General features: G+C 44.7%; 1 protein-coding gene across 1 annotated transcript; it reads right to left on the bottom strand.

The window, feature by feature from the left end:
• Positions 1-49,344: 49,344 nt before the first annotated feature.
• RBBP8NL (RBBP8 N-terminal like) lies at positions 49,345-205,156 on the bottom strand. The gene is made up of 14 exons (XM_086932847.1): positions 205,045-205,156; positions 135,164-135,309; positions 121,499-121,541; positions 119,566-119,661; positions 105,460-105,572; positions 99,576-99,648; positions 96,237-96,400; positions 93,717-93,799; positions 93,198-93,346; positions 79,704-80,544; positions 77,632-77,752; positions 55,397-55,458; positions 54,281-54,410; positions 49,345-51,715 (listed from the first exon to the last, which is right to left on the bottom strand). The coding sequence occupies exons 2-14, from the start codon at positions 135,222-135,224 to the stop codon at positions 51,600-51,602; spliced, it is 2,052 nt and encodes a 683-aa protein (XP_086788973.1). The 5' UTR covers positions 135,225-135,309; positions 205,045-205,156; the 3' UTR covers positions 49,345-51,599.
• Positions 205,157-279,526: the final 74,370 nt, after the last annotated feature.

Below are 279,526 nucleotides of genomic sequence, written 5' to 3'. Positions count from 1 at the left end.
AGATGATCTGTAGCCGAGTAGTATTGATTGATGATGTTTTATTGATGGATTTCAGATTAAATCATGTAATCATTTAAGTATCATTCAAGTCTCTCCTAAGCCCCACCAGGAGCAGCTCTCTTGCTACTCAGCCCTCTCTTCCAACTGCCATCCATCCACCAGGCACACCACACATTCCACATTACCTCACACACTCAACATTCCACCATTCATCCAGATAGGCTGAGTAGCAAGACAGGTTAATGGAAAAGGCACATGGCATCCAAACCAGGATACTACACCACCTTCCCCCTTAGAAGGAACAAACAAATGAACAGTGTAAAAATGAGAATGGTCATTCTACAATTAAACTTACATTGAAAAACTTAACTATCATAAAACATAAAAGTATACAATGCGACCACCCCTTTCCCCTTTACACGTAAAACAGAAATAGATTGATAATACATATTTTCGCAAAAAATTTCAGAAGATGAAATGAATAGAATTGACCGTAACCCACACACATGCCAGTTGGCCAGACCAGCAAAGTGAAAGAAACGGAAAAGTCAACAATTAAAGTATGCGAACGAGAAAATCACCAAAAAGTACTTAATTAAATTATAATTCCTATAAAGTGACGTGTGCACAACGTACACTAAATAGGAATATGTAGATGATTAAACATTAAAGTCACATGCAATGTATGCAATTTGTATAAAATAAATAGATGACAGCCACGTGCATAGAACAGAAATAAATATAAAATTTTTATGAACAAATTTGTGACAGTAACCCACACACATGCCAGATGGCCAGACCAGCAAAGTGAAAGAAACGGAAAAGTCAACAATTAAAGTATGCGAACGAGAAAATCACCAAAAAGTACTTAATTAAATTATAATTCCTATAAAGTGACGTGTGCACAACGTACACTAAATAGGAATATGTAGATGATTAAACATTAAAGTCACATGCAATGTATGCAATTTGTATAAAATAAATAGATGACAGCCACGTGCATAGAACAGAAATAAATATAAAATTTTTATGAACAAATTTGTGACAGTCATGACCATATATGCTAACGCGTAGCATTTAACTATAAACAATACATATTTGTATAGCCTTGAACTTACTATACAAATTAGCAAATTAACTTTAGTATGCTATTAAAATTCATGTAATAATCTTCTAGGATAGCAAATTAACTTTAGTATGCTACATTAATAACCTTCAAGAATAGCAAATTAATTGTAGAATGCTATTCTTTCGTTCATGCTACATTTAAAACTTATGTAGACAACCCACTAAAAATAGCAAATTACGTTTAGTATGCTATTCTTCCGCTCCTACAAGTCACCACTGTTTTTTCACATGTTTAACACAGGCTAGCACTTTAACACACAAAATAGCAAATTACCTTTAGAATGCCAATTGGTTTGAGAGTGTCACACCTAAAATGTAAGTGTATAAATATGTAGACTCTTGCAAATGTTGAACTAAATGCAATACAGTCTAAATACAGACTTCCTTAAAACAATAAACTAAAATAAATAAAGTGGACACCGTTGTCAGGATGAAGGACTGAGGATTATAACAAAAGGCAGTCTTAATTTCTTGTAAAATAATACAGGACTTTAAATAAGGTGAAATATATCCATAAACTGTGGAATCACTTACTTGAGATTGAAGTCCACTACAAACCATAGTGAAAAACTGAGAAATGTGCCCAAGAAGTTGAAAAATAAGGTGTCCATTGATGAATTTTGAAGAGACTAACAGAAACTACTCATAGAAAGCGCTGTATTTAATGAACACATTTAGCGAGCGTGTCGCTGATGAAAAATGAGCTATATTTAATTACAACCAATTAGCGTGCACATCGCTGAAGTAAAACGCACTTTATTTAATTAATTGAAGTTAAGCGTGTGCGTCGCTGTTGTAAGGAATTAATATAGACTATGACCTCAATAAGTCATAAGCGTGCGTATCGCTGAAAAACTGTAGAACTGACACGCTGGATAGAATGCCCAGAAATTTGCTGAAATCACCCCAAACCAAGATGATTGGGATTACAGGACGTGGTTGGCAGCGTACGATCGAAAGCTGTGTGATCGTCGCCAAATGTAATAAGATGATCTGTAGCCGAGTAGTATTGATTGATGATGTTTTATTGATGGATTTCAGATTAAATCATGTAATCATTTAAGTATCATTCAAGTCTCTTCTAAGCCCCACCAGGAGCAGCTCTGTTATGGCTGTCTTTTTGCTAGCTCTCTGAAGAAGGAGAATGATGGAGAGTGACTCCAGCCTATCACCCCCATAGCATAGGGATTAGGCCGATAGACAGGGACCCTGTCATACATATATAAAGGCATTTGCGTGTTACTTCCCTTAGAGTAAGGCTTATGAATTTAAGTGAGGGGTTAGATATATAAGTATTAGTCATGATTCACTCATTTGCTAACATGCCGATCTGTTTTTCATGGAGCTATGCATATTATGGGCTCCGTAGGCCTTAAACGAGACAGACTCCATTTTGCTTTCTGCCCGGTAGCTCGAGAAGGCTTTCTAGGTCAAGAGTGATGTTTTAGTTTTAAGCTGTTGTTCGCTTGGAGAGAACCGGTTCAGGCTGACCCTTATCGAAGGAATGTATTTTTCTCCACTCCGAAGACACAACTTCAGGCCGGCCGGCTGGGAAAGTGTCCTTGGTACGGGGAGGTACAAGAATTTGGTGGGCGGCAGGTTACTGGCCGTGAATTTCCATGAAGGAACGGGCTTTGATATTAGCGAAGGTGTTAGTCTTTTTGTCAGTTAGTTCGTAGGCGGCATCTAGCCGTTAGCATCTCTGCCATTATTCATTTTCATGGTGGACAAGTCGCCATCTTTGAAGTCGGAGAAAGATTTAAGACCGAAACTCTCTGAGATAGACTGAACGAGAAGTGGCGCGGAGCGCACTAAATACAGAGAGAGAGAGACGGTAGTTAATAAACAGCAAGGTTCCGAGGTCCTGAGGGAGAGCAGACGAGGTTGAGCCTAGCGGTGCAGACGTGTACTTGTGACGGCTGAGGGTGACTGCAAGGCGAGCCAGGACCCAGAGACGAGACAGGAGCCTAGATGACTGCCGAGTCCCGATTTCCCAGTAACCAGGTGATATCCGACCAATTCCTGTAGTATGTGCACTCTAATCTTTATCTTTTATTCCCTTTGCAAATGTAATGTTGCATAGTAATGTGATTTATGTCTATTGTTAATAAATATCCTAATTCATATAGAATTACCGTGTACCTGGTGCTTATGTTCAATCTTGGTAAACGATACTCCTAGGTGAATGCTAGGCACATGAATGGATGAGCAATCCCAATCAGGTAAGTGGTGATCACATAAATAGGGAGTGAGTGAACCTTTGATGCCAAAAGCAGCGAGTACACTATACAATCTGGACCCATATTCAAAGTCATTATTGTAGTTTCATTCCGAGTAGACAGCTGAGATAATATCCCAATATATATATATATAGGTGTTCATAGGAATGTGGTCGTCGTTGATATGCGGCGTTAATGAGAGCACTGGGGGGTCGAACCAGTGTTGATACCCACAGGATTGTGGCTTGAGTAAATGAGAGCACTAGGTGGTTGAACTAGTGTGTAGGTTTCGCAGGATCGCGAACGGTTTGGAAAAGGGAGCATTGGGTTCTGCAGGCCCGTGTGTAGACGCACCAGATTGTGTGTCAGATCTGCCCTAGGGTAGAACGGTCTGGGTCGGGGTGACCGCGAGGCCAACTGATGTGAATAAGATATTGTAGAAAATCTGTATATGTATATTGTCATTCCCCATTCTTAGGTGCAACCTGTATATTTATCTGCATATCTACTTATTGTGAATACGATCTAAGAAGGGAAGGTGAGTACGTTTTGGCTGGGTTACAGGGGCCCCTGGGGGCTGATCCCATCTAAACAGAAAATCCAGCCATTACATCTGGCGTCACGAACTGTTTACGAAGCCTGTGTGCATTGTGTTGTTTTCATCTTGTTGGTTTGCGCTCGGCTTGTACGTATAAAATTTTGTTTATAATTGTGTGTATATATTTTTTGTGTATCATTATGTTTGCGAAAAAATCACAGTCGGTTTTCAAATTACCGATTCAGATTCCCGGCTGGGAATGTACCCCTTACGAGGCCTTGGCACGTGAGTGGGCTGATTCTACTGGTTTGAGTGAAAATTGGTCTTCATGCTTGGAGCAGGCGGAGCCTGCCGATGTGGTGTCGTGCTTGCAGAAAGCGCCAGTAGTGAAGGGTGATGAGCTTCCTATTTTAGGACGCAGAGGGTGGATTGTTCTTAATGCGTACAGAATGTTGCATGAGAAGTTTGTTCAGCTACAGAAGCAGTTTAAAGATATGGAAGGACAGTGTATTGAATTACAAAATGCACATACTCTGTTGCGTTGTCAAAATAAATTGCTTGCCGACAAACTTGAGACATATCAAACTATTGCTGAAAGAGCTGCAGTCCGTATTGCACGATATAAGTATAAACATCGTCGTGGTCGTGTATCTACGCGCAAAGTGCGTATGGTTGTAGCGAAAGCTGGAATGGATTGGAACCCCGATGAGTGGGACGGTAATATCTGGGATTCTCATACTTCTGACTCCTCGGCAGAGGAGGGTGACAAGCGCGAGTCTTCTCGCTCCGGACGTGATTGTAAATCTGCTTCATGCATTGATTCAATTCCCGATTGTGACCGTGCTCGTTCTTCCCGTGTGGATGACGTAGCTTGCCCTGATTGTTCTGTTAAATCTAAGATGCGGGCTTCCTCGGAAGCTCTTCCCGCAGTTTCTGCTCACCCGATCTTTCGACGGAAATTACAACAAGCCCCTGGTAATCCGGGTGGTATAGCTCTTGACTGTATTGAAGATTTTACTCAGCAGGAGATTAGTGACATCCTGCAACGATTTAAACAACGGCCTGGTGAGACCTTGCTTACCTGGATGGTGCGTCTTTATGAGCTTGGCGCTGCCGGTATTATGCTCGATGCTGTTGATTGTTTACGGTTTTGCTCTTTGAGTTCTGATTCTACTATTCAGGACCATTTTCGGAATTATAATGGTAATGCCCAGACTTCTTTGCTCCAGCTTGCGTCTGATGGCTGTAATCATAAATATCCAACTGAGTCTGATTGGCCCTCTGATGAAAAGCCGTGGTATACTCTGCGCGATGCGTCACAACGTTTAAAGGAAGAAGTTATGAAAACGTGTATTTTCCTTAGTACTGCTGACAGATTATTGGATGGTCTTTTAACATCTTCTGTGCGTAATCGCATTATACGTACTTCTCCTGTTGCTTACAAGCAGGTCATGATGACATTGTTGATTAACCAAACTGGCAATCCTTTGTCTGCTGTGCTCGAGTCTGTTCGTCAGCTTGGTGAGCTGGGTGAATGGTTTAAACCTGAAAGACAATCCCGACCTGAGGGTCGTACTGGTGGGGACTATAAGTTCTCTAGACGTGACATGTTTCTTGCTCTCATTTCTGATGGTGTCAAAAGGGAAGACATTGATGGTGAGCCTAATAATGTCCAATGGGATATGTTTCGTAAGCGTGGTTTGGATCGAAAGGAAGGTGCCCGTCGTGTGCGAAAGAATGAGTATGATCGTGGTTCGGATGACAGTGGTGATGAGAGGCGACGTGTGAATTCTGATCGCCGTGATGATCGGCGCCATGAACGTGGTGGTTCCCCCCGTCGTAATGAGGGGAGGGGGAGAGAGGATGATCGTGAGAGGGGAGGAGATGATCGTGGCTCTAGCAGACGTAGAGATGCAAGGAGTTATTCCCCTGACGTACGAAAGAGGGAGGATCGTAACAGACTCTCTGACCGTAACTCACAACTTTTTGAATCTGATACTAATCCGTTTCGTACTGGAGACGGATATGAACAAGAAATTCTGATACCCAAGAAAACTGAAAATATTTACCCTGATCTGTCTTGGTTGACGGAACGCAGGAAAAATGACTAGGAAATAGGTCAAGCTCCGGTACGCAGGTGGGCCCACAGAGATTACAGACCCTATGTAGATATTGAGATTTTTTGGAAACATCGTAATATCCAAAGGGCCCGAGCGTTAGTTGATACTGGGGCGGAGGCCACTTTAATTCATGGTAAGTCGAGAAAATTTCATGGACAGTCTTTCACAATTACCGGTCTCGGTGGTAAAGAAACACCCGCAGTTCAAACTGCACTTGAAATTAAAATTGGTAGGATTCCTCGTAGAGAATACTCTGTGTTGGTTGTGCCACTTTTGGAATACATTATTGGAATTGACATTTTGAAAGGTATGGCTTTGCATTTGGATGATGGTTACTATCAATTTGGTACTAGACAATACATTTCGACCAGACCCGTACGGGTTGGCCGTTTACGCATGCCACCTATTAAGATCCCTTTAGCGACGAAAGTGATTTCTCAGAAACAATATCGCATCCCGGGTGGTCATGAAGAAATTACAGCTACGATTCAGGATTTGGTTGACGCGGGAGTCATTACTCCGGTCACATCTGCTTGGAATAATCCTGTTTGGCCCGTGCGCAAAAGTGACAACTCTTGGCGCATGACTGTTGATTATCGAGAATTGAACAAACATACACCTAAATTGACTGTTGCAGTGCCTGACATTGTTACACTGATTGAGAGAATTCAAAAGCATCCAGGTACGTGGTATGCTTCTATTGATATTGCTAATGCATTCTTTTCAATTCCGATTGCCCCCGAATGCCAGGAGCAATTCAGTTTTACATGGAATGGACGTCAAATGACGTTCCGGAGTCTTCCTCAAGGCTATGTACATAGTCCTACGATCTGTCACCGGCTGGTGGCGGAACATTTGTCTGAAGTGCCCACGATTCCACAAGTTCAGATTTGTCATTATATTGATGACATCTTGATTCAAGGTGAAACGCAAGACCAGGTACAGTCCCATTTAGATCAAATTATTGATTGTTTGCGAGCAAAAGGTTGGGAAATTAATCCTGACAAATTACAAACTCCATCCCAAGCTGTAAGATTTCTAGGAATTAATTGGCATGAGGGTCACAGAGAGGTGATTCCACAGGTTAAACGAAAAATACTTGATTTTGCTGTTCCCAGAAATAGGAAAGAGGCGCAATCCTTTATCGGATTGTTTGGATTTTGGCGTCAGCATATTCCCCATTTGAGTCAGATCTTGGCTCCTTTGTATCGAGTCACTCGTAAAAAGAATGCGTTTGAATGGGGCGAACCTCAACAGACTGCTTTTAATTTGGCTAAAGAAGCTATTCAGTATGCTTTGGATTTGTGGCCCGTGAGTGATGGTGATGTGGATTTGAATGTGTCCGTGGAAGGTCTGTATGCCAATTGGAGTTTGTGGCAAAAGCAGGGCAGACAAAAAGTGCCATTAGGTTTTTGGACCAAAAAGTTGCCAGAGGCTGGTGAGCGTTACTCACCTTTTGAAAAACAGTTGCTTGCTTGTTACTGGGCTCTGGTGGATACCGAGCAATTGACCCTAGGCCATGCTGTGATTTTGAGGCCTGAAATTCCCATCATGCAGTGGGTTTTGAGTTCACCGAAGTCCCATCGAATTGGACATGCTCAGGAGGCTAGTGTGATTAAATGGAAATGGTATATTCAGGACAGGGCACGTGTGGGTCCGAAAGGTGTGGCGGTTTTACATGAGCGAGTGGCGCAGGCGCCCTCCAATGAGGCTGAAAGTGAGTGTTCGGTTCCCGTAGTGCAGGAGTCTCCCGTGAAGTGGGGTAAATCATTTGATGATCTGTCCGCGGAGGATAGAAAACATGTGTGGTTTACGGATGGTTCTGCGAAGTTCATTGGTGACAAAAGACATTGGAAAGCTGTTTCCTATAACCCGATTACACAGAAATTGTTAAGTACAACTGGAGACGGTAAGAGTAGTCAATATGCTGAACTTTATGCGGTTTACCAAGTTTTGAAACAGGAGTTACCAGGTACATGTCATATTTTCACTGATTCTTGGTCCACTGCAAATGGACTAGCGGTGTGGCTGCCGACATGGCACTCGCATAATTGGGAATTGCATTCTAAAGAGTTGTGGGGTAGAGAGTTGTGGCAAGATATTTGGGAACTGCTTCCGCAGAGTACTGTAACAATCTTTCACGTGGATGCTCATACTCCGATCGACTCCCTTGACAAATTTTTCCATAACATTGCAGATGAACAGTCTAAAATTTCTGAGGCAGTGGTTGACATGCAAGATTCTGATTTGGCGGGATTGGCGAAATGGGCCCATCAGAAAGCAGGACATTTTGGAGAGAAAGCCACTAACAGGTGGGCTGCTGATAGAGGAATTCATATTCCCTTTTCTTTAATTAAAGATGCCATTCTACATTGTCCCATTTGCCAGCATTCTAGAAAGAAAGAGGTGCCTCAAATTGTTCGAGGCCACTTACATCGAGGTAAATTGCCCGCCCAAATTTGGCAGATTGATTATATTGGTCCGCTCCCTATGAGCAGAAACTGTCAATATATTTGTACAGTGGTTGATACTTATAGTGGCCTTTTGGTCGCTTTCCCTTGCAAGAATGCTACCCAAGTGAATACAATTAAAACCCTGGAGCTAATTATTTTGTATTATGGTGTCCCATTCCAAATTCAATCAGACAATGCATCCCACTTTCGTGGAAGATTGGTGCAGGAATTCTGTATAGAGAATAATATAGACTGGGTGTTTCATATTCCATATTATCCACAAGCTTCAGGATTAATTGAGAGAATGAATGGCTTGTTGAAAGAACAGTTGCGCAAGTTGACTGATGACCGTTACAGCCAGTGGAGAGATGTCCTACTTCAAGCCTTACTGATTTTGAATAATCGTCCTTTGTTACATACTGAATCTCCTTTGATGCGTTTGTTTCCTCCACATGTTGATGCAAAACCTAATTCTGTTGCAACCACTGTCACATATTGGGAAATTACCCCCGGTGCTTTGGCTCCATGTAGAGCAACCCCAGGTTCCGCAGGCCTTGACCTGCATGCATTAAATGATGCACACTTCCCAGGAAAAGATCGAATCATTGTTGAAACTGGCATTGGTGTCTCTATACCTGCCGGTAGTTTTGGATTAATTGCCCCTAGATCTGGCCTGGCCCTGAAAGGTGTACAAGTACTCGGAGGAGTGATTGACAGTGATTATCAGGGAGAGATTAAGGTTCTCTTGCTTAATAGCAGTGAGACTGATTTGTTGATCAAAAAGTCTGACCGTGTTGCTCAGTTACTGATTATGCCTGTATTCAGTGGTGAGATCAAGAAAGGCTCTGCCCCAACGTTGCTAACTGTGCGAGGACAAAAAGGCTTCGGATCGTCTGATCTTCCTGGAGCTAAAATATGGGTGCAATCGCCTAAAAATCCTCCTGAACAGGCTGATATTATTGCGACCGGTCATGACAACACCGTTTTGGTGATGAAGCCAGGGAAAGATGGCTGGGAAGCTGTCCCAGCTGATAAATGTTATTTACGAGAATGATTAAGGCCTGTGTTTCTATTCTTTCAGATCATTCTTTGGACTGCTGCTGCAGGATGTGTCGGCGTTGGACTCCTTTTGGCTTGCTACGCCGGGAGAGGAGAGGATCCACCGACGCCGAGTGATGGGATAATAAGAGCCGCGCGGTCCGCGTGGCGCGCCTCTTCAAATTTTTGGATCACACTCGCGAAGCGAGTGACGAACTCTCCGCATTTTTGCCTTACCCCCATGAAGTCCGTCACTGACATTCTAGCGACCTGTTTGGTTGCTGTCCCTGCATCTACTGAAACTCTACACTATGTATTTAATGTATCCAATGCCCGACCTAATGTTACTCTGGGCGATTTCGCGGCCCATGAATTTTGTCCCTCATGTACTCTTCTTCCAGACCTGGATGTCCCTATTAATTCCAGAATTACTACTTTTAATATTACCCCTGGTGATCTTTGTTTTATTATGACCTGCAATCCTAAGGCCATTTCTGAGTGTCTGCGGTTGAAACTCCAAGCCGCTACTACTTTTTCATTTCATCAACGTTTGCTGTGTTCAAAAAGACTTCCTAATTCATGTCTTTCAGTGAATAACAATATGACCTGTAAAAGTTTAGTTGTAGCCACTAGCCATTATCGTTCAATGTTATTACCAGCTGGATGGCTCTTTTCCTGCGGGAATTCATCTTGGCCCTATATTCCTGCAAATATTTCTGGTGGCCCATGTGCTATCACTAGGTTAAGTTTGCTAATGTTTTCTTCACGTCCTTCTTCCCATTCTCGTATTGTTCGAGACTCTATGTCATTGCATGAAGATTGTGATTCCTCTGTTCATCTTTTTTCTAGATCTGAATATCTTGGTTTAGCTTTTTCTATTATTGGTGTTCCGGCATTGGCCGTTTATAATTCCAAAACAATCGGCAAAATGGCCTGCTGGATGGTGAAGTCAATCAATCAAACGTCTGCTGTTTTATCTGATTTATTATTAGATTCCCAAGGTGAACGTAGAGCTATTTTGCAAAACCGTGCTGCAATCGATTATTTGTTGTTGAAACATGGGCACGAGTGCTCTGAATTTGAGGGTCTATGCTGTTTTAATTTATCTGACCATTCTAAAGATATCCAATCCCATATTAATAAACTCCACGACTTGACTGCAGAAATTAGAGAACATATAGATCAGGGTTTCTTTGACTGGCTTTTTAACTGGCTCCCTGACATGCATTTTTTATGACAAATTTTGGGAGGGGTTATTGTTGCTGTTTGTATCCTTATAGCAATTTGTTGCTTTATTCAGTGTATTCCTTCCCTACTACAATTTTTTAGACTTACTAAGGCTCGTAGATCAGTTAGTTTTGTTTCATATTATTCGTCTACTGACGTTAGTTCCATTTAGTTTGTGGATAATAGACTGGAGTCAAGGGGTGTAATGTTATGGCTGTCTTTTTGCTAGCTCTCTGAAGAAGGAGAATGATGGAGAGTGACTCCAGCCTATCACCCCCATAGCATAGGGATTAGGCCGATAGACAGGGACCCTGTCATACATATATAAAGGCATTTGCGTGTTACTTCCCTTAGAGTAAGGCTTATGAATTTAAGTGAGGGGTTAGATATATAAGTATTAGTCATGATTCACTCATTTGCTAACATGCCGATCTGTTTTTCATGGAGCTATGCATATTATGGGCTCCGTAGGCCTTAAACGAGACAGACTCCATTTTGCTTTCTGCCCGGTAGCTCGAGAAGGCTTTCTAGGTCAAGAGTGATGTTTTAGTTTTAAGCTGTTGTTCGCTTGGAGAGAACCGGTTCAGGCTGACCCTTATCGAAGGAATGTATTTTTCTCCACTCCGAAGACACAACTTCAGGCCGGCCGGCTGGGAAAGTGTCCTTGGTACGGGGAGGTACAAGAATTTGGTGGGCGGCAGGTTACTGGCCGTGAATTTCCATGAAGGAACGGGCTTTGATATTAGCGAAGGTGTTAGTCTTTTTGTCAGTTAGTTCGTAGGCGGCATCTAGCCGTTAGCATCTCTGCCATTATTCATTTTCATGGTGGACAAGTCGCCATCTTTGAAGTCGGAGAAAGATTTAAGACCGAAACTCTCTGAGATAGACTGAACGAGAAGTGGCGCGGAGCGCACTAAATACAGAGAGAGAGAGACGGTAGTTAATAAACAGCAAGGTTCCGAGGTCCTGAGGGAGAGCAGACGAGGTTGAGCCTAGCGGTGCAGACGTGTACTTGTGACGGCTGAGGGTGACTGCAAGGCGAGCCAGGACCCAGAGACGAGACAGGAGCCTAGATGACTGCCGAGTCCCGATTTCCCAGTAACCAGGTGATATCCGACCAATTCCTGTAGTATGTGCACTCTAATCTTTATCTTTTATTCCCTTTGCAAATGTAATGTTGCATAGTCATGTGATTTATGTCTATTGTTAATAAATATCCTAATTCATATAGAATTACCGTGTACCTGGTGCTTATGTTCAATCTTGGTAAACGATACTCCTAGGTGAATGCTAGGCACATGAATGGATGAGCAATCCCAATCAGGTAAGTGGTGATCACATAAATAGGGAGTGAGTGAACCTTTGATGCCAAAAGCAGCGAGTACACTATACAATCTGGACCCATATTCAAAGTCATTATTGTAGTTTCATTCCGAGTAGACAGCTGAGATAATATCCCAATATATATATATATAGGTGTTCATAGGAATGTGGTCGTCGTTGATATGCGGCGTTAATGAGAGCACTGGGGGGTCGAACCAGTGTTGATACCCACAGGATTGTGGCTTGAGTAAATGAGAGCACTAGGTGGTTGAACTAGTGTGTAGGTTTCGCAGGATCGCGAACGGTTTGGAAAAGGGAGCATTGGGTTCTGCAGGCCCGTGTGTAGATGCACCAGATTGTGTGTCAGATCTGCCCTAGGGTAGAACGGTCTGGGTCGGGGTGACCGCGAGGCCAACTGATGTGAATAAGATATTGTAGAAAATCTGTATATGTATATTGTCATTCCCCATTCTTAGGTGCAACCTGTATATTTATCTGCATATCTACTTATTGTGAATACGATCTAAGAAGGGAAGGTGAGTACGTTTTGGCTGGGTTACAGGGGCCCCTGGGGGCTGATCCCATCTAAACAGAAAATCCAGCCATTACAAGCTCTCTTGCTACTCAGCCCTCTCTTCCAACTGTCATCCATCCACCAGGCACACCACACATTCCACATTACCTCACACACTCAACATTCCACCATTCACCCAGATAGGCTAAGTAGCAAGACAGGTTAATGGAAAAGGCACATGGCATCCAAACCAGGATACTACACTGACCCTTACCTGGCTGTCCTCCTTTCTAATACCACGCAGAACTAGCATTGTTCGTTTGGGAGACACCCCAATATGACCGTCAGACAGACACAGCATACTCTGCAATGGCCTTTAAATATCAGGCACAAAGCAACACAATTATTATGTCCACATAGCTGCCAAGGTTTTAGATTGCCATGTGTGACATTTTTATAATTTCAGTGAAATTACGAGTGACATTTCAACGACGATGAGTGACACTTTCACGTAAGCAAAAATCATGCAATGAAGACAGGGAAACTTATAAGTACCAGAAATTACAGCCATGGAAACTTATAAATATCAGAAATTACAGCCATTTGAGCAACAAGAAACTCCAAGAACTTCTTGAAACTGCTGCAGAGCACCAGAAATGGAAGGACACCAACCCTAGTACTCCCTCCTGTAACCTGACTGTACTGTAAACGATTGCATAACCATGATATTAAACAGGTTTTTCAGTACCAGTACTTTATTAAAGTTCTGTGTACATATGCTGACTCTTGCAAATTAAATGCACAAATACTTACTGGATGCAACAGACAGAGCACAGAGAGCCCTAGTGGCAAAACACGCACCACACTCTTTAGTCTGAAGGTAATTCCCTCAAGTGATTAGTACTGGTACCCAAGAAGGATGACAAGACAGAGCAGCCCTGCGGCCAGTGCTGAGATTATTATTGTGAGACTGTCAGATTTTGAAATGAAATCTCAGATCTTTCAGATTATGTAAACCTCAAGGATGATGAGAGAGACCAGACCTGCGCCTGCAGATTTCACTGTGTCCCAATTAACAGATCTCATCTCATCTGCAATGCGTAGTGCGCTTCGTGCTGTGAAGTAAGTTACAACTGTGATCATCATGAGAGAGGACAGGGGGCCTCTGAGGTAGATGTGGCGGCGCTGACAGACACAAGTACAATAAACTAACTGTGTACAGTACAGTCAGTCACTCGTGACTGGCGCACAGCGCGTTGGCCAAAGTAAGTACTGTAACAACACTTACTTAATGAACTAGATGAGTTCAGACTGCTGTCTCTGCGTGATTGTGCTGGTCCGTCCGGCGGCCGCGGCATGAGCCGCACATGGACCAGCAGCTGCACAGCAGTTGCAGCACACTGAGTGCAGACTCACTGACTTGTCCCCTGCCCGGCTGCACTAGTTTGCGCCCGCGATCATCACCGATGCCTCTGATGTGCTGCACGGGCGGCCCAGACCTCAGTGTCCACAGTCCTGTCGGTGAGTGAATTATCTGTAGATAATCGCCTTCTACTATTTCTAATGCTGCCAACATTACGTCGGAGGAACCTCGCTGTGCCTGGAAACACGCGTGATCAAAAACATTCCTGATACCACACGGGATAGCGCAACCGCTGTAACAAAGGAGAGTCAGTCTACATCATGTTGTGAGAGTTAATATGCAAAAACATAGTGACTTTACTGGCCACTGGTTACAGAAATAAAAGGGCAGCGTATGCATGGGAACTAAACCCAGTTTGATAAAACGTCCCCTTTTCACAGGCACTGCCTCGGAAAGGCTGCACTTTTCACCCGCTGGCTGAAATGATGAAAAGGAAAGTACGTGCAGGTTTTAACACAACCTTGGAAAGCGGACTTGGAATTTACTAGGGATGCATTTATATTTCCGGACAACACACAGCCATATGTTTCTAGGCAGCATATTAAAGGTGTTAGATTTCTGTCCTCAGGAATCTTTTAGAAGATATGCGAGCGGGGTGCGCCTTGTCAGTGACGGGTCAGTTACGTAAATTATTTAGTCACTCACTCTGGTCTCGATCTGGCCTCGGCTCTCCGGTCCCCGCTGCTCTTGCAATGTGAATGCCAGGGGGTTTATTGCGGCGCTGCACATCGCAGACAGTCAGCAGTCAACCGACTCAACTCGTGGACTCAGATTGAGTCTCCCGCCGCTTTCACCCACCTACCTCACTTCCTGTTTCTCCGGACGGGCACAGCTAGCAGCAACCATTGAGGGCAGGCTCGCCCGGCTGGCGTCTAATTCGTGTAAAAAAAAAAACGCGCACCGAGGCAGGAAATATACAGCCAATCACGACAGGAGGCCGCTGGAATGGGCAGAACAATTGTAACAGTGTAACAGTCACTCTCAGCCCCTCGAGCTGAGAGCAGACATTAAACATTTAACTATTAACTTTCTGAGCCCAGCAGCTGCTGACAGCATGCCTCGGAGCAGCACTGAGAGCCGGCGCACAGGTGCAGAGGTGCCAGCGGCGCGTGCTGGCGTGCCAGCCAGTTTCAGAGTGTGGTATAAATGCGTGACAATGCATTTCAGTGCGGTGATGCGGAACACCGCACTGAAATGCGTGGGCATCACACCTGATGCGTGATACTTGGCAGGCATGTGTCCAAATGTTAATATAAGTGCACACAAGGCTTGTGATAACCAAAGCAGCGAACACTTTACTAGGTGTGATGTTCTCGGCTGCACACACATAGATTGTACACTTACGGTGAAAGGGTACTGTAAGTCACAGAGTTCGTAGTACACCCACATGCATTTCTTAGTCTAGATTACAAATTGATGGCACAGCTAATCTGGAAATGTGCCTTCTACTGGCCCAGGGGACTAAGTACTGGAGCTGCGTACAATCAGTTCAAAGTCTGCCCTTCCTTCCCACTTGCCTACCTTTCAATTGTCTTAAGATACAAAGGTGTCCATTCTTAAAAAATTGGAAAATATGTGGCGAGCTAGGGGAATCAGAAAAGGGAGTTGTTGGACTTGGCCTTTCTGGCAGGTTCACCCCTGAACTTTTTACCTTTTAATGTTACATCATTATAGTGATTTCTGGTCTTTGCGCACTTTAGCATTGTAGCGCAGTGTAAAGTGCATGCGCTCTCTGAGTGCGTGTGTGAGGTTGGCCTGCCCTTCAATAGGAATGCATGGGGAATATGTGTGTCCATGGTAATTCCTGATGCATGGGGAGTGCAAGGTTGAGTTTGGTATGTACGAACTCGTGAGGTTGAATGCTGCGCGATGATGTGTGTGGTGTTAATGTGTCTAGTGTGGAAGTGCCACTTCTAGAAGTTGGCATGTCTGTGTAATAAAGGTGAAATGACTGTCTGGCTTGTGATTGGCTAGAGCTGGCTGGTGTGCCTGGCTCCAAGAGTCAGGATGGGTCTACTCCGGTGGTGAGTGGAGAGATCTGCATATTGATGGCAGGGAGGAGTGCACCTGGGACCTGAATAGGGCTGGGCTTTCCCTACACAATGCTGGCTCCACCCCCTGTGGTGAGACTGATGACCCTAGCCTGTCCTGTGAATGGGGAGATTGGCTGAGCACAACAGAGTGCGTCAAAACCAGCTGCGTCTGTTTTTCTCCCACCCTGCACCCTAGAGACAAAGGGATTTGGTGTATAAAAAGAGGCTATGACCTCATGTTAAATGTTCTTGTGTCCTGATACTTGAATCTACCAGGGGCATGCTGCTGCTGGGGCCCATGGGAAGGCTTGCCTCCCTGGGTCCTGCCTAGCCCCTGGATGCCTGGATCCTAACAGTAGGGGGCTTGCTGCTGGTGGGGCCCAGGAGGGACCGCCATGGGGGCTGTCTCCTTGCTGGAGTGCTATGTGTGCTGGCCCCTGCATTGCCCCTCCTGATGCCCAGGACCTCTGGGCCCCCTTTTTGCTTTAGGGGGATCCTTCTTTGGGGGCTTTAGTAGTTGTTGTGCCCCAGCACCTGGTAGGCGCTTTATTTTGCATTTATTGGCAGAGCCCTGTCGTGTTCCCTGGGGGAGGGGGGGAAGCGCTCCTGCCCTTTTGTGGCCCCTGCGGGTGCCCACCCCACTTAATTTATTATTTACGGGTGCCACCCCAATTCTGAGGGCCTTAGCGGGTGCCCATCCCGCTTCTACTTTTCATGTGCTTACCGAGGGTGCCCACCCCTCGGTTTCCGATGCCCCAAATCACCGCCACGGCCCGGTACAGCTGCAAACAGGAAGTCAGGCACCGTAGTGTCTGATGCGGGGCGGGACTTCCGGTTTTGAAGGGAAGTCCCGCCCGCCGCCGTGCTGGGATTGGCTGCAGTCCCTCGCCGGCACGGGAAAGAGAAGAAGTCGGCTGACTTATGACCTCCCGCGGCCCGGGGCTCCCAGGAGTTAGGGAGAGCCCCAGGGCCAGAGACCTGGGGCCGCCGGCAACACAGCACCAGTGTTGCAGAGCTCCCATGCAGAGGAGGGAGCCCCGGAGACAGAGAGCCCTGCCCGCACCGCCGACCAGAGGAGTCATACCGAGCCAATGAGTGGGGCCCCCTGTGTTTATTTTTGAAGAGGAGGGCGTCGGGGCACATTGCCAGTGTCTGCCCCTCCGCTCCTGCAGGTGCTGTCGTCGCTCCGGCCGACCATTGTTTGGGGGCATTGCAGAGGGTAGAGTGGCCCCGGTTGGCAGCGGGCAGCATTGTTTCTCGAGCCCACGAGGCTCAAAGGGGGCAGTTTGTATCTAGAGCCCACGAAGATCCAAGCACATGGGGGTCATTTTAGAGGGTAGAGTGGCCTCTGTTGGCAGCGGGCCGCTCCAACGTTCCCCGAGCCCAGATGGCTCCCCCATTGTTTTAGAGCCTAGAGGGCTCCAACGATGGGCAAGTGTTTATGTCAGAGCCAGGTGGCTCCAGAATTTGGGCACTGTCTTTGTCCCAGAGTGCCAGGGAGAGCCCATGTTGCAGTTTTATCCCAGCTGCCCAGCAATTAGTGGGCAGCTGCACTGTTTAGGTTTTCTTTCTAGGGACTTGCTCTATGTGACTCAGGAGTGAGGCGCACTCCTTCGCCCCGTACCTTGGCCTTCCACAGCTGTGCAGCACTTAGTGCCAGCTGCAGCGTTTAGGCCCCGTGCTATTGTCCCCAGCTGCCCAGCAAGTAGTGGGCAGCTGCTATGTTTGGGTTTTGAAGCAATGGCGCTACCTGGACCCTAATGTGATTTATGTGCTGTTATGATTCATGTGCTATTGCTTTTTGGGTGTTAGGAAATGTACTGTGTGTAGTATGTTCTGCGCACCCTGTGTTCTGATACCTCAAGATATATGTTTATGCTTAGGAGGTTGTTTTATCTAGTATGGGTTATACTAGTGAGTTCATGGTTCCCTGCGTGATATATGCCTACGGTGGTTAGGATTGCGTAGGAGATACTTACCTTTTACCAGTGGTTACTGGTTATGTGCTACATTTGCTATTTGGTGCTACAAGTATTATATGTTCTAAAAGTGCTAGTTCTAAAAGTGCTTATTCCTGACAGTGGTCCACGTGGCCCTGTCCTGTGTACATAATCCCCTGTAAATTCTGCCCGTGCCCGTTGGCACATTGTAAATTGTGTGTTTATTATCTAATGTGTTTGGTACAATCCAAAGGCTATTTTTATATATAACCTTGTGTGGAGTTTCTTTACACCTTGCCTCCGGGATAAGCCTGACTGCTCGTGCCAAGCTACCAAGGGGGTGAGCAGGGGTTATCTTTGGCGGGTTACTTCCTTGTCCTGACTAGAGTGGTGGTTTCTGCCTGGCTTTGGCGCAAGCCTCAGCCAACCGGAAATCCCCATTTCTAACAGGAGTTGTGCAGACAGTATGAATATGGGTGCCGCAAGCTGGCAGAAACAGTGACTAAATACCCTTTGCTTTGGAGCCAGGTTGTGCAGAGTCTGCTGCATGACGTTTATGCAAACAAATCAGTGCTGCCTGGGAATAGGCCCAGCTTGGCTGTGCTTAAGCTGTCTGAAAACATGCAAAGCCCCAATAAACGCTCCCACCAGCTTGTGTGGTAGTGGTGTGAATGATGCCCCATCACTCATTCCTGAGCTCTTTAAATGCACATACTGTCATTGTTTCTATTATTTTGGGTTTGAGCAGTTTTTTTGTTTTGTTTTTATTTTGTAAATATTCATTAAAATATGCTGTAAAATTACCATCGTTCCCCATACGATAGCCATTGCTGCAGATAGCTGAAGCTGCCCCATGTCAGGTGTGAGCAGTTCATCCAGTCATGCCTTTTATGCTGATATACTTTGGGGTGAATGCTCCTGATGATGGAATCCTAGTGCACCTGGGCATCACATGATTGAATACTGATGGAGCCAGCATAGCCTTTCATCTTCTCCAGGTCGGTAAGTGAAAACAAACCCATATTATTGTTCCTTGACTGGCAGAATGAAATAATTTAATTAAAATCTGACCTGCTCATTCTCCCATGCCCCTGCACCCTCCCAAACAGGTTAATTTAGCCGAATGTTATAGAGTTGTTGACTGAACCACCGTTCACCACATGCCCTCTTTCAGCTGCACTGGTGCACAGGCACCAGGGTCACCATGGCGGCCTGGGTGACAGCAAGCTGATACTCAAAGCTCTACACAGTGAAGCTTACCTAAGGAGTCAGAGCAGTGCAGCCCCTAGGACACACAGGCAGCAGCCCCTCTCTGCTGACACAGAGCAAAGGCTTCATGCACTAGCCATAACGGAACACCGTACAATCTGAGGCCAGTCCTGAAAAGCCAGGCCCGGCCTCTCTTCTGCAATAATCAGTAAAGCAACGCGGAAGGCCCCTAGCCCCATCTCAACCTGGCCTGAGTTTCTCTTGGCACAGGTGAGTTGGAGATTGCAGATGTAAATGGGGTTACGATGGACTGGGAAGGGGCAGGTTGGTTCTGGTGGATATGAAGGGAGTTAGTTCTAATGGCTGTGTGGTGTTTGAATACACTTGGTGGGGCAGGTTTATTCTTATTGGGAATAGCGGTTCTAGTGTACTGGGTAGAGCTAGGCTGATTTTTCTCACATTGTGGACAATATCTTCATGACAATATTTAACAATGATATAAAACAGGGATGGCTGCCTCTAAAGCAGTAGAACCTTTGGCAGGCAGCTCCTTTTTGTCTACAGTAATTAGCCGTTTTAATCATCTTGTGCTTCTGAAATTGAACAAGCTAACCATTTGCTCGATAGAAGACCCCCAGTGTCTGCCTTACGATTCTTGTTGTATTCCAAGGACCCTTTACTATCTTCCCCTGTAGAAACTTTAACGAAATTATAACTATCACCAATATATTTATTTTGGTTAAACGGTGCACAAACGGTTTGCTAATAATTTGTGTGATCTTCCCTCCCGCTTACAATAATATTGGCTATTTAACAAATATTGTTTTTCTGCTTACTGATGTCCATAAGGATAATGAAAATACTATTTTAGATAATTACTTTAATAGTCATTTTTGTTAAATTACACAACCATGTTATTTTTAAATTCGTAGGCTTTGCCAGGATACAAAAACAATTAGCTTATGTGTAATTTGTTCTTCTGACACCGATCTGCTTTTGGCATCTAGATCCCACAATTGCTCAAGCCCAATTAGTATTATGCTGAATCAAGGATATATGAAGGGGAACTCTTATGGAAAACAGAGCATTTAGGCAAATAGCTCTGGCCTCTGACGTATGTGTTATACCTCCCAGAGAATATTGCAGCTCTATTGTTGAAATACTAAGGGGGTCATTAGGATGACGGGCGGACAAAGTCCGCCCGTCATCCTAGCGGTGAAAGGGACCGCCCGCCATAAGGGTGTGGGTCCCGTGGCCAGCATTAGGATGCGCCTGCCACAGTGGTGGGCGCATCCAGCATTCCTACCATTGTGGCGGGCTGTGCACTCCACAATGGCAGGAAGGCATGCTGTGCACCTCCATACACAGCATGGCAGGCAACCCGCAGTGCCTGCCATGCTGTGCATGGAACTGCTGGGGGGTACCATAGGTACCCCCCATGTGCACCCCCACCCCCCCGGAGTCCATGGTGGCCCGCATCGGGCCCCCAAAGCAAACTCCGCATGCCTTTCCGTGGCGGCATTGCCGCCACGGAAAGGCATCTGAAGAAGCCCATACTTATATGGCTGGCGGTGTCTGATAGACATTGTCACCATATAAACCCTTTTCCGCCCCGGTCGCAAGGCGACCGGGGCGGAAAAGCGGCAGGCGGTCTTTCTGTCCGCCGCGGACCCCCCAGCCATTTTAATATGGCGGGGGGGTCTATGCAGCAAGGATGGAGGGCGGATTGCCCCCGCCAGGCCGGCGGTGGCTACCGCCAGCCTGGCGGGGGCAATCCGCCCACCATCCTAATGGGGCCGCAAGTGTCTTTGGAGAATGTTTTTGCCATGATCCTCTCTCATTGCAAGCTAAGAATTTCAAAGTAGAATCCTAATTTAATTTGTACCTACTATGGCTAAGCACCATTTCAAAGTCTTTAGTTATTAATATGTCGGTGCAGGACACTGAACAGTGACCAGGATTCATGTGCCTACTGCTGAACATAATGTTGTGCAATAGTTGGTCTTCCTCTAGATTTCACAACATATTGTAAAATATTCATTTTGCATCAGCATATATTTTCATTTCTTTTACTGTTAAAAATAAATGAAACTCTGCTCATTTTATTGTTCATCTCCCACTACACACAATACTGTAAGGCATTAGGGTTGCGTTCTAGTATTTATTTATACATTTTTGCAGTACATACCCCCGTGTAATGTAATCATTGTGAAAAGTAATGCCTTTCTTACTGCTGGCACAGTCTTACTCTGCAGACCTTCCTGTATAATAGCATCTTCGAACAACCATTGGCCATCCTACAGTACCTCTACCTAGTAATGTGTATGGTACTTCTGCTGAAGATGGCAGTATTGCTGAAAATGTTACACACACACGCGCACGCACGCACACAGACACACTCTCTCTGTCTCTCTCTCTCTCTCTCTCTCTCTCTCTCTCTCTCTGTCTCTCTCTCTCTCTCTCTCTCTCTCTCTCTCTTCAGCTATGTTTCACAACATAGATAAGTATAGCATGCTTATAAACGTTTCTGAATTAGCCTAATTCATAGAATTCAATAATCCTTAAGAATCGTCTGTCTGGCCATACCATGCTCCCATTCCTTCTTGACACATGGCTATGTTGGCCCCATAGCCTGTTGGCTAGGACATCCACCAGACACGAATTGTGAAAATATTGGTTGTATGCAAGTTTTTGGCACCGACTGTTGCACAGTAGACACACAGGTGACCTGCATACCTCTGATGACTTTCTGTTTGGATTAAAACACATTTTTGTACCTGCTTAACACACACTAAAGTCTTAGTATTATTGCACTTTTATACATCTTTTAAATGCCCTGCCATTGTATTATTCTGTGTTGTACAATGATTTGACCTAGCTGTTCTATTAAACATAACCTCGATTTGATTTTGGTACTGCAAAGCGAGAACAGCAGATTTTGTAAAGTCCTCCTTATTACTTTAGTTTACAATATCTCCTTAAATGTCTTCACTCATTTTTCCTATGAGAAGAACCCAGCATCTGCTCATAAGTGACTGTAATTTCAGTTGTACCACATGTTCTTTACTCCTTTCAATTGCATTGAGATGGTGCACAAATGTAGCATTGTAATTTATGGAAGCAAACACAAGTCAATACTACACTCTACCGATCAACCTTTACTAGTTAGGTCATGGTTCTAGTATACATTTTTAGATATCTTAGCACCTTTCAAATAGAGAAAAATCAAGTCAGAACATAAAGCTGCAAATACATGGCTCAACAAAGATCTAACGTAATAAAAATGCAATGTAGAGCCTTGGTAAGCCCCTGGAGGAAATCTGGGCTGGACAAAACAAAACATCCTTGTAAACACTTTTAACTAATAAAAGGGTTGATGCACAGGATTGTGCCGTGTGGGTCCCACAGGGCAGTTTGCCATGAAAGAAAAACTTCCCAAAGCAATATTCCAAGTCAAAACCATAAACATTTATTAAAAATTAAGTCATAGTCAAATCAGCAACAATAATGCGTGCAAATAAAGCCAATTGCAAGAGGTCATAACATAAGGTCACCCTCCAAAGCAAGTAATGAGCCAGAAACAAATATGATTCAGCAAATGACTAGCATACATTTTCTCAATTCAAGAGTCAAGGAGGGTCTATGTACACATCAGCAAGAGGCTTGAGGAAGTCTGCCTCTACAGAGGGAGCCAAAAGTCAAAGTATAAACCAGATAGACTCTAGTGCCGAGTCTTCCTGCACAGTTTGAAAAACAAGAAAAGTCCCTAAGTGTAAATCAGCAGAGAGACCATTGTGCAATCTGCCTTCAAGAAAGTAATCAAGAAATCTAAGTATAGTCAGATACAGTCTGATATAGAGACTGCTTGGTTTGAAATGCAAGCAAAGTCTGGAACATAACTCAGAAAGGGCACATTTTATAGGTTTCCGGCAGAGAAAAAACACACTTGACGTGGTTTAATGTTAGACCATAGGGCTGTACTAACAAAGATACATGACATGTACCAATCAATATTGGAGAAATTGTGTTACATAAAATAGGAAGCTTTTAGAAAATACATAAATTACGAATAATAATTGAGCACCCTTTACCCTACAAACAAGAGAAATTACACTGCATTATTGAAGCAAACAAAATAGACAGTTTAAGCAATGAATGAAGCACAGTTGTGGCCCGTAGGGTTTGAACTTGTTACGTACAAATCACATATCCTGGTACATCTTAAGGAACATCAATTAATACACTTTATTTGCAACTTCTAACGCTCCATGAAATGGAATTCTAGTTTAATTTCTGAAAATGAAAAACACCAGCTAGAGATGTGGATGTGAAAGCTCATTCAAGAAAAATTAAAGCAACATTTTTTCTTGAGCGGCTTTAACATGTATGTCAGTGCAAACAGGCTGAAGCCAAGTCTTGTCAATTGTGGCCTAGTTATGCCAAACGAAACACATCTAAATAAACATTATTCTCTAATTATTAAAAACGCTCCTACGTCTCCCCGACCGATGATTTTGAAATCATCACCAAACTACAGTGCACACTGCTTTAAGGTATCATCAATTATTCTTGTTTTCAATTGTGTCTTCTCCGAGGCTTTCAGCTCATTAAACAGCTTTGGTTTGAAGTTGATTTCATTCTCCTCTCTTTCCTTTTTTACTAGTCTCTTTATTCCTTCTGTAGGCAACCAAAAGAAGAACAAGTCACTCAATTACCCCTGGCTAGAGAAAGCCAGCAACAAATCCGTGAGTTGTTCGTTTTATTAAAATCACCATACCTAATCAAATCAAATTCCGCTTTATCGATTTCATATTTTAAAATGAAAAAGCGTACATATTAAAAACATTATTACTGAATTTCCCAACAGCATGAATAAGTCCCTGTGATCTTGCAAATTTACATCATAAAACAGTACAATATTAAAGTGCAGGTGCCATTAAATAGTCCCAGTCTTAAACAAAACTAGAATATCCATGTTTTTTCTGAGTTGTAAAACTGAGCACAAGAAGCTAAACAAATAATAACAGATCGAAAGCGAAGGCAATGTTTGGTAAAACAAGTAGACAGGGCGACATTATTTAAAATTCAGGTCATGTAAGATTGGTAATAAAAAAAACGTTTTCTTAAAACCTTAAAATATTTTTTTTAAAAGGTACGACTCGTACTTTTAATAGATAAATCATCGCATGGGCACAGGGGAATATTGCCGGACCAGTTATTCACAGTGGGCAAAGATACCAAATGATGAAATATATTAAAGCGAAAATGTGTTAAAACAAACTTATGGTAACTACTGTGAACAAACTTTAGATAGGGTTGGACATCAAAAGTGACCAAAATCAGTTGGTTCTTAATGACACTTGGCTTTGTTAACTCCATGGGCAGCCTTGCTTCCTCATACATTGTAAGGCACATCTTTTTGAACATCTTCCTAGGTTCAGACCGTAGTGTGTCAGGATGTTAAAACATTCAGGGGTCCCCAGGTCCAAACAAATCTGCTTGGCATGATATAACCATGGAATACTTAGCAGCGCAGACAAGTAAATACAATCGTTAATATTTGATGATTTCGACTCGTGTCTTCACAGGTCCAAACGTTATGCCACAACAAAATTATCTGGGTGCGAGCCATGTCAGTGATAAATGGCATCCCCAGTTCTGATCTGAATGACAGATCTGGGCTGAACAACTTTGGGCAACTGCAAATAAATATTTAAGAAATGCTTTCTCAGTGACTTGAAGGGGATTGATGTCACTATAAGCCCATAAACCTGCCCCATACAATGTTGTTTCTACACAATTATTCTTATAAAGAGTTAACATTACACTAACAGGTTTCTTACCCAGTTTGTGTGCAAAAGTTAGCAATGCTGAGGTTTCTTTTGTGAAACTTAATTCCCTGGCTTTATTGGCATCCCTCCATGACCCATTTCCCCAGAAAAGGACAAATAGGAAAACGATGTTATAAAACATATTTTAGTATTGTCAACTGATAGATCACAACATCTCACAACTCCCTTATCGCACTTCATTACAAAAGTCTTACCTAGATTGATTTTTTGGCCCAATTCCAGCATATAGTTGGAGAAACACGTAAGTGTTGTAGACCCATGGGGGTGCGAGCTATTAATACTGCATCATCTGCACAGATGAGGGTGGGGATTTTAAGCTGTCTAATTTGTTGGAGATCCCTGCAACATTGCGTCAAAGTATCCCCCAAGCTGTTATTATACAAGGTGAATAAAAAAGGTGCAAGGCCACAGCCCTGTCTTACACCCCGCTCTACTCTAAAGGACGATGTAATTCAGCCCAAAGCCCATACCACACTCTCGCCCGGCTCCCAGAATACAGTTCCCTTAGAAATGCTAATATCACTATACTATACTATATACACTAAGGTCCTCCATATAGACTGCAATTTGTCATGGATTCATGGATGATACAGTCGAACGCACTGGACAAGTCAACAAAGGCCAAGAACATGTGGCCCTTCTTGACCAGAGTATACTTTCCAATTAGCAGGTTGAGGTTTACATTTTGTTCAATAGTCCCTAGTCCTCTTTGGATACCATATTGGATATAACAAAATATTTATTTATTCTGCCCACTCTTCCATCCTGTTGAAATGATTCTCCCCAGGTCCTTTACCAGAGAATTCAGCAAGGAAATAGGCAGGTAACAAGCTGAAACGGAGCGATCATCTTTTTCATAGATAGGGACTATTAGGGATTCTGACCAAGTACTTTTACGACGGAGCAACACAGGGTGGAGGAAAGAGGCCGACTGAGGCGGATTTCATTGTGGATCCACCTACCTACCTACCCTGATGTTCTGAAATTGCTCATGAGGCTTTAATCAGCTTATACAATAAGACATGTAACTACATGTTCAAGTAAAACCGCTGTAGGCACATTGTATTTGTCTTCAGTAAATGTAATCACTTTTTTAGGAAAGTTAGAACAATAATCTTGTTCTGTAGAGAAACGTGAGTAGGGTTGGGAGTTGTGCCCCGTCCTGAAGAAGGTACGTATGTACCGAAACATGTCGACGCACACCAGAGGTTCTGTCCCTTACTAAGACACAAAACCTCGCCATCTAGCACTTTTTTAATAGTACCAGCCAGAGGTACAGAATAAAGTTTTTCCTTTTACCCACTGGCCAGGTCCTTTTTAATTTTTTTTCTCACTACACTTCCCACTCACATCCTATTCCTTTCACTTGCACTCAACACACACCACACATAGACTGAATTGTCAACGCTCCCGCGTAGTCGTAGGTCGTAGCGTGCCGCATCCCCTTAGCGGGGTGCGAAGACCCCGATGATGAAGCATGACACCAAGGGGCCTGTTGGTGTGTGAGGGGTATTTTACACAACACTGAGTGTCCCCCTTCCTTTCCTCACCTTTCTTCCCAATAAGTGGTAGGATTCTCCTTGTTTATGTAACAAGTACTTAAGAAGCCTGCACTGCAGCACACCCTTAAAACCAGTACAAGCTTAGGTCCCTACAATGTTAGGTTGGCTTTAGATAGATCAACCGGGATGCCGTCGGACCTGGAACCTTCCCACCTTTGCTTGCCATGAAAGCCCTATTTATCTCATCTAAGGTAAAATGAAGATCTGAGATCCGTTGTGACGATTCCCTAGAGACAGTTAGCCTGACATCCTCCAGGCTCCCTCGAGAAGGGCTGGGTAAGCATACATCTTTGCAAAATGGGCCACCCCTTCTTATTCGGTGATGGAAACGTCCAAACTCGTTGTCTTATCATCTGGTAAAAAGTGCCATTTATAACACTCCAAAAGGTTAGGCTGTCTATATTCAGGCTAGCTGCCATAAGAGCCTCGCAGGTTTCAGTCTTGAAATATTTTTTCCTGAGCTTTAAGGCTGTTTTATATTCTCTTTGCTGGCCTGAATCTCTATACTGCACCTTGGAGATTTATGCCAAGCCATTTTAAGTTTCTTGTGTGCCTTATAACACTCAGAATGGTTGTATGTCAAAACAACGCGGTGTTTACACCGCACTACCATTACAACACTGGTTTTACAATGCAAGTCGTTACCACGACTTGCGCTGGTGGGTGCTGGACTTAGGAATAGTAAGATTTACTATTCCAACACCAGCCTACGTACAGTAGGGAAGGTGTTGGAATAGTAAATCTACTATTCATTAGCCTAGAGCGCCCTCCAGCGCAAGTCGTGGTAACGACTTTCTTTGTAAAACCAGCGTTGTAATGGTAGTGCGGTGTAAATACCACGTCGTAATGGATGTTCCCCCTCAGAATCAAACCAACCACTCTTAAGGTTGCTTCCCTGGGAATTATGGCCCATTAGGCATAACGTAATCCCATTGTGATATTAAGGAAGGCATCCAGGATGTCCTTATAATCATTTGTATCGTCCATACAAGTAATAAAGTCCTACACTTGCTCACAGACCAGTCTTTCCATAAAATCTGTTGGATCTATCTTTGTCCATCGTAGAGAAATACCATTACGCGATACTATTTCGATATTCTCCACACGGTGCTCATTATCCAGTATCACTGGATTTATCAGAGGACTAAGATTCAAACTAAGACTCTGTGAAAAATGATCACTCAGAGAAACAGAATGCGCAGTAAAATTAGTAAGGAAAGGCTGTAATCGTGATGCAGTTAGAATTGAATCAGTGATATTGTTATTACCCCTGCCATTGAATGGTTAATTGAATAAAGCCAGTGGAATACACAATTCAATAGCAAATGCAAGGTCATATTTGAACAGAAGCTTTTTCAACTTGTCGCCATACTGTGATCCTTGTGCCTTGTGGGTATGTAACAAGCGGCACAGGGTGCATAATAATTGCATATGTGTGCTTTTTAATTTCTTTACAGGAAGTCTTTTGTATCAGTTCAACAGTGAATTCCATCTCGCTCTTCTTTACAGGGCCAGGCTTTGTAAATTCCCCGTTAGTCCCTCAGGAGAGAAGAAAAGCAAAAGCAGGTAAGTTTTCTGTATCTTTTGGGGTTAAAAGTTCACCTTCTCTGTGCTCTAATGTGCAGTATTTTTAGAGCTTGACAGGGTTAGTGCTTAGTTTGTGATTTAATCCCCAGGAGATGGATGAGACGGTTTCAAGCAACACAGCTTGTTATAGGTGCCATAATGTATAGTCACCGGATAAGAGGAGATGAATTTAAAAAACAACACAAAAACACAATTCTTGAATGTGACCGTCTTTATGAGAGACACGCGGTCTCAGTCTTTTTTATGCAGCTCCCTCGTTTTCCCTATGCCCTGACCCTGTCATGCAGCTGCATAAGGCATGCTCCTCCTGCAGCGTGGCTTGGACAGCTGGCCCACCAAGGGGGGGGGGGGGGTGGTCATGGCTGGAAGAAAGTACACAGCCCTTCTGTATACCGTTGTTGGCTCCTTTGCCTTCTTCTGGAGTCACCACTGCTCTCCAGGTCCCTCTCTGCTCTCGTAGCATTCCAAGTCTTGCGGTTTCGTCCTCTTCTTTGTCTTTTCGGGTTCCTTACTTATTTTGGACTCTCGCTTTCCGACTCTGCCTCCAATGACGAGTCCGGTGTTTTTAGGCCTCGCCTGGCGTTAGCAGCGCACATCCGCTGCTCTCGCCCTGTGAGGGCTTCTTGGAATCGGTACGATTCCAGAAGCTCGCTTTCTGCTCCGCCCGCATTGGTGCGCGTCATTTTGCGTCACTCATTATGCAAAACTGGGTGTTACGATTGTCCAGGAGGCTTTTTAGTCCCTCCTGGTTACCACCCTGTCCACTTTTGCCCCGCCCACTGGGATTGAATCTTTTACTAGCGGCTGGAGACAACGTCTCTTAATTAGCCGCTAAGCACTTTTTTCTTTTCTTTGTGAGCCTCTCTCACTGCAGGCACGACGTGTTTCTTTTTATTAACGGAGCATTGCGCTTTAATGTGCTTTAAATTTTAAATGCAGACCTGGGCTGTGCAGAGCGATCCTCATGTGTGATTAATCAATTAATCTCTCCATGGTCCCCCTGTTTACTATAAATGCGGTGCTAAGGAACATTCACATGCCGTATAAGAAGGGACCACACCGTTAAATCTGTTTCATGTTCGGGAACATTCACATGCGCTATAAGAAGGGACCACCCCATAAAATCTGTTTCGTGTTCTATCTACTCGCCGTTTTTGTTTCTAATATTCGGCCTCTTTCTGCTCTCCCATGTGCCCCCTTGAAGATCCTCCTCTCCTTCCGCATTCTGCCAGCACCCTCCCCAATAGTTGTTCACCACCACCACCACGTCCACCACAACCACCACCACCACGTCCACCACCACCACCACGTCCACCACCACCACCATATTCACCACATCCACCTCGTCAACCACCACCATCACATCCACCACCACCATGTCCACCACCTCCCCAACACCCACCACCGACACCATCACGTCCACCATAACCACCACGTCCACCACCACCACAACGTCCACCACCACCACGTCCATCACTACCACCACGTCCACCACCACCACGTCCACCACCACCACATCCACCACCACCACCACATCCACCACCACCACATCGACCACCACCACCACGTCCACCACCACCACATCCAACACCAACACCACGTCCGGATTCATGTTTAAATATCGATGCGAAAAATATAGATGAAAAAAAAATGATGTAAAAATATCAATTACAAAAATATCGACTCCCTATATTTAAACAGGTAACTACAATAATATCAACTCAAAAATATTGATGTAAAATATATAGAAGTAAAAAATATTGACTTTAAGAAATAACATACCTTAAATTAAATTAATTAGATAATAATATAATGAACAAAATAAATTAAATGTAATATATATTTTAACTAATTATAACAAATACACTTAATTTAATAAATATAAACATAAAAAAGTGTACATATACATATATTTACTTAAATACATTTTATTAACTATTATCTTTATTTAATTTATGAACCTGTTTAATTATATAAAAATCAAATAAACAAATATATAAATAACTTAAAATAGAATAAATATTATATATTTAATTAACACATTTAACTATTAAAAAAAATACATACATTTAATAACAAAATAAAAACATTAGTAGTTAAAACGTTGGATAGCGAGGGGGTACAAATTACTATTCCCACTCCAATGAGTGCAAGTGTAGGGAAAGTACTGGATAGCGGAGGGGTAAAATTTACTATTTCCACTCCAGTGAGTGCAACAGTAGGGAAAGCGCTGGATAGCATAGGGGTAAAAATTACTATTCCCACTCCAATGAGTGCAACAGTAGGGAAAGTGCTGGATAGCGGAGGGGTAAAATTTACTATTTCCACTCCAGTGAGTGCAACAGTAGGGAAAGCGCTGGATAGCATAGGGGTAAAAATTACTATTCCCACTCCAGAGAGTGCAACAGTAGGGAAAGTACTGGATAACGGAGGGGTAAAATTTACTATTCCCACTCCAATGAGTGCAACAGTAGGGAAAGTGCTGGATATGGGAGGGGTACAATTTACTATTCCCACTCCAGTGAGTGCAACAGTAGGGAAAGCGCTGGATAGCGGAGGGGTAAAAATTACTATTCCCACTCCAATGAGTGTAACAATAGGAAAAGTGTTGGATAGCATAGGGGTAAAAATTACTATTCCCACTCCACTGAGTGCAACAGTAGGGAAAGCGCTTGATGATGGAGGGGTAAATATTACTATTCCGAATCCAGTGAGTGCAACAGTAGGGAAGGCGTTGGATAGCGGAGGGGAAAAATTACTATTCCCACTCCAGTGAGTGCAACAGTAGGGAACGTGTTGGATAGTGTAGGGGTAAAAATTACTATTCCAACTCCAGTGAGTGCAACAGTATGGAAAGCATTGGATAGCGTAAGGGTAAAAATTTCTAATCCCACTCCAGTGAGTGCAACAGTATGGAAAACGCTGGATAGCGGAGGGGTAAAAATTACTATTCCCACTCCAATGAGTGCAACAGTAGGGAAAGCATTGGATAGCGCAGGGGCAAAAATTACTATTCCCACTCCAGTAAGTGCAACAGTAGGGAAAGCGTTGGATAGCAAAGGGGTAAAAATGACTATTCCCACTCCAGTGAGTGCAACAGTAGAGAAAGCGCTGGATCCCAAAACAATAAAAATCACAACCATCAACATTTTTTATTAAATGTAATTTCCAATATTAACATAATTAATATATAAATTTTAATATATTATTATTAACAAAGATAATACAAAATATTTAAATACACATTTTTTAACAATATAATATCCACAACACACACCTAAAATTAATTACACAATTAAATGTAACAATTACTAATTAATTAATGAAATTTTATTGTTATTAATTAATTAATCAATAAAAATTAATTACTTACCACCTTTCACGCCTTTTACACATATAAACACCACAACACACACCTAAAATGAATTACACAATTACAATTAATAATTACTAATTAATTAATGGTAATTAATTTAAAAATATGTAATAATTAATCAATAAAAAATGAATTACTTACCACCTTTCACACCATTTGGACATATAAACACCACAACACACACCTAAAATTAATTAAACAATTAACATAATTAATTATTAATTGACTAATTGAAATGAATTAACGACTAATTATTAAACTATTATTCATTAATCAATTACCACAATAATTATTAAATAAATGTTATATAATTTTTTTTTTTTTGTAAATTTTTATTGAGCAAACTTTAGATATACAACAGTGAATAACAGTAAACATATATAGTATCAATATTCTAGTATAATAGAGTTTTTTCACAAATTATAGAGGAACGCATAAAAGGCTGTACATAATACAATAAATACAATTAATAGTACAAATTATTTCTTGTTGTATGTGACAGATATAATGATATATTGATGATGGAGAAGGGCACAGTTTTGGAATAAATATTCAACATGAAATATACCCTCATTGTCTTACTCCATGCTTCTATGTAGAGTTGACAATTATTTCTACATAGTTCAAGTGGTTTTAGGGTCAGGCCCTTTGCTGATTATACCAACTAGCTACAGGAGCCCAGATCAATTCCCCTTTAGCTCTAGATTTTTTCCCTCTGCTTTTATATATTGCTGTTTCTAGTTTATATATTGCCAGGAGTCTATTTATCCATCCCTGAAATGTAGGGGCCTCTGTATCCTTCCAGCGGGCTGCTAACATAATTCTGTATATAGCTGTGCATAGGTAAGTTGTATATATTTCTGAATTATTGAGTTCTAAAGAACTATCAAAACCCAATACAAACAAAGTTGATGATATTTGGATCTCCCGGCCAAAAATTTCAACCCAGTATTTACCTATACTTTCTTTTAGTTGTTCGAGTTTCGGGCAATCATAGAACATATGTATTAAATTTGCGGGGCCGAGCGCGCATCTAGGACATTTGTCATGACTAGCCTTACCCCATGAGAACAATTTAAGCGGTGTATAGTATAAGTTACATACCGTTTTATAAATTTGGGCTTTTAGATTACTTGCAAGTATAACTTTAGAGGATAATTGTAGCACCATATCTATATCCACATTAGAGTTATTTAGTTTATTAGCCCAACTTTCCTCTATTTTCTCTAGGTCATCTGGATGGTTGTTTATGAGGATCCCATAAATATCACTAATTCTGACCGATATTTTTTGCATCAGGTCTAGTAATGATGACGACTGTAGGTTTAAATTTGTGGCGTATTGTCCGAGTGATGTGGAAATTTGAATAAATTTAAAGTAGTCTGTGGGGTAAATCTGATATTTGAGGCATAGCTCATCAAAAGTAATTCTACCGTCTGAGTTTAGGAAATCGCCAATAGTGACGATGCCTAACTTTTCCCAGCGTTTAGTGATATTATCATTAAGATATTGCGGGATTATAGAGCTGCGCCATAAAGGTGTATATTTGGTATACTTAGGTAATGACAGTACTCTAGCGATTCTGGTCCATATTTTGAATGCGTCTGTCACTATTTTAAATGTAATCTTTTTATAATATGATGGCTCGATTTGTCTTAGCAGTAATCCTCGCGCTGTATCTCCTAATGTGAGTTCATAAATAGAGGGGATGTCATGAGGAGATCTTGTTTGATCTGAAATTTTAGAAGTAATTAAGAAGGTCATCTGCTGCAGAATGGCGGCCCACATGTAGTAGGTTAAGTTTGGGACTGCTAATCCGCCTCGGGATGTTGGTAACACTAATTTGGTTATGGCCCGTCTTGTCTTCCCATAATTCCAAATAAATGATGTTATTACTTGGTCTATCTTCTTTATATAGGTGTTGTCAATAAGGAAAGGGATTGCTCGAAATAAGTATAGTAGTTTTGGAAATATTGTCATTTTAATATAGTTAACTCTACCAATTATGGATAATTGAAGGTTATTAACTCTGACAAGATCTTTTTTTATTTTTGTGATTACAGGGTCATAGTTAAGTGTGATCATTTCGTTAGTATTAGGTGAAATATTGACCCCTAAATATTTTGCATTTCCGACTCTGTATTGACTTATATAGGGCATGTTATCGGTACAGACAACCATCGTTTTGTCTTGATTTAATGAGTACCCTGAGTACTGCCCGAATATTCTAGTGACTACTCTTATTTCATCTATAGCCTCAGTAGGATTAGTTGTTAGAATCGCTACGTCATCGGCATAGGCAAGTATTTTAGTATTATATATTCTAGTTTTGACTGGGATTATCCTTGGTGATGTTAGTAGTTTGATGATTAAGGGATTAATATATAATGCAAATAAAAGTGGTGAGCACGGACACCCTTGTTGGGTCCCTCTCTGAATGTTTATACTTTCAGACTCGCTACCTCCCGTCAGAACTTTGGCTTTAGGTTCTACGTATAAGGCTTTCACTGATTTTATGAACCCCGGGCCGATATTGTTAAGGGCTAAAAGCTCCCATAAATACTGCCATGAGACCCGGTCAAAAGCCTTTTCAGCGTCTAATAAAATCAGAGACATTTGAGATTGTTCTATCTTCATTATATCGAAGAGTGTTATTACTCGGCGTATATGGTCGGTGGTGCTTTTGCCTGGTATAAACCCGTGTTGCCAGGGAGACACTAACTGTTCAATGTATTTGCCAAGTCTGTTAGCGAAAATTTTTGCATAGGTTTTAGAATCTGAATTAATCAGCGAGATAGGTCTGTATGATGTGGTTAATTCAGGGGGTTTGTCCTTTTTCCCGAAAACTGCTATGTTTGTTTGTCGCCATGATTCTGGAGATTTTCCATGCCACTGGATGCCTAAGAATAAATCGTGAAGAAATGGGGTTATGGTCTTTCCTAGTATTTTATATAAGTCTAGAGGTATCTTGTCAGGCCCTGCTGCCTTCCCTGCGGCTAGTTCTGCTATTGCCAACTCAACCTCTATTTTAGTAATCTCTTTATCTAGTTCTTTCCTTGCGTCATCATCAACAGTTTGTGACATATTAGTTTCGCTAAGCCAGTTGACTAAGAACTCATTAGTCTCTTGAGCCGTATGTACATCCTCATTTTGATATAGTTTTTGGTAGTATTCTTTAAAGCAATTAGCGATTTCTTTTTGAGTAGTAAATTCGTGACCGCAATATTTAATGCTTTTTATTGTGTTATGGGATTGAGTCTGTCGTGTTTTTAGGGCAAGATGTTTCCCAACATTTTCCCCCGCCTCGTAGGATTTGTTTCGATGAGCTTGGAAAATTTCAGCGGCTTTAACAGCTAGCTCATTATTTAGCTCTGCCTTGAGCACTAGAATCTTTCTTAGGGTATCCTCGGCATGTTCACCATGTTGTATTTGATTAGCATGTTTGTATTCTAGGTGTGTTAAATCATTTATTAGTTGGTTATGAATTTTCATTCGTTCTTTCCTACGGGTGGCAACGAATGTGGCAGTTTCCCCCCTTAGTGCAGCCTTATAGCTGTCCCAAACGCTGAAGCGCGAAGCACTATATTGATTTGCATCGAAAAATTCTTTTGTCCATTGGTCTATGTGAGTTATATATTCCTGGTTAACTAATAGTTTCCTATCAAATGTCCATTGTGTGTGGGCCCGATTATATCCCGGTACTTCCATTGTAATGTATATAGCATTATGATCGGAGATTGTTTTTGGGTCTTTAACGATCAGGGTATTCGGAGCAATGTCTGGAGTTGCAAAGAAGTAATCAATGCGGACATATTTCCGATGTGGGTAAGAAAAAAAGGTGTATCCGGGATCTTTACCCTTTTTAAGCAGCCATATATCCTGGAGGTTGTGGGTCTGAATTAAATTCGATACAGCTCTGAACACCCTGGGCTTCCGACCCGAATACTTGTATTGGTTCTGAGGGGACAGGTTTTGATTAAATGTCAAATTAAAATCGCCACAAAGAATCAGGGTACTAGGCCATGATGCTAATTCCATTTCCATTTCGACAAAAAGTGTGGGGTCGTCAAGATTAGGGCCATAGATTGAACAAATTGTGATACCCAATTCTAATTGGACAATGACCCATCTTCCGTGATCATCAGCTTTTTTACGTACCGGGCTGCCTAATCTGGTTCTTGCTAAAATTATGACTCCCCTAGTTCTTGTGGTTTGAGTTGTTGTGATTAATATTTGGTAGCCAGGTATTTTTAGTTGTTTAATCTCCCCGATTGGAATATGGGTTTCTCGTAAACAGATGATATCACAAGTACTATGGGCAATTATTTGACAAAATTGGGCTCTCTTGCCTTTGTCGTTTAAGCCTGCCACATTCCAACATCCTATGTTTAACCTACCCATTTGGTTGTACTATTTTTGGATCAATATTCATCAGTCTGCGTTCCCTCTTAAGTATCAATTTGCTCATTTTTTTGTTTTTTTGCTCGCCCCCCCACACCGAGTGCACCGAGTGCGCCCTGTATCCCACCCCCCACCCTCCTTTCTCCTCTCCTCCCTCCCCACCCCTTGCTCTCCCAGAGTGGGCGTTGAGGCTCCATCGGAGTCTACAGTGATGGATTTAGCCCGCTCCGAACAGGACTAGTGCAGCATGCATTTTAAAGTGTAGTAGTGACAATTACCGGAGACACAAAGAAGAAAAACAAAAAAAAGAAAGCGATAAAACATATTGTGAGACATATTTAAAGTAGAAAAGATAATAAGTATATAGAAGTGGGGAAAAAATAGAAAGATCAATAATTGACGATTAAAGATAAGATAGTATCTGTTCAGTTTCTTATTTTCCTATTTTCAAATGCCGCAGCTTATAATCAAATACATCGACATAAACTAATATATATTAGTCTATGTAAAGATCAGTGGTCTAAATGTAATTTCATCTCTAGTCTAAATCAGCTGCCTCTCCAGCCTGCTCTCATGTGAGTTTAGTTGTTCTTTCATAAGCTCTCTAGATATTCCTTGGCCTTAACTTCGGATGTAAAAAATTTTGTTTGTCCCATATATATCACTTTTAGCTTTGCAGGATTGTTCAAATATACTGTTGCCTTCTTCTCTTGAAAGGGTTTGATGAGTTGCCTGAGTCGCCACCTCCTTTCGACAGTCCAGTGGCAAAAGTCAGGGCGCACGAAGTATGATATTGAGTCCTTTTTGCGGTGTTTATCAGGAGTAACTTTCTCCGCAATGGCCTGGCGAAGTAGGAAATTTCCAAAATATACCAGAATTGCACGAGGATATTTACCTGTAGGTGCAGTGGGTTTTAAGGATATTGGGACCCTATGTGCTCTCTGCACCTCGTATCCCCACTCCCAGGTATTTAACTCAGGCAGGGTATCACGGAACAATTGTGTTATAAAGGTGCGGCAGTCCTCGCCTTCCATTTTTTCTGGAATTCCCAGTACTCGTAAGTTGTTTCTGCGGAGTCTGTTCTCATAATCTTCGAGCTTCCATCTTATGTCGTGAACCTGTGCTTCGGTGGCTTCAAGTCGCTCATTTGTAGCTGCAGCCTCTGTCTCGTTAACCACAATACGATCTTCTATATCATTTAACCTTTCAGTAAATGCACCCATGGTTTTGGACAGTTTACGAACCACCCCTTGAACCTTTTGTAATCCAGCCCGAGCTTTGCGGCTGTCTTTAGAAGTTTCTTCCCGATGTGATGCTATAGCCTGTAGCACTGTCTCCATTACTTGTGTTAAAGTAGTTCCTGAGGCCTCCAGAGTTTCTTTATTCACATTTTGATCTAAAGTTGACCTTTGGGATCTAGGATCAGGAGTGTGGCTTTGGTTCAATGCAAGAACTGTTGGGGTATAATCCCACGATAGCTCATTGGCACCGTGGTGCCCAGATTTTTTCTTTTTAAGTATTGTTCTTTTTTTGTCGCGTTGTTCTTTTGGTGGATTAGGTTCGAAATCTGAACTTAGGTTAGAGTCTGATTCGTTCTCCAGGTCATCAGCTTCATCTATTTCATCAGTATCTCCTGACCAACTAATATCCTCGGAGAAAGAGTAGAAGTCAGTTATATCTTTATCAATCTCTAGTACCTCTATAGCATCAACGGGGTGCAGGTCTATTGTAGAGCTGATTTGTGGTATTTCTAAGTCGGGTTTAGATGTCTCCGTGGATTTTAGGGTCTTCCCTTCCCTTGTCTCGAGTCCTATGCTGGCCCCACCTTGTGATATGTGGGTTGCGTCGAAGGATGATTTTAGTTGTATATCAGTTGTTTCACTCTCTGGTAAGGGATCGGTGTGTATCTCCATATTGTTTTGGAGATTCACAGAGGGGGTCTGACCAACAATCTCATTGCTCGTGCTGCTTTCAATGTAAGTTGAAGGAGTTATATTTTCCTGCTGATTGACATGTTGTTGAATGTTCTTATTTATGGATACACTTTGTACATTGCAATTATCATTACTGCCCACCTCTTGATTTACTAGACTGTTTTTATCCGCAAAGTTCTCGTTGGAGTTATCTGTATCCGCCTGACTGTTAATACCAGAACTGTGTGATGCAGATGCAGATGCAGAAATAGAAGGGATAAGGTGGCTTACCTGCCCTGCGATAAGACTGAGTCTCTCGGATACACCACTGGACACAGGGACAGCCACTCGATTTAGCTCCGGTTGCATCGCTTGTGCCTCCTGTGCTCCCATCTGACTCAGTACCTCATTATCATCTGCCAGTATTGATGCCGCGGGGTTTGTTACGATCATTATTTCTGTTGCTGCATTATCACTTCCTTTACCCCCAGTATCTACTGATACACTGCCACCTTCAATGGGGGGAGCGGCTTGCTGTTTTCCAGTATTCTCAGTGTTTTGTTGTGTGTCTTTAGCCATCGTTCTTTGATTAGCGGCCCGAAAAATTGTAGCCACTGTTGTGATATTAGCTGAGGCATTCTTAGCTGGCTGGGACATTAATGATGTTTTGCTAGAGGAGACCCCCCTCCGGGCCGGTGTTTTCTCCACTGTTTTCTCGAGCACCGTTACTGTTGTTTCTGCTTGTATTCCTTGCCCTTGCGCTCCCCCGCTGGTAACACCACGCTGTTGTTTGTTCATTTCTTGATCTCGCAGCGCCTGGCGTGCAGCTCTTGTCTTAGCTGCTGCCGAGGCTACTGCTGCTGCATTTTTCGGGGCCATCGGTGGTAGCGAGGCAATCACGCTACTGTCGGGGGATAGCTTCTGTTGATCCGTCTCAATCACGGATCCTGCGGAGTTCGCTGCGGAGTTCGCTGCCTCAGCCGGGTTCGACTGACAGAGCCAGCAGAAGGAGCGCAGTGCACGCGTAGATCGGTGATTGCCGATCAACAGCCTGAGTACGGCAAACCCGACTACGGAGGCAAGAAGTGTAAGCGTGAGCGGTGTCCCTGCGGAGGGCAGGTCCTCGACTGGTAAAGTTTTTAGCCGCTTTTGTTGCATACTGAGTTCCTACCAGGGCTTTGGCATATTTTCCATCGGAGTTTCAATCCTTTCCCCCTTCGGTTAAAACGTCAGTCTCAAGGTTATTCACGGCATGCTCCATTGTCTTATTCAGAGCTGCTACCGGCATCTAGCCTGACGCCGCCATCTTGCCCAAAATCCATAAATGTTATATAATTAAATTACTTCCCACCCTATTCCCCTATAAACCCACAACCTGCTACGGAACTAAAAAAGCACATCTCTAACTTTAAAAAACAAAATTAACTACTATAAATTAATTTTTAAATCTATATAATTAAATTACTTCCCAACTTATTCCCCTATAAACCCACAACCTGCTACGGAACTAAAAACGCAGAATTAAACTTAAAATAAAGTATTAACTATTAAAATTCTAAAACATATAATAAAATGACAAACATTTCTCATTAGTGATGGATTGCTAGTTTAGCTTTAGGTCTCGCCTAGGCAGTGCATGGGCTGTCTCCTACGGGACAAGCGGTCTCTACAACATGGGCTTCAAGCACCGCCCATCTTTTTAATTGGCTCCTTTTTCTGTCCTTCATAAATGCCTGCTTTTCTTTGGTTAATAGGCTTAGTAGTTCCTCCTTTTGTGCTTTTGTAACCGCCCATGAGGACTGCCCCTGTTACATGTGCTCTTACTCTTAATGCTATTTATTACACTTGTGAGCACTCTTTTTTAGTTTGCCTACCCCTGCTTGTGTTTTCACCGACTTGATGAAACGTTCACCATGCTTGTTTATGTTAGTCTTGGCGCATTACTTTTTCATTTGCCTCAGGCTTGTGTTTTAAGCTTGTTGTGTTTATTAACTTTCCGAATGCGCTCAGCTGACAACTGGTTCTTCTCCTATCCCCCAATCACCCTCCCCCCGCTGTTCACTGTTGATTCTCCTCAACTCAATCTCCTGTCCCATCCTCTCATCTCCCCACCCCTCCTCCATTATCACCCCCTTCTCTTTCTGCTTTCTCCTCAGCGCCGCTTGCTTATGACAGCAGCTGTTCCAATAAGGTTTATGTCTGCTGTTTCAAAACCTCACACACTGGTTTTATTGTTTATTTGAAAGACAGGATTACAATTAACCAACATTGCCTCTAAACCACCCAAAACTGGAGGATGTGATGTTTCCTTCGGGCGGTGTTGCATTCCTTTAAGTGAATGTGTATAGGGGCCTCCCAGTATTTCTATGGCACGGCCTAAAGAGTTTACGTGCGTGTGAAGACGACATTATGCACAGGACACAACTGATTGCGGCTTGTCAACCATTGATTGCCCTAATCTGCCCCTTCTTATTTAGGACTGGTGCCTCGGCTTATATTTTAGCTAACAACTGTCTCCGGACTAGTCAATCAGCGCATTACATGACATTTATAAGGTGTACAGTATTTGGTTGCTGTTACACAGAATGGAGAAACGTGAATAAATACAGCTACTTGGCACTACTTGGATTACTTTCATTTGTAAGTGCACCCAGATCTTTAACCTATGGCTGTTTTTCTTTTAAATCACAAATTAACTTTTTTAGTGTAAGCACAATAACTTCAGTGTGACAAGCAGCACGACAGGGCGTGGAACAACTGTGCAGGGGTCCTACCTCGCCCACTGCACCGTGCTTGCACACGCATTCAGCCCATGCACTTCAGTAGACTGCAGTTTCTGCAAGGTTGTTTGTGAGCCAGGGGTCTATTTACCTTTGTGCATGCCCAGCATCCGACAGTCAAGGTTCTGCAGTAGAATGTTGGGGAGCACTGGTCCGGATTTGCCATTCTAGAGCCTGAAGGGTGGGCTGCACGCACCCACCAGGCTCCTCATAAGTGTCAGATCTGTAGTTAAATACAGCTTGTAGCAACAGCGCCATTTTAAAAATCCGTCGAAAGAAACACCCGTGTTTTGCCCATAAGCTCCCACAACGAACAGAGTTCGCCCTCGTCACTTCCCCCTAAGTTCAGTTCGTTGCAGCAAGTGTGATTACTTCATTCTGGGGAAGAAAGTGGCTGGCTTCCTTTTTTCTTGCTGCTGAACAAATCCAAGAAAAGCAGCAATTTTGAGTCTTCTTGATATTAGCAAAAGAATTCAAAGCTTGACAGTTTTCTAGGGGACTGATAAAATAAATTGTCACTACTCAGAATTTGGGAAACAGATTTGTTTTCAAAGGGAAAAAGTGTTAATGTAAAAAAACTAGCAACAAGCAGCTGCCAAAAACGGGCGTGAGCTGGCAATTCAAACTATCCTTGGATTTATTTAATTGTTTATAAATAGGCGTAATTTGCAATGTTCTATCCAGCAAGGCCGACCCTTTTCCGAAAGTATGGTGAAGAACCTACCCCCAAGGAAAGTTTGGAAAGTATGCATCATGTATGAAAGCATTTCCAGATATGTGAGTTCAGAATTCCAGGTGTACAAAAATAACACTTTAAATAAGTACTTCTCAAAGTAGTGCTATAGTACGCCTATTAGTGTCAAAGCTTCCATGTTAAAGAACAGTAGATGTTTCCACACCCAGGATAATCTGCTGCATGGCTAAATACTTAAAAGGTCCCAAAGAAGAGACCTATTGGCTATATCAATGCTTGTTAAGGGTTTGCAGACAGATGCTGCCTCGGGGAGGAATTTATAATTCATGCAGCAGAGAGAAGCAGCTGCTGCCATTGGGAACTGTTGTGATTACAAGGAGGGACAGGTTTGTGCTTCTTCCTTCAGTGTTCCTTGACCTTGGGACGAGCTGTTTTAATAAACCAAGGTCAAGACTAGAGAGTGTTGCAAAGACTCGCTGCTGAACAGGCGCACCCATGAAGACCAAAGGTCTCATTTCCATGCATGCATGCAACCAATTGCTCCAAATTTACCTTCCTTGTTAGAAAGGATGCAGTGCCTTCCTAATGGGATGTAAGCCTATAAAATGACAATTCAGCACACAATCATATCCCTAGATGTGGCATTCGAGTTATTTTCATTACAAATCATTTACATGATCAATCGCAGGAGAGAAAATCACGTAGGCATCCAATGTTCTTATTGATTTTGTAATCTCTGTATTTTGTTCGGAGGAAACCAAAGAGGAAACTCACCTGACAGAGAGCTCAAGGTGTCTGGTTGAGAACGACCTATTGTGGGTTTAACAAGAACATACACAAACTTGCAGCCCGCCTATTGCTCACCTGTGGCCGGCTTTACTATGACTCTTATTTGAATGCTCTCCCTTTGAGGGCTTTCCTTGTTTTAGCCTGTCCATCTTGTGTTTGTCCCTCCCCTGGAGCATAGCCTATTTACCAGCTCAGTGGTTAGCTGTCTTCTATGGCTCCTCTGCTCGCTTTTAGGAACCTACCTCTTCCTTTTTGTCTTAGCACACCATGAGAGTGCATGTGTTTTCCAGCTGTCTCCTTCTGTGCTTTTCTCTGTCCCATGTTGCTCTCTCTCCCAGCCTTGTGCTTTGCTGCCTCATGCTCCATGTTGCGATCTGTCATCCGTGTGCTTCTCTGCTCCCCCATGCTCTGTATCGCTATCTCTCTTGTCTTTGTACTTCTCTGCTCTCCCCCCACCATGTCATGATCTCTCATCTGTGGGCTTCCCTGCCCCCCATGATCTATGGTGTGATCTCTCATCTGTGTATTTCTCTGCTTATAGCCCTTCCAAGTTGTGACTTCTGTCCATGTGCCTGTCTTCTCTAAGCACTCGTTGTTGTGATCTCTTGTTAGTGTTTTTGTCACCAACTACTCTCTTGTGCATCTCCCCCCTCACTCCTAATTGCTCCCCGACCCTCGGGCTAATGGACCTGCATCAAGCATTATTACTAGCAGGAGACTGACACCATCTAGCATGGCCCAATGCCAAGCCAGCAACAAACTGGGACAGTGGGCGAGAGTGTTGTAAATCTTTTGTGGGTTTAAACTAAAATGTGCTTTAATACTACTCACTCTGCACTGTGATTCACACCTGTATACTGACATGGAAGCAATGCAATAGAATCGAAATTATTACATGTGTTAAAGTGTTTCTGGCTTAGGCTAACTAGACCTCAGTTAGACCTAGATGCCATCTTGTTCAAAATGGAAGCCATATTATGATCATTCTGTGACTATATTTCTCGAGATACTACTTGCTGCAAGATGTGGTTTCTGTATTTCTGAATGACACTGTTCTTGAAGAGCTTACTAGAAGAAATCCTTCTGTAAAACAATTCTATGTTTTTCTACTTGCACACTGTACTACATTCATTCATAACGGTTCTTTGTTGTTTATGTAACTAGTTTGTTCTAACATCCCCGGACGACATTAGGTCGGAAGGGGCGAATCAATAGTCATGTAGTGGGTTTGTGCTAAATTTATATACTTTTAATTCAATAAAACTGTATATAAAGCCTTTAATTTGGGGGTGGGCAACAATTCCGTTGAGTCCTCTTCCGGGCCTCTAGGAATACTATCGGATTTCTTAATGATTTTGCTGCACAATTGAGACTTAGCATTTTCCTGATTCTGCCATTTACTGCTGCACCGCCATTCTATCATTTCTGTATTGTGCCTTTACATTTTGTAAATTCTAATCTTAATCTCCCTTTATGAGTCAGTCTTTTTTTTATTGACTTTATTTTTTCAAATGCTGTTTCGAAACTTGTCTCCAGGAGCACATTGCCTCATAGACTTTGAGGTTAACACCATGCCCAATCCACCCAAAGTTTGAGTGAGCTTTTGTATTGTTGATTTCCTATGGCCCTGCAAGCCTCAAGGGCCCGATCCTCAGGCAGATATTTCCGGGCTACACAAGCTGCTGGCGTAGAGGGCAAACAAGATCCCCAACATCGCATCCTCATTGGTCAGTAGCCCCTGTTGCCCGGGCACAACTTTGTATTTTCCTACTTTCCCAGTGTCTTCCACTGGGGATATTTTAAAGAGCATGTAGGTGCTATAATTTTGTCTTTGGTGTTCTGCCATGTAATGACAATTCCAAAGCGCCTTTCAGGAATGAACTTGCAGTGAAAGTATTTTCCTGAGTGTGGCGCTGTTTTCTTCCAACAAAATCCTTTTCTCTCCAACTCCCAGTGAACATGTTCGTATTAGCAAATTAAAGATGTCAACCAGTCTGTACGTCATGCCCCCGCCCTCTCCTATTTTGCATGAATGTATACATTGTGTAGAGGCGTCGGTTAAAACCGAAATGTAGTTCTCTGTTTCACAGGGGTAAAGAGTCTCTCTTTGTTTTGGAGCCCCCTGCTGTAGCCAATCAAATGGTTCTGAGGGCACGTTGTACAGGTGAAGTTTATTCATGTACAGCTCTATAGCATGGAGGTTGTGAATGGGAAATATTTAAACATTAAATCTTAGTGTAACAGTTCTGTATTTCTGTAAAAGAATACACATTTGTTGTGAAACTCACCCTGTCGCTTGCACACCATTGAGAAAAGCATTTAACAATTGTACTGGCTTGCGAATTCAGCTAATATGGTCAGCTGTAAAACACCTACTTAAGTTAATCCAACTCTAGTATAGAAAATACACATTTTTTTACCTTCTTATTGGTGAAACAATTAGAGTATTCAATTTTATTAGTTTAAATAATTTCAAGTCAAACAAGTTTTCCAAATCATATCTTTATGCATCCTCATGTCCTGCGATGTTATGCAATTTTCTTTTACTTTGTGTCTGTAAAGCGCTCTGATACCCACGGGTCTAGCTAGCGCTATATAAAACTTTATAAATAAAACAAAAAATAAATAAAATTAATTACCCTGAAAGAAAATACTCCTACTTTCAAAGCCATTAAAAAATATATTAAAAGAAAAATACGATCAGATCTGTTATCTTCAACCCCAAGTGACAAGGAATGGCCTGAATGCAATTTTTAGGTCTAGCCTACATTCAGCTCTTATCTTCCTATTGATTGGTTGGCTTTCTTGTCTGTGTCATTTGCTTGCTGCTGATTCATTGGAGGAGAGCCATTTTACAATGTTTCTTGCCGCATGACGGCAGGAAAGAGCACAAAGGACCACAGGGACATATATGATGGGATAGCACATGTTCCAAAGTATAATTAGATTGCGTGAAGATCTCCTATGCCAGAGGGATGGCATACAAAACCCAGAGTGCATCCGTAGTTGGGAAGTAAAAAATGGACAGAAAACAGGACTGGATCTGGTTTCAAATAACATTAGGGAGGTTTGTGAAAGAACATTACTATAGGGCGCACATTCCAAATGGGAGGCAACATCAAACAGAACTTCAGGTAACACCATTCAATAACAGGATAAAAGGATCCTGACAACATGTGACATGTTATGTTAACGGTTCTCCTAGAGCACACGGCTACCCAGAACGGGCTTCTCAGCGCTAACAGGAGGAAACATACGCTGCTTGGAAAATGACCTTTACACCATGGTGATTACACCATGATGCCATTACTACGCAAGCCATTACATCGACTTGCAGTAGATGACGCTCTAACATTAGAAATCGCATAGTTTACTATTCCAACATCTTCACAACTGTTGCGTAGGCTGGAGTTGGAATAGCAAATTATACATTTCTAATGTCAGCGCGCCATCTACTGCAAGTCGATGTAATGACTTGCCTAGTAATGGTATTGCGTGGTAACCACGCGGTCGTTGTAACAACCGCGTTGTAATGCCAATCGATGTAATGACTCGCGTAATAACGAGTCATATTCACGCTGCTTATGCGAACAGATGGGTCTTTAGCTGCCTTCTGAAACTTAGCAAGTTGCTGTTGGTTCTTAGTTGAGTTGCGTAGTAATGGCATTGCGTTGTAACAACGCAGTTGTTGTAACAACTGCGGTCGTTGTAACTACCGCGTTGTTACGGAACGCGATGTATTTGCATGCGTTGTAGCATGCTATATTCGTCATAAATTGTATCCTTTTTTTACTGGTAGCCATTGGGAGCTAACCAAGGACGAGGGTGCAGGCTGTGATCTTGGAATGCTCAGCAGAACTCTGGTTGCAGCATTCTAGATAATCTGCATCCTCCTGATGGCAAGCTCAGGAATGCCTAGATAAAGTGAATTGCCATAGTTTAACCACAACAAAATGAGACCTTATATCACTCGTCTACGAGTTTCCTCAGGAAGCCATCTGATCGTCTTCCTGAGGACTCTTAGAAGGCCAAAGTAGGAACCTGCTACCTTCTTGGCTTGGTAAGGTCTTTATCCAAGATAACTCCCAGGCTCTTGACTTCTGCTTTCGGGGAAGGGCGGACCCCCAAACATGAGGGCCAGCAAAGATGGCCTCTGAGGGAGGGGTTGTTCCCAACTACTATAACTTCGGTCTTGTCACAGTTTCATTTAAGACAGCTGGTTGTCATCCAGCTGTTCAGTTACTCCAAGCAGGTAGACAGATTTGCCTTAGTAACGCTGATGTTAAGTGCCAAAGATATGACGATCTTGGTGTTGTCAGCATACAACACCATTGTGAAACTGGCTGAACAGATGATATTCGCTAAGGGACGCATGTACTCGTTAGAGAGAGTAGGGCTCAAGGATGAGGCGGAGGTAGCTCCTATTATCCAGAAAGGAGGTCAGCCAGGTTAACATGTTGCCCGTGATTCAGGCGCCTCTAGCTTGTGTCAAAGGATAGTGTGGGAAACCGTATCGAAGGCTGCGTTCAAATCAAGAAGGATGAGCGGATCTGAGCCACAGTGATCTAATATTTTCCTGAGGTCTTCCGTGGCCAGTAGGAGAGCTGTTTCCTTACTGTATCCAGGGCAGAAACCGATTTGGGTTTGATGTAGAAGGTTGCGGGTTTCCAAAAAATCGAACAAATAACTGTCGACCAATTTCTCTATGATCTTACTGACCCCTGGGAGTAGAGATATGGGTCTACAGTTATCTGCCTTAGCAGGGTCTAAGGGAGGTTTTTTTCAGTAGTGGATTATTAATCGCATGCTTCCAGCGGTCAGGTTCTTGCCCCTTCTTCAACGACAGATCATACAGGGTGGTTAAGACTGATAAAATGATATCTCCTCTTTTCAACCTAATGCCAAAAGGAGCTGGATCTATGGGAGATCCAGGTTTAATTGTACCCGCTACTTCATTGTTGGTGTTGCAGCTTAGCTAGGGGAAAGTCAAAAGAGTAGGAATGGCATGCCTTTCCAGGAGACATCCTTTAGCGGCAGAGTGCTGAACTGAATCCCCTCCCAGGGAGTCTTAAATGAGAATTACCTTATTAATGAAGAACTTAGCAAGTTTGTCACATCGTTCCCTGGAGGGGAGAGGCATTCTCCTGCAACTTTAACTCTTATGTGGATTTCTTTGGAAGCTTGTGAGGACTGGGAAATTCTGTTAGAAAATTCCGCAATCCTAACTTTCCTGAGTACAACGTTCACACCACAGCCTGCTCAGAATTTTCCAATTCTGTGTTCTAGCATCTGAAACATAACCAAAAGCTACTACCAGCCTCTCATCAGCTTCTTCCTAACTGTGGCAGCATCTCTTGACTGACAGGCACAGTGGTGAATTGCACACTATAGGTCTCAAGTAGTATTGAGGTATCTTGACACATTCCTTGGAACTGTAAAAAGAACCAGTTTGGGAGAAAACTAAAGAGTTCTAACTGATCACATGAGTCCATAAAATAAGAAGAGAGAAAATACTCTTTCTTTATTATACTGTAGCAGCATGCCCAGCAATACTATGTTATTAAATAAAAACCTGTTTCCCAATCAATCGAAAAACACTAAATTGATGCGCTTTGTAACAGCAGAGTGAAAGCACAACTGACCCTAAAAACAACATAGCGCTTTCCAGAATAATAACTTCCAAAGGAATGAAAATAATTGAATCCTGAGTAACTAAACCCAAGTGGCCTTTTCTAAATAAAAAAAATAAAATTTGATTTAAATATTTATTTACATTTTCCCTATTCTTTACCATTGGGAACCTAGTCAGACAGGCCAGAGATCTCCGCATGGTAACGTTTAGGGTTGCATTATAGTATCTCAATGTATAAATTCAAAATAGGGTATGAAATAATTGATAATTAAATAATAAATATGCTCTACGTGTATTCATTCTTTAAACATTAAATTATATTTATTTAAATGTTTTTTTTAAATAATTTTAATTTTATATTATTTCTTACAGGGTTTTATTTTAATTCCCTAACCTCCATTATTTTCTATGAGAGAGTGTTGCCTTGCAGTACAAGTTGTTGGCCATGTATGTGCTGGACATACTGCTGTCTTTTATTTTAGTAGTAACTTACATTCTGAGTTTGTGATGAAGCAAAAAGTAGTAACTTACTCAAAAGTTTCAATTATTCAAAAGTCTAAGTTAACTTTGTGAATCAGACCCCTCGTCTCTCTTTTGCCCTTATACCAAGCCTTTAATAGTAGGAACCGTGTTGAGGTGATTATAAAGATACCCAATCAATTTTATCTAGATGTTAGGTTCATTTTTACACATGACTAATCAATGGTGTGATGATTTTAATGGAGGATAAACTATTGTGTATGCTAAATACCCTAATGAGAGCAGCCTTCAGACTAGGCCTTCCTGAATGCAGTGTACAGACGTTACTGGTCTTACATCCTGAGTCTTACTAAAAGGCTTACAGGGATAGCAGTCATTCTATATCAAGCGTGTCCCTCTTAATTCAATGCTATGGCAAATCTACCTGCTACCGACCACTCCTATGGAGAGCGTAATCCTCTTAAGTAGATGGAGACCTGCTCCAAATCGAGATCTCAAGATGTCCCATGTTGTGTGCAAGAGCTTTATTTTCTTTGTATTTTGCAGCCGCGGTCAGTAGTGGGAGTACCTGCCGGGCGGTGATGTGGAGAGGGGGAGGGGCAGGGTGGGGGGGGGTAGTAATCTATGGATTACTGAGCTTTACAGGTAAGTAAACATATAAATAAATGAAACTAATTTTGTTGCGTTCACTGCATCCCCAAATGCGATGCAGTGCGCGCAACGAAATTCTTTTTATTTATTTATATGTTTACTTAACTGTAAAGCTCCGTAATCCATAGATTACTACCCGCCACCCTGCCCCTCCCCCTCCCCACGTCACCGCCCTGCAGTTACACCCACTACCGACCGCGGTTGGTATTCTGGTCCTTTGCCCTGCATTCTGGCCTTTCGAATTATAATTACAGAGATACCAGAATAATAATGAGAAAAGAGGTCAACTTGAAATCTTTGACCTAATTAATCTGCCAAACAAAGTATTTTTCATGCAAGCATTCATCTAAATTTAAACCTCTAGCTGAAATGACCCTGAATGAGACTAGAGACACAGTTAAAACTTACAGGGATGACAATGATAAGAAGACAAACATTTAAACAAAGACAGGACAAATGAATCCTTCCTTCACTTTATTTATATTTATGACAAATATCTTTTTGATATTCTATTTTTTTCATATCCATGTAATATACAATTAGCAAGAGCACCATTGAAAGATTTTGGTCTACTTTTTAAGCAGATGCTAGCTATGATGGTTTGAATGTGCGATTTTTTAAATCTCCAATGAATGAGAATCCTTCCACACGCGGTAGTTTTTAATTGCTGCTTTTTTTGGTGAAAAGTAAAAGTAACTTTCTTTTCTCAAAAAACAAGAGATAATTTTCTCCGGTCAGGTTACTCTGTATGCAGAACCTTCCAATCTCATCATTGCCTCTGTACCTAAAGGAATGGAGGTGACTTTAGACCATGGCCTGCATACTATATGTGAACCCAGGTTTTTCCCTGGAATCCCAGCATGATAGTGAATTTCCTTTTTCCCTTAGTTAAGAACTTATTTGGTTTGGGTCTGTGCTGAAGCTGACATTGACAATAGAAATGGTATGGAAAGAGGCCTGGTTTAGACCTCTGGCTATCTAAGCTCTGCTTTGCCTTACCTTCACCAGTTCATTCACTTGAGCATGGAGAAGCTAAAAGAGAACAAATAGGCCACCATGCCCAATCCTCAGATGAGACAGTGTCCACTAGGAACATTGTATCCAACCGTTGGTAGAAAACCCATGCACTAAAAGGTTATGTTAGTATCTAACCTGAATTTCTTCTTCTGTTATCTCTTGCGTTAGTGTTTTTTGCATAAAATAGGGTCTCTCCTTCTTCTGCATTACTGCCTTTGAAGTTTGCATGTTCTACTTTCACTCCTGTCCTTAAAGTACAGATAAAGATGGTTAGGTCTTTATCAATAGGTTAAACTTTCTAGCCCTCTAAATTAGTGGCACATGTTTTTTTTAAATATTGGGCGGACAAAAACTGAAAATGACATTTAACATTGCAGCCCAACCATCAAGTGGTACCATTGCCTTCTGTTTCGTCTTGAAATTGCATTTTTCAATCCCAATCTAGTATGGAATTGCTTATGCTTTTTTTGTTACTAAATTTTATCTACTGCTTGGATCTGGTTTGTTTTGCTGTTTTATTTAGACTTGGATCCCTCTCATAGTTTCTACAGTACAACTATATTCTGCCCCATTTCTACTTAATTGCACTTTGTTACCCCGAAGGTGTATGAGGTTATATGCCTCTGAGAGGAACCTCAACCCATTTACACCAACCAAGCCGAGTTTCTATCTCTTTAGATATGTTTGCATTTCCCTTGCACTCGGTAGGGTATTGTTTATTAACATTTCTATTCCATTCTGTAGATCATTAATAAATATGTTAAATTATGTCAGCCCCAGTGCTGCCACCTGTGTCCCCCACCCGCGCTCTTCTCCCAGTCTATAAGTGCTCCATTTACCACTGCCTCTGACCATGGTCAGTTAACTAACTGTGAAATCATAGCCACTTCCAGGGCAGATTTTAGTACATTCCTTCCTGTGTTTCAAGACTATAAGGTCCTCCTTATTCAACATAATTTTTTATTTTCTGTAACCTTCCGAGCTTCGATAATGTGTTCGGGCCAATAGTGCATTTCACCCGTGGAGAAGGATTTTTATAACTTTACGGATCCTTTTTTTGATCACCCAGTAGGAAGCTACATTGTCAAACATGCCAAACATCAAATGAAGTCAAAGCACCCCTCCCACCTTGGTAATCGCATGAAACAGACGGCCTGAATAACAGTACAAACGTATTGTGGATGATGCGCTCTGGTTCCATCTACGTATTGTCAATAACACCACCTATTCACTGTGCAGCGTGCGCCACAGATGTGGGGTGTTATCTACACATACTGATGATGCAGAGCGTTTCAAAAGATAATATCAGGATTTAAGGCACTTGTATCAGATGGCTCAATCCACACTATATTTGTACTTTCCTGGGTGAGATACGCTTGTTATAGACGAAAAGAAAAGAAATACTGGTCTTCTTCCTTGAAGCATGTGGATCAGTACATTATGGGATAAACTTGACTCTTGGTACAGTTCGCCATCTATCTTGCACCTACCATGGGTTGACTTAGGTGTCAGACCATGGCAGTAGGAGAACCGAGTTGGTCAACCGGAGCCGTTTTGGTGTTCCGCTTCTAGCAGGTTCCAAACCATGTGTGTGACTCCCCGGTTCCAGTCCTAGGAGTTGTGCCTGTCCCTGTTTAGCCTGCTGGCATGGGTGAGTGGAGTTAGACTCCAGTTCTAAGTTCCCCCGCTGATTTGAAGTCTTATGTGCCTCCAAATACATAATTGTTAGAAGATGTGCTGTTGTCTATCTCCTCCGTTGCTGGCTGCGACTGTAGATTCTTGCTTTTCTTTCGTCCTTTGGTGAATCTCCGGTGCGCTTTTGAAAGAAAGAAAGAAAGAAGGGTACAGGTCAGTGCTTGAGCATAAAGTACTGAATATACCTTAATTTACCAGGCCCCTGCCATGGGGTAAAGCCTACTGATGATGAGTTACCAGATTTCCTGGTGGACCAGCACCTTAGCTGGTGAAAAGAGCTTTTGCATAGTAAAACAAGCCACATGGCTAAAGCTGAGAAAGATAGAGAGGGATTTCACAACAGACATTTCTGACCCTATGCACATGGACACATTCTAAATCCTGCTCTCTTACAATCATGTCTTCTTTTAGTCCCCTTTCTGTAATGATAGCTGCTGGCATCCCAGATCCAAGGCCTGCCCACTGACAATATAGGGGTTTCATCTCAAAGACTGTAGCTGGGTCATAAAAATGGTTGCACTAATAACCATAAAAGCACCATCTCCAGCACATGCCATAACTCTCTGGGTCACATGAATATGTAAAGTTTCCAATATAAGAATCAATAATCATCTTTAAATTTGAGAACTTTGAAGTAATCACATCCTCTGTGTACCAGAATGGTTATGACTACTTATTTTCATTATCTGGAGTACATTACAATGGTATAAAACAGATATCCAGAATTCTAATCTCATTATATATTTTTATTACGAATTAGTTAACAATGATTTCATAAACAAAATATTTTTTTTTGTAAATATGCTTAAACAAAATATATGAGAGTCCCTGACCACTTAAAAATAACCCTACACTGTATCCTTTATAAGTATTAAAAATATGCCTATGGTTGGAAGTTTATTTTCTGCAGAATGACCAGTTTTGTATATCTGGCAGAAGCTTTTGTTAATTAATTTCATCACATGAAGTGCCTCATGGTCGGGTTGATGTGTTTCGGCTACAGAGTTATTGAACCAGCCACTTCAGGGCAACATAGACTTGGACAAATGTAATCCTCACGCGGTCATTGCTTTCAATTTCATCATTTCTCAGATTGTGCAACTGTGTTCACTGTCATGACTGCTGCATTGCTTTATAGTACAATATATTTTTTTTAATGTTGTTTTTCTAGAAGATGTTTAGGGCGAGTAGGAGCTATACCACCCCACTTTACAGTTTGAATGGCTGATCTTTACCTTAATGTAGCGCTAACTAGCTGCCTTCCTTTGAGATGCTTGTCTTTTTTTTTATATTAGTGCATTTGTACATGTTCTTTTGGTTGGGATAACGTTCAGGGCTACCTTACCAAAAGATGATAGAATGCTGTGCCTAGTTCTTTAAGCTCCTTACATTATTTATTTTTCTTAGTAATGTTTCCCTCCCTGCTTACTTGTTTATGCCCAAAAGTGTGTTAACGAGTGGTATAACTCTATGACACATCTGTGCCTTGGATACCCGTGAATTAAAACAAGTAGTTGCAAGCTTACTGAGAGATAGAAGTTGCAATAGATTGTAAGTTTGAAGATAATTTGTTGCTGCTCATGAATCTTTCTGCATCATTTATATGGTTTGTTATTCCCCAGGGGTTACAGTGGCCCCTTACCAAGGAGAACGCTGTAGGTTACTGCATGTGAACTCAGCACGAAAGCATAAAGTTGCTGTTCAACTGCCACTCTGTGCTACTCGCAGGATACCCCCACCCCTTCAAGATGGGTGCAACCACCCTCAATGGGACCTTCAAGGCCTCCATAATGGTCAATTGCAGTGACATTGCTCCAATTGACAAACACTGTTGGCCATGTTGTAACTTTTCTAGATGTCAGTGAAGCTTGCACAGATGCTACTGATGGTATATTTGTTCTAGATGTCAGTCAAGTTTTAATTGTTGCTGCTCAATGTGTACCTATCCTCTGTGTAAGAAGATCTTGGTTTGCACTGGTATTACCTTTGCAGTCCCTGTTTTTTATGTGATCAGATACTCCATAGCTGCTGCTCTCTGAGATATTTCTAACTGCAAGGAGCCAAATAAATCTCCAATAACTCAGTCAGTAGACATGTTTCGGCACCACCTAGTTACCAGTAGTATCCTAGTCAAAGAATATGTTTAAAAAAAGAGGATGGTAATGCTGCTTTTTCTTTCACTAACTTGGCTGTAACTTTGACTGTGGCCATTGCCTTGATTTACCAGATCTCAACTGGGCAAATTTAGAGTTCTACCTCCAATCCTAGCCTCTTTGGGTGCTGCAGCCAATATGTGACAACAGTGACTTTTCCTGATGGTCTAAGCCCAATTTCCAAACTTTTTTCAAAGTAAATGCTTTCTCATGAAATGTTTTTAAGCTAAAAAAAAGATTCTAAGCAGATGTTTCCAACTTTATCCTACTACATGGAGAAGGTGTCAAAGGCGAGGTGTTTTCACTGCCGCCTATTCCATAGGAACTGACACATCCTTCCCTCGCAGGCACAGTAAAGAAATTAGCACTAGTAAATTGTAAGGGCCCTCATGGCGCTATCTTTACACTCCATGCTTCTGCCTGAGCAGCTGAGGGTGAGAGGATGCAAGCCAATGATGGCAGAATGGTGTGTGGTGAGGTGCGGACAGTCGCCCTCTTCCTACGGTGGTATATGGAAGTCCACAGCTACTTACCTCTTGTCCAGGGGTCATGCCCTCTTTTCCGTTTCTTCGCTGTCCCCTGCACCTTGTCCTTCACGCAGAAGTACTTCCCTTCTTCAGCTTGGGGTTGAGAGTTACTTTCAGTGCTGTACTGACTGTTCATCTGTAAAGAAGGCAAAGTCATGAGAAGCCATCACAGGGTTAAAGAAAATGTGCTCAACAATGAGAGTCCTTTACTTTTTTTTTTTAACAAAAACTTGATCTGATGTACAAGTTGCACACATCTCAGCTCACACATTGTGATTGCGTACAACAAAGACTTGTTCCTCTAACTCTGATGCAAACTTGGTACAGTAACTGCACACCCACAGTATTCAATACTAGGAGCACTGATAATTAGGATGTAAACAATTATTACACCATTCTAAGACTCAGACCGCGGAATGGGGAATAACATGGACACCGCGCTACTTCTCCCTTGTTTCAAGTTGCACAAACAGAAATGCTGCGCTATTCATCCACAAGAATCCTGCCACACAACTCACAATTAAGTTTGGGAACTAAATTGATTGGGGATTAGTGCCCGAGCTGGACTGAGGGATCTAAGCCAATCAATCAAGGTGAACAGGCCTATGGCACATAGGTGATGTAGCAATAGGCTCTTGCCTCTGTTAGGCACGTCGGGCTTGGAATTGTCAGTCACGGCTCATGAACTCTATTGGCTTTAACCCTGAAATTAGAGAATGCAACAACTTATGAAAACAGGGCCATCCACCCACAGATGGTGTCCCATGAAGAGAAGGAAGTCTCCATCTCCTATAACTGGAATGAGATCAAAGATGGCTGCCAACGAAGCAAGCGTTGAACCTTCTGGAGAATCGAAGCTCAAATAGGGATCTCTTAGTGGTCAATAAGAAAGGAGATGGCTGTGAAACATCTCCTGGTAACCTGAAAAATGGTGAAATCCAACTACAAGAGGTGTTCTCTGTGAGTTTAGGTCATCAGGTCTGCATCGTAGCCTCTTAAGGGAAGGCAGTATCCATGTCTGGAACAAGGTGCCTATCAGAAGCTTGGGATCAACCTTCATGGGTTTGAGGGGGCTCGGATTGGGGCTCATATTTTCAACAAAGTGAAGAAATTATACCTGACCTCATTGTCGGAAGACTCTGACTCATCGGACTCCCTTTTTGGAAAATCTCCATTTTCTTCATCTGTGAAGACAAAAGAAGAACCTGCGATTATGATATGTTAATATCACTCAACAACACGCATGTCAGTGCATGTGCAAGCAATAGAGAACGTGTTTGTGTATGAATGTGCAAGTGCATGCTAATACTGCGTGCGTACATGTCAGTGTGTGAGCGCATGCGGAGCTGTGTGGCAGAAGATGTTGAAAGGAATACATGTAGCTTTGCTGATCCTGTCGAGGATGCTGCAACTTACACCAGATTCATGGGTTTATAGCAATATAACTTAAGTAACTCTCTTCAATCACTAGAAAATTAAAGGATCAACATAAAGTCTGACAGTTTCAAAACGATCCAAAATCTTTTTAAGAATCAAATTTCAATGAATTGCTCAAATTCCCATTTGAAAACATCCATTGATATCATAATTTGCTTCTCACACATCATCAGCTTGGACCCTGGTTGACATTGCCTCATCGTGGAATGCAGCTTTGTTTTAATCACCACAAATATGAAAAACAAAACTGTTCAAAAATTGAACTGCTATTTGTCAACACAAAAGAGGAACATGAAGACCACAAATTACAGTACAATCCTTGCCAGGGGAGTGTTTTACCATAGCCCAAGTTGCATCTATTGAAAGAGGCTTGAAGCCATCACCCATGGAGTGCAGCACGCGCCATCATAGGACTCTGTACCTAGTACTTGGTTAAACACTCATGTGGATGTCCATGTGCCCCGTAGCAGTCAGTAGTTTGTCAGATAGAGACCAAAAAGAAAAGGTAGGTGTCGCATTACACTATCATGTCTCCCTCCTAGCTACATCTATGTGTACTTACCTGGGCCAAGGGTTAGTCACTTTACTACTACAGGGATAAAAATTTATGAGAATGAGTAAATGAAAATGTATCAAGTCAAGGGGGGAGACAGAGTGCACACCGTTTTTTTCACTTGTTCTGTTTATTCTCCTTTTTAGGTTTCGCCTCGCTGAAGATGCGCTCTGCGCATCTTTTCGGCGCAGGCGAAATCCTGTTGAGAACTGTAGGGTGGCTTTGTTCGGCCCTCGTCCTTGATTGGCTGGCTCCGTAAACGGAGCCTTGCCATTGGACGAGGGGCCTGTCCGTCAATGCCGGACCAGACACGGGGGCGTTCCCGACATTCTTTGGCTTTTGCCGACGTCACGGGACGCCGGGAACGCCCCCGTGTCTGGTCCGGCATTGCCGGCACTACTGCGTCTCTTCTCCTCCGTCGCCGGCCTCCAGTCTCCTCCTCCCCGATTGCATTGCCCCGTGACTGGCCGGCCGGCCAATCCTAGCGCGGCCGGCCGGAAGTGCCCGCCCCCCGCAGCCCGGGGAAGAAGGAGAGGAAGACGGTAAGCACTATGGCGGCGCCCGCGGGGAGAGCGGAGAAGTGCCTCTCCAACCTGCCGCTCTGTCTGGGCTGCCCAGCCTGTCGCTGCTTGCTCCCGTCCCCGTTCCCGCCCCTTCCCCCGCCCAGCCACGCAGAGCACCGGCCGCCCGCTCTCTGTCCCCACCGCAGGCCCGGAAGTCCACTGACTTGAAACCACGCTATAAATGGCAGTTGGTTGAATTGCAGCGTGAAATTGCAAAATCCGAGATTAATCCCGGCTTCCTTCGTTTACCAATGTTTGACCCTGAGCAAATCCTTTTTGACGAAGCCGTTGTGTGCATCACGCATGACTCCACGGCTCTCCTGGTTCATATGTCGGCTCGTCCACCTCCTTGATGCGTCACTAGTTTGTGGCAAGCACTAGCTGGACTCGTGAAATTGCAAAATCCGAGATTAATCCCGGCTTCCTTCGTTTACCAATGTTTGACCCTGAGCAAATCCTTTTTGACGAAGCCGTTGTGTGCATCACGCATGACTCCACGGCTCTCCTGGTTCATATGTCGGCTCGTCCACCTCCTTGATGCGTCACTAGTTTGTGGCAAGCACTAGCTGGACTACAAATGGGGCGAGCCAAAACCGGGCCCACCCAGGCGCTACATTTCCACTTTTCTATTTTAGGCAGCCGGAAGGGATTACAGTTTTAATATCAAAAGTACTAGACGTATAAAGTTAAGCGCATAACATCTATAAAACATTTTGTCTGCAGCAGAGCTGAGCTTCAATGCATAATTTATGGCTGTCCTACTGATTGCAATTGCCGCTGATTGGGGTGCTGATCCGCTCACCCCATACTGCTTAGGTCGGAGTTCGGCAGTCTTATTAACATACGTGTAGTTCATGCCTTAACGTCCAAGGAAGGTTTCACATGTTATGCATCGATGGGCTCTGACTGAATACAAATGCAGTACTTAAACTGAGTAAACATAATGCACAAATGAAGGACATGAAATATGAACTCCAAGCAATGTCCTTTCACAATATGGGATGGAAGAGAAATGAATCTAGTCGCTGAAAAACAGTGTAACCCGAAACGCATTTGAAATCCCCACTTTAACACTTGACCGCGTTGTGTGATCCTAGGCAAATCGCTTCACTTTAATAAACTGAGACCACCTTAAATTCAATTATATGTAAAAACATTCTTTGTTAATTTTTTTTAAAATTATGGGCAAGAATATTGGCCACTCAGGTACTTTTGTCAGGACATTTAAAGGCAGGGAATTGAAACTGTTTTAAACCATTCCTATTGGATCATGGCCACACCAGGTACCCAGGATGGCCGAAGAGCACTTGACTATCGAGCGCTAACCGACCCAGCGCTAACGGGCTCAAGATCATGCCCACCCAGCACAGCTAGCCGGCCGGCCATGCCAGGTAAGAGTGCTACCAGGGGTCTGCATCATGTTGCTGATTTGTGTGTCTAGTGTGCATCTCGTTGTGTTGTGTCTGTATATGCTACCTCTAAATCGGATGGGTTGTCTGTGTGTGTTTTGTGCTGTTTTTTGTCTATGTCCTGTTTCCTACGTGTCACCAGGTGGTGTAATATATTGATGGTCCTGTATGTGGTTCTGTGGGGTGTGCTGTTTTTTGTGGTGTCTGTCTATGTTCTGCGAGTGTTGCACTGTCTGTGTGTTTGAGAGTCGTGTGGCCCTGTAAGTGTTGTGTATGCCTGTGCCCTGCTTGTGCTGTGCGTGGGTTGTCTGAGAGACTCGTCTGTTCAAGTGCAGCATGAGCCCTGTGTGACGTTAACCCCGCAGCGAGAGACAGAATCACGTCACAGCGAACAACCACGGCCTAACCTTGACTCCGAGACACGTCACAATGATCAACGACAGCCACAGCCCGAGTCTGACACACGTCACAGTGAACCTCAAAGGCTACCACAGCGCGAGTCAGAGACGCGTCACAATGAGCAGCACTTGACACAGGTACGCGAACAGGAGGTACGTCCATTGATACATCTGTCCCTCTCTCCTCCCACCCAGCCATCCCTAGCTCCATCCACCCACTCATCTGTGTCTGTCCCTCTGTCCACCCTTCTCTCATCCACCCCTTCAATCTAAACTCTTTCCATTTGTCCCTTGTCCGTCGATCCATCCTTCTCTCCATCCACCTACCCCCCTCACCTCTTATCATCCTCTCCGTCCATGCTTCCCTCCATCCACCTACCCTTTTACCTCTTATCCTCCTCTACATCCATGCTTCCCTGCATCCACCTACCCCTCTACATCTCATCCTCCTCTCTGTTCATTCTGAGGTACTACTTATCTATGTTGGAATATAATGTGAATTACATGTGCCCCGTAGTGCTTTACAGGCCACTGCAGTGGGTTCTTGTGCTTCTAAGCGCCGAATTATAAGTGACCACAAGTGTGCCAGGCTGCTGTGCCGTGGAGCGCGCCTTTTAGTGTTTGAGCATGCGCAGCGGCAGGGTGTCTGCAGGTGCAGCGAAGGGCACCCGAAGCTATGTACGCGGCAGAGATTCACTGCACGACGTTAGGTAGAGAACGCACATTTGTGGCATGTTTGTGTAACTGTGAGTGCTGGTGTGCACAGGGGTATTTGTGTCTTTGTGTGTTTGCCGGCGTGTATGTGCCTGAGTATTGGCTGTGTCCACATGTTGGTTTTTAGTGTGTGAGTTCGCGTGTTCCGGTCTCTGTGTGCCATGCCCCTGAGTTTACGTGTATTTTTAAGTCGGTGTATGCACCTGTTTGCGTGACTGTGTGCAGAGGGGTATCTGTATCAGTCGGAGAGTGTGTGACTCTGTATTCAACTGAGTGCGAGTGAGGGCTTTTTGTGTGTGGGATTGGGTATTGCGGTGTCTGTATGCCACTTACCTTATTTTCGGTGCATTTTATGTCGGTGTGTTTGTGTGTGACAGCGTGAGTCTGTGTATTCTTCGAGGGCGAGTCGGTGTGGTTCGTCCGGGTGTCCCGTGCGCGTGTATATGTTTGGGGCAGCGTCTGTTTGTGAGTGTGTCTGGATTGCTCTTTGTGTGCAGGTGTCGGTGCACCTGTCCTGTGTGCACTTCTGTCTGCATGCCTCTTTGTATATGTGGTGTATGTTTCGTTTCAAATGTGATGCCCTTGACCGTCCAACTAGCTACAGCAACAATGTGACGCCACAGTGTGACAGCTCCCTGCTTGTAGTGATGTTGTAGTACAATAACCCAGACACACGCCTTTAAACTGCAGCACAACCCTCTTTAATTACCATCTGCTCTAGCAATCTTTCCTTTTGCAACAGGAAGTACACAACTTAATGTAAGCCCGAAACTGCTGTCATTCTTTCCTAAATCTGCTGTAATTTTTTTTCTGAGTAACATGCAATGCTGCTTTCATGGAAGAAACGCTGTTCGCTTCGGAGCGAACAGATCTGGGTGCAGCGTTTGTTTAATATTACCCCAGTCACCCAGCCATGATAGTAAGGACTGCATATTCGTCCTAATTGTAGACTTTGTTGTGCCCATGGAAGGCATGCGTATTTATTCTGGGATTTAACATTGCATTGTAAAGTTTCTTATTTGATCAGTTCTGGTGTATATTCTGGGTTAAAACTTTGGCTGGGTCATTTTGGTGTGCTCAAAATTTGATTGCTTCCCAGGAGTGATTCTCGGATTTTAGATTTGGTGCGTGGATGCTTAGAGTGGGTAGAACAAGGTGTGTGGCTGGTCTCGGTGAGGGCTGCTACGCCTACGTCTTAGGTGTGGAGAGTTGGTGTGCGAATGCGCAGCGTGGAGGCCCACTCTGCAGGGGAGCTCAGGGTGACTGGTTTTACAGGGATGAACTGGGGCAGGGGTGAGACCCTCCAGGTCTTTGTTTGAGATGCTCATTCTATTTCTCTTTCATCCAGTCCAGTCTTGTTCTTTGCATTCTCGGGCTTATAATGAGAAAATCAGTTACAAGACCCAGAATACAAATAAAATAACTTAGTTAAAATGAACCACTTACACGAGGCAGAAGGGACCTTGAGCGATCTGGTTTTGCAGATTGCTGCTCTGTTTGGTGCAAGGTAGGTAAGGGGAGCAGAATCTTGGCAGTTCGACAGGAGTGTCAGGGAGGACACTGGAAGGAGGAAGGTCTTTGGATGACTCGGCAGAAAACTTTAGCATGACCATGTGAAACCATTCCATAGGAATGTCATTCATTTAATTGAGTTTTGTGCAAAGTGCACTTGTTACACAGTGCATCAGTGTATATCGAACCATCCTTTGTAATGGTTTCTACAAGGCATGACACGCTTGTTAATTCTGCTGTGGTCTCCTCTCAGGCTGCCTCTATCCTGTGCCCACCAGGGGCACTGGACTCGGGCTATGTTTTAAGACCAGGCTAATTTTTTATGTTTTAAGACAAGGTTAATATCCCCGCCATGGTCTTTTATTTACTCTGTTCCCCAAAGAAGACTCCTCCAAGGAAGACAGCCAAAAATTCTGCCTGTTGTTTGAGCCTTCCTGTGCACAGCTGTGCAAAGCATCTTTAGGAAAGAGGTGATCCGTGGTCCTGATGGGGCTCAATTTTTGAGGTTGACGGAAGGCACCTGGGGGCTGAGTAGGAGCCAGCATGAAATATTATTTACAGCGCTTAATGTTGCACTTTTTGCCACCAATAGGCGCTGTACATAACAGGTGTTACTATCACCCGTTTGCATGATGGTTGGGGTATCGACCTCGGAAGGATGAAACGGGGAGTTCGCCTTTCCTTGATTCTAACTGCTACAGGTTAATCAGAGAGCGAGTAAAGAGATCACATATTGTACACAAGATACACACCTGAAGTAAAGAGGTTTAACGCAGCCCGTTTGTAGTATGGGAAAATCAACTGGAAACCAAAGTAGAGAGATAAAACTTTGACGGGAGTTTTAGAAACACGTTTCTGAAGCAGACGGTTCTGTGTATGTATGCAGGAGAGAGATGCGTTAATGTAATTTAGCACATTGAACCCGCACAGACATTATGGTAATGCAGGTGTTTTTTGGCAGACATTGGTGTAGGGCCACGCTGTAACAAAGGCTGGGTGGAGGGTTCCAAATGCCAACCTTCCTTGGGGGGGATGTTTTGTGTGCCTTAGGTCACCCCTTGGTGATCCGGGCTCAGAGAGTGCGGCCTGGCTTTGTGCGTGCTGGCCGGGGTGTCGCGTAAATGGCGGCAGGTGCTGGTGGGCTGCCATGGTTGGCTGACCTCCTGAGTCACTGCCAGCCCATTGGCCACACGGAGAGCCATTTATTTCCTCACAAGTGACAGATGTGCTTGTGCCTCCGTGTGCCCCTGTTGCCTGCTTGTGCCTCAGTGTGCCCCTGTTGCCTGCTTGTGCGTCCGTGTGCCCCTGTTGCCTGCTTGTGCCTCAGTGTGCCCCTGTTGCCTGCTTGTGCCATGTGGGTGTGTGTGGAGGGCTCTGTGTGGCTGTGTGTGTGGGGAGGTTTGTGTGGCTGTGTGTGTGGGGAGCTTTGTGTGGCTGTGTGTGTGGGGAGCTTTGTGTGGCTGTGTGTGTGGGGAGCTTTGTGCGGCTGTGTGTGTGGGGAGCTTTGTGCGGCTGTGTGTGTGGGGAGCTTTGTGTGGCTGTGTGTGTGGGGGGGGCTCTGTGTGTCATTTGCGAGAGATAAAGCTAGTGGCATTGTAAATGACAATGCCATTTATTTATGTTAAAAAATACATAAATAAAAATAATGTCAAGAGCAATGCCAATAGCTCTAACTTTAACAAAGGCGAAACCATTGCATTGTAAATGCTTGTTAGGTTTCGCTGGGGGGCGGAGCCATTAGGCTCCTCCTCCAGCGAAATCTGTAGTTTCTAGTATGGGTGACTTGAAGACGCCTCTCTGCTTCATTGGCTAGCTCCATAAATGGAGGCTAGCCATTGGAACAGAGAGGCGTCCGTCAAAGCCGGACCAGACACGGGGGCGTTCCCGAGATTCTTTGGCTTTTGCCGACGTCACGCGACGCCGGGAACGCCCCCGTGTCTGGTCCGGCCGGCCCGTGCTTGCTGCTGGCACAGATTCAGGGGTGAAACGAGGCCCGCGGTGTTTCCCTGCGCCCAGGATCCCCCCTGTTGATCTGCTGGTTAGAAACGGTCTAACCGCGACCTGGGGCCCCGAAAATCTATTGCCCCCAAATCACCGTCGCGGCCCGGGGCCAGAAACACCCTCCAAAGCGGCCGTTCGTGACCAGGAGCTGCAGCAGCAAAGATCGAAGCCGCCGCGCTCCTATTGGCCCAGCAAGACGAGCCCCTCCAGTAACGCCGCGCTGGGATTGGCCCAGCGCCGCCGCGTCATCGCCGAGGCCGCGCACTGATTGGCTGCCGGCTCAGCATCATCCAGGGGCTGGTCCCGGGAGCCGCGCTGTCATTGGCTGACTCCCGGGCGTGTGTGGAGGCTTGGCGTGAACGCCGCGACCGGATTGGTCCTCGGCGCCCTGCTTGGTAGGAAGCTGCGTGGGAGTGACGAAGCCGGGGAAGACCGACCCGACCTCGCCGAGGGAGCGCCGTGAGTGCCTCCAATGACCACTGTTGAGCACTGCACAGGAAGGTCACTGAGTCCATGCATAATGGAGGAGCTACCATGGAACGAGCTGGTACTTTGAAATGCTACAACTCTGCTGTGACTGGTTCAATGTTAGCAGTGTTGGTCTTGCTTAATCATAAAATACCTCTTGATTTTTAATTACACACATTTTACGAAGTAGCCTTCATCTCACTTCCACGCTACTGAACGGTAGACAAGGCGGACTTCGATACACCATGTTCGCCCGACTAGAAGCTCGTGTTGCACCTGATGATACTGACCCTCCCTGCTTCCTACATGGGTGCAAACATCTTCAGCTGATGAAGGGTGGTACCCTCGAGACTAAGTGGTGATGTGTATCTGTTACTCTGGTCGCTTCTATGGAGTTGCTGCGGAGGCTGATGCAGGGAACAGGGATGAAGGAAATAGTTTTTTTGCGAACACCTCTGAATGTAGTATGCATGATTACCAGCAGCCTGCTGCATGAAACGATGTATGCATGATCCGACATTTAATACCAACAGAAAGTCATTGATCAAGATCCAAGCAAGAGTGACAAGAAATCCAGGGGATAGAAGCAACAGGCTCACCCAGGCCCCCTGTAAATAATGGGTACGGTCCACAGCAGGTCTTGGACAGATAAACCCATCTGCAGACACGAGCTAAAAACATGCTGAAATGGGACAGAAGGGTGGGACAGATCGTATCCGTACAACGATTACGATAAACTCTGAAAAGTTGTACACAGACAGACAACTCCCCTGGGGACAGACGGAGAGAGTGCACATACAACCCGGACCCAGAGCTGCGGTGGAGCAAGTGTACACTGCGCTAACCTGCTTAGCTCTGTGTCCGCCCGGCATGCAGGAGGGACTTGTACTGCGCACTCGGCAGCGCCTCGCCGCGCCAGCAAGCGCTACAGTCACAGCGGGCAGCGTGGCCTACTTCCGAACCGGCGGGCCCCTGACCCGGCTATCACCAGGCAGAGGAAAGGCGCGCAGGGGCCGCGGGGGGCACTGAACACGAGTTTCATCAGCCGCCTCTTGGCGCTTTATTGCTGGTACAAATCTCATTCACAACCGCGTGGGCGCTGCCAGCTGAGCCCCGGCACTGCTAGACGGCGGCGGAGACGGGGGGGGGCGGGGGTGTTCGAGTTCCCGAAGAGGCCGCTGCCAGCGAGGGCAGGGCGCAGCAGCACACTGCCCCGCACGAACACACCGACGCACACAGATCATCACAAGGAGTCGGGGCAGGTATGTGCAACGCCCGAGAACACACAGAGCCTGGCTGGCTCTAACACTCGCAGGGAAAAGAGTAAACACACACAGGCCAGTGCTGTATGGCCTAAACAGAAGGGCTCACAGAAACGCACAAAAGGAATTTCTTTCCGGGAATGGCGACGAACCGAGGCAAGCAGAATGTCCTGCTTCCTCTACCCAGCAATAGGGCCCAGCATTTTAAATACGCGCTATAAACGGTGTAACAAGGAGTGGGGCATGGGCAATGACAACCAACGGCGCTCTGGAAGCAGTCAGTGGTAGGTAAGAGAGCACCGTACACATCTCAGCCCACTGCGACTCGTTCAAGGTGCTGAGCCAGGGCGGATCGCTGGGTTTACCTGCCGAGCCTCGTGTTTCTGAAGCCGCGGCTTTCACGGGGTACGCACTCACTGGTGCTGGAAGATCCCAGGAGCACGGACTCCGACTCTGCACACTTCCCATTCGTAAACCAATGCTCATGAGCTCTCAAACTCGCCATGCCAGGGTCGAGCCAGAAGCACTGCTCGAGGAGCTGCAAAGCGCACGGGGCCGGTTCCAGCAGCTGGACTGGGATGAAGAAGGCTAAGCACAGAAAAGATGCAGCGGGGACCACCGCTCCTCAGGGCACGAGTTGATGCAGTATGTCAGACACCAGTCATAGGGCCACAGGGGCCACTGGTTCTCAGCGGTGAAGGCTGGGAGAGGTTTCCCTCGGATGTCCTAGGGTCCTTTCTACTATGGATCTGCAAACTGGGCCAGTAACGACCCCTTCAGCACCTGACTCTCAGGGGTAACACAATTGTCCAACCCAGCGCTTTACTTTAGTCATGAAAAGTACTTTCATTTACAAACAAACAATATACGCCACAGAAAAGGTAACTTTTACAAAACATGTACTGGCTCCTGTGCATTGTGTCCTGCCCCATCCCACTTCCTCTCCTGGGTATTTCGGTGGTCTTGAAGAGTGGAAAAGATTTTACAGCGGTTGCAAGAACAGAGGGATATATAAGTAAGGCCGTCCTGTGGAGAATTCTTTGGTAGTCAATGGACTTATGTAAAAGTCCGCTAAAGGGACTAAAGAAAAAGGCAGCCTTAAAACATCTCCGATGAGAACAGAGAACGAAGCTGAAGAAAATAACAGTAAGTATGTCAGGGATGCTTAGGTAGTAGTTGAGGAGAAGGACCTATCTGGTGCTGTGATTACTTTGTGAAGGTAGTTGGGTTGTCAAACATTCGTGGTTAGATCAAGAGAATCGGAGCTGGCACAAGGAGCAGATGAGTACCTTTGAGGGAGGGTACCATAATGCCAAAATAATTGTGCTGAACATGGAGATCTTTCTCTGGTATGACCTCAATGATATTAACTCCCCCCAGAGTCTACAAAATATAATGTCCACGTTTTGCTACTGCTATTTGTCAAATTAGATGTAGGTCTATCTAGCAAGTGAAAGTAGATTCCCTTGCCCTCCATTTAACCTTTGCTTTCGATAAACAGACAGGAGGGTTGAGGTTTCAAAGGAGTCTAAGTAGATAATAAGGTGATTAAATGTATGGAGTAGATACATGTTTAAGGGAGTTGTACATAAAAGGGATGCCAAGGAGATATGTAATGGTGCTCCTGAAACAATTTTATTTGATTTGTGCCACATAGGTTCACCCATTTAGTGATGGTTTACTTGGAACCTTGCTTTCTGTTATCTAAATATTTTTTTTTACACTGGTGTAGTTTTTCCTTCAGGTATTTAATGATTTACTTTTTATTACGTATGATAAATTTAGGGCAGATAATGTTTGTCATGTCAAATTATTTTACACTTTGCCCTACCTATTTTCAATACCACATGCCTGCCATGGAGTCAACATTTACCATGTTTCTATCCTTAGCTTTATTGCTTCTTTAAAAAATGTTCTCCTTCAGACAGCTTCTTTGATTTGTTAGCCTTTCTTAGACTCTATATACAGGGCGTTAGTATAACCGTAGGTCACCGGGGAGTAGTCTTGCATGCCTCCTTAGGTTTACATATGAAAGTAATTTTCTATCTCGTTTAAAAAAAAAAAAAAATCTATCTATCCGTAGTTCCACTCTTAATTGTGGGGCTCTTTGCATGTGTGTGGGGCTCTTTGCGTGTGTGTGTGGCTCTTTGCGTGTGTGTGGGGCTCTTTGCGTGTGTGTGGGGCTCTTTGCGTGTGTTTGGGGCTCTTTGCGCGTGTGTGGGGCTCTTTGCGCGTGTGTGGGGCTCTTTGCGTGTGTGTGTGGGGGGGGCTCTTGCGTGTGTGTGGGGGCTCTTGCGTATGTGTGTGAGGGGCTCTTGCGTGTGTGTGTGGGGGGCTCTTGCGTGTGTGTGGGGGGCTCTTGCGTGTGTGTGGGGGGCTCTTGCGTGTGTGTGTGGGGGGCTCTTGTGTGGTGTGTGTGGGGGGCTCTTGTGTGGTGTGTGGGGGGGGCTCTTGTGTGTGTGTGTGGGGGGCTCTTGTGTGGTGTGTGTGGGGGGCTCTTGTGTGTGTGTGTGTGTGGGGGGCTCTTGTGTGGGTGTGTGTATTGGCATTGTAAATGAGAATGCCATTTATTTATCTGTTTTCAAAACCAACACATAAATAAAAAGTTTGCCATTTAGAATGCCAATGGCTCAAACTTTTCCGAAGGCGAAACCGTTGCATTGTAAATGCTTGTTTTCCATTGATTTGTGTGCAAGCCCGTGCACATGGTCTGCCCATAGCCACGTATTTTATGAGATAGTACTTTTCATACTGGAGCCTGGTAGGCCCCAGTGATGGACGCACAGCTCCCTTGTTGCATATTCAAAATGCCACAAACTTTTTCTTCTCATTTTTCATTTCATCCTTGGCTTTTCAGTTCAGCATTACGGAGGCAGTGAAAATGTCGGAAAGGGGATGACCAGGATTGATGTCGACGGTGTGATTCAGTGTAGATTATCACTTGCTATAGGTTGACAATTAGTAGGAAGACGGTTCGTTTTTTACAAATTTATAGATCGGAGGGTGTAGGTTCAAGAGGTTAAAGTAAAAAATGAATGCAGTTGAGCAAGTGGGGGAAAGGGAGAGGCTGACCTGAGTATCTACTTAGTAATGGCGTTTGGCTATGATATTCGCGGGAAGATGTCGATTATGGGGAGAAGTGTATAAACTTTTGAATATCGAGAGCTGCATTGCACATGCTTTAGAGGTTTCGTACGCACAGTCTAACATAAGGCTTTTAAATTTATAGAGAACCCCTGACGAAGGGCCAGGAAAAAGAGGCCCGAAATGCATTGAGTTAATAAAGATCAATCACTTAAGAACAACTTACATACAATCCATGCTACAAAATAAGGCCCGGATCAGTATGTTTGCAGCATGAAGGTTACAATGAAAATGTAAGCATCTTTCATGTGGCAAAAGGATAAGAATAATGAAAAGCCAAGGATGAGATGAAAAATGAGAAGAAAAAGTTTGTGGCATTTTGAATATGCAACAAGGGAGCTGTGCGTCCGTCACTGGGGCCTACCAGGATCCAGTTTGAAAAGTACTATCTCATAAAATACGTGGCTTTGGGCAGACCACATGCACGGGCTTGCACACAAATCAATGGAAAAAAAGGAGAATAAACAGAACAACAAGTGAAACAAGTATTTACAATGCAATGGTCTCGGCATTGTTAAAGTTAGAGGTATTGGCATTGCTCATGTTGTTATTTTTATTTATGTTTTTGTTTCTAAAACATAAATAAATGGCATAGTCATTTACAATGCCAATAGCCTAATCGCTCGCAAATGCCAGACCTATTGCATTTGCACCCACACAGAGCCACACACAGAGAGCCACCCAAACACACACACAAACAGAGCCACCCACACACAGAGCCACCCACACACACAGAGCCACCCACACACACACAGAGCCACCCACACACAGAGCCACCCACACACACACAGAGCCACCCACACACAGAGCCACCCACACTCAGACACAGAGCCACCCACACACACACACAGAGCCACCCACACACAGAGCCACCCACACACACACAGCCACCCCCACCCCCACACAGAGCCACACACACACACACAGAGCCACCTACACACACACAGAGCCACCCACACACACACAGAGCCACCCACACACACACACACAGAGCCACCCACACACACACAGAGCCACCCACACACACACAGAGCCACCCACATACACACAGAGCCACCCACACACACACACAGACAGAGCCACCCACACACAGACAGAGCCACCCACACACAGACAGAGCCACCCACACAGACACAGAGCCACCCACACACAGACACAGAGCCACCCACCCACACACACACACACACACACACACACACACACACACACACACACACACACACACAGAGCCACCCACACACAGACAGAGCCACCCACACACACACAGAGCCACCTACACACACACAGAGCCACCCACACACCCACACACAGAGCACCCACACACAGAGCCACCCACACACACACAGAGCCACACACACACAGAGCCACCCACACAGAGCCACCCACACACATACAGAGCCACCCACACACACACACAGAGCCACCCACACACATACAGAGCCACCCACACACACAGACAGAGCCAGCCACACCCACACACAGAGCCACCCACACACACACACAGAGCCACCCACACACACACACAGAGCCACCCACACACACACACAGAGCCACCCACACACAGAGCCACCCACACACACACAGAGCCACCCACACACACAGAGAGCCACCCTCACACAGAGCCACCCACACACACACGCAGAGCCACCCACACACACACACAGAGCCACCCACACCCACACACAGAGCCACCCACACACACACACAGAGCCACCCACACACACACAGAGCCACCCACACACAGAGCCACCCACATACACACACAGAACCACCCCCCCCACACACACACAGAGCCACCCACACACACACACACACAGCCACCCACACACACACACACAGAGCCACCCACACACACACAGAGCCACCTACAAAAAAAGCTGCACACACAGAGCCACCCACACACACACACACACAGAGCCACCCACACACACACAGAACCACCTACAAAAAAAGCTGCACACACAGAGCGGGAGGGAGGGAGCGGGTCAAAGGGAAACCCCAGTAACATGGCGGCCGGCCTGAGGAGAGGGAAGTTCAGCCTCCGACTGCAGTATTGGTGAATTAAGCATCAAACGTGGCCGCAGGAGCGCTGGGCCGGCCGCATGTCCATGGCGCATCAATTCTTGATTAAGCGTATTTCAGAAAGGTCGCATTCACCCTGGGAGGAAGGGGGGAGGGGTAGGGGCCGGTCCGCTCCTTCTCAGCAGAAGTAAATGGTAAATGCTGGCTTGTGTGCCTACATCTTCCAGACCTCTACTTCCGTTGGTCCCTGGCCTGCTAGAGCCTGCAATGGAGCTTTTTTTCACACCGGCTATAATTAAGCCTGTTATGTCGAGGCTTCAGAAGAAATACTGGGCTCCTGAACAAGAACCTCTGTTGCTCAGCTCTGATCCTTCACCAGACTCTGTGATAATATTAGAGGCCAAGAAGTACCCTTCCACATCTTTATCATGATCTGCTCCTCTGGATAAAGACAGCAGGAAACTGAACTCGCAGGCAGCAGAGTCTGCAGCACGACAGCAACACCAATGAAAGCAGTCAGCAACAGAGCTCTCTTGGGAGATCTGACAGAGCTCAGGGGTTCCAGACAGCATTTCACTGAACCTCTCCCAAGAGACGGGAGAAGACTTCATGGAGATCTTCAGCTCGGGGACCATGGGGTCTAGTCAGCTGCGGATTCTTCCCTCCTAGCCACACATAGACACGGTCATGGAGTGAAGCTTGACTCCGGCTGAAACCCCTCAAGCCGAAGCTGCAGTTCTCCGGTTCCACTCTCTGCTGATGACGAAATGGTGAGAATGAAAACCAAAATGGAGACATAGAAGAAGGCGGTAGAAGCCGCCCCCTCCAGACAACGGGAGACAGGCATTGACACCAGGTGAACAAGAAAGACAAAAGTGATTTCAACCCTGTACTCAATCTCAAGTGCAGCGCACACAGAGCTCCAGAGGCTGAAAGGGGGAAGCTTATTCTTTTAACAGTGAGGCTAAGCTGTGGCAGGCCCTAGCTCGGCTTTTAGGTGGCTTTTGTTTATCTCAAATTACTCTGGCACCTTGAAGTTAATAGGGGATGTGGCGTAATGGCCAGAGCAGCCAACCTTGACACTGGGGGACCGGGTTGGAGCTTCAGCTGGAGCATCACATTCTAAAATTAACAAATTACTTAATCTCTCCGAGCCTAAAAAATATCAATATGTCCGTCTGAAATGCAACGAGTGCTCCTGTAAAGTGCTCAGACCCCTTCGGCTCGAGCTCGCGCTTTAAAGAAAAAAAAAATGCCCAAAAAAGGGGGAATTGTGCCTAGTTCCCGAGGCCTTACCGTGAGCATTGTTTGCGTCTTGAGTGGGGCGTCCGGTCCTTTGAAGTTGAAAGGTTCGCCTTGAGATCCCCAGACGGAGGACAGCGCAGGGCATTCAATGCGTGAACATGGAATTCATGTGTGTAAGGGGGGCTTGATATGAAATGTTTTCCAGAGCACTGCTGTAGGATAACGTGAGGGCCACGGCATGGGCAGGCTTGACTCGTGAATGAATGTGTTGTATGGGGGAAGTGAGGGGTGTTAGAAGCTCAAGGAACATACCCGTGAAACACGTACAGTGCACAATGCGTGACTCCGGGAGCCGGCTCTGAGATGTTACAGGAGTGGAAGGACAGCAAACTATCGTCGAATAGGGTTACAGAAGTGGGGCTGCACAAACACACGACGAAGCAGCCCGGGTGTCTATACTAACGTGCTCCTGGGCTGCCAGGCACTGGGCATCACACAGTGTTTGTAGACACCAATAAAACACCTAGAAAAAGCCGGAGCGACGTTTGTGGAACTCAGATGCTGAAAGTCTTGGAAGAAACGCTTGTCCTTAACAAAGTTACGTTAGCGCCGTGATAGTCGACGGAGACACGGACAGCTGGAGGGGGGGCAGGAACGGAGACACGGACAGCGCGAGGGGGGCGGGAACAAAGACATGGAAAGCGGGAGGGGGGACGGACAGCGGGAGGGGGCAGGATACAACCACGCGGGACCGGGACGAGATTAGCAATGACGAAAAACACCTGTGTAAAAAAAAAAAAAAAGTAAACGCCCACCTCCAAATGACAAACAAAAAGGGGTGGGGCTTAAAAAAGCAAGAAACGCCCACGAATCTGCTCCAGCCCCGAGTGACGCACATCTCTTCCAATGGCTAGCTTCCATTTACGAAGCTAGCCAATGGAAGAGAGAGGCGGGTTAAAGCCCCACTGTAGAAGTCATAAAATCTCGGTTCCGCCCACCCACTGCTTCGCAGTACGACGGTAGCCTCAACCTAAAAACCGGTGTGCACTCTGTTGCCCCCTTGACTTGAAATATTTCACGGACTGCCTATTAGATGAGCTGCACCCATGGACTACAAGAAATAATTGAACAAACATCAATGGTCATATGAGAGACATTCAAACATCTTTCTCTAAAAGTGGATTTTATGCATATCTTTTTAAGCACTTGATGGACTATGGCATTGGAATCGTGTTTATTTGCATGCTTTAAGATCGAGAGTGTGAACATGCATGTTTAATATGCATTTGATATTGGTATTACCAGCTCACGTCTATACATGGAATTCGGATACATATGAAATGTGGGTCATTGCATAATTGACATTATTTATGACATATATGGGAGGGCGGGGCAATCAAGTTAGATACTGAAGCAGTTTGCAGGTATAGAGTTTGGGATTGAGATGTGCAGACTAAGGGTGGGCGTAAAATCCGTTTCGCGGGCGAATTTGCGGATTTTCCGCGATTTCGCGATCCGCGAATCTCGCGAAATCGCGGTAAAAATCGCGAATCAGCGGGGACGAATTTTCAGCCAAGCAAGGGTTACAGCAGCAGGTGCAAAAGTTGAACCTAATTTCTTTGTAACCTTTTACAAAAGGGTTACAAACAAATTAACTTCAACTTGGACACCTGCTGCTAATTGCTTCCTGGCGCCTCGTTGCCTACTTGCAACTATTCTCTGACCCTGCTCTGACCCTTGAAGCAGGGTCAGAGAATAGTTACAAGTAGGCAACGAGGCACCTGTCCAAGGAATTAAACCTCATCAGGAAGCGCTTACAGATATAAAAAACAGGAAGAAGGGAGAGGATGGCAAATACACCCATTTTGAGTTGTCAGGAGGGGTTAAACTAAAAGAGACCTTTACAGCACAATTTTCATATGCATTTTGCTAAAAATAAAAAGCTGTATGTTCTGTAGGGGCAACTCAGGAATCTGGCCCTTCAGAGATCCGGCCTCTCTTTCTTTCTCTTGTTCTCTCTCTCCCTCTCTCTTTCCCTCTCTTTCTATCTATCTATCTATCTATCTATCTATCTATCTATCTATCTATCTATCTATCTATCTATCTATCTATCTATCTATCTATCTATCTATCTCCCTCTCCCATAAACGACTGCATGGGTAACTTCGCTATGCAAGCGGCTCGCGAAGACGCACAAAGCCCCGTGAACACGCAAAAAACCCCGCGAACATGCAAAAAACAAAAATCCGCAAATTCGCACAAATTCGTGAATTTTGCGGATCGCGAATTCGCAAATCCGCAAAGTCGCGGATCGCGAATTCGCAAAATTCGCCCATGCTTAGTGCAGACGAGTTTTATCAACCACAACGGAACATGAAGGGAGTTAGAAGCAGTGAACCATGGGAGTTGTAGGCTGATAGATGAGGACAGGGATTGTGATTCGTTGAATGAGGATTTGCACTGATGGTGGAAGTAAAGGGCGGGGATAGATCACAGGTGTTTAAGTAGCAACGAGAAAACAGAGTTCAGCATTACGGAGGCACTGAAAATGTCAGAAACGGGATGACCAGGATTGATGTCGAAGGTATGAATCAGTCAAGATTATCACTTGCTTTAGGTTGACACTTACTAGGTAGACGGTTCGTTTTTTTGCAAATTAATAGATCGGAAAGTGTAGGTTCAAGAGGTTAAGGTAAAAAATTAATTCAGTTGAGCAAGTGGGGGAAACGGAGAGGCTGACCTGAGTATCTACTTAGTAATGGCGTTTGGCTATGATATTTGCGGGAAGATGTCGATTATGCGGAGAAGTGTATAAACTTTTGAATATCGAGAGCTGCATTGCACATGCTTTAGAGGTTTCGTACGCACAGTCTAACATAATGCTTTTAAATTTATAGAGAACCCCTGACGAAGGGCCAGGAAAAAGAGGCCCGAAATGCATTGAGTTAATAAAGATCAATCACTTAAGAACAACTTACATACAATCCATGCTACAAAATAAGGCCCTGATCGGCATGTTTGCAGCATTAAGGCTAACTGAAAATGTAAGCATCTTTCATGTGGCAAAAGGATAAGAATAATGAAAATCCAAGGATGAAATGAAAAATGAGAATAAAAACAATTGGTGAAATCGAAAAAGTTTGAGGCATTTTGAATATGCAACAAGGGAGCTCTGCGTCCGTCACTGGGGTCTAAATGAAAATGTACTCATGCCCCTTTCACAGGATTAACGCTACGGAGCTATGAATACATATTCTTTGTGTCTTGAAACCAAGTCAACATGTTTCAGCCCTCTTTAAAAGTTTTGGTTTTAGGAGTACTGCATATTATAGTATAATTTAGAGGATTCGCTGGTGTTTTCAGTTAACATCACTGAACACTAAAAGAAGATGTGTATCTCTTATGTTTACAGTGTTGCAACTGAATCTGCCACTACTTGTGGCCGCCTTTAGAACGAGTTTGATTCTTCATGGTAAGTTCAAATGACACATGGCCGTCCTCTATCTACAGACCCCTCTATCTTCTTTGCGTCTCAGCTAGCTGGAGGGCCTTAGAATGAAACATGTCACACTAGTACCCTGATTACAATTGGGCTGGCAGTTTCAGACCCTTGAGAAATCGCTGCGCTGGGTCAGGATTATGAGTTGTGTGGAACTTACTGCACACATGGGCTACCGGGTGAAATAAAATATGGATCCTTATTACTTCCTTAAGTTTCAGCGGGCAAAACCCAGCTGCAATTAACAAGGGGAAAGAGTATAATATTTAAAGTGTCATGCAGTTTTGGTGTAGCAAGCACCAAAATATGCATGTTATTCCCCACAAACTTGGAATAGGTGCAATTTATCACACCCAATAAATTATGAACCCCAGGGAGTCGGATTTTATTGGGTGCGATAAGCAGCAGTTTCCCTCCAAGGCACTTGCATTCAGCTCTTATATGGGTGAGAAAGGGTCAATTTGTAGGGAGTGAAATATTAGGTGGGTGCCTAAGGTTCTTGTCATATTCCTGTTATATTGCATGTTGACAGTTAATGTGGCACAATTGCTAGATTGGAAATATGGTATTGAAAAATGTCCTTTACATAAGTTTGGTAAAAAGTGTTGTCTTAGCAGAGGAGATAGAAGAAAGTAAGAGGGGAGGAAGGTGAAAGAAAGGAAAAAGAAAGGAAAACGAGAGATGAGCGAGAGAGAAATGTATAGAGAGAGAGTAGGTGTAAGAAAATTAAGGGGGAGGGATCGAGAGAGGGACAGCTTGCATGAAGCAGATAAGAGAAAGTGTGTGGGACGGAAGGGTAATGGAAGTGAGTAAAAACAGAAATGAAAATGAAACAAGAGGAAATTGAGAGAATGAAAAAATAGTGAAATGGGAGACAAAAAGATTAACACAAATTAAGGAAGGTTGTTTTATGCCTTGTCCTGTGACTGGGGGAGGTTTCCAATTACAGCTGGCCAAGCTACACCTGTTCTTCGAGGCTAGGAACCTTGCAGTACTGCTGCCCTGCTGTGCCTGTTGTGCAGCAAGGTGAAGCTTGCATTGCTGTTGCTTCTTGTGACAAAAGGAAGCTTATTTTCCTTCTTTACATTTTGTTTAGGCCTGTGACTGTGGGAAGTTTCTAACTGTTGCTGCCTGTAGTGTCTTACAAGCTTGTATGACGAAGCCCTTTTGGTACCCACCGGACTCCGTAAAGCTGTGATGTAGGTGTTCGAGCAGAATGCACTGAAAGCTTGGTTTATAATGTTGAGTTCAGGGTTACACTTTGAGGAATAATGATCTGTACTATTAAGCTCTGTGTGTTGCGTAGTCATTGGTGGGTACCCAGGCTGGGGTGGACGCTACGGTGCCCACGTTATTCATATTATGTGAGGAAAGAAAGCTTGCAGTACTGCTGCCCAAGGAGAAGCTTGCCCTGCTGCCTCCTATTAAAGAAAGAAGCTTGTTTTCCTGCTGTCCATTTTGCCTTGTCCTGTACTTGGGGGAGCTTCTAAGTGCTGCTGCCCAAGGGATACCTGCTCTATGAGGGCAGAACGCTTGCAGTATTGTGGCACTCCTCTACCTGCTCCAAGAGGAAAGAAAGTTTGCAATGCTGCGGCCCAATCTATCTCTGTAGTTGCTGCCTGTGTTGTGCCTGTTCTGGAGGTGAGATAGAATATTATTCTGTGACTTTTGCTGCTTCCTGTACATGCCTATGTTGTGCCTGTTCTGGGGGCAAGCCAGAACATTGTGCTGTTTCTCATGCTGCTGCCTATACATGCCTTTGTTGTACCTGTTGTGGGAGTGAGACAGAACCTTGCGCTGTAGCTCTTACTGCTGCCTGTAGATGCCAGTTCACTTGCTGCTGCCTGTGCATGCCTCTGTTGCTGCTGTCTGTACATGCCTTTGTTGTGCCTGTTCTGGGAGTGAAACAGAACCTTGTGCTGTTGCTCTTCCTGCTGCCTGTAGATGTCAGTGTTGTGTCTGTTCTCTTGCTGCTGCCTGTGGATGCCTCTGTTGCTGCTGTCTGCACATGCCTTTGTTGTGCCTGTTCTGGGAGTGAAACAGAACCTTGTGCTGTTGCTCTTCCTGCTGCCTGTAGATGTCAGTGTTGTGTCTGTTCTCTTGCTGCTGCCTGTGGATGCCTCTGTTGCTGCTGTCTGTACATGCCTTTTTTGTGCCTGATCTGGGAGTGAAACAGAACCTTGTGCTGTTGCTCTTCCTGCTGCCTGTAGATGTCAGTGTTGTGTCTGTTCTCTTGCTGCTGCCTGTGGATGCCTCTGTTGCTGCTGTCTGTACATGCCTTTGTTGTGCCTGTTCTGGGAGTGAAACAGAACCTTGTGCTGTTGCTCTTCCTGCTGCCTGTAGATGTCAGTGTTGTGTCTGTTCTCTTGCTGCTGCCTGTGGATGCCTCTGTTGCTGCTGTCTGTACATGCCTTTGTTGTACCTGTTCTGGGAGTGAAACAGAACCTTGTGCTGTTGCTCTTCCTGCTGCCTGTAGATGTCAGTGTTGTGTCTGTTGCTCTTACTGCTGCCTGTAGATGTCAGTGTTGTGTCTGTTCTCTTGCTGCTGCCTGTGGATGCCTCTGTTGCTGCTTCCTGTACATGCTGGTGTTGTGCCCCTATTGTAGGGTATTACGCTCCGACCGATGGTCTGATGGGCTCCTTGAACCTGTTGGACGCTTCGGTCGGTCCCTCATCCCACTGTCTCTGACCGCTCGTATCACAACACGCAGTCGGACTACGGCACCAGATGTCAGACGGGCCCCCACTGACAGGCTGTCGCTGGTGGTCCGTCCGACATCGTAATCGGGCCCCCAGTGTTTAGTATCATTGGTCTCGGGGTAAATAATGTGTAGGAAATTTATTGTGTTAGTGTCCTTCTCTTTCTCACTCCTTTTCTTTCTTGCCAGAACGTTACAAAACTGCTGATTACTTTACTTAGCAATCTTTTTTGTAAGAATATAGAACTATACACTTAATTCTCTCAGTAATAACGAAATTTGTTAGTCAAGACTATTATCCATATCCAAGTAAATTGTCTATGCTCTGTGTCTCTATTTTAACCATAGAGTCATTAGTTGGGTGTCTTCAATGTACATGTGTCATCCTTGTCTGTCATTTTTCAATGAGATTTGAAGGAACATGTCTTTACCTGGTTCCAAGTCAGGGTTCTGTCTTCTCACTGAAAATGTCATCCTAATGCCTGAAGACTCATCTCGGGTACACGAGGCAACTTGTCTAGTGTCGTTTCCTTGCGGCGAAGGTTTCCAGTCCTGTTGAATAGCATTCAAAAGAGGTGACACTTGTTGAATAATGGGAAATGGAGTCAGTGCAATCCTGGAGTATCTCTAGGGCTTAATGTTTATGGTTTTATCATCCCAAAGGAACTACCCTATTGCATTTAGAATACCACAAATCAAATTTTACAGCCACATTTCTCAGTAATATTCCCGGACTATAGAATGTCTTTTGCGATTTCCGCATAGATTTGCTTATGTGATGTGTCTTGTGGCAGTGTGACAATCTTGCTATTAGCAGGTGTCAGGGCTTTAGGGTACCTGATTGGTTGATTTAGAGGGTGATTGTGATGGCATTTGATAATTCTACCAGTAGTGAGTGAGTCCAATGAGGTACATGTGATGTCATGTATGGCCATGAGCCCATACAGATAATCAGGTTCACTAAGGGCCATTTTATGAGTTTGGCGGTGCGGGAGCAAGACCACCCAGCTTCCGTACTGCCAATCCTGTGTAGGAACCACCCACCAGATTAGGAGCTTTATCCTGGTCTGGCAGGCGGTTCTTTGCCATTCCCAGGGCGATGCCTACGGAATAGGCATCGCAATGAGAACGTCAAAGGAACGTACCTGCATGGCATGGACTGCTGCATTCCATACCATGCAGGTACGGGTGTGCATGTACTCAGTGGGGCACATGTTGTACCCCTTGTGTGCATCCACATGGCGCGAGGCATCAGGGGGCCCTTTGTTTCCTCAGTTTCACCGCCATGAAAAGCATGGCAGTGAGGAAACTTGTAATATGCTTGGCGGGCTGCAATGGCACCACCAAGCAAATTGCGGCCTCTGGACTGCCAAGCAACTGTCAGAGAATGGCGGTTTCGTGGTGGTTGCCGTGGTCCCAGGGAAACGTGACCGCCCTAGTCGTAATAGGGTGGTCGGGAGACTGCCACCGTTAGTCTTGTGGTTTATGTACCGCCAGACTCATAGTAAGGCTCTAAGTGTGATGGCATGTATGGCACTAAACTCACATAGAATATTGCTGCCTGCAGTTGATAAATTCTGAATAATCACTGTACACAGGTGCCATGGTCGAATAATTCTCTCTGGTGGGATAGCAGGGGGCAAGCAACAACGCCGGAGGGGACATGCGAGAATGTGAGAGGGAGTGGGGGTAAACAACAAGGCGGGAGTGGGGGGGAGGGACAGGGAAACCAACAATGTGGGAGGCGGGCTCGAGGGACGGGGCAAGCAACAACACAGGGTTGTCGGGCGGGACGAGCATGCTAAAATGCAGGAGGTGGGTGGGAAGGACAGGTCAAGCAACACCATAGTAGGGTGGCAGGAGGAGCAGACCCCGAGCAACAACATGGAAGGTAGTGAGGCTGATGTGGCAAGCAGCAACGCAGGAGTTGGTTGGGCAAGCAACCACAGTGCAAATAACAGCAACAGGGCAGGCAACAGTGGAAGAGCAAATAATGATGATGGGGCAAGCAATCTGTAAATGGACGCACGGACGGGGCATGCAACAATGCGAAAGGAGGAGGGAGGAATGAGGCAAGCAACAGTGCAAGAGGAGGCCTGGATGGAAAGGGCAAGCAACAACGCAGCAGGCACCAAGCAATAAAATGGACTGGGACAAGAGGGAAGATGGCCTGCAAACATATATACTCTTATAGAGTTCTGCAACTAAATGAAAAAAGCAGCTCCAATAGTGCAAGCAGCAGTGGAAGGACAGTGGGCAAGGAAGCAGTACTTGGGTCATGCTCCAGGGGAAGGACAAACACAGAAAGAGTGATGATAAAGCCAACCAAAGGTAACCCCCTGTAAATAAAGAACCTGATGGTGCATGCTCTATCTCAGGTGACACCTGAAAGCAGAATGATCCTTAAGAAACAGTCAGTCTCGAATTGAGAGTTTTCCTGACCTAGATAACAACATGCATAAAGAGACCACAATGACTAAGCGTCAAGGCATCAACTTCTTACCAGAGAGGATTCACAGTCTACATCCACTGCAGTGGCCTGGCTTGTATCATTTTCTCCTCGAAACTGGCTTTCGGCCATCATGGAAAGGGAGATGCGAGAACAGTGGTTGCCAACATTATTGTCTAGTGTGTTGGAGGGACTTGTTACGGTCTCCAGTATCGAGCAGTCCTCTTTGCATGCTGGACTCTGGCGGTTTGGCTCAGGCTGGCACAGTTTGGGCCAGCTGTTCTCCGGGGACTCATTGCTATCTCTTCCTCTGCCATAATCAGACAAATCCAAGGGTTTGTCTGGCAGGCCACTGACTGATGTCCACGCAGTCTCAGGGTTTCTAGAGTTTTTATGAAGCTGGCTCCTGTCTTGTTGGTCACAAGCGTTCGGAGACCTGAGTTCCCCATTGTTAGTGTCTCTGCATTGCACTCGTTCGGCTCCCATGACCTGCTGGTTGAGATATGTCTGGGGTAAACTTGAATCTTTTGGGGACTCCATTCTGGCCCACTGGAACTGCTGCTGCTTCCTGACCCGGAAGTACTGAAGTCGCTCTCGCTGCTCAAGAATGGAAAGCCGCCCCTTTAAATCCTGCTCGCTGAGGTACACTACTCGTCCAGCCACTGGGCTCCTCTCATCCGCGTCATCCTGGGAGCGCTTGCGGACTGGCTCTGCTTCTCTGGCCTTTGGGACGTGGCTTGAGAACCTGGCAATGCTGTCCATGGGTGTTGCGTGGCCGCGCATGGCAGTCCGATGCCTGGCTAACTGCTGGTTCAGGCGATAGAAATGCTCATCGCGGCTGCTCTGTTTCAGTGCTTCATAGTGAGACCCTCTCTCCCAGGATTCTCGGCTATGTCTGGAGGGGGTAAAGAGAGGACAGGGGAGTTAGGAAGCGAATTGAGAACAAAAGACTATATTGCTTCTACCTGTATGTTATGTTTCTTTGGGCATTTAATTTCTCAACTACAGGTACAGTTAAAGGATTTTAGGCACTCAAGGACAAAAAGCATTTGAAGTGGGAGTATTTCCTGCCCCCAAATAAAACAAGCATTGGCAAAGCCAAAAGGTTTACCATTGGCTGGCAGTATTTGGTTTCAGCAATTCCAATTTTGTTATCTCTTGGTGTTTGGAAACCTTTAATGTTTGGGAGCGTCCAGGCCCACAGCAATTAAAAAAAATATTGGTTAAAGGCAAAAAAGCACACTTTACCACAGTGGTCCCTGGCACTGAAGGGAACTACTTTGTGTGTGAAAGTGTTCTTTGTGAAAGGGCAAGCGCGTCATTACTCAAAATGAAGTCAGCCAATGGCTTAAGTGGGCTGAGCCATTGCACCATGGTGTAGTGGGTGAAATAAATATGAATTACACAACAACAGGCTAATGCATGAATTCTGGCTGAAAACCCACATAACGAACTAGTTTTTACACATTGCCCCAGGTTTACTAATATTTTTGCGTCGTGGTTGTCCAGGACACAAAATGCTAGTCTTGATTTACAAAGCCACACAAAGGTAGTTTTTTTTTCCTCAGAGTTTTATATAGCACAAACTTGACCCAAAGGTTTCAGGTATCAGAGAGCTTTACATGAGCACCAGTTGCATTACACAAGGACACATTGATTTTTGTTAGGCACGGGGAGATTACGTGATTTGCCCAGAATCACAGGATGTTAAGCTTCCCTGCTGAGACTTGAACCTGGTTCCCCAGCATTGAGGTCGGCCGCTCTAGCCGTAAGGCCACATCCATTGCCTTGCGTGGCTTTTATTAAAAAAAAGTAACACCTTGCATTGTGTTTCTTTAAACTGCATCTGGTAGTTGTTTCATGGGGGGAGCATAGGCGTTCCCATGCATTCACCCATGGATTTTGACACAAACCCAAATTTACTAAAGACAGTGAACTTGGGTTGGTGCCAAAATGGTGCGTCTAACCAAGAGAGGTGTAACAAGGAGAAAAATCTCCTTCATTTCAGCTTCTTGCTTCCTCTTTCCATGTTTGCTGAATCTTGCAGCACACGCGGAAAGAGGAACATGTCTCTAAGTGTTTCTGTGCATGTGGGTTTCCCTTCCTTCACAAAATCCTACCCACAGCCCAGGCACCCTTGTGTAGTGGCAGAAGGGTGCCTGTGTTGGTGCTAGGCAGCCACAGGTGCACCAGAGCAGGGAAAGAGGTGAACAGTGCCTTATTTTTGTCAATAGAATGCTGTTCAGCTCTCTCCCATCCACACTGCGCAGCAGCTTGCCTTGCAGCGTTGCTTGATCATTCAGTAAATCTGCCCCATAATTTTAGTAAAATTCGAAGGTCTTCGCTAAAGTCAAACCTGGAAAAGCCAATCGGGCTGGTGCTGTCTGCCGACCTCTTGCCTTTGCTAATGCTATTTTTGTAATGTTTTTGTAAATCTTTGTTACAAATAGATAGAGAAAGTTGAAAAGAAAGATACATTTTCCTTGTAAGCAGACAGTACCTGTATTAGTGTTTCGAAAGAGCACCCCGTAACAATCTGTCTGTGCTAAAATGTTTCAAACTTTGATCGTAAATAGCAACTTAATAGCTGCAGTATCTTCCTTCTGAGATTGGTAGTAAACACTGTGTCAAACTGTGTCCTCAGGAACTCTGGGAAATGCAGTTCTCTGTGACCCAATCAGGTTACCTTTTTGTACATATACAAATGCAAACGCACACTTCACCCGCTCCAGCGCGAGCTGGAGCAATCGATGTCAAGCACATTAAAATGGTTGTATGACACAACCACACTTTCCTTTCCCAGGCGTTACATAACAACGAGTGCAGAACAACGAATACATCTGACCCACGCCTTCCATTTACCATACAAGTCGTCACAATGACTTGCCTTAGGGGCGCGCTCGACTTTGAAATAGTATAGTTTACTATTGCAACTCCAGTCGCCGCGACAGAAGGGAAAGCGCTGGACTTTAAAGTCCAATATCGCTTTACCTAACACGTCATTGTAATGACTTGTGTTGTAAATGGAATGCGTGGTTCAGATGATTGAGACCCTTCAGTGCTATTACTCTTAAAGAGTGCATGGCAAAAAGTTTAAAAAAATGTACATGAAGCAGCGCGCGGCCAGTAGAAGGACACTGGCTGCAAACATGTAGCTGATATAGGTCCATGCTCCATGGATGGGCAGAAGCCCCAGGAAGAATTCAGGAGGAAGTGAGCAGCTGGCAGGAAGCAGGAGGCGTGGCCAGTAAGAAGCAAGGTGATGCGGAAGCCACACATTTACTCAGAGACATGATTTTTGTAGTTCGATATAAATTAGGGATGGGTAGAACTCGCGTAATTTGCTATAGTGTAATTACATGAGATTAAAGTAAAATTACGCAGAAATATGTGGAATTTTATGAGGAGCATAACTCTGCATTTTGTGCTAAGAAAATAGCTCTAAAGGCAACAAACCTGGTACAAATACAGCCAGCAATTGCTTGTGGTCTGTTCCTGTGCTCTTGAGTAGACATTTTTGTCCAAATTACTCTAAACTACAACAACAGGCATAATCTTATAATGTTCAGGAAAGAGTAACATGAAATTACTCCAATCACTTCGGTGTAATTACAAATTTTGCCCCCAGTCCTAATCTTAATCTGTTTGTCACTTTTTGAGATACTTGCATTACAAAGAGAGCCAGTGGCTACAAAGGGTTGATTGAAGGGGGAAAATTTGTATATTTTAACTGGCAGTTCAGAGACCACATTTTGGGGGAAAAAGTAGCTCTGATTGGACAAGGGAACATGTTTTCACATTGCCCAGTGCAGGATTCTGATCTTCAGGGAGTTTGCCAACCTTGAATCATTGAAAGGCTGGCAGCAATTAAAGTTATTTTCCACAGAGGCAGTTAGAAATTGTCAGAGACCAAAGCCTGCATCCTGGAAAAAGGAGGTGTCAAGTGCAGGAGGGGATAATGGGGCACCACTTCAACCACAGAAGCTGTGAAGGAATTCCAAAGGTGCAGATACTGCACCCGAAAAACCCTCCCCCATGTAATGCAAATTATTTTATATGAAATTATTTGTCTGAATCCTGAAAAGAGATGAAAAAAGAAGATTCACAGTGGGACATGACCAGCGAGCACTGTGACATAGAGGCTGGTGAAAAGCCCAGTCATCAGGACTATTGCCTAAAGTCTAATGCACATCGCTAAACGCCGTGTGCCATGAGCCTGCAAGCAGACCAATCCCTGTGCATATAGAAAGTTGTATATGGCCAGAGATTGGGAGTCATTATTTGGGTGGCATAAATGCTTGGCATTGCCTGATACCCTAGGGTGGAATCATGGACAATAAAGGATCAATTAAAGTAGTTACCTACTCAAATACTTCTATTTCTGCAACAGATTCTGAAGACGAAACAGAATACAGAATAAATTCATATTCCTTGAACAATGGGCTCCATTCACCCTCCTTTTTTTAGAGAACCGACATAACGGGGGAGCAAAGAGAAATCAAGGAAGGGGTCGAGGGTCTTTCAAATGCATCTTCAATAGCAATACATGAGGTCCAGGAGATGGAGAAAGTGGCAACATCAGGAGTATTAGATAAAGCTCCTACTATAAATGTGTCTTGTAGGAAGCTAAGAAGTGTAGAAGTTAGTGTCTTAGAGAAAGGGTTAAGTTTGATCCTACCACTTTGGCCAACAGGTATGAATTAGACAATGATTTGAAACCTTTCTTTTAGAAAGATTAGACCTACTAGGTTTTTTAAGGTAAAGAAAATATAGAAACTAGTAATAGATCTGGGTTGAAATTGAAATCTACAATTACTCTTTCCCTCTCACAGGTAGGCAAAGAAGTGAACTTTGTGAGAGTATGATTGAAAGAGAAGCTGAGAAACTATTTAAGACCCCAGAGAAAAGGTCTGGCTAATAATGTGTCTAAAGCACAAAGGCTGGCTGTGAAAAGCGTCAGAGAAGCCTGCTGATAGAGGAGGGGAGATTGTAGTTATGGACACAGCAGACTATGAAACACAGATACGGAAACTGAATGAATGTAAAAGAACGTTACTCATCAGTGTGCTAGAGTAGAATGTCTAATCTTAAAAAATAAATTAGAATAGTATCCGATGGGAGAGCGGCATTGTTTAAAATGATGTCCCTTCCGAGGTTCTTATATGCACTCCAGAATTTCCCTTATCTAGTCCCCGCGAAATACTTCAAGGAGGCGGGAAGTTTCCAGAGGGAATTGCTCTGGGATGGCCACCCCCGTATTGCCCTTCCTAAGCTAGTACTGAGTTGGTACGACGGGGGGATCGGGCTACCTGATAATAGGAAGTACTATTGGGCGGCCCACTTGGCTGCCATAAATCAAAGCACCTATCGAAGGGAGACGACCCTGGCCTTGATATGGACAGGTGGGTATTGCCTGGCTATGATATGGACAGGTGGTTATTGCCTGGGGTAACTATAGCTTGGCCCTATATTCCAGGTTTAGGAGTATTCCCCTTACCAGACCAACCAGGCATTCAGTGCAGGTGTGGCATGCAGTGAATAGGACCCTGGGGTGGGCTCTTAAGCTTACGATGGCGACCCCTTTGTGGGACTCAGAACAATTGGGTACCCTGAGGCATTCGAAAGGATTTGATAAATGGGACCTAATCGGGATCACTAAAATAGGGGACCTATGGGAGAGGGGAGATGTGCTCTTCTTTGCCACTTTACAGCAAAATTACGAACTAGCTAACTCGGAATACTTTTGGTATTTACAAGTGAGGCATGCATTGACGACTAACTTGAAACGGGGAACATCCCTCCTGGATGGTTCACTGTTAGAGGACAGATTGTTAGACGGGTACTTACCAACTAAGGAGGTCTCCATGACGTACAAGAAAGTGGTAAATAACACTCTAGGCCCCCTCCAGGTGCTTCGTGACCACTGGGGAAATGATGGGCTGGAACTCGACGATGAAGAATGGCTGGGCAGTGGCCTCCCCGAGGGAAGTAGCAATTTCATCTAGGCTACGTCTGGTCCAACTGAAGATCCTACATAGGAATTACGTTACGGGGACTCAGCTGGTCAGTATGGGCAGAGCGGATGAGGGTATGTGCAGGAGACAATGTGGACAGGAGAGCACATTCATCCATATCCTGTGGGAGTGTGAACATATACAAAGGTATTGGAGGGGTCTGCATACCTGTCTGGGGGAGGTCCTCGGGCTTGCAGTTGGGATGAAGATCAAGAGGTGTCTCTTGAATGTCTGGGAGCCTATAGACTTGGGTAGGAAAGACCATATTTGGGTAACGTTGGGGCTGATGGTCGCAAAAAGAAACCTGGACAAGGTGTGGGGGGCTGCGGCTGCGCTCACGGTCGGGGGCTGGAAGGTAGGCTTAGACTGGTGTATGTTGCGTGAGAAGTTTGTGCATGTTTCTAGAGGGTGCCCCCAAAAATGGATAGACATATGGAGCAAATGGAATAACTACCGTGGAAATATATGTGAACCCCCTGTTGTTCTCTCTTTGGAGGATCCTGTAACACCTTAGAAATTGTATTCTCGTAATGACAGGAACTGACTGTTGAATGGTGACTATCATGATGTTCATTATATACTGTAAGTCATTTCTGCAAAATTGTGAATGGAAATGTCGTGTCATTTAATAAAAAGTAAAAAAAAAAAAGAATAGTACGGGATAAGGCGAAATGAGAGATTTGGATATGTGAAGAGGAATGTGCATCCTTTCTGAATCTGAATTCAACTATACCAGCTATTTATGGCCTGCCGAATGTATATAAAAAAATGTTGGACCACCCAATGAGACCAATTGTGTCTATTTCGAACTCTGTTACTGAACCTCTGAGTAAGCCTGGGCGGAGTTTGCGAGTTTTATTCCCCGGAACTCCACAAAGTGCCAGAAAAAGTCTGTTGCGCTCTGCGGAGTTCAGCAAGGTGGAGGACTCTGTTAAGACATGCTGCTGACACTGATTTTTAGCGCCAGGCGTTTGGACCGTGCTGTACAATCGGCTCGAATGGCACTATGCGTCGCGCTTGAGAGAGCTGCTGTTTTCTGCCGCTCAAGTAGACATTCTGCTCGAGCGGCAGCTTTCTTAATGGGAATGGCTGATTTCTCAACACTAGCAGTCACGATCTGCTGCGTTCACCCACCATCACAAATATTGCCAGGAGGATCTCTCGCGCGTTATTTTACCGTTGGCGAGGTGCTCGAGAAAAAAAACTCTGCTTTGCATCACTTTGCAGAGTTTTTCAGAACTCCGCACAGAGCGCAGAGTGGACAAAACTCCACGAACTCCGCCGGCAGAGAGGAATTCTTTGCCCACACCTACCTCCGAGTGAATATGTTGACCATTTCCCTAAAGAATTGGTATACAAGCATAAATCTTCATGTGAACTATACTACAATATGGTCCCAAACGTAGAAGGTAACCTTAGATATGGAAGCACTGTACACAAATATACCCCAGAATTATACCATTCGGTGATAGAGGGAGTTCTTCAGGAAGGCGATATTGAAATACCCGATAAGAGTTTTTTGGTTGAGCGTGTAAGGGTCATCCTTAAAAATAATATTTTTTTTATTTAAGGATGAACTTTACATTCAACTAAAAGGGAACAGTATAGGACCCAAGTGTGCTCCGAGTCTGGCTTGCTTGTACATTGGGAACTTTGAGGCGAAGCACATTTTTAGTGAATTATTCTTGTTTTATGAGAATGTTAGGCATTTGTTGTGGTATATAGACGAGGATTTCTTCGTTTGAACAGGGAATTATTCATTACTTGATAAATTCCTTGAATGGTTACATTTAGGAAACCTAATCTGAAATATACTGGCTCCTGGGACAGTAATAGGGGAGTTCTTGGATCTAATATTTAAAGAAGAAATAAAGGAGTTCTAAAAGTGAAATTATATAGGAAACCGTCAGACCGCAATACTATTTTACTTTATCAGAGTAAGTTATAGGTTTTGTGAGCATAAATCAGCCATACCCACTAAGAAATGGGGAGACCCCTTAGTTGAGCGTTATGTGAGAATCTATGTTATGTTATGTTATGTTATATGGTCTCTTTTATAGCGCACGGCTACTCCAAGGAGTGTCCCGGCGCTTTGGCAAAGAGAACTGGAAAAAAGTACACAACACAGCAACTCACAAAGGGCCGAAAGAATATTATTGAGAGAAAAGCCAGGTCTTCAACTCCTTTCTTAAAGAGAACAAACTGTTGGCTTTTCTTAGGGAAACGGGAAGCTCATTCCAGCACCGAGGTGCCAGGTATCGAAAGGAGCGACCCGAAGGTGTCTGGCAAAAAAAGAAAGAAAAAAGAAAGAAAAATTTGTTCAATATCGGCCCCCCGGCCCCCCAGGGCCCTCATAATCTTTCCAATACTGAACATTTACAGTTTACGGTGCGACTCGCTTTTGCAATGACCATCAACAAAGCACAAGGACAATCGCTGCAAGTGTGTGGACTAGATTTGGAGAATCCGTGCTTCTCACATGGACAACTGTATGTGGCCAGCTCACGCGTCGGCAAACCTTCTGATTTATTCGTGTACGCACCAGACAGAAAAACAAAAAATACGGTGTATCCACAAGCACTCGAATAAATAAACAGAATTAAAACAACACTTTAAAATGTTTTCGATATTAAAGTGAATACGTTTCAATAAAAATGACACAATGTAAATTGAATGTTATCATAATAAGTTTCCTCAGAGATCACAGCAACGCACGACGGGTAAGCTAGTGATCCATAATGAGAATGAAATGTAGTGGTTCATTCTGAAGAAGATATTGCTATCACTGAGAGTGGGGTGACATGGTAAGGAAAGGGAAAACGAGGCAACAGTACCTTATGTCCTTTTTAGGGCTAAACAATCAGGAAGAAGGGGGTGGCTGTATGAGGTAACATCTGTAATAATGGCATTAACACAACCTTGAAAGTTTCAGCCTGTTTTCAGGTTTGGAATCCTCTCAAAAGCTTTTCTTTGTTCTCAGTTTTAGCCCCTTAAAATCTGTAGATAAATATATTTATAGAGTCTTAGATCTGTTTTTAGGGAAATATGTATTACAGTGAGATAGGAGCCCTATCTTTATGCTTGCCAAGTATTTTCAGACCCTTCCAAGATGGCGGCTATTTTTAAGAAGTCTGCATATGCATATCTTAGGTTGTGTTTTTTACCCTTTTTTTCTCTCCAGGTATTTTTTTGGACCATATATGCTTCCTGCATTTTTGTATGGCTCGAGTGGCCTGGTATTATTGATATTTGTTATTCTTGTCAGATTTTCCAAACAATTCAACTATTGGGCAGCATGAGGTAAGAGTAGGAGAGCAGCCATTTCATGGTCGCTCATTTTACAGAATGCCCATTAAGTTTGAGATCACAGCTGTTTTGGGTAAGTAACAGGTATGGACCATGAATCAGTTATTCGGTGTACTTGGATATGGTTGCATGACAGAACAACGTATGCCTTAACAACGCATGCCTAAACAACATGATCTTAACCATGGCCGCGTCTTTATCGCGCATGGTAGAGGCATGATTTGTTGAGGCATATGCGTAGTATGGATCAGACCCCAGTTCCCTCGCTCTGAGTCCTAAGACCCAGCCCCAAGTCCTGCAAAATACCCACCGGCCCATTAAACTACCTGGACACCCCACCCTGAGCTCTAAAACCCGGTCCTACCCTAACACCTACCCCAACCCCCGCCCTAAGCCCTAAATCCGACCCCAGTCCTAAACACTGCCCCTTCCCACCACCCTGAGCCCTAAAACCCGCCCCCAGCCCTAATAACTACCCCAACCCCAGCCTTTCCACCCTGAGCACTCAAACCAACGCAGCCCTAAAAACTGCTCCTCCCTGAAACCTAAATAAAAGTTAAAAAAGTACTGACCAAGCCGTCGTTCCATGGAATTTCGACTGCAGGAAGTCTCCAATATCCCCACCTACTTGCTGCACTGCTAAAACGCTAACTGCCTTTACCACGCATATGTGTGGTTAAGGCAAGCATTGTTCCGCTATGTTCTATTCTGTTATAATGGCACACGTGGTTTAGTCTGCGTTGTTAATGCTGTTTCCCCTTGTATATACATGAGCCTGTCACAAAAACAGATTCTCCTGGTAATGCATGCTAATGCAGCAGCGTATGTGCCCCTATCTGTGATCTGCAGAGTCTTTTTGTTTGGGCTCTGACAGTATTTCCCATAGTATACATTGGAAGAACAGGATGAATAGGGGGTGTTTACAGATGAGTCCTTTTGGTTTGTTGTAGTCAATGCTATCTTAACCCCTTGACCGCGGCGCAAGTTCCGCTGCGGTGCTGGGGAAAGAAGAGTGGGCGGAGATCGGACGGCCCCTGGGCGTCCTCCGCACATGCCCACTGTGATGTCAGACGGCCAGGGGCCATCCGATGCATGCAAGGGGTTAAATCAATCCATGTGACCCACATTTAAGTGAGCTGACAAGCTTGCTGTGGCTTTGGTATTCCAGAGTTAGTGCTACGTAAGTTATATGTATTTTTCCCCCACGGTAAGAAAGTTTTGATGGTATAGCACCACTATATTTTTCTACTGGGGTATTCATATCAAATCATTTTATACCTTCTAGGATTTTAAGAAGTCGGTGGTTTAGAAGTGGGCAGACGCATTAAGTGACAGGTTTATGAAGTAAACACCTGATGTGCATATACGCAATACAGTGTTTTTATTGAGGTTAGTATCATTTTTTAGGTGGATAATACCCTAATGAGAATTATATTTGTCCTACAGAGGAAGTTGTGAGGCTCCTTTCTAATATGCATTGGCATTTGGATGGCCTGGAAAAGCAGCTAAGTTATGCACTGGTCCTTAGGACATGAATAATTAACGTACGGGCATGGGCCTGGCTAATAATTTGACCAGATGTCGTATGGGTATGAAAGGTGAGGTTTTTTGGGACAATGGTGATGGGGAAAAGGAGTGATGATTGGCACCCTTTTGAGGAAGCTCTTCTTATTATTCTTATATATAAGGACTAGCAGCCCGTCCCGACCTTGTCCGGGAGCAATCAGGCTTCAGGGTCCCCGCCCGCCACGGCCCCCGCCCGTCCCGACATTGTCAGTGGGTCCCCCGGAGTAGCAGCCCGTCCCGACCTTGTCTTCAGGGCCCCCGCCCGCCCCGACATTGTCCATGGGTCCCCCGGAGTCTTACCTCATCTGCCGCACCTCCCCGCGCTCCTGAGTTCACCGGTCATCGCTCCTCCCCGCCTGTCCGCCGCTCCTCCCAGGCTGTCCGCCGCTTCTCGCCGCTCCTCCCCGCCTGTCTGCAACTCCTCTCCGCTCCTCCCAGCCTGTCCGCCGCTCCTCACCGCTCCTCCCCGCATGTCCGCCGCTCCTCCCTGCGCTCATGTCCGCCGCTCCTCCTCGCGCTCCTGGACGCCGCTCCTCCCCGCGCTCCTGATGTCAGCACGCACGTCACCGCCGGCGCTACTTCCATGGGACTACTTTTTATTTCTCGTAAATTTTTTAAATAACTTATATTTTTTTAATTTATATAGCCTATGTCCATCTGCACACCCTGACAATTACAACAATGTATCGGGTGTGTGGATTGGCGGTGTGGTTCCCGAGTTTACCCGCCTCAAATGTTCAAAGTTCTTCCTTTATAATAGTAGTATAGATAACAGTCTAAAGGTCTTGTTCTCTTCCTTTTCTTTTACTCTTCCCCCCTTTCTTCCTATTTGATGACACTAGGGGCCTTATTACAATGTCGGGCAGAACACTATTGTGGGAAAGGAACCACCCAACCTTAGGTTGGTGGTTCAGACACCCCAATTTGAATGCAAACGCCCATAGGGCAGTGGGAAACATACATTTTTCAATGGAAGCTTGTGCGGCGGGCGGAAAAGGCCTACTGCACAAGCTTCCATTCAAAAATAGATGTTTTCAAACATTCCTGCACCGTGTGGCAGGCACGTCACAGCACTTGCCACACGGTGCAGGGATGCTTAGGAGGGCACCATATGTCCCCCTCAGGCCCAAATTCGGTGGACCAGGAGGGAAGCGGGGCATGCTAGGGGCCATCAATGTCGCTTTTCAACAGCTTTTCCATGTCAGAAAGGCTGACATGGAATGGTTGTCGGAAATCAACATCATAATCCCGACTGCGGAGCCACCATCATTAATGGATTATGAACTGTTTCCGATGCACCGACGGGTTCCTTAAGCCCTTCGGAAAGCGCTGGATGGTCCCTCCGACCGCTGCTTCTGACCGCATGAGTGGACGGCTCATCAGTTGCGGTCCAAACACCATCGTAATCAGGCCATATGTGTCATATTTCCCTTCCAGGTCTTATCATTGACAATATTTTTGTAGTGAACATGGTGCTTTCTGTGCAAAAATCATGTAATTTGTAAATGTTTTTAATGTTTTAAAATGTATGTTGTTTAAAGTGTTATTGTTTGTTTCTTGGAGAACTTATATATTTACAACTCAATTGAACTTTTTATCCAAGATTTTTTTTATTAAAGATTAAAATACATATTTGTAGTGTCCTGAAGAAGATGGATTCCATTATAGTTAATCCATCGAAATGCATCAAAAAGTATAACAAGGTTCATTTGTTGTTGCATCTGGTTTCAGAGATCTACATGTATGATTGAATACCCAATGATGTTTGCAAGAAAGTGCCAAATATATGTGTTTTTATCACAAAATCTTTTTCTTATATATCAATAAAGTTCTTATGTGTTATTATATGTTTTGTAACTTATAAGTGATATAATTTAATAAATATATAGTTTTCTATGTTTGTTGTTTGATTGTTAATTTTCACAGTCAGTACTGTAGTTTTTTGAGAATTTGCCACAGGGAACTTTATTGTTTGTCATGGCCTGATTGTAAGCCAGGCCATAGTTCGCTTTGGATGTCCAGAACCGTATAAAATGGGTTAGGTGGCACGCAACTCACAGGACATATTTGCAGCACACTATATCAACATGGATGTTAGATGCAGCTTATCATAAAAACTTCCAAAATCCACTGAAAAAATTATTGTTAAAGATTGGTTTGGTTATTTCTGCTTATAAGAGGTCTGTGCTGACCATGGGGAAAATGGTTGGCACAGGGACAGCACTGCCCACTTTCTACTGCCTGCTTTGGGTCTGTGGGACCAGGGAGAGGAAGGAAAAACCAGGTGAGATTGTCAACTACAATTCCATTCCTGCGCCGGCTCTCTGGAGGAGGGCATCCTGTTTCCACTCGTAGGCAAATATCAGTTACTTCATCAATAGAGATATGAGTTTGCCACTTGATGTGTATAGGGGGTAGATTTGGCATTGTCAGGGTCACCGAGGAGTACCTCCACACATAGCAGCAAATTTGCTGGAAATGTAGCAGCGTTCCCCTCTGTTTGCACTCTCGCCAACATAGATCAGAACCCCCAAACAAGGCCCTTAGCTGAACCACAGTCAAAAAGCAACAATTTAAAATCTTATAAGCGCTCTCTATATATTGAGTGCATATTACATTTTTTTACTTTACATGTAAGTGTCTACGTTGAAGAGGTACATACATGTCAGCATCGCTGTGGTAGTTTGCCATCGTTGCTTTACACGGTATCTGTGTTGGACCATCTGAGCTTCTTTCATTCTGGCAGGGCCTGGAACCAGGACGCACAACGGCAATCGTTCCATGAAGTTGATTGGATATCCGCTGCGAGTTCTCAATATAGAGGGACAAAAGTTAGAAGTTGTGACCTTCAAAAGCCTTGCCTTGACCTGCTGTCTCTCTTTTGATCACAACTATTAGCTGGTGTTGCATTCAAAGGCTTCCCCTTGACCAGTTGTCTGTATATATTAAACTGACCTATAATAACACTACTTTCCAATATTACTGATCATCTGACTTATCCTAGCAGATGACTGCCACCAGGTCAATTTCAGAGATTTTCCAGGACATGCCTACTATGTGCCTGACTCCACCCCAGCCCCAACAGCTATATGCAAGGTATGATCTGTCAGAAAATGTAATAGGTTCCCTATATGTTTAACTGCATGAGCAGGCAAGATGGTGGTAAGTTCCACTAACTTACCAGTTCGTATAACCGCCTATCTGTTGTCGCCATTACTGCAGGTGATGCTCTGGGTCCTGGAGAAAGTCTTGGCACTGATTTTTCTAAAATACAAATACAAACTATTATGGTAATCGGAAGTTTCCGTAAAGGGAGACTGGCCTTCCCCCAAAAATATACTTCAGTTCTTTAACCACATTGCTGCGGCGCATATTTTTGCGCTGTGCGGCTTTTTTCAAAAAGCCGCGTTAGATGACGAGCTCAGCTCGTCATCAGCACACGACCACCGTGGCTGATGACGAGCTCAGCTCGTCATCAGCAGCGAAGGGGTTAAAGGTGGACTGGTTGTTAAAGAGGCCTTTGAGCAGCCCGATGCTAATCAACCATTAGTTCAGATCATTTGGTTCCTTCCAACTATACCTAGTTCTAAACAAATAGATTGAAAAACAATTAGTGAGAAAAGCAAAAGTTGTTGATAAGTTAAGCTCAAAAAATGTAAAGAGACAGTGTTCTGGTAAGTTCTTATGGTTTGGAATGAGGTGAAAGTCAGAGTTAGGTTTAGTAAGGGCTAGGATTAGGGCGAGGGATCAAGTTAGCTTATGGATCTGGCTTAGAGTTAGATTTAAGTTGAGGGTAAAAGTTAGTGTTGGGTCAGAGATAGGTTTACAAAATAGTTTAGGGTTAAACTAGGATTAGTAAGGTGAATAGAGTTAGGATTAGAATTATGATTGAAATTATGGTATGAGTACAGGTATAGGTTAGTATTAAGGATGGGTTCAGAATTAAAGGAAAAAAAAACAGATGACTAATGTAAATTCACACTCAATGAATCGAAGATTCCCTTAGTAGCAAGCAATTTCAAACCATTTGCAAAAGATGCTTTTGATTAGAACAAAATGTGATTTTTTCTTGATTAATTGGAAACCTTTACATAGAATCAGCCTAACAGTTGGGTGATTCTTCCTCGGTTCACCAGCCTGCCTGGGGCAGAGGCCTCGGATCAGACCTTCTGGTGCAGAATCAGGTGCCAGTTTTATGTTGGCTCTGTTGAGTCCACACCTCTTTGGAATGTGCTGCGGGCAGTGTTTACCTTTCATACTGCCCTCATAGTAGGTCACTTCCCTATGATTGAAATGGGCCAGGATATTCAAGCGCTTGCACAGAAGTGCTGGTCACTTTGTGCAGAATGGACCAGTAGCCGTCAGATTGCAATTAGAGAGCTCCTGGTGACTAACCGAGGGGATAAACACAGAATGTACATTTAGACCTCTTGCTCACTGATAGAGTACAGAGTACATGGTGAATGGAACATGCATGTATATTGTCAGTCTATAAGTGCCAAGATCCTTGTGATGGGGATAGGCTGTAATTACAGAGCTCCTGGTCGCCATGAGCGGAGTTAAAGGCAGAGCTGTTGGTAACTGGGAGAGGCTGTAAGTACCTATCTCATGATCGGTGGAAGAGTCTTGTCCATTCTATTCAGACTGTAAGTACTGACCTCCTATTCATGGGGAAATACTGTATGTGTACGGAGCTCCTGGTCACTGAGGCCGTTGTAAGTATAGAGTTCCTGGTCACTGGGAGAGTCTGTAAGTACAGAACTTGTTGTCTATGTGACAGTTTAGAAGCACAGAGTTTTTGGTCACTTGGAGAGGCTGTAAGTTCATAGCTAATGACCAGTTCAATAGACTTGCCCAGTGTTGTCACTGGTAGAGACCATATAGGTGCAGAACTTATGGGCAATGGGAAAGGCTGTAAGTACAGAGCTTATGGTCCCAGTGAGCCGCTGGTAACTGGGAGAGGCTTTAAAGTGTATTGCTCATGGTCAGAAGATCAGGCTTGTTCAGTGTGCCTAAGGGTGTATGTAAAGAGCTCTTGGTCACTGGAAGAGGTTGTAAATTTAAGAGAGAGTTGAAGACGTATCTCTTCAAAGAAAATTGCATCAAAATACAATAACAGTCCACAAATCAGCATCCGCAAATTACTATTGTGATGGAGTAACCCGTCTGCAAATATCTAAATCAGGCACTAAGTACTTAGCTCCTATTTACTGGAATATACCATGTATGTTCAGAGCTCCTGATCACGGGGGAGGCTGTAAGTACAGAGCACATCACAGACTCTGGGAGAGGCCGGAAGTACAGAGTGTTTGGTCACTGGGAGAGGCTGTAAGTACAGAGCTCAGGGCAAGTGAAGCGTGCATACCCACTGGGAGTGAACTGTAATTACTGAGCTCCTTGACTCAATCAGATATGACCACAGAGCACCTGTTCACTGAATACAGCCCGGGTGATTTCTTGTCAGTTTGTAAGTAAAGAGCTCTTGATCACTGGGGGAGTGACTGTATGTAGAGTGCTGAGGATCAGTGGAGCAGGCATGTTCATTGGGAGTCAGTCGGTAAGTACTGAGATCCAGTTCATATGGATGATCTGAGGGTAGACGGGCCAAAGACGAGCAGATCCTAAGTGTGGCCTAGCACTTGGCAGCCCCTAAAGGACACCTGACAGGTGTATGCTGTGTGACGGCACAGGTAAAACTCACCTTCTGCCAGCCTTGGACAGGGTCCGTCCTCTCGCTCCTCCCCTTCTCTGTTAGGGGTCTTCTCAAAGCTTTTCTTCTGGATCCCTGGAGATGACAGAGGTAAGGGCGAGTTGGGAGTAGAGGGAGTTTCAGGCAGGAAAATTGGTTGGGTCTTTGTTCTGTCACTAAGGGAAAGAAAATGACACCATGAATGATGAAACAACATTCACTGATGACTGAATAATATAATAACACAGAACTCTCGATGCTACAACCCCCAGGTTCAAACCCAGGAGACTGAGGACATCCGCAGTGATGGCTCAGATGCTTTAGAACATCCCTTAATGGAGGAAGGGGTTTGTTGTAGGAAGCGCAGAAGGTTAGAATTGAAGAGCAAATGCAGACCTGAGTAAAGACACCGATACAGGACTAGCACGGTGACAAGTCCTGCTGGTGGTTGAATAAGGGTGAAACAGGAGCCAATCAGGTAGAGAAGGGTATCTTTTTTATTGACATGTTGGTACTTAGATACAGGGTCAGGTACCTAGCTATAGTCAGGACTTCGCACTCTACCAACTGCATCCACCCAACACACAACCAAAAACACACATCAACAGTCTATTAAAGCATTATTCACTCTCAGCATTCCAGGCCCCGCCTCTTAAAGAGAGAAGACAGACCAGAAGCTATTGAGCAGTAAAATCAACACTGTTAATCACTTCTTCCCTGGACATATAAACATAATGAGACCCACATCGACAACACCAAACAGGCAGCCTTACTGTATCTAATCCTTCTTTGCCCCATCATCAGTTGAGTAGATTTAAACCCCTTTTTGTGCACTAAACTCCGTGTCCCCCAAGGCCATCCCCTTTGAAGACGATATTTTTCCAGGGCTGGGTCTAGGGTGGTGTGACCAGTGGCACCGCACCTGGTGATGACTTCAGGGGCCGCCATGTTTGCAAGTTTATTTTGGTTTTAAAAGTATCTGCTGCTGGATTCCTTGCATCCAGCAATTTCCGGGCAACAATAAAAATGTCAAGATAACGCCGGTGATTAATGTTCTTCTTGGAGAGAGATCAAGGTTTACCTAGTTGAGGTTTTGATTGATCATAAAATAGCACAGAGGATTAACATGCCTGCTGCAAAGAATGTGTACCATGCAGATTACAGAGAGCAGATAATGTAAATTGGTCAGCGGGCTACTCCTTCCCTAAGAGACACTCTTTTGTTACTTGCAGTTTATAAGTTAACGTCCTCATATAGAACAGTGAATTACTAACTATCATTAAGGAAATGCATGAACACTGCAAGGTATAGATTAGAGCATAGATTAATGTTGCAAAAAGGGTTCATTTGGGTAGAAATCGGTTCTTATTATTAAAGAGAACCCCTAACTATAGTGTTCTGTTTTCAATTCTGAGTTTGTGCTTCTCCAGACCAAGCACTCTTGAACTATATTGCCTACCAGTATGGATGACATGTGACTCCTACACCTTGTAGTCCACTGGCTTATGTAACGTTTCTTATAACCTGATTTACACACATTTGAATGATTGTCTCTGTGTAACGTGTGTGTGATACAAAGTGCTCTGACACCCTATACTGGTATGAGTGGTGCTGTATAACTAATTAAATGCATCAGAAAGAGAGGGGTTATGGAGACCTGAAGGGCACTGTTAAAAGGTGGTGGTGAGGGAATCCGTGGTGGAGGTGGTCACCACCTCTACCATGGATGGGGGAGGACCAACAAACAATGTCGCACCGGGCGCCACCTGTACTGAAGATGCCCCTGCATTCTTCCATCATTGACTCTGAAGCCCCTATAAAAAATGCTCTCATTCCCCTCCGCAATAATGTCATATCAACCCAATGTCAGGAAATGTTCCCAGTTGATGCCAAATCAAGACAGATCCTCTACTAAGTCTCCCTGGTCAGACACAAATTAACCAACTGCTACCCCATCACCAGCCTCATCAGAAATATAATTGAGGAAGCAGTCTATGTGAACTACAAGACATTATCAGTAAATCTAACCTAGTACAGGGCTACTAATCTGGTTTAAAACCATGCAGTAGCATATGCTGCTAATGTCAGATAGCCAACAACGTCCACCTTATACCCAACAAGAATGATCCCCGCCTATTGATTTTACTTAACCTTTCCACGTCTTTTAATAAAGACAGCTCCCAATTACTAATGTGAACTCTAGGAGCTCACATTAACTCTTAGGTAGAGCCCTGCCACTGTCAATTCCTAGTTTACTCACTGCTACCAACTAATCTAGAGGGGAGCCTCATAACACCAGAAACACCATCTTCATCTTCTGCTTGGAGCCCCCGGAGCCCCACATACAATCAGCAGGTTCACATTCCATCAATATGCTGATGTCAAACACAGCTAGCTGAAACTCTAAAAGGTTCCTGATGGTTGATGACTCAAAACCTGCTTCAAACTTTTATAGAACTAGATCTAAAAGGGCTACCTTGAACTTAAACCAACCAAGACGCACTCGTCAACAACACCAAAACCACTTATTCAAGACTGTCTATTCAAAAAAGACCTAGAATATATTTACATGCCAGCTAATAGCTAATGGCAAACTAGTTAAATGTACCTTCGGCAGAGACATCTGTTTCAAAGAACATATTGCCAAGAAAGCCACAATAGCATGGTTCCAGTTCCCTACGGAACAAAAGATACACATTTCCTACCAGAACGGTAGCCTAAGCATTAGTCTTCTCTCACCTAATGGAGGCAAATCTCTTCTCTGTGTCCTCTCTGACACCACAATCTCAAACTGGAAGGCATACTACATGTTGCAGCAGGCCTTACTGAAGGCATTAAGAACTCTGACTACATCATCCTTACATTTATGGCAGAGCACTGCCTCCCCCAACCCCACATAACCTTGAAAATCATCTGCATCATTATCGAGGCCATCAAAAACAAAACTCTTGCTTACTTGCTTGACAAATTACCCACCTCAGTCTGCCAGCACCACTCCAGAAGCCAGGATAGTACCAGGTTAGAAACAAAGAATTGCAAACAAACAGCACAAACAAGAAGTTTTGCCTTTCCATAGGTACACCGAGGATCTGCAACCGTATTCCACCAACATCAGGAGTGGTCATAACCACATGCAACACATAAAGGAACTAAAGACAGAATACTCTAGACGAGAATTCTACCTCCATGTACTATAAGAACCAACCCCTCAGCCAACCAACAATTCTCCCTCATTGTAAATTCTCACAAATCTTATTCTCCGATCTTAAGCAATCTTTTCAGTACTCATCACCTATCCAGCTTGGTCTACATGCTACAAAATTATTACATAAATTCATGTGTGAAGCTTACTCTGGGTTCTTGATCACATTCAGCTCCTCCAAAAGAGTCTTGTTTTCTTCTTTGAGCCCATTAATTTCATTTGCTAGGAAGATGAAGAAGGAGAAAATGTATCATCATTGAGCAGTCATAGTGAGTTTAGCATATGGCATAGGTTTATGCAAATCCCAAGAATTTTAGCAGTTCCACCCCTTCCAGCTCACCTGCGATGCCTTCTGCTCCGTGGTCCATCCTGCGCATTATACTATGTCTCATGCTCTAAGGGTGCTTCCTGATTCCCTGTTGCTCCCTCTACTAGGCAATACCCATCCCTACACTCTACTTTAGACCACATGTCACAGCTATGTCACCCAGCTTGTTTAGCCCCAGCCATACCCGAGAACTAACCATGTCATGAATTAGGCTTCGGGAAACTCCACACTTTCCCCTGATCCCAAATGCGATCTCATGTAGGTAATGGAGCACGGTCTAATCATATGACCTTTATTTGCAACCTTGTTATTGATTGGGTAAGACTCACAGGGCCCGAAGAACAGAACTAACTTAAGACAAAATACTAACTTACTACCATTTTGGTATTCACAGAAGGCACTTACTCATTTTGGTATTCACAGGAGGCACTTACTCATTTCGGTATTCACAGAAGTTAGGAGTCCTAACTTTAGGACTCCTAAATGCCTTCTGTGAATACCGAAAGTCTTAAAGTTAGGATTGTTCTCAGTTTAGGAGTAGTAAAGTTAGGCTCCTAATTTTAGAACTACTAAACTGAGAAAAATCCTAGCTTTAGGACTTTTGGTATTCACAGAAGGCATTTAGGAGTCCTAAAGTTAGGAGTCCTAACTTCTGTGAATACCGAAATGAGTAAGTGCCTTCTGTAAATACCAAAATGATAGTAAGTTTAGGATTTTGTCTTAAGTTAGTTCTAAGAATTGGGCCCACAGTTTTAGTGGATAGCATCTTTTTGCCTGGTAGTATTCTACACATTTCTTCCCCAACCCATAGGGTTCACTGACAGAATATCATTGACAAAAAGATTGTGTGGACAAAAAATGGTGTCAAAAATATCGAGAACCAAAATATTGAGAAGATAAGCGTACGTAGGTAAGTATGGATTTACTATTCTTAACTCTACACCTACGTACCTTGAAGATATATAAATCGTCAAGGTGCATATATGTGGACATATATTTAGTAAAACTTTGCTTACCCATAGAAACTTACCTTCATGATATGTTTGGCCTCAGTATTCCTAACACAAAATGCTATCCACGCAATTTTTTTCCCGACATTTCATCTAACACCGCCCATAGATGCCTCAACATCTTCAGTTGCGTTAACACCTTGAAATACTCTCCAGCAATGGGAAATATTGGTCCAATAGGGATGTTCTGTCAAACGATAGCTGATACCGCCTCTTTATATTGTATAAGTTGTCATTTGGCATCAGGTACCCCCTGAATTCACTCTTGTCAAGGCATTGTCAGACATCTTGTCAGAAACATTTGTGCTTCTAAAAGAGAGAAAAGACTGGGCCTGATTAAAATGCATATTACACTGATGTAATAAGTGTCATATTGTGTTACTCTTGTTGCCCAAAACTCATGAAATAATGCTATATCTCGTAATTTCTCACTGTGTGTGGTAAATATTTACCACAAAAGCGCAGTTTGCTGTGAACAATGCGAGCAATAGATTGCGACCAGCTGTTTTTTCAGGTGCTTTTGTTTTTTGCAGTATTGTTTTTTTTTTAGCAAAAAATGCATTTTTACATTCAATGTGGACGCAAGGCTGCATTTCATGCTAAAATACACGCCAAATGCCAGTTTTGCCTTTTGTGTAATTACACTTAATTTTATATAATTATGTGGAAGTTTCACATAATTGTGCAAACCCAATTTAAGCAAATTTCGCACACCCCGAGAAAAGACCTTACAAATAGGAAAATCAGCAGATGATGTATTTAAGATTTCTTTCAGTCATCACCATGATGTTCTGCTCTTAGTGCAATTCCCTAGTTTTATGTTTTTTACATCAAACCAAACTCTGCACCTTTACTGACGCAGAAGGCAACAACAACTGATTTGATGCCATTTCTGAACTAAATTCTCAGCAAAACACAAATGAAAGCATCTTGTTGATAATTATACTGAAATATAGTTCAATAGAGGACTTGAAAGGGGCAGGTAGGGCTTCAGGACTAAGCTTTTGCTTTGGTGAGAAATCAATGAGCTTTTAAAAAATGACCTTAGAGCCCAATAGGATAATCTTTGAAAATCAGATCTTTGTATGTATATTACATTTAAGTACCAATGTAAATTGAAACCCATAACAATATGTGTCTGAATGTCGGTGCACGTTTGTTACTTAATGGTATAACCTTCACTAAGCATAGCATCTTGTATCACCATACTGTTACCCTAAAGTAACCACCCTAACTAGAAATGTTCTTGCTTATATATTTTGTATCCTTTAATCCTTGTTTTGTTTTTAGTTAAGAACATAAAAACAACTTTCAATACATGGAGGCAAGGAAAGAGAAAAATAAAAAATTAAATCATCTTGAAAGCGTTCCAACTCTAGAAATCTGAGGAAGAGTCTGGGTGCGGCGTTCAGTATGGTCTGGAGTTTGCAGAGCACAGACTTGTTGATCATGGCGTAGAGGACATTTCTGTAGACTAGTCTGCTGGTTATGAGTGCATGGGTGACGGTCTACCTTGATTCGGTGGTATCCATCTGAAGGTCTTTCGGAGGATGCGGAGGGTGTTGAAGCAGCTGGAGGCGACAGCGTTGACCTGTTGGGTCATGGAGAGGGAAGAGTCGAGTACAATGCCGAGGTTTCGGGCGTGGTCTGTGGGGATGGGAGGGCTGCAGAGGGCGGTGGTCCACCAGTTGTTTTCCCACGCAGAGGGGGAGGGTCCGAGGACGAGGACCTCTGTCTTCTCCGAGTTGAGCTTCAGGCAGCTGCTGCTCATTCAGAGTGCGACGTCCTTCATTCCTTCCTGGAAGTGGAGTCTGGTGGTGATGGAGTCCTTGGTGAGGGAAAGGATGAGCTGGGTGTCATCGGCGTAGGATACTATGCTGAGTCTGTGCTGTCTGACGATGGCAGTGAGGGGGCCATGTATATGTTGAAGAGTGTGGGGCTGAGTAACGATCCTTGGGGTACTCCGCAGTTGATTTTCGTGGGTTCGGAGAGGAAGGGTGGCTGTCTGATTCTTTGGGTTCTGTTGGTGAGTAGTGGATCCAGTTGAGGTCGGTTCCCTGTATGCCAGCATCTTGGAGTCTGGCTGTGAGTGTGCGTTGGAAGACGGTGTTGAACACTACATAGAGGTCAAGTAGGATCAGGGCTACAGTGTGTCCTTGGTCGAGGAGGGTGCAGATGTCATCTGTGGCGGCAAGTAGACCGGTCTCAGTGCTCTGGTTGATGCTGAATCTGCACTGGGAGGGGTCAAGGATGGAGTTTTCTTCGATTAATTTTGTTAGTTGGCGTTGACAGTCTTCTCGGTGGCTTTGGTCCGTGCGACCTGCTGAGGGTTTCTTGAGCAGGGGTCAGACTTCTGTGTGTTTCCAGTCATTGGGAAAGATGCCGGTCTCGAAGGTGGAGTTGATGGTGCATCGTAGTTCCGGGCGATGGTGGTGGCGACGCTGTGGAAGATGTGCGGGGGCAGGGATCCATTGGGGCTCCTGAGTGGATGCCTTTCATGGTCGAAGTGATGTCTTTGGTGGTGACTGAGGTCCAGGAGGTGGGCTGGCTGGCGTTGCTGGAATAGAAAGTGGTTTCGGAGTCAGGTGTCTAGTCATTGAAGTTGTCGTAGAGGCCCTTAATTTTCAGATGGAAGTAAGAGCCGAGCTTATTGCAGAGGTCCTGGGATGGGGTGATGTCCGTGGTTTCACTGGGGGCTTGGTGAATTCCTGGATGATGCTTAAGAGTTCCTTGGAGTTGCTGAGGATCTTGTTCAGGGCTCTTTCGATCTTTTTTTAGCTCATGATCAATGGATGGTGAAATTGTTTCCATAATGTATATGTGATGCATGTTCTAGAGAGGGTGCGTAAGGTAAGGTAATGAAAACAGTTTCATATTGACAGCCTGGAACTGGGTAATTTATTTCCAGAATCTTCCATTGTTGAGGTTGCTTCCTGGAACCAATAACCTTATTGTCTGAATCTACTAGGGGCCTGGTGGCTGAGTCCCTTAAGAAGCTTATTCTGGCATCCAGAGTCTATAAAAAACGATTAAGACTTCTACTGACTGTTATCAGCTTTCCACAAATGTATTTCTAAAATCTGCGTATACGCACACCAAGTTTTATAAGTCCATTTATTTCTGTAATTTTCCTGTCCTAGGATTGATATTAGGGATCTGTCAGCTGTACCACCGCCCATACATGTCTATCTCACTCTCTACTGCATGTCTGCAAACTGGCCATACCTCTCCTCTCAAATCACAAACTCTTCTTATGTGTAACCATTTATTGCAATCTAGCAATAGCTAGCCTTCTCTATACTATCTATGCATCACACCTTCCATTTGCAAGTGCTCGTTCTAATGATCACACTTAACTCCTATTAACTACCACAAGGAAACTGGAGAAAATGCATGGGTCAGTTCTGAGAGCACAAAACGAATCCCCATAACTCCTAATAACCAACAATAACTATTGACCACTGGAATAGCCACTAACCTACGGTTCCGGAATAGTGTGCTATTCGCCATAAAGTGCTTCAACTCCTCATCAGGGCTAGTTTAACAATTTCATCGACCAATGGATGTGGCCCGTTGACCACAAACCCTGTTATGTCTGCATATTATGCATGAGTTTTTGGGAAACAAGTGTAGTCTCGGCCAACCGATGGACTTACCTTGCCTTGCTATGGAAGCATTAGCCCGGTGGGTGTGTCCACATTTCCTATAGGGCCCGCCAGTGAAGTGGGACCTGTAGGTTTTGAAAATGCAGCCAGACATTTAGGAGGAGAAGTTTGACTTTCCAGGGTATGGCCATATTTTCATGAATCGTATTGCGAGACTCTTGTTTGATACAGCGGCTTGGGAACAGCATGTTTCACCTAACAAACCAGCACTACGTAAATAAAAAAAGAATATTATCTGTTTCAGGGAATAAATCAACTCTATCTTGAGAAAATGTCCTAATACCTGGCTTGGATATTATCACTGCATTTTATTTTATTATGTATAAGATCTTAGCTTTATTCGCTGCCACCATCTCAGCCTGGAGCCGTCATAGGTTAAGTGAGCCATTTATAAGTTTATGAACTATTTCTGATATGCCTCTCTGACTGCAAGTCTCTGAGCCCTGAAGAATGGCTTTTGTTCTGTATTTTATTTGTCCCTTCATGTAACGCAACGCGCTGTGTTGTCGATTCTCAGCGAGCTCTTGATAAACCATAGGTGTTGTGGTGGAAATACTCAATACCATACAATCACAGCCTGTTCTCGTAGATTACTGGACCTTATTCAACATGGCTGAGGTCAAGATAGGTCCTTATTTTGCAAATCTTTACCTAAAATGTTGACTCAATAACATGTTGCAGCTTCATAGTGCAGATTTACTACTTTTACTTAAAAATGATTCCATTGTAAATTACACCCAGAGCTTCTTACCCAGTTTGTAACCTTATAACGCTAACACATCCATTTCCCAGATCACCCAATGCGGAATACTTCTTAACCCCCTGGCTGCGGCCGGAATTCCGCGCCTGTGCGTGACATTCTGAGCCCGGGCGTGGTCATGACGGCTCCCAGCCGTCATCAGCACACACCCACCGTAACTCATGACGGCCGGGAGCCGTCATCAGCACCGCAGGGGTTAATAACATATCGTAGTCCTGTGTCGCCCACTGAACATTTCTCAATGATATACCCCATTGCCGCTTTACGTACTGAGGGAGGAGATGTGCTGGAGGCTCTGGAAGTGAGAACTCTCGAACTCTTGCTGCTTTTTCTTGGCCATTTCTTGAGTAACTGTGCACCTGTCACAGAGACCTGCTCGCAACCTGGAATGAAACAGCAAGAGAAAGGCTTTATGGAGCCTAGGAGCCACTAGGAATGTTAGATACAATTCATTTTGGGATGAGAGGAGCCAGGGAGAAGATTCAAACATTGGCAACCCTGTGTAGATCTGCTCTGCACCCACCGTTGTGGTGTGGAACGGCGCTATTAATATTGTATTCGAGTTTTACCTGCTTATCACATATTATTTGACAAACAAACTTACTCACTTCAGGGTTAATTAAACGTGCTTATTTTCAGTTTAATTCTAGCCATTCCTATTTCACCCCATAGGGTATTTCATTCCTAGTCAGTCAGTCAAAAAAGCTTTACTATCGGTTAAAACCCATAAAAGCAGAAGAATACATGGTTTGGGTAAAAACATACCTTTTTTCATTCCTATTCAACTATCTTGCTCAATATATTGCTCATTCCAAATAACTCCTGACTTCAACACAGTTTTATCCAGAGCTCATCAGTGTTCACCTCAAATGGCTCCTCGCTCAAATACTTTCAGTCTGTCAGTTCATCTCTCGGAAACATATCATTCTTCCCCAGGATTTGCACCATCTTCATGTCACTGACTCTCTGTACACAATTTACACACAATCTGTGGGAATGCGATCCTGTAATCCTCTAAAATGTGGGAATGCTACGCTGTGGGGTAGTGGGCATGAAGAATAGGAATTTCTATCAGAAGCGCGTTACTGAAGGATAACGCTTGCAAAAAGAGGTCTAATTCCACAGGAAAAATGATATGTATGGAAAGCGTAAGATTGCCCTGGGAAGTGGGGGTTTCTTGCAAAACGTGTTGTCAAGTACTCAGTAAAGAAATGGGCAAAAGAGAGGTGATTTCTGGAAGCAATTGAGTGGAGAGCTATTTTGGAGTGACAATTATGAACTATTGATGATAATGTATTGAGTATTTATTTAAAGGAGTAATATATAAATACATTTTTAAGCAAGACAATTTGAAAGGAATTGAATATGTTTATAAGATGAAATATGAAATAAATAAGTTTTATTTAACCAAGGCAATTACCTCTGAAAGTGCAATAACGTGAAGCACGCGTATTATTAAGATCCCAGGGAAAACAGTTGTTGAGTAATTGTCAATTGTTGAAGGACTTTGTGACAACAAAGGATATTTCAAGCACCATTTTCGGTGACGTGGACAGTGCACTCTTCCGTGTCCACCTTCTATCCCAAACTCTGTATGAAATAGCAAAACTCCACAGGAACGAACAAACAAGCAAATAAACAAATAAATACACAAATAGCTTGGTTTCTCAGAAGATGATTTTGCAGAACTGAGTGTTGCTGCACCTCCTGGACGAGATTCTTTAACAAGAATCAAAAATTACAGCCGATTTCCTGGAATGAATAACTCATCTGTTGTAAAGTCATGGTGCGCCTTGGAAGGACCTTGGGTGTTACAACTTGTGCCAAGAAGAGTGAGTCAAGCTTTATGTCTGGGTATGAACTTGGCTGCTCTGATTACCTGGAGCTCTGTCTCGGGTTTTTTTGAAGCTCTAAAGTCTAACTCTATTTTAGGAGTAAATTTATAGCTTATGGGTGGCTTATGGATGGCAGGACTGTTCACAATCAAGGCGACGATTTCAATCAAGGTGCAAAGGGGCTTTCTTTGCGCACTAAGGCATTAAGCTTCACAGTTAACAACAAATTGTATTTATTGTTTTACAATATGCAAATTATGCAACCGGGTGTTGTCCAGTGTCAGAAGAACATGAGCACAACATCAAGAACATACAAAAAAAAAATACATTTTACAGATAAAAATAATTCAGAGGACATAGAGGGTGATACATAAACGAAATGGAACAGGATGGGGCATCATGAAAAGTGCATATGCAGTCACAAAAAAGTAATTTTCAAAGAAACTGAAAGTAGCCTCTTCAATTGATGACATTGTGGAACACATCAAATGTCCAGTGCGGAGTACACCCAGGGGCAGGCTGTCCACCTGGGAACACTAGTTGGTCAACTAAGGCGCCAAGTTGAGTGGGGCCAGAAAAAATAGGGATAAATCATACTTCAAGCAACTAAGCCAAACAAGCGCGGGGGCGCCGATGGCATGGCTCACCTAAGTGTCAGTTGTCGGTTATATAGTTTAAGGCTGCCCTTGAGTGGTCCATGGGTTAGTCCTGCCTGCAAGATATGCAATTGTAAATGTTGAGGGATACTAAAGGGTTTGTATTCACCTATTTCAGCACTCATAGAGGCAAGGGAGTAGCTAGAGATATAAAATACAACCACGTTCAACTATATCCTGAATGGCAATAAAGAGGAGTAGGTGGTCCCTTCGAGGAAGCTTTGATAAAATGCCAGGGGATGCCTTTTATATGTAATAGCCCTGTACATGCCTTATGTCCTTCCGTGCATCTTTTCTTCAACCTTCCACTGATCCATCTTTCCATCCTGCTACCACCTTTCTTTCCATCTGTCTTTACTTCCATCCTTCTATCTTTCCTTCCCTCATTCTATCTCCCTTTTATCCTTCTACATTTCAGCCTTTCCATTCTTGAACGCTTCCTTCTATTTTCGTCCATCTTTCTATGCATCCATTCTGGCATCTTTCCTGCCATCCATCCATTGTTTCATCCTATATCCAACTTTAGTTCCTTGCTCTCCTGTATCTTTCAGCCTTTCTTCTATCGACCTATCTTTACTCTCCCCTTGCCTCCCCCTTTTACTTTCATCATTTATCTCATCCTTACATCTCTTTTTTCCTCTCCTTCTTTCCACCCGTCCTTCTTTCCTTGCGCCTGTTCTGCCACTCTTCCTTCCTCACATCTTTGCTTTCATCTGTCTTTCCTTCCATTTCCCTTTTGTGAATTCACTTCTCGCTTTTTCTTTGCCAGTTTTATAATTTCTCAATCTCCCTTCAGGGTGCTTAACTTCTCTGGTAACTCTTAGTCCACACCTACATTTCTGCAACTGTTTTATTTATTAGCTTCTGAGGGGGACCTGGGAGTGGAAGATCAAATTCAAAAGCAGCCATAAAATATATTCAATGGAGACCAGAGTCAACCCCCGCTGCAGCTGCGGAAGCGGGTCCTTCACAACGCCCTTGCATGGAGGGAGGTTCTTGACCCAGCACCAGCTTGGGAGACTATCCCAAATCACATAGTTTTCCCCATTTTATGTCCAAGGCTCATAAAAGATTTAGGTCTGGCCTGAGAGCAGCATGACCTATTGTTACTGATTCTGCAAATTACCCACAGAGTGAATGTTGGGGCTCTCAGAGAAATATTTCTGTCATCTCATGCGAATATTGACTGCTTGGTGTATCATTCCACCTTCTAGGGAGTGTTTATGATAAAATGCGTGGGCAACTGTTTTACATCTGAAAAGTACACACAGTCATTGGATTGTTTGTGTCAATGTTTTTTTACCGTCAATGTGCTTTTTGGAAGGAAATCGATCCTTTTTCATACTTCCGACCAAGATTTGTCCAGATTTAAAGTGCTAACCAGAATGTATGCATGCAGTGCCTGAAACAGCATTTGTGCATGGGCATGCAGTGCCTGAAACAACATTTGTCCATCTGCATGCAATGCCTAAAACAGCATTTGTGCATAGACATGCAGTGCCTGAAACAGCATTTGTGCATGGGTATGCAGTGCCTGAAACAGTATTTGTGCATGTGCATGCAGTGCCTAAAACAGCATTTTTGCATGGGCATGTAGTCCCTGAAACAGCATTTGTGCATGAGCATGCAGCGCCTGAAACAGCATTTGTGCATAGGCATACAGTGCCGGAAACAGCATTTGTGCATGGGTATGCAGTGCCTGAAACAGTATTTGTGCATGTGCATGCAGTGCCTAAAACAGCATTTTTGCATGGGCATGTAGTCCCTGAAACAGCATTTGTGCATGAGCATGCAGCGCCTGAAACAGCATTTGTGCATAGGCATACAGTGCCGGAAACAGCATTTGTGCATGCAGTGCTGGAAACAGCATTTGTGCATGTACATGCAGTGCCTGAAATAGCATTTGTGAATGGGCATGCAGTGCCTAAAACAGCATTTGTGCATGGGCATGCAGTGCCTGAAACAGCAATTGTGCATGAGTATGCAGTGCCTAAATCAGCATTTGTGCATGGGCATGCAGTGCCTGAAACAGCATTTGTGCATGAGTAGGCAGTGCCTGAAACAATATTTGTGCATAGGTAGGCAGTGCCTGAAACAGCATTTGTGCATGGGCATGCAGTGCCTGAAACAGCATTTGTGCATGAGACTGCAAACCCTGAAAACAGGATTTAGCAATGGGCACGCAGTGCCTAAAACAGCATTTGTGCATGGGCATGCAGTGCCTGAAACAGAACAGCATTTGTGCATGAATATGCAGTGCCTGAAACAATATTTGTGCATGGGTAGGCAGTGCCTGAAACAGCATTTTTGCATTAACATGCAGTGCCTAAAACAGCATTTGTGCATGGGCATGCAGTGCCTGAAACAGCCTTTGTGCATGGGACTGCAGAGCCTGAAAACAGGATTTAGCAATGGGCACGCAGTGCCTAAAACAGCATTTGTGCATGGGCATGCAGTGCCTAAAATAGCATTTGTGTATGGACATACAGTGCTTGTAACAGCATTTGGGCATGGGCATGTAGTACCTGAAACAGAATTTGTGCATGAATATGCAGTGCTTGAAACTGCATTTGTGCTTGAGTATGCAGTTCCAAAACATAATTTGTGCATGAGTATGCAGTGCCTGAAACAGCATTTGTGCATGGGCGTGCAGTGGCTGAAACTGCATAAGTGCATGGGCATGCAGTACCTGAAACAGCATTTGTGCATTAGTATGCAGTGCCTGAAACTGCATTTGTGCATGAGTATTCAGTTCCTAAAACATAATTTGTGCATGAGTATGCAGTGCCTGAAACAGCATTTGCGCATGAGTATGCAGTACCTGAAACAGCATTTGTGCATGAGTATACAGTAGCTGCGACAACATTTGTGCATGGGCACGCAGTGGCTAAAACAGTATTTGTGCATGGGCATGCAGTGCCTGAAACAGCTTTTGTGCATCTGCGTACAGTACCTGAAACATTTGTGCGCGGGCGTGAAGTACCTGAAACAGCATTTGTGCATTGGCATGCAGTGCCTGGAACAGCATTTGTGCATAGGCGTGCAGTGCCTGAAACAACATTTGTGCATGAATATGCAGTGCCTGAAACTGCATTTGTGCTTGAGTATGCAGTTCCAAAACATAATTTGTGCATGAGTATGCAGTGCCTGAAACAGCATTTGTGCATGGGCGTGCAGTGGCTGAAACTGCATTAGTGCATGGGTATGCAGTACCTGAAAAAGCATTTGTGCATTAGTATGCAGTGCCTGAAACTGCATTTGAGCATGAGTATTCAGTTCCTAAAACATAATTTGTGCATTAGTATGCAGTGCCTGAAACTGCATTTGTGCTTGAGTATGCAGTTCCAAAACATAATTTGTGCATGAGTATGCAGTGCCTGAAACAGCATTTGTGCATGGGCGTGCAGTGGCTGAAACTGCATTAGTGCATGGGCATGCAGCACCTGAAACAGCATTTGTGCATTAGTATGCAGTGCCTGAAACTGCATTTGTGCACGAGTATTCAGTTCCTAAAACATAATTTGTGCAGGAGTATGCAGTGCCTGAAACAGCATTTGCGCATGAGTATGCAGTACCTGAAACAGCATTTGTGCATGAGTATACAGTAGCTGCGACAACATTTGTGCATGGGCACACAGTGGCTAAAACAGTATTTGTGCATGGGCATGCAGTGCCTGAAACAGCTTTTGTGCATCTGCGTACAGTACCTGAAATATTTGTGCACAGGCGTGAAGTACCTGAAACAGCATTTGTGCATTGGCATGCAGTGCCTGGAACAGCATTTGTGCATAGACGTGCAGTGCCTGAAACAGCATTTGTGGATGTGCATGCAGTACCTGAAACAGCATTTGTGCACAGGTGTAAAGTACCTGAAAACGCATTTGCGCATTGACATGCAGTGCCTGAAACAGCATTTGTGCATGGGCATGCAGTGCCTGAAACAGGATTTGGCACTGGGCATGCAGTGCCTGAAACAGCATTTGTGCATGAGTATGCAGTTCCTGAAACATAATTTGCGCATGAGTATGCAGTGCCTGAAACAGCATTTGCACATGAGTATGCAGTACCTGAAACAGCATTTCCGCATGAGTATGCAGTGCCTGAAACAGGTTTTGTGCATCTGCGTACAGTATCTAAAACATCTGTGCACAGGCGTGAAGTACCTGAAACCGCATTTGTGCATGGGCATGCAGTGCCTGAAATAGCATTTGTGCATGGACACGAAGTGGCTAAAACGGCATTTGTACACAAGCATGCAGTGCCTGAAACAGCATTTGTGCATCTGCGTATAGTACCTGAAACATCTGCGCACTGGTGTGTACTACCTGAAACATCATTTGTGCATTGGCATGCAGTACCTGGAACAGCATTTGAGGATGTGCATGGAATACCTGAAACAACATTTGTGGATATGCATGCAGTACCTGAAACAGCATTTGTGGATGTGCATGCAGTACCGGAAACAGCATTTGTGCACAGGCGTGAAGTACCTAAAACAGCATTTGTGCATTGGCATGCAGTACCTGAAACAGCATTTGTGCATGAGTATACAGTAGCTGCGACAACATTTGTGCATGGGCACGCAGTGGCTAAAACAGTATTTGTGCATGGGCATGCAGTGCCTGAAACAGCTTTTGTGCATCTGCGTACAGTACCTGAAACATTTGTGCGCGGGCGTGAAGTACCTGAAACAGCATTTGTGCATTGGCATGCAGTGCCTGGAACAGCATTTGTGCATAGGCGTGCAGTGCCTGAAACAACATTTGTGCATGAATATGCAGTGCCTGAAACTGCATTTGTGCTTGAGTATGCAGTTCCAAAACATAATTTGTGCATGAGTATGCAGTGCCTGAAACAGCATTTGTGCATGGGCGTGCAGTGGCTGAAACTGCATTAGTGCATGGGTATGCAGTACCTGAAAAAGCATTTGTGCATTAGTATGCAGTGCCTGAAACTGCATTTGAGCATGAGTATTCAGTTCCTAAAACATAATTTGTGCATTAGTATGCAGTGCCTGAAACTGCATTTGTACTTGAGTATGCAGTTCCAAAACATAATTTGTGCATGAGTATGCAGTGCCTGAAACAGCATTTGTGCATGGGCGTGCAGTGGCTGAAACTGCATTAGTGCATGGGCATGCAGCACCTGAAACAGCATTTGTGCATTAGTATGCAGTGCCTGAAACTGCATTTGTGCACGAGTATTCAGTTCCTAAAACATAATTTGTGCAGGAGTATGCAGTGCCTGAAACAGCATTTGCGCATGAGTATGCAGTACCTGAAACAGCATTTGTGCATGAGTATACAGTAGCTGCGACAACATTTGTGCATGGGCACACAGTGGCTAAAACAGTATTTGTGCATGGGCATGCAGTGCCTGAAACAGCTTTTGTGCATCTGCGTACAGTACCTGAAATATTTGTGCACAGGCGTGAAGTACCTGAAACAGCATTTGTGCATTGGCATGCAGTGCCTGGAACAGCATTTGTGCATAGACGTGCAGTGCCTGAAACAGCATTTGTGGATGTGCATGCAGTACCTGAAACAGCATTTGTGCACAGGTGTAAAGTACCTGAAAACGCATTTGCGCATTGACATGCAGTGCCTGAAACAGCATTTGTGCATGGGCATGCAGTGCCTGAAACAGGATTTGGCACTGGGCATGCAGTGCTCGAAACAGCATTTGTGCATGAGTATGCAGTTCCTGAAACATAATTTGCGCATGAGTATGCAGTGCCTGAAACAGCATTTGCACATGAGTATGCAGTACCTGAAACAGCATTTCCGCATGAGTATGCAGTGCCTGAAACAGGTTTTGTGCATCTGCGTACAGTATCTAAAACATCTGTGCACAGGCGTGAAGTACCTGAAACCGCATTTGTGCATGGGCATGCAGTGCCTGAAATAGCATTTGTGCATGGACACGAAGTGGCTAAAACGGCATTTGTACACAAGCATGCAGTGCCTGAAACAGCATTTGTGCATCTGCGTATAGTACCTGAAACATCTGCGCACTGGTGTGTACTACCTGAAACATCATTTGTGCATTGGCATGCAGTACCTGGAACAGCATTTGAGGATGTGCATGGAATACCTGAAACAACATTTGTGGATATGCATGCAGTACCTGAAACAGCATTTGTGGATGTGCATGCAGTACCGGAAACAGCATTTGTGCACAGGCGTGAAGTACCTAAAACAGCATTTGTGCATTGGCATGCAGTACCTGAAACAGCATTTGTGCACAGGCGTGAAGTACCTGAAACAGCATTTGTGCATTGGCATGCACTGCCTGTAACAGCATTTGTGGATGTGCATACAGTACCTGAAACATTTGAGCATGGGCATGCAGTACCGGAGCAGCATTTGTGCATGGGCATGCAGTGCCTGGAACAGCATTTGTGCATGCCTGTTTGTGCATATGTTAGTTCATTAAAGCCAATCACTGGTGTCAAAAGTGGCAATGCATGCGCACTGGTAAGGGGAACGAAAGGGTATATCGAAGCTGGCGAAAACAACAATTGATGGACAGAAAGCAGAACACTGTCATACATTCACCCCAGTACAGAGATCTGGGCCTAAATCCATCGTTTTTTGCTCTCCACACCACCCCAGTTCAGACATGGCCATATGCAAATCAGCCTTGACCCTGTGCCTCATGGGAACAGTCCAGCCCAAACTGCCAAGCCATGTCTTCCCTGGACCAGAATCAAGCATCCTAGGACCGGTTTCTGGCTATCAGCCGTCTTCATCCAGGATAGCTTGACTCCAGTGGTGTGGAGAGCATGGGACGGCTGGATTTCCAGAAACCGGTCCTCGGAAGCTTGTTTCCGGTCCAGGGAAGGCATGGCTTGGCAGTTCGGGCTGGACTGTTCCCATGAGGCACAGGGTCAGACTGATTTGCATATGGCCATGTCTGAACTGGGGTGGTGTGGAGTGCAAAAAAACGATGGATTTAGGCCCAGATCTCTGTACTGGGGTGAATGTATGACATTGTTCTGCATTCTGTCCATCAACTGTGGTTTTTGCATATATCGAAGCTGGCACTTCAAGACTGGTGCGATGGGAGATGCCAATACATGGAGTTGGGTTCTTACCGTACTATGGTACTGGTGTGTGTGAGTTTTGGGTGCATAGATTTTGGTTGCAGGTTTTACTTGTACTGGGTGATGTGCAGATGTACGCGGTTAGTGATGGAGGACTAGTACAGGGGGGGGGTGATCATGGATTTTAATGTTGTGGATCTGGATCTTGGGGGGGTGGAAGCATACATGTTAGTGGGGGCTTGACTGGGAGGAGAAGATGTACAGATGATGGTAATAGAGGGCTGGTAATTTGGATGTGAACCTATACATTGAGACTGACAGAGGAGAGTGACTGAGGGTTTAGTAACTGAGTGGATGCAATTGATCAGACATTTACACCAGGCATAGACTGCAGTTCCATCCGCTGCCACTGCGATGATACTGGTGGAGGGGAGGTGTAATAGAAAGTCAGGGCTTTAAATGGGATGAAAAAAGTGTGGGTCCCTGAAAGGGGCGGGCCTTCCATAATTAAGTGCGTGGCTTAAACATATACACTAAAATTCACGTAGAGTCCCACCCTACCCATCCATTTGCATAGTATCACAACTGCAACTGGCATACGTGACCATTGCTCTGTGCGCATTGCAGAGAGGCCAAGGATTGAATGACCACGTAGTCTGAAAACCTTTTTGTCCCTCACAGGCACTGAGAGATACTCGCACTGCCTTCAGCCACAACTCAATTGCGCCCCGTTATAAGCACCTGGCCGAAACTCAATTGAAATGAAGCACTAGAGAAAAGTAATATGCTGCCTGAAAAAAATTGATTACCTTAATGTTTTTTACACTTATTGTTTAGAAATCGATTAGTGTTTTTGCATGTAACGTTAAGAGCACGAATACAGGGCCTGAAGAGACCCGTTTCAAGGTCCGATTTAAATTACTACCGGATCTGAGGTGCAGAGGGACCCGGCCCACTTAAAGCCGCGATGAAGCCAATTACTAATTTCCCTCTCACAGCCTCTCTGACCCTCTGCCACTCATCTATGTTCCTCTCCTTCAATTTCCCTTAACTGCCAGAAGCATCATCTCCCTATGTTCAAGATTTCTAGTTGTTCCATGCCAGCTGGTTTTTCATTTTTGTTTTCTTCTTTCCATTTTAATACTTGAATGTCTTTATTCTTCAAGTGTGTACAAATTTATGCCAGAATGCAAAAAAAAAACCACCAAAAAAACTGGATTCGCTCTTCACTCCTGCCTTCATGGAAGCCTGTCTGCCCCCCCCCCCCCCCCCCCCACACCCTCTGCCACATCAACCATCTGTGTCCTGTATTATTTTTCATCTGCCTCTTTCCCAGTCCTACTATACCTCTTCCACCCCTCAATTCTACCTCCTCTTCAATTCCTATATTTCGTCTCTCTCTCTCCTTACTTCTCTTGCTCTCCTTCTATTTCTCCCATGACGTCAGCCTCCCACCTCTTCTCCATCCCGCCCTGCCTTCCCCACTATATTAGTCATTTCCATACCTCTCTCGAGGCCGCCTGCTCCCTTCCTCTTCCCACTCTCTGGTGACTCCCTTCTGACGTTTCTTCCACCAGAAATATTAGGTCGACCCATGTCATGCTGCTCCGTCCTGCTTTCTTTGCATTTTGGTATTTGTCATTTTGCACTTTTAATTGAAAAAAATCCAAAATAAAACCAGCCTCCCACACCTGACTTGGAACAGTTTTATAGCTTTTCTTCATCTGTTCTCCTGTCACCCTTCACCTCTCTTCTTCATAGCTTCACAATAAAGGTGCCAAGCGCCGAAAAAGTGATTTGATGCCTCGTCAGGGGTAGTAAATGCAATTAAAATACAATGGAATACAATACAAGAAAATGTCCCATCATCCTGTTGGGATAGTAAAAGGCAACCATTATGGAGGTGCAGTGCCGCTCACACCGCCGAGTCCTGGCTCACTCCTCCTGCTGTAATAATGATAGCCACGCCCTATTTTAGTAGCTTCTTTTCTATTTTTGTTGGCCCTTGTCTCTTGCTTCCTACTGCATTTTCACATGCGCCACCTTTAAATGTCCCACAAGTCATTCTCCACTTGGCTTGCAACCCGCCACCTATTTTTCACCCACTCTATCTCCAGTTCCAAATAATTATTCCATGACTCATTAACCGATTTTCAGTACACTAGAGACAAAAAACAGGTTGTGAAGAGACGCTCTGGATGCTAAGCAAAGAGTACCTTCTGGAACCTTCTACACCAGAGCAGCTGCCAACAGAATGCATCAAATGCATCCATGGGTCTAGTAGGACTGCTCTACTTGGGGAGAGACGTTTTCAAGGAAGTGGCATTGAGAAATGTACTACAGGTTTGTACATAACAGAGAGCGAAATGCACACAACTACTACTATACATATATAGATATGATAGACACATGTACATGAGCAGCTGAAAAGACTGTAGGAAACCGGATTGTGAAACTGGGGGGGAGAGCAGCCTCAGTCTCGCTGTAGGTCTAACAAAGCTAAACCAACCTAGCGCCTAGCACCATTCCCTCTGGTTTCTGTGAGGAACACCCTATTCACCCCTATAGTACGAACAATCAGGCCTTCCTTGAGAATATGCATATGGCATGAGCAAACAACAGAACAACAACAACATTATTGTTCCGAAATAGGTTAAAATTCCGGACACAGTTCGCAAACGATAATAGAATGTAACAAGTAAAAATACATCACAAAGACAATTGGTTAAGGGCATAAGAGTAATGAACATGTAAATATTTAGTAAATAAATACAAAAAAACACACACAAAAAACAGTGGGGAACCTCTATGGTAATGTTATTCTCTGGGGGTCTGGTGACGGTGAAAAAACAGAATTATCGATTAACGTGCCTGAATGCCAATGCTTATTATAACTTGCCAGTGTCGTTGCACCTTCATATATATGAAAATATCTTATGTTGAATTGCAAAGTACTTTTCATACCAGACAAAAGCGCTGATTTGGAGGTCCTACATTAACAGGGGTTTCCTGTCAAGGTAAAGATATGTCTGTGTTGACTGATCGATATCTCTAAATTTGAAGGACGGGAAGGTCATCAGGGTGACAGAGCACCCAATCGCCCTGACAGACATTAAACTCTCCGCCGAATTTCAAATCAGGCCTTAATGTATAAATTTGGGTGAACATGTCTTCTAAGCTGTAAGGAGTTCTGATTCCCTGCAGCAATCTATTTGGTGTTGTACATGTGCAAATTTACGGCACTGTGTGTAAGCGTGCCCTTGTTATGAGGACTGGCAACCAGAAACATAATTTTCATAAAGTAGTGAAATCAGCATTTCTTCATGCAGTTGATGGAACTTAAGCACACATACAATTCTGATAATTGAGAATAGCAATAGGAATACCACAATCACCCTTCAAGCTCTTTTAGAATTCCTTCTCTTGAGAATATCCTGCCTCCTGCTCATCATTTAGCTTTGTCGTAGTAACTGTTCCTACCACATGTTGTATTGAGTGAAAATATATAAATTTGTTCCAAAAAAGTATAGATTTTAGCATTTAGATGCTTCAGCTGAAACAGAGGGTTGATTTGGTTTGTTGGAGTGATAATTGTTCATTGTTATTGCTAGCCTATTGCTATTTTTACATTAAATTCATGTTAGACTTTTTGCTTTCTGAATTTTTTGTGTTTAATGTTCGAATAATAAAGAATGATGCAAAGAGAACAGATAAAAGAAAGATACATTTTGCTATACTGACAGAACAGAAACTAGCGAATAAGAGTGTGAATAAAAAAGCTTAGAACAGATAACATAACCTGATTGCCAATATCACCAACAGAGTCTAGGAACTTGTATGCCATGTATGAGATACAAACTGTATTTTAAATGTTATGTTATGAGAGTTGTAATTTGTTTCTAATTGTATTGCACTTTCTGCTCTTGTAATCAAATTGATTACTGGCCAAAGTTTATTTCCCCATCTTTGCACAGTTCTGTGTTGCCCCGTGGAATGTCTCTTGCTATATAAATACAATTAGTAAATAAGAATTGTAAAAATCACACAGGCTTGGATCATATTTCGATGGGTTTCCTATCACTCCCACCAGACCTGGCACTCGTGGTGTGCCTGGAATGTCTGAAATTGTATTTCTGTATTAGAATCAGCTTTAATGTCCCACTTATATGTCTGCAAACTGTACAATTTCAAGTGCATAATAATCAATAAGGCCCTTCTCAACAATTCTATAGAGATATTAAACACCTGGGCATCCAGGAACCTTCTACTTGATTGAGTGTCATAGAAAACCTAAGGTTAACTAGACTCACCCAGGAACCTGCTGAATACAACCCATGAACCTCAAGAACACAAACACAACCAACCAGACCATTGTCCACACACATGACCCACAAAGATATCCAATGGGGTGTCTAAAGGATGCAAGACCTCACACTTTATGGAGACACCCATGGGTTAACCCACAGATGGTAGAAGAGATCACTGAGTAGTGAGCATGTAGATGAACACAACAAAAACACATCATCCCTGTGCATAGAGATTAAAACCCATAAACACAATGACTCTAAATCAGTAACAGGTAAATCAACACATGCAACTTGAGTGGAAGGGTGGTCATGGACGTACATTTGGTGAAGGTTCACACGACCAGACCCTCATCATGTACACCCTCCTCTGAGTTAAACCAACACAACAAATTAAGACCAACTGCAGCAAGAGGACATGCACCATAGTACTTGTGGGTCTAAAAAATGCCCCTTAACTTAAGATAATGTGCACAATACATATGTTTGGCGAACCACGACAATCAGACACAAATATTTGTAGGTCGCCAACTTACCGATTTTCCAGCACTTTCACGTTTTCGTTTAGGACCTTCTGCTGTTCCCTCAGGAGATGGTTTTTTCCAAACAACTCTTCAATTCTCTGCGTGTCCCTGGAGTTGGGATGAGAGGTGGATACAGATTTGAGGTTACTTTGCTGACACAGCAAGGCTCTATGCAGATTTCTATTGTTAATGAATGGTTACAGCAGTCACACTATGGGTAGAAATAAATATTTAGCACCACCATTCCTGGGGCAAGCAGAGAGAGGGGAGGAAACCTGATGTGCTACAGGGGGTAAAAACTAGGGCTGGTGATGTCATTGTTCACTTTGTTATTTGGGGTTTTATTTAACATGGGTTAGGCTCTAAGTCCGCAAATTCAAGGCCAAGGTAGCTTTTCGAAATATGAGCAATTCACGCAAACATTTGCAAGCCTCGTGTCTATGAGAAGTGTGTAGGACATTTTTTTTTTTTTTTTTTTTTTTTTTAAGTAATAGCGTAATTATTCTGATGTGTTTGTGTCACGGCCACTGGATTTATCCAGAAATTGTGGCCGAATTATGGGGAAAGGTTGACTAATTATGTGACAAGGAAAGGCAAATTGCACAGCATATTATGAGATTATCCAAATTATCCAACACACTCTGTAACATTTTTATCTGCCAATTTTGACACGCATTAATGCATAAGGCATCCCAGTTCTATAAAATATACGTCTTTAAAACTAAAACTAAGCCCATTAGAGCATATTAAAAATGTTATTCCCCAGCAGTTAATGATTTTGAATTGTATGAGGAATGTCATTTTAAGAACAGTGTCCTGTCTACCCTTTAGAGTAAAATAGTTTTTGTAAATCATAAACCATTGTTCCCTCTGCAGAAAGCTAGTCAATGTGTATTGGATTCTTGTAATAACAGGTGCTGCTTTTATTCTGTGCCTCACCGCTATTTATTTATTTATAAAGTTTTATAACTTGTCTTGAGTTGGTTTTAATCTGTATCCTCTGGAAGCACCTGTTTTCAATAAGAAAAAGTGCAGCTGAACAATATAGTACATTACACATTTAGTATGAGGGTGCTGCACTTAAAACCTAAAATAGTGCATCTTCATAATAATAGATAATTTGGGAGTTTTCTAAATTCTACATGCCCTTTTGATGTAAAGATTGCTCGGGGATACTGATGTACACCTGAATTCACTTGAATAATGGAACAAAACCTTTTAATGACAAAGAAGGGGTTGTCCTTTCCATCCCATTTATATCACATTTTTATATATTGGGTTCCTGTCTCCTGCTGCAGACACAAGCCCTACTTGTAAGTTATCAAAGAGGGGTCTTCCCACTCAGAGGTCTCAATCACTCAATGTATAGATACAGAATTAACACGGGTACTCATGTGCAGCATTTTAACAATAGTTGTTCCATCTAAGGAGGGCTTTTTCTTTAATCCGCGAATTATGCAGCAGACGGTGGATTATGTGGGAAACGCAGTCAAACCATAATATGTGCAAATTTAGAGCCCGATTCACAGAACTAATTTAAGACTAAATCCTAAATTTACTACCATTTTGGTATTCACAGAAGGCACTTACTCATTTCAGTATTCACAGAAGTTAGGAGTCCTAACTTTAGGACTCCTAAATGCCTTCTTTGAATGCCTAAAGTCGTAAAGTTAGGATTGTTCCCAGTTTAGGAGTAGTAAAGCTAGGACTCCTAACTATTGTGAATACCGAAAAGAGTAAGTGCCTTCTGTGAATACCAAAATGAGTAAGTGCCTTCTGTGAATACCAAAATGAGTAAGTGCCTTCTGTGAATACCAAAATGAGTAAGTGCCTTCTGTGAATACCAAAATGGTAGTAAGTTAGGATTTTGTCTTAAGTTAATTCTGTGAATCGGGCCCATATGCTGTAACTGCTCTTAATTCTTTGCCATTTCTCTCAGACTCACCGACACTTCTCCATCGTCAGCTCGGCCAGCTTTGCCTGCAGCCCTGGAAAAACGAGAGACAATTAGAAACATGGAGAAGAGGTGAAACTGAACGTGCAGCACAAACATGATAGGGACCCAGGAAAAGAGTGACGGGCATCGGTGGGCGTGCCCTGCACATTCACGACCCTGCTGGAATTAAAGAACGTCCAACTGCAGATGTGGGAAATTTGGGAGAATAATGGAAATCGAAAGTCGGTCTGAAGGAGAGTGCAGAACCCTTTAGAGGTTGATGAAAGCATGCAGATTTCGGTGGATTTTGTCGATGGAGGCAGGCAATGGTCCAGGGACATAATCAGGGCTCGAGTCGGGGTACCACGCGGGTGGACGGCGCCCCCCCACTTATCGATAACTGGAGCAAATGGAGCCACACATTCAATCTTTGGCCTCTCTGGGGCGAGATCGGAGCCCAAAGCCACCTTTCATGACGTCACTTCCTGTCGTGACATCAGCGTCCCCCCCACTTCTATTTTTAGGACTTGTCCCCTGAACATAATGGTGCATTTCGAGCTCACAGAAGGGGCTGTAGAACATGGGACAACCATGGAAATTGGGAGAGAGTTTGCGAGTGAGTGGCAATGAAAGGACCTGTGTAAAGGGAGTTAGGGTTAATGTTGTGTTTAAATGCGTGGTCTGCAGGAAATGAATCCTAATGCAGGAATTAAAAGAATGGATTTAGATAGATTCGGATTCATATCATGGATTGGGGAGATTAGGGAATGTTATGAGACATACAAAAGCGTTTGGGGAGTGCTCGAGGACTAAATTCATGGCTAAGGTTAGAAGGTGAGCAGATGGATTGATAGGAGCGTGACACGGGAGTATTTTTATTTAAAGTCATTTTATAGCACCTCTCAAGTCTGGAGGCTTCATAGCAAGAACAAAAGAGAAGATATATTTTTGTAACTAGGTTGTTAATATCCACCAGCATTTTAGTCAGCCCAACACTCACTAGCGTTAACTTCAGTATTTTTTCTCATGGCCCAGTTGTAGTGAACTCACTGACATGAATCACAAGCTAGTCAAAACGGAGGTGCCATAAATCTGCGGGGTTATTGAGCTGAGGCAGCAGAGTTACCAATCCGTGTTCCTCGCCCCACCCATTTGACCCCAAGGGAGACATTTCAAGCATTTTGCGTTCGTGCTTGGGCATGAACAAACGTACCTGAACCCGTGCAACAAATACTGACACAACTAGAGGTGGGCGAGCCCTTAAAAGCCCGAGCCTGCCTCGAGCTACATGGCCAGCTCTGGCTCGGGGGCCCTCATAGAGCCTCGAGCCCAACACGATCCGCGCCCAGCCCAATACCAAGTCAAGAAACACAAACACTCAGCATTGTCTATGGGCATCTTTTACCAATAGACAATGCGCCCGTTTTGATGTTTTTTTTTTTTTTTTTTGTAATTTGTAACTTGTTGGTTTTCACAAGCCCTGAAAAACAGCGTTGTGTTACAGCTCTAAAAACACAAACACCATGCTTTTTAGAACGTCTTTATAAAAAATAGTGTGCCACACGTGTTTGTGTGTTTAGGTCGAGCCTGGGCAGCGCATGTGCTGTTCTGCGAGGCATGCTGTATTCGAGTATGGAGTTGAAGCTCCGCCCACTCTCCGCCCATTTTTTTCATTGGCTTGACTCATTGTCCTTTGTAAATGCTGGCTTCTGATTTGATAATAGTCTTGATAGTCTCTCCTTAGTACCACCTTGTCTTTATTCGTAACCCCCCATGAGGACTGGCCCTTTTACCTCTGTTGCTACACTGTATGTCTTATTTAGTCTGTAAGCATTATTTTCTTAATGAGTTTCTCCTACTGCAGGCGCAGCATGCTTTCCTGCAACATTCAGCGCGCCATGCGCGCTTTCACTTTCCTAGCAGCCCCGGACAATGGCGGTAGCTTCTTTGAAATGAAATAGGTCTCGCATTTACAAGAGTTTCAGCTGTTGCCATTGTAAATGACAATGCCTTTTATTTATGTGTTAATTATCAAAACAGATAAATAAAAGGCCTTGTCATTTACAATGCCAATAGCTTAAACTCTCGCAAATACGAGACCTGTTTGAAATGCTTGGTTTAAAGTTATAACAGAATAGTGTTTTTAAAGTTGTAACAGAATGTTGGTTTTCACAGGCTGAAACTCTAAATAGAGCCACAGCAAGAAGGAAGGGGCTTCCTTTTAGCACATCATCTCGGACCCCCAGCCCAATGGCCCAGGGGGAAAGCTGTGTAAATTACTTTATAATCAGCGTTCCCTGCTCTTTCTTCAGTTTTTGCGGGGCTGGAAACTGTGAGTTCCATTTTTATAGTTCCCAAACAGATTTTTTCTCTGGACTGGGCTCGTATTTGGGCTATAAGAGTCAAGCCGGCCCCCTGGCTCGTGTCTGGCTCAGCTCGTCTCATGAATTATTGCTCTTTTTCACATCTAGGCACAACTCTCTGAGTGGGAGTGTCCGCTGAACTGCATTTTGTTCAATATAAATGAACAACACATTAATGACGGCAGGAGGGAGCTTAAGGGGCATATTTACAATACAATGTCAGAGCGCGGAGCTCTGCCAAATTTGGCAGCGCCGCGCTCCGACATTCTCAAAACGCAGAAATGTGCTGTATTCACAAGAATACGGCGCACCCCTGTGCTTCCCCTAGCACTGGCACAAAAAAAGCTGCCTTGCATCAGCTCAGGCCTCCTGCAGCCATGTTGCAAGGGTGCTTGTGCTGCAAGGAATATTGTTTATGTGCAGGAAGGGACACTGTCCTGCACATAAATAATCAATATTGAGAATTTGCACCTTGTATATGTGCTGCAGAATGGAGAACACATGGAAAGAGCAAAAAACGAGGCTAAATTAATAATTTCTCCTCGTTGTGCCATTCTAATGGCTGATATTCCATGGCGTCAGTTTTTGGCGCTGCCTCAGCCATGTGACTCTGGGGCAGCCTCAAAAAGCAATGGGTGTTGTGGTGGAATGCCCACAGCAACACACATTGCACACCCCTTTCTTTGCTGCAGAGGACTGTGGCAGAAAGGAAGCGTTAAGCCATGCAAAGTGGTTTAGTGCCACCTTGAAATATGGCTATTGGTGCTTTGCCACCAAAGAGTCAAAAAAAGTGACACTCCGGTGACGACGAGGGTTTATAAATATGCCCCTTAGTGCGAATAGTGAGAAGTATGTTGTAGAAAAGGGGCAGTCAAGGAAAATGACGAGGTGACTCAATTGGGGAACTGCATCAGAAAAGAGCCTGTGACAAATAATTAATTGATTAAGACTTTCTTAGGTGATTGTACTCTGTGTCGCCTGCTGCCAGCACTGCCCACTGACCCCTATTGTGCCATGCCTTAGCTTGCAAACCTCTTCTGTAAATCCTATGCAGTGCTCCTTGATCCTAGCTAATCCCACTTAGCACTATAAAAATACCAATACATGCACTACATTTATCCATTAATTTGAATGATGCCGCTTTCCACATTCATGCAGATGGATTCTTTCGAGGTGTTCCACATCTAGTGTGAATAGATGATCCAGTGTTACTAATCCTTTGTATTCTGGTATGTGTAGGCTAGCATTTATAAAAGAAACAAGCATTGCAAAGCCAATCGGTCTTGCCTTTGGGACCTATTGGCTTTGTCAATGGTTTTATATATGTGGCAATGCATCACCAATGCTGTGGAGTATGCTAAAGAATTTAAAAAAGCCTTTGACAAGTCAAAAGCCTTTTCTTTGCAGGTTTGAAGCATGACTGAACCCAGAAGTGTGAGTAAATGCAGGGAATGTTTCGGTTCTGCTAAAGTGCGAGTAAATGCTGGGTGAGTTTTTGGTTCCTATGAAGTTGAATTAGAGCAGAACACGCCTTTGGTTGCGTTGAAGAGTGAGTAAGTGGAGAGCGAGTTGCTGGCTGTGTTAAAGAGTGAGTAAATGCAGAGTGAGTTTGCGTAGCAAGTTCCTTATTCTGCTGTAGCCTGAATAAGAGTGAGTTCTTGGTTGCTTTGAACAGAAAGTAAGGGCAGAACAAGTCTTTGCTTCTGCTGAAGCATTAGTGCAAAGTGAGTTTTTGCTCATGTAAAAGTACCACCCAGGGCACAGCGAGTTCCTAGTTCTTTTGAATTATGATTTAGCACAGAACCAGTTCTTGGTTATGTACAAGAGTTAGTAATGCAGTATGAATTCACAGAGTGAGTTCTTGGTTCTGCTGAAGCGTGAGTGAACACTGAGTGAGTTCTTAGTTCTGCTGAAGCGTGAGTGAACACAGAGTGAGTTCTTGGCTGCACTGAAATGTGAGTAAGCTCAGAGCAAGTTCTTGGATCTGCAGAAGCGCGAGTAAGTGCAGAACGAGGTCTTGCTTCTCCAGAAGCCTGAGTTAATGTGGAGTGAGTTCTTGGCTGCACTGAAGTGTGAGTAAGTGCAGAGCGAGTTCTTTGTTGCCTCGAGATGTGACTAAGTGTAGAGTGTTGGATTTGCAGAAGTATGGGTAAACAAAGGGAGTGAGTTCTTGGTTGTGTTGAGGCGCGAGTGACTGCAGAACGAGTTCTTGGCTGTGCGGAAGAATGAGTGAACACCAGGGCTCGAGTCGGGGTACCACGCAGGTGGACGGCGTCCCCCCACTTTTTTTACCGGGGGGACGCCGTCCCCCCTGCCACACAGCTGGACTTCACTCTTTGGCCTCTCTGGGACGAGGAACTCGGCACCTTTAGTGACGTCACTTCCTGCCATGACGTCACATCCAGTGACAGCGTCCCCCTACTTCTTTTTTTACGACTTGTGCCCTGGTGAACACAGAGCAAGTTCTTGGGTACGCCGAAGTGTAAGTAAGCCTAGAGCAAGTTTTTGGCTCTGAAGATGCATGAGTGCAAAGTGAGTTTGTGCTTACCAGTAAATGCAGAGCAAGTTCCTATATCTGCTGAAGCGTGAGTGAACGCAGTGCAAGTTCTTACGTTTTTTGTTGTATGAGTAAGCGAAGAGTGAGCTCTTGGTTCTGCAGAAGTGTGAGTCAGCACAGACCAAGTTCTTGGTTCTGCATAAGCATGAGTAAATGCAGAGCGAGTTCTGGTTGATTAAAGCACCACTAAGCGAAGAGTGAGTTCTTGGTTCTGCAGAAACGTGAGTAGGCGCACAGTGAATTCTTGGATGTAATGCACTACAATAAGGCCATGCACCATACACTACTACCTCGCTACTGGGGCATCAACCGAGCTTTCCCAATACTTCTCTGATATGGCTGTACCTTCCAGAAATATCCCAATACTGTGACATACACAGAGGGGCATATTATCAAGGACCAGTGTTAAAATTATCGCTGTTTTATCGGCAGGAACCTGCAGATAAAACGGCGATAATGGGCTTGATAATACGCCCTTGTTAATTCCCATAGAAGGCGAGGTTCTGGTATTAACAGGGGCTTCTATGGGAATTCACAAGGGTGTATTATCAAGCCCATTATCGCCGTTTTATCGGCAGTTTCCTTCCGATACAACTGCGATCATTTTTACACCGGTCCTTGATAATATGCCCCTAAGTTGTCACTCTATTCCTGCACTCTGACTTGCACCATGAACTAATATTTAAGTACTGAGAAATGACCAGAGCTCTAACGAGAAACCTCTGTCCTTCCCTGTGCCATACACTTATATTCGAGTCTTGAGACCTTCTGAGTGCTCTGATGGGGCACCTCTATCCTGATGTTCACCTTGTCCCACCACAGGGACACCAGTAGAGGTTTCTCAATATCTAACTCTATTTCGGCTCATACAAAGTAAGTATTGACACTTTTGCACGTCATGCACATCTTTCATAGCATCTATTATAGCCTGATGATAAGATATGCTTTTGCAGGACTTCTGGAAAATATGGCACAGTTTTAGATGCTCAAACCTCTCTGGGAGGTGTAGGCCTAACCAGGCTTCCAGCACGAGCCTGGGATTCGGAGGGACTGTAACCCACAAGCCCCTCATGCATACCTCGAGGATGGTGCAAAGAGGGAAACTATCATCCCTGGGAGACAACAGGATGATTTATATATATATATATATATATATATATTTTTTTTTTTGCAGAGTTTTATATAGCGCGAAATAGACCCGAACCGAATCAGGTATGCGCTTTACCTATCACCAGTTACGTTACATGAGGACACACATTCATTTTAGGCACGGGGAGATTAAGTGATTTGTCCAGAACCACAGGAGGTTTTGGCGTCGTTACCGAGACTCGAAACCAGATCCCCAGGTCCGAGGTCGAGTCTCGGTCGAGTGGTGTAGCCTCTTTCCCCATGGGTAAACACACAAAAGAAATACACACTATATATTTGAAAAGGCTTTATTAAAAATTAAAGCCCAAATTTATGCAGAATAAGACAATTAAGGGATATGTTATAAAGAATTGCAACATATTTGATGGTAGTTAAAAGGCCCTTATCAAATCAAAGCATTAAATGACCAAATCATTGTTTGTGAACAACCCAATCCCTCCCTTTTCTACCTCATAGCAAAATGTTATTACCACCAAAGTACCCATTCGAATTACCCAGGTGACCTTCAACCTGCATACCTTTGCTGAATAACAGAGTTATTTCCAATCAGCTATGGTACTTTGAGAAGGTCAAAGTGTACTTCTATTATGGCATTCCTGAGCTACAAAATATGCAGATAAGCCCTGTCTCCAAAAGCATGTGGCTTTCACTAAAGATGTTTGCAGTACACAGCTCCAAAGAACAGCACCTGCTGGTAGGAAACAGCGGCAGGGGAGAGGGTAGAAAAATCGGAAAAAAATTACAAAAACGTACCTGCTGGTCGCGTCACCAGCCGCCGCCTCTCCATCGCAGGAAGCACTCGGGCTCCCTTAAGCCAATCACAAGGCTGCAATGCAGTGTTGTGATTGGTCTGAGCACCGTGTTCTGGTGCTCAGATGGGGACAGCGAGCCTGTGCACGTTCCCCACCCAGGCTGTAATGTAGCCAGTGTGGAGAACATGCAAAGTGTGCATGACTGTTTGGCCGGGCCAAGGCGGGCAGACAAACAGTCATGTGCAGGTAGAGTGTCCTGAAAACTCCTCCCTCTGGCCACTGCTCTGGGAAGCCCCTCCCCACCCCTCGCAATGGAAACATAAAACGACAGTAACTTGCCATTCTTATCATTATATTTTTCTAAGCATGGGCGGAAAATCCGTTTCGCTCGCGGATTTTGCAGATTTTCGGTAAATTCGCAATCCGCGAGATTCGCGAATCTCCCGCAAAATCCGCAAATCCGCGAGCAGCGGATTTCATGGCTTGCTCGCACTGTTCGCGTGAGTTCGCGGCTTCCCAGTACAACTTCGCGCCCCGCGACTAAGCGCAAAATTGCAGAAATACGATCTTAGCAAAACTGAAACTACTTACCAGGTTCAAAAGTTCAAGCTCATCATTAGTAGCCATTTCCTGTAGTGCTTCCTGAGGGGCCCCTCCAGAGTTCAGTTGCCAGTTGCAACTATTATGTGACCCTGCTCTGAACCTCAGAATAGTTACACATATGCCACAAAGGTCCTGAATTACAGCTAAGGGAGACAAGCAGGAGCCAGGCTGGAGGTTCAAATCCATTAATCAGCCCCTAGTTCATTATTGTCAGTTGGGGCAGGGCAGGTGTTGTAACTAATTTTGCAACAATGAAAGCACTTAGCAAGTGCAAAAGATCACTAATCAGGAAGCACTAAGGAAGCAGGTGCCAGCTAAAAAAATATTCTGTGACACATTAATCAGCCCCAAATTAATTCAGGTCACTTGAGGCAGGGAAGGTGTGCTTGCGTTGCCACAATAATGTACACTGACTGGACAACCAGAGGGTGCTGTGATGAAACAGAGGGTGGCATGGGTGGGCCAGAGGGTGGCATGAGTAGTCAGAGAGTGGCAGTGGTGACAGAGAGTGGCAGTGATGAAGAAGAGTGTCCCAAACAGGCTGGACACGTAGAAACAACAAGTTCGCGAAACTTGCGACCCGACAGGTAAGTTCGCGTTTTGCGAAATTGTACAAAACCCTCGCGAACTGGCAGAAACCCGCGCGAACACACAAAAAAAAATCTGCAAATTCGCGAGAATTCGCGGATTTTGCGGATTGCGAGTTCGCAAATCCGCAAAATTGGCGAATGCGAGATTCGGAAAATTCGCCCATGCTTATATTTTTCATCTTCATTGCTCTTAAATCAGTGAGGAAACGCACCTCCGCCTTAGCAAAGGAGCCACCCTGCCAAAGATGCATCGAAGGAAAGCTGGAAAGGTTTCTCCCCAAATATGTGTCTTTGTCAGACTTAAATACTCTTATTATGAAAAAGCCTGACCTCATGATGAATGATGTAAAATGTAAGAATTGGCATACAAATTCTGTTACATTTTTATACGTTCCTCAATATAAATCACATTAATGCACATATATGAGAAATTGATGCACTATCAATTTTATAATAAAGCAAAAGTTATATGATATACATGTGCTATTAATCGTAAATGAACTATAAATTTAAAAGTGAGAAATGTACACTTAGGGCCCGATTCACAAAAGTAATTTGAGACAAAATCACTAATGAGCCCTGATGAAGTTCCAAGAACTTTTGTATTTTGAGGAACGAAACGCGTTGGCTGTCTTTGGGCAACAGTATTGAATAAGAAATAAAAGACGAAAAGAAAGAAAATATTGGACTCTTTTTCAATATGTTTGGTGCACCTCCATTTGTTTAAATCGTTGGGAGAATCGGTGATCACAGGCACAAAAGGGTGACAGGTGCCGGATCATTGTGCACAACCAGCCTGACAAGGGAGCAGAGAAAAAGTGAAGTACAAACCGATTGGTCCGTCATCTCGTATCAATGTGGCTTTTTATCAAAAAACAGTAGATGTTTCAGCTGCCTGTCGTGCTGCATAGCTAAATATATATAAGGTCCCAAAGGCGAGACCGATTGCATTGCAAAGGCTTGTTTGAAGTTGGCCTCTCTCTAACAAAACATTATTTCACCTCTCTTTTTCAAGTTATCCACTCTGAAATACTCCTCATGCCTGATTCATTTTTAGATCATCACATTTCTCCCACATTTGAACCCTTGGAGCTCTTCTATCCCCTTGGTGCTTTGAAATGGTCTTAAGAATATACACGTAGTACAAACAAGTGACATCCAGTGGGATACTAAGGCTAGTAAACTGATGCAGGGAGAGCCATGATGACACGAAGAATCTGATACTGGGGCACCAACATGAAAAAGGGACTCCAAAACTGTAGCAGACACACTGCCCCAGGAGCACCAACAGTAACATGGGGACATTGAAATGGGTATCGGTGACCAAGAAGGACTGACACTCGGATGCTAACAAAGGGACAAGGACACACAGTGACTTGTGAGTGGGCATTGTCATCATGACACTGACACAGGTAAACCCACCCTGAAACTGGGACACTGGCATAAGGATCTATGGCATTCAGGCCTAAGACTGATGTAGGAATAGTGATGTTGGTACACTCACATCTGGCTCTAACACCTGTGTTGGGACACTAGCATGGGTCAGTTTCACTGAGACACACACAAAGGAATGCTAGGTCACAAGGACCAGAACAGTGACACAACATAGGGACAAGGACAAAGAGCATTGTCTGTGGGGATGCAACAATAGTGTACTGACACGTGGACCCCGACAGAGGGCGCTGACTCAAGGGCACTGGCATGAAGACACAACGCTGCCACTGAGACACAGACACTAGAACACTGACACAGGAGCACCAACACTGACACTTGGACACCGACACAGCAGCACCATCAATCACACTGCGACAGCGACACAAAGGCACCTACTTTGGGGCATTGCTGCTGGTACACTGATACATGGACACTGACACAGGGATATAGTCTTAGAGGCAGCGACATAGGAACACTGACAGAGACCAAACATTGATGATGGTACAATGGAATAGGGCAGTGACAAAGGTCCTGTACCTAAAACCAGGACATCAACATGACACAGGGGCACTAACACGGGGGCTCCGACCAGGGTAACACAATACTGGGGCACTGACCTGTCATTATTGACATAGGTTTCTGACACTGCCATACTGAGACAAGGTTACTGACAGACTGTTGGTTGCGGCCTGACTGACATCTAGCTATGCAGTCCGACTGGCGCATTATGATGCAGCGGTCGAAGGCAGGGGGCAGAGGGACCGACCGCTGCTATTCCGACAGGCCCAAGGAGCCCGTCGGGCAGCAGTCGAAAAATAATCGCCTACAATGGGGAGGTGCCTGCTCAGACACCGCTGTAGAGATTACGATGTCCCTGTCAGGCAGCCTGTCAATGCAGTCTAACAGTTACGCATTGAAACAGACACTGCAACACTAACATGAATATTGAGCACTGCAATACTGTTACTGTCTAGGGTTACCTCCAGGACCTCGCTGCATGGGGCAAGAGCACACAGAAGCCCTGTGGGCATTGGTATCAGGATGCTGACATTGGCACATGGACTATGGCACAGAAGAAATGGAGCGCACTCTGACACTGGTACACTGGTACTGGCAGGGGGGTAAATGGAAAAAGGGACACTGACAGTATTTGCTGTATACTGACAGGGTGGAGCAAACAGAGCGGCACTGACGCATGGGCACCCACACTGACTTGTGGACACTGAGCCGTCAATACTGATAAGTGTACAACCACTAATGCTGGGAGAAGGACATATGTACATTAGCATGAGGACATGGCACAGCAATGCTAAAACACATGGATGCTGACACCAACACTAGGAAGTGGTATGCCACAAGCGTTCCAGCATAGAGGCGCTGTCACAGGGTCGCTGGCACTAGAGTACCGGCGGAGTGGGTTAGAGTCATGCCATTCGTGGTGATTTTGAGCACCGGGTGTTTGTCCCACGCTGTAAAATTATCATGATTTGCACCATGGGCAGGACTAGAGGGTGCAGCTTCCTTTCTGCTTGCAGAGATTTTCTACTCCAGTGGAAGCTTTCTCAATGTGAATGGAAGGTTTCTCAATGCGAGTGTTCGCAACCTGCCGCAACCACTCACACTTAGAAATCTGACCACCCGCGTTCAGAAATCTCTCCAGGAGGATGATTTTCTTTGCTCGCCAACTAGACCTTGGCGAGTGAGCGAGGAAAAATCTCACCGGGAGGGTTGTTTTCTGTGCTTGCGCTCGCCGACTTGCAGTTGATGAGCGGGAGTGAGGAAAAAACTCTGCTACGCTCTGTGTAGCAGAGTTTTTGGGAACTCCGCATGCTCCGTGGAGCACGGAGTACAGAGAACTCTGTAAAGTCCGCAAACGGAGCGAGGTTCACTGCCCAGTGTTAGTGTATACCCCTATCCACTTAATGTAGATGATAACCCCAGCAACAGACCACGCATCCAGCTTAAGACAACACCACCTACCATATAACACACATCCTGCATTATGCAACACTTCTTCCTTTAAGCCAGACCCCGTCCCACTGGCAAACCTCATATCATGAAAAACACCTCCTGTCATAGACCGCACCTTGTGCCACATACTAGGCTTCTTGCCATAACCAACACTGCCTATCACAGACTAGGCCATTTCCATTGGACCACACCAAATACCAGATTTAATACCTCATGTTTATACACCATAATTCCTCCTTTAGATCACACATACCACAAATCAGCCCCTACCACAGGCCATACCAAGTGTCAAAAACCACATATCCTGCTACAGACCACATTTCCTATCAGAGGTCACACCTCTTACCAGATAGACACACTTCCTCCTATAAACTACAACTTGAATCACGGACCACACTTCATGCCATAAACCACACATCATGCCAAATGCCCCGCCACATCCCATAAACCGTAAGTAAACCACAATACACAGTTCACGGTGAAGATGTTGTATATTGTTGTTGTAAACACAGTACACCACTCACCTCTTGACATTTGGTGCAATAGAGCATGGCACAATCCAGCACACTACCGCTCTACCCAAACACAACACGTCTGTGTATCAACATATGTGTCCAGCCCTCACCACTGCTCAGGCTGGGAGCTGTTAAAAATAAAACAGTAATTCATTTTATTACCATTTTATTTTTCACTTTTGCTGCACTGGCTGCAGGGGGGACGATGCTCCTATGACCTAATAGGGGAGGGGGAGGCCACTGTAAAATCTTCTAAATGAAATAAGTAGCATACCACCAAGGAGTTAGTGTTAAAGGGTTGGGGATAAGAGGTTGTGGCTGAAGGGTTACAGGTAAAGGGCCAGAGTTAGGAGGTTGTTATTAAAGGGAAGGGTTAAATAATACAATTTAAGGGATTATGGTTTGGCTATTTCAGGGTTTTTATAAATTATTCAAGGTTGTGAGTGAGTTGGGTCTGAGTTAAGAGGTTTAGGGTTAAGGGGACGATTGGGTTTCAGAATTGTTTTCGAGGGGGCAGGGACGAGTAAGATTACAATAGAAGGTAGGTTTATGGTTAAAAGTAGCGTACAGTATGATGTTGAAGGAAACTATAAACTAAATCCAGCTTTGTCTACTTCATTAAGTACGGATTTGTCCCATAAAAGAAGGTACTTGGAGGTTCCAGGCGCTTCTTCGAATAATCGAGCTTCATAATGCCGGTTCGTGAAGGGAGGTAGTCATGTCCAGTGAGGACTATGTGGTTCTGGGGGTTGTATGACGTTTCAATGCATGCTTTTACAACGCATGCCATTACGACGCAACTTTTATAACGCAAGTCGTTACAACGACATGCGTTGGGGGCCGCTGGATAGTGAATAGTTTAATTTACTATTCCAACTCCAGTCCCCGTGGATAGTAGGGAAGGTGTTGGATAGTAATTAAACTATTCCCTATCCTAGAGCGCCCTCCAGCGCAATTCGTTGTAATGACTTGCATTGTAAAAGTTGCGTCGTAATGGTAGTGCGTTGTAAAAGTTGCGTTGTAAAGGATGTTTCCCGGTTCTGGGAGTGATCAGCTGAGGTTCAAGGGTGGGAGAAGAGATACTCTGCATGTTGTCTAGGTTACTGGTCTCTGGGGAGGAGGAGGTTTTTGGGATTTCCTGAAATGAATGTAGGTGGGTTGGATTCTGATACGTAAAGGTGGATTTTCGTAAAGATTGGGTACATGCTTGGTGGTGGGAGCCGCGTGGAACGGCAGACTGGCTGAGCGGAAGGGCTTGTTAGGTTGCTAGGTTGGGGATTTGGTGCAGGTGGGTTGGAGGTTGTGAGGAATTTGAATTTAAGACAGAGGATTTTGAACGGATGAAGGGCTGTCTGATGGACAGTGGAGTTTGTTAAGGATGAGGAGGAAGCACTCCATTCTTCTTTTATTTCGACCACCAAGAAATCTGATGGTCCCTTTTCAACCCTCTCAGCAATATTGATCTGACAGGCTATAGGTTACCCTACATGTTACTTATGTCATCAATTTTGGTGTTGAGTGTGCGGTTCCCACCTATTTTGAATTTGGGATGATGGTGGAGCAAGTGTTGGGGATTGGGTTGAGGTTAGCTTGGGGCTAAAAGGGGAGTTTCAGTTTTGGAATAGCAGCAAAGGGACACCCTTGAAGTCAAAAAGTCACTTTGCCTCAGCTTGCATCTCTGGTGCAGTCTAACTTCTGCGTCTATGCTAGGAATGTCGCATGTACACTTGTGACTCTCACCTACAACTTCTTTCTCGTGGAGATCCTTGAGTTTATTCCAAGCTTCAGTGAAGGTCTCCATGGCCACCTCGCTGCGTCCTGGCCAGAGGCGCAACCCCTCGGGCCACCGTGACTAGCGTGTCAACCATTCGCGTCTTCAGCCAAGCCTAAGGGTGAAAAAAGGGGGCTTTTATAGGTAGCAATTTGAAGCATTCTGAGTTTTGCTGGACCCATTTGTACTGCCTTCTAAGAAAACAGAGTAGAAAGACATATGCAACATCATAATATGAATATATGTTCAAAAGAATTTATGTCACACTTAAATACATGAACTGGGCCTTCAAGGCTTCGGTTCACCTTTCGGCATTGACATTCTTGAGCTACATTGATTGCACTGGCGCAATTTAGAAATGCCATTTGAATTGATGGACTGGTGCAAATGACTGTTTTCGCAATGATTTTCATGGTGCAAATTCTGATTTCAGGTGGTGCAAATGCTGCAAATTTTGGGAAGCACCAGTGCGCTCTATGTATCCAAAAATGTCAGTGCAAAATCACACCATCACCAAAGCAATCTATTTCATCTGTGCCTTCACCAACTCTTCCGCAGTCACACTGCTTTCCAGAAGTGCGATATTTCTATAGCGGTAACCTAGCCAATAGGCAGCAGGGCACAGTACACTGTTGACATTTTTTTCCAATTCTGGAATGGTCAAGCTGCGTTGCTCAGCAGGAGATTTCAGAACAAAATCTACAAATTGCTCTGTGATTTAAATATTTGTCTTGAATTAAAGATGGCTGAAATCATTCTAACTCCCACAGAGGTGTATCATTAACACATTGCTTTGATGTTTCATTGAAGTGATGCAATATATATTACAGAGTTTCAGAGGAGTTGTGGAATACACTAACTGCCTGCAAAACTTTGTACAAGTGGCAACAAAAAAAACCCTGAAAAAATAAGCTAATGTGCTTAGGGAGTCTTAGGGGAAAATGTATTTTTTTATAGCACAAACTCGACCCGAATGTATCAGAGCACTGTACATGAGCACCAGTTGCATTACAGATGGACACATTTTTTTATTTTTTTAGGTACTGGGAGATTAAGTGATTTGCCCAGAATCACAGGATGCTTGAGCCTCCCACCTGACTCGAACCTGTTTCCCCAGCTTCAGTCAGCCACATCAGCCATTGAGCCACACCCTCAAACACAACAAGCACAGAGAACATCTAAGGGCAGAGCTCCACAAAGATTTGACTGTTATTTATTTTGTAGCACTTCTGAATTCCATTAGCATCCAGAAATATCACTTTTGTAAAGCAGGAGAAAGCCAGGAGTACTAAAAGATGGAGTCCCACTTACCTACAACTGAATATTTGTGAGCTAGACTCCCTTGTCTTCAAAAGATAAAAAAGCATTGGCATAGCCAATAGGTCTTGCCTTTGGTACCTTATACGTGTTTAGCCATGCAGCACATTAACCTGGGTAGTTCAATTGTAGCTTAATTCCTGAATATGTGTAAGGCTAAATCAAGCCCAAATTGTATCCACTTATAGAAAAAGAAAATAAACTGCACACAAAATAAAAAGTGCATGCCAAATTGCAGGCACATGACTTGTGAAGCAAAGTAAACAAGTGGCATTTGTTTGCTTAGAAGAGCGAAACCACAATCTACCTTAACAAAATGCACTTTCTCACGCTGCAATCCTGTCTATCTAAGCATATACGGGCCATATGTATCAAGCCTTTTTTGATTCGCAAAGGCCGAAATTCGGCGAATTTCGGCCTTTGCGAATCGCAAAAGGCTAATTAGCATGATTTGAAATGTATCAAACAATCGCATCGTAAGGAATCGCAAATACTTGTGATTCCTTAATTTGCCATAGCATTTAAGGAATCGCAATTTTGCGATTCCTTAAATGCTATGTATGAAGCATTTTACTGTTGCGAATTCAGCTTAAGGAATCGCAATTTACCACCAACTTCCAGTTGGTGGTAAATTGAACAAAACGGAACTATGATACATATGGCCCTACATCCTCTATTCAGCTGTACGCAGAAGTTTACACTGCTCATAGAAGCCTGAAATGGTTGCAGTAATGGCTCCAGAATGCACTAAACACAACTGGACGTCTGACCGTGTGTACTTGTGTATGAGTGTGTTTTGTTACATTGTTGATACATGTATTTAAATGTATATTATCTACCAAATATGGTGCATGCATGTTACTTATCTTTAATACCCATTAGGCACATATCTATATTTGCATATTATACACCTGCTCTGGAAATAGATGGACTGACGGAGGTGGGCGTTGGAAAGACAATGGGTGGGTAAATGGGTGGACGGATGTAGATGGTTGTTGGAAGGACATTGCGTGGGTGAACCAATGTAAGGAGTTAGGTGTTTGAAGGACTGTGGTAGGGTGGATGGACAGACATATGGAGGTATTTGTTGGAAGGGCTAGTGGACAGACAGACAGGCAGAGGTGGCTGTTGGGCGGACAGAGGGTGGGTGGATGGACGAGCGGGCGAATGGATGAATAACAAAAGTAGCAGATTGTAACATAAAGCGTGTGTGTGTGGGTGTGTGTGTGTGTGTCTCAATATACACATCTTGGGAAACTGAGAGCTAATTTGACACATTTTGTTGCATGTCACAGCACTTACTGCCTCTATTTCACACCCATGTTCTATTCCGAGTTAACGCACCTGTTTCTCAAGCTAGTATGGTCCATAACCATGAAAGTCTGTGCACTATATACATAAGATGCCGGGAGGAGAAGGCGCTTATGACGTATTGATCCAATCAGTACCGCTTGCTCCCCTAGAATCGGATGGATCCACCACCAGTGTGCTGGCTCTGCAGAGTTGCATAGAGTGGAGATGTACGCTGCGTGTGCTGTGTGTGCACATATTGCACCGTGAAATGTCTGTCATTCTTCAGGTCCCTCTGGCAAAAGACGTGGGCCTTGTCAACCACTGCAGAAGCCCATATGCTGTACTAGGGAAACAGCGTTTACAACGGTCTCCAAAACGTCATTCCATTACAAAGCGGTCATTACAACGACCTCGTTGTTACCACGCATACCATTACATCGCAATTCGTTTCAACTACTTGCTGTAAGGGGTGCCCTGTTATTGGATTTAAAAGTCCAGCGCACCCCCTACAGCAAGTCGTTGTAATGACTTGCGATGTAATGGTATGCGTTCTAACAACACAGTCGTTGTAACGACTGCGTTGTAATTCCATGCGATGTATTTGCATGCGTTGTAAACAGCCATATTCGCTGTACTGCCACTTGCTAAGCATCTATGTGCATTGTACCAAAGTGCTCAGGGACAAGACTGCATAACTTCACAAATGTATAGAAAAAGGTATCAAAATAAGAGGGAAGAATTAGACACCAGAATGAATATATAATTAGAAAAAAACAAGAACATATGAACTGGCAAGGGGGTGTGTGGAGGCTGACACTTGGAGTGCTAGAAAAAAGTCCAGTAAAGTTGAAAAGAAAGAAGGCGTGCATATAGAAAATGGGACAAGATGGGCATAGGGGCAGAACTGAAAAAGAGACAGAGTGCTGAAGCACCACCATGGGTGGGCCGAAAAGATGTAGGTAGGTAATATATGAGAAAAGACAGACAGACAGCAAAGGTAACAAGGAAGACACACAGATAAAAATGAGAATGACAGCAAGGAGACAGTTACAGTGAGCCACGGCTAAAGTGGTGGCAGGCAAATAGAAAAAGAAGAAGCATTGGCAAAGCCAACAGATCTTGCCTAAGTGAGAGCTATTATCTTTGCCACTGTCTTTTTTCCTGTAAAGTCAATAACGACACAATAGGTCATATTTATAATGGTAAAAGTGATACTGTATGTCTCAGAATGCAAACAGCATGATCGGCAAGAATGTACAAGATGGCGGGTAGTTCTAAATCCGCTAGGCAGGGAGGCAGGAAGGGGGGTGGAGGGACGGGATCAGTTAATGGCAAGGTTATTGGATATGTTTCAAGTCTTTTGTTGTACAGTTATCAGAAGAGTTGCTCTAAAGTAATACATGACATACAGATCTGGAAAGGCTCAGGATAGTTTTAATACGAACGACAACAATGACAGTCACACACCAAGGTGACAGGGACGGTGCCCTACGGACGCAAACCGCCCAGCGGCAAGGCCCCCCACTGACTGTGATTTCATGGAACGTAAATGGGTTAGGGGACAACATTAAATGTGGGTTGGTGTTACAATATCTTAAGCAGAAGACTCCAGCGGTGTTGCTCCTCCAAGAGACCCACCTACAAGGAACGACGGTCAAAGCTTTGGACCGCTGGGGCTTTCGGATGGGAGTTTGGAGACGCGCTTGGGCTGCTGGATATATGGAGGATTAGACATCCAGATGACAGACAGTTCACATTTCATTCCGTAGTGCATATTAGCCTATCAAGACTTGACTACATATTTACCCTGGCCACAGGGGTACTCGGCTTAGCGGAGATCAGGCATCTGCCCAGAGGTATATCGGACCACTCTCCAGTCCTAATAACATATGCACAGTATGCCCCACAAAACCAGAGGTTGTTCCCAATACACCCAGGATATCTCAAGGATCGTAAAATAAGCAAAGACCTCATTAAGGCGACAAAATGCTATTTCAAAGAAAATCAGCACTCAGTCTGCTCTCCTACACCCCTATGGGAGGCATACAAGACGGTGCTCAGAGGGCATGCTATCTCCCTAATTACAGGACATAAGCGAGAACGCCAAAAACACATTGACGGGCTGGAATTAGAGGTCGCAATGGCAGAAGTGGCCCTAGCAGCCAGCACTACTGAAGAGACCGCATTTAGACTACACTTAGCACTGCAGGAATATAAGACATTCGCACATGAAAAGGCCGCCACTAGACTGACTAAGTCACAACACACGATCTATGAGCAGGGGGATAAAGCAGGCCGTTTATTGGCCTGGCTGGAAAAGAAAGAAAGGGCACACAATTGGATAGCTCAGATAAAATCCACTGATGGGGACTTAGTCACTACACCACACCAAATTACTGAAGTGCTTGCACAACACTACAAGACAATCTATACACCCTTGCCTCTGCAACGGTAGACGAGAACATTGCATTTATACATGATATACACATGCCCGAACTAGGCGCAGAGGCCATAGCAGCCTTAGATGAGGATATTACACCGGAGGAACTTACACAATCAATAAGGGCGTTACACACGGAGAAGGCGTTGGGGCCCAACGGGATCCCAGTTGAGTTTTATAAGCGGGCAGCCCCACAGCTTGTACCACACCTACTGACCTTATACACGGAGAGTCTAGACAGAGGGATCCTACCTAAAGACCAGAGACTCGCCACCATAGAAGCAATATATAAGCCCGGTAAGCCGCCACAAGAGTGTACATCCTATAGACCAATCTCCCTCCTGAATGCGGAGGCTAAAATACCAGCCAAGACGCTTGCAACCAGGCTGCAACCACACTTATCAGCAGTGATCCATTCAAATCAGTCCGGCTTTATGCCCCACCGCAACATAGTGCTAAATCTCAGAAGGCTGCTTGGTGTGATGGAACGTAGATCGACCATTGAGGAAGATGCAGCTATACTCTCGCTGGATGCGCGAATGGCATTTGACTTGGTGGAATGGCCTTTCTTTTTCACAGTGCTTAGGCGTATGGGATTTGGACCTAAGTTCTGTGCATGGGTCCAACTGTTATACACACAGCCAGTGGCACGGGTAGTGGTGAACGGTCATTTGTCGACACTTCTATTTGCGATAATACTTGAACCGCTGGTGGCATGGATCAGGCAAGACCTGACTATACGAGGGCTGAAATGGACCAGCGGTTGGGAAGACCGCATCTCGCTTTATGCGGATGATATATTACTGTATTTAGCGTCCCCGACACGATCCATCAACTGCCTCTTAGACATTTGTGTGGCCTATGGGTGCGTATCGGGATATACCATCAACTTGGAGAAGTCGCTTCTTTATGTCTTGCATGGCCCCCCTCCACGACTCCTGTGTGGCTGTACGCTTCAGATAGTCACGGACGGATTCAAGTACCTTGGGATATTTATAACACATGACCGTGCCCAGTTTACGGAAAGGAACTTGACACAACCCCTATTGCGATTTAAAAAAGATGTCAAGCACTGGCGCACACTACCTCTGACGCTAATGGGGAGAGCCGCCCTCTTTAAGATGATGCCACTCCCACGGTTCGCATACGCACTACAGAATGCACCATTTCCTGTCCCCACTGCCTACTTCGCTGCGATAAATGCGTAAGTGACGACCTTGCTATGGGGAGGGAAAGCACCCCATATAGCACTACACAAACTAACCAGAAGCTGGTTTGATGGAGGAATAGCTCTTCCTGACATCAAAGTATACTATTGGGCATCCCAGCTTGTGGCTATTAACCAATGGCTTCACATCCCACAAGAGGATCCAGCGTTTAGATTAGACAGACACTTGCTAGCACCATCAGGGATCATGGGAGCACTATACAATAAAAAGAAGAGACACAATTTGACAGGTCCAACGTCACACACAATACGCATATGGTTTGAGGCGCAGAGAGCATTGGGCTGGGAAGAGGTAGTCACGCAAGCGAAGCCGCTATGGGATACAAAGAGACTTGGGATGCAGGGCAATACCAAAGGCTTCCGCAACTGGCACCTAATAGGTGTATCGAAAGTTGGAGACCTATGGCAGAAAGGGGAAATGGTCACCTTTGCCGATATACAGGCCACCTATGGCCTGGCACAGACAGAACTGTTTCGTTATTTGCAAGTTAAGCATGCACTCCAATCCCTCCTACTGCTAGGGACAAGACCTGAAGAATCCTCACCGCTTGAGGATAGACTCCTATTTATTTATTTATTTATAATGGATCATCTGCACAAAAACGCAATCTCACTGGCCTACCGTAAAATAATTAACAATCACTCGGATCCCACAGCAACACTAAAGGCTACATGGGAACGTGAATTAGGAGACATTGATGAGGCTGATTGGCAGGAATCACTTGCGTCCCTCAGAGAGGCTGCAATTCCATCGCGACTAAGGCTAGTGCAGCTAAAAATTCTTCACTGCACGTATTACACTTGGACACTCCTCCATAAGATACACCGTACAGACACACCACTCTGCCTCAGACAATGCGGAGAAGCGGGTACATTTTACCATACTATTTGGCAGTGCCTCGGGATTGTCACTTACTGGACGACGGTGATGCGAACACTTTCCCAGGTCACACGTGTTACAATATTGCCAGACCCGAGATGCTGCTTACTCAACATCTGGGAACCTACAGATCTCAATGCCCAGGACTGGGTAACTCTGGGCATGAAGATAGCAAAACGAAACATTGCACAACGCTGGGGTTCCAGGGTTGGCCCTACTCTCAACCTATGGTGTAAAAATATGCACACAGCAATGGTGGCGGAAAAATCAGTGTATATTCATCGAGGATGTCCGAAAAAGTGGGCAAAGGTTTGGGGAGGCTGGAATATTTATAGGGGTAATATATGTGAACCCCCACAGGTGGAGGAATCTGAGTCTGATACTAGCATATGAACAGATTATGTCAAGGGTTCCTTTTCGAATGTATGGTTTCTGGAAACAGATGCACACAAAAATGATAACGGTACTGGTGGATCTGTATTTTGAAGACTATGAGAATGACTGTAAACATAATGCTGAGTATATATCTGTATGCTGTATACAAATATTGTCAATGCAATACCATGAGAAATGCTCAATAAAAATTGTTTTAAAAAAAAATTACAAGACATGGAAACACTGGAGATTTTCAAGTTCAGGGGAAAAACAAAACATAACAACAGATGAAAACTGAAGGACAAGATGGAAACTGGTAGAAAGGGTAAGTGAAAATGGTTGGCAGCATGAACAGGAGGACCTGCTTGGCAGCATCGGAAGATGGAGAGGTCTGCAGAAAAAGGTTCCAAAATGAACCCTTGCAGCAAATAAAAGTTTGAAAAGCCTTGAAGCAATGCAGAGGGTGAGCAACGGAAGGTGCAGATTAAAGGTGAGTGGACTAGCCTGAAAGGCTCACAATTGAAGCTTTAGAGACCAAAGAAGAGAACTGATGGAGACATATTTGAGGGGTGAGGGCTGCTGGTAAATGTCTTCAGCCTGGCAGGAATAATTGATGAGTGTTGGGCTAATGGCTGGTATAGGCAGAAACTTCTGAAAGGCTAAAGCCAAGCTTGGCGGGCAGATAAAGGAGAATATTAAATAGTAAAATGATGGTTGGGGTCTTGCCACCTGCAGATTACGAGGTTTGACAGAGGCTGCATAAGAAGGGAATGGCAGAGGCAGGGGGCAGGGTATGGGGTGGATGGTAATTATCCCTGAACACGAAAACAGACCAGCCCTTTCCCTGGCTTAGCTGGCCTTTTCCTTTCCCTGGCCTTGGGGCGGAGGATGAGGGTTGAGCAGAGGGAGGAGAGGGGGCGCTGTTAATCTGTAACAGCCTCTATGGGGGAGGGGTGGAAGAGGTTCAGTAATGTGTAATCCTGGGAGGAACTGAAGGAGAATGGTAGCCTGTGAGGCCCAGTGATAAATCCAGAGTCGAACTCTGTCCAGAGAGAATGGGAAGAAACTGGTGAATTAATCAGAACAAAACTCGATCAATGTCTAGAGAGTCCGGGTGAGACTAGAGCCCGGCCCAAAGACAGAGGAGAAAGTTGTGTCCCATGTAAGATCGTGGCTGGCCCGAGGAGAGCCTGCCCAGAACGGACGTAAGACTGAGAAAGGCCCAGCACGGAAAGCGACAAAATCCTAGGAGTAAACTGGCCCTTCTCTGGATTGGAACCGAGTGAGGCACCGACCATAGAGGCTGGGGGGAGCCCACAGGCTGCCAGCCCCAGAAGTCAGCCAACCCAAAACAAACAAAACTAATTTTGCAATGAAACTAACTGAAATGCCCAGAAGAGAAATAATACAGGAAACAGGGCCAGTCACCATAGGTGGGAACAATACACTGAAAGGAGTGAACAATTCACCACAGAAATGAAAGGCATTTAGTACACAAAGGAACAAATGAAAAGAGATGGGCGTGCTGAAAGCCCACAGTGGAGATACAGCATATCTCAAAGAGACAGCGCATGTGCTCCCTAGGTGGAAACCAAAAAGGAAAGGGGGACAGATAAGAAATATAATTATACAGTACCAAGTTTACAATGGAAATTATGGAATCACAGTTACACGTCCATAACAGGTGAACAGTGTAAACAAGATGAATATACACTCGAATAGTTGACCAATTTCATTAGCTTAAAGTAAATAAATTGTTTCAGGCTAGTGGAACATTTGGCTCACACAGATGTAATAAGAGAGAATATAAAATCAATTATTCACGGTACAGAATAAATCAATGGGCGCACATGAGCATTTCAGTTAAAACCAACAATGTAGATTGTCCGTAGACGTCTGTAATATATTATCAGTACTTTTATTAAGATGTTAGCCAAAGTGTGCCAAGAAGAACCATAGAGTGAACACGTTTCACCTGCAGGACTTCTTTAAGGGCTATTTGGCGGTCTTATGAATACATGTGAAGAGAGATTGTAGTTAAGTATGAGCAAGTTGCTGTAAGTCATAAACCATCCCGAATATCCATAAAAAGACTGAATACATCTGGAGATGAGTACTGGCCACTAATATGTATGGTATTTGTGGTATTGATACTAATGTTGCTCTAAATCTGCCTTTTTTGAGTAGGCTTCAATGGTGATGTCTGGTCTGTGATAAGCTGGTGGAGGAAATACTTTCTTTATCTTTATGTTACATCCTGGGACGTGAAAATATGCATCCACTTTGTTGTATCAGCCAGGATATAGCATAAAGGAACTGGTTCTCCCTCTGTTGTCTCATGCCATGCCTGTGATAATTCACTCCTACTTTGGAGTTGTACCTTCCGGCCATTTACTTTCCGGTACAGCACCTTACCAATAAATGTCCCCAAGTTCAGGAGGGTACGTACTGGAGGCCGCCGCTTCTCCGTAAAGGCAGCCACTCACTGGAATTCGCTTCCCCGCAGTCTACGGTTGGAACCCTGCTACTTGCGTTTTCGCAAGCAGCTCAAAACTTTGCTTTTCCCTAAATAAATGTTTTCCTCCCCTCTTGGTCAACTTCTAGTTCTCACAGCGCGGGGATGCCTCCGGGTCACCAGGCGCTTTACAAATCCTTAAATAAAAAAATAATAAATAAATAAAAAGTGGTAATTCCATTCTTTTCAATGTTCGCCTTGATCCTTAGCATCTGCTTGAAGTTACATTTTCTGTTGGTTTCGGGTATATGCAGACTTACCTTCTTGTTTCACTTAGTGCCACCCTTATTCTTCAGAACCTTGGTATTTAACATTTGTTACCATGTTACAAAAAAGGTTGTGCTTGTGCAAAGAACGGGGCAAAAGCATTTTGCAATATTTTGCTGTGTGTGTAATATGGAAAGGGGCAAATATTTGTTCCCACAGCCCATATTATGGGAACGTTTTTACACCAGCTCAAGCATTAGAAAATTGATTGTGGAACCAATACCGAACAAATATAACACATATCATTAGCTTTGAAAACATTAACATACCTGTACGATTTTAAAAAACAAATGGAAAGCATAGTGTTTTCTTTAAAAAAAATGGAGCTAACTGACTTTGCACTCCTTTGCTTCTTGTCTAACTACAGGCGACTTTGCCTCAAAGTCTCATCTCTCGAATTTGAAAAAATAGAAATTGGATTCCCCCACTGCTTATTATGTAAACTCAGCAGAAACAGTGATAGCCAAGCAGTGCCATGTCTCTTCATGTACAGATGCATTCTCCTCCATGCTCAATTATACAAACAGCAAAGGTGGTCTAAAAAGATTTCCTGTGGAGTTTGCACTGGTGCACAGTTTCTGTAACAGAGATCATGTTGATCCCTCAAGTGTTGTAGATTCAGGGTTCGGGTAGGAGGGACTGAGATCTTTGGAGCATTGTTTGACCGGCATGGCTAGGGTCTGGGTCACTGTTTGTCAGCAGGTTGCTGCATTGGGTTTAGATCTCATTGGCATTCTGGTCTAGCGGCTAAGATGCTGAGCATGAAACCTCAAGACCCTCTCAACAACGTTGTGCCCTCAAGATTCGGATGCAAGTAAGCGGTGGTGCTGCAACCATCACCTTAGAGTTCTCAGCAAAACAGACCCCAAGCTCTCTGTAGAAGCTCTAGGGCCATGATAATGCTTCATGGGGCCCCTCAGATCCAGGACGTTAGCTGATTAGAAGCAGAACTATGTCCCGACCTGCTCGACAACCCGAGAAGGGCCACCTGTTAGACTCTCTGGTCTGTGAGTGGCTAGGTCCTTCACCTCGCAGAGAAACTCCTGCTTACCCAACTCACATGTCGTCAAAACTGGTTGGACGCCATCTTGGATTTTCACTGAAGGACTTCCCCAACCTGCTTGGACCAGGGCAGCTGGGGACATCCACCCACATACTCATTGTCCCCAATGTCTGTGTACAATGCTTCTTCTTCTGTGAAACTTTGCCTGGGGAGGGTGTCAGTCTGGTTGTGGCAGAGCACGCGCTGTGCTCTGAAGTCCATGCTGCTCTACACACCGGAAGCTGCTATTGATGGGTCTGAGTCCATACCAAAGGATTCATTCACAGCTTCACCACCACAGTGCTCAGAAGATAAGACGTGCTAGGTTGAGTGTGTCTTAGATGCCCAGGAGCACAGTGCAAGAGTCGCCGCTGCAGTCAGGGTGTCCCACTGGACCGTAAGGCGCATGGGGTGTCAGATATGTGCAGTCTCAGCGTACAGAGGTGAGTTAAAAAATTCATTTTTGTTTTTCCTCGTTGAAGGCATTGGTGGGGATGGTCAAGTACATAGAAGGCCCCTCAGTGTTCATGTTTACCTCACATACACTGCTCTCAAAGAGGACGTTAGTTCAAAAAGTGTCCTCAAAGAGGAAGAGGAAGAAATTTCAAGTGGCAATTCAAACTATAGAAAAATTCTTCAAGTTTTATTTTGTAATCATCCAATGTCTTGAATCCAAAAGAGCCCCGTGTTGAGACTTGTACAGGTAGGCAGGTTTGTGATGAGTGCTACATTGCATATGTTTTACACAAACTATTTAACTCTGGGGTGAAGAAAGACAGTGTCCATTACATGGCATTTTTGCACTTTTGTACAAGAATAAATCATTAATTTTAGGTGAGAAACAAATTGAATAAGATCTGCTGAACGTGCACTGTATTATTTCCTGAGAAACCTACAAGCTTTCAGAAAATTTGAATCTCTGTAGTGTCAATTTGGGGTTAAAATGTGAAAATGGCTGGAAAATAAAGCCACTGAATTTTTCTATAATCACATAATATATAGCAAAATTAACCTTTTTTATTTGAGATATAGTTAAATCTCCATGCAGCTTAATTTGGTTTTTCATTGATGCATGGTCTATCATCCACGGCGCCACAAGGAAATGTTTCCGCTGAGCAATTCTCATCCACAAACCTGGACATCTGCCCAAGTGCCTGCATACCCTATTCGGGTGCGCTATGCAAATTAATATAACATAACATCCTGGGGAGGTGGGTGTGTTTGGCTACAGGTGCCGAAAAATTCATGAGTGAGCCACTGACCTCCTCGCACAGTTGGACTGATACACCCAGGGCCACTGGAATTATGTGATTCTGCAGCTGCGACTATTTTTGCATGTTTATGGATTTGCCAAATAATCCATAATCTGCTGCATAGCCTGAAGATTTTAGCAAAAAATATTGTTTCTAGGTCAAACGGATCAAAAGTAGCAAAAAAATATGGCGACTGTGTTTCCTGCGCACCTGAGGCTTTGTGTCAAGGCTGACTGGTCATCTTTCAGTAGCTTATTGCTGTATTTGGGTGTTAAATTGGTACTCCTAGGGTGAACTTTTTTTCCAGACACTATTGCCAGGTGAAAAAATGACAAAACAATGAAGTAGACTGTCACAAAATATGCCACATTATGCTGCATAGTTTGGCTTTTCCTGCTGCATAATTTAGTCAATTCTGCCGCATAATTTGGACCTCCTCTGCCGCATAATTCCAGTGGCCCTGGATATACCCCATGCTTTAGGAGGTGATTGATCAGGTAGGGGCAGCGGTACGATTAGGAGGGCAAGCATGCCCCTCTTCGCGCCATTTTGAGTTGAACAGTAGTGCAGAGGGCTGGCACATTAACACCTGCAGCGCCTCCCCCTGTTTCCCCTCGTGGGCTTTAGCCCGGGCCTACCTGGTGCATTGACCCTGCGCATGACATCATGACGGATATGAATTGATGTCATAATAACAACAGATTTTTTTTAAAGTCATGAAATCTTATGACTGACGCGAAAGCGCAAGGACCTCCCCACGGCGGTGCAGCCCCCCCTCTGCAGCGGCTCCTCGCCCCTCCTGGTGAAGGCGGGCCCCGCCTCCTCCTGCAGGTAATCATTAGAGAAAGGTGCGCTGGAGCCGCGGCCCCGGAGAACCCGCCGGACCGGCTCCGCGCACCCGGAGGAATAAACAGCTTAAAAGGAGGCGGCCCGTGCAGGGATCCGATCCCACGCTCACAGCGGCTCCAGGCTAAGAGCGGGGATTGCAACATGCTGCTCCGTGTGAGAATACTGGTCACTGGCTGTCAACAGAACTGAAGGCAGCTTACACTACTGGTGAGAAGAGGACCGTGTCACGTGGCTGCAAGGAGTGAACACAGCTCACACAAAGAGGGACACTCTTGAGAATACTACAGTGACCCATGGCTGTAAGGAGTGAGCACAGCTTACACAAAGAGGGATACTCATGAGAATACTACAGTGTCCCACGGCTGCAAGGAGTGAACATAGCTTACACAAAGAGGGATATACTACAGTGTCACGTGGCTGCAAGGAGTGAGCACAGCTCACACAAAGAGGGACACTCTTGAGAATACTACAGTGACCCATGGCTGTAAGGAGTGAGCACAGCTCACACAAAGAGGGATACTCATGAGAATACTACAGTGTCACATGGCTGCAAGGAGTGAGCACGGCTCACACAAAGAGGGATACTTGTGAGAATCGTACAGTGTCTCATGGGCTGCAAGGAGTGACACAAAGAGGGCTATTCATGACAATAGTACAGTGTCACGTGGCTGCAAGGAGTGAGCACGGCTCACACAAAGAGGGATACTTGTGAGCATAGTACAGTGTCCTGTGGCTGCTGAGAGTGAGCACGGCTCACACAAAGAGGGATACTTGTGAGCATAGTACAGTGTCCCGTGGCTGCAGGGAGTGAGCACGGCTTACACAAAGAGGGCTACTTTTGAGAATAGTACAGTGTCCCATGGCAGGAAGAAGTGACCAAGGCTTTCACAAAGAGGGATACTTGTGAGAATAGTTCAGTGTCCCATGGCTACAAGGAGTGAGCACGGCTTACACAAAGAGGGCTACTTGTGAGTATATTACAGTGTCCCGTGGCTACAGGGAGTGAGCACGGCTTACACAAAGAGGGCTACTTTTGAGAATAGTACAGTGTCCCATGGCATGAAGGAGTGACCAGGGCTAACACAAAGAGGGCTACTTGTGAGAATAGTACAGTGTCCCATGGCAGGAAGGAGTGACCAAGGTTTACACGAAGAGGGCTACTTTTGAGAATAGTACAGTGTCCTATGGCTGCAAGGAGGGAACACGGCTTACACAAAGAGGGCTACTTGTGAGAATAGTACAGTGTCCCATGGCAGGAAGGAGTGACCAAGGTTTACACGAAGAGGGCTACTTTTGAGAATAGTACAGTGTCCTATGGCTGCAAGGAGGGAACACGGCTTACACAAAGAGGGCTACTTGTGAGAATAGTACAGTGTCCCATGGCAGGAAGGAGTGACCAAGGCTAACACAAAGAGGGATACTTGTGAGAATAGTACAGTGTCGGGTGGCTGCAAGGAGTGAGCACAGCTTACACAAAGAGGGCTACTTGTGAGAATAGTACAGTGTACCGTGGCTGCAAGGAGTGACCAAGGTTTACACGAAGAGGGCTACTTTTGAGAATAGCACAGTGTCCCATGGCTGCAAGGAGTGAGCACGGCTTACACAAAGAGGGCTACTTGTGAAAATAGTACAGTGCCCCATGGCAGGAAGGAGTGACCAGGGCTAACACAAAGAGGGCTACTTGTGAGAATAGTACAGTGTCCCATGGCAGGAAGGAGTGACCAAGGTTTACACGAAGAGGGCTACTTTTGAGAATAGTACAGTGTCCTATGGCTGCAAGGAGGGAACACGGCTTACACAAAGAGGGCTACTTGTGAGAATAGTACAGTGTCCCATGGCAGGAAGGAGTGACCAAGGCTAACACAAAGAGGGATACGTGTGAGAATAGTACAGTGTCGGGTGGCTGCAAGGAGTGAGCACAGCTTACACAAAGAGGGCTACTTGTGAGAATAGTACAGTGTACCGTGGCTGCAAGGAGTGACCAAGGTTTACACGAAAAGGGCTACTTTTGAGAATAGCACAGTGTCCCATGGCTGCAAGGAGTGAGCATGGCTTACACAAAGAGGGCTACTTGTGAAAATAGTACAGTGCCCCATGGCAGGAAGGAGTGACCAAGGCTAACACAAAGAGGGATACTTGTGAGAATAGTACAGTGTCCGGTGGCTGCAAGGAGTGAGCACGGCTCACACAAAGATGGATACTTGTGAGCATAGTACAGTGTCCCGTGGCTGCAAGGAGTGAGCATGGCTTACACAAAGAGGGATACTTATGAGAATAGTACAGTGTTCCATGGCAGGAAGGAGTGACCAAGGCTAACACAAAGAAGGATACTTGTGAGAATAGTACAGTGTCCCATGGCAGGAAGGAGTGACCAAGGCTAACACAAAGAGGGATACTTATGAGAATAGTACAGTGTCCCATGGCAGGAAGGAGTGACGAAGGTTTACACAAAGAGGGATAAATTTGAGAATAGTACAGTGTCCCATGGCAGGAAGAAATGACCAAGGATAACACAAAGAGGGCTACTTGTAAGAATAGTACAGTGTCCCATGGCTGCAAGGATTGACCAAGGTTTACACGAAGAGGGCTACTTTTGAGAATAGTACAGTGTCCCATGGCTGCAAGGAGTGAGCATGGCTTACACAGAGAGGGCTACTTGTGAAAATAGTACAGTGTCCCATGGCAGGAAGAAGTGACCAAGGCTAACACAAAGAGGGATACTTGTGAGAATAGTACAGTGTCCGGTGGCTGCAAGGAGTGAGCACGGCTCACACAAAGATGGATACCTGTGAGCATAGTACAGTGTCCCGTGGCTGCAAGGAGTGAGCACGGCTTACACAAAGAGGGATACTTTTGAGAATAGTACAGTGTTCCATGGCAGGAAGGAGTGACCAAGGCTAACACAAAAAAGGATACTTGTGAGAATAGTACAGTGCCCCATGGCAGGAAGGAGTGACCAAGGCTAACTCAAAGAGGGATACTTATGAGAATAGTACAGTGTCCCATGGCAGGAAGGAGTGACCAAGGCTAACACAAAGAGTGATACTTGTGAGAATAGTACAGTGTCCCATGGCTGCAAGGAGGGAGCACGGCTCACACAAAGAGGGCTACTTGTGAGAATAGTACAGTGTCCCATGGCAGGAAGGAGTGAACACAGCTCACACAAAGATGGATACTTGTGAGCATAGTACAGTGTCCCGTGGCTGCAAGGAGTGAGCACGGCTTACACAAAGAGGGCTACTTGTGAAAATAGTACAGTGTCCCATGGCAGGAAGGAGTGACCAAGGCTAACACAAAGAGGGATACTTGTGAGAATAGTACAGTGTCCCATTGCTGCAAGGAGTGAGCACGGCTCACACAAAGAGGGATACTTGTGAGAATAGTACAGTGTCCCATGGCAGGAAGGAGTGACCAAGGCTTTCACAAAGAGGGCTACTTGTGAGAATAGTACAGTGTCCCATGGCAGGAAGGAGTGACCAAGGCTTTCACAATGAGGGATACTTGTGAGCATAGTACAGTGTCCCGTGGCTGCAAGGAGTGAGCACGACCAACACATAGGGGGATACTTTTGATAATAGTACAGTGTCCCATGGCTGCAAGGAGTGACCAAGGCTTTCACAAAGAGGGCTACTTGTGAGAATAGTACAGTGTCCCATGGCTGCAAGGAGTGAGCACGGCTTACACAAAGAGGGCTACTTGTGAGAATAGTACAGTGTCCCGTGGCTGCAAGGAGTGAGCACAGCTCACACAAAGATGGATACTTGTGAGCATAGTACAGTGTCCCGTGGCTGCAAGGACTGAGCACGGCTTACATAAAGAGGGCTACTTGTGAAAATAGTACAGTGTCCCATGGCAGAAAGGTGTGACCAAGGCTAACACAAAGAGGGATACTTGTGAGAATAGTACAGTATCCCGTGGCTGCAAGGAGTGAGCACGGCTCACACAAAGAGGGATACTTGTGAGCATAGTACAGTGTCCCGTGGTTGCAGGGAGTGAGCATGGCTTACACAAAGAGGGAAACTTTTGAGAATAGTACAGTGTCCCATGGCAGGAAGGAGTGACCAAGGCTAACACAAAGAGGGCTACTTGTGAGAATAGTACAGTGTTCCATGGCTGCAAGGAGTGACCAAGGTTTACACAAAGAGGGCTACTTTTGAGAACAGTACAGTGTCCCATGGCTGCAAGGAGTGAGCACTAAGCATGGGCGAATTTTGCGAATCTCGCGTTCGCGAATTTTGCGGATTTGCGAACTCGCAATCCGCAAAATCCGCGAATTCTCGCAAATTTTTTTTTTGTGTTCGCGCGGGTTTCTGCCAGGTCGCGAGGGTTTTTGTACAATTTCGCAAACGCGAACTTACCTGTTGGGTCGCAAGTTTTGCGAACTTGTTGTTTCTACGTGTCCAGCCTGTTTGGGACACTCTTCTTCATCACTGCCACCCTCTGTCACCACATGCCACCCTCTGGCTCACCCATGCCACCCTCTGTTTCATCACAGCACCCTCTGGTTGTCCAGTGTACATTATTGTGGCAAAGCAAAGCACACCTTCCCTGCCTCAAGTGACCTGAATTAATTTGGGGCTGATTAATGTGTCACAGAATATTTTTTTAGCTTGCAGCTGCTTCCTTAGTGCTTCCTGATTAGTGATCTTTTGCACTTGCTAAGTGCTTTCATTGTTGCAAAATTAGTTACAACACCTGCCCTGCCCCAACTGACAATAATGAATTAGGGGCTGATTAATGTGTCACTGGATTTGAACTTCCAGCCTGGCTCCTGCTTGTCTCCCTTAGCTGTAATTCAGGACCTTTGTGGCATATGTGTAACTATTCTGAGGGTCAGAGCAGGGTCACATAATAGTTGCAAGTAGGCAACTGAACTCTGGAGGGGCCCCTCAGGAAGCACTACAGGAAATGGCTACTAATGATGAGCTTGAACTTTTGAACCTGGTAAGTAGTTTCAGTTTTGCTAAGATCGTATTTCTGCAATTTAGCGCCTATTTGCGGGGCGCGAAGTTGAACTGGGAACAGTGCAAGCAAGCCATAAAATCCGCTGCTCGCGGATTTGCGGATTTTGCGGGAAATTCGCGAATCTCGCGGATTGCGAATTTACCGAAAATCCGCAAAATCTGCGAGCGGAACGGATTTTCCGCCTATACTTAGTGAGCACGGCTTACACAAAGAGGGCTACTTGTGAGAATAGTACAGTGTCTCATGGGCTGCAAGGAGTGACACAAAGAGGGCTACTCATGACAATAGTACAGTGTTACGTGGCTGCAGAGAGTGAGCATGGCTCACACAAAGAGGGATACTCATGAGAATAGTACAGTGTCCCACGGCTGCAAGGAGTGAGCACAGCTCACACAAAGAGGGATACTTATGAGAATAGTACAGTGTCCCACGGCTGCAAGGAGTGAGCATGGCTCACACAAAGAGGGATACTTGTGAGTATATTACAGTGTCCCGTGGCTGCAGGGAGTGAGCACGGCTTACACAAAGACGGCTACTTTTGAGAATAGTACAGTTTCCCATGGCATGAAGAAGTGACCAAGGCTAACACAAATAGGGCTACTTGTGAGAATAGTACAGTGTCCCGTGGCTGCAAGGAGTGACCAAGGTTTACACAAAGAGGGATACTTTTGAGAATAGTACAGTGTTCCATGGCAGGAAGGAGTGACCAAGGCTAACACAAAGAGGGCTACTTGTGAGAATAGTACAATGTCCCATGGCTGCAAGGAGTGACCAAGGTTTACACGAAGAGGGCTCCTTTTGAGAATAGTACAGTGTCCCATGGCTGCAAGGAGTGAGCACGGCTTACACAAAGAGGGCTAATTGTGAGAATAGTACAGTGTCTCATGGGCTGCAAGGAGTGACACAAAGAGGGCTACTCATGACAATAGTACAGTGTTACGTGGCTGCAAAGAGTGAACATGGCTCACACAAAGAGGGATACTCATGAGAATAGTACAGTGTCCCACGGCTTCAAGGAGTGAGCACAGCTCACACAAAAGGGGATGCTTATGAGAATAGTACAGTGTCCCACGGCTGCAAGGAGTGAGCACGGCTCACACAAAGAGGGATACTTGTGAGTATATTACAGTGTCCCGTGGCTGCAGGGAGTGAGCACGGCTTACACAAAGACGGCTACTTTTGAGAATAGTACAGTTTCCCATGGCATGAAGAAGTGACCAAGGCTAACACAATTAGGGCTACTTGTGAGAATAGTACAGTGTCCATTGGCTGCAAGGAGTGACCAAGGTTTACACAAAGAGGGATACTTTTGAGAATAGTACAGTGTCCCATGGCAGGAAGGAGTGACCAAGGCTAACACAAAGAGGGCTACTTGTGAGAATAGTACAGTGTCCCATGGCTGCAAGGAGTGACCAAGGTTTACACGAAGAGGACTCCTTTTGAGAATAGTACAGTGTCCCATGGCTGCAAGGAGTGAGCACGGCTTACACAAAGAGGGCTACTTGTGAAAATAGTACAGTGTCCCATGGCAGGAAGGAGTGACCAAGGCTAACACAAAGAGGGATACTTGTGAGAATAGTTCAGTGTCCGGGGGCTGCAAGGAGCCAGTGAGCACGGCTCACACAAAGATGGATACTTTTGAGCATAGTACAGTGTCCCGTGGCTGTAAGGAGTGAGCGCGGCTTACACAAAGAGGGATATTTATGAGAATAGTATAGTGTTCCATGGCAGGAAGGAGTGACCAAGGCTAACACAAAGAAGGATACTTGTGAGAATAGTACAGTGTCCCATGGCAGGAAGGAGTGACCAAGGCTAACACAGAGGGACACTTATGAGAATAGTACAGTGTCCCATGGCAGGAAGGAGTGACCAAGGCTAACACAAAGAGGGATACTTGTGAGAATAGTACAGTGTCCCATGGCTGCAAGGAGTGAGCACGGCTCACACAAAGAGGGCTACTTGTGAGAATAGTACAGTGTCCCATGGCAGGAAGGAGTGAAACACAGCTCACACAAAGAGGGATACTTGTGAGCATAGTACAGTGTCCTATGGCTGCAAGGACTGAGCACGGCTTACACAAAGAGGGCTACTTGTGAAAATAGTACAGTATCCCATGGCAGGAAGGAGTGACCAAGGCTAACACAAAGAGGGATACTTGCAAGAATAGTACAGTGTCCCATTGCTACAAGGAGTGAGCACGGCTCACACAAAGAGGGCTACTTGTGAAAACAGTAGAGTGTCCCATGACAGGAAGGAGTGACCAAGGCTTTCACAAAGAGGGCTACTTGTGAGAATAGTACAGTGTCCCATGGCAGAAAGGAGGGACCAAGGCTTTCACAAAGAGGGATACTTGTGAGCATAGTACAGTGTCCCGTGGCTGCAAGGAGTGAGCACGGCTAACACATAGAGGGATACTTTTGATAATAGTACAGTGTCCCATGGCTGCAAGGAGTGACCAAGGCTTTCACAAAGAGGGCTACTTGTGAGAATAGTACAGTGTCCCATGGCTGCAAGGAGTGAGCACGGCTTACACAAAGAGGGCTACTTGTGAGAATAGTACAGTGTCTCATGGGCTGCAAGGAGTGACACAAAGAGGGCTACTCATGACAATAGTACAGTGTTACGTGGCTGCAAAGAGTGAGCACGGCTCACACAAAGAGGGATACTTGTGAAAATAGTACAGTGTCCCATGGCAGGAAGGAGTGACCAAGGCTAACACAAAGAGGGATACTTGTGAGAATAGTACAGTGTCCCATTGCTGCAAGGAGTGAGCACGGCTCAGACAAAGAGGGATACTTGTGAGAATAGTACAGTGTCCCATGGCAGGAAGGAGTGACCAAGGCTTTCACAAAGAGAGCTACTTGTGAGAATAGTACAGTGTCCCATGGCAGGAAGGAGTGACCAAGGCTTTCACAAAGAGGGATATTTGTGAGCATAGTACAGTGTCCCGTGGCTGCAAGGAGTGAGCACAGCTTACACATAGAGGGATACTTTTGATAATAGTACAGTGTCCCATGGCTGCAAGGAGTGACCAAGGCTTTCACAAAGAGGGCTACTTGTGAGAATAGTACAGTGTCCCATGGCTGCAAGGAGTGAGCACGGCTTAAACAAAGAGGGCTACTTGTGAAAATAGTACCGTGTCCCATGGCAGGAAGGAGTGACCAAGGCTAACATAAAGAGGGATACTTGTGAGAATAGTACAGTGTCCTTTGGCTGCAAGGAGTGAGCACAGCTCACACAAAGATGGATACTTGTGAGCATAGTACAGTGTCCCATGGCTGCAAGGACTGAGCATGGATTACATAAAGAGGGCTACTTGTGAAAATAGTACAGTGTCCCATGGCAGGAAGGTGTGACCAAGGCTAACACAAAGAGGGATACTTGTGAGAATAGTGCAGTGTCCCGTGGCTGCAAGGAGTGAGCACGGCTCACACAAAGAGGGATACTTGTGAGCATAGTACAGTGTCCCGTGGCTGCAGGGAGTGAGCATGGCTTACACAAAGAGGGATACTTTTGAGAATAGTACAGTGTCCCGTGGCTGCAAGGAGTGACACAAAGAGGGCTACTAATGACAATAGTACAGTGTCACGTGGCTGCAAGGAGTGAGCACGGCTCACACAAAGAGGGATAATTGTGAGAATAGTACAGTGTCTCATGGGCTGCAAGGAGTGACACAAAGAGGGCTACTAATCACAGTAGTACAGTGTCACGTGGCTGCAAGGAGTGAGCACGGCTCACACAAAGAGGGATACATGTGAGAATAGTACAGTGTCCCACGGCTGCAAGGAGTGAACACAGCTCACTCAAAGAGGGATACTCATGAGAATAGTACAGTGTCCTATGGCTGCAAGGAGTGAGCACCGCTCACACAAAGAGGGATACTTGTGAGAATAGTACAGTGTCCCGTGGCTGCAAGGAGTGAGAACAGCTCACACAAAGAGGGATACTTATGAGAATAGCACAGTGTCCCGTGGCTGCAAGGAGTGAGCACGGCTCACACAAAGAGGGATACTTGTGAGAATAGTACAGTGTCCCGTGGCTTTAAGGAGTGAGCACGGCTTACACAAAGAGGGATACTCATGAGAATAGTACAGTGTCCTATGGCTGCAAGGAGTGACCAAGGCTAACACACAGAGGGATACTTGTGAGAATAGTACAGTGTCCCGTTGCTGCAAGGAGTGAGCACGGCTCACACAAAGAGGGATACTTATGAGAATAGTACAGTGTCCCACGGCTGCAAGGAGTGAACACAGCTCACTCAAAGAGGGATACTCATGAGAATAGTACAGTGTCCTATGGCTGCAAGGAGTGAGCACGGCTCACACAAAGAGGGATACTTGTGAGAATAGTACAGTGTCCCGTGGATGCAAGGAGTGAACACAGCTCACTCAAAGAGGGATACTCATGAGAATAGTACAGTGTCCTATGGCTGCAAGGAGTGAGCACGGCTCACACAAAGAGGGATACTCATGAGAATAGTACAGTGTCCCGTGTCTGCAAGGAGTGAGCACGGCTCACACAAAGAGGGATACTTGTGAGAATAGTGCAGTGTCCCGTGGCTGCAAGGAGTGAGCACAGCTCACACAAAGAGGGATACTTGTGAGAATAGTACAGTGTCCCGTGGCTGCAAGGGGTGAGCACAGCTCACACAAAGAGGGATACTTGTGAGAATAGTACAGTGTCCCGTGGCTGCAAGGAGTGAGCACGGCTCACACAAAGAGGGATACTCATGAGAATAGTACAGTGTCCCATGGCTGCAAGGAGTGAACAAGCCTTACACAACGATGGGTACTCATGAGACTAGTACAGTGTCTTACGGTGGCATGGAGTCAACACGGCTAACACAAAGAGGGCTACACGGCTTACACAAAGAGAACGCCACACATCCACCCAGCCCGAATGAATGAACAAAATGGACCTAAACACGGTTTCTATAGGGTTCAAAGGTCATGATATGCCAGTAGGAATTGACACAAAGTACACAAACATGACCCCTTTGTGCAAGGAATTAACAGCGCCTTGTCCAAACCTCTCTAAATGGATGAACAGTGCTTATAAAAACACATCTGCTTGTGTGAGGAATCAGGTGTCCCTTCTAACCACCCGCTTGAAAGAATGAACAAGACATACACAAACAAGGCCTCTTGTGAGAAGTGGTGCCCCCTAGTCACTGTGCGCCCACGGGCATGAGCACAGCTCACACAAATAAGCCTCCTTGACTGGGGAATCAGGTGTCTAAGGTCACAGCCTACTCCAAGGCTTGGAGATACTTGCCACATGGCTCCTGGTGTGAGGTATCAGCGTGCGTCGTAGGAGCGTACTCAGGGAACGAAGGTCGCTTGCACTAACATGGCTCCTGGTGTGACGTATTAAGTGTGAATTTTTAAAGGGAATTTAAAGGGATTTTTACCCATCAAGATTTTTGTCCTGAGTATTGATTTGTGAATCTCCGCTGACAGTGAAAATCCTATGGTCAAAAATGCATTTACAAAATGCATATGTAGGAAAGAAGTAGCAGGCATGCCCCTAATTGAAAAGCGTTTCGACGCCTCGTCAGGGGTAGTAAGCGCTATGTAAATGCAATTACAATACAATAGAAAACATGTGGTGGATGAGGCTGGTGCCAAATTATAGTTCCTCGTTTACTGCCTTACTTAGACCTGGAGTATGTGAAATACGCGTAATTTGCTTTAGTGTAATTTCCTGAACTTTTGGAAAAATAATGTTCTATTGCACATAATTACGTGCAATGCAAAATGGCATTTAGCGGTATATTTGAGTGCAAAATGTGTCGTCGCAATGATGTAGGACACAAGGGCGAATTTAGCGCTAAAGAAAGCACAAAAAAACACAAGTGCTGCAAACAGCAGCCACTCGCGTTCATCTCGTTCCTGTTGTTCCAGTGCGTTTAAGCTAAATTTTTGCACCAAATGGTGCATAATTAAACGACATTACACAAGGTTGCAGTTTCGGGAATTTCGCATAAGAAGTGGAACACAAAATTACCACAATTATGCAAGATACACCAGGGTAATGGAAATTTCTCCTGGGCCTCATTTAGAAGGTCCCTGGAAGTGAGGTGCTAATTCTGCATCCCTGGAATTAATGAAACATGTGGTCCAAAAAGGCCTGGGTGTGAAATTAACTGGGATTGTGGGTTGAATAATGAAAGTCTACAGACAAAAAATGAGCAATTACCTGCAGAATCATTAATCCCATGTTCAATTCGTCCAGTAAATCTTCATTTCCATGGCATTATTTAGCTTCTGAATTAGCCGAGGTTAACATGTAAGGTCCATGATAGGTTTGCCGACCTAATGATTTCTGATGGGGGCAGTAATAGGGCTAGTACTGGGCCCATGATCCTTACAGGCCTCTCACAGTGAGGGTTGCTGGTAGGATTTTATGATTAGGGCTCCCGGTTTTATGGTATTTATTTTTTGGCCATTTCCATCTGTATTTATCCATATTTATTTTGCCATTTTATCTGTATTTATCCATATTTATTCTGTGTTTTGTGTATAAATGAAGTTGTAAAACTGCATTTCCAAGTTTATTTAACTGATAGACGAACTCATACTTTGATATGTGTCGTGATTTAGCTATTTAAGCCGCCAAACTATACATTGACTAACTATTAGCATTATACCTCAAATGTATGTCGACATATGCGATTATTTACAGACATTTCATCCGTTTTTTAGGTCTCGCCTGTCGATGCGCATGCGCATCGAGCAAGCGAGACTATGGGGGCTCATCCACTCTTTATCCAACTTGCAAGGAATCGTGGCGATTCCTTGCAGTGCCCGTGACTTTTAAGCTCAATGCGCATGCGCATTGAGCTTAAAAGCGCGTGCACATGCCCCCAGCCGCCTGCCTTGCCTACTCTCCCGCCCCCTCACTTCTTGATTGCACGGCCGCTAGGCCGTGCCTCCCCTACTCTCCTCCTCCTACTCTCCTCCCCTCGCCGTCTGTTCCCGCACTCCTCCCACACCCCCGCTCCGCCCCCTCCCCTGCCTGCCATGTCATTGCCGCCACGTAATTGAACAGGAAAAAGGAACAAGACTACTGAAGAGCACTAAACACTCCTCACAAATGGATAGATAGGAGTACTTTCATGCCGCTTTTGCCATATAGCACTGTTTTTTTACTGTTACAGTTGCTGTAACTACTGTTCTCACAGCCCTGAGTGCGTCTGAAATGTTTGAGAGAGCAACTTGCTGAATCCCAGAACTTCAAAGCTCTTCTTCTTGCCGCCACATAATTAGACAAGAGGACATGCCAGTAATTGAACTCGGGGCCTCGTGGGGTAGAAGCGCTAGAGAAGGCTGCTAAAGAGCGCCGGACCCCCCCCCCCCCAGGCTGATAGCGGTGCCCCCAGCACTTCAGGACAAGCAGCCGCAGCATATACCGCTGCTGCCTTTTCTGCCTTTTTTCACCACTTTGTCGCATTGAGGGAAAACTCGTCTGCTGTGCTTGAAAGAGCTACTTGCCGCTTCTGCAACTTTTCTCTTTGCGGAGATCTTCTTCTAGCCACCGCTAGAGAACACCGGTAAGACTCCCTACTCTTTACAAACAGATGCGAGGTGCCAGACCCCCAAGCAGAGAGCGGTACCAGCAGCACTTCAAAGAAAGCGGCCGCCGCATTTGCAGCTACCGTCTCTCACCACGTTGCCATTAGTATTGTCGATTGCCCCTCACTGCTTTTCGCACTTGCTCCCGAGTAGAGCCACAATTAAAGGGTTCAGAGGACACCAGCCTTCCGCACGCCAGGAACGATCCACCATTGCCGGGGGCAGGGCAGCGATCACCTGTGGCTACATGGCGTGGAACTCCGCAGCCATCCTCCTATTCAAAACAGCGCATTTGTACACAAAATACAACCTAAAGACCAAAAGACTGCCAATTAGGGCATGCTATGTAAACCATAACAAGCACCAACATTGCACTGCTCATGACCTGTCAAAAGACATCACTGATAACATCTTAAATTACCTCACCCTCACTCACCCTCAACCCCTCACCCTCACCCTCACTCACCCTCACTCACACTCACCCTCACCCTCACTCACCCTCACCCTCACTCACCCTCACCCTCACTCACCCAGTCCAGTTTTACGCCACTATATCCCTTTTATCATTCACAATTCTGACCGTAATCTCTCTATTTTGTGTGGTCGGTTTAGAGTGCCTCAGGAGTTCTGCAGAACACCTGGGTACTCACCCTCACCCTCACCCACCCTCACCCTCACTCACCCTCAACCCCTCACCCTCACTCACCCTCACTCACCCTCTCTCACCCTCACTCACCCTCAACCCCTCACCCACCCTCACTCACCCTCAACCCCTCACCCTCACTCACCCTCAACCCCTCACTCACCCTCACCCTCAATCACCCTCACTCACCCTCACTCAGCGCAACCACAGCATCTTCACTGAATATATTTAATAAACTTTAAGCTATTGGCAATATAAAATAAAATCCATTTTATTTACGTATTAATTATTAATTGTTTTTTAAAGCCATTGATTTTTTTATATCAATACATCTAAGTCACATATAAGTCCCGTTAATACAAAACATGTTGCTTTACAAATGCTAGAGGTGTCACATTTACAAAAATTATAACTATTGCCTTTGTAAAGAAGAAAGCTATTAATTTAGCTATTTAGAAAAAACAACACATAAATAAAAAACAAAAAAATAAATAACACCTATAGCTCAAACTTTACTACTGCGAGACCTATTGCATTTCCAATGCTTGTTCTAATTTCCCATGCTGTCCATCTGCTCAGCTGTTGGGCCACAATTCATGAAAGACAGCACGGTTGAGTCACTTAAAAGAGCACAATTTTCTGTATTTATCCACTTTTTAAAATAAATGCAGACAGAAAACACATTGTTTTCTGTCTGTATTTATCTGTAAAAATCTGTAAAAACGGAAAAGAGGAAGCCTTAATTATGATGTCATTTGGAATTATGGAGCAAACTCACACATATATCTCATGGCACTGAAGATCAAACATTATTGTTATTGGAAAAGCTCACATATTACCATTAGCCAGGAACCGCCACGTGTCACGGTGGGCGTGTGCGGAGGACATCCCATGGCCGTCTGAATTCTGCCCACTTATTTAAATCCCCACACAGAGCGAAAATTTGAGCCGCACACAAGGGGGTAAAGTAGTCTTTATCCTTTACACAGCCAATGAGCGTGAGGAATTAATCTAAGGGAAGGAGGCAGCTAATTCCATTCCTCAGCAGCAAGCACAGAGAATCATCTTCCACCCAGTCTAGTTCTTCTAAAATGAGAAATGGAAAGTCCCTTCTTTGTTTCTCCCCTCACATATCATTGGCTGTAAATGGAGGCCGTGCTCCTTGACATCATGGTAATGATTATACAAGGATTAGTTGATTATTTTGACAGCACCCTAGAGTTGAGCCACACCCCTTACTAATACTGGATGAAGTCTAGGTAATGCTGAGCGTAAATACATTCCATGTCTGTAGTCTTTGCGTACAAAGACAATATGGTTGACTGAATATCAGACCTCCATTGTTCTACATTTTTAAATATAGCTCAATCTTTGAACAAGCTGAGTGAGAGGAAATGTCTATATATTTCGCGATCTCTGTCCACTGAGCCTAGTCACCTACATATCAAAATCGATGAGGAAGAGATTAAAAAAAGGGAGTTTTTTCTGTGCGAGACAGACTTTCTTTATCCTTTTGGAATTCATAACCTTTTAATGCTTGGGCATAACTTACTATATTGCATGTGTTATACTGTATGACAATAATATCCTAACCACTACAACAATCGAACCATTGCATAATATGGTAAGTGTACGGAAATTGATTAGAAATTACTAATCGGAATTACGTACCTATCTTGAAGATGTAGTGGTAGGCAACATAGTGAGTACAATATTGTTTTAAGCTAATATTATTCACCTCTATATAGTGCCATACAAAAGTCACTAGATTTATCAGCGACCAGTTAAGCTTCTGAAAATCAATAAGAATGCGTCCCTTCCATCACCCAATAGTTAGATTATTCTCCTCACTTATTTCATATCCCTGTGGATCTAACCATTTTTACATCTTGTTATTTTGGCAGTGCAAAAACCCTCATTGCATAAGAGAAAGAGCTAGGCAAAGAACCTGGGGGCATATTATCAAGGGGGTTTATCTCCGCTTTTTTGGCTTTAAAAGCCAAGAAAGTGGAGATAAAATTATCTCCCTATTACCTAGCTGTCGCTAACACCAGTTAGCGACAGCTAGTAGGAGATAGCGACCATCTTGGGCCCCACTTTGCATGTCAGTGATATTTATCACTAATGACATGCAAAGTGGGCGTGCCAAGATGTTAGCGACTGGAAACAGTCGCTAACATCGCTATCTCCTATTACCAACTTTTGGAGATATTTGCGCTAAGCACGAATATCTCCAAAAGCTAACACCTGCCCTGAGCAGTTCTTAGCCATGTTATCCAATGGGAGGTGGATAACATGGCTAAGAGCATTAGCTCGGTAATGCATGAATATCGCTGACTTTTCAGCGATATTCATGCATTGCGGCCGATTTTTATCACATTTGCGATAAAAATCGCCGCAGCTCAGTGGTAAATTCTTTTCTCTAACCAAGCAATAGCGATAATTATTGCTATTGCTTGGTAATATGCCCCATGACCTTTCTGGAGAGCTTCTTACCTATGTAGGGCTTTTCTAGATTAGGCGACTTTAGGATGTTGGAAGTAACCTTCTAGTGTTTTTGAGCTAGGAGCACCAAACCTCGGCTTCCGCTAGTTAAATTTCAGTTAAAAAAGGATCTCAAGACCTCTTGTTCTCAGAGTTGTCCAACAATGTTCTTCCAGTGAAGCAGAGAACTGTTAAATTCTTTCTTTTAACAGTAATAAAAAACATCAGAAGGCAATGGATGGAAAAACCACAGCTATACTTTAGTCAAATATGTTTTATTCATTAAAGTTTATTCAAGCTGTAGAAAAAAGGTATAAACGAAACTATATTGAACTTTACAAAATTGTGTGTAGATTCTTTAAAGAAATTGTAAAAAAGTAACAAGTGATTTGAGTACTATTGATCCCCTGAGCCCATCAATAATCCCAACATAGTAGCATTGTTGCTTCAAAGGTAAAATTACTTAGCATGTATTAAAACCAACAAATTTCCCAAAATGTAAGCTGGACGGACTTCAGATCAGGTCACCTGATCCATGTGGTGCATGCAATCGACCAGTATCAAAATTCTGAGAGTGATAAGCAGGGCGGAGGCTTTAAGAGGTCGGCTAGTTTGGGGAGAGCCAGGAACCCGTCAAACTCTATTTTCTGTTGTGTCAGCTGGTGGTAAACAACAAGAAGGCAATAAGAAGGCACGCGAGTCCAGGTGACAGTAAGAAAGGTATGTGGACCTCTTGGTGTTAAGCTTAAGCCAAACTGACTGGAACAACTGGTTTTACCTCGTCACGAGGTGAAGTGGCTTAGCGAGTGTTCAGTATTTTTCCACTCAGACGATGCTGTGTGCCCTTGGCAGTCCTTGCAAGCTTAGATCTCGAAAATGTTGTGAGGATAACCCCAAGGGGCACCAACTAGAGAAGAACCGGTAATATTCTACCCAAAGGGGATGGGATGTGCGGTGATGCTAGAGTTAGGATGAGCCAGAAACAGAAACATTTCCAGAAGTAGGTTGCCAAAGACCCCCAAAACCATAATCAAGAATCAGTAAGACAGTGGATGGAGATGACGATGCAGAATATTGTAATTCAATGCAAACACTGATTTCATCTGCACCAATGGACTGAGCATGACTTGTGTCTCCACTATTTTTTTTACACAATACAAATTCCATAATCCAACTTAACTAAAACATGTTTTTACCATCTGGGTAGTCCCTGCTTGCCCGACATGGTTACCGCGTCACATGATACCAGTCGCGGACAAAGGGAGGGCTCCATGGCAACTGTGGCAGGGAATTTCCAGGCATCCTATTGCTCTTTTACCGACACACCTGTATCTGAGCCGCACATTCTCAAACACAGTGTGTTGTTCAGACTGATTCAAATCTTTCCATTTAGCATGTTTGTGCTGCACAACTGTAGACACTTGCCTCACGCACCCGCCCAAGCAGGCACTTAGTATAATATCCCTCTAAATTCTACTACATCCATGATGGGAATTTGAGAAGAACTACCATTTTATTAACTCTTTATTCAGTGATGGAATTACCCATTATGATATTGGCCTCAATACCTTGCAACGTGTGAAGACCCAGGGTCCACCACAGCCATCTTTCTTTTCCGCTGCAATTTTGTTTACATCACCACCTGCAATAGTGACTACTGGGTTATTCTCTTGACGATTCTTTAAAGTGGTACTCTCGCCTGACTCTTCTCCCTCATTCGTTAATGGTTCTCCTATCTGTACCTGTGCTCTCACAGCTCCACTCCCTCTGGGCATCTTTGCAAAGTCATTCCTTGGACCACCTCAACTTCTACCCTTACGCAATGTCTTTGAGCTGCGTCATCTCACTACTGGATCTCTCCCACTTATTTTCTGCTGAAGACATTTACAGTATTTTGCTTTCTCTCTAAGTCTCTCTTCAAGCTCACATGACCAACTTCAGGGCTGTGTTTGGACCCTAGATGGGGACACTTTAGTCGACACATGGGGCGGATGTATCAAAAAAATGGTTGCACAATGTGGTCACAAATTGCATACAGATTTTTTGAGACCGGTTTTTAATTTTGTGATGCGACCTATGTGCTAATATGTCGCTGTTGCAGGGGCTCACAGAATGACCTGCCTCATGAATATTAATTAGGAAAGTCACTCTTTGCACCCCCTCTGATTAGCTGCAAACGAAAGGATGGTTGCCTGCAAGGAAAAGCAGATCACCATTCATGTGATTGCATTCCCAAACAGAAAACATCTTTTAAAGCAGCCTATGTTCCTTAAAGACACTGGAGCAGATAAAAAAATATATCCTTTCGGGAAAACATCGGGGCAGCAGGACAGCAGTAGTGGCCTCAAACCACTCATACATTTCGTTGAGACTCGCAATTAGAACCGGACACCGCTATGACGCCCCTTCCAATTCTGATTCACAATGCCCACTCTTGTGAGTTGAAAAGGCTTTTCATACTCGCAAAATTGGATTGGTTCATTTTTGTGTATCATAGAGTTTACGACTGCAAAAGTGCTTTGTACATCTGTCAACTTACCCCTTCATAGATTAGACTATTTATATCTCCTTATCATCACTCCCCAAACCATTCCTTCTCTAATTTCCTTCTCATGTACCTGCCAACTTGAATAACAATCTCAGAGTGTGAGGAGGTTCTGGGGATTTGAAGGTGGAGGTGCCTCGTGCCGAAAGGTAACTATGGCAGTGTTGGTTGGGAGATATAAATTATCACTGTCTAACAAATACTAGGACCATCTGGTCCAGTATTTAAATATATACAAGTAATTGACCGACTTATATTTTTTCTTCCCAACCCTCAGTGTCTCTCATTGATTGTTTGCAATATGTGTTGTTTGTGATAAAATTTGCTTTATCATTTTTGTAAGAATTGTTTTGTCTAATGTTTGATGCGAGAACATTTTCTAATGTGTGATAATGGTTTCTAATGTGTAAATAATGTTTGCCTTTAATGTTTGTAGAAAGTTTATTTAGTTTTGTAAATATTTGAATGTAATGTCTTTTCTTCTGCTATGATTTTTTTTGAAAATACAAAAAATATTAAATGATTGACACAAAATAATAGTTGTCTAGGGAACGACAATAAATTGGTTTCTTACCCTTCATCAAAAAATGTTTTGAGTAATTGAGGTTTGGGCACTATGTGTTTTCTACGAAAGGTAACTATGAGGCACTTTTGAACCCTACTCCGCCCCCAAGCCCCTCCCTCACAAAACACAATACTTGCTGAGGCTGGTGCCCATTTCATGTGGTCTTTTCACACCCCTTAATGGACGTCGGCAGTTCAAAGACTCTGAAAACGAACTGGAAAACCACTATTTACACTTGTTTCACGCTCATCTTCCCGGCCACCGTGTGATATCGGCTCCTCAGCAGAGACCGTGTGATGGGAGACTATATTGTGTGTCCCACGGTGGCACCCTGTGAGTTGGCAGGTATGCTCTCATGCAGCTCTTTTCTGGTGGGTCCTTATTGACAAGCGAGTCCTGTTCCAAGTGCGCTTTGCCTCGCTCTCATGGCACAAGGCCAATGGAACTCCAGAAGTTCCTTACATATCTAAAATGCCCCTTGGGCTTCTGCTTGGAATTGCCTCAACTTGTCAAAGTATAGCTAGGGTGGGAGCCTGGATAAGCAATACCTTGGAGTCAAGGTCATTCCATGCCCCTACAGTCTCTACCAATTGAATGAATGAATGAAATAATTAATTCATGATTGGATGGATGTAAATGTAAATGTACAGGAATTTATATAGCGCAAATCACCGAGCGGTTTCTAAGCACTTGCTTAGGGAACCCGTCCTGGTATTCCCCTGTGAGATAAGACCGGCAGGGTATCCGCCAGGTGAAAGCCAGGCATCCCGCCGCGAGGGGTCGTTGTGGAGATTAAGCAAGCTATTGCTCAGAGTCGCAGAGTGTGAACCCGTGAATTGAGTAGGCACCGGAGCGAGAATTGTCGAGTCCGTGGACATTTTAGGACTCAAGACCCCGCTGAGTCGGGAATTGAACCCTGGTCCCGGGCTGACCTCTGCTTCCAGGTCTGCCTCCTCTAACCAGTGAGCCACACTTCTCCACTGGTTAGAGGAGGCATGATGGGTGGATGGGTGAATGAATGAATGAATGAATGGGTGAATGAATGAGTCTCTACTGGTGAAAGTCCTTCCTCAAGTTGCAAGGAATCCAGCACTTGCACTAGGACTTCAGCTCGCCTGCTCGACTGCCATTTTGATTCCATTCCTTGGGCCATCCTGCAACTTAGCAGAGCATTGTCGTTGTTCTCTAGTAAAGTCACGTCAGTGTGATCTCTGAAGGCCTCTTGGTGTCACTGTCCCACGCGGAAGTGAGCCGGAGTTCACCTCAGAAAACCCTGCTGAACCCTAGATATTGACAGGTATTTGCTCTCTTTGTTTGCTCATCTGCATGCCAGCATGCTTCCTTTTAAAACAATGAGTGAATTAGTGAGTCCTGCTCTGCTCCTTCTGCAACAGGATGTCTCTTGAGCAATTCAGCGGGTAGGCGTTACCATAGAGTTTGTCCGACGGTCACCAGACTGTCTCGCCTGATCTACGGGTAACTGACTGGCAACAGGAGGCAGTGGCCTAGAGTACAGTCGCACAGGGTGTAGTAATGCAGAGTAGAGTAGAGTGGCATAGAGTGGTGCAAAGTAGAGTGGCATAAAGTGGTGCAAAGTAGAGTGGCATAGAGTGGTGCAAAGTAGAGTGGCAAAAGGTGGTGCAGAGTAGAGTGGCGTAAAGTGGTGCAGAGTGGAGTGTTGAGGAGTGCAGTGGTGTAGAGCGCCTTAGAGTGCATTGGCGAAGAGTGCAGTGACATAGAGTAGAGGGGTGTAGAGTAGAGGGTGTAGAGCACAATAGAGTTGAGTAAGTGGGCCAGAGTAGAGTACAGTGGCATAGAGTGCTGTGGAGTAGAGTAGAGTGGCGTAGAGGAGAGTGGCGTAGAGTACAGTGGCGTACAGTGTAGTGGGGTTGAGTAGAGTAGTGCAGAGTAGAGTGGAGTTCAGTGAAATACAGTGGGGTAGAGTGGAGTGGCATAGATAAGGAGTGGAATGGTGTACAGTGCATTGACGCAGAGAATAGTGGGGAAAAGTGCAGTGGCATAGAGTGCAGCTGCACAGAATTCAGTAGAGTGCAATACAGCATTGTTAAATGCAATGGCGCAGGTTAGAGTGGTCCATAGTAGAGAGCAGTGGCAAAGAGTGCAGTGGTGCAGATTGGAGTAGTGCAGAGCAGACTAGTGCACAGTGTAATTCCATAGAATACAGCGGTGTAGAGTGCAGTTGTGCAGAGTAGAGTGGCATGGAGTGCAGTGGCACAGAGTACAGTGTCGTTGAGTGGTGCAGAGTAGAGTGACATAGAGTGCCATGGTGTAGTGTGGTGAAGAGTAGAGTATTGCAGGATAGAGTGCAGTGGCATAGAGTGCAGTGGCACAGAGTGGAGTGTTGCAGAGTGCAGTGACGTACAGTGCAGTAGTGCAGAGTAGGGGTTTAGAGTTCAGTGGCAGAGAGTACTGTGCTGCAGAGTTGAATATTGTGAAGTGCAGCGGTGTAGAGAGGCTTAGAGTGCACTGGCATTGAGTGCAGTGGCGTAGAGTAGTGTCCCATAGAGAGCAGAGGCTAAGAGAGGAGTGGTGCAGAGTGCAGTGGCGTAGAATGCAGTGGCATAGAGTCGGCTGTTTCAGAGTAGAGTAGAGTGAAGTGGTGTAGAATGGAGGGGTGCAGGGTAGAGTGCAGTGGCATAGAGCAATTGCATAAAGTGTATTGATTGCAGTGGCATAGAGAGCAGTGGTGCCGAGTAGATCTGAATAGAATACAGTGGATTGGCATAGAGTGTAGGGGTGTTGAGTGGAGTGGCACAGAGTAGAGAGCATTGAAAGAGAGTGGCAGAGAGTATACTGGCATAGAGGGAAGTGGCATAGAGTGAAGTGGTGTAGAGTGCAATGTTCCAGAGTGGTGTAAAGTGGAGTTGTGCAGAGTAGAGTAGAGTGGCCTAGACTGGAGTGGTGTAAAGGAGAGTGGTGGGTGGAGAGTTCATTGGCATAGAGTAGAGTGGTGCACAGTAGAGTGGTGCAGCATCGAATAGAGTCCAGTGGCACAGAGTGCTGAGGTGTGATGTAAAGTGGAGTGGTGCAGAGTAGAGTGCAGTGGTGTGGAGTGGTGCAGAATAGAGTGGAGTGGCATATTGTGGAGTATGCATGGTGTGGGAGCACACTACCATTACAGACGACACGTTTTCAATTAAAATGACCATTACATTTGCACAGGCATACATTTTTACTGATAAATGTATACAACGCATGCACGATATTGTGTGGAAATGGCATCACCTAGTTTATTAATTTGTTTTGATCACATTAAAGTATTTGTTTCTAACACAGCAGAACTAACAAAAATGTGCTTTGTTTATACTTTGCTAATTCTAATATATTCTGAAATACTTGCACAGCCCATTTAAATGTTGTGTGCTAGAAAAAAAACGTTCCTCTATCCCCAGTATCCAGCAAGATTTTCATATAAATCCTCTCCCTTTGAAGTCGTAGAAAGAAAAGTAAACACCAAGCTCCCTCAGAAGACAGAGCCTAGTATATGATTTCTGTTTTTCAATGCACAGCAAATGTGACAAGAACAATATTTACAGGCCTATTTGCAGAAAGGAGCACTTGTGGAAGAATACAATAAGAGTTGGTTTGAATAAGCTTTGGTCCTTGGGTGCTATGAACTGAACCTGGACAGCCTAAAACAAATAAAGCCAGCAAACAGAAACCCAAAACATGTGAGTTGCAAACCACAAAGCCAATGCTAAGCAACAGGTAGAATGCATTCCCATGGAAGAGTTCTGAATGTCCCCAAGATGTGTTTATTTTATTGAATGAATTTGTAAGGCGCAACAGCTACCCACAAAGGGTTTCCCGGCGCCAGGACGGGGACTGAGAGCAGGAGAAAGCAAAAATGGAAAGAAGTTTCTGATTGAATAACCAGGTCTTCAGGGAACAGCGGAAATGGGGATTGCTGGGTTCTTTGCGGATGGCAAAAGGGAGAGCATTCCAGAGAGTAGGGCCAAGATAGGAAAAGAAGCGGCCACCCATCCTGGCAAGTGTAAATCTGGGCACCACAAATTTTCCCAGGGAAGGCGAACTGAGATGGCGAATAGGAACATATGGGCAAGGCAAAGAAAGCCGATATTGTGGAGCTAAATCCCATTTGATCTTAAACATATTACTCAGGGCTTTAAATTGTATACGATTTTCCACCCTGAGCCAATGTAGGTCACGGAGATAGCCGGAGATGGGTGTGATTCTATGAACACTGGATAGCAGTCTCGCTGCAGCGTTCTGCACCAGCTGCAGTCTACGGTTCACAGCCTTATTAGCACCCAGAAAAAGGACATTGCCGTAATCCAGCCGTGAGGTGATAAGGGCATGGACCACAGTTTTCTGGGTGGTCTTAGGTAACATCCAAAGGATTTTCCTAAGCCATTTTAAGATGGTGAAGCAGGTGGCTGTGACCTTGACTGCTTGATGATGCATGGATACAGAATCATTAATATAAACGCCCAGATTACGGACGTGGCTGGAAGGCTGCGGGGGAGCTCCCATCTCAGCAGGCCAATGTAGTGGGCCCCATAGATCTTTCTACTTGCCGAGAACTAAAACCTCGTTTTTTTCACCGTTAAGTTTCAAGAAGTTCTGGTTCATCCATATAGCAATACGCCTGAGGCCTGATTGGATACAGGATGTAAAACCGGGGTCAGAGCGAGATAGTGAAAAGATGATCTGAGAATCATCAGCATAGGTAAAAAGAGTCAGGCTAACCTCTTCAGCAATGTTCGCTAGAGGCCTAACATATATATTAAACAGTAAGGGACTCAGTATCGAGCCCTGAGGTACCCCAAAGGGAGATGGATGGATGTTAGACCTATCTGTAGCGGAAAAAATCTGAAAAGTACGACCATCCAGAAAAGAAACAATCCAGCCCAGAGCAGAACCACAGATGCAGGAGGACCTCAGCATGTTAACTAGTATGGGATGGGAGATAGTGTTGAACGCTGGACTAAAGTCTAATAATATGAGCGCAACAGTTTCTCCATCATCCAGGAGGTGGCGGAGCCTCTCTGTGATCCCCAACAATGTGGATTCGGTGGAAAATCCTGCTCTGAACCCAGATTGAGAGGGGTGAAGGATTGTGTTGGTCTCGATAAACTGGGACAGATGAAAATGAATGTGCCTTTCAAGGATTTTAGAGAAGATCGTCAGGAGAGAAATCGGACGGTAGATAGTAAGAATAACAGGATCCGCAGTCGTTTTTTTAAGAAGAGGAGTTACCATGGCATGTTTCCCACAGTGGAGGAACTTTGGACTCCGTTAGGGAAGAGTTTAGTGTATCCAAGATGACCTTCATGTGAGAACAGTCGAGTTGCTTAAGAATAGAAGTTGGTAATGGGTCATTAGGAGGGCCGGACTTGACTTTCTCCAAAATAAGAGTGTGAGAGTGCAAATTAAGAGGGGGCCAACAATCCAAACGAGGGTGGTATTGCAACACTCCATAGCTGAGTGTAACCTGACAGCAGTCAAATTAGAAGAAGATAGTGTGAAACTAGCGGCTGTCAAACTTCATTGCGGAGACATGGATAAGGGAGAGTTAGCAATTTCAAGATGAATCTTCTCAATTTTTTGAGTGAAGAATTGGGCCAGATCTTCGTACTGCTGTTTGTTTAAAGGCATGGGGTTGCCAGTAGCTTCTGATCCGGCTAGTTTCTTTACTAACCCAAAAAGTGTTTTAGAGCAATTAGCTTTATCAGTAATAGTTTTAGAAACAAAACTGACCCTGGTCATCTTGCAGAGATTATGGTATATTTTAACGCCTTTTTATAGGCATCTTTAATATCAGACGCATAATCCTTACACCATTTTAGTTCTAATACTTTACATTTAGATTTCTCAGTCTTTGAAGTGTCATTAAACCAAGGGGCAGGAGGGCAATGATGTAAAAGCTATGGCATCGGAAAGCCAGGTATTGACACTCTCCGAAAATGCGATGAACTGCGAGTCAGAAGTAGGTAGATTACAATTTAAGTGATTGTTAAGGACATTAGCATCAACTTTGTTCCTATCACGTTTACAAGACATAAGGGAAGGGTGTGAGGACACCAAAGAGGGTGGGAGAGGAATTGGAAACTTTAGTAAGAAATGATCGGATCAGCAAATAGGTATTGCTGAAGCGCAGTGAATGTCAGCAAAATTGGAAAAAATGGGATCAAGAAGGTGTCCTGCTGTATGTGTAGGACCGGAATTGCGGAGATTAATATTCATAGCAGCAAGGTCAGAAATAAAATTAATGCACGTGGAGCGGGACATATCATCTAAATGTAGATTTAGGTCCCAGAGTATTGAAAACATTTTTGTGCTCATAATTAATGGGGATAAGAGACCTGGTAGAGAAGTGGCCCATAAGAAGGGAGGGCCGGGCGGGCGATAAATCAATAAGCCAGAAAAAGTGAATTTGGGATTAAGTGCAATTTTAAACTAGGCCGCTTCACAATTAAGAAGATCTATAGGCTCAAATTTACATTGGAGGTGTTTCTTGTAAATAATGTCTATTCCCCCACCAGTTCTCATGCCTCCATGCCTTCTAACGATGGCATAGCTAGATGATAGGGCAGTGTCTACGTCGGGGCCACCATTCTCATTTAGCCACGTTTCAGGGAGAAAAAACGCGTCGGGTGAATTCTCAAATAGAAGGTCAAAAATATCCCTTTTATGATTAGGGAGAGAGCGTCAATTTACACTGAAAAAAGTGAACTCTTTAGAGGGGGAAGCAGTAAAAGATGTGACAGAACTATTTCCTGTAGAAACAGGATAATGTAGCTGAGGAGTGGCAAACGAGCAATTGCAGTCCGAACAATATTCTTTTCCTAAGTTATCGCCAAAAAGCTGGATACAATCGGGTTTAATAGCCGGGCGAAGGGCTAGGAGATCATTAGATGAAAATATGAGTCTATTGGGAGGCATTTGGCCAGGGGTCATGGCCTCTGATCCCGGCCGGGCGCAGACGGGCTTGCCTTTGGCGCGGCGCCGGCGCACCCGCTGCGCGCGTCCGCTGCACGGAGTGAGAAGCATTCAATTTGAATACCCGGTCAAGTGACCGTCAGGCCTTGATCTCCCGCCTCCTTTTCCTCTAGCCCAGAAGGAATATGCCGCTACCTCCCTCCACAAAAGCCGGGAAGACCGGTGGTGGAACGGGGAGTATGCGGTGAAAAAAGGGCGTCAGAGGAGATCAAGTATGTGAAGGGAAACAGGGTCAGTGAAAACGGAATAGTGCCAGTTAAAAAAGATACATATTGTCAATACAAACAGACAAGCGATCAGTGATAGTTAAAAGCGTTTTTTTTCAACGAACCATAAAAAAATATAGCGCAGGAAGCAATGTTGCCACAGGAGAGCTTTCACTCCCAGCGCGTTTTAGCCAACCAAACAGCTGCGCTGTCTGGTAGGCTTCGACATAACACGCATGTTACTCTTTTCTCAAAAAATACTTTTTTCATATAAATTGTGATTTTTAAGAAATCAACAGCAACTGGCTCCCAAGTGTGTTTTGGAAGATAAGACATGTTTAATGGGTGCTGCATTGTTTTGGGAGAAAGACAGTTACACAAGTGACAGGCCTTTTTTTCTCTTTCAACTCTTTCATCAAGGCGAGGAAACCACTATTGATCTCGGAGAGCTCTCTTGGTTGCGACAATGCCACAATGACCTTGTCAGCCAGTTCAATAACTTGTTGCCTCAGGCTCTCAGGAATGACAATCCTCGTACCTAAGAGTATATTACCTTCTTGATTAACAGAAAGTTCCTCTCTGATATTTTCAAACTTTTGATATTTAAACTCATTCATTTAGAGTTGAGTATGTTCCCTCCAGGAATGTTGTGAGATAATGTCTTTGATAATAATCATATCCTAATCTGTGTTTGTCGCAGTCAGAACATGTTCTACTGATAGAGCCGCAGGCCTGCTGTCTTTGACGTTCACATAGGCATTAGCCGCTTTAGATACTCTGTCATGGCACTGCAATGGCACTTCCGAAAAGTAGTCAGCAGAATTTTGATCTTTCTTGGCTGTGCACAGTAGAGAAATCTTACTCTTGCAGTCTCTCAATTTGAGGGGGTATCTTCGCTTTTGGATTCCCAAAAATGGTGAGCAATGCCTGGTGGCCAGACAAAGGTGAAACATTTCTGTATAGAAACACATGGGAGTGTTCACAAGCCCACACCACATCTAGGCTTTCTTTTTCAGGTGGGAAAAAGCATGCTCAGTTTGTGACAGACTCCTGCTCGCATAAGTCATAATGCTTCTCCGTGCATTTTCAAAAAAATTGTGCTGAGCCAGGGTTGCACTTAACCCCGCCGGGCTTACTCAACCACAATCTAAGTATGCAATGTTGGATGAAAATAGGCCATTTCAGTAGTGTTCTCATTTGCATGTTAGATTTTCTTGAAGCTGTGATCACATTCATACAACCACCTGAACACATCATTCTGTTTTGTCAAGTCCCTCAATTCAAAATTTTGAATATACATGGAACAGGAACTGCCCATACCAAGGAAGGACCGCAGCATGGTCACATCCTCCGGGGGACCAGTGGATAACAAAGCTTGTGCTTTAGCCAGGTCTGGTGTCATTCCTTCGTCATTCCTTCTTCAAAGAAAACATGTCTGAAGAATTGAGCTTTGTTTTGTGAAACTCACACTTTTCTGTGTTCAATGTGGAGACCTGCATCAGCAAGTAAACGGCAGACTTATGTCAGGGCTTTGCCATGTTCCTTTCGAGTGGCTTCAAACACCCAAATAGCATCACTGTAATTAAAGGCATGTATGACAGGCTGTATTATGCAGCGAATGACATCCCGAAAGAATTCGGCAGCAGACAATACCCAAAGCTTAAGTGTTTATATCTGAACAAAACAACATGGGCCGAAAAGGTCATAATGCACCTGCACTTTTCTTCCAGTTTGAGTTGATGGTACCCTTTGTTCAGATCAAGGCAGGAAAAGACTTTGGCACCATTCAGCTGTGTAATCATATGTGCAATGCGTGGACCTGGATGTCTTTCTCACTCGATTGCCTTGTTGGCCTGGTGCATATCAATACAGATGCGCATGGCACCTTCACTGTCCTTCCTTGACACTATCTCTATGGGTGAGAACCATGGCGTCGGACCAATAGAGTGTTCAATGCTGTCATGCTTTAACAGCATTTCCAGTCCTTCTTCAACAGCTTGATGCAAATGAAAAGCCATTTGACAATGTCGTTGAGCAACAGGATGAATGTCTTTATTAATGTGAAGCTGCACCTTCATGGTTTTGAGCTTTCTTAGTCGATGAAAAAAGGATGGGAACTGACTTACTATGGCTGCATGTTCATGTACGTTGTGGTTGATAGAAATAAGAAGCATGTCAGCAGTTGTGTTGAAACATGCGCTTGATGAAGTTTCTTCAAGAAAATGTATCAGCGCGTGCACCTTTGTTTTCTTGTGCCATATGTTTGCTACAAATGATCCCTGACTCTGTAATGTCATGGAAGCAGCCCACGCGTATACCTTTGTCTTTGAAGGCATAAGACGAGGCACTGGAGACAGGCCATAATATTTTTCTGCTAGCATGATGTTTATCGATGCACCACTGTCAATGATAAAAGGTTTTAGCAGAGATAAGCCTCTGGCTAAGCTGGGGTCTCTGGGGGTAGATAAAGTCCTTATATCTTTCATGAGAGCTTTACATAGTGGCCTAACAGGGGGGATCAGATACGGACCTAACGGTGAAATCACCCAGACTTTCGAATTTTGAAAAGGTGTCCAGCAGGTCTGCATCCTCGCCTCATTTATATTATTATATATATGAATCGGCTAGAGAAGGTGCTAGTGGACACTGGTGCAGATGTCCCCAAAGCTGGAAGAAGACCCATTCTTGTCCTTTTTAAACACAGATGATGTGATTTAAATTACTTTTACAGCTAGGAGCCTTCAATGTCTTTTCAATTTTTTAATACATTTTATGAACAGCTTGAATTTATCCACAAAATTGAATAAATCGCATTTTAAGGTTTTAGGTCCCAAGAAAACAAGATCTTGCCATTATGTCATACAGAGACAGATTTTATCTCAAGTGGAAAATGTTTTTTTATCTTGGGATTTTGCTCAATTATGGGCATAGCTGGAAACCTCTACTCACGAGAAATGAAGGGTCTTCACAGAGGGCTATTTCAGGCCTCCATGATTTCGCTTGCCGCATTCGACACAAGCCTACCAAACTTTTATTAGATGTTTATAAAGCTAAATGTGTACCAGTTGCTAATTTTAGCTGTTGAATCTGAGGCTATAGTCAAATTGATCATCTGCAGGGGCTAGGAAATGTTTTTTTGAGAAACGTATTAGATGTTGCAGAATTTATCCATGAGGAACGGGGCCTGACATAGATTTGGGATTTTATTTGAGTCTGCCCACTATTACTATGGTGTTCTGTATGGTCTAAGGAGGAGTTACATCTTAATACGCTCATTCTTCAGGATTTCCTGCTACTTGACCATTGAAACTGAATCCCATGGATACAATATATTAAAAAATATTTTTGTGAATTAAGGCAACTAGGTCTATTCAATAACCCCAGGGACATTGTGAAAAGGAATCTCTTGTGTGTTATGCAAGCTTTTCTCCAAAAGGTTACTGTTCACAGGGAGCAAGCACCTTGATTTAGCAAAGTAGTCTGTACGTAAATACACTATGGCTAAATCTGTTCCTGGGATTGAACCTTATCTCCTTTTCAACCAGTCCAATCAGCATCAACTTTTTTTTACACTTTTGAGGTTGGACATTTTCCATCAGTTATTGTTTCTGAAAGGTGTATGGTTCAGACAGCCTCATTGACATGCTTGTAATTGCAACAACACCTCTATCTGTGTTACCATGCATGTTTTACTGATCTGCCCAAAGTATTCCTATTTACGACACAAATGTGTTAGACCACTTCTAAATGCAGAGAATTTTAGGTAAATTAGACCATCATTTCTTTCTTTCCAGCTGTTGGCGACACCCCAAATCAGTTTCTTCTTATATCATTTTCTTTCTGGAGCGTTTTCTGTATGCCATTAGATATGGGTAGTTGTTTATACTTTAAAATATGCATATGCATTTGTGACGCTATGCTCCTATTTTTTGTGGGCTGTATACTTTTATGATTTTATTTAAAATCAAATGTACAGCTAATGTTTTCCTGTACTCTACACATAAGTATTCTGTGTTGTCATGCTGATATTTTTATGTGTTGTATACTTTTATGATTTTACTTAAAATCGAATAAAGTTCAATGACTGACTGATAAAAGGTATAGGACAACGATTCACTTGAGTGTGATCTTAGGACACCATCCAAAGAAATGTGGTTTTTCGACATGGAGACCTCTCTTGGACTTGGGCTTTTCTCTGCATGAGGCCAAACCTACAAGTGCCAGTCATTTGCTCGTAGACACAATCTTCGCACTGCCAATTTCTTCACAGTCCTTCGACACTGATGTCAAAGAGTTTTTGGATGATGAATTGGATGACGATCGCCTTTATTCAGTTTCCACTTGCCTCACTTGATGTTGCAGTTTGGCCTTGTGGGCATGACTAGGGTGCTTCAGATACTTTCTGGCATCCATTTTTCTCCTCTTGACGTAACGTAGTTGGTTTCTCTTTCACTCCGCAAACAATTATTTTGCATGCAACCCTTTCATAGTTGTCCAATGGTGGGACATTTACTTGCACTCGGAAAGGAGAATCTGTATCGAAAGCACAATTTCATTTTCTTCAGAGACATCAATTTATGGCCCTCGACCTTGTTTCTCTGATTACTTTTCATGTTCAATGCTGATTCATTCTGGGCTACTCCAGCTTCCATTTCCACTGCCTGACGATCAGCATGTTCTTCCGCTCTCGCAGCCATGAGCACTCTCTTCATACTGAGTGTCTCATGCCGCCTACATCCCCTGAACGAGTAAGAGAGGCACCCATTGGTTACTCAGAGACGATTGGCTTCTTCATTGTTGAATGAATTGAACTTGCAATGCTTGATGAGAGTCTCAGGTCTTTCAGCAAAATCACCCATCGTTACTCCTGCTTGCTGTCTAGCTTAGTTGAAGATGTACCATTCAAAGTCAACGTTCGGCATTGGATTGAACTTGACCTCTAAAGCCGCTTTAACCTGTCTATAAGAGATTTCATCAGCTTGTGGTATTTCCTTTATCACTTCTTTCACTCTGTCACCTGCATAGTTCTTTAAGATTTTTAGGATCTTCTTGTCATCTGTTTCTTCTAGGAAGTTGTTGAAATAATCGAACTTCTCAATCCAGGCAGTCTATCTGCCACCAATTTTCAACATTTTGACAGTGTCCAATGGGAGCAGCGGTTTCAGGAAGGCGCCGGCACCATAATGGCCTGTGGATCTTCCTGCTGTTGAGAGCAGGGCTTGCTCCAGTGCTGTCTGCTGCCCGCTAGGACCTGCTCCATTCATACCATCTCTAGACCCCGGCCGCGTGCATGCACCAGTGTCGTTGCGACTGCCATGATGTCGAATGGCCCCTTATTCATCATTGTCGGCAACTCGGCAAGTGTCGGGTTTATATTTTGCACATGTTCATCGCTGCTCTCAACCTTGTGCACTGTACCTGTGCTTCACTGCCTTTAGCGATTTTTGGCTTCTGTGTGCTTTAACTTTAGGCATGTTTTCGCACCTGGCTCTCACCGCCTTCTTCGCTTCTTGTTATGTACGCATGAAAGTTCGATGTTGTGTGATGGCGCAGGACCTCTACTTTCGGCCTCACCAGCAGGTTCTGGGCTGACTGAATTTGCAGTAGGGCCTTTGCCTTCTTCGGAAATCTCGTGTTTACTGGCGCTAAGGCTCCACATACGCCAACCATTGATCGTCACTTCAAATAAGTCACATGTGGCACGCACGAGCAGTATGCTGGATCTCGGCAAACTCTCTGGGAGAGCACTCATGAATCTACAGAGACTCCTGACTCGTCGCCAGTTGTAGGGTCCTCCCGTGCACCGTCGTAGTATGCAAATGGCTACGTCACACGCAGAACTCAGTAGTGCACGTCTTTATTCTTCAGGGTGCAACCGTTAACCGACTCTCAATACGTCATCAACTTTAATTAACCACACCTAGACACACCCCCAACGCTTACGTCCTTCCTACAGTGTCCTTCGGGGACCAGAAGAGCCCCACTATACAAATATTTGCAACACTACACTACAGATGCAATAACAGAAAGCTGAGAGAGGAACCAACATTCTGATCAAGTGGAACACAATGTGAATCACAGAAATGCATTTATGTATGTGTTTGTTATGTCTATCCTCCATTTTTTCATCCCACTTAAAGTCCTGCAGAAAACACAAAACTCAGCACCGCCAACGCCACCAGTTACACTCCTACTCAGTTCAGAAGAGGCACACGCGATGCGCCTTGAAGACTGGCACCAGCAGGCGCTACTGGGTGCATGGCGTGGCGGTAAAGGCGCCTGGCACGGGCAAATAAATACAGACACAGCTGCTGCACGCCCCGCCCTGCACCGGCTCCACACGGCTATCCTTGGGCAAGGATAACGTGCCGTGGGGTGCTTAAGGGCGGGCACCGCCACTTCTGAGAATTAACAGCGGAGAACAATGCACTCCGGCTTCAAGTTTCTCAGAAAACAAAACTGGGAAAGTCCATTTCTGTCTGAAAACGGGGTGTGTTCGAAGCTTTGAAAATAGACCGCGCAAGCTCTGAAAACAAGCCGGGGTCACCTGATGAGAGCTCACATTTACTCCAAATATGTCTGTGGTCATAGCGTGTTGGGCCTAAGAACGATTCAAGGCGCTACAGAACAAAAGTAAGGACTTGTGATGACGACGTGGCATACTGGTTTTGATTTGTTCGAATAAATGTAGGGATGAGCGCCGCGAGTCATTTATAATTAGAGAATGTGCTTCACATAAGTACATAAGATAGAACAGTCTGTGAAGCTAGGCCCTGTTATTTACAGTACACTCTGTTGTTTGTTTTCCTAGATCTCCAGGGCAGCCTGTTTTCAGCCCCGAGCCTTCAGTTTGACATCATAATGCATTCTGGGACGTGTAGTCTTGATATGCTTCCATTGACCGAATTGGTTACATCACATAACAGCAATCATTTGTAAGAGAACAGCCTAGGCCCGGACACTCACTGGTGCACGCGTAGGGGGGAAGTGGCCCTCTCGGGTGGACCAGATTGCATATTGTTTTCCCACAAATACATGTAATTCCCATGGGAAGTCATCCGGAATGTTTGCGCATGGGTTATGACTAGGGCAAACGGTTTTATGGCATTTCTTTTTTCAACATTTCCGTCTGTATTTATCCATATTTATTTTTTGCCCATTTTATATGCTATTACTTTTTATATGTCATGTTGTTCATTTGTCAGCCTCTAACTGTAAAGCGCTCTGTTACCTTCGGGTCTTGCTAGCGCTATAGAAAACTTCTAAATAATAAATAAATAAATAATAAATATGTATTTACCCATATTTGTTTTGGGTTTTGCGTATAAAGGAAGTTGAAAAACTGCACATTTCCATATTTATTTAACTGATAGAGGCGCACTCATAGATTGATGTTTGCTGTGTTTTAGCGATTTAAGCTGTCAAATATGATACCAATACATCCACTGGTAAATATTAGCATTATTCCATGAATATTTGTTGACATATGCCATTATTTACAGAAATGTCATCCTGTTTTTTTTAATTTCCCATGCTGTCCATATTCTCAGATGCTGGCCTTTAATTCATCAAAGACAGCATGGAGAGTCACTTAAAAAGAGCATCATTTTTTGTTTGTATGTATTACCTTTTAAAAATAAATGCGTACAGAAAACACATTGTTTTCTGTCTGTATTTATCTGTAAAAATCCGTAAAAACTGCAAACAGGGAGCCTTAGCTATGACCTTACACGCAGAAAGGATGCAAGACACCAGCTCAATGTATTGCCCATACCGTTGCTAAAATCACGTGCTAGATGTTGGGCGCTTGTCAGTGGTTAGACTTTTTGCGAATTTATATAGCGCTAGGTAGACCCGAAGGAGTCAAAGCACTTTACAACAGTAAATGTTAGCGCCAGCTAAACTGGAAGGTATCGGAGCGATTTACAACTGAAAATGTTAGTGCTAGCCAGACCCGCAGGTATCAGAGCACTTTACAAGCGAACATGTTCACATCAAAGATAGCAAGTCTATACAGAGCTCTTTGCAATCAATCCTCCCATCGCCCTTTTGTATGACCGATGACCCTCAGAGCGGGCTTCTCCAACGAGTAGCTCGTGAGCTACCGGTTGCTCTCCCGTTACCTGGAAGTAGCTCTCCTGTGTGCAGCCCAGCCTACTAAATTAGGTGGTTTTGCATGGTCGAGCTAATATAAGTAGACCAAAACTGAGTGTATTCAAGGCTAAAATGTGTGTATTTTTGGAACTCATAAGCAATGCTTGGAGAAAAACTGGTGCATTTCAAAAATATATTAAATGCTGATGTTTGAGTGATAAATCATGTGGCATGGGGAGATGTATACCTATGTATTACCCACATAAAAGCATTAAAAATTGCCAAAGCCTTTTTTACGTTACTACTGACAAACCTGCCTGACGCACTGAGGGGATCCCTGCTGGTAATCCTGAATATGGTGGTCAGTAATGTAATCTGGCCACTGTTAAAACACCAATAATGTTAGCAGTCCCGGGTGATTCTCATTGTGCATGAGTAGCTCTTATTACTAAAAAGGTTGAAGACTCCAATCTTAGAGATTTTCGTACACAAATTCTACCAGCTGTAGCAAAAACACACTAGTTCTGCTGCTGCTGCAAAAAAAGGACTTGTCTGATTTTTCATGGATATTTTTAAGCATTTCTTGTTTCTCACAGTCCAGTCCATCTCACAAATTAGCAATGCCTTACAGGCCACTCCTATTAATTGTTTCCCTTGTGCCCCTCCTATTTGCAGCAGAGGAGCTATTGTTAATGTTAATGTTAAATGAACTTGTAACGCGCACGGCTACCCCAGCCAAGGGGCGTCCCGGCGCTAGCTGCATGAAGTTGCACAGGTAGGGGGTGTTTGTGCTGTCATAGTAGGGCAATTGCACACTAACAGAAGAGGTGAGTCTTTATGGCTTTCCTGAAGGGTAGTAGATCCTCAATTCTTCGGATATGAATAGGGAGTTCATTCCAGAGTTTTGCAGCGAGGTATCTGAATGAACGGCCACCCATTCTTGCTAATTTGAAGCGGGGCACTACTGCCAAGTTCTGTCCCTCTGAACGCAGCGTTTGTCGGGGAACGTAGGATGTAAGAAGTGGATATAGCATGGGGAGGGGGGCAGTTTTGAGGATTTTAAATTCGAGGCAAAGAAGAGCAAAGAGTGGAAATTTTAGAAAGTAAACACAGCTCACACTCTCCTATTTAATTTCTTTTAAAGATGGTGCCTTTGTGATGACAGTTGAGATCAGGGATTGCAGGGGTAGTACCAGGGGTCAAAGGGCAAGCCAGGGGCAACAGTGCCAGCCCATGCCATCCTTAATTCACTTCATGATGAGATATCCCTCTCTGCACAAATTCGTCTGGCGAAGTAGTCACTCCGACAAATATTCGGACCTGTGCAAGGTGTGATCCTAAACAGATTCTAAGTGCTGGATTCCCCTTTTGCGCTGGAGAGTCTTTTAAAATGTGATGTTTCATGTTTTGTTGTGTTAGTCGCTGGTAACGCACACAACACAGACTGAATCATCTCTGGGTGGGGCACTGAGGTGGAGACCAAATTGGGGATTTGGCGCATTCCGAAGTGGATCACCTTGAGCTGCTAATGACAAGGAAAGGTTGGCCTGAGACATGTGTTCAACTGTACTCAAGACAGAGTCTCAAAACAGAGGTGTCTATGAATCAAGCTGAACAGCCAATGGGGCTTTGGCCCAGAGAGGTGCTCTGTGAACTGATTTATGGCCTGTTTTCATGCTGGGAGGAAATGTAGCCTCTACCAGAGTTAATGAACATACATTATTGTAAATGCCCATGCATAATTATGCTGTAAGTCCCTAATGCAAATGTAGAATTAGCTGCACTCTCACTAGGGTTGGACTGCCATAAAGGGCAATTTGACAGTATCAGAAGAGCTGGCCTGACAAGTCACTGTGTGGGACATTTTGTTTGGCTATCTTTGGGCCTGTTGGATGGTCTGGTGGGGGAGTTTTTCCTGTTGATTTCCCTGTTGTTACCACAAACAGTACTTGCAGACAGCTCAAACATATGCATATCCTGCAAAACACCCATGTAGAGTGTTTGTACAAGTTGAAAACTGCCCTGGTTTGCAAACGTGGGCCACTTTTGTAGCTATCTGATTCACTAATGGGACTCCTTGTATTTTGGGCCCCAAGCTGCTTTTTCAATAAATATATAAATTGCTGCTTTTGTCCTATGGAACTGTCCTTTTCTTCTTTAGTCTTTCCCTTGCGCCGGGAAACCCACTGTGGGTAGCTGTTGCGCATTACAAATTCAAACAAATAAATAAATAAATAAATAAATTTTCTCTCCCAGTCCGACTCTTACTCTAACTAAAAAAAGTTATGAGGTTATTAGTATGTGATTACTTCTCTTGGTGTCAAACATTAACATGCTCTGTAAATAGGTATACTTTGGATTGTCACGACTGTGTTAAACGTCCACGGCACACCAATGTCCTTTACCTCTTCTATATGTCCCTATCCTAACTGATTCTTGCCTATTTACCATGTAACTACAACTATGTACAGCATATCTTGTCAAAATACTTTTTGCTGCTGCTTTAATAACTGAACAAATAGAGCTGTATGAATCAGGAAAAAAAGTAAGAAGCACCTAGAAAGGGGGAGGGGTGAGATGAAGCTGAGTAAGTATGGGCGGAAAATCCGTTCCGCTCGCGGATTTTGCGGATTTTCGGTAAATTCGCAATCCGCGAGATTCGCGAATTTCCCGCAAAATCCGCAAATCCGCGAGCAGCGGATTTTATGGCTTGCTCGCACTGTTCGCGTGAGTTCGCGGCTTCCCAGTTCAACTTCGCGCCCCGCGAATAAGCGCTAAATTGCAGAAATACGATCTTAGCAAAACTGAAACTACTTACCAGGTTCAAAAGTTCAAGCTCATCATTAGTAGCCATTTCCTGTAGTGCTTCCTGAGGGGCCCCTCCAGAGTTCAGTTGCCTACTTGCAACTATTATGTGACCCTGCTCTGACCCTCAGAATAGTTACACAAAGGTCCTGAATTACAGCTAAAGCAGACAAGCAGGAGCCAGGCTGGAAGTTCAAATCCAGTGACACATTAATCAGCCCCTAATTCATTATTGTCAGTTGGGGCAGGGCAGGTGTTGTAACTAATTTTGCAACAATGAAAGCACTTAGCAAGTTCAAAAGATCACTAATCAGGAAGCACTAAGGAAGCAGGTGCCAGCTAAAAAAATATTCTGTGACACATTAATCAGCCCCAAATTAATTCAGGTCACTTGAGGCAGGGAAGGTGTGCTTTGCTTTGCCACAATAATGTACACTGGACAACCAGAGGGTGCTGTGATGAAACAGAGGGTGGCATGGGTGGGCCAGAGGGTGGCATGAGTAGTCAGAGAGTGGCAGTGGTGACAGAGAGTGGCAGTGATGAAGAAGAGTGTCCCAAACAGGCTGGACACGTAGAAACAACAAGTTCGCAAAACTTGCTACCCGACAGGTAAGTTCGCGTTTGAGAAATTGTACAAAACCCTCGCGAACTGGCAGAAACCCGCGCGACCACAAAAAAAAAAATCCGCAAATTCGGGAGAATTCGCGGATTTTGCGGATTGCGAGTTCGCAAATCCGCAAAATTCGCGAACGCGAGATTCACAAAATTCGCCCATGCTTAAAGCTGAGTGGTTCTGTTGCTGTCTGTAGTAGAACTGGGAGACCTGACCTCGCTGTGAGATCGTAGATCAGTCTTTTCAACTCCCCTAAGACCTGCAAATGGATCAGGGGGTTGGAGGCGCATGCGGTATCACTGTTCAATTTTCCCATGGAAAATAGCATAGGGAAAACGTGTATTGAGACCCCCACTTTTTCCAGACGGTGCGTGATGAATCACCTCAATCACCTCAAACTTTGCTGGAAGAGGCTGAGATAGTTGTGACGTTTTTTTGGAAAGTTTCCAAAAACTCTGTTTCCTATGGAAACATGGTCCTACCTATAAATACTGAGTGGCAACTGGTGTATATATATATATATATATAACACACTCCTGGTTTACGTTCCTCGTTAGTGAAAAAACCAGAGTCGGAGCCCCAATGTAGTAAACGGTGCTTCAGATTTTATTAGGCAAGAAAAAACAACCAAACGCGTTTCGAGATCAGCCGATCTCTTGCTCACGGGTAAATATATATATCGAGAACTCCGCTGGCTGGATATCTTGTATTCCACATAATCACGGACACGGACAGAGTTCGGAGCTTAGAGGCATTTTAATCACTCGTCGCCATTTATATACATCTATCCACGCGAAGATTCCTCCCCGCCAAGGAAAGAACCGGAGGAACACAGCAGGGGACCAAGAAGACCAGCTTTATTGCAACACAGGAGGCATGACTCGTTTCGGCATGTGTGCCTAAATCATATGCCAATCACCAAAGACTGACACCTGCCGCTCTACAAATTGTCCATCTCGCTTCTATTGGTGGAAGCCCAGCTGAGATGATTCAATTCTCGAACGCGGTGATATATATATAATTATTATTTTCATTTTCTTTTTTTTCTTACAAATTAATCACTGACAGCGATGTTGCAATTTTATGGCACTCTTCTGTCTGGTGTGGCCGAAGGCTTGAGGAAGCTGTGACTCATGTTTAATGACATTTGCAGAAGAGGGGGTGGATACGAGGCACCCCATCTTTTGTCCTTCCCTAGAGATACCTCTGAGACTGCTTATTACTCTAAACCCTGAGCATCCTCCGTCTTGACGTCACCTCTACCTACATACTTAAGAAAATACTGGGTTCTGTGCTCATCAATGGATACTCATACTCCAAAAATTAAATTGCTATGTTAAAATAATCTCACCTGGATTTTCTCAGCACTATGTAGAGAAAGGGTCTCATAAGCAGCGGCACTAAACACATTAACTGGATATTTCTTAAAAGACTACGGGCCTCTTTTACAAAAAAAATATGCAGCGCGGCCTGCAAGCCATTTTGCTGTGCCCAGCTGCTAGTTTTAAAGGCACAGGGATGAGTCGTAATAACAACCATATGATGCATCCGCGTGCTTTCCCCTGCAGTGGCGCACAATCGGCTGCCATGCATTAGCGCAGGCAACCGTGCGGCATGTTGCAAGGGTGCGTGTGTTGCAGGGATGATTGTTTTTCTGCAGGAAGGGACACCTTCCTGCAAAAAAAAAGAAGTGATGGCATTTTCCTTTTTCTATGCGTGCTGCAGAATGCAGCGCGCGCAGAAAGAGGAAAAAAAACAAGGAAAAGTATTTCTCCTTGTTGTGCCGCTCCGACACCTCCCCTGGGGAGGCATATATTTTTGAGACATTCCCAGCTTTGCAAAACTTTGTAAGTCTAAGAATGTGCGCTTCCATGGATGTTGCGCGGGAACGTCCACAGCAACCCCATGGAAAAAACCCTTTCGTGCACAGTAGAGCGTTAAAGGGGCCCATATTTACAAGGCCAAGAAAAGTCAAGCTGGGTGATTTTGTAAATATGGGCAAACACACTGCGCCGCCGGTGCATCCAAAAAAGTGATGCACAGGCGGCGCAATCGCAATTAGGAATCTCATTAACCCACCTTTTTCCCAACAGATCTTTACTACATTTTTCATTATTTATATGGAGTTTGTTTCTTTTCATTTTAGGCAGTCCCCTTCCCAGGAGGGTTTCCTCTTCCTACACTACCACATCTCTACTTTCCCATAATGTTTTAGTACTTTCTGTGGTGTGGGGATCCCTTTTGTATCAATGTTTCTTGAATTTTTCCACCAATAGCTGGATAGTATTGCTACAGAACATGTCACATAATTTGTCTTTAATCACACAAGATGCTATAAACGTTGCCTTTTCTTGCCACATAATTGGTCTTTGCCATCTCACATAATTTAGCCAGCCATGCCACATAATTTAGTCCTCCAGTCCGCATAATTGCAGTGGCACAGATTATAACCAATAAAGCTCCTATGCTGATAGTGTGCACGTCTGCAGCTGGTAAAGGAGCAACTTGCTGAGAGTTAAACACACAAACACTCGCCTGATCCAATTCAATCAATCGCTTTCCTGGGCAAGAAAGATACAGTCTTTTTGATGTCATTTAAACAAGGTATGTTCAGCCTTTGGAGGAGGATGCATGTGGATTACACTCAACCCACAAATGCATTTACCACACTCTATAGAAGAAAACATAACCTGTATCTACTTTGGATCATCCTTTATTGCTACTGCTGGCCAGTCACAGGCTAAATGACCAGAGTAACACAGGAGAGGCTGCTAAACCTGATGGCTTCTGATGGAGTCCTGTCCCTCACTTCAGCCAGATTAACCATGATAATCCCCAGATTACTAAATATTATGGGTGTGGGCAATTTGCCTAATTTGTTTTTGTGCAATTATTCCAAATGTAGGGGATATTATGTGAGATTATGTGTAATAATGCAAATGCAATCATCTTGAAACCCGGCAAGAACCCCCTTAAATGCGAGTCATATCGCCCAATTTCGTTATTAAATACAGACTATAAAATATTTACTAAAATAATGGCAGCACGACTAGGGAGAGTACTATCAAAATTATTACAACAAGATCAAAAAGGTTTCATAAAAGGAAGATATCTTCATGAAGTAACTCAAGAACTTTTAACTTCAATAGATATCGCAACAAATGAGAAATCTCCACTTACCATACTCGCCATTGATGCCGCAAAGGCTTTTGATAGGGTCAATTGGGCTTTTCTTGACAATGTTTTGGTTAAGAACAATTTCGGACCTCACTTTATTAATATGGTAAACCAGATCTATAAAAATCCAAGATCAAAGGTTCTAATTAATGGTAGCTTAACAGAAAATATAAAAATAACCAGAGGAACGAGACAGGGATGTCCACTCTCCCCTTTACTATTTAATTTATATATCGAACCGCTGGCAAATAAGCTAAGAAACAATAATAATATCATTCCATTCAAATACGGCTCATGGGAGAAAAAAATCGCTCTTTACGCGGATGACCTAATGATTTTCACTGAAGATTATCCAAAAGCCAAGGCAAGTATCGAGAAAACCTTAAAGGCATTCGGGAAAATATCAGGATACCTGGTAAATCAAACTAAGACAGAACTCATGACATGGAACACGACCTTTCAAAGCAATTTTATAAAAAGCGAAATAAGGTACTTAGGAATCTTAATAAATCATGATATAGAGAAGATTGCAAATAGAAACCTAAACAAAGTTGCCGGAGAGGTAAGGAAACTGCTTGAGACATGGACCTCTTTACCGTTGAGCTTGATCGGGAGATCGAATATAATCAAGATGACCGTCCTGCCAAAGTTTACTTTTCTATTCAACACGATACCCATGGAATTTGGAAAGAGGGAATTAGTTCGAGCACAAAGAAACATAACAAGCTTCATATGGGCAGCAAAAGGATCAAGAATTGCATGGAAAAAGATCAGGAGGAGCAAGAAAGATGGAGGACTAGCCAGCCCAGACCTGGTGGAATATTGTAGAGCTTTCCAATTCAAAAATATCAAAGTACTACTAAAAGACCACAAATACTACCCCGACTATTTTAAAGCAATCACAAAATCAGAGGACCATGTGTTGTTTAAGTTTGGACACCCCAAATACTTAAAAAAAATAAAGCTTAAGATATTAAGGGATGCAGCAAAGATGTGGACACAAATCAGAGGCGTTCTAAAAATACCGTACTATAGCAAGTGGGCCCCAATCTGGGAATCTCCTGGAACCCCAGAATGCTTAAAAGATACTCTTGCATTAGCACTGAAAAAAGTCAACATCAAAAATTGGGGACAAATACTAAATGGTTCAAACCTAAAAACATGGTTAGAACTGCAAGAAATGACAAACAATACTATATCCAGATTCAAATACTATCAAATGTTAAGCTGGTCCAGAACTTTGCCTAGTATAAACGGCAATGAAAAACTGGAAGATGACATGATTAAATCAACGCGACAACCAAAAGAAGTGGCAAAGTGGTACTGGGCTCTGATTATGGCCAATAACATTAACGTTAACATGGAAACCCAAATATGGGGGAAAGACTTTGCAATAACAGATTTAGATTTAATTTGGGAAAAATCAGTGGACAAATGCTGGTCCAACTTGAAATCTGCGGCCCTGAAGAGAAATCATTTATATACAATTCATAGGGCGTATTGGACACCAAAAAAACTCTCCAAATTTAAAAATGCTGGAATAAAGAAATGCCCCAAATGTGGAGAGGAAAAATCAGACGACATCCACATGTTTAAAAACTGCCCTCAATTGAAAGAGTTTTGGGACCAAGTCGGTAAGACCCTGTGCACTATCCTGTCCAAACAACTAACTGTGAGTATTACTCTTGTTCTTTTTGGGATATTAGACTCAGGTAATGAAGGGGGGCTTACCAAGGAGCAGGAAAATCTCCTCTTTGTGTTAATAGTTCTTGCTAGGAGAGAGATTTGTATCAAGTGGATAGGATCCACCTGTCCGACTCACGCAGAATGGCTGAACTCGTCAATAAGAATCAATAAACTGGATAAGTTAAGTAATGTAAGCAAAAGATTTAAGTTCTGGGATAGTTTTGAAACCTTTTTAAACCCCAAATAAGTACCACACTTACGTCCTATGATTAAAGCGATACATCTTCTGGTGGACAAGTATGGTACTTGCCGGGTAGTCAAGTTGGCTAGCTCCCCTCGATCCAAGCCAGAAGCATTGTTATGTAACGAGTAAAGGAAACTCCTCAAAACCAACAAGAGGTCATAACTCCCCAGTCAAGAGAAATCAAGGGGCAGTGTCGGAAAAGATCAAAGAGGCAGATACCTGATACTCCGTAAGCATACAGTAATCGCAAGATGAGGACAAAAAAAAAAAATAAATAATGCAAATGCAAAACTGGCATTGGGCACTTTATTTTTGCATGGGAAAGTGCATTTTGTGCTAAGGAAATAGTGCAAAAATCACAAGCAATGCAACAAATAGCAGTCACACACGTTCTAGTAGTGTGTGTTCTTCCTTTGCGCTCGCACTAAATCTTTGCAGTGAATAGCGTCTAATTATGTGATATGGCTTAATGGCATAATTTCACAAATGTCGTGTAACAAATGTATCAATAAATTACCGTAATCAAGCAAGATTATGCCAGCATAACAGAAATTGCGCTTCTAAATTTTGCAGTGTGTTCCATGCATTCGATAAGTAACATGAGACATCAGACAATCAGATCGAATGGAACATTCTGTAACCAATTACAAAATCTAAAAAACCCGCAAGAGAGAAATAATACATTACACAAAGTAAGTTAGACAGAACATGCATAGAAATCAACCCGTTCAACTTCAAGATGGGACACTTTGTTAAAATATACCTGAAGATTGATTGATAAATATGTTCACTAGGTGGGCGCGTAAGTACACCCATGTTAAATTTTTGGTTCAATGACTGTTCAGCTCGTTGAGGGAACATGATCGGGCCATAAGCTCTCTATGAATTTACAATATGACACAACATATGTATGACATACATTCTATTTTCATAGCTTGATTCCTTGAATACACATTTGGGTGAAGTTCTTCAAATAGATGACTACACCCCACAAAGTCATTATGAACACTGTTTCCAGTCCTGGACTTTCGTGTGGTAGCTTAATGCATTCTGTGCTTTGTAGTTTTATTTTGCTTTCATTAAACTAACATACTAGAAATCAATGATTTGTGGGTGAAATTTGCAGGTCTTAATTCCACGGACCTGATAATTCTCGCCTCGGTGCCTATTCCAATCATGGAGTCCCACTCTGCAACTCTGGGCAATAGCTTGCTTAATCTCCACAACGGCCCCCACAACGCTAAGGATGCCTGGTCTCCACCTTGGGGGTGCCCAGGAGTGGACGCCTCACAGGGAAAGCCAGGATGGGTTCCACAGCGGTATTCGTACAAGCGCCTTGAGACCCTTGAGGGTGAGTAGTGCGCTATACAAGTATCAATTTACATTTACATTTTTTAAAAATTCTATTCCTCTTTTTTTTGTTTTATAAAGCGAACTCCACCCGAAGGTTTCAGAGCGCTTTACATGAGCACCAGTTGTGTTACAGACAGACATGTTCCTTTTTGTTAGGCACGAAGAGATTAAGAGATTTGCCCAGAATCACAGGATGTTGAGCGTCCCTGCCGAGACTCGAACCCGGTTCCCCAACTTCAAGGCTGACCGTTTGTCATTTCGAGGATAGTACTGCTTTGGCATTTGCAAGCATAGAGCATGTAAACTGGGACAGTGCCACATTTTTAGGATAACCACTATTTAAATAATTCTCATTTACATTTTTCTACATACATGTATCCCATGTGGATATTCTACAGAGCTGGTCTGGCTGCTGCCTGCTGTCAAGGTTTAGACGCTGGGGAGGTTTGTTGAGTCCCCTTCCTGATCACTCAAAAAAAGGGTGGCTCGTCTCTTCATCTCGCTGCAGTGAACAGTACATGTGAAAGGGTCTAAATGTCACCTTAAGACTTTCCAATGGAGGAAAAAGCAACAAAAGAACAAAAAGTTATTAACTAGGCACCAAACTCTTCCTGACATCAGGCAAGATGAAGGGAAAAGCAAAAGTATCCAAAAGTCGATCTAGTAGAAGTTCTAACTACTTGAAGAAGAACTCAGTGACAAAAATAGGAGCTAGGGTGTGAAGAACGCAACACAAAATAAGGCTTAAATGAGTAATGACACATCCATCACTTGAAAATATCACTTACAGCAGAAATGTATATGACAGGAATGGCGCTACTTCTTCATCTTGGATTGGGAAACTCAGATAGCACGAAGGCTACAGTTGCCGCTTGCAAATGCCATGTTACCTTCCACACATCAAGTACATATGTCATCCTTTTTGTTTCATATTTATATGCTCTCATTGGATATTCACTTCATCCTCATCAAAAGCATCCTTAAAAAAGTATCAGCATGCATGACTTAAGTCTACACAAACTCTACACTCAGCAAAAAAAAATCTAAAAAATAAAGCTCAATCTAAAATGTGTGCTGAAACTCTCATCTTTCAATTCATTTACAGATGTGCAAACAACTTGTCTGCGTTCATCCCTGTTGGAGTAATACATTCTGCTTCCAGGATAACCCTGGATTCCAATCTGCGCTGTGATACTTCTCTGTCCAACCCTCCACCCGCCACCCCCTGGGTTGTTTGGGTACTGTGCCAATCCCGAAGTGTGTAGCTTTTGTCCAATCCTCTTCATGACTCACACTGAAGTGTTTTACAGTGCTATAGCTCCGATCATTATTTATGATGGCTCGCCAGTGTCCTACTATCCGCTTTCAGCCAGAAACGTAGTTGAACCAATGTACCACTTCCCACTCGGGCATGTTTTAACATATACCACAAATCAGTTTTACAAATGATATATTTAGGTATTCGCCATTTTTTCTTTACACGTGGTAGGATTGTACAATGGGACTATGCTTGCAAGCCTTGCACTGGCCACATCATTTGACCCCCTTACCTGTTTCAGCCAGTTAGCTTGTTTGGGGGACAGATAGCTATGGACCAATAGGTCTCTTTAGGTTGCATTTCTCTGATACCTTCAGAGGGAACTGTCTGTATCTTGTTCTTTAAAATAGTGTCCTGTACCAAAATGTCCTGCCTATTCTGCAAGATATTTTAACCTCCAAGATTCCTGTGTGTATCTGGTAATGAAACCTACAGGTTCCTCCTCAATCAGAGTCCTTTTGGGGTGGCCTAAATAATGCCTCCTCTCTATTGATGCTGTCTACAAGATTGCCTGCAAATGCTAAGGTTTTCTTAGGGTAACCCCTTGATTTTTATTTTACAGTCATCTCATCCTTCACTTTATGATAACTCTTCTCAAAGCTACAATTCCGCTTCACATGTTGATACTCACAAAAGGAATACTTCACCTGAAGTTCGGCGGATGGCTACTTTTCGCATGTAAAATCCAATTCCCAACACTGTCTTTCTGAAAAGCTCTTTTACCAGGGTTCCATCTCTCACCATAAGTTAGCAGTCCCAAAAATCTACCATATTTTGGCTGTAATTCATTGTAAATTGGAGATTCAAGTTATTCTCATTCAAAGCCTTACTAAACAATTTTAGACTATCCTCATTACCACTCCAGATTAAAAAAAACACATAATTGATGTATCTTAGCCAAATACTTATCGTGTATGTCCACCGTGCCAAGTTGGTACCCCAGAGCACCTGCTCCTCCCACCACCCTTTAATCAAATTAGCATAGCTGGGGGCAAAGGAGGTTCCCATAGCAGTGCCTTGTATTTGTTTAACCCCTTGCCTGCTGGTGACGGCTCCCGTCCATCTTGGCACACAGTGCTCGTGTGCTGATGACGGCCAGGAGCCGTCACGACCACGCCCGCGATCGGAATGTGCCGCACAGGAGCGGAATTCCGGCCGCGGGCAAGGGGTTAAAGAAATGCTTCTCAAACATAAAACATTCTCAGAAAGCAAAACTCGCTCATTCTCAGTAACATGTGTTTATGTTCCAAATAGTTTATCCCCAAGCTCATAAGAAATATATACATGCTTTGAGCCCAGCCTTGTGTCTTATGTTCATGTAGAGACTTTGTACAACAAGACACACCATTGTGCAAGTTTGTTCCCAATGTAGATGTTGTATCTTCATTATAAAATCATTAGTGTCCCTTACACATGAGTTTACATTGCAAACAAAAGGGAAAAGAAAATAATTTACATAAATAGAGGTGTTTTCAAGGATACTGTTCTTGGACAAGGCGATTGGTCGTCCCAGGAGGGTTATCTAAGATCTTATGAATTTTTGTCAGCAAATAAGAGTGGGAACTGTGAGTGTTTCATTTTTTTAGAAATTTCAACACATCCCATTTTAAGAGCTGGTTATTGTACCATTCCTTCAAAAGATCTAAATATCCTACTTGGAGATCGACATATTATGTTCTAGCTTTCCTCTCATAGCATAGTGTGTCATCTAATTGCCTTTGTGCCTTCTTCACATGGTTCTCCATTGATATGAGAACTACGTTACCCCCATCATCAGAAAGTCTGATGATCAAATTCTCGTCTCTTTGTAATGATAGTACCGCCTCCCATTGGTTCTTAATTCAATTATGTGATGTCAATCACTCATTACATAATTTTAGCATGTCATTGGATACCAACTCACAAAATGAATATCAATGTGTTACCTTGATGTTTGCAGTACATATTTAAACAGTTGTCAAATTTTAGTCTCAAAGAATCAAATCTGTGTGTATACCCCAAGCTCACTACCCCTGTTCATTACTAGTGTTGGATCAAATGGGTCACAAATCTCCCTTGTTATGGTGTCATCAGTTGAGTTACTTAAATCGTAGAGGGTATTAAGTACTTCAATGTCATTGATAAGTTGGTCGAGTCGTTCAACATTCAATGTACCACTTCCGTGAATCTGATCTTTTTTTGTTGTCAAGGCATTTGCTTTATACAAATTTCAATTTACAAGTAAATCTATATAGGTTCTCCCGCCTTTGTGCATAATTCACATGAAACTCTCGGCAGGACAGTCCCAATCTCAACACCTCCCCTGCAGTGTCAGTAAGTTCTCTTGCTGACAAGTTGATTGCCGTTAGTTGGTTTGCTGTTTTTTTCCCAATCCATTATTGCTTCTTTTGTCCTCGGCCGCTTGTTCCCATGCCGGTTTTGCTGTCTTTTCCTCTGTTCTTTTTTTTTTAATTTTGTATTTTCTGCTTTTGCCTTTTTGTTGAATGCCTTTGAACAACCGTCCATTGTTTTGTTTTAGGAGCCAATACTCCTCAAAAAAATAAATTGTCTCCCTCTGTAACAGGGCATGCGCGCATGATCTAGGTCAGAACTGACATCAGTTCTATAATTCCCTACCTTTTATCCAACGATTGTAGCGTTAATGCTAGCTGACTCGCTTCTAACTTTATCAAACTTTTTCGTGAATGTCAGAATGCGTCCTGACTCATAATCATTCTGATTGTGCTGAAATTTGTACAGTTTCCTTTTCATTACCTTCTTTTCATATATCTAAATACACTCATCGACTAGTTTCAGTGTACTTATCAGTCATTGTTGATCTGATTCAGCGTTGATGTCCGCCATCAGCTTATTGATTTGATCAATCAACTCTTTATGCTCTTCCCACGCATATCTGATAAAAGTTAAAAGTAGATTCATGTATTTCGGAGAATTGGCATTTGATGTAGGGCACATCAATTTAATACCATCAACATAGGTATCGATGTAGAAGGCAACACCATTACAATGTTTCCATTTGCCCTGAGCAGAATTAATGGTTAGATATAGACACAGTCCTGAAAGTGACAATCAGTAATTATTAGCCTATTTAGGGCTGTCTCCAATTGTGTCCAAATTCTATGCCACAATACAATAGGTCATATCCTAATAAGTAAGCAATAAGAAACTGACAGTGGAGCCTCCTAGCTGACAGCACCTTACCCGATTTTTCTACTCTATTGATGATGTCCCCACTATATTGCGTGGGAGCTGTGTGCCCACTGTTTTGTACCACCATCACAGTTCTACTTCCCAGCCGGGACTTAACAATTTACAAAAGAAGCAAAGGTGCACCACCCAAAATCACTTTATCAACACAAACAAGTCAATTGTCCATATCCAGAAACAGAGAAGTCTTCAATATTTTCTTTTTCTTTCTTTATTTTCTTTAATTTCCATTCAGGATAAAACACAATGTTCAACGCAACGAACAGCCAACGCGTTTCGTCCTTATACAGGACTTCTTCAGGGCACTAAAATAGCATGGGGTCAAGTCCCTCCAAATACTTGTTGAAAAAAGTGGGGGGTTCTTCCTGAGAGCAGTTCCCCGTCCAATGAGGTATTGTAATAAGAGCATTGTACTGTATATATCTAGACAAAAAGTAACCAGCAAGGCCACGTCCCACTGTAATGACGTCTAATTCAGACAGATTCGAACGTGGTTCAATATGGGAACAGCGGCAAAAAATATCTTTGAAATATTGGTCAGTAATGTTATCCATAACTCCAGATTGGTTTTTAAAAAGTCAACAGGCACCCTGTCAGGCCCTGGGGCCTTCACACTACTAGAACTAATAATAGCATAAAGAGTTTTATGGAAAAATAACAGGAGATGTTCCCACAGTAAATGTATCTACCCCATGCAAATTGTGGCTTCTATTAAATGCAACCATAGTGTCCTATGATGAATAAATCTCATAGAAATGGGTTACACTTTGTTGGACCAGGTCCTTTTTACAGGGTTATCTCCAAACTTGTTGCCTTCCTTCTGTATTTTTCTGTTTTGGTTTTTGCTGGTTTTAGAGCGCTGGACACTTTACCACTGCTGACCAGTGCTAAAGCGCAAGAACTCCTTCTGTAACATGTATTGGTGATTTGTTTATCTTTGATTGCCATATTTGATTTACTAATAAGTCCCTAGTAAAGTGCACAAGGTGTGCCCAGGGCCTGTAAATCAAATGCTACTAGCAGGCCTGCAGCACTGATTTTGCCATCCACGTAAGTAGCCTGCAATCATGTCTCAGACCTGCACGCAGTGTCTGTGTGCAGTTTTGAACTGTCATTTCGACCTGGCAAGTGCATTCACTTGCCAGGTCCAAACCTTCACTTTGACTACATATAAGTCACTCCTAAGACAGGCCCAAGGCAGCCCCAGGGCAGGGTGTCTTGTATTTGAAAGAGTGGACATGTATCAGTGGGTTTTACGTGTCCTAATAGTGAAATACTGCTAATTTCGTTTTTCACTATTGCAAGGCCTATCTCGCCTATATGGTAACATCGGGTTTGCCTTGAAATATCATTTAAGTGTAATTTCCCATTACGAGCAGATAGAGATTTGGAGTTTGGGGTCTTTGAACTCACAATTTAAAAATGCATCTTCTGGTGAAATTGGTTTCTAAATTGTGTTCTGGAAAATGCAACTTTTAGAAAGTGGGCATTTACTTGCTTAACCATTCGGTGCCTCAGCCTGTCTGTAGATTCCACGTCTGGGATGGGCTCTTGTTTATTCACTCTAGACAGCCACACAAAGGAAGCTCAGGTGCGCCCTGCATATCCTGATGGACCATCACCAGGTCGATGGGCCTTCCTGAGCTAGAGTCCTGGGAGGAGTTCCCACTGACACCTGAATGGGGCTGTGCCTGTCCTCATATAATGCTGTTGCCAGCCAGGCCATGGAAAGGCAGGGTCTTGCACTCTACAAAGACTTTCTTTTGAAGCTTGCCTACTTCAAAGGCAGAAAGGGTTATATGTATTGGGCCTTTGACACCCTAAAATCAGAACACTTCTGGAGTGAAGATATCCTGCCAAGAAGAAGAGCTGGATGCTGTAGGAGGAAACTGCCACTCTGCCTGCTGTTTGCTACTTCTGTCCTGGGAGTGAAAGGACTGGACTTTGCTTTCTGTATCCTGCTTTCAAAGGTTCTCCAATGGCCTGTGTCTCCTTGCCTCCTGTTAACAAGTCTCAGGGCCATCAAAGACTTCACCTACCAATGCATGGGCTCTTCTGCTGAGAGTCCTGACTTGCCAAGTTGTGCCAAATCCAGCTCCTGAGTCCTTGGAAGTAGAATATGGTGAACTGCAGAAGAAAATCTATGCATTGATTCCCAGCACCTGCTTTTTTCGACGCATTGCTACACACTTTGACGCATCCCCGCTGCCAGCACCGGAGCGTGGTTCCCGATCTGCGCATCAACCATAGTTTTCAACGCAGGACCCAACTTTCCATTGCAGCGCTTCTGAAGAACTGCTGCAGCTGGAGTTCTGAGGACTGCATCACCGAAGTATGTGACGCACCTCTCCAACTCTGGCGCAGCGCATGCTTCCATGACTATGGAATCGATTCAGCGCATCTGGAATTTCAACACATCGTCCCTTGACATTGACGTTGCCCAGCAGTAAGGAACCAGGCCACATGTCTGGACTCTGGAGAACGAGGCAACATATCCCCTTCCAGTAAGGAACTGACGCATCACCTCCCTTTGACAGTAAGGAACTGGAGCATCCCCTCCCCTAGCAGTAAGGAACCAATGCATCACGTCCCCTGGGAGAAAGGAACCAACGCATCACTTTGTTTTTCCGGCACCTCATCTCCCCTAAGCCTGTTTTCATCTTTGAATTTTGACGCATCCCAGGTACTTCTGCTTCAAGCGACGCATCCGTCAATTTCTATAGATTACATGATATCTATAATTGTGTATGTTGGATTGTTGTTGTTTTGGTATTGTATTATTCAGATAAATATTGGCTGTTTTTCTAAATTGAGTGCAGCTTGTATGGACTCATTTCATAGTGTTTTCACTGTGTTACTGTGCGTGGATGTGCAAATGCTTTACACATTGCCTCAGAAATAAGCCTGACACCAAGAGGGTGAGCAGGGGTTATCTTAGCTGTGTGATTCCCTTACCCTGGCTCGAGTGAGGGTCCCTACTTGGACAAGGTGCAAACCACTGCCAACTAGAGACCCCAGGCCCTATTCACAAAGTTAACCTGAGACAAAATCCTAACTTTATGACTTTCGGTATTCACAAAAGGCATTTAGGAGTAGTAAAGTTAGGATTCCTAACTGTATATACTATATATATATATACTAATACTCTTATATAGAATGAACCTTACCGTAACCGAGGAGTTGTAATACTTCAGAATATAGTCAACAGAAGTATAGCCTGACATGAATATTGTATCTTAAATGTTATTTTCATATAGAATTATAGATGGGTAACTATGAACTACGGGATGTTTTTCACCGAGGGTTTCTGAGTGACATCAAATAGACAATAAGAGCTTGAGTCGTCTATGATGTCACTCAGAACTTTGAGGTGAAAAACACCCCAGTAATTCACTTTTTATCCTTCTAGAATAGTATGTTATGTCTGGTCCCACAACCATCTGCTCCTGCCTTCAGTTGCTATGTAGGAGCGGGAGGCAGGGAGTTCCAGAAGCCAGGAGCCAACACTGCAAATCTACAACCACCTTTTCGCTTCCACTTATAGGCGTGTATGGTTAGCAGGTTCATGTGAGACGAGCTCAAGTTGCGCACGGGTATGGGCCTTTGAATGAGGTTGGACATGAATTTGGGGATAGGGCCATGTAGGGATTTAAAAATCAAGCAGCCCTCTTTGAAAGCAGAGCGTTGTAGAATGGGTAGCCAATGCAACTTCCTCATAAGCGGAGACATGTTCCCACCTGGGTTGCTGAAAGACCAGCCTAGCTGCCTTATTTTGAACCAACTGCAGTCTCTTAATGAGCTACAGTGTTATGCCCAAAAAAGTGAATTAGCATAGTCTAAGTGGGAGATCACCATGGCAAGAACAGCCTGTATTTGTGCTTTTCACGTGAGCAACCTGCTGATTTTCGTAATTTTCCTAAGTTGGTGATGGCAGGTCGAGGTTATAGATGTGATTTGGGTTTTCATTGAATAATGGAGGAGCCATACATAACAAGGGCTCTGTTATGTGCCCCTGTCCCAAAGATAACAATTTTTTTAAGTACTTGCTATCCATTGCCTACCTCCACCAACTTTCTATCTTCCTTCCCCCTCCTGCAGTTGTGCTTTTTGCTTTCAGTCAAAGCAGACATGCAGCGCTTCGCTGACAGGCTCTCAGAGACCCTTTCAGCCTGTCCTGAAAGGCCTTAATGACGGAGCAACAGTGGGCAACTAATTTTGTCATCAACTGTTTCTACGTCTTAGCAGTGAGTTATGCCATTTGTAAACTGAAATAAACTGTAGTGGCTTTCTATGAGAGCCATACATAACAAAAACATTATTCCACTAGGTGTAGATTTTCTGTTATTAACTCAAATAGGGTGATATTTTTGGTAAACTTTATTTAGGACACAATATTTACGTACAGGCAATATTCTGGCAACTATATTCTGGTACTATACCAAGGAAGTATTGAACAACAATTACAATAATCACAGCTGAATAAAAAATGACAAATAAACAAAAACAATAGATTTGGGAACCCAATTGAGCAAGCTAAAAGGTCTTCATGTTTTTAATAAAACCTAAAAGGTCTTGATGCAAGTCTAGGAGTCTGTGAAAGGGAGTTCCGAAGCCTTCCTGGCCAGAGGGATGCTCCAACAGGCAGCAGATGTGCTGCAGGTGTTACAGAGGCCTCCAGAGATCTTAAGCTTGGAGGTAAGAGAAGACGGTTGATGTAGGATAAAGAAGCTTTATTTGCCTCATAATATTAGTAAAACTGTTCCGCATGTATCAAGGTGTGTTGTTCTAGCAATAGAGGTGAACTATGTCCATAAATGCAGGTTGATGGACATTCTGGATAGAACTGTGCCCATATCTGCTGGGGCATAGACAGACTGGCAAGATATGTTTCTATACCTTCTGGGGAGGGGCAGTCTGGGGAGTTAGCTTCTGCAGGGTCTATGAATATTAACCTCTCTGTAACCTGTAAGTGTTATAAAGATAATTTATATAGCAAACTTACTGCTGGAGATCATTTAATTGCGTTGATGGTGAGAAGATCTTATTCAGGTGCGAGTCGAACCCCCTACAAGGAAGTTTTGAGAAGGGCAAGAGGAATGCCAGCCATGCAGCCATCTTGGAGATATCAAAGTGTGAACCAGGGATGGGTCCCAATGAAAAGTGGACTACTGGGGTCAATTAAAGGCTGCTATGTGTGACAAGACAGTGCTTACTTTCTGCCTGTGGTTGCTGGTGGTTGGCACTGGCTCTCATTTGTTGGCAAAAAGTGCAAAAGATCTCTTGGGACAATCTGAAAAGTCACAGCAATTACTAATGTTCTCTAACTCCTTATATTCAACACAATAACCACCTATCCACATTCAATCAAAATGCCGGGACCTTACTGGACAATTACAAGATTCACATGTGATAATGCAGGGAAATGTGTTTAAAAAAAGGGTTATTATTAAAATAATTTCATGAAACCAGATTCCATAAAGGCAATAGAATCATGGATCAATTCGTAATACATTAAAAACACAAAATAATATACATATAAATTTGAGAGACACAAAAAAGTGAAAGTGCAAACTATTAATTACATCCCATTTTGGTTGTTTCACATGGCATTCATTCTATTATTTGTTAAAATGTCCATAACCCTTATCCTCTATTGGACTTAAACCATGTATAACAACCCAAAGGCGTCGACGCGTTTCAGTGGTATTTCTCTTGATGTAAACCACCTTCTGCAAGACACAAAGTATTTAGCGGTCTCTCTTGTTAAAAATCCTTTTTAATTCCAAGGGTTGGTCAGAAATGTATGTTCTTCAATTAAAATGTGCCGGGCTCCGTAGGGCTCCAAGCACACATTTACACAGTCTCTATCTTGTTGGTAAAGCCCTCTGTAGTGGCTTATTTTGATATATCCTTGTAGGGACAGGATATATCCTTGATCATCAAAGTTCGACTCGGAGCAAGAGAGCGAATGGGAGAAAAGGCAAAAGAAAGACGGGAAAGAGGATAAGTCAGGGAAGAAAAGGAACCAGATAGAGTGAGATAGAGGTAAAGGCTCCTATGTATCAACGCATTTCTCCAAAGAAATATAATGTGGAAAACAAAAATGCACATCGGACCTAAATGCGTAGGGTGATGAAAGAAATAGATGTGAGGTGAAATCAAGGCGAGTTGGTCTTGGTAATTCGGAACCCCAACATTCAGCCGTACTTGTGTCACACCCACACAAAAATACTTCAATCCTTGCACTTATATCTTTCACAAATGAAACACTAGACAAGGTGAGGGATATAGGGTGTGTTTTAACAGTCCCCTGTATGGTTTACTGCAGATTCACAACATTTTGTCATGAACCCTATTGATGTATGGACTTGATGTGTGCAGTAGTTGTGTTTAAATTGCGTGTGGATAATCCATTTATATAGGTTTCTATCTTTGGGTAGCTTTTGGGTCTTGATTGACAGAACTTGGTGTATCTTTCCTCCTTCTAAGAAGGGCATGTCTTGCAACGCATGAGAAACTATTTTACATCTTAAACGCATACTCAATCATCGCACATTGAATCCTTTATCTCACAAATGCATTATAAACAAAAAGCAATCCTTATTCATTTTTGCTAACTGTTGTATGCTTTTTTAATGTATTAGTCAGGACTCAAAATGCAAATCAGACTCAGTGGTTTTGCCAATGCTTGTTATTTAAGATGCGATTCGCTGTGAAGGAAGAAAGTGCGTAGTAATTAGTTTATTGGTAGTGTAGTTCCTCTAATATAGGTGTGACTGTCAGGAGGGATGTGTTATACCACAATTTGATGTGCAAGTGAACGGTTATGTCATGATACAAAATGTGCTGAGAGTGAATGGTCTTTGTATCCTGCAGATGCTTTTGGGCGGAAGGTGTTGCAGCCACAGGGTTGTGCTAACTCCTCCTTGTCTTTGTGATTATGGATAAATCTGTAACCTGTAAGTATACTACAGAAGTTCCTTTATGACTTTTGCCTGATAGAACTTACTTTGTTTCACCACGGCCAACCCTGAGGGTGTACAACACCCAGCAGTAGCCGCTTAATAGACGCAAAACCCCAACACCTGCCCTCAAAATTCTTCTGTCCGACAATGCACCAGTGCGATCCTCTAAGGGTACAACAACGCAATATCGAGTGGTAAAGCAGAGGTGCGTTGACAAGTTTAATGTCTCTAGGTTCCATGGTCAACAACCTCACTCATAGACTTCATGTCAATCGGGTCACCATAATCTCAAGATCATACCTCAACTTCACCACTAGAACATATCTCAAAGCACCTCTGCTTAACTACAAGATCATAACTCAGCCTCAGCATTGGTCAAAACTCAACTTAACCTCTAGGCTACATCTCAACTCAACCCTTAGACAAGAACTCACTTTAAACACTAGACCACTAATCAATCTTCCCAATAAAGGACATGCTACAATTCAGGGTACAACTACATTTAAACACTTCACCACAGCTCAAACTAACTTTTGGACCACATCTAAATTTACTTAATCACTAGTTCACAATCTAACATAACCACTGAATCACACCTTAATTTAACCACTGGACCACAGCTCAATTTGATCACCGGGCAAACTGAATGTAATCACTGGAGCATTACTAAGCAACCAATGGAACAGATTTGAGCTTAACCACAAAAAACAAATCTCATCTTTATCATCACAACACAATTTAACCAAGACCCTACAGTACACTGGGATTTTATTTGAGATCTCAATTTAAATAAAGACTTGTAGAACATTTATGAGAATGCCCTGGTGTGCAGGAGGTTCACTAGGTGAGCATGCTCGCGCTTGCTGCATGCTGCATGCTGCGGTGACTGTGCTAGCACAGGTGTCCACCCTCAGATCATCTGGGCATTATCTCTGGATTAATAAACACATCGGTGGTACTCACCTATGAAGTCTGCCTTCTCCTGTTGACGTCTAGTCTTCAAGGTTAACGCTGGGCGGCTGGAAGAAGCCCTCAACGCGCACTTGGGAATAGGGTGAGTGAGCGGCGAGTGAACTTGTACAAGCAGTGAGCAATATCTGAATATTTTTTTTCTCTTTTTCTTCGCCGAACCGGCCATTCCAGTTTCTGTTCCTCCAGCCCAGAAGCAGAAACAAGGTGAACCATATTGCAAGTTGTCGAACCGGTTGCACCAGGCAGCTCGGAGCGGTGGAACAGGTATGGCTCTATCACGGGGAGAGGCCCTTGCTTGGCGCCAGGCCCTAGTTCCTCTGTACGCGGACACAGATTCAGGGAAGGAAGGGTTGAACCTCAGTGGCATGGGCAGATCTGGAGCCCACACCAAAGAATGTGATCTTTTTTTATGCTCTGTCCTTGCAAGCACCACCAAGCTTGGAGAAAGCTGCCCTACAGGCTCAGAAGGTTGATTTTGGAAGTTGACCTGTGAACTCCTTGAGGACAACAACCTACAAATGGCAGTATTGCATTGCACCGTGGAGACAATCACTGCAGCCTACACCCTTACCTTGCCTGCAATCACTCATGCTTTGAATTTCTCTTGCATAGTACTCCATGCGGCTAAAAGCAACTTAAGAGAGCTTGAGTATGTGACAGTACACATAAAGAACATACGTAGAGAAGTGTATACACAATAGGTACAGCAGGATTTAACTCATTTAAATGTATGTGTAGCTGTAGTAGTGGATAATATTATTGCACATCTCACATAACAACAAATTTACGTGGGTAATGAAGAAATGCAGTTAGTAACAGAAAAGCGACGTGGCGCTAATCAATATCACACACCCTACTACCAGTGGTGTCACAAAAAGAGTGATGGATACAAAAGGCCACCGCTCTTAACATGTATGCTGTCATATCAATTAATTGAAAGTCTTATTGAGAAGTTGTAGAGGACAAAGGGACATGGTTACATTCTGATTTTTTTCTGTAGCTGAAAGTTGATGGAGATGGCATTTCTGGCTTGAAGGGTCCAGCAATGCCCCCCCCCCCCTCCCCTTTAGTGACCATTCTTCTTCCTGGCTCCTCAGCCTCTGGTACCAGGAGGTCTGAGCAGACCCAGCTCTTGGTAAGTTGCTGTCTGGTTGGTGCAGTGATTGAAATGATTTTGGGTGCATTCCTAGACTTCCACTTTGCAACCGAAGGCTAACTTTTTGCTCACCCGGAAACCAGTGCGTTGTGGCTTCTGGGGCGTTGCTTTTTGTAGATCTGAGAATTGTTACTGGTTGTTAATACAAGTAGATACAGGGTCGGACTTGGACAGGAAATAGACACGGGCCCTAAAAAGAAAAAAGTGTCCCCCACTGGTGAATTAGAAAGCTAAAACAGTCGTCCACAGTTGCAAATTGGGACCGTTTTGTACTTGTAGAGTGTTTTGCAAAATATGGAAGACTGCATGGATATGAGCTTGCTGCGGGCAAGGTTTGTTATAATATTTGGTAAATTAGCAATAAAAACCAGCCCAATCGACCATAAACAGGCCCACGAGTAGCCAAATAACCGGGACACGCAGTGACCTTTCAGACCGGCCCGACTGGAAGTGCCCGGTTGCCCTCCAGGCCAGTCCGACCCTCACTGGATACGAGGACAGTCGAAGAAAGAGTCATGTTTAAGGATTCGACCCTTTGACAAAGCTGCGTCTGGCGAGGACGCATCGTGCAAGCGGTGAATACTACAACCACGCGGGGAGAAACATGCATTGACAGGCAAGAAACTAGAGATGACTGATCAAAGCCGCAGCGCCGTTCAGACATGAAAGAGGCGACATCTGGCCCGGGGCGCAAAGAACCGGGGGAACTCTGAAGGGAGGAGAGCACTGATCCGCCCTTGGGTACAGAGGTGCGGGAAAAAAAGTGAATTCAGTGCTGGGAAGGCAGAATCATGAATGTAACAACAAGACAGTCTGCAACGGTCAGGAAGCAAAGATGCAAAAAAACACATCCTAAGAGCTGATTACCGACCGAAACATCGCCCTGCAAATCCGATTTCACTTTTCCGTCCAAAAATCTGAAAACATTTTAACAAACACCTTGATTTATGAATAGCAGCACATTTAGACAATGTGCAAATATCGCAATTTTTATACATGCGTATGTTTTTGTTGCTCTTTATCTTTCAGCCATTCCCCTGTCATTGTCAGTCTTTGTATCAGCAGCTAATCAGCATCATGCTGGACGTTTTGCGGCATGAATCGCCGCACAACATACTGTTTTGAATGTGTCGGCGTGCATACAATCACATGAGAGTTTCCACTTCTGGCCATTCCAGAAATGTGCAAATGTCGCAATTTTTTAAACACAGATGTTAATGTAAACATTATCTTGAGGGAAGTTTTACGAAGGGAAATTCGATAATATCATAGAAATAGGACAAAATGCCCTAGTAGGTTTCAGGGCTTCTTATATACAAATATATATATAGTGATGCCATGAGTGATGTCACTGACATGTCATGAGTGATGTAATATGTGACGTCATCAGCAGTGCATTGCAGGCGCGCAAGTTATAGTGAGTCCAACTAACTATAACGTGGGAATTTCAATGGTTTTATGTCAGTAAAATTTCCAGGTAACTTTAACGTGTGTGAAACCTATGTTTTTTTCAGTGAATTTAATAGGTTTTTTAAATGCTAATTCCTAACTATAACTGGTGTGAAACCTATGGTTTTTTCAGTGAATTTCTTAGGTTTTTTTAAATGCTAATTCCTAACTATAACTGGTGTGAAACCTATGGTTTTTTCAGTGAATATATATATATATATATATATATATATATATATATTCCAAAAAGGTGCTCAACAAGTGAAGTGCCACACACGACGTTTTCTTTACCATATTTTATTCAGGAAGCTGCAGCGAAATCAGCACAATTCATTCAGCCTCGTCATTTCAAGCCTCTTAGTGCCAAACGCGTTTCGGGAGTCTATCTCCCTTGCTCACTGGCAGGCATGTGGAAAGCAGGACCAGCTGCACTTCATTTTTTTCACCAATTTCAAGTTTGTAGTCCCGCCCTACTCGGGGGCGTGCTTATGATTTGCATGATGGTATATGCAGTCCAGGTAAGTTAAAGCTATAGTAGCGGCAGCCGTCCCTTTGTTTCCTACAGCAAATTACACGTGGGACTACAAACTTGAAATTGGTGAAAAAAACGAAGTGCAGCTGGTCCTGCTTTCCACATGCCTGCCAGTGAGCAAGGCATGGCACTAAGAGGCTTGAAATGACGAGGCTGAATGAATTGTGCTGATTTCGCTGCAGCTTCCTGAATAAAATATGGTAAAGAAAACGTCGTGTGTGGCACTTCACTTGTTGAGCACCTTTTTGGAATATTAAGTGGCCCGCTCTTGGTCACGAAGTCGCCCGGGTGCAGAGAGAGCAAGTCCTGTTGCTTGGAGTATAGAGCAACAAAAAAGGAACGACGTCACCTTTTCAGGAAGCACAAGTATGAAGCTTAAACAGCATCTTTCAAGGCACGTGTAATTTGCTGTAGGAAACAAAGTGACGGCTGCCGCTACTATAGCTTTAACTTACCTGGACTGCATATACCATCATGCAAATCATAAGCACGCCCCCGAGTAGGGCGGGACTACAAACTTGAAATTGGTGAAAAAAACGAAGTGCAGCTGGTCCTGCTTTCCACATGCCTGCCAGTGAGCAAGGGAGATAGACTCCAGAAACGCGTTTGGCACTAAGAGGCTTGAAATGACGAGGCTGAATGAATTGTGCTGATTTCGCTGCAGCTTCCTGAATAAAATATGGTAAAGAAAACGTCGTGTGTGGCACTTCACTTGTTGAGCACCTTTTTGGAATATTAAGTGGCCCGCTCTTGGTCACAAAGTCGCCCCGGTGCAGAGAGAGCAAGTCCTGTTGCTTGGAGTATAGAGCAACAAAAAAGGAACGACGTCACCTTTTCAGGAAGCACAAGTATGAAGCTTAAACAGCATCTTTCAAGGCACGTGTAATTTGCTGTAGGAAACAAAGGGACGGCTGCCGCTACTATAGCTTTAACTTACCTGGACTGCATATACCATTATGCAAATCATAAACACGCCCCCGAGTAGGGCGGGACTACAAACTTGAAATTGGTGAAAAAAACGAAGTGCAGCTGGTCCTGCTTTCCACATGCCTGCCAGTGAGCAAGGGAGATAGACTCCAGAAACGCGTTTGGCACTAAGAGGCTTGAAATGACGAGGCTGAATGAATTGTGCTGATTTCGCTGCAGCTTCCTGAATAAAATATGGTAAAGAAAACGTTGTGTGTGGCACTTCACTTGTTGAGCACCTTTTTGGAATATATATATATATATATTTTTTTTTTTGCATGGAGTAACTCCAATCAGAAATGGACTGAAAAAATGCTCATGTGGACTAGGTACATTGACGACCTATTTATAATCTGGCAAGGTGATCGTCAATCAGCAGAAGAGTACATTACCATACTAAATAACAACACGCTGAATCTAAAATTTACCAGCACCATAAGCACCAGCAGTATTAATTACTTAGACCTAGAAATATTTGTGTATAATAACATCCTTCACACCCGCCTGTATAGAAAACCCACAGCAGGCAACGCGGTCCTGCATGCTAAGTCCTATCATCCTAAAAGTCTTGTAAAAAATGTACCTTACGGCAAATTTTTACGCCTAAAGAGAAATTGTTCTCTTGAACAAGACTACAAGCAAGCAGCATTGGAAGCTAATGGTAGATTTGAGCGTAGGTGTTATAACGTCAACACCCTCAAACAGGCCAGTGTCAAAGCCTCTAAAACAAACAGGAGGGATCTCCTGGTTCCTAAACCTAAAATAGAGGCACCTGATGAGGTCCGTATGATCACGGAATTCAGCACCAAGTCAGGTGAAATAGTCAACATCTTTCAAAAACACTGGCACATACTCACTGCTGATAAAGTCCTCAAGAAGAATCTGCCAAGAAAACCTCTAATTACCTATAAAAGATGTCCCTCTTTGGCAGATCATTTGGTCCACAGCCATTTTAAATCTTTTGCCAAACCCATCAAAATATCACAATCAGTAGGTTTCTTTCCTTGTCTTAAGTGTAAGGCATGTAAATTCAGCCACAAAATATCTGAATACCCAAATCGCACAGGCGATAACAAACCCAATGTAAAAATAAAGCAGTTGCTTAACTGCAACTCGGAGTACACTGTATATTGTCTCACCTGTCCTTGCAAGCTGCGATACATCGGCAGCACCATCAAACCTGTGAAACTTAGAATTCTCGAACACATGCGGGCTATTACTAACAACAATAAATCATATCCAGTAGCCCGCCACTTTGCACAAGAACATCAGAGCAAGTGGGAGAAACTAAGTTTCTATTGCATAGATCAGGCCCCCAAACTAGAGCGAGGAGGGGACAGGGATAAGGCTCTACGTATTCTAGAGTCTAAGCACATTATTGACCTCAAAACCATTACTACTTGGGGGTTAAATAATAACGAAGAACTCTGGGTTCATTTGTAAATAGCTGAACGATCAGGGAACTATAGTAGATCATGAAACTGAACAAGAGACATCTCTACTTTCCCAATGATCAATCATGCCTGACATGTTTTTTCTATCTTGCACTGCGTAAAAATCGCCCATTCAGGGCTGAATAACCTTAAACAAGAAATGAGTTAATGTAAATATCTCACTTGTTTACTTATTCTTTCTTATTGTGAATATGTAATTGATCAAAAATATGAAATGTTTAATAACGTTATTTGTTTTTAATGAGCACAATGCACTTTCACGATATCACCATTGCACAGCCGTTGAACTAATGGTATTTGCACGTTACAAGATGGCGCCCAAAATATTGTGGTAAAGATGTCCCTCTTCTATGTTAATGGAGTGTGTAATTAACCAATGGCTTTAAAATGGTGATTTTAATGATACACTAACGTTACACTGACGAAGCCTGTGAAGGCGAAACGCGTCTGTAAGGGATGAGGGTTTTTTTTGGTGATTAAAATTCTTGAAAGCGGATACCAGCGTGCCAGCCTTTCTTTTTCTGAAACCACACTGATACAGAAAACGTGCAGCGATATATATATATATATATATATATATTTATATATATATATATATATATATATGCGCAGATGCAGCTCTCTCCTCAAAGCCTCGCAGCAGCCGCCGCCAAACAGCCAAGAAAGAAAGCCACGCCACTCCAACGTCCGTTTGTGGGCTAAAACGATTTTATTGCGTTCAAGGCCACCAGATCTTACGCGTTTCGGGCGTCCGCCCTTGTTCACAGATCAAATGTCAGTAAGTTCATAATGGCTTAAATACATAAAGTTTTTCCCGGGCATTTTTTTCACCATCACGTGATAAAGTGACATAAAAGACACACTACCAAACTAAGGCTGAAGCAGTCTTTCCTCTAGTTGGTGCCACGTTAAAACAATACACAAATATAATAACAGCATGAATGCGCTATTTACATCTCAATCTATATACAATGTACAATTCATTTTTTTGGATTAAAAAAATAAATAAATATATGTAATATAACAATATATATATACATTATAAAAATACATGTAATTTGGGACAATGTGCAAACAACGCAATGTTATCAGTTGTTAATCCTTCAATAACTAATGATTGAATGGCAAAGTGTACATAAGCAAGATTATAATGATGCAACAATAAATCCTTATATCAAGTTGATACAAAGTAGTCCCAAAGTTTGCAGACAATAAGTCTGTCCAATTTAATATATATATATATATATATATATATATTCTTAGGACACCCCGCGCTGCACGGCCACCAGCTGTCGCGTGTGCTCCCCGCCTGCCGCTGCTCTCAGCCTCGCTGAGCCTTCCTACTGGCCACGCCCCCCGCCGTCGCTCGTTGTTATCTACCGCATTTACTGATCTGCTTTTGTAGTTTAATTGTAATTTAGTACCTATTTTGTACCTTTTTGCCTGTGTTTTTTGTCCCTCCCTGTGCAGTTTTCCCCTGCAGTGCCTCCTGCGCCCACCCACCCCGCTCCCCGCTTCCTGCCGCCGGGAGTGCGGACACGCCCCCTTTCCTTCTGTGCCCTCCCCGCTCCCGCCTCTCAGCTGCTCCTCCCTCCCTGCACTTCGCCATAAATGGCGACCGTGCACACGCGCAGCGTTGACGCGCAGCGGGCACGGCAAAGGTAAGCCCGTCTGCGCCTGTCCGCGCCTGGACCGCGCCCAGCGCCAGGACCCCTGGTCCCCACCGCCGATGCCAGACTTCCCGACTGACCTACGATGCCGCCACTCTCAACGCACTCAATGCCGGCCGGAACCCTGCCTGCTACCAAGCCACCCCGAGACCTACCAACGGACCCTTCGCCTGCAAAGCCTGCCGCTTCACCTGCACCACCCCCGCCGACTCCAACACTATCAACAACCACCTGAAGTGCATCCTGCTGAACACCCGCTCCGTCCACAGGCACGCCGTGGAACTCTGGGACCTGCTCGACTATACTGCACCGGACGTCGCCTTCCTCACCGAAACCTGGATGAACGCCTCCTCAGCGCCCGACATCGCCACAGCCATCCCGGACGGATACAAGATCACCCGGAAGGACCACGTCAACCAGACGGGAAGAGGCATCGCCATCGTACACAAGAATACCCTCCGCATCTCGACTAACTCCGACAAAACCTTCTCCGCCGCCGAGCACCTGCACTTCCAGATACACACCGACCCCAAGACCACCCTCCGAGGCACCCTCATCTACAGGCCACCGGGACCGCGCACGCAGTTCAGCGAAGACATCGCAGACTTCATCAGCCCGCATGCCCTTCCCTCCACCGACTACATCCTCCTAGGGGACCTCAAGTTCCACCTGGAGAACAACAACGACAGAAACACCACCGCCCTGCTGGACAACCTCGCCAACCTCGGACTCAAGCAACTGGTGGACACCCCCACCCACTACGCCGGACACACGCTGGACCCCGTCTTCTCATCCAGCAAGCACGTCTCCTTCAGCCACGCCACCGGACTCCACTGGACAGATCACAGCTGCGTCCACTTCAGCTTCAGTAGAAATACGACCCACCACCAACCGCAACGGGTCCCCCGCCGCAGCTGGAGCAAGATCACCGCCGAGCAGCTCACCGCCTCCCTCAGCCAGAACACTTCCACCAGCACAACGGACCCCAACGTAGCAGCCAGCAACCTCACCAAGTGGCTGACCGCCTGCGCCGACGATCTCGCACCACTGAGGAACCCTCCCAGCAGACCCGGCAGCAAGAAAACCCCTGGTTCACCAACGAACTCAAGGAATCCAAGAAGAACTGCCGCACCCTTGAGAAAGCCTGGCGGCTTGACCACACCACAGAAAACTGGATCGCCCTCAAGCACGCCACCAGCAAACACCATCAACTGATCCGCGCCACCAAGAAGACGGCACTCAAAGAACGACTGGACAACAACGCCCACGACAGTAAGGAACTCTTCAGCATCGTCAAAGAGTTCTCCAACCCCAGCGCCGGAACCAACGACATCACCCGCACGCAAGACCTCTGCGACTCCCTCACCTCGTTCTTCCATCGCAAGATCGCCGACATACACAACAGCTTCGACTCACAGACCACGCACCCTACCACCGAACCAACGCCCGCCACCACCACCCTCTGCAACTGGACCCCGATCAGCACCAAAGACACCACCCGCACGATGAACTCCATCCACTCAGGATCACCAACCGACCCGTGCCCACACCACATCTTCAACAAAGCCGCCGCCACCATCACACCCCATCTCCGAGACACCATCAACTCCTCCTTCCACATCGCCACCTTCCCGGAGAGCTGGAAGCGCGCCGAGCTGACCGCCCTCCTGAAGAAACCAACGGCGGACCCCACCGACCTCAAGAACTACCGTCCCATCTCGCTCCTTCCTTTTCCGGCCAAAGTCATCTAGAAGACCGTCAACAAACAGCTTGCCGCCTTCCTCGAGAGGAACGGATCCCTCGACCACTCGCAGTCCGGATTTTGGGCCAACCACAGCACCGAGACCGCCCTGATCGCTGCCACCGACGACATCAGAACCCTGATCGACAACGGGGAAACAGCGGCCCTCATCCTCCTGGACCTCTCCGCAGCGTTCGACACGGTCTGCCACCGCACCCTAGTGAAGCGCCTCAGCAACATCGGAATGCGAGAGAAAGCACTGGAGTGGATCATCTCGTTCCTCACCGGAAGAACCCAGAGAGTCCGCCTCCCTCCGTTCAGATCCAAGGCCACCGAAGTCATCTGCGGCGTACCACAAGGATCTTCTCTCAGCCCGACCCTCTTCAACGCCTACATGAGCCCCCTCGCAGCCATCGCACGCCAACACCACCTCAACATCATCTCCTACGCCGACGACACCCAGCTGATCCTCTCCCTCACCAACGATCCCACCACCGCCAGAGCCAACCTACACGAAGGGATGAAAGACGTCGCCGACTGGATGAGGAACAGCCGCCTTAAACTAAACTCAGACAAGACGGAAGTCCTCATCCTGGGATCATCACCCTCCGCCTGGGACGACTCCTGGTGGCCCCGGCCCTGGGCACCGCCCCCAAACCAACGGACCACGCACGCAACCTGGGCTTCATCCTGGACTCCTCCTGTCAATGAGCAGACAAGTCAACGTTGTTTCTTCCTCGTGCTTCAACACCCTGCGCATGCTCCGCAAGATCTTCAGATGGATCCCCACTGAAACCAGGAAGACCGTCACCCAGGCACTCGTCACCAGCCGACTGGACTACGGGAACGCCCTCTACGCCGGAACCACAGCCAAAATCCAGAGAAGACTCCAACGCATCCAAAACGCCTCCGCACGACTCATCCTGGACATCCCCCGACACAGCCACATCACCGGACACCTGAGAGAACTGCACTGGCTCCCCGTCAGCAAGAGAATCACGTTCAGACTCCTCACCCACCCACACAAGGCTCTACACGACCTGGGCCCCAAGTACCTCAACGACCGCATGACCTTCTACACGCCCACCCGCCAGCTACGATCGACCAGCCACGCCCTCGCCACCGTACCATGCATCCGCAGAGCCACCGCCGGAGGAAGATCCTTCTCCTACCTGGCAGCCAAGACCTGGAACTCCCTCCCCATTCACCTTCGACGTACCGAAGACCATCTCTCCTTCAGGAAGCAACTCAAGACCTGGCTGTTCGAGCAGTGACACACCCCTCTCCCCCAGCGCCTTGAGACCCTCCCGGGTGAGTAGCCTGCTATATAAATGCCGTGATTGATTGATTGATATATGTGTGTGTGTGTATATATATATATATCACATATGTGATCAAGCTCTGCTTGTCAGACCGAAACGCGTCAGGGAGGGCAGCTGCCCGTAATTGCACTGAATAAATAATGACTGCTTACACTTTATTGTGTCGGGTGGTCTGTTATTGAGCATTTCTACTCTTGGGGAAGAGGTCGTTACCTGCTTGGTGCCGTCTGTGATCCAGCGGTTCAGGATTTCTCTTCGATATATATATATATATATATATATATATATATATATATATATATATATATATATATATATATATATATATATATCAGGAACACTCCAAACTTCAGCATGCAAGTAAGGCACTGACTCCGTGAAATTGATGATCCCAAATAAGTTTTATTCACTCATTTAGGCTGCTTGACGCGTTTCGGCGGTAAGCACCCGCCTTGTTCACAACATCTTAACAGACTGTGGTTACATTTATACCCCTCTGTCATTGCATTACATCATGCGTGTTTCACTCTTGTTTTTTGGCACATTCTAGCTTGTTTTATATTATTTCGACATGGTCCCCATGGCAACCTCGGGTGACGCCTAAGTAAGCTTGACATAGAAAAGTTACTTTCACTTTCACCATCCCGAATCACGTCACCCTCCCTCTCACGTTATCTTGTTTCTATAGAAACCTTCCGGCAATCTCAGCCCAGTGATTTCCTCCCTTTTGCTCGGCGTGCGGCGCGCTGCCCCCGTATTGATGACAGACGTTCGCGCGCTCCTGTCTTTCCATTCCCCTCAGTGCTGGTGAGTGTTATTTAGTATCGCCCCTTGATAATTAATCTAATCACTTTGTCGGGTACTGGGTGTTATTGGTGGCGTTTGAGGCATATTTGTTACTACTTAGTATGTAAGCGCTCGCTACGATAAATTTAAATATTGTCTCGTTCGTGCCGGGTGCGGGAGGGACTAAGTTAAAGTTGCACTCCGGTGGTTTCGGATGTCTTATCGCATAATTAGCGCTTTGTGATACGTGTCTGCTAGGGGAACCTTGGGGGACTATCTATAGTTGCAAAGCATACCTTCGTTTGTGGTGAACACCCGCCGTAGCGCTACGTTATGTGCCTAGGTCTGACGGTAAAATTATATCAATTCATATCAGCAATGCTGTATGTGTTCGTCAAAACCAGGTCGCCTTTTGCTACTATAGTCGTCTCCTAGTGGACAGGCGTTCTGGCGTGTTTAATTTTTTGCGCTCAGCGTAGCTCATATCTTTTATAAGGCATGCACTATTGTACATGTAATTACAGATAGCATTTCTAGTCATATTAATCACACATGCAACATTATGGATATTTTACATGCACATTCTGAATAGTAATTCTTCCTCTCAAGTTTTTGTGTGTGTATAACAGGTGATTCCGCTAAGAATGCTGCCTAGCAAGCTGAAACTGCTCTCGGGGTAGTGATTGTGCTCTTATATACAGTGATAATTGAATTAAAACTGAACAAAAGATGTTTTTCCTGGAAGGGAGAGAATTCTATTGCGGAAGAGGTCTGACTTAACCTATTCAAACCTGGGCCCTGGTCTCATACTTAAAGGTGTACACTTAGAGCTTCGTCAGAGTTGAGGCCATTAGGTATTTTTGAATTAAGTAAAATAATATACCTGGATTCCAATCTTCTCAAACTCTGGAGGCGATTACCACCTCTGATATTTTTTGGGACATTGTCAAGGACAAAGTATGTTAGTACTCCTATGTCGCCTGCATGGGCCGTATTGATGTGCCTGGCCACTGGGTATAATGGAAAATGGCCTGCAAGGGGTTTTGTTTATTCTAAGATTTTTACAGCACCATTAGGACTTGTTTAAGATTAATCACAGTACCTAAGCCTGAGTTTGATCAGTGGCTGTTAAATTTAATTCAAAGGAAACCCGTTCCTAAAAAAGGAACACAAGATGTTACCACACTAACATCAAAATTAAACACGAATAATCAATAAAGCGTGAAACCAGGGTTTTTTTTGTCTGAGAGTTATTATTGAACTTCAAGGCAAAATATATAAATTTCTGTACAAAAACAATGAACAATCATAAAGAATAGGGTGCATACATAGATATAATAAGGATATTCAAGGCCTTGGTTGCTTATCCTTGGACATATCCAAATTTTAAGTCCAGACTGCTGGGTCACAGTAGTTGATTGATTTTAACTCAAAGTCAGAAGAAAATCAAAAGATGACATGAGACAAACTAAGCAGAGTCCAACTCTTGAATATCCTTATTATATCTATGTATGCACCCTATTCTTTATGATTGTTCATTGTTTTTGTACAGAAATTTATATATTTTGCCTTGAAGTTCAATAATAACTCTCAGACAAAAAAAACCCTGGTTTCACGTTTTATTGATTATTCGTGTTTAATTTTGATGTTAGTGTGGTAACATCTTGTGTTCCTTTTTTAGGAACGTGTTTCCTTTGAATTAAATTTAACAGCCACTGATCAAACTCAGGCTTAGGTACTGTGATTAATCTTAAACAAGTCCTAATGGTGCTGTAAAAATCTTAGAATAAACAAAACCCCTTGCTGGCCATTTTCCATTATAAACTTTGCCCGAGCCTGCAAGGGTATATTGGGTTGCTCACCTTTTTGTACATTGGCCACAGGGTAGGCCGGGTCATCATTGGTGACTGCGCGAAGATGCTGGAGGACTCTTACATGCACAGGGTGAATGGTACTCCCCACATATCGTTTTCCACAGATGCAAGTTAACACATAAACCGCGTAATCCGTTTTACAGTTGTATTTATCTCGGATCTTGTATGGTTTCTTTCTAAAGGGCACCTCTACCTTGGTAGTGTTTACACCGTGTTTACACGCTTTACACTGGTACATTTGCTGAACCCCTTAATTTTAGAAAGCCAATCGCCAGATTTTTTGATTGAGGGTGCATTGCAGACTAGGTGATCCCTCATGGATTTTGCCTTCCTGAATGCTATCATTGGCCTATTGCCACATAGTTCTCCAATTATAGGGTCTTTCCTCACTAATGGCCAATGTTTCGTTAGTATTTTCCTGACCTGGTTGTGATATGCATTAAATCCTGTTATTAGTCTAGGGGGTTCCCTTTTAGGGGTTTGCCCTGTTTGATCTTGTCTCTGAGTGAACAGGAGATCTTTCCTATTGGTCTTACTACATTTTGAGTCTGCTTTACTGCAAGTTTTTTGGCTGTACCCTCTCTGTTTTAGTCTCGTGAACAGGTTCTCTTTCGCCTCGTCTAGCCCAGTTTTAGTGCTGCAATTTCTCGTCATCCGTAGGCACTCCGCATAAGGAATTGATTCCTTGAGGTTTTGCGGGTGGAAGCTTTGTGCGTGAAGCACTGAGTTTCCAGCAGTTGGCTTTCGATATGTTCTTGTCTGGATTTTCCCCTGTTCTATGTAGAGTTCTACATCTAGGAATTGTATCGAGGTGGTGTCAGTGGTACAGGTAAATCTCAAGTTGAGTGCATTTTCGTTTAGTTCTAATGCAAACAATTCTGCTTCTTCTTTAGGGCCTTTCCACAGTATAAAAATATCATCGATGTACCGCTTGTACATGACCACATTTTTAGATAATGTGGTCTGGTGTTTAGCAGTTAGTACCTGTTCCTCCCACCAGCCCATGTGTAGGTTCGCATAGCTGGGGGAGAAACAGGTCCCCATAGCGGATCCTTGTATTTGCCTGTAGTGGAGTCTGTTAAAGATGAAGTTATTATTAGTTAGACACCACTCTGTCATCTCTAACAGCATTTTTGTGTGATTGTACAGTGTGATTGGTCTCTGCCCTAAAAAGTGATTTACTGCTCGTAGCCCGTCATGGTGTCTAATGCTTGTATATAATGATTGTACATCAAGAGTCATAAATACAAAATCATCTTCCCATTTCACATCATATATTTTTCGTAGGAAATCGCTGGTGTCTTTTATATATGCCGGGAGTTTCTTGACAAATGGTTGCAAGAAATGATCAATAAATATGCTAGTTCTTTCAAAAAGGCTCCCTATGGCAGCAATTATTGGTCTGCCCGGTGGCTTTTTTTCATTCTTATGTATCTTAGGAATAAGATAAAGTTGTGGGCATACTGGGTAGTCAGTTTTCAAGTATTCAAATTCATCTTTGCTCAGAAGTCATGTACTCTTCCATTTATATAGTTCATTTGTGTACTTTTCTTGAATACCCACAATGTGCGTGGGGGTTATCATGGCATAGCATTCCTGGTCTTGCAATTGTGACATTGCCTCGATGTTATACATTTCCAACGGCCATAGCACAATGTTTCCCCCTTTATCTGACCACCTGATTACAATGTCAGATCTCGCTTTGATATTTTCCATTAGTTTTTCATATGTTGCATTCCTGTTTTGATGTTTTTTGTAGAACTCATCCGAGCTTTGTAGGGACAGATCTTTCAAATCCTTTATCACATAATCTGTAAATAAATCAAGACCATCCTTTGGCAGGACCGGCACTGTTTACACTGATTGTATCTAAGGTTATATTAGAGTCTGAAGAGGTTCATCGTATTATCACATGAATGATATCATCAGTGATGTGATCAGTAATGTCAAATGAGATGTTATCAGTGATTTCATCAGTGATGTCATTTGAGATGTCATCAGTGATGTCATCAGTGATGTCATTTGAGATGTCATCAGTGATGTCATTTGAGATGTCATCAGTGATGTCACTGACCATGTCATGAATGATGTAATATGTATTAACACCAAAAACAGGGTCTGGGCTCTCTGGCAATAAGGACAAGCCTCACCAGAATAATGATAAACCAAAAACAGGTTCCAATATTGCCACGTTATTCTAAACTGGATCCCGGGTGATCACTCGAATGACTGAATGAAGCAGTAATTCTCAATGAACCAGATTTCAGAATAAATCATTTCTATTTTATTTTTTGATTTAAATGCATGTGTCTATTTCGTATGCGATTTTTTGTATTTTATAATCAAGAAACATTTCATTAGTTCAACTCTATTAAACTGAACACAAATTCTAAACAAATGACATTAGGCAAAAACGGTAATTAGACAGACAAATATCCACTCACACTCGTCAGTCATACCACACAAGACAATCAAGATATATTTACAGTTATTTACAAACAATACGGTATCACAGTGGAAACATAAAGCATTGGAAAACAGCAGATCAACAAACTAATTATTTTCTGAAATGATCAAGGATTCCTAATGCTGAGTAGAAGAGGTCTACGCGTTTCGATCACCCCTGGTTTCGGGGAAATCTCATCAGGACCAAGTGCCTGTAAATGGAGAACGAGATAGAATCAACACGGGGGGGACAAAACCAAACTCCTCACAACGCTACAGTGTGGGGAACAAATGAACTAATCATACCTCTCAATGGGCGACTTTACTTTTGTGGAAGTCACTGTAGGCAAAAAAATGAGGTGGGGTTAGGCCTCTCAAGTGTAAGCGTCCAAGGGACAGAAATTGAATCATGACCAGAACATTCATTCGTGTCTACTTACATCTTGTTGCGCCTAATGCGGCTGTTAGTGCAATTGTTGAGCAGCTTGGGTGGATGTAGGTTGCTAGGGGGGGCAAGGAAATGGTTTTAGTAAGATTGCGGGAAGCGATTAGAGTCCTTATTTCTCATTTCAGACATCGGCAACTTACTGTTTTGTAGGTAGCGCAGGGAGTTCACGTTTATCTATGTCTGTCTTGAGTGAATCCGTAACGTGCTCCAGAAGCCTGAAAATGGAATGGAGCTAGAATCAGATAACCAAACCGATTGAAGTAGTCGCCTAGTTTGCGGGGGATCTAGCTTAGGTCAGCGTCTTACCTTGAAGCGTCGTGTCCGCTATCTGCTACAGGGGGTCTGCGCTCCTCGGTCTCTGTGCGATTGTGTCCAGTGACCGGCGCCTTCCAGTCGGTGAACCGGCTCTCGCGTTCGGTTGAGTTAAAACTCACTTCCTGGTTGCCCAAGGATTCTGGGGATTGTAGTTTGGCCCGTTGCTATGGGGACGGGCCGCGTTCAAACGTCTAAAGTGTAGTAGCCGTAACTCACGGTCTAGTGGGGAAACAGCAGTCCGGGTCTCAGTCAAGTCAAAGGCGATAAAGTTCAGAGAGTTCATTGAGACCATTTATAGCGGAGTTGAATTTCACTATCAGCATTGCTTCAGTGTGTGACAATTTCTCCTCCATGTCACCACCTCTGGGGTCCTTTTCAATTTTTGCAATTACTGTCCATCTTAATTCCTCAACGGTGTGTTTGTGATTGATCCAATGGTTCACTAATGGGGCAGTTAGCACATTCTTTTTTATGCGTGATTTGTGCTGGGTAATGCGACAACGCACTTCTTGACTGGTTTTACCGATGTAAATTTTGTCACAGGGACATTTGATACCATATATGACGAACTTAGATTTACAGTTAGTAAATTTGTCATGTTTCCACGATATTTGTTTGTGCTGGAAAAGATTTCCTTCCTCAGTACTGGCACAGCAGATGCAAGAGCCACATCTATGATGTCCTTGGACCGGTGGTAATCCAAGCATAGTGGTGATTGTGGTTATATTTGGTTTGAGTGCTGCTCGGACCAGATGATTGGCTACACTTTGATCCTTTTTGAAGGCAAATAATGGTTTTTCCTTTAGTGACTCATCGATGTTTTCCACTAGATGCCAATTTTGAAGGATTGTTTTTTTGAGGTCATTTGAATTTGGGCAGAATGTAGAGACACAAACCATCCTATTTTGTGGTGGTTTGACCTTGTTTGTTAGTAAAGTGTCTCGGGGGATCCACCAAACTCTTTTCATTGTTCTTTGAAGAAGTTTTTTTGGGTAGCCTCTTTGGGATAGTTTTTCGGTCAGGTTAGCAGCATGTAGCATATATGCGTCTTTGTAGTAGCAATTTCGCTTGATCCGCAGGTATTGAGAAAAGGGGAGGTTCTCTCTCAAATTTCGTGGGTGGCTACTGTCGAAATGCAGTGCCTTGTTTCTGTCCGTCAGTTTTTTGTACAATGTTGTGACCAGACCGTCATCTGTCGGATGAACTTCAACGTCAAGAAATGCCATTTTAATTTTGGAGTAGTTGATTGTAAATTTAATTTCCTCCGTTCTCGCATTTAGCCATTGGTGGAATTCATTCAATTCATCCTCCGTTCCTTTCCATGTCATAAACACATCGTCGATGTATCGACTCCAACTTGTGATCTTGTCTTTGAATGGATTAGACTGGTACACAAATTTCTCTTCGAATAATGCCATAAAAAGTATGGCTAACTCCGGTGCAAAGGGGCAACCCATGGCTACCCCACTTATTTGGAAATAGAAATCTCCGTTGAAATTAAAGAAATTTTTCTTTAGTGCCAATGTGGCCAGTTGTACAATGAATTCAGTTGGTACTCTGGTGGGTCTTGGTCGTTGGTCCAGAAAGAACTCAATTGCATCTAATCCGTCATTCTGGGGGATCTGGGTATATAGCGAGCAAACATCCATGGTCACTAAAAAGTCTGAATTTAGATCGAATGGGATAGTAGGAAGTTTATTCATAAAATCAGTCGTGTCTCTAAGAAAAGATTTAACTTCTGTCATAAACGGTTTCAAGAAAAAATCAACAAACTTAGAAATTGGTTCGAATAGTGACTCGCACCCCGAGACGATGGGTCTCCCGGGGGGATTTTGTTCATCTTTGTGGATCTTGGGTAAAACATAAAATAAAGGTGTTCTGGGGGTGTTACATTTCAAATATTCAAATTCTTTTTTGCCAATTATGCCTTCTGATAGGCCTTTTTCCAGAATTGGATGCAGTTGCTGTTGTAATTCTGCAGTGGGATTATGGTTTATTTCCCTGTAATATTTGACATTCTGAAGTTGACTCATTACTTCTTTTTTGTAGTTTTCAGTATCCCAAACTACAATGGCTCCGCCCTTATCAGCCTGTTTGATTACGATTGAGGTGTCTTTTTTCAGGTTCTCCAAGGCACATTTTTCGGCATAAGAGATGTTAAATTTAATCCAATTTTTACCTTCTTCCATTTTGCTTATTGCTGATATGATTGTTTTTTCAAAAGTAATAGTTTCTTTCGCAATTTTATTTGCTGGTGGGCAAAATTTAGATTTTCTTTTCAATCCGGTTACTTCTAGCGCTGGATTTACTGGTGTTAGGGCGAAGAAGGATTTGAGTTTAATTTTTCGGCAAAATTCTAGGGCCTCCATTTTTAGTTTGACGAAGTTGGTACGTCTCCTGGGGACGAAAGAAAGACCTTTTTCAAGTATACTTTTCTCTGGTAATGTGAGGATTTTATTAGACAGGTTGAAGATTGGGGAAACTACCAATTCTTGTAGTTCCTCCTCCGTGTTGACATTTCCCATGGTTGGTTGTACCGTGGGCGTGCTCGGTTTTCCGGTTGGCCTCTTCCTAAAAAAGGACCTGCAGCGGGTCCTGGTTGCTGTTGGAAAGATCCTCTTTTATTTCCTCCTCTTCTTTGGTTATAACCGTCACTATCACTATTGCTTGAAGCTGAAGAGGTGTCGGAGAAGGAGATGAACTTGTTATTTGATCGTCCTTGGTATTCTCCCAAGAATCTCCTTGACTCAACTCTGGAGTAAAAGTCAGTTTGGAGGTAGGGATATGTTTTTTCGAAGTTGAAGTTTTTCTTATCCTTTTGAAACTGATTTTCTTTTTGGTTAATTGTATAGTCTTTAAATTCTAGAATGTCCTTTTCGACTTTCTCCAGTAATGATTTGGCATCCGGGATGAGTTGGTTAGTTAGTATTTCGCTTTCCAGAGTTTTAATCTCCTCTAATTGTTGCAGCGAGATCCTTTGTGCCGTCTCAACCGTTAAGACCATGAGGTCTCGGCTACACTTTGTCTCGATAAAACTGTATCCTTTCTTGTAAACGGGGTCGTCGGTGAATATCACGGGGATATTTTTAATCTGTAGTCCTCCTGGTATTGTGCCAGCTCGCAGATGCTGGAGGAGATAATGACCATGTAGGTCTGTGCGAATTTGTTTCTTTTTGAGTCTCAAAAGTTTCTCTGTCTCGTTCTGATTTCTGGCAGTTGTGCTTAATGTCGCTGAAGCGAAGGGAGGGGGTTTTGCCAAGAGATTTTTTATATGTTCCTCATTATAGGCAAATGTTTGATCTTCAGACATACTGGGCTAGGATTCACTTGTGACTTAAACAACATATACAAAACCAAAATGTAACACAAACAACCATGCAACACCAATAAGACTTTGGTCAAAACAAAGTCCAACCCTCCACATGGGGTATACAGAAGGCCTCGCAGAACAGCTTCTGCAAAAGTATTAACACCAAAAACAGGGTCTGGGCTCTCTGGCAATAAGGACAAGCCTCACCAGAATAATGATAAACCAAAAACAGGTTCCAATATTGCCACGTTATTCTAAACTGGATCCCGGGTGATCACTCGAATGACTGAATGAAGCAGTAATTCTCAATGAACCAGATTTCAGAATAAATCATTTCTATTTTATTTTTTGATTTAAATGCATGTGTCTATTTCGTATGCGATTTTTTGTATTTTATAATCAAGAAACATTTCATTAGTTCAACTCTATTAAACTGAACACAAATTCTAAACAAATGACATTAGGCAAAAACGGTAATTAGACAGACAAATATCCACTCACACTCGTCAGTCATACCACACAAGACAATCAAGATATATTTACAGTTATTTACAAACAATACGGTATCACAGTGGAAACATAAAGCATTGGAAAACAGCAGATCAACAAACTAATTATTTTCTGAAATGATCAAGGATTCCTAATGCTGAGTAGAAGAGGTCTAATGTAATATGTGACATCATCAGCAGTGGATTGCGGGTGCGCGATATATAGTTATTGCAACTAACTATATATGCGAATTTCTATGGTTTTGTGCGAGTAAATTAAGGTTTTGTAAATGCTAATCCCTAACTATATATGGTCTATAACCAATGTTTTTTTCAGTGAATTTTCATGGTTTTGTAAATGCAAATTCCTAACTATATATGGTCTATAACCTATGGTTTTTTCAGTGAATTTTATTGGTTTTTTAAAAGCTAATATCTGTAGCTGTAAAATATATTCTTTATTACGTGACGTATCACGTAGCCACGTGAGACGCCTCATGACGCGTCGCATAAACGTGACGTATCGTCTCTGCAGCGCAAACAAAACCCGTAACGTAAGCGCGCCAGAGCACGCTTACAGATATATATATATTTTTTTAACCTTAATTAGACAAAATCCACACGTGCACATATCTTGAGGCCTTGCAAAGGCACATCAAACAAACAGTCCCTACAATTTTGCCAAGTTTGGTGGAAATCTATTCCTTTAAATTTTATTTTACTGTTTCTCTTGGTTTTCCCCTTGTTAGGCTTACCGGAACGCTACCCGGTACGCAAACCGGACGGTCCAAAAACACAAGATGTCGGACTCCCGTTACGCTGCCGGTTAGCTGCCCGGTTGGCGTACCGGGAAGCGCCTCTACAGCGAAAAATTGCAATTTTCTTTTTTTTTCTTTTGCCCCGCGGGGCACTTTAATATCCCCCTCATCAATCCTAGGGGGTCAGGAGGGGTCTACCTTGCCCCCTTTCCTTCATTTCCCCCTTCGTTTTTCACCACCTCTTGTCTCTCGATCCTACCGAGAGACAAGATGGCGGCCGCTCTGGACTGTTTACAATGTTGACACCCATTCAGCTTCTCCTCAGACTCCCGTTACACTGCCGGTTAGCTGCCCGGTTAGCTGCCCGGTTCACGTACCGATTTGCGCCTCTACGACAAAAAATCACAATTTTTTTTTTGGGGCCCCGCGGGGCACTTTAATATCCCCCTCATCAATCTTAGGGGGTCAGAAGAGGTCTACCTTGCCCCCTTTCCTTCATTTCCCCCTTCGTTTTGGCCTCCTCTTGTCTCTCGATCCTACCGAGAGACAAGATGGCGGCTGCTCCGGACTGTTTAGAATGTTGACAGACACCGGACAGCCAATCAGCTTCGCTTTGCAAAGCTCCGTTACGCGAATAGTACGCAAACTAGTCCGCTATCCAGGACGCTGTCACAGATATATCTGTTTTTTAAAACGTTAATTTCTCAAAATCCACTGGAGCACATATATTGAGACCCAGCAAAGGCACATCGGGCTAACAGTCCCTACAATTTTGCCAAGTTTCGTGTAAATCCATTCAGCCGTTCGAGCTAAAAGTGAGGCCAAACGCCCTATGGAAAAATGAATGGGAAAAACGCGTTTTGGGACCCCCCTTTTTTCTCGGCCCCCCCTTGACGAAACCCCCCCAAATTTTTAGGGGCTGATCAGAAACAAAATGTGCCATTTTCCTGAAAATTTCAGCCGATTCTCCACAAACGCCAAAGTTATTAGACATAGAATTTTCAAAAGTTCCATAGAGAAAAAATCCTAACTATATATACCTACTGGCGACCGCCAGTAGGTAATATATATATATATATATATATATATATATATATATATATATATATATATATATATATATATATATATATATATATATATATATAGACAACTCCTCCAAGAAAGACATATATATATATATATATATATATATGTGAACAAGGCAGGTATGCCGAAACGCGTCATGCTTTTATAATAAAAATAACCCTGAAAGGCTGATGATCTAATCTGCTCCTGTGTCGATGTCCGGTTCTTGGAAGAGAAATCGGGGGTGGTTGGAGTATATATATATATATATATATATATATATATATATATATATATATATATATATATATATATATCTATATATATATCTATATATATAATCTTTAATAAAAAAATCACATTACTTTACCGCCCATTCTGCAAAGAGCTCCAGGGTCCGGCTGCTGGGGGGCCTGGCCTTGCACTGTGGTCTCTACAGCCCTGATCCACACCTCATTAAATCCTGCTGTGCTGCTCAAATGAAGCAAAGCAGCACAGCAGGAGAGTTTCAAGAATTTAACTCTGTTTACGTTTCTAAGAGGGCAGGTCGAAATGTGAGCCTGCACAACAGTGTGATTAACGTGCAGGTTGACCCAACCCTCCCTTCCAAACTGAGACATTTCTTTAAATAACCCAGACACTACCCAAAAACTGTGAAATTTCTTCAATTTGGAGAAAAGTGTCGGGACACTCTCCAAAAACCGGGACTGTCCGGGGAAATCCGAGACGTCTGGTCACCCTGCATGGGCAAAGTGAGCTCTGGTCCAAGGCCCCAGCCTTCCAGGCCCCCCTGAAAGAGCAAGCTCTGTTCTGCAGAGAGTCTTGTCCTGATGACCTTGAATAATTCTTAAACAGATTGCTTTAAATAAATACAAATTTCGTTTTTTTGTTTTTGTTTTTTTTGCGTGGGTGATGTGATGTATATTAGTGTAATACAGACATCATGCAAAGAAATGTTTGTTTTCAACACCAGGCAACAGCCATAAAAAATTTATTTTGGATCAAAACTAACCGTGGGATATATACTCTGCTCCGCCAGCGGTGTGTGCAGGGATTTGCCCACTCCGTGCTCCACTGGGAATGCGGAGTATAGGGCATAACTCCGATTCCCCGCAGCGGAGCTAGCCAGCCTCGCCATCTCTCTTTCTCCTACGTGGGGTACATCTTGAGAGAACTGCGCATGCACGCGTATGCGCATTTCTCGCAAGAGTTCTTGTGAGAACTGCGCATGCGCTCGAGCACATGTACAGTTCTCTCAAGATGTGCCCCATGTAGGAGAGAGATTGATGGCGAGGAGGAGGAGGGCAGCCCGGGGACACCACAGGAAAGGTAGGTAGGTTTTTATTAAATTTTAAAATAATCTTAGGGGGCGTGACCAAGATGGCGGCGGAGTAACACCGACTTCTCGGGGCTCCGCTCCCCGAGGCCTTAATTTGACGATTATTCACGACATGCCCTGGGGGTCCTGCAGCAAGCGCTGACACACAGATGGAGCAGAGGTAACCCGCGACTCCCTCAGTGACCCGGCGAGCGGCCGCAACGATTCATGACAGGCAGATGTTGTGGTGCCGGAGGCCCCGGCGGATCACCCTGGGCTGGGCCCGGCCCAGTGAGCACGCACAAAAGCAGCGGTTCGGTTGACGGCCGAGGCGGCAGGGACCCTGTGCTCTGCCGGAGCAGATTACGGAAAGGCAGGGGTCCGTTGACCCCGTGGAGGGTCTCCAGTTAAGACGTGGCCCGGTGAGGCCTAGCTGGACGAAGAACCGGGGGAAGAGGGGCCCAGCCCGATCAGGTGATGAAACATGGTGAGGAATACGGAGCAAGCAGCGCTCGCACATTGGCGACCTCCGGGGCGCTGCGCTCCCCTGCACCTGCCTGCTGTGCATCGCTGGACGACCGGTGCCCCCGGCCCTGAGAGTGGTTCGAGCGCAGAGTGTGGCAGACGCCACTTATCACGAAGTGGCCAGGTAGCGGCAGGCAGTGGGAGAGGAGCTGGGGCGCGCCTTTCTTCTTGTGCCCCTTCTGATTCCCGGGTGGCGCCTGGAGCAGGGGGGCCTCTAGGGGCCCATGCCCAGGGCAGACTGGTAGCTGGCACATGGGAGCAAGTAAGAGTTGACCACGTGGGGCCCGGTGAGAGGTGTGGAGCTCGGTGAGGGGAGAGACATTTTCTGGGGACTTGGGCGATGAGTGACTGGCCCACGGTGGAGTGAGAATTTGAGGTGGGACTGGCCTCTCTTGGGGAACATGCACTGCGAGATGGGTGGCCTCGAGTGAGGGGACCGAGCGTGGCCTGGCTGACGGCCTGCCAGGGAGACGCACATTGGCCCGGCCCTATCGCCAACCTTGGGGGTTGGCTCCTTGGAACGCAGCTCTGCTCCACCGGGACAGGCCCGACCCTCTTGACGAAGTAGAGTGCCAATTTGGGGCCCAGAACCGCGACGGTTCTTGGGGGCACCAAGAGGAAATAACGAAGGAAGGAGAGGTTGCGACGGCCCCGGGAGGGACTTGCCTGGGCGGGGACTGTGCTGGGGAGTGGTGCTAGCCGGGTGGTGCATACCAAGGCCCGAGCCCACGTGAAGGAAGTGGGAGCCGGTGGGCCTCAATGGTGGGGGTCTGGGAGTGGCCCCTTTGCCTATCTTAGTGAACACGGAGACCCGTCTGGGGTGCCACATTCCCCCCTCTGCTGCAGTCGCGCGCTACACTCATCTAACCGTTGTCATGGACATGCAGAAGTCCAGGAAGGACACCCCACATAAGGACCCATCCATCAAGGACCTGCTCCAGAAACCAGGGGGGGATAAGGATGGCGAGACAGGAGCCGGCCTGGAGGGTGGACGTGCAGTGGACCCGATCACCAAAGAATTTCTGGAGCAACTCTTCAGCACACTCCAAGAGGACTTCGCGAGCTTGTGACAGGAGATGGCTTCCGACACCAAACAGCTCTGGGCAGACCTCACCGAGGAGGGGGATAGATTGGACATCCTGGAATGTAATGGGGACCGCTGCAAAGAGGAACTTACCACACCGGCCAAAGAACTCATAGACTTGCGAGAGCGTAACAAGGAGCTATACCTCAAATTGGAAGACCTTGAGAACCGCCCGAGGTGCTTAAATGTCCGGCTCAAAGGTGTACCACTTCAGGCGGACGGACTGACGGAGGTAAGTTGGAGGAGTGGGTCACCCGGTTCATCAAACACCTTGTTCCGGCTCTCAGTGTCAAGGAAATAGTGCTGGACCGCACACATTGAGCTGGACGCCCTGCCTCTGGCCCAGGCCAACCTCAGGACATCCTGACCTGTCTACACTCATACCGCCAGAAAGAGCTCATCATGGCAACCACATGCGACTGCACCACGGTGTAGTTTGAAGGTTGCAAAAACAACAGTTGATGGACAGAATGCAGAACAATGTCATACATTTACCCCAGTTCAGAGAGCTGGACCTAAATCCATCGTTTTTCAGCTCACCATGCCAGAGTTTGAAGCTCTTCAAGTGGGGGTCTTCCAGGATCTCCCCCCTCTTAACCTCCAACGACGCAGGGACATGCGACCAGTAACATCCTTCCTCAGGGGCCACCTGTTCTGCCTCTCCTTTATCTGGCAAAACAAAACCTGTGGGGTCTGCAGCTTACAAGAAGTGAGGGAAGTGTAGGGCGAGGCCCTGGCCGAGACAGGAGACGCCGAGGGGGCAGAGGGGGGTTGCCCAGAGGGGAGGCCCCCATGTACCAGCAGGAGACGAGGCCCCAAGAGGGGAGTTCAGCTGAGACCGACAGAGGAGGAGCGCCAACAGAAGAGGAAGGCAGTGACAACTACCGAACCGGGAAGGCACAGACGATGGCGGAGAATGAGGGATCTTGGGGACATGAACTCTAGACATGCTTGCAGAAGGTTCGGGCTAACATCATAAGACAGGTGAGCGGTCTTGCTGAGGGGACCTCCACCCCTGGAGAGTCAATGTCGGACCATCGGATCCATGGACCCTTGCACATTTGTGCCTACAAGTTCCATTGGAAATTGTTTTTTGATCTTCTCTCATGTTTGTCTCTGAATATATCCAACCTTTTCTCTTTCTTTTCTTTTCTATTCTCTTTCTCCTTTCTCCACCCCAGAGGAATATACCACTGGATTGCAGACAGGTAGGGAGTGACAACGTCTTTGGGGGCAGGGACAGGCGAGGAGGGGTAGGACATGGGGCACCACTTTTGGGAGAAGGGCGGGATCATCATGTTCGATGGGGCAGTGCGACATGTGGGCCCTGAGTGTATTTTTCAATTGGAGCAGGGAGGTGCGCTGGGTTGTATCTCGAGGCCCGCCTTCACACACGTATGCGGGGTTGGCGGGACTGCTTTATACAGACCTTACAAGCCACAATTATGAGGGGGAGATAGAGAAGGTGGAGCCTGTGGGCGGGCTGAGAGGGGGCTGCACTATACTTGCTGGTTACCGTGTTGAGGGACGGACCGTAATATGTTAGCACCATTTTACATATACCATGCCCTTACTTAAAGTGATGATTATGAGCTTCAACGTGAGAGGCGTTAATCCGCCTGTTAAAAGGCGGTCGCTTCTTGCCCTGTTGAGAGATGCTGGATGTGGTATTTGCCCCCTACAGGAGACTCACCTGATGCGTGCGGACTGGAAGCGACTCAGAACTAAAATGGTTTGACAGGCAATACTTTTCCTTGGGTCCGGGGAAAATGGCTGGAGAGGCAAGTCTAGCGGCCACGGACTTCCAGGGGAAATTTGTGGGTACACATGCGGAGGTGGTTTGGCGCCTCCTGGCCTTGCGGGTGCTGATGGGGGAGCGTATACACACAATTGCCGCCATGAACACCCCTAACGAACGTCAAGAAATCTTTTTGCGAGACACGATTACCTCCATTCTGGCATCTCCAGACGAGGACCTTATCATTGGGGGCAACTTTAACCTAGTCCCTGTAGCGGATGTAGACAGGTCAACCCTTCGGGTGGGACACTCTGGCTCGATTTCTAATACCATGCTCGGGAGACTAGGGGAGGCCAGCCTGGTGGATGCGTGGCGTCATCACTTTCCGAAAGCGAGGTATTACACCATTTTCTCTGTAGCCTATCAAACCTACACCCGCATTTATCTTTTTTGGACCTCGCCCAGGGTTACGGCATCTACTGTAGAGGTGGCTATAGAGGCGGCGGAATTCTCGGATCACTCACCGGTGACCCTCAAGCTGCTACTTCCAGGAGGTCCTTCCAAGCAGAGCTCCTGGAGGTTGAAACGCAAATTGCTCATCCATGACACCAACGTCACTGAGCTCAGAGGGGCTATTAAAGCTTACTTGGAGCTTAATGACAACAGCTCAGTGAGGGTCAACACTCTATGGAAAGCCTTGAAGGAAGTCCTCCGCTGCAGATGAATAGCGATAGTGGCGGGCCTGAATAGGGACCGTAGAGCAAAGAGGGCGGAATTGGAGGATCAAATCAAGGAACTGGAGGGGGTTAACCATAATCATGAGCTCATAATCATTACTTTAAGTAAGGGCATGGTATATGGGGGCGGTCCAAACACGGCGGCTCCTTACACAGGCTAGGAAGCAGTTGCGAGCACTGGACCTCGACCATGCCGAATATGTCCTACTCCGCACCAAACAGCGTGATTTTGTGAGTGGTAATAGAGCGGGGAGGCTTTTAGTACACGCCTTGCGGCGGAAACAGCGGCGCATCGGGTGGCGGAATTGCAAAATGTATAGGATGAAATCCTGCGGCAGGATGAGGACATAGCATTCGAGATCGAGTCCTTTTATCAAGACTTATACTCCGCGGAGTACCTGGATCCCGCAGTGATGAAAGAATATGTTCAGGCGGCGCCAGTGACTCCATCGAGGCTCACACTGTGACTGACTTAGAGGCTGACATTGGTCCAGATGAAGTCCAGAGACTCATCCAGAGACTCGCTGTAGGTAAAGCTCCGGGAGAAGATGGCCTCCCGGTCGAGTTTTATAAAGTTTTCGCGTCAGACCTGGCTCCTCTTTTGGTGCAACTCTTTAACTCCTTCAGCTCCACTGGGAAGCTGACCCCCACGATGGACATAGCAGAAGTGGTGGTCATCCCCAAACCAGGGAAGGACCCCAGGAATGTGCTTCGTACCGCCCTTTATCTTTACTTAATGTCGACCTGAAAATGTTCACGAGTATTTTGGCTTCTCGACTCGCCCCCCCACATGACGGGCATGGTGGACCCAGATCAATCGGGTTTGATCCTGGATCGCAACAGCGGAGACGGGAAACGACAATTGTGTCACCTGTTAGACAAAACGCAAAGGACACAGACCCCAATAATACTCCTCTCAGTGGACGCCAAAAAGGCGTTCAATTGGGTCCACTGGCCCTACCTGAGACAGGTTCTTTGCCGTTTCGGGCTGAGGGAGAGGTTTCGGAAATTGATAGGCTGCATATATCACTGCCTGCAAGCCCGTATCCCAGTCAACAGAGTCGTTTCCCCCCCTCCTCCTTGAGCTCTATACGGAGTCGTTTGCGAAGAGAGTGCACCAATTACTTACTGTTACTGGGATCTGTATGGGGGATAGGAAGCACAAGATCTCTATGTGGATGACAAGCTTCTCTTTTTAACTCATTCGGAGGGGTCCCTCCCACCTCTGTCAGAGGTGGAGGCTTTTAATGGGGTGTTGGGGTTTAAGATCAGCCTGAATTAGACTCAGGGCCTGAATCTTACAATACCAGCGGTGGAGCGCCGTCAGCTTGCGCTTCAATTTCCGTTCTCTTGGGCAGACTCACATATCACTTATTTGGGGATTAGGGTTTTCTCCACCACAATGAAGACTGCACAGGTAAACTACATAATGGCATTAGACGTGGTCCGCAGCGAATTGAACACCTGGAGGAAACATGCCCCTTCATGGCTGGGTAAAATTACTGCTGTCAAAATGATGATTTTGCCCTGTCTGCTCTATATTATGCAGACGCTCCCTCTCTGTCCACCCCCCATGGTGTTGGCTCAAATGCAGCAATTGGTCAAGGGATTCATTTGGGGAGGGAAAAGGCCGCTGATGGCCTACCATCTCACCTATCTGTCACAGGACGAGGGTGGTCTTGTTTCCCCCATCTCAGGTGCTACTATGAGGTGGCGCAACTGCGCTGGATGGGTGAGTGGTATCAACTTGAATCTGAAAAGCACTGGTGCTTCATAGATAGGGGAGTGGCAGGGATGCACATTTGGAAAGTTCCTTGGCCCCCTCGATGCTACTGCCCGTTGGGGGCATATCTTGCCCCAGTTCTCCGTGCCACTATGAGAGCATGGGACAGGGTACAGGAGAGGTGCCAGTTGTCCTCCGTGGTCTCTCCTTTGACCCCTTTTATCGGGAACCTGGACTTCCCCCACGCCCTGAGGGGTGACTCCTACCTGCCTTGGCAGGATGCACAATGTAAACGTATTGGGGATCTTTTTGATGAGCGAGGGATCTTGGGCTTCCCCCGGTTGGTGGCCCCCTATGGCATCCCCAAGACTGCATACTGGCAGTATTTGGCATTGCGCCATTGGGTCACGCAGCCACAGATTTGCCCGCATGTGGGATGACTCCTCACAAAATTCGAGATCTGGCATATTACCCGCACGTCCAACAAGCGCCTTCTGTCGGACATATAGAGGTTTCTCAACAGGGCAAGAACCCAGATAATGACCCCTGCGCAGCATCAGTGGGGGTGGAGCTGGGTCGAGAGTTCTCACCTAAGGAGTGGGTGGACATTTTACACAGGGCCCCGGCATCCTCATGCAGCACTTCAGGGAAGGAGATGCTCCTAAAAATTGCACACTATTGGTACTATACCCCGGTGAGGGTTGCGAAATGGAAACCCCAAGGTAGCAGTCTCTGTTGGCGTAACTGCGGACAGGAGGGTACCCTCTTCCATATTCTCTGGCAGTGCCCCATGGTCCAAGCCTTCTGGGAGACCATATTACCTATAATGGACCATATATACAAGACAGAACTCCTCAGGTACCCTAGCTACATCCTGCTGGGATTGCCCAATCCTCTCACATACCCTCTTAGGTCCTGCAGGGGCAGGGCAATTACTTCAGCACTGGGGCGGCTAGATAGGTTCTCCTTGCTAAATGGGGTACAGTGCAGGTCCCGCCTTAGTTAGACTGGTTACACAAAATGTGGGACATAGTGGGTATGGAAAGAATCACTGCCGGGATCCACCGCACACTGCCTGAGTTTGATAATACCTGGGGTTCCACGGTGGCATACCTCTCTTCCGAGTTTGTGGAGCTCACCTGCCCTCGATACCTCAGAGTCCTATGCTTCCCTGCAGACCCATTGCCGGACCCAAAGGCCCCCCTTGCCAGCTCCTCAATCATCGATCCCTACCGAGCCTGTCATACTCTATGGGTGGAACTTCTTTCTTTACCCTTCTGTTCTCTTATTTTTCTTATTGCTCTTCACAGGAGTGCTCTCGTCCTTTCTCCTTTTCCATCAATAAAAGTTTGAATTTGACTGAAGGTTCCCACCCGGCCGGTGGTTGTAGGTGGGTGTACTGTTACGAATTCAATGCATACTCAATAAAAACTACTTAAACCATAAAATAATCTTAACTGTTTTAGGTGGAGGCGGGTGGCGAAGCATAGCGTAGCGGAGTTCCACGGAGTTTCCCCCCCAACTCCGTGGACCTCCGCGTAGTTTTACTATGCCAGCTCCGCCCAGGGTTAGAATCTCGCATTTGAGTAATGGGAGGGGGTTGACAAGATGACCTGCAATAATTTTATTAGTGACGTGCTGCTGTATTATATTATTAAAAACTCACACCACTGCCCCTGAATATTAGTTGTAAACACATTTAAAATGCAGAGGAGTGTGCCTGTGCACTGCCAGTGACCTGGCCAAAGAGGGCATGAAAGAGCTGAAGCTGGATCATAAATTCAAATCTGTTCCCAACTGGGCCCCCTAATATGTTTGGCCCAGGGCCCCCAAAATCAACCAAATGTCCCTGCTCTACACTAGAGTGTGCTATTGTATTGTTTGCACACCCACCCCTCCACGGTGTACAGCGCCTATCAAAGCTAGCTTTGGCACTCTGTAAATGCCCTAAATGATAAATAAGCACAAGCCACTACAAAAGCCAATCAGTTTGCAATGTAGCTCGACCACGTCAGATATCAACTGTCAAGAAAGATAACACGAAGCCCAGACTTCTTCCTTGGCTGCCTGTTTTAGTTTACAGTTTTATATAGCACAAGCTTGGCCTGGGGGCATTAGATCGCTCTGCAAAGGAAGCAGATTAGGTTACATGTTTTTTTAAGTGTGGGGAAATTATTAATTAGTTGCACAGAATCACACGGTGTTGGAGCGGAGGCTTGCGATTCAAGCCTCCTTCCCAGGGGCGTAGCTTGGTCAGTAAGACTGAGGGGGAGTGTCAGATTTTCCAGCAATCACGTGGGCATATCATGTTAAAACACATTACAGGTGATCAGGTGGTTAGCTGCATGGAAGGTGTGTGTATGCATGTCTGTGAATTATATAATGGGATCCCAAGTACAAAACAACCGAGAATGAGGGTGGAGTCAGATGAGCAGGGCGTTGGTCCGATCAATGTGTGATAAGACAAGAGCTTGCACAATGGATGTGTGGACTGAGAGAAAACCTGGGCTTCAGCCAGGGCTCTGATAGTGCAGACGAGGACAAGAAGCAGTGCTTGGACTCTTGACAACCCACACCAAGTGGGGAAAATAAAGATGAAGAGCTGCACCATCAAATAAGTGTAGCAACTCTACGAATAGGTAGGTTATTCAGGCTGGCCCGCTACGTCAAAGGAGATTGGCAGCCTCTCTTTCCAGTTCACAGATGCCTCAGCCTAGTAGGATAATGATAATAATAATAATAATAATAATAATAATAATAATAATAATAATAATAATAATAATAATAATAATAATATTTAGTATAAAGATACATTTTTATACAATGCTTCGTACTGTAAATATGCCATTTATGAGTGCTGTAAATAATATGTGTTACTATTAGTGAATTTAATGGTACTCAATTCACCCACCCCACAGGGATGAGTTTGACTTCCTGGGAGTGAAACCTGTGACTCGCAGGTTGTAGAGGGAGTGCACTTCACTCACTGAGAAATCTTGGGGATCCAGTTAGCGATTCACTGGAAGACATGCTCTTGCAAGAGAGGGAAGCCTCCAGGACATCCAGATGTCCATATCTGAAGCCCCCGAGCCGCCTCTGAGTCCTGCCGGCGGCCTGGTTTCTAGTCCGATTAGGTCGCACTGATAGAGCCAACGGATGTCTAGGGTTTGCTTGGTTTATAAGGGACACAGACCAGCAAGTCCCTCCCACCCTCATATGACTCTTTAAGTGGCCTTTATTATGTTTCACTGGCAAGTGCTACAAAGGTAGGAATGGAGGCAGGAATTAACCCCACTTGCATGTGGGTTGTAGGGCTAATGGGTATCCTGTATAACTTGCCCCTGGTCTGCACAAGTGGGCTGACGAAGATCCTTGTTATATAGACAAGTTTGTCCTTATCTGTTTGCCGAGTGATAAGCTGGGGGCTTATTGGACGTGTATGACTTTCTTTGTCCTCCTACAAAGTGGAGGCGCAGAATTAATGTCACATAGTGCTATAGGTGAGGGCACACATGCACCCGCATTGTCACTATAGGTGATCAGAAACTCTTTGTTGTTTTCATCCATTGAAAGAGTATTTCTTGCAACAATTCCAGTAGTCATTAAAATTAAGAGTGGGCGGTCAACCGCGTGAGAACTACATAGAACGTATGCCATTGCTTACACAAGTCACGCAAGTGACCAGCTCAAGGTATGGCCCATGCATAAAGTTACACAATGGGCATTGCTAGGGGAGCGCATATAGGCATTGCACACAACCAGTTTCACATATGACGGTTTCTGCTTCAGCCATGACTTCTGCTAAATCGGCATGATCAATATAAGCGCAAAGAGAACAAACGTTATGTGTGATATGCATTGCCTATGATCATGGTTTTAAAGGAAGATTAAATCGTGTAAGAAATAAACCTTGCAAATGTTCTTTTAATGATGTCCCCGCTCAGGTATTATATACTAGACCCCCCACTTCATTGACCATATAGGCCATCCTAGGTCAGCTCCTAGTGGGGAATGGCCTTTCATTGCACTAGGGGGAGGAAGGAGCATCAGACATCACCCCAGCCCCACCTTCTCCTCACCCATCAGCACCATCCAAGCATGAAAATATGGCATCCTTGGGAGGGACACTCTCCTGCTGGCCATTACATTCAGACATTGCTTCTTCAGATGCATCTACTGGATACAGTCGGACTGGCACTTCCTCTCAAAAAAGGTGTGCTTCGCTTACGTCAACTTCAACTCCTCCTGTTGCATGCAGCATTTCATAATTCCTGCATGTACCTCACCAAAGTCATTGGATACACATTTTCACAGTTCCTGCATGCACCTCACCCAAGTCACTGGATACACATTTCCCAGTTCCTGCATGTACCTCACCCAAGTCATTGTGTACACATTTTCCTAGTCCTCTTATGTACCCCACCCAAGGCATTGCATTCACATTTTCCTAGTTCCTGCATGTACCTCACCCAAGTCATTGGATATACATTTTCACAGTTCCTGCATGCACCTTACCCAAGTCATTGGATACACATTTTCACAGTTCCTGCATGCACCTCACCCAAGTCATTGGATACACATTTTCTAGTTCCTGCTTGTACCTCATCCAAGTCATTGGATACACATTTACTAGTTCCTGCATGTACCTCCCCCAAGTCATTGGATACACATTTCCTGGTTCCTGCATGTACCTCACCCAAGTCATTGCATACACATTTTCCTAGTTCCTGCATGCACCTCACCCAAGTCATTGCATACACATTTTCTAGTTCCTGCTTGTACCTCACCCAAGTCATTGCATACACATTTTCCTAGTTCCTGCATGCACCTCACCCAAGTCATTGGGTACACATTTCCTAGTTCCTGCATGTAACCTCCTCCAAGTCATTGGATACACATTTCCTAGTTCCTGCATGTACCTCACCCAAGTCATTGCATACACATTTTCCTAGTTCCTGCATGCACCTGACCCAAGTCGTTGCATACACATTTTCCTAGTTCCTGCATGCACCTCACCCAAGTCATTGGGTACACATTTCCTAGTTCGTGCATGTAACCTCACCCAAGTCATTGGATACACATTTCCTAGTTCCTGCATGTACCTCACCCAAGTCATTGCATACACATTTTCCTAGTTCCTGCATGCACTTTACCCAAGTCATTGGATACACATGTCCTAGTTCCTGCATGTACCTCACCCAAGTCATTGGATACACATTTACTAGTTCCTGCATGTACCTCCTCCAAGTCATTGGATACACATTTCCTAGTTCCTGCATGTACCTCACCCAAGTCATTGCATACACATTTTCCTAGTTCCTGCATGCACCTGACCCAAGTCGTTTCATACACATTTTCCTAGTTCCTGCATGTACCTCACCCAAGTCATTGGATACACATTTTCCTAGTTCCTGCATGCACCTCACCCAAGACATAGCATTCACATTTTCTAGTTCCTGCTTGTGCCATTTTTCCTGCATGCAATTCCTGCCATATACATAAAGTTTTCTCGAGCTTGTGTATTCATCTCTGACCAGCTCTGGCATGTACGTTTCTCTAGGCAAGTGTCCCCCAGTGAGGGCCGCCGGGAACCCCAGGGATCAACAGATCAATGCCCGGGGTTCAGTGAGCAATTGTGGAATAATGTTTAAAACATTTGAAGCTCAGTTCCAAGAATCCCTCTCACTTCCTGACCGCGCCCATAATTCTCCACATTTAGAGTCTTTTTTTTATCTCACTGCAACCAGGTTGTTTGGGATGCTTCAAATTGTTTATTTAAGAGGGATGATTTGGCAACCTTTGGATAGACAGAGCTGTTCCGCGGATCTCAGATGCAGTGATACTTAGAGTGAGCTATTTTCAGGAGGGATTTCGCATTTGGTGATAAGTGTGTGTTTTCCAGTCGTGCATGTTTTTTTTCGCCTTGTGCTGTAGGATTATGGTTGATTCATCCATCCACCCATCCATGTATCACATCTTGGGACCTTTTTCAGGAGTCCCAAGGCAATCACCTGTTTCAAATGTAATCACCAGAACCTTCAATCACAGGGGCCCTCGGGCTTTACTTACTATAGAACCCAAAATTGAGCCCAAAGTACACCCTTTAGCACTCAATTCTCAAGAGAGTGGAGTTGAGCAGTCCAAGGCTGACTCCTGAAGTTGGTGTTAAAGGCTCGGTAATGATATACCAAAAGTATTTTAGAAAGTGCGGCAAGCTGCGGGACAGCCTAAAGTGCTCCCTTTGGACAGTCCTTCAGTGGTAATGTCCATTGGCCTTTGACCCTTCAAGTGACATTCAGGGCAGTTGTTCATTGGGGTGTTTCTGTGGATCAGTTCTGCTAAAGAGTTTATCATATCTAGGGCCAAATGTAGGTAAATATGAAATACCGATTTCTTAATAGCAAATTTTACTGTAGGTAAAGATTCGGTAAAAAATACTGAATCCTTAATATTCCTTATTTACGAATCGGTAATTGAGATTCGGTAATAAGGAATACCTACCCATTCTTTTCTATGGGCTTGGAGGCCCATAGGAATGAATGTGAAGACATTCACTATTAGCGATTCGGTAAAGAATCGCATATAGCAGGAGCACTTTCAAGGGTGCCAGGGTGTCAAAAGGACACCCTGTTGCACCCCTGGAATGAGCATGCGTGCACATGTGGCGCCCTAAGGGCATGAATGTGTGCCACATGTCACTTAACAAAAAAGTGATTTTTTAAAGGAAATCGGTAATTACTGCCAACTTGAAGTTGGTGGTAATTACCGATTTCTTACGGCTCAAAAGCATTCTTTAATGTGCTTCCTACATTGCATTTAAGAAATCGGTATTACCGATTCCTTAAATGCAAGAGCAATACGGAATCGGTAATTACCGTTTCCTTATTTACCGATTCCTTATTTACAGATTCCTTACCTACATTAGGAATGGCTAAATACCGGTCGGTAATGCTGAAATTTACCGAATTTCTGCATCACTGACCGGTATTTAGCCACCTACATTTGGCCCCTAGTCCTCTAAAATATAGGATTGTTTCTCCCCACACTGCTTGGGTCACCATGACACAGTACCTTTATGTCCTTTGACCTATTGCCAGGATCGCAATTCGTCACTGGTCTGTGGCCTGGCCGCTCCAGGGAGTACGCAGTGCAGTAACGTCCACCATGTGGGGCTCGGCTTCTCTTCTCCTTGGGCCAGCCCACGTTAGTTGTGGTCTGCAATAGATGCTCCAGTGTGCCCTCGGTCAGGGAAGCCTTGGACAGCAAAAGTACTGGTATATCGGCGGCCACGCCACTCACAAACAGGTCAGTCCTGCTCCATGGATTCTTTTTCATTGTTGTTGCAGTTTTATATAGCGTGAACTCGACCCGAAGGTATCAGAGCGCTTTACATGAGCACCAGTCAGTTACGTTACACAAAGCCACATTCATTTTTGGTAGGCACGGGGAGATTAAGTTATTTGCTCAGAATCAGAAGATGTTGAGCCGACGCCAAGTCTCGAACCTGGTTCCCCAGCTCCAAATTCGGCAGCTCTGGCCGTAAAGCCACATCCTCTCCTATGACCTAGACAACAGCTCTCCACACTAACAAACCTAAGAGTCCATCCAGGTTGCAATGAGAGAGGCAATGGCCAATGTCTATGGACTTGAATAAGGGCCGCTCTCCTCTATTGCACAGCTCAGTCCGATGTAACTGACATAAGCCCCTCATGCTTCTAAAAGCTAATTCCTTGCAATGCGGTGGCCTTCTAAGAACTTTGCAGGTGTAGATGGAGCCCCTTGGTCTTAGGTTTTCCCACAGGACTGTGCACACTATAGAGGCACCTGGCTCTCCAGGAACCAACCTGTTAGTGTAAACAGTGCAGATCTTCTGCAGGCTGCGGTGGCCATTAGAGTTCTCCACCTCCTCAGCTCCTTCACTGTCCTCCTTGCCTCTTCGTCATGGAACGGCACCTCCAGCGCCTTTTCTCAGTAGTCGTCAGCTCTTTTCTTCAAGGTATTAAAAAAAGTTTAATATAGCGCGAACTTGACCCGAATCGGGTATCAGAGCGCTTTACATAGCACCAGTTGCGTTACATGAGGACACATTCATTTTTGTTAGGCACGGGGAGATTAAGTGATTTGCCCAAAATCACAGGATGTTCAGCGTCATTGCTGAGACTCGAGCCCAGTTCCCCAGATTCGAGGTCGACCTCCCTAGCCGTTCGGCCAACTCTACTCCGCTAAGTAGGCTTGAAAGCAGTTTCTCTTCACAATCTTTCAAACTTCCTCAGATTCAGGTGTGAACCTGAAAAGGAGAGTCGATGATGGATTTCCCTGACCCGAAGCACAAAACTGTCCTTGGTCGCTACTGGTGTGGGACCATAGGTTCTGGTAGTGAATTCATGGAAAATAAGCTGAAAGGTTTTGCCCATCTTTACGCTAAAGTTGAAGACAGGGGTTGTGCATTCCAAGATGAGCTCTGAGGTCAATTTTAGGCAATTCTGCCTATTTTGAGTATTTGATTTAGACTGTTCTGATCAATGTTTTTTAACAAGGTGCTGACAGCCAGGTGGTTTGGAGATGGGAGTCACCCATCAGCAGCGAGCTAAAACAAGGGTACAAAGGAGAGGGTCCCTGTATGTCTTAACTACCTGTTAACCTATGGAGGGTAGCCCTTGTGGTGTTCAATGGGCCAAGAAAGGGCACATTGTTTCTTCTCTTCCACACCCAAATATCTGACCGACTCCAAATGATCCCTGGAATGTCTGGAGGTGGAAACATCCATTACAACAGAGTCTTTACATCGCATGGTTTTTACAACGCATCTGTTACAATGCAACTGCCTTAACATTGCATGCCATTACAATGCATGCCATTACAACGCATGTCAATACAATGCATGCCATTACAACGCATACCATTACAACACAAGCCATTACAACGCATTATAAGGTAAGTAATAGAGATTTTTTAGTTTTAGGATGGGTATGGGTTTTGGGGTAAATGGGAATAGTAATTTTTACCCCCACGCTATCCAACACTTTCCCTACTGTGACACTCACTGGAGTGGGAATAGTAATTTTTACCCTTACACTATCCAACACCCTACTGTTGCCCTAAAATTGTTATGAGTTATACTCCTAAGCACACGTTTAAAGTTGTAGCAGGTTTCCCTGTTATTCACAAGCAAATATAATAATGTACAAACAAAATATACACCGTTTCATTCAATTTCCTTTGTTCAAGCTTTATTCTGTTGTTTTCAGCCACAGCCAACACGTGTTTCGTCGCTAACGGGGCATGATCCCGCGACTTTCTCAAGGCTGTACAAACATAAACATATAAAGTGCCGTTGTATGTTCCACAAGGATATGCAAAGTCCCCGTAGCAGGGGACTGGCAGACCAATTTAAAAACATGAGCGAGGCCTGTGGGCATCTCTCCCAGTCAGGATCAGGTAGAAAGGCCTGCTTTGCCACGTCTTTTTGTTGTCATCATCTGTCCCAACATCCTGACGAGCTGAAGGAAGCCATGCTTGTGAATCACGATGGACATTGGTTGGCCCTCCTAACCACAGAGTCCTGCTCTGGGTATCAACCCATGTCACAGATGCCTCCAGCTCACAGGCATGATCATCGTCTGTGCTGAGGTGTGGGGTAAAAACTTTAAAGCTTGCTATGATGAACGCATGTTGGGGGGCATGGTCTCCCGAGCCATGCAGTGGACATTTTTTCTGTCCCAGCACAAACAGGCCTTCCCTTAAGTTCTGCTTGGAACACTCCATTTTTTTATTTATAAAGTTTAATATAGCGCGAACTTGATCCCGAAGGATATCAGAGCGCTTTACAATTTGAGGCAATTAAATAACTTCCCACCCTATTCCCCTATAAACCCACATCCCACTATGGAACAAAAAATGCAAAATCAGAACAAAAAAAATTTAATAACTACTAATATTTCACAAAAAGCAAACAAGAAAAAAAAAGTGGGGTCTATGCCTGGAAAGTACCCTGATTTTCCTCAAGTATATTGGGTCTCTCCATATCGTTGACCGAAGACCCCCAAGAAATAAGGTACAACCCAGACGTGAAACCTCTTTTTTTTGCATCTTGTTTGTTTTTTGTAATGTGGATTCTATTTGGGAGGGTGCAAACGTAGATCCTTCTCATTCCCTTTACCTCAGACAGAACGAAGTGTGTGGGTTACATCACTACTTTCAGAAGTTCCTAGTATTTTCGGATTTTCTTCATGTACCACGATTTTAACTAAACCATTTAGTTCCTTGCGTAATTAAGTGTAATTTTCTAAGGTTAATCAATTGTATTTACTGTTTCATACTGTATCTGAGTTTCTCAGCTCCTTTATTACGCTAACTTTGTAGGATCCACTTGGGGCACACCACCCTGGGCTCCCATTGGTGTCTAGTTTTCAGAAATGTCTGGGTCTGGTAGGGTTCCCAAGGTGGCGGTCAATCCCTGGCCACAACAAAGTTGCTTCCCCCATTGCCAAATCAGATCATTTTTGTGACAGGAAATATTGAGGTCTCCACATTAAATTTTGGGGCATTTCCCATAGTGGGCACTAGGCCCAACCATACAAGTGAGATACCATATTCTATCAGGAGACTTAAGCAAATGGTAGGTTGTACAAAATCTGTGGGTCACTGAACATTCTACATCTTTCCCTCACAGAAATATGAGGAGGGTGTGTCTCTGTTCTGCAGGTACCTTTATCTGATGCCCCTCAATGCACCTTCCTCCTGTTCCTGAGTGCAGCTTCTTTGGGCCCTGAATGCACTCTTGCCTTTGTTTTTAGGTCGAGCCTACCAGCCACTGCAAGCTGTCTGTTTGCAAAAGCCATATTGAGGGCTTACCAAGAACATGCAGGGCTTGCTGCCCACCCATTGTTTACCATTGGTTGGCTTTACTGTCACTCTCATTTGCTTGCTTCTTATTCGTATTAAAGCTTTTCAGTCTTGCATTTGTCCCTCCCATGGAGCACAGCCTCTATGCCATCTCTTTGCTTGCCTGGGTTCAATGCTTCCACTGCTTGGTTTTAGGAACGTTTTTTTTTGGTTTAAGCTCTCCGTGAGAATGGGTGTGCTTTCCAGCTGTATTCCCATGTGCTTTTCTACCCCTTCAATGTTACTCTCTCTCAACCATGTGCTTCCCTCCCCATGTGTGTTGCACTCTCTCTGCGTGCTTTTCTCCCTCGTGCAGTCTGTGTAACTGTCTTTTGCTCGCGCTGCTTCTTACCACCACCAGGTCATCCTTTTTAGGTTTTGCCTCGCCGAAGATGCGCTCTGCGCATCTTTTCGGCGCAGGCGAAAACCTGATGTTAACTGTAGTGTGGCTTGGTTCGGCCCTCGTCCTTGATTGGCTGGCTCCGTAAACGGAGCCTTGCCATTGGACGAGGGGCCTGTCCGTCAATGCCGGACCAGACACGGGGGCGTTCCCGACATTCTTTGGCTTTTGCCGACGTCACGGGACGCCGGGAACGCCCCCGTGTCTGGTCCGGCATTGCCGGCACTACTGCGTCTCTTCTTCCCGTTTCCCGCCCCGTGACTGGCCGGCCGGCCAATCCTAGCGCGGCCGGCCGGAAGTGCCCGCCCCCCGCAGCCCGGGGGAAGAAGTTGGCGTCTAGGTGAGTGGCTTTCTTGCCGTTCCCTCCCCCCTCCCACTGCCCGTGTGCCCGCCCGCCTCCCTCCCGCTGTCCGTGAGCCTGCCCGCCCCCTCCCGCTGTCCGTTAAACATTAAGGGCGCCAAGGTGCGCACCGTGGGCAACGAACCAAGTTTCACCCACGAGTCTGTGGGTACCAGAAATTTACGTTCCGCCGGCTGGATTCGGTAGCCGACCGGGCTGTAAGTTTTACCCGGGATTACGTGCTCACCGGTTCAGGGGTGGTTAAAGCTGTGGGTTTAGAGAGCCTGCATGAGCCCAATCTATGTGGGGGCATGCCAGCCAGGGCTAACAGTGGCGGTCCTCAGGGATCTGAGTTCTGATGTGTGTCCCTGGGGGGGAGGGGTGGGGGCTGTGAGTCTGGGCTGACACCGCTCTCTGCTCCCTCTAGGCCTCGCAGGTGACCGTCTGCCCCCCACCCTGCCCGAGAGACTCCCCGCGAGCAAGAGACAGTCACAGGTAGACTTTACTAGCTGCCACAGACAGAGACCCCACAATGCCAGAGAGAGACCACCCCGCGGGGAAGCCCTCTGCCCCATTTGCTGTCAGAGGGCCATCTCTTGAGTGACGCAGAGGGTCGGGGTTGGGCAGAGCTGTGTGTGGGCCCCAGTCCAGGCATGCAAGAGTGCTGCAGGAGAGGTTTGGGGTGCAGTGCCAACGCTTCCGGTCCCCTTTCCCGCACTCTTCTTTATGGCGCCCTCGGCCTAGCGCCGGAAGAGCCGCTCGCGCCGCTCAGACCAGCGGCCGCTTCCATTCCGGGACAACAGGGGGGTCCCAGGTAAGGCGTGAGGTGCGCTGACCGAGCGCCGTGGGGGTGGGGGCATTTCCGCAACCACAGCAGTGCGGCATGGGTGAAAGATGGGGGCGTGACGCAGATACCTGCGCAGCAGGGGGGACTCTTCATGGGGCCCCCAATACTTCAAACGGTCCCCAATGCACGTCTGTGAGACACTGCAGCCCCTCGTCCCAGTGCGCGTGAGGGGCCGTCATTGTGTGATGCGTCACTGAGCGCCTGGGACTCAGTGTTGGAACAGCAGGGGAGATGTGCGTCAGAAGTGAGGCGCACTGGCAGAGCAGGGTTTGGTTGGCAGAGCTTTGTGTGGGCCTCAGAGCTGGAACAGCTGGAACAGGTGGGGGTTGGGGGGGGGGGTGCAAGTTAAGACTGTGGTGCAGCGAGAGAGCAGTGCATGGGCCGGGGCACTGGAACAGCTGGGGGTTGGGGGGGGGGTGCAAGTTAAGACTGTGGTTCAGTGGGAGAGCAGCGCATAGACCGGGGCACTGGAACAGCTGGGGGTTGGGGTGGGGGTGCAAGTTAAGACTGTGGTGCAGTGAGAGAGCAGTGCATGGGCCGGGCACTGGAACAGCTGGGGGTTGGGGTGCAAGTTAAGACTGTGGTGCAGTGGGAGAGCAGTGCTTGCTTGTGACCCTGTTTTCGTGCCTCTGTTGCCTGCTTGTGACCCTGTTTTTGTGCCTCTGTTGCCTGCTTGTGACCCTGTTTTTGTGCCTCTGTTGCCTGCTTGTGACCCTGTTTTCGTGCCTCTGTTGCCTGCTTGTGACCCTGTTTACGTGCCTCTGTTGCCTGCTTGTGGCCCTGTTTACGTGCCTCTGTTGCCTGCTTGTGGCCCTCTTTACGTGCCTCTGTTGCCTGCTTGGGACCCTGTTTTCGTGCCTCTGTTGCCTGCTTGGGACCCTGTTTTTGTGCCGCTGTTGCCTGCTTGGGACCCTGTTTTCGTGCCGCTGTTGCCTGCTTGGGACCCTGTTTTCGTGCCTCTGTTGCCTGCTTGTGGCCCTCTTTACGTGCCCCTGTTGCTTGCTTGGGACCCTGTTGCTTGCTTGTGACCCTGTTGCTTGCTTGTGACCCTGTTTTCGTGCCTCTGTTGCCTGCTTGGGACCCTCTTTTCGTGCCACTGTTGCCTGCTTGGGACCCTGTTTTCGTGCCTCTGTTGCCTGCTTGGGACCCTGTTTTAGTGCCTCTGTTGCCTGCTTGTGACCCTGTTGCTTGCTTGGGACCCTGTTGCTTGCTTGTGACCCTGTTGCTTGCTTGTGACCCTGTTTTCGTGCCTCTGTTGCCTGCGGGGGGGCTCGCAGCGAGCCCACAGTGTGTGGGGTGGGGCTCGCAGTGTGTGGGGGGCTCTGTGTGGGTGTGTGTGTGGGGGGGCTCTGTGTGGGTGTGTGTGGGGGGCTTTGTGTGGCTGTGTGTGGGGGGGCTCTGTGTGGGTGTGTGTGTGGGGGGGGGTTTGTGTGTGTTGGGGGGGCTCTCTGTGGGTGTTGGTGTGTGTCATTTGCAAGAGATAAAGCTAGTGGCATTGTAAATGACAATGCCATTTATTTATGTTAAAAAAAAACATAAATAAAAATAATGTCAAGAGCAATGCCAATCGCTCTAACTTTAACAAAGGCAAAACCATTGCATTGTAAATGCTTGTTAATTAATACATTTATTTTTTAAGCGCTTTCACGCTGTGGTTTTATGGTTTTAAAACATCAGTTTGTGCTCCTTTATTTATTTACCTTGCCTTTGATTAGTTAATTAAATACAATAAAACGTAACCTGTCATGTTGAGGGTGCGCCCATGTATTCCGCCTTCAAAATAATGGCGACAGTGTCTTTGTGCTAATTATAATTAGCCGTGCTGCACTGCAGCCGTGATTCTGCGCAGCATGGCAAAAAAACTTGCCAAAGTCAATCGGCCTGCTTGTTTGCCGATGCCTCCTTCAATCTTGACCATCTCTGCTCCCTTAACTTGTGGGTGTAACGTGAGTCCACTTCACACACCCCGCAGACCTAATACCCTCTCTTTGTGAACACAAACACACACCTTGCCGGACTGCACAGACCACATTCCAAGGGCAGTCAGTCACTGGCCGAATCACGCGGGAGTGAGGCGTGCATTGTGCACACAGGGGAAGGAGCGCGCGTCCGTGCTCGAAGGGAGAGAGGCCCGTGCACACATGCCGCGAGGGGCAGGTGCCGGCTCAATCAAAGGGAGAGACCATTATTGAAGGGGGGGATGGGGGACGGGGTGAGCGGGAGGGCTGTTTTGCACTGAAAGGCAGAGAGGGGTGCCAGTAAGGCCCGGCACACAAGGGAATTAACCCGTCCTCTGTTCAAAGAGAGCAAGCCCAGGCGTCTGCCCTAGGGTTACTGAGGCGGAGAGTGTGTTTGCACCGGTCCAGGCTCGTAGGTTACCGAGGCGGGCCGTGCTTTCACGCCACTCATGTCTGTAAACGAGCTGCTAAACCTGGTTCCGATTGGGCACTTTGAAGTGCGACTAGTGAGAGCAGCTGAGCTGTCTGCACACCAGTTAATAATGGCGTTTATATTTTTTTTATGTCAGTTCTTTAATACATTTTCAAAGAGAATAAACAGTAGCAAACAATGAGTCATATATAGATACCATTCTCTGCTAGTGAGTCCAGTTCTCTGCTCAGGTTAGTGAGTCCATTTCTCTGCTCAGGTTAGTGAGGCCAGTTCTCTGCTCAGGATAGTGAGTCCAGTTCTCTGCTCAGGAGAGTGAGGTCAGTTCTCTGCTCAGGATAGTGAGTCCATTTCTCTGCTCAGGATAGTGAGTCCAGTTCTCTGCTCAGGATAGTGAGTCCAGTTCTCTGCTCATGTTAGTGAGTCCAGTTCTCTGCTCAGGATAGTGAGGTCAGGTCTCTGCTCAGGTTAGTGAGGCCAGTTCTCTGCTCAGGTTAGTGAGGTCAGTTCTCTGCTCAGGTTAGTGAGTCCAGTTCTCTACTCAGGCTAATGAGTCAATTTCTCTGCTCAGGTTAGTGAGTCCATTTCTCTGCTCAGAATAGTGAGGTCAGTTCTCTGCTCAGGATAGTGAGTCCATTTCTCTGCTCAGGTTAGTGAGTCCAGTTCTCTGCTCAGGATAGTGAGTCCAGTTCTCTGCTCAGGCTAATGAGTCCATTTCTCTGCTCAGGTTAGTGAGTCAATTTCTCTGCTCAGAATAGTGAGGTCAGTTCTCTGCTCAGGATAGTGAGTCCATTTCTCTGCTCAGGTTAGTGAGTCCAGTTCTCTGCTCAGGCTAATGAGTCCATTTCTCTGCTCAGGTTAGTGAGTCAATTTCTCTGCTCAGGATAGTGAGGTCAGTTCTCTGCTCAGGATAGTGAGTCCATTTCTCTGCTCAGGTTAGTGAGTCCAGTTCTCTGCTCAGGTTAGTGAGTCCAGTTCTCTGCTCAGGCTAATGAGTCCATTTCTCTGCTCAGGTTAGTGAGTCAATTTCTCTGCTCAGGATAGTGAGGTCAGTTCTCTGCTCAGGATAGTGAGTCCATTTCTCTGCTCAGGTTAGTGAGTCCATTTCTCTGCTCAGGTTAGTGAGTCCAGTTCTCTGCTCAGGTTAAATGAGTCCAGTTCTCTGCTCAGGTTAGTGAGGCCAGTTCTCTGCTCAGGATAGTGAGGTCAGTTCTATGCTCAGGTTAGTGAGGTCAGTTGTGTGCTCTCAGGCTAGTGAGGCCAGTTCTCTGCTCAGGTTAGTGAGGTCAGGTCTCTGTTCAGGTTAGTGAGGCCAGTTCTCCGCTCAGGTTAGTGAGGCCAGTTGTGTGCTCTCAGGTTAGTGATGCCAGTTGTACGCTCTTAGATCAGTGAGAACAGTTCTGCACTCTCGAGTTAGTGAGGTTAGTTGTGCGCTCCCAGGCTATTGCGGTCAGTTCTCTGCTCAGGTTAGTGAGTCCAGTTCTCTGCTCAGGTTAGTGAGTCCAGTTCTCGGCTCAGGTTAGTGAGTCCAGTTGTGCGCTCTTAGGCCAGGGAGGTCAGTTCTCTGCTCAGGTTAGTGAGTCCAGTTCTCTGCTCAGGATAGTGAGGTCAGGTCTCTGCTCAGGTTAGTGAGTCCTGTTCTCTGCTCAGGCTAGTGAGTCCAGTTCTCTGCTCAGGCTAGTGAGGTCAGTTCTCTGCTCAGGTTAGTGAGTCCAGTTCTCTGCTCAGGATAGTGAGGTCAGGTCTCTGCTCAGGTTAGTGAGGCCAGTTCTCTGCTCAGGTTAGTGAGGCCAGTTCTCTGCTCAGGTTAGTGAGTCCAGTTCTCTGCTCAGGCTAATGAGTCCATTTCTCTGCTCAGGTTAGTGAGTCCAGTTCTCTGCTCAGGATAGTGAGGCCAGTTCTCTGCTCAGGCTAGTGAGTCCAGTTCTCTGCTCAGGTTAGTGAGGCCAGTTCTCAGCTCAGGTTAGTGAGTCCAGTTCTCTGCTCAGGCTAGTGAGGCTAGTTCTCTGCTCAGGTTAGTGAGTCCAGTTCTCTGCTCATGTTAGTGAGTCCAGTTCTCTGCTCAGGATAGTGAGGCCAGTTCTCTGCTCAGGTTAGTGAGGCCAGTTCTCTGCTCAGGTTAGTGAGTCCAGTTCTCTGCTCAGGCTAATGAGTCCATTTCTCTGCTCAGGTTAGTGAGTCCAGTTCTCTGCTCAGTATAGTGAGGCCAGTTCTCTGCTCAGGTTAGTGAGGTCAGTTCTCTGCTCAGGTTAGTGAGGTCAGTTCTCTGCTCAGGTTAGTGAGGCCAGTTCTCTGCTCAGGTTAGTGAGTCCAGTTCTCTGCTCAGGTTAGTGAGTCCAGTTCTCTGCTCAGGTTAGTGAGTCCAGTTCTCTGCTCAGGTTAGTGAGTCCAGTTCTCTGCTCAGGCTAGTGAGGCCAGTTATCTGCTCAGGTTAGTGAGTCCAGTTCTCTGCTCAGGTTAGTGAGGTCAGGTCTCTGCTCAGGTTAGTGAGGCCAGTTCTCCGCTCAGGTTAGTGAAGCCAGTTGTGTGCTCTCAGGTTAGTGATGCCAGTTGTGCGCTCTTAGATCAGTGAGAACAGTTCTGCACTCTCGAGTTAGTGAGGTAAGTTGTGCGCTCTCAGGTTAGTGAGGCCAGTTGTACGCTCTTCGGTCAGTGAGAACAGTTCTGCACTCTCGAGTTAGTGAGGTTAGTTGTGCGCTCTTAGGCCAGTGAGGTCAGTTCTCTGCTCAGGTTAGTGAGTCCAGTTCTCTGCTCAGGATAGTGAGGTCAGTTCTCTGCTCAGGTTAGTGAGGTCAGGTCTCTGCTCAGGTTAGTGAGGTCAGGTCTCTGCTCAGGTTAGTGAGGCCAGTTCTCTGCTCAGGTTAGTGAGTCCAGTTCTCTGCTCAGGATAGTGAGGTCAGTTCTCTGCTCAGGTTAGTGAGGTCAGGTCTCTGCTCAGGATAGTGAGGCCAGTTCTCTGCTCAGGTTAGTGAGGCCAGTTCTCCGCTCAGGTTAGCGAGGCCAGTTGTGTGCTCTCAGGTTAGTGAGGCCAGTTGTGTGCTCTCAGATTAGTGAGGCCAGTTGTACGCTCTTAGATCAGTGAGAACAGTTCTGCACTCTCGAGTTAGTGAGGTAAGTTGTGCGCTCTCAGGTTAGTGAGGCCAGTTGTACGCTCTTCGGTCAGTGAGAACAGTTCTGCACTCTCGAGTTAGTGAGGTTAATTGTGCGCTCCCAGGCTAGTGAGGTCAGTTCTCTGCTCAGGTTAGTGAGTCTAGTTCTCTGCTCAGTTTACTGAGGCCAGTTGTGCGCTCTCAGGCTAGTGTGGTCAGTTCTCTGCTCAGGATAGTGAGGCCAGTTGTACGCTCTTAGATCAGTGAGAACAGTTCTGCACTCTCGAGTTAGTGAGGTTAGTTGTGCGCTCTCAGGTCAGTGAGTCTAGTTATGAGCTCTGGGACTAGTGATGTCAGTTGTGTGCTCTTAGGCCAGTGAGGCCAGTTCTCTGCTCAGGTTAGTGAGGTCAGTTGTGCGCTCTAGAGTTAGTGAGGCCAGTTGTGTGCTCCCAGGTCAGTGAGGCCAGTTCTGCGCTCAGACCAGTTGTGCGCTCTTAGACCAGTGGGGCCACTTGGGTGCTCCTGGGTTAGTGAGGTCAGGTGTGCGCTCTCACGCCAGTGAGGCCATTTCTCTGCTCATGTCAGTGAGGCCAGTTGTGTGCTCCCAGGTCAGTGATGCCAGTTCTGCACTCCCTGCTTAATGAGGCCAGTTGTGCGCTCTGAGGTCAGTGAGGCTAGTTCTGCTCTCTCGGCCTAGTGAGGTCAGTTGTGTGCTCTTAGGTCGGTGATGCCTGGTCTGCACGCTCGGGTTAGTAAAGCCAGTTGTGTGCTCCCAGGTTTTTGAGGCCAATTGTGCGCTCTCGGGTTAGTGGGGCCAGTTGTACGCTCTGAGGTCAGTGAGGCTAGTTCTGCTCTCTCTGCCTAGTGAGTCCAGTTGTGTGCTCCCAGGTCAGTGGGGCCAGTTGCGTGATCCCAGATTAGGGATATTATTCTGTAGTCAGACTCCTTTAGGTTTGGTTCTGGACTCTCGGGTTATCGAGGCCAGTTTTGTGCCCCTGGGTTATAGATGTTAGCGAGCTGATTTGTTTGCTCCTAGGTTTCTATTGGCTATGGATTACAATCCAGTCCAGTATGGCTGTTTCTGTGCTCTCAGGTTAGTGGAGTCAGCTGTGTGCTCTCAAGTTAGTGATGTAATTTGTGTGCTCTTAGGTTAAAAAGAACATTGAAGGACAGAATGCTGATCAATGTGAAACATTCACCCCAGTACAGAGATCTGGGCCTAAATCCATCGTTTTTTTGCTCCCCATGCCATTTCAGTTTAGACCCAGCTATATGCAAATCAGTCTTGACCTTGTTCCCCATGGGAACAGTTCAGCACGAACTGCCAGGCCATGTCCTCTCTGGACCTGAAACAGGCGTCCTGGGACCGGTTTTGGGGCATCACCCCTCATCAGCAATGTTAGCTTGACCCAGTGGCACAGAGAGAGCACAGGACCAACATCAGGGCATACCCGTCCCACTTCGGGTAATGAATGTAAAAAGAACAATTGATGGAGGGAATGCTGATCAATGTCAAACATTCATCCCAGTACAGAGATCAGGGCCTAAATCCTTTGTTTTTTTGCTCCAGATGCCATTCCGGTTTAGACCCAGCCATATGCAAATCAGTCTTGACCCTGCCACTGGATTGAAGCTAGCCTGGCTAAGAGGGATGTTACTTCGAAACCGGTCCCAGGATGCTTGTTTACGGTCCAGTGAAGACCTGGCTTGGCAGTTCGGGCTGGACTGTTCCCATGAGGCACAGGGTCAAGACTGATTTGCATATGGCTGGGTCTGAACTAGGGTGGCGAAGTGAGCTAAAGAACAATGATGGATTCAACCCAGATCTGTGAATGGGAGTGAGTGTCTTAAAAGTTCCAGCGCTCCATTCATCATCATGTGTTAGCGTTGTGCTCTCAGGTTATACTTGCTTATTGTATTCTCTCATGTTAGTGATTAGATTAAGGTTGTTTTACATAGTTAAAGTAATACAAATACAATTACATTAGGGATGCAGACAGGATTAAGGTAGTGCTACTAGCAGATTTAGGTTAGGGATCTTTATTTAATTTGATTTAACTTTATTATGTAACTAAAATTAGAGGACAAACGTTTACTTTAATGAAATGTAAATGTATGTGTGGAGTATGGTCCAGTTCACTTACTTAATTAAAAAAAAGATTCAGGGTTAATCATTCTTAAAGCACATAATATTTTTTAATCATTAAAGTTTAGAGTTAACCATGGCATTATTAATCCAATTGAATTCACTTCAGATCATTTTAATTTGTTTTTAAAAAAGTAGATATAATTGTTGGTTCGGGGCAATGGAGTTAATGTAGTAGTCAAACACATTAAAAATATACCTTTTCTATTCAGCTGCAGCTGATGGAGAAGCTTGCATTCAGTGATTGGCGCATTAATGGTGCTTACGGTCACCTCATGTTTACGGACATCCTTTTCAGTGCCTTAAGACCCTCAGGGTGAGTAGTCATGCTTTATAAGTCCCTGATTGATTTTCATCCGTGTACTGCCAAAACTAGGCTTCACCATCCCAAATCAGTGATAGTGCTGACAAGAACTTATCAACTGCTGACAAGGCCTGCACCCACTCACTGTGTTTCCCACACCTGTGTGGTGAATTGACTTATTTTAAATCAGGCGTGACCATCATTGGTCCATGGTAGGTTTCCATCTGCCCTGAGAGCTGTGCCAAGAGCTTAGCAGAGGTTATATGAGTAGAGGGGAAGAAGGAATGCAACACCAGGAGTTTCAGAAGTGTGGCATGTCCAGGCCTCATAAGCGGCTCTTTCCAAAATGGTGGCTTATACCTAGAATGTCATCCAAGGTTCTAAAGTTGATTCACAAGAGAACGCTAGTCAGCTGATATTGAATTAATCAGTAAATTTGTAGAGCGCTTCTTGTCATTGGTATCTAGGCGCTGAAGAGACGACAAAAATGAGCAACACTTGTTTTGCAGTGCCCAATTCAGAGATTCTTCAGGGCTTTATTAACAAATTCACAAAGAGAGAATGTAAAAAACAAAAAACAAAAAATTTACATATTAGCATCAGAAATTTGTATTACAAGTAGGTGCTGTGAAACACATATAAATACCAGTGGCGGCTCCACCATTAGGGTGGAGGAGCGCCGACTCCCTGTCACCACCCTCAAATAAAACGATAATAAAATAGGTTTTAAACCTGTTTTATTTTAATTTCCTGGACCTGTCCCCAAGACTCTGACGAGTCTTTGGGGCGGGTCCAGGGGATGACACAGCTGGTGGAGGAGTGATAGTGCACTACCTTCACTGTGCATGAGGGTTTGGCCAGCCGTCTCAGGCCGCCCAAGCCCTCATGCGCATTGAAGCTCTCTCCAGCTCCAGCTGCATTGCTGGAGAGCGCAGGCTAAGGCTCCCTGTCTGCCAGGGAGTGCAAGTTGCTAGCGCTTTAAGCCAATCCTCTCTCCACGATTTCACCCTTAAACTGCTGGATCTAATTGCCATTCATGATATTTCCTCAAAACATTTTGGGCCCGATGTAGGTCGCCAATTACCGGTCGTAACAGCCGAATTCGGTTGTTACCGACCGGTATTTGGGAATTGACAGGCAGGTGGCATTTAATTTACAGAATCGGTATATTTACCGATTCGGTAAATGTACCGATTCTGTAAAATACTGAATCAGTAAATTTACCGAATCGGTAAATACAGATGTAGGTGGCACTGGAAACAGTGCCACAGGCCATTACAGATTCGTTATTTACCATGTAATACTATTACATGGTAAATAACGAATTCCAGTGTACATGCACATCTGTGCATGTACACCTGTGCCATGTGGCACACAGACATGCCCTATGGGCATGTATGTGTGTCACATGGCACACAAGCCAGTAACAAGGGTGCAACAGGGTGTCAAAGTGACACCCAGTCCCCCTTGTAAAATCGGTAATTTTACCGATTCGGTAATTACTGAATCAGTATTTGCTATTGAATCCTATGGGCTTCAAGGCCCATAGGAATCCATGGCAAATACCGATTTGGTAATTACCGAATCGGTAATTACCAAATCTTACCGATTCGGTATTTTTACCGAATATTTTACCTACATTGCAATTACCGAATAGTAAATACCTAATCGGTAAAATTCGGTATTTACCATTCGGTAATTTGCTATTACCTACATCTAGGCCTTGGTTTTATTAGGGTAATTTCAACATGCATAGCGAAAACATCTCCAATTGTGAAGCTGTTTTGTTCTTGTCTGATTTGACCTCTTTAAGTTTGGAAAAGACCAATGTGGGCCCCACACATTCTGCTGGCCCCACGTTAGATTTGATTCTAACCAACTCTCCTCATCTATATTGAATGGCTCCATGCCAGGTAGTGTTGTCAGACCCAGCCTTAATTGACTTACAGATTACTAGAACGCTTGTGGATCTTCCTTACAACACTACCTCGCACAGTTTTAAGAGTCAATGGTACAGAATTACTCATGGCACTTTTAAAATGAAGTTCCTGAATCCTCTGGAAGCAGAACTAGGGGCTCTTAATTCAAGTTTGGAGAACTATCACAGGGCTTTAACATCAGCTACTGGCTGTATAGCTCCTTTAAAACAATACAAATCGACTCAGAAACAGATGAGGCCCTGGTATTCACCGGAGTCAGGTACAGATAAATTTGCGTGTAAACGATTGGAAAGATGTTGGCGTTCATCTCAGAATTTAATGGAGAGAGAAACCTATAAAGGCGCACTACCACTTTATCATAAAAACATTAAAAAAGCACATAAAGGCATATATCCCCCCAAGTCAGTCAAGCGGAGAATTCTTCTAAAGAGTTGTAATTCTCAAACCCTTCACTAATCTCATTGCAGACGATGATTTCACTTCTTCTTCTCAAGCACTATGCGATGACATCGCTAACCACTTAGAAGACAAAATAAATGTAATTTATGCCAAAATACTGGGAACCAAGGATAGCTCAAAAGAACCTTCCACGTTCCCCCATATACATTAAAAATGCTCTTTATTTAGATAGTTTCACCCCTTTACAAGTACATACAGTGGAGGAAATGTTAAAATCTGCTAAGTCTGGGTTGCCTACTGATATCATACCAGCTAAGATTGTTGCATTGCTATCTTCTCAGCTTCCCCCATCCATCTGCGCTATATTAAATCTATTGTTGAGTGAAGGCCTACTTCCCCATGAACGGAAGGCAGCTCAGGTAATACCAATTGCAAAAAGGCCACCTATCCGCATTGGTTCTATCTAACTTCCGCCCCATTTCCCTTCTCCCTCTGATCAGCAAATTATTGGAAGGATATATCAATAAAAAACCCACAGAACACATAGAGTCTACTTATTGTTTAGACCCTTCGCAGTCGAGCTTTAGGCATATGTACAGCACGGAGTCGACACTGATTGCAGTATAAGATCCCATCAGATGCTCTCTGGATAATAATCACGCTGTGTTGCTAGTGCTGCTGGATCTCTCTGCAGCTTTTGATATAGTGTCTCGTTGAATCCTATTGCGAAGACTGGAGGAGACTGGATTTTGTAGATGTGCCTTTCAATGGTTTATGAGCCTTCTTACTCACCGCACGTAGGTCATCAATTTAGGCTCCTTCCTGTCCTGCGTCATGGACCTCACCAAGGGAGTGCCTCAGGGCTACTGTTTCAGCCCTTTTTTGTTCAACATATATGTGGCCTCCTTGCAAAGATTGTGAGAGACTTTGATTTCATTACCATTTCTTATGCGGATGACACCCAACTTCTCTTCTCCTTTAACTAAAGTTCCTTAAACACAAAATCTCACTTTTCAGAGGGCATGAAATATATTTCTTCATGGGTGATGGATAGCTGCCTACAGCTAAATGCTGGAAAGACTGAGATTATGCTCTTTGGTAATGCCAACATACTTTGGGCCAATGATTGGTAGCTGACGAAGATGGGAACTGCTCCAATCCCTAAAACAGTGGTTAAAAATGTAATTGTGTATTTAGATCAGACCTTGTCTATGAAGGACCATCAGTTGCCTGGACTATTGTAATGTCCTTTTGGTCGCGGTCAATGAATCATTGTTGAATAGACTACAGGTAGCACAGAATACGGCGGTGCAGCTTGTTACTAATATACCTCCTTGAATGGCCTCTCTCCCCCTCCTGCAACAACTGCATTGGCTGCCCATTCACCAGAGAATTAAATTAAAAGTTTGCTGCATTGTACATAAACCCTTAAGTGGCAGAGGACCTAGCTACTTAGTCGAGAAACTCATTCCCTACCAGCCGGTTAGAACCTTCAGTCTGGAAAGAAATGTCTCCTTACCATTCCTCATTTCAAGAAATCCTGTACAGGAGGCGAAGACCTTTTCTTATATGGCCCCATTGTTATGGAATCAACTGTCCCTTACACTACGTCTTGGACTGCTCCAGTGCAAAGATACCCTTTCAGGGGTGGTAAGGGCATTTTTTACAAGTTTAGAAATGAAATACAATTACAATACATACCCATTCGCTTACTCATACATATACTAACACATGTACTCACTCACCTATACAGTCACTGACACAGGCACACACTCACCCATACAGCTACTCTCACATTTACACACTCACCCATACAGTCACTCACACACCCACTCACATGTAAAGCCACTCACAAACCAATTCACCCACTCACTCACCCACACACCCATAGAGCCACTCAAATACCTACTCACACATGGAAGCACACAGTTACACAACCACTCACATAATTAGTGTTACAAATAGTATCACTCATTAGTAGTACACAAAGTTTACTAATTTAACATTTGTAGTATCTTCCTATATATCTTTAACACTCATAAACTTTTAGAAAACACTCACAATCCCTGGATGATTTAATTTGTAATGTCATTAGTAATGTCATTTGCAATGTCGTCAGTGATGTCACTGACGATGTCATGAGTGATGTAATATGTGAGGTCATAAGCAGTACATTGCTGAGGCGTAAGTTACAGTTAGCTCATGTAACTATAACCAGGGCCACTGGAATTATACGATTGTGAACGATTTTCGCATATTTATAGATTTGCTGCATTTGCTACATTTGCCACATAATCTGTCATCTGCAACAAAAAAAAAGATTTTGTTTCCAGCTCAAACGGTTCAAAAGTTACTAAAATGCAGTGGAAGGTCTATTGCAAAGATTGACTGTCCACCTTGCTGGTGCTTATTGCTATTTTGGGGGTTAACATAGAACTAATGAGGTGCACCCAATTCCCAGACAATGTTAACAAGTGTAAAAAGAACAAAATAATGAAGTAATACTTCAAAACATGTGCAGCATTACACCACATACCTTGCCTTTTCTTGCTGCATAATTTACTCAACCCTGCTGCATACTTTGGCCCTCCCTTTGACGCCAAATTCCAGTGGCTCTGACTATAACTGCTAAATATATATAAAATATATATCTTATTTATCTATCTATCTATCTATCTATCTATCTATCTATCTATCTATCTATCTATCTATCTATCTATCTATCTATCTATCTATATATATATATATATATATATATATCGCTGCACATTCCTCCTTGCATCCACGAGTAGAGGAAAAAATCGGCTGGCACACTGGTATCCCAATTCAAAATTTATTCACACCAAACCCCCCTCACCCCAACAGACGCGTTTCGCCTTCACAGGCTTCGTCAGTGTTACGTTAGTGCATAATGACAGTCACCATTTTAAGCCATTAGCCAGATCAACAATGTCAAGGAAATAGAAAAAGGGCTATTAACATTTGAAAAAGATGGGCGCCATCTTATAATGTGCAAATGTCATCATAATACGTGGCTTAAAAAAAGTGACTGAAGATAAAGTGCATAGTGCCAATTAAAAACATGTAACGTAAATCAATTATTTCATAATTTGTAAACACAGCAATTCTTTTATATCATTATAAGCAATTATGCTGCTCCTTTAGTTCATATGGGATTTATGTTACCATTGTCAATAATAGTTGTTCTCCCTATATGATACAGAGTTGTAAAAGAGCTAATTTCTTTTACAACATGATGTTAGTCATTTAGCCCTGAATGGGCAATTGCATATACAGCACACACAGACAGATAGTGACTTGCAGATCAGGACAAGAATGGACTGTTTCTCTAGGATGTTCTTAAATGTAGTCATACATAATAAGAGTCAGTTTTTGGATCGATATCAGAGGTGAACCCAAAGTTCTTCATTGTTATTGAGTCCCCACGGAGTCATGGTTTTAAGACTGATGATATGCTTTGACTCCAAAATGCGTAGGGATTTGTCTCTATCACCGCCCCGTTCTAGTTTAGGTACCTGGTCAATACAATAGAAACTCAGTTTCTCCCAGTCACTTTGATGGCAATCGGCAAAATGGTGGGCAATGGGGTATGTTTTGTCCTTATTGGTAATTGCCCGCATATGCTCTTGGATTCTGAGTTTTGCAGGTTTTATCGTGCTGCCAATGTAACGCAGCTTGCAGGGGCAGGTTAAACAATACACAGTATACTCTGAATTGCAGTTGAGTAACTGTTTGATCTTTATGTTGGGTTTACTTTCACCTGTGCGATTTGGATATTCTGACACCTTGCTACTGAATCTGCATGCCTTGCATTTGAGACAAGGGAAGAAGCCACTTGACTTGGATAGTTTGATGTGTTGGGTCGTATTTTTGAAATGGCTACGGACCAAATGGTCAGACAAAGATGGACACCTTTTATACGTGATCAGGGGTTTTTGTGGCAGATTCTTTTTAAGGATCTTATCAGAGGTGAGTATGTGCCAGTGTTTTTTGAAAATGTTCACAATTTCTCCTGATTTTGTGTTAAACTCCGTAATCATTCTAACCTCATCAGGTGCCTCTGCTTTTGGTTTAGGTGTTAAGAGAGCCCTCCTATTGATACCTGAGGCTTTCACACTGGCCTGTTTGAGAATGTTTTTATTGTATCCCCTCCTCTCAAACCTCTCTTTTGCTTTGATGGTCACCTGCAAATAATCTCCTTCCAAAGAACAATTTCTCTTTAGGCGGAGAAATTCACCGTATGGTACATTTTTCACCAAGCTCTTGGGATGGTATGAGCCCGCATGCAAAATTGCATTACCCGCCGTTGGTTTTCTATACAGGCGGGTATGTAGGATGTTATTCTGCACAAACACTTCCAGATCTAAGTAATTAATACTGGTAGCACTGATGGTGCTGGTGAATTTCAGGTTTAGATTGTTGGTATTTAAGATGGTAATATAATTCTCTGCAGATAGACGATCACCGTGCCAGATAATAAACAGATCGTCTATGTATCTGGTCCACATTAGGATCTTTTCCGTCCATTCACTGTTGGCATCTTTCCATGCCTCATGCCTCTCCCACCAGCCCACGAACAAGTTCGCGTAGCTGGGGGAGAAGCATGAACCCATGGAAGTACCCCTCTTCTGATTGTACATTGTCCCATCAAACAAAAAATTGTTGTTGTATAAGCAGAATTTTATCATGGACAAAATCATGGCACTGTGACTACGGAAATGCTCGGGTTTTTGGTCTAGAAACCACTTAGTGGCAATGAGACCCTCCTCGTGGTTGATGCAGGTGTACAAATTCACTACATCTAATGTTATTAGTAGCATATCAGAGTCCCATGTTATATTGTCCATGATACTCAGGAAGTCCTGGGTGTCCTTTAGGTAGGAGGGGAGATCTTTCACGAAGGGTGCTAGATATGAGTCAATGAATCTAGAAGTGTTTTCCAGGAGGCTTCCCATGGAGGACACAATTGGGCGTCCCAGAGGTTTCTTGGAATGTTTATGCACCTTTGGAAGGTGATAAAAAGTTGGTACAATTGGTGCCTCACATTTCAGGAAAAGGTACTCATCCCTAATGAGCATACCGTCTCTCTGCCACTCATCTGGCATGTTGTGAAATATTATGATACTTTTGTTGTACTCAGCTTTTTGTATGGGAGTGTAACAATCTTTATCCCTTAATTGTCTGTGTGCCTCTGAGAGGTAATGTTCTCGATCAAAGATAACAATGTTTCCTCCTTTATCAGAAGGTTTAATTTCAATAGTTTTGTCCTCTTTGAGTGATCTGATTGCCTTCCACTCTTTTTTAGATATGTTCGATCTTTTTTGATTCATTTTTGTTCCAATGGAAATTTTATCCAAGTCATCTAGTACCGCTTCATTGAAAAGGTCAATGGCATCATAGTTGGTGATTGGCAGCTTTTTAGATTTATTTTTCATCGTGCTAGGATCTCTCTTTTGGTTGGTGATATATATATATCTTTTTTTTTTATAGTGGTGAAAGTTGCAAAACTCAGCGAACTCCGCTGATGGAGCAGAGTTTACCATCCCCCTTTAAACATTTTATCACACCTAACTACAACATTACTTTAACCTTTGTTTTTTTCAGTGAATATATTATGATGGAGTGCCCACCACCCTGTGGGTACAAGGTTGAACTTCTGATTGGTTAGAAGGTTTTAATTGTCAGGCTGTGTGAGACCTGAGAGCCAGAGGACCGCTGAAGGTGAGAAGGGCTTATGCAGCATGTTTCTTTTGTAATGACATATAAGATTTCACAAATCTGCAGAGGATAGAAGTGATTGAGGTGCAGCTGCCCCATACTCCCTTCTGCTCCAAACTGAGAAGGCGTGAGCACATCGAACTCCTTGAAACATTGACGCCCAATAATTAAAGGGGTGAGTGCACAGGTAAGCTCCACTCTGACAGAGGTTGGTGGAGTTTCTGCCAAACTACGCACTCTAAGCGGAGAACGGAGTGGCAAACTCTGCGAACTCCGCTGGTGGAGTGGGATTTGCCACCAACCCCTCAACTTTTTTCACAACTAACTTTAACGTTACTTTACCCTTCGTTTCTTTTCAGTGAATATATATATATATATATATATTTAACTATAAAACCACTGTAATTCACTAGCTATAGTTAGCTTAAGTAACTATAACACATGCCCTAAGGTAACTATAACTTATGTCCATGCCAAGCACAGTTTTCTCATCAATAATTTCAGCACACATGTTGCAGTAATATTAGCAATGATGTCAGAGAAGATGTCATGAGTGATGTAATATGTGGGGGTAATTATCAGCGCATGGCGAGTTATAGCTACCATAGAGCACGAGTTATATTGTACTTGAAATAACTATAACTGGTGAATTTCAGTAGTTTTTAGAGTTTAAAAAGTTACGTTGTTACTAAATATAATGTTACTTTAACATTTGTGTTTTTCAGTGAATTTCTAGGTTTTTTCACGCAAAGTAATATTTAATTACCATACGTAAATCTGAAACCCCGCTGTGCAAGGGCTTTATCCGTGCGCGGCCGGGGTTGGCAGCAGGGCATGGCATCCAGCAAGGCCCTGCCTCCAACCCCACCACATGCAGCCAACCCTACGCGGCACACGGCATTCTAATGTGTGCAATGAATGGTTAACGACAAGGCCAGGCCGACAGCCAAGCCCTGTGGCCAACCCCCCTAAAGGTAGCCAGCTACCACACTGCACAGGGCCATTGGTCACGCACGGTGGGGGTTTGGCTACTGGACATGGCAATAGGGACCCCATCCCCTAGGACCATTTTTTAAAAGGGGGGCCGTGTGGCCCCCCTGACCAAGCCTAATATGGCCCTGGGGACTCAAGCCAACTAAATGTTACTTGTTTTTATGTTGTTATACCTTAATCAGTTCTCCCTCTGACAAATTAGCTGTAGTGCATCCCGTGATGGTATTCCTTTTACTAGGACACTACGCTATAAGCTCCTGTTTGAGGCATGTAAATGAACATCCTTTCTGTTTAAAAAGTAATTTCTATCAATATGTTTCTTTAACTACAAGATCACCAGAATTTCTCTTTTTCTATAACCTTGTGTTGTGGATAGCGTGCATGGCGCGGGTAGCGCGCAATGCTTTATTGTATTCTATTTGTTCATGCGCTATACGCGCGTGATGTTTCATGTACAGTAAATACATCTTGTTATGTTTTGAATATGTGGCTCACGCATGGTGGATCCGTTTGGTGGTGGTTCGAACGATGTCTTGAGTGACGTTCGTGCTTCCCGCTGAGTGGATGCTCAATATGCTGGGTGGAGTTTGTTATTAATAAACTCTTCTTCTAACCTACTGGATTTCCTGGATTATTCAACCTCCTACATTTGGCGACGATCGGGAAGAGTTGGTTATTAATAACTCTTCTTCTAACCTACTGGATTTCCTGGATTTCAACCTCCTACATTTGGCGACGATCGGGAAGAGTTGGTTATTAATAAACTCTTCTTCTAACCTACTGGATTTCCTGGATTTTTTAACCTCATACGCCTTGTTCCTTTGTTAAATTGAATGTTTTCTAGGACCACATGTACCATTCATTCTCACTTACAACACTGATGCTTTGTTGACTCAGATACATGCGGAGCCTTCGAAGTCACGTGATGTCTTGTCACTTGATTTTTTACCGTTTCAAAGAGAATACACTGCAATTTAAATCTTGTTTTTCCTGAGATCATGTTGTTATCTCTGCCTGTGTATGGCTACGCCCACAAGTTTAATTGGCATTTACAAATCAACTACATAGCGATATTGACAAAGCTCCAGCAATTTGAATTTCGTCTTGACTCGTGCAAATATTTTTGGGTGTTAATGGCTTTTTCCACAAGGAAAAAACAACTCACTGGCATTTCCCTTTTAAACCAAATCAACTGGCTTTATTCTTGGGATAAATTAGACCATCTCAGCTAGTGGCGGCCTTCAGTCTGAGGACGCGCTTCCCCTTCAGATAATAATAATACATTTAAATGGTGAAGATGTGTATAAAGATGATAATGGTTCTTCTTCTAATAAAAGCAAGAGTAATACGAACGCTAGTCAACAGTCTGTTCGGGATTCCTTGAAGAGCTGGGCCCACCACCACTGTTCCCGGGGCCCTTCCGATGCTCTACTCCTAGGTGAAGTTCTTCGCCTCCCACTGGTGCCTGAAGATGCACTTTAAAGGCAATTTCTGTACATTTCAGTGTGCTACCACACCATGCTTTAGTCATTAACTTGCAACAGCGTGCTCTATAATGTACCACTGGGTACACACCACTCTCCTGCTGAGTGGACGAGGCTCATTTGCTCCACTTGTTCATAGTGCAACACTTAGGGGCTTATTTATGTGCCCTTGTGTCACTTTTGCCCCGCCGGTGCATCACTTTCGCACCATCGGGTTAAAAAATGTGCCATATTGCGTCATATTTACAAAGTGAAGCATCTAGGTAGATGCGTCACTTTGTAAACCCCTGCGCCACATTATACCAGTGCCAGGTATAATGTATGCAGGCGTGGGCATTCTGACGTAAGTAAGCCTTGTAGAAGTGACACAGGGAAATCTATGACAGGCTAAGACTGACGCAAGCACATCTCACATGGGACTTTCCCATGTGTAATGATGCCGGAGTTGCGTCACTTATGTGACACACTCCAGCAATGCGTCATTTTTGTGCCTACAGATACGTCAGAAATACTGACGTATCTGTAACTCCTTGCGACATGATGCGTCATACTGTAAATATGACGCATGTTGGAAGGAGGGCGCAATGAAAAGTGACGCATCGCTGTTTTCACGAAAAGATGCGTCACTTTTCATAAATGAGGCCCTTGGATTTTTCGCCACCCCTATGACTTCAGTGAAGTTACATTGATGGCTGTCCGCCCCCCCCCCCCCCCCCCCCCCCCCCCCCCACACACGCACCCTCTCCCCCTCAACCGCCCACTCCCCTAAATTGTTCCAGCACCACTGGTTAGAAACACAAACAGAAAACATACTTTGTCTAGAGATCGAATGTCAAATAGTGTTTATACAAAGTTCCAAGATTAGTCATTAGCTCACCCCTTTCCCAGTCAGTCGAATTTCTTGGTCATTTTTGTCATCCTTCCGTTCGTTATTGTTTATTATTCAACACACCGCCATACGTAGAGAGGGCCGAAAGATTAGTCAGCCATGGATTCCTTGCAGTTCCCTATACTTTCCACAGGAGGGCGCAATCACACCTTCATAGATTTGTGAAACTGCTGGCACCCGTTCCAGCACGAACCGCACGTGCCATTGTTATTCGGAAAACTGCTGTGTACTCATCAGCTGTTATTGCCGAAACAGAACGCACTATTCGGGCAGCGTTCATTCATAGCATAACACACATGCTGGAGCCGCCCTGCCGCCTTTGTTCGAAGTTGGAGAAGTGAAAAACAGGAACAGGTGCAGGCAATATCAATAACACCGATTTTCGAACACTGCTTCTACCGCTGCTTTATACAAATAACAATAACTATAGAAATAACTAATTGTATAGCCCATCCTGCAAAAGTATTTACCCGTTCCCACTGGTGATAGGTTTTTCTATCAATGATTTAACCGACTGCTGAAGAAAGAAGGGCTTGGTCAGCCCCAGCTACATTTACATGTAACACCTGCGTGTCTGCAGAGTGGGCGTGGTCACTCCTGATGTGATTGACATTGTGAGCCGCTGATGTTCAGAGGCGCAGTGGGGAACAAAAATGGCGAGCTTTAATGAACAATCTCCAGGGGAGGGCAGGGGGCCATCTTAGCCCAGAGCCATTTCAAACACTGGATGCTAACCAGGTCTGTAGCTTCACCCTAGCACGTGCGAGAGAGCGTGCAATGTCCAACTGCGCAGGCGCACGCAGTAACACCCTCCGCAGAGGCTCCCTGGGAGGCCAGACTAGGGTGACCAACCGTCCGTAAATTTCACGGACAGTCCGTAATTTTGGCTGTCTGTCCGTTGTCCGTGAAGGATTCTTTAACGGACGCCATTTGTCCGTAATATTAACCGGGCACAGCTTGCCCCCACCTCCCTTCTTGACTCCAATGCTGTATGAAAGCTCAGACCCCCAGCAGCACTGTAGAGGCGCAGCGGGATGGCAACCCTCACACCTCCAGCCCTTGATGAGCTGTTAAGAGGTGCTCGAAGGTGACAGAGGGAGGGGCTGCAGGTTCAGGAGCAAAGGCATCCATTCACATGCAAACAGCCCTGAATGTGTCTTGTATCTGCTATTTAGAGGGGGGCTCACACATTCCATTTCTACCCAGGGCCCCAAACATCCTAGACTCGGCCAGATTACACCCCTGATTACACTGAGGCAGCACCTGCTTCTCTTCACCGAGCTTAATTACTGTCACTAATTTGTAAGCAAACATCGGTTCTTCAAACATGCATAATGTAATACAATAAAGAAATGGCACAATCGCACCCACACTGATTAACAATGTATGGAGGACAATCAGGTCAATCAGTTCTCTTAGAGTATCTCCTGTAAGTACTGTATATCACAGTGGGGATGGCATTTTGGTCAGAGAGCCTGTCTTCTCGTTGTCTTGTGCAGGAGGGGGCGAGAAGCCCAAGATGATACTAGAATACTGCATGCCCACCCCTGTGCCCACCCTGGTGGATCACGTTCCCTCTCCTGTGATGACTCCTGCTCCTGTCCCCCATGTTGTGGCTCCAGTCCACCCCCGCCTGTGATGGCTCTTGTCCCCCCCTGTGGTGGATCCTGTCTCCGCCCTGGGTGGCTTCCGTCCCAGTCCTGGAACGGCCCCTGCAGCGAGGGTGAAGTTCTTGATGGGTCTCTTCTCAAAAGGGCGCAGCTCAAAATTAATATGGAAAGGTGGGTGAGTAAGTAAGTGAAGGGATGTGTGAATGGCTGGATAAATTAGTGAAAGGGTGAATGGATGAATGAAAGATTGAATAAATGGATAATGAGAGATGATAGATGGATTGATGAGTGAGGGGAAGGATGGAGAGAAAATGTAAATAGCTGGATGTATGGGTGGAAGGGTAGCTGGATGATTGATGAGGGGAAAGATGGCTGAGGGGAAGGATGATGGATGGAGGGGAAGGATGGATGAGGGGAAGGATAAATGGATGGGATGGATGTATGGGTGAGGGGAATGATGGATGAAAGGAAGGATGGATGAGGGGAAGGATGATGGATGGAGGGGAAGGATGGATGGATGGATGAGGGGCAGGATAAATGGATGGGATGGATGGATGGGTGAGGGGAAGGATGATGGATGAGGAGAAGGATGGATGGATGGGTGGAGGGGAAGGATGGATGGATGAGGGGCAGGATAAATGGATGGGATGGATGGATGGGTGAGGGGAAGAATGGATGAAAGGAAGGAAGGATGGATGAGGGGAAGGATGATGGAGGGGAAGGATGGATGGATGAGGGGAAGGATAAATGGATGGGATGGATGGATGGGTGAGGGGAAGGATGGATGAAAGGAAGGATGGATGAGGGGAAGGATAGATGGATGAGGGGCAGGAATAATGGATGGGATGGATGGATGGGTGAGGGGAAGGATGATGGATGAGGAGAAGGATGGATGGATGGAAGGAGGGGAAGGATGGATGGATGAGGGGCAGGATAAATGGATGGGATGGATGGATGGATGGATGGGTGAGGGGAAGGATGGATGAAAGGAAGGATGGATGAGGGGAAGGATGGATGGATGACGGGAAAGGATGGATCATGAGGGGAAGGATGGATGGATGGATGGATGATGAGGGGAAGGATGGATGGATGATGAGGGGGTGGGTGAAAGGATGGATGGATGGATGATGAGGGGGCAGGTGAAAGGATGGATGGATGATGAGGGGATGGATGGATGATGAGGGGAAGGATGGATGGATGGATGATGAGGGAAAAGGATGGATGGATGATGAGGGGAAAAGGATGGATGGATGATGAGGGGAAGGATGGATGGATGATGAGGGGAAGGACAGATGGATGGATGATGAGGGAAAAGGATGGATGGATGATGAGGCGAAGGATGGATGGATGATGAGGGAAAAGGATGGATGGATGATGAGGGGAAGGATGGATGGATGATGAGGGGATGGATGGATAGATGGATGATGAGGGGAAGGACAGATGGATGGATGGATGGATGATGGGTGGGTGAAAGGATGGATGGATGGAGAGTGGGTGAAAGGATGAATGGATGGATAAGTGGGTGGGTGAAAGGATGGATGGATGATGAGTGGGTGGGTGAAAGGATGGATGAATGAGTGGGTGGGTGGATGGTGGGTGGGTGAAAGGATGGATCAGTGGATTGGATGGTGGGTGGGTGAAAGGATGGATGAGTGGGTGGGTGGATGGTGGGTGGGTGGATGATGGGGGTAGGTGGGTGAGTGAAATGATGGATGGATTGATGGATTGATAAGTGCAAGGGTGAATGAATGGACATATGAGTGAAAGGGTGGGTGTAAGGATGGATGAGAGTGAAAGGGAGGGTAGATGGACAAAAGGATGAATAGATGTGTGAAGGAGTGAAATGATAGATGGATTAGTGATAGGGGCAATGGATGGATTCATGAGTGGATGAGTAGATGGATGGATGGATGGGTGGGTGGATGGATGGATGGAAGGAAGGCTAAGTGAATGGGTCAATGGAGAGAGAAAGGGAGGATGGATGGATGACTAAAAGAGTGGATGGGTGGAAGGATTAGTAAGTGAAAGGATGGCTGGATTGGTGAAAGGGTAAATGAGTGAATGGATGGATGGGATGAAGAGTGGATGGATAAGTGTACAGATGGATAGGGTGAAAGGGTGGATGGATGGATGGATAATGGAGGATGAGTGAAAGGATGGATGAGGGGATGGATGAAGAGATGGATGAGTGAAATGATAGATGGAAGGATACATGATGGATAGGTTTGCAAATGGTTGAATATGTTTGGAAATGGCTGGGCTTACTTATATACTATTGCGCGACCTCTGATGTGTCTGTAAAACGTACCTATTGTCCTGAAGTTTTGTCCTGAATTTTGACCTCCTGTCCTGAATTTGTGTCCTGAATTTTGACCCTTTGTCCTGAATTTTCACACTCACCGTCCTGAATTTGCACCAATGCCAGTTGGTCACCCTAGGCCAGACTCAATAGGGCCTCACTGGGGTGGTCCCCTTAAATTATGGGTACTCACAAACATTTTCCCAAGGGCCACAAAGTTTGATCTGTGATGTGACCGAGGGCCGCACTGGTGTCAGCAGGCTGGTGGTCACGGATGGGGGGTTGGGGCGGTTGGGGGCGGTATGTTCATTTGGGTATTAGAGGGAGCAACGCGCATATAGGTCGTTTCTGAATTACACAATGTGAAACCAAAAACATGGAGTGAATCCTGGCTCCTCCACCTAACCAAATTGCTGATCATAGGCAATAGTTTTATTTCATTTACCCTCATTCTTCTTCATAAGAAGACCTTGAAATACATGACTTGGGCTGTGTGCTGTACCACACCTTGTCCTGCATTTGATTTAAGAAACTATAATGCCGTTCATGGAGAAACCCAGCCCACCGAAAGAGTGCACATAACTGTAGCCGTACTTGTAAAGTAAATGTAAATGTAGCCGTACTTGTAAAGCGCACTGATACTCCTGAGTGTCCTGGCACTGTACGCATACCGCTAGGGAACCCTTCCTGTTTTTTCCCGTGAAATGTCCACTCCTGGGCATCCCCAGGGTGTAACCAGGCATCCCCAGGGTACAACCAGGCATCCCCAGCGCTGTTGGGGGCCGTTGTGGAGAATAAGCAAGCTATTGCCCAGAGTTGCAGCGTGGGACTCCATGATTGGAATAGGCACAGAGGCGAGAAATCAGGTCCGAGGAATTATGAGCCCAAGACCCGCCGAGGCGGGGAATTGAACCCTGGTCCCAGGCCAGACCTCTGCATCAGGGTCTGTCGCTCTAACCATTGAGCCACCCTTCTCCACATAACTGCCTTGCCTCTTAGTTCACTATTGGCATTGTTCTGAGTATGGGTGGGTGGGGGTCGAATTAATGTTTCTAAATTCTTGTTTGAAAACTATCACTTTAAATAAATGTGTAATATCCACAGGCTATATCATTCTGTTCTCTGTACCTAGCTGCTCAGCCAGTGTGAATCTTCCAGTTAGAATGTTAGTGTGAGTGGAATGCTTGAGCGCCTGTGTGTGAGTGTTGTCAGTTGAGGATGGGCTAAGCAGCTAGGAGGTGTGGGACCAGCCCACTACAAAATGCTTTTCAATCCACTGATATGATGTAACAAGCATTTGCAATGCAATAGGTCTCGCATTAGGAAAGTTTGAGCTATTGGAATTGTAAATGACACATTTTTTAGTTAGGTTCTGTTTTTGAAAATAGCTAAATTAATAGCTTTGTCATTTACAATGCCAATAGTTATAATTTTTGCAAATGTGACACATATAGCACTTGTAATGCAATATGTGTTGTATTTACTTGACTTACATGTATTGATATTACAAATAACAATGGCTTTTAATTTTTTTTACATAATTAATACTTAAATAAAAGGTATTATAATTTATAATGGCAATAGCTTAAACTTTTGTAAATAACTTGTGAAGATTATGTTCTGTGTCTTTTATTGTTACAAAACTCCTAGAACAGAAGTGAAATATTAACATCTTTTTGTTACATTTGTAATAAAGCTTGAAACATTGAGAGAACATATTTGAACTAGTTGTTGAATGGTTGCACAGATTGATGTTGTGGTGGCGAATGAGTGATGCGGGGTGAGGATGTGAGAGGGTGTTTGAGGGTGAGAGGGGGTGTGAGGGTGAGGGTGAGTGAGGGTGAGTGAGGGTGGGTGAGGGTGGGTGAGGGTGGGTGAGGGTGGATGAGGGTGAGAGGGGGTGAGAGGGGGTGAGTGTGTGTGTGTGTGAGGGTGAGTGTGAGGGTGAAAGGGTGTGTGGGGGTGTGTGGGGGTGAAGGGGTGTGTGAGGGTGAGGGGGGGTGTGAGGGTGAGGGGGTGTGTGAGGGTGAGGGGGTGTGTGAGGGTGAGTGAGGGAGGGTGAAGGGGGGTGAGTGAGGGTGTGTAGCCGAGGAGGTGTGAGGGTGTGTGAGGATGAGTGAGGCTTTGATTGTGTGAGGGTGAGTGTGTGATGGTATGAGGGTGAGTGAGGGTTTGATAGTGTGAGGGTGAGTGTGTGATGGTGTGAGGGTGCGAGGATGTGAGAGGGTGGGGTGATGTGAGGGTGTGTGAGGGTTGTGAGGGTGAGGGGGGTGTGAGGGTGAGTGAGGGTGTGAGGGTGAGTGAGGGTGTGAGGGTGACTAGGAGAAGCTGGCAGTGTAGTTCTCCGGTTCCACACCTAGTGGCACAACATCACTGAATAAAAGAGGAATGGCAGTCCACACAAGTCAATACATCGCATAATCGGCCATCGGAAAATGTGAGAATATTCGGACGCCGCTAACGAAGAAGGAAATCTTGCACAAACATCAAGATCCAGTGTGAGGGCCCCTGGAGCCGAACTGAAACCAAATTGGCACGCAGCCCTAACTGAGACACTGTGGGGTGCTACGGAGAATAGTAGCCCCTCGCAGTGCACTATGGATCCTACACCCTACTCACAATAAAGAGGGAAGACTTTTTAACAAGCAGAGTGCATTGAAACAGCACTTAAAGTGCAGAAAGCATGTGATATGCATTAATCCCCGGCAGAGAGCGCTAAGAATGACCCGTGACGGCCGCTGCGACTCAGACACACCGTGTAGCATCCAGCATCGATCACAATAGCAGGAGCTGCACTCAGAGCGTCACCTACCTTACAAGCCCACCCCCCCCCCCCTCGTTTTTTCGTCCCACTTAATGCCCTGGGTGCAAAGGACGCACAGCTCTCACTGCGGTACATGCACTATCATACAATCCTCGCACGGACTTTGCAGGAATCTAGCCGGATGTAGCTCAAGAAAGCGCCTAGACTCGAGGCTTGGGGTGACTGGCACATAGATCACTGTCGGTGAGTGGACCGGGGAGCTGGGCTTCAGGGCAGCAGAGGGCGTGTAGGGGCACCTCACTCAGGCATCAATGGGGGGGGGGGTAAACATCCTTAAATTAAGCACTGCCTGGACCACAGGGGTAGAATGGGGTTTCTAAAAGACCCAGGATACGGGCGTCTTCAGGTAAATGATTGATGTTTGAAGTCTGGGGCTCACCAGCTGCTGCAGGAGGCCTCTCGTCTGCGAGGAGACAGCTCTTGTGCAAGCACAGCGCCAAAGTCCAATGAAGAGCTGCATTTGAAACCAGACGCGCCCACGGAGTGGCTGCTAGGAGAGGAGCAGTGCCCGGGACCGGCCGCAGTGCCCAGAAACGATCACGTGACACGACACGTGGGAAAGGTCTTTCAGTGGAAGCAATTTTTAAATAGTCAAAGCAAGGTTGTTTCCAAAATTATTTCTTTCCTATAACATGCATTGTTAGAAGTTACTCTTTATAACAGTAGAATTCGTATGATTTTCTCCTTTAAAATGTGTGTACATCACCAGACGAAAAACAAAAAATAGCAACCAGACTCAACTGCCGTTGAGATGTAAATGTTGCACTACAAAGGAATGAAATATCTTCCTGCTGAGTGTTTAACTTGTACACAACGCGAAGTCATGCACAACCCACTTCTTCCAGAGAATAAAAAACAAGTTCATATTATAGGGTGCCGCTGCGCTGCCCGCGGCGACCCGGAAGCTCTTGGCCGGCCGGCCAATCCGCTCGCGGCCGACCGGAAGTCCCGCCTCCCGAGGTTCGCGAGCTGCCGGCGCATGGAGCGCCCTGCCGGTCCGGGGTAGCCCGGGTCCCCAGGAGGGGGCCGGGGAGAAGGAGGAGTGTGGCGCCTGTTGCGGGGCTCCTCTGACCTGAGGGAGCCCCGATTTAGAAGAGGAGACGCGCCGCGCCGTGAGGAGCGGAGCGCGAGAGGAGCCCCGCCGGAAGAGCGCAGTCGGTGAGTGGGGCCCAGGGCTGATGTGAAGTCCGTGCGTGCCTGTGTGTATGCCTGTGGGGGAGGGGAGGGGAGGGAAGGGGGGGAGTGTGTGCGCGCGTGTGTGCGTGTGTGCGCGAGGGAATGTGTGTGCGCATGCGTGACTGTGTGTGATTGAGATAGAATGCGAGGCGGGGGATAGTGTGCCGTGTGCCTGTATGTGTGCTGTGTGCCTGCGTGTGCATGCGCGCGCCTGTGTGTGTGTGTGTGTGCGTGCATGCATGCAGACGGGTGGGGGCTGCCTGTGTCTGTGTGTGAGCAAGGGCTTTGCTCCGCGCAAGCGCAGCTCAGACGCGCGCTCCCGAGGTGAAATCTGACATCGTCAAAGTGCGCGTCTGGTAGCTGTCCACATTCCTAAATACGGGCCACAATAGGTCTGAAGCAGACACCTTCAATGCTCACGCATTGAGGGTAGGTCTGCTCGACCTAAAAAGGTGAAACGGTTCTTCATGTTAATGTTATACATTTTTTAAATTTTGAACGGACTCTATCATACTTTTTCACTTTTGCTGTAAGATTTCTTTTAAGATGAAGGTGCTTCTAAAGTTAAGCAGTGCAGGGCACCCTAGTTACTTCCTTTCTTTAACTTCAATTATTCTGTAAATTAATGCCTGCCTGTTTAGTACATTGAAAGGGTTAGTGCTCAGTCAAGTCAACAGCAACCTGGTGCTGCTGTTGACAAAGAGGGCTGCATTTAACCCCTTCACTGCGGGGTGTTTTCCCCCCGCTGTGCGGGGGGAGGTGAGCCGCGCGCGGCGCCGCTGTGCTTGTGACGAGCTCAGCTCGTCATGAGGCACAGTGGAGCTGCACTCATGACGAGCTGAGCTCGTCACAGCCACACCCATTTTGGAACGTTCAGCACAGCAGGGAAATTATCCCCGCGTGCGAACGTTCCAACTGTCGTGCCGAGCTCAGCTCGTCATGAGTGCAGCTGCACTGTGCCTCATGACGATCTGAGCTCGTCACGAGCACTCAACGGGTTAAAGGTCAGGAGGGCCGAATGCGGCCCCTGGGCCGTACTTTGAGTATCACTGCCTTAACCATAGAAACAATACATAGAATAGGATCATTGATACACAGACCAGGCACAGCTATAACTTGCAACACAGCTCCATGGAAAGGCATCCTCCGGATGGTCAGAAGTGCTGTGAGGCCCCACAAACGGCAGAAATGTGCTAGTCAACTGCTGACAGTATAGCATAACAATACATACCTGATTTCTAGTGAAGTAACTGTGTGTGGTGAGTGGTCTCTCTTTTCTGGGAAGGTGTTAGGTGGATATATTTCAAGATAATAAAAGTAATGTAAGGAGGGCTGACAGTTTTTGCAGTCAGCACGTACCAGAGTGTCTCTTAAATTTTATTTTCTTTGTTTTGAGATTTAGTATAGGGCAGTGATACAAAATGAATTGCATTTGGGTGCATTTACATACCTTCTAGAATAGCTATGAAAACTCGCACTGCTTACACCAGATCATTGTTTGCAATTTGGAGAAATTGGTACGTTAGTAGGACATATGACTTTAAATTGTTTCTGAAATGCATGCTGTTCCTATAGCCTGAGAGGAGCTTGGAGAAACTCCTTTATTTATTATTTATTTTTTAAAACTGTCCACACAGTTTAGTTTATTAGTAAACTGTGCGATTACTTAAAATCTTTACAGTGTAAGATACAATGAACTGCAATAAAATGCATAAAAATACCCCCCCCCTTCTCGGCCAAAACCAAGTAAAACCATTAGTGCAACTATATAGTTACAAGACTGACTGTGTTAACTACTATTGTCCAATCAGGATTCTATTAAAAGAATGAGTGTTTTAATTTCTCCATGAGACCACGCCTACTAGAGTCTGAGAGACGTATGGAAGTTCGACATCCTCACTCACGCTGCGGAGCCAGATGACAGCTGATGGATTCTGCATCGGACCCTTAGCCGACCCAGATTAAGTACCTCAGTCCGATGGTTCCTATTACTTTTCGACGTCTCCCTGAGTTAACTATAGGCTGACAACTTTGGGGAGACGGGGAAAGCACTAAGCCCACTGTCGGGCCCGTCGGATCTGTAGCCTTTAGTTGAAAGTCGAGTGCCATTTTAACTTGATGGATGAACTTGCCGACCCTAGCTAATAAGCAGGTCGTGGTTTCTGAGAAACCCCAGTTCGAGGCCTTTCTGCATGTTCTATGGCCCAGATTCCGTAATGCCGGGTGCATCAATCGCTGTCGGTCGCTGGCCAACTTTGTGCAGCAACATAGCAGATGTAGCCTGGATTCTCTGCGATAGTTGCAAAGTCTGCAAGCAATGGCTCCGTCCGTGCGTGCCCAAATTGGGTTGAAGTCTGCGATCCTGAGGGCCAAAAGGCGCATAAACAGAATTTTCTGTCTTGCCTGGGTTGTTAGTGAATCATACAGGTATGGTTGGGGTTTGCTGGGGATATAGGACTTGTCCAGGGCCAGAGTTAGTGGGTTGTGCCGGAGCGAAGAAAGGTCAAGCTCAAAAGAAATGGACTGGACTTGGCGCTTAACGGCTTGGGCCCAGGCGGAGTATGGAATTTCGTGAAGATACAGGCTCCTTCCCTCGATTTTCAGAACTTCAATGGCTAGTTCCACCTTGGAGTGCCATGGGGAGCCTGCATCACAAAAGATGATTTTTAGGGAGTGCTTTAAGGTGTTCTCGGGCGATTTCAGCACTCTAATGTAATATTTTAGTAAGTCCCCCAGTAGTGCCAGCTCTGGTCGTTTCAGGCCTATTTCTAGTCTAAGCCTGTTGTTCTGTGCCTGTCTAGGGGCCCGTAGCACCATCTTGTATGCTTTCACCTGGGCCGCTTGGACCACTTTCTCAAAAGCCCCTGGAGAGGCTATATGGCCATACATGATGGCAGGGAGCAGTTTGGCCCTGAGTACTGTCAACATCGGATCTGCAGAGGGACTGGCCAACTCCTATAATGACATCCTGGCAAACAGACCTCCGGCATGACCACCAACCTCTTTCCACCAAAGCTTCTCTATAATCCCACACTCTACCAAGCTTGAACAACAAGGAGATTAGCATTTTATTTGAAGATGGACCTATAAGCAAATGTGAATCTACCCACGAGGATTTGGATGTATTATATGAAATGGCAGCGGGGCCTTGTCATGGAATACACTCACAAAAACTGTCTTTGGTCAAGCCAGGCTCATTTGTATCACCTTTCCTCAACTTTGGGGAGCTGTGACTTTGAGCAGCAAGGCTTGACAAAGGAACTTAGTGTAAAGCATTTAACAGTACCATACAAGAAAGTCACAAAACAAGAAAGAGACAAAACAACAATCATAAAAATAGAGCATTTTTTTTTTCATTCTTTGAGTCCTTGATCATCAAAATCCCCGGGAGGGTTCCGGAGACACAGATTTTTAAAGCATTAAATAACTTTTAATACAACTGCAAACAAGCATTGTAAACTTTTGAAAATTTTGAAAGAGTTAATTTTGCAACTCCTGCCTGTCTTGGGTGACCAAATCCAATGGGTTGGAGATGTAGGGGGCCAGTAAGGTTACTCTGGACAGTTATCTGGCTACCAGAGCCTTTTCCAGCCTTTAGGGAACGACCGCCGTAGATAACAATGGAGTAATCTTGGTGCTGGGGATGCAGGAGGAAAAGATGTTCAAAGATGCTGCTGGTGCTGTGCAGTCAATTGGTGAGGTGGGGTGACTTTTGCCACAGAACTCGGGCTCCCACGACATCCTCTTTGTGACATTAGATGCCCAGCTGTGGCTGGGCATCTGATCTTGTGAAACAGCGTTCATAGCGAAAAGCCTTGGTGGGGGCTAGTGTGCTGGTCTTTGACGACACTCCAGTAGATTCAGGAGCCACGTTTGGCCACTTTAGGTGTTCAGTAGCAGGTACTGGCAACATTTCTGCAGTGGCTACCAACTTGCTGGTTTGGATGTCTTCAGCTCTTTTATCCCTTTAGCTGATTCCAGGGGATCAGCTGACAGGTCGTTTGAGTCACTGCTTCAATCTGTGGCCGGGAATCAACTTTTCCCTGAGTTAGGAGCCACTGGTACAGTCCAAACTTCACTAGCCCAAAGTGCAGCAGTTGCTGTCCTTCAGACAGTGCAGCCTCTCTTCATGCAGCTTCAAAGGCAGCAGGGCAGTCCTTCTTCGGTCCTCTTTCCAAATACAATGTGTCCAGGGTGCCAGGGCTGCTCATTATATCCCTGGAAAGTGCCCCAAGGGGACAACGTGGTCACTAGCCAATGGACTAGTAGGTTCCCTCCTCAACAAACTTTCAGTGATGTGTTGGCAATCCCAGAGTGCAATATTCTTGCCATTCCCAAGCTGTTGGGACATTTTCTCAACTGTGATGAGTTTGACAGGCCACTCCAGAGCAGGAGTGGCCCGTGGTGGGAGTGCTGCTGGGCGCTGATGTGGGGTGGGGGATGGGCAGGGTGGGTGTAGTAAACTACGGATTACGGCCGATTAGAGGTAAGTATATATATATATATATATACAACAAAATTCATTTTCTTTATTTATATCTTTACTTACCTCTAATCTGCCGCAATCCGTCGTTTTCTACCCCTCACACTGCCCCTCCCCCGCCCCACGACAGCACCCAGCAGCACTCCCACCACGGGCCGCTACTGCTCCAGAGGTGTTGCTACCTAAGGGCTATAAGCCCACAAGAAAATCCGTTTGGGGACAGGTTTATCTCTTTCTGTCCCTATCTCGAACTCGTCTGCAGGAACAAAAGACATCCTGCTCTGGAGTGATGTCAGAGGTGACCTTTCAGAGGCAGCTTCCTCTTTGAAGCTCACATTTTGGGCTAACACCTCGATTGGCCTTCCTAGGAGAGGAGGTCACCAAACCCCCATCTGCAGCAACTGCCTTTGTTGTTGACACATCTTCCAAGATGGGCAGAAAGCTGTCTGTGTGCTAGAGCTTGTGTGAGGCCACTGGTCTAGTGTGGCACAGAGTGGCAACTTTCTAAAAGTTGTTTAACTTTAACAATGACGTACATATATAATACTAAGGAGGTGGTGACTTTGCCATTAGTTTAAATGGCAAAGTCGAATGAGTAGTGTAAAAACTGCCCTTCCAGTCTGAAGTCGCAGACTAGAAGCCATTTTGCCCTTTGCCACAGTAAGGGTGGCACAAAAAGTGCTGCAGCCCTGGGTGGACACTAAGCCTTACATGCCTTTGATGCCCCAGGTACCATATACTAGGGACTTGCCAATTGGGGACATCCAATTCGATATACCTTTTGTGATGGGTCAGAACACTGGCATGGCACTAGGGTCTGGTTAGCAGGCCTCAGTGCGCTCCTAGAGTCCAAAACTCAGCAGGTAGTAGTCCAAATAGGGAAAAAGGTAGGAGGAAAGCGGCACAAAGCTTGTTTCCTCACACTACCTCTTCTACATCTCTCTGCCTCGGTCCATACTTAAAAGCATCCATGTGTTTACCTCCATGTGATTGGAGCACCCACCACTTTAAACCTCTCTCAAAACAACCAAACTATTTCCTCCTGGGCCACTCTATAAACCAACACTCTTCCCGCCATGCACACAACACTCCAAGATGCTCCCTGACCGGCCACATGAAGAGCTTTAAGAAGTTGTTGGGGAAACAAGGCGCTATCGAATTCTCCAACGTATAAACAAAATACAATGCACTAAGCATGTGTATGTGTTCTAACATCCCTCTGCTGGGAGAGGGAAGAGGGCCGGCTTGTCAAACCTCCTGTTGTAATCATAGTTAGACGAAAGGCGCTATATTGGTGCAAGAATAATCAAAATTCTGCTCAGTTTGAGATAG

This window comes from Lissotriton vulgaris, chromosome 7, assembly GCF_964263255.1.
Source record: "Lissotriton vulgaris chromosome 7, aLisVul1.2, whole genome shotgun sequence".
NCBI classification, from domain to species: domain Eukaryota; kingdom Metazoa; phylum Chordata; class Amphibia; order Caudata; family Salamandridae; genus Lissotriton; species Lissotriton vulgaris.
Note: the sequence above shows the minus strand (reverse complement) of the source record. Positions and strands in the feature narration are given on the sequence as shown.

What these genes read in the sequence shown, in the direction of transcription:
- RBBP8NL (XM_086932847.1), bottom strand. Translation starts at nt 135,224, where the DNA reads ATGGAGACCTTCACTGAAGCTTGGAATAAACTCAAGGATCTCCACGAG. An exon ending in CTGACGATGGAGAAGTGTCG is followed by an intron (nt 119,662 to 121,498) that starts GTGAGTCTGAGA and finishes TCCCAACTCCAG; the next exon opens with GGACACGCAGAGAATTGAAG. An exon ending in AATGTGATCAAGAACCCAGA is followed by an intron (nt 96,401 to 99,575) that starts GTAAGCTTCACA and finishes TCTTTCCCTTAG; the next exon opens with TGACAGAACAAAGACCCAAC.